Source organism: Gorilla gorilla, chromosome 12, assembly GCF_029281585.2.
Source record: "Gorilla gorilla gorilla isolate KB3781 chromosome 12, NHGRI_mGorGor1-v2.1_pri, whole genome shotgun sequence".
NCBI classification, from domain to species: domain Eukaryota; kingdom Metazoa; phylum Chordata; class Mammalia; order Primates; family Hominidae; genus Gorilla; species Gorilla gorilla.
The window spans coordinates 131,694,422-131,982,779 of NC_073236.2; the positions used below are offsets into that span (position 1 = coordinate 131,694,422).

At 42.0% G+C, this 288,358-nt stretch overlaps 1 long non-coding RNA gene across 1 annotated transcript; it reads right to left on the bottom strand.

Annotated features, from left to right (window-relative positions):
- Nucleotides 1-38,264: 38,264 nt before the first annotated feature.
- On the bottom strand, nucleotides 38,265-39,040 carry LOC129531735 (uncharacterized). Its single transcript, XR_008677118.2, has 2 exons — nucleotides 38,559-39,040; nucleotides 38,265-38,465 (listed from the first exon to the last, which is right to left on the bottom strand). It is a non-coding gene; the product is annotated as an uncharacterized lncRNA (long non-coding RNA).
- Between the last annotated feature and the right edge of the window lie 249,318 nt (nucleotides 39,041-288,358).

The following is a 288,358-nucleotide window of genomic DNA, read 5'->3' on the forward strand; positions in this document are numbered from 1 at the left end:
TTTTACTCAATGGAATTTTGCTTTGCACATACAGAAATACGTTATACATCATGCATGTTAATCAGACCTATGCAAGATATTGTTTGCAAAGTAGTTTTGGGGATACAGGATGTTTACTTCACAGGGGCTGGGTTCAGGGGAAAGGGAAGCAAAGACCATTAGAACGTCTTACCTTTTGCTGCAAAGCAATTTTGATACCATAAGTTTTTATAAGTATATGACTTTTCTGATTTATTCTCAAGCATTTATATTTAACTTTCACTGGGTTGTATCCAGAGCAAAGAGCCGTACAGTCATTTTGTGCTGCGTGCGTCTTTTCTACTTTCAGGGCTTGTAGTAAGGTTACAGAATGTGCTGGCACTTCCCGGAGTTTGTCTATTAAGCGAACGAGCGATGCATCATCTTGGTGAGATATTTGGTCCATTTCACGCCTCTCTCTTCTCATTCCCGCCCTCCACATTTGTTTCCCTGTAGCTGGGCCTCTCCTGTTCTGATGGCAGCCGTGCATCCTGGCCACATCTACCTAGGTGGCTTCTCCTGGAATTTCTTCTGGTTATCCTTCCAGCCTTTGTGTCAGCTCTGAGGCCACATCTTTCAGGAAGCTCTAGCTGCCCACCAGGCTCCCCACTGCTGGGTGGCTCCTCCCTGCTTCCCTGCACGTTCTGGACCTTTGCACAGTTCTGACCTTGCTGCTTCCTGGCTGTCTCCAACCTGAACTCTAAGCTCGATGGGTGTAATGTGTGGGTTGGGCTTGCTCTGGTGTCTCTGGCAGGTGGCACCAGGCCTGATATGTAGTGGGTGCTTGACTGCTGTCTGTTGCTCTTAGAAAAAGTAATAATTGAGTATATTTGGGAGTTCCCAGAGGAGAAACACAGACTCTCCTTTGAAGATGAGATACACTCTTAAAAAACCTGAAAAATTTGACCCTAAAAGCTCCCTAGAACTGAGAGGGCTATGCAGAGGTTGCCTGGGATGAAGGTTAATTACACTATGATTCCCAGGTTAGGATTAGGGTTGAGGGGATGAAGACATTTTAGGCAGATAAGTGGCCAGGAGTTTAGCAGATTTCATCACTTTATTTGGGCCAATGCAGTGAATTATTGAAAATAATAGTGGATGAGACTTTGTGTCATCTCAGAAAAGGGAGCTAAGAAGCACTGTCCTGTGTACTTTACATCAATCCATCATTTTCTGAGGTGGATTCAGGTATTAGCATTTTATTTATTTACGTATTGAGTTTTGAGAGGAAGACTCACTCTGTTGCCCAGGTTGGAGTGCAGTGGTGTGATCTCAGCTCACTGCAACCTCTACCTCCTGAGTTCAAGTGATTCTCCTGCCTCAGCCTCCAGAGTAGCTGGGACTACAGGTGTGTGCCACCATGTCTTGCTGATATTTTTGTATTTTTCATTACAGATAGGGTTTTGCCATGTTGGCCAGGCTAGTCTTGAACTCCTGACTTCAGGTGATCCACCATGTTGGCCTTCCAAATTGCTGGGATTACAGGGGTGAGCCACTGTATCCGGCCAGGTACTTGCATTTTAGAGTGAAGGACTTTAGTACAATGGTCATGACAAGAACTTTGAAGTCAGACTGCCTACGTACAAATCTTTTCTCCATGTGTAGAAGGTAACGGCCAGGCACGGTGGCTCATGCCTATAATCCCAGCACTTTGGGAGCCTGAGGCAGGTGGATCATGAAGTCAGGCAATCGAGACCATCCTAGTTAACATGGTGAGACCACATCTCTACTAAAAATACAAAAAAATAGCTGGGCTATGCCTGTAGTCCCAGTTACTTGGGAGGCTGAGGCAGGAGGATCGCTTGAACCTGGGAAGCGGAGGTCGGAGTGAGCCAAGATCGCGTCATTGCACTCCTGCCTGGGTGACAGAGCGAGACTCTGTCTCAAAAAAAAAAGGTCAGATCTAGGAAAAGGGCTCATCTCTGGGTGCCTCAGTTGTCTCATGTGTAAAGTGGGATTTAAAAAGCACCATGAAGGTGTAGTATAGCTGAGATGGATGATATAAGCAAACATTTAGCATAGTGCTTAGCAAAGAATGCTCAGTAAATACCTTATTCCAAATTGAGAAACTGAGCTTCAGAGGACTTCAGCTCCTCATGTGATCATTACTCAGCTAAGGAGGAGAGACTGGGTTTTGAATGCAGATTGATCTGTCTTACAAAAGATTGGGGTTTTCCTACTCTACCAGATGGTTTCCCTGGAAACCCACTGCCAAACCTTTGTTATGTGCACCGCGGTTTGACATTAGTATGTGTTCTGAGCCTTCTTTTGACGCCTGCATTTTGCTGCAATGAATTTAGGGATTTCCCCCAAGTCATTTTGCATAATCAAGGATGGCCTGGATGTTGTCTCATCAGAGCCACCTGAAGACCGTGGACATTTTCTTGGAAATTGAAACTATAGAAACTGTATGTTATTGCTTCTAACTTCTTAGTTTTCAAAAGACATTCTTGGACCCGGCTGCAAAGTTCTATAAATTAAATTGAAATCAGCCACATTTATGATAGGGTTGTTACAAAGCTGTAAGTGTTCTGAATTTATGACTCTGCTCACATTCAGCTGTTCACTGCTTCTGCTTCTAGGTCTTTCTATCCTGTGTGGGACAGAATTTATATTTGTGGGTAAGATCATTATAAATCTTTTATGTACCACAAGTGCAATTTCAAATGTTTGCAAGCATGCAGAACTAGGTCCACGAGATATCTGCTATATTTCATGGATTACGGCTTTGTCTCAGTAGTGGGGGAGAAAATATCCCTCAAACCCAAACCCAAACATTGAACTTTGTAACTGGCCACTAACTCTCACTGAAGAGGAAATAATTGTTGGTGAAGCTAAACTTCGACTCTGTGGATGTTGCTTTAAAATTCTCTTCTTTTTCATGTTTTAAAAAATAAGTCCCATGAATGACCATCTTTCCAAATGTCCCTTCCAGCCTTCTAGCTGAGTTCAGTGAGAAAGGAACAATTTGTCTGCATCAGAATTTCGTGTGTACTTTTGCAGCAATCAGCATTGAAAGTGAGGACACAACTGAGCAGCTGGCTGGCTCTTTCCTCATTATTTTTTGGAAAGTTGACCCTGAACTTTTGTGTCATCGAAGTCAAACTGCCAAAGAAAATGTAGATATCTGGGGAAGTCTTTAAAAAAATTATTGTGAAAATGAAACGGTTTTTGTATCTTTTGCAAACGGACAGCTGGAGACCCAGTGCAGCCACACTGGGGACTCTGGTTTTCCTGTCTCCGTGAGCTTTAGGGTGGCAGGGTGAGGCATCATGGCTATTCTGATAAGAAACTGGGAATCAAACACACCACTTGAGTGATGCAACCAAATTAAAAGGGAAAAGAGAATATAATGAAGTATCATTAAAAGCAAATAATGAGATAGATTTTAATATGCACAAACATTTTTTGCTGACTTGGTGCTTTGGAGCATGAGGCTGTCGATTTTGCTGTGTTGTCAGTAGGAAATGATTCCCAAATTAATCCAGGCAACAGAATCATCTGGAGGAACTTTAAAAAAATACACATTTAGGGCCCCATCTCAGACCCACATCAGAATTGCCGTGGTCACAGCTCATGTCTCTGTTTTAAGGAGATCTGTAGACTGGTTTGGGAAACTGGAGCATCGTTTTATGGTCACACTTTCTCTATATCTTTTTGAAAATATGTGCAGATTACTTTGGAGTTACCCTTTTATAGGAGAGAATTCTAGAGTAAGTTGTGCTTTAGGGATTCTCACCTCCCTTCCATACATAGAAAATTGAACCCCAGAAAGGTTTGCTACTTGGTCTAGGTTGCACAGCTGCTGGAGGCAGTCAGGATTTGAACCCAGGCCTTCAGTTGCCCCACCCAGGGATCTTTCAGTCCTGCTCTGTGATTTCTGTGATTTCTCACTCCTGCTCTGAAGCAGCCCAGTGGACTATAGTGAATGCAGACAAGCCCTGCAGGTTATCGAAAATTTTTCAGTTTTCTAGGGAAACACAGTGCTACTCAACATCTGTCAGGCAGTGTGTGGACTACTAGTTGAGATGGTTCAGTTTCAACAGTGGGTCCTGCTGTATTCCTTTTAATAACATACCTTTGCAAAGCTGGATTTTTGGAAGTGGCTTAGATAAAAAGTCCCTATTGCGGAAAAATCAGTATGAAACAGGAAATGAGAGTAGCAATGTCCACTCTGAGTCCAGGGATTGAGAAGTTGTGTGGGGCCCTAAGGATATATACAGCTATTACAAAGAACTATTTTAGAATGAAATAAAAATGGCCTCTTTTCTTTCAATTTGTGTATTATTTTTCAAATGGCTTCTAGCTTCCTAGGACATACATGCTTATAACCGAAGAAGTACTTAATAAGGGGAACCATTAGAAATTTCTTTTGGCACAAGGGCACTGTGAACAAATTACAGAGATGCTAGGGCACTTTGAGCAAAGAAAGTTTGAGAACTGGGTCATGCTGCCTTCCACTGCACACACTGAATTTTTACTTGGGCATTCCAAAGCTTTGGCTTCATTGGTTTAGAAAAACTAACAAACAGATGACATCTTCTCTTCTCTTGGTATCATTGGCCTCACCATTTATTTCATGTCGCTTAACCGCAGGCAAATCTATTTATGAATGTTTCAGATGACAGTAGTTTTTGTGACAGCAGCCAAACTCGGAGTTTCTCCTGAAATGAGGCTGTATTCAGAGTTCTTGGAGGAGGAGCAGGTTGCTGAGAGCATGAATGAATAGAGGGCAGTTCATCTAGCCAAAATATCTGCCCTACTGCCTGTTGGTCTACCGTTATAACCCCATTCCTATGCGTTCTGCTGATAGTAGGGTCTTCAAGAAACTTCACAGAAATGCAGAGGTTTCTTGGCAGCCAAGTCTTGGTAAGCTTTAGTTGTTACTAAAGAGTCAGACTGGAGGAAGAGGATGCAGTTTACCTGATTCTGGAGGTAGAAAATTCCAGGAGGGTGTGGGGCTCAAGGGTTGTCCTCCTAAAGGTTTGCTGAAAAATCACTACCATGAGGCAGATTAACAGGAGAAAAAGCGTACACATTTATGTCACATGTATACACGGGAAACTTCAGAATGAAGCCCCAAGCCCAGATGAGGTACAGAGCTTCCTGAGGTTGCAAAAAGAATGTGGACTCAGAGCATGGCCCAAAACAGGTTATGGTGGTAAATTAGGATTTAGTGGAAAGACAGATTGTGAGAAGGAAAAGGAAGATGCCTGGGTGGCAAAGGTGACCTTAGTATGTAGACAAAGCCTCTCAGGTAGTAGCCCTCAGAAAGAGTAGATGCTGCTTCTTTTCAGGCTTTTAAAGGTGACAGACTCTCAGTTTTTCTCCTAGATCCAGGAAAGACCTAGAAAGAGAAGGCCTGGCTACATCACTGGAGATTCTCTACAGATGCAAGTTTCCCCCACCTCAGTCTGCCTGCCCTGCAGCAGCCATTTCAAAGTATGGGATAAAATGGTTTGATTTCCTTCAAGGAAAACTGAAATGGAAAGATGGACAGCCTGCTTATGGAGCAGTTCTACCTACGAGTGGTTGGCTTTGTCATAGGGAAGTAGCCACATACAAGGGCCATAAAGCTGAAATAGCCACATGCAAGTGTTTTAAGGGGAAAAGCAATTGTCCTCATGGAGAGCTCTGATTCTGGAGCTAATTCAGATTTTGCCAAACGATTCATTACACTTTTTAGTTATCTTGTTTAATAGATAAAAACAACTTTTTCCACTTACTGTTTTTACCTTTCTTGAAGCCTTTTTTTTTTTTTTCCTGGTCTCATTTAGTTCTTGCCACAATCCTTGGGAAGTAGGAGGCCAGGGTTATCCTTCCTGATCTTAACAGACAGGGACCAGAGCGGGTAGACGACTTGAGCTGATTAAGGAGGAAAAGCAACAGGACCTTAGACTTGGTCCCTTAGTCCAGTGCTCTTTCCTCTGCTGCCACTTTACGGGTGTAAGAAAATGTTAAAGATGAGTGTGATTATGAACTTAAAAGATAAACTAACACTGATTCTGGGCTCTAACGAAGCTAGGGGCCATCGCCCAATGCTGCAGTCACAGTCGGGGCCCTTGGTTCAGCCCTCATGCTCCTCTAACGCCCGTTACCTTTTTTCCTGTTTTTTGTTTTATTGTTTGTTTTGAGACAGGGTCTCACTCTCTCTCTCAGGTTGGAGTGCAGTGCACGATCTCTGCTCACTGCAACTTTCATCCTCCTTGCTCAAGCCATCTTCCCGCCTCAGCCTCCCGAGCAGATAGGACTATAGGCAAACATCACCAGGCCTGGCTAAGTTTAAAATTTTTTGTAGAGATGACGTCTCACTATATTGCCCAGGCTAGTCTCAAACTCCTGGGCTCAAGTAATCCACTCACCTCAGTCTCCGAAAGTGCTGGGATTACAGCATGAGCCACTGCACCCTGCCCTTCCCCATTACTTTGACTATTGCTATTTATTTATCACCTATTTTGTACCAAGCATATTGCATCTTCCCTTTTAGGTTCCTTAAATACAATCTTAAAATGTGATCATTGGCACAGAATTCAGCTTTCTGAGTTACTACATTTCCCAAAACATGAGGTTGAAAGGGACTTTCTTCACAGAGGCAGGCAGTGTGTCTGTCTGTCTGTCAGAGCTATATGGGCTCTCCCAGCTCCACAAGGTCCTCCCCATTTATGTGCCCTACAGGTGTAAAATCAAAGGAGGGGCAAAATTGTTTTGTTGTAGGAGAGACAAGCACATGAAGGAAATGTCTGCACAACTGGAGTGCCGGGAGAACAATAAAGCCAATCCCATAGAGAGGAAGCACACAGGGTGTCTCCATGTCTCCAATGGAATAAATCATTTGCAAGGGCTGTGGTTCATGTTCGGTCTGAACGAGGACCACACAGCTGGGACACTCTGTACTTTTGATCTGGCCTTTCAAGCTTGGGTGATGCCAGGAAATTGCATTTAATGGACTGAATGAAAGCTGCCATATAGAAAACGAGAAGAGATTATTATAAAAACAATAGAGGCCATTTCACCGCCCTCACTGCCTCACACCTGTTTTTTGCGTGGGGTCCGTGAATCTGGGCTTTGGCAGGGAGACTGGGACTCCGGGGCCACAAGGCCACAGCCTGGTCAGCTTGTGGTTACAGACTTTCTCTGCACTGTACTGGCTGTGTCAGAGAAGCACGACATACGTGCCTGCATTGTCTTCACTGGGCAAGTCATTTCAGTTGCAGGAAGCCATGCACCTGCACTTCTTTGCCTTGAAAATAATTAATCTGCGGAGAGTGATCAGTCAGCCTTGTCAGAGCTCAATCATTTGGCTTTATGCTCATGGCCACACCTGACCCTTGGGCACCGTGGGTGTATAAATAGCCTCAGAAATGGTGCTGCTCTCAAGCCCTGTCTTGCAGGACTTGTACCTGTAAAGGAAAGCTTTACCTTTTCATGACAGGACTTGAGAGCTTATTTCAATAAAAGAAGAGGGAGAGAAAACCATCCTACATCCCCTGAACATGGAAACATTTCAACCCTGATGACCACTGGTTCCCACAGTGGTCAGAGGGACCTGAGGAAGAGTTTCCTTCCTTCCTCTCATTCTTCCCAGTGTGGAGCTGACACCAGGGTGGAATTTCCATAGAACTTACAGCACTGGGGGCAGGTGCAAAAGCAGAAGGGTGTAGAAACAGCTGCTTTGACTGGAGAGAGGAGAAATGCTTGTTAGCTTCCTATTTCCATATGACTGCGTGTCATCAGGGCTGACATGTTTCCGGGACAGAAATTCCCTCTTGTGAGAGAAGTATTGACATGAAATAGTTCCCCATGATTGGGGCGAGTGTGCTGATGATAATAACACAGAGGTGATTTGTTGACACCATATGCGGTGCGTTGGTGCTCAGCTGTGTTTGATCCTCAAGGAATTCTTTGACATAGAGAAAGCAAGTGTCAATGTCATGTCCCATTATTCAGAGGGCAACGCCGAGTCTTAGAGTATTACAAAGCAGGTCAAAGAAAGGTGGATTTGGAGTTGAAGGGCAACCAGTTGATAGCTGCACAGAGGCTAAGTTACATGACCAAGGTCCTTATCTGGTAGAGACAATTGACTTTTGTCATTTGTGAGTTCTGCACAGAGTACTACCTATGGATATTTAAATCTTCAGATGAAGGTGTACTTGATTACTCGCTCAGCTTCATAATTTACCCTTCTTTAAAAATTCCTGGGCAAATAGCCACTACTATAAAAAGTCCCCCAGCCTACTCTGGATTACAATTTCTGAATAAGATCTTTTTCCCTTTCGTGTGCTTGGCCAGATATGTTTGGGGTAAATGTTATGAAGGTATTTACTGATTGGGCCCTGCTATTTTAGGGCATACGGAAAGGGAATGAGCCTTTTTCCCTTCATCATATTCTACTGGCATATAGTATATAAAAATTGAAAAGCTACATTAAGAAGGCACCATTGGCTGGGCTCAGTGGCTCACGCCTGTAATCCTAGAATTTTGGGAGACCGAGGCGGGTGGATCATCAGAGGTCAGGAGTTCAAGACCAGCCTGGTCAACATGGTGAAACCCCGTCTCTACTAAAAATACAAAAATTAGATGGGCGTGGTGGCACATGCCTGTAGTCCCAGCTACTCGGGAGGCTGAGGCAGGAGAATCGCTTGAACCCGGGAGGTGAAGGTTGCAGTGAGCTGAGATTGCACCACTGCACTCCAGCCTGGGTGACAGAACGAGACTCCATCTCAAAAAAGAAAAGAAAAAAAAAGAGGCACTATTGTAGGTACTGAAAAATGATTCAACAACACATCAGGCCTGGTCTTGGCCCTTGCTATAAAATTAATATGGAAACAGTTTGGGTGTGAAAAGTATCTTAGACTGATGGACTCTGTCATTTTCCCTTCTGGGCATCAGTTCCCACTTATGCATCTATGAAGGTAAGAGCAGCTGCCAACTCCCAGTGGTTTCACACTTTAAAAGTAGATAGGATGCCTATTTGTACAAAGGCCAGTTGGGTGTTCTTATTGCTCTCCAGACTTCCACATGGTCATTCAGTACTCGAGCTGGTAGATGAAGAAAGAGTTGAAGAATCTGTTCACATTTCATTGGCTGCAATGAATAACATGGCCATACTTAATTGCACATCAGGCTGGTGAATACATACTAGTTTTGGCCAGGAAGAAGGGGAAACAGATTCAATGAACAATTAGTCAGTTTCTACTACTTCACTTTTGAAAATGAGGGGTTGGAATAGACCTTTTAAGTACCCTTTTAGATCTGAATTCAACTACTGCAAGATTCTAACATTTCTGCCCTTCATAGCCTAATGACTTTGTGTGAGCTGATCTGTATATGGCATCACATAGATGAAGTATATTCTCAGCAATATAAAAAATGAACAGTACTAGAATGGTGAAACTGAACAAAAATACTTCTATCAAAATTGTTTAGTGAGCCCGTACACATCAATGATCAATAAAATATTTTAAAGGGATTAAAAAAACCCAGGCAGCCATAGTGAAATAATGGGGCCCAAACTTACTATTCTGCTCTAAACAAGTAGAAAATTGAATCAACTCTATGAAACAATTGTTGTCAGACCCTGGAGTATAGACTGCAGGTAACGGAAACAAATGAGGTGAACCAACAGCCATGGATTCCCGCCTGGAAGCACTTTCTCAACCTCAGTGTAGGGAGAGGATTCCAAGCAGAGAATGGTGGTGTTGCTGAGCTGAGAAGACAGAGACCAGGGCTCAAGTTGGTGGAGATGCTGGAACTGGTGGGACAGGGTACCAGAAGAAGCCATGCAGGGAAAGAGTGCCAGAGATCTGTGCTGGTTTTCTCTTGGTTCCCTTGCTGATCACTAAAGTGAACATGCAGAGGATGAAATTCCATGATGCCAGGCAAGAAGGACAGGGAAGATGTAAACTCTGATTCCTAGAGCTGACATAGGTCTGGGAGATGTTCAGATTCTATCTAGCCAAAGTCAGTAGGCCTCACTGAATGCTTGGGGCATTCAGAGATACCAAATGCGTCATGCCTTAGTAGTAGGTCATAGCTAGCCCTAGAATAAGTGCACTTGAAAAGAACGTGTATTTTTAGTTGTTGGGTGTAGTGTTCTATGCATGCTAATTACATCACATGTTTTTGTATTGTTCATATTTCCAGTGTCTCTACTGATATTTATGGCTGCTTGTTTCATCAGTGACTGGGGTGTGTTTCACGGTCTCTAACTGTGATTGCGAATTCATTTATTTTGCCTTTAGTTCTACCAATTCTTAAATTTATATATTTTGAGGTTATATTATTATGTGTGTTCACATTTAGGGTTGTGATGTCTTCTCGTTGGATTGATCCTGCTGTCATAATGAAATGTGCCGTTTGTCTGGTATTTCTGTGATTAGAATAGCTTGTTTAAAATTAATGTTTACATGGTATATTTTTTTCCATTTGTTTATTTGAAACTTTCTGTTTCTTTATACTTATGTATGTTTCTTATAAGCAGCATATAGTTGGATTGTGCTTTTTGTAAATTCAGGCTGATGATCTTTGTCTTTTACTTATGGTATGTAGTGTTTTTATACTTGATAAAATTATTATTTGACTTGAAATCTATTATCTTGTTAAATGGATTTCTGTGGCATTTGAGTCAAAAATATGTTTAGGTATATTTATTAAAGCGTTTAGTTTACCCTAATCAATGTAGTAGAATCATCCTTTTAAAGAAGAATTATTCATTTTAAAGTAATTTGTGAAATGGAATATGCTATTATTAGATGGCATTTTATCTCTGATGATTGACAGGTGATTATACTCTCACATAAATATATGCCCCTTTGCTTTAAAGCCTGTTGTTTGACTCTATCCAATGCCTGCTCCTACCCCATGGAGTCTGCCAGTCTACTCTAGGCAGGGTGGGGTTCCTTCTCTTCTGTCTCTGCCCTCACATCTCTTCAATTATTGCATCTCATTACCTCTTGGCAGAGATCATGTCCTATCACTCATATCTCAGTCCCTGATACAGAGATGGTTCTTCACAATTTTTGCTGAATAAATGATTCATGCAGGGCAAGTTTTAGATTGACTCCAATGTCATGTGCTTTGACAGAAAGAGTATTAAAGGTCTGCTAAGGTGAGGAGAGGCCTTAGAAGGTCTAAGACGATCCTGAATTTCTCATTCTTCAAAGGGTTCTTAAGAAATTTGGGTTAAGCCAGGAATTGGACTGTTCTCTTTTGTTGACTCAAGTTCATAGATGAGGTCAAGAATCAAATCAGTCTCTTCTTTGGTAATGATAGACAATTAGTTTGGGAAAGACTTTTTTCATGAGTCTTTCCCATCATTTATCAATTTTAAAGTCTATGAATAGCTTTGAATACAAAACTGCATGTGAAAATCATTGTGTCTACTATTGAATAATTGACTAATCTGTCACTCACAGCTCCTGAATGAGGTTCCTGTCTAATTGCACCTGCCAGTTACTGATTGCACCTGCAATTAGGCAATTGTGGGGGCAGTTTTTGTGTTTCTGTTTAATTGCCTGGGCCAAAATGGAGAGTACCTTTTACAAATCTGGCCTATTATCTCATTGTGAGCCTTTGCAAATACAAGGTGACCCCAGGAAGAGATGGAGAAAATATATAGTTTTATTTGCTGCACACCAATTAATGTCAGTAATCTAGTGCCAACATTCCTATACTTTTCTGGTTTAGTAAGAAATTTACATATATTGGAATCCATCAATATCCCAGAATATAATTTATACTTCAATTTGCTACTATTTTATTATGACACACATATCAAAAGTAGTTCTAATTCCTAAAAAGCTTCCATATACATTATACTTGTTAAAGAACTTTTCAAGTGGTTACTGAGGTTCTGTTGTTCACGAGGAAGAACATAAGACCCCTTTTGTTGTTGCCTTTTTGGTCTTATTTACTGTCTGGCAGATGCACAGATGTGCTGTTCAGATTCCCTTTAAAAATGGACTTGCTGGCTAGGCACGGTGGCTCACACCTATAATCTCAGTACTTTGGGAGACCTAGATGGGAGGATTGCTTCAGCCCAGGAGTTTAGGACCAGAATGGGCAACACAATGAGATAGCTAAATTTTAAAATTAGCTGGGCATGGTGGCTTACACTTGTAGTCCCAGCTACTTAGGAGGCTGAGGTGGGAGGATTACTTGAGCCCTGGAAGTTGAGGCTGCAGTGAGCTATGATTGCGCCATTATACTCTAGCCTGGTGACAGAGCAAGATCTCAAATTAAAAAAAAAGAAAGAAAGAAAGAAAGAGAAAGAAAGAAAGAAAGAAAGAAAGAAAGAAAGAAAGAAAGAAAGAAAAGGACCTGCTTCCTGAGGCATAGAGTGTGGCTAACTCATAGCCTCCAGCTGCAGCTGCTTGGAGGTTTGCCTCAGCTTTGCTGAGTCATGCTGTTCTCAGGGCGGCCCTACCCGTTGCCCCTGCAAAGTTGTGGTAACAAGAAAGAACCGACTCTGCCCCACATGGGACTTCTCAAAGACAACCTTAGCCCTGGATCTCCCTGGCAGAGACTTTGTTTCATCATTTGTCATTGCTCTCTGCCAGCTCCCCTGCCCAATCCTGCGTCCTCCCTTTTCTTTCTTAATAGGTGTCGGTCTCTAACAAAGCGAATCGACTCTCAACCTCCATCTGGGCATCTGCTTCCTGGAGAATCCAATCTGCAACCACCATCAAGTAAAGATAAATTAGGAATAGCTCAGAGGATGTTTATTTTATTGAATTATTTCAGACCCAAGGCTTCTCTCCAAAAACTGTTTTCAAGGAAATCTATTTTTCTGTGAGATTATATAAGAATTGCCTCTTTTCTATTTCTTTGTTTCCATTCTTTTTTCTCACCACCAATATCAAGGGATACCATGTGTAAAATGATTTAAAGAATGCATGTTAGTTTAGAACCTAAATTTCAAAGGATTTAAGTTTCTACTTCAGTAATAATTATTACTATTTATAGAGATTAACTCCTCCACACATTTCTAAGTGAAATAAAAGTTAGCTCTAAAGAAGTACTACAAGTTGGAAGAGACATTTTACCTTTACGTTATCACATCATCAAAGCAATGTGGCTTTCATTTTATAAACCTTATTAAGTTTGCGTGCCTTTTCATATTAGCATTTATTACAATGCTGGATAATGTTACTTGGCGAAACTTGTACTTTCTGTCTGCCAAAATCTACATTACAAGATCTACATAAGCACCATCGTACGTAGTGTTTTCACACTCCCAAGAAATATTAATGTTTGGAACTTGAGAATAAGAAGCTGGAATTCGTGAGAATTCTAGGGAATCCCTGAAATTGTAAGTTAGTCTTTATTTTTTAGTAATATTGTATATAAATATTTTAAATTAATTATGTGATCATACTAATAAATAGTAAATCATTTTTAATAGTGCTATAATAAAACTTTCAGAAACTTTCTGCAAACAAAATATATAATAGCAAATGCACAGTTTATTATGATTATGAAGTGATGTATTGCTGACAAGATGAAATATTTTCATAACTGCAAGAGTGATCTCTTTTCGATAGAACTATTCCATAATAGAAAACATTAAGAGAACTTTAACACAAAATATACACCAAATAAAAATTATTTAAGAGTGGAAAGATATTATCAAAATATTAAATATCTAAAAGTTGCCATTCTTAAAAATAACATTTTAAAACACTCAAAACATCAATTGCCATGTGCAATAGTTTTGATCCATGTTTTGTAACAAATACCTAAGATGCACACAGTTTTTTTCTATTTCATGTCGAGTTGGTCGAATTATAAATGTGCCTCCAAAAGCACCCTCAATTTGGTTATTAGGGGGCATGTTGCTTGTCTCCTATTTTAACAGTGAAAATAGTTTGTCTACTGGTCCTCATTTTGGTTTTGCCTTCGAAAGCCATCTTACTTTTGCTAATCTGAATTTCATATCAATTTCTGATTTCATGTAGAAGTATTCCACATTGATGTCTTATCTTTGCATTTCTCCTGTTAAAGTATTCACAAAGAACTGTAGCCTCTAGTAAATATTCAAACATTGGAAAATGCTAGAGAATATCTTGGGGTATTATTCCAATAATGTAACACTTGGATGTCCCAGCATTTTTAACAGAACTACACAGAATCATGTCAGTGTTGCCAATTTAAGGATTTATTTGGCTTCCAAAATTTGTTATTTCTTAGAACACCAGTCATGGGATTTGTGTAAAGTGTACTCTGTGTATAAAGGTATTAATATTTATTTTGTTTATAACAATGACACACCATTTGCAGCAGACAGGGCCAGAACTCACTCTTATTGTAACAGCTATGAGCAAAACCAACTGATTACATTACCTTGCTTCTCAGTTCTTTGCCCCAACCTGATTTCCAGAAAGTTTGACCCTAATGTTGGACTCTACATAAGACATTTTCTGCTCTTGTTTTTTAACTTGAATCAGTGGCTTCCTCTGAACAAATAATGTCTTGATTGCTAACTCTATTTCTTGTAGGAACATTATGATAGTTCCTCCAGTTTTCCTGTTTTCACAACTTATTTTTCTTAGGACTTGGGATTCAGAAATACATACTTTCCCTGAGAAAAGCAGGAAAGGAATCCTGCATAGAAACATTGATGGCTATCTTTCATTGAGTAATGGAGTTTGTTGGGAATTCCAGCAGGAGAAGAAGACTGGGTTTTTCTCCCCTGATGCTCTGCAATGATGGGAAAGTGCTCCTGCAAAAATTGGAAGTATTTACCGACAGGGGAAATGGTGTCTCTGCACCTCTTTGCATCTCAGTTGGGCTTGTGGCAATCACAATTAATGCTACCTTATGATGTCAAAGCAACTAAGATTAAAATTCTTGTTCTTTTTTGGTCAACCAAACTAATTAAAAAACAATCAAAAGGGTTGAGCTAGAAAGGGGAGTGGGATGATTAGCAAACTGACAGTATCAAGGAGAATTGCTCTGACAGAGGAAGCATTCAGCAGAAACTCTTGTCAATGCTGTAGGGAAGAGAGGAAGAATTTGGCAATTTGGTGAGATGGGGTGGCAAGGACTGTTAGGGGAGGCTCAAACCCTAGGCATTTGCCCTTTCACGGTCCAAGCTTTTCCTGAACCAACACAGTGTCCTCCCAGCACAAGAGGAAAAAGGAAGATGATGAGTGAGTCCACACTGAAAACTACTTCCTGAGGTGAGAGCTGCAAGGTACGGAACACTCTTCATTCAAGGCATGGCTCACTTAACCTCATCCCACACAAACAAGAGCCTGCCAGGCAAGTCCCTCCTGAAGGGTTGAGAAAATATTTTCCTTTGATATAACATACATGTGTCAATAAAAGAAAAGGCAACTTCTTCTGAGCTCCACGGACATTGTCTTAATTGTAGTTCAAGTGTGACCTCATAGTCACGTGCTTGCCTACCAGGCAGACCCTCCAGAAAGGTTCTGATTGCCAACATGTGTGTGCACAAATTTTATATGTTAGGAAATTGAATTTTTGAAACCCAGTATCTCAAAAGATACTGAGGAAAATGTTGTCTCCGTGAGTTGGATGAATGGCGCTCTGGAACGGATATATTCTTTTTTCTACTTGGGTCTTGGAGCTTTTCCTCATCATTCTGAAACCAAATGTCATTGGAATTTTCTGGTAGGTAAATGTATTTTTGCACATTTAGATCTCATCCTACAGTCGCACATTTATAAAATCAACATGTATATATGAGGTAAGGCTGCTATTCATTTTAAAGTGGTTTGTTGGCCCATTAATATGAAGTTATTTGAGTCAATACACTGTAATTATGAGTCACATACATGGGTTGGTAGAGTATATATTAGACAGTTGATTAAATTACCCCAAATATAACAGGCTAATTTGCCATATACTGTATTATAGTGATGCAGTATTGGAGGTGATGATATGTTTGTGAACATGTAGAAAGCACATTTTTTGCTTGCAGCTAGTAATTTACTGCTCACTCAAATGCCATAAATACTGGTTTTAGCAAGGGAAAAATCATGGACTTTATCTCTGGTCTAAACTGTGACTTGAATTTTAGACCAGAAGGCATTTTTCTATCTTTGCGAATTATAGTCTAACCGGTTACTTTCATGAGTCCACCCAGGCTGTAACTTTCCTGAGCAACAGGGCCAGGAGAACTGGACCCTGGTTCTGGCTCTGGGATGACTTTGCCCTGTGGCTTTGAGCCCAGCACTTGGCCTTCCTGGGCCTCTGCTTCATCTGCTGGTGTTCAGATGATCTCCGTGTTCCTTCCAGTTCATCAATTTTGCAGTTCTCTGATCTGAATTCTATCTTGGAGCAAACATCTCATTCCCTAGAAGATGAGCTTCTGTGATCCCAAGGCTTATCCCGCATAATGTTTAAGGTGCGACAAGAGGAAAGGAGGCTAACTGCAAATAAGCCACACCAGCCCGGCCCAGGGTCATTTTGTATCTGAGGTACATTCATGTAAGTTATCTAACCAGACATTTACAAGCGTGTTTTCCAAACAACCTGTAACACACTGGGTAGCTCGCTTTGCACCGTTGTTTTTCCCAGTTCATGGGAATACTAATAAACACAGAAGCCCCTGGAACAGACACCTGCAGGGGCTTCCTCTTAGCCTTGGCTGTTTCCTGAGGCAGAAGAGCAGGGGCTAGTTTCTTGGCAGGAGTCGAGTGTCTCCTGCCCTTTCCTATCCTGGCCTCTAGAGAATGGTGTTCTCTGCAACGTGGTGTGAGCCAGGCCTGGGAGGGGCAGCTGGCCTGGACTGTGGATGCTGTCGACCTCTGGGGTCCAAAGAGGAAGACTCGAAATAGAACACATGCTTTATTCCAAAAGTCCATTTGTTTCGTGCCAAACCAGTTAAAAGTGGATTTTTAAAACAGATTATCTCTGACATATGATAGTTTCTCTCTAAGTAATTATATAGAACCACTAATCCATCCATCTGTTCATTTATTTGACAAATATTTATTGAGCACCTGCTAATGTCAGGTCCTCTGCTCAGTGATAGCCACAGAGGTTAAGAAGGGAGGGCCAGCCCCTGCTGCAAGGGTTAATTTCACGTGTCAGCATGACTGGGCCATCTCACCCAGATGCTTGGCCAAATACCAGTCCAGATGCTGCTGTGAAGGTATTTTTAGATAAGATTAACATTTAGATCAGTAGACTTTGAGGAAAGCAGATGACCCTCCGCAGTGTGGGTGGGCCTCATCCAATCAGTTGAAGACTTTAAAAGAAAAAAAAAAAAACCTTGAGGTCTTCAGAGGAAGGGGGAATTCTGCCCCCAGAAGGCCTTTAGACTCAAGGTGTGACATCAGCACTTCCCTGGGCCTGTCTTGCAGATCCTACCAGCCTCCAAATCACATGAGCCAATTCCTTAAAACCTCTCTCTCTCTCTCTTTTCTTTCCCCCCTCTCTCTCTCCCATCCTATTTGCCCTGCTTTTCTGGGGAACTAATACACCTGCCCTCACAGAGCTTACCATCCGGAGAGGGAACAGAAAACTGAAGGCAGGCGTAGCAGGGATGGCGAGGTTTAGACACTCACACAGGTGTCACACAGTGACACCTCCGAAAAACGAGCAGAAATTGGCCACGCCCCACAGAGGGGAGCAGTTTCCAGTCTGAGGGAATAACACGGGGAAGATCTGGGAGACCAAGGAGACCAGGGTGTCCAGCAAAGCAAGAAGCAGAGGAGGGAGGAGCGAGCAGCTCTGGAATCCCGAGCTCGAGCCCGCACTCCCTGCGTTTCTCCCTTTGAATGTGCGCCTGGGCTTCTGAGGGTTATAAATAACTGATCCCTCTCAATAAAAATGAAAACCACTGTACTAATAACAATAGCTCCTGTTAACGGAACAAATGACCCTCTACGAAGCTGTTCTAGGGGCTTTACAAGCATTGCCTCATTTAATCCTAGAAGTGTAGGGAGTCGTCTCTTTTTAATGAGTGAGGAAACAGGTCTAGAGAGGTAAAGTGACCTCTCCAAGCCAGTAGCTGGCTGAGCTGAGGTAAGGATGCAGGGTGTCTCTCCGGCTGCAGAGCTGGGGCTTTGATGGACAGGTGCACGTTGCCGCTCTGTTTCTTCCGCTGCTGTTTCTGTGCTGAGTGGTGCCAGCCCTGCTGCCACAGAGCACCTGAGGTCCTACCCCTCTTGTTACCTCCATTTTCTCATCTGATTCTTGCAAGGACCCCAGCAAGTAGGAGGAACTGCTGGTATCATTCCCCATCTCACAAGTGAAGAAACTGAGGCCCAGAGAACGGAACGTGGCGGGTGCCAGGTCCCAGGGCGGATGCTCACTGCGCCTGCGCCGGCTGTGTTTCCCACCCCACCCCTCCAGGCTGACGCAGTACCTACCAAACCTTGCTGTGTGCGTTGAGATCAGAAAATGGGCAATTTTCTCAGCTCCTCAGGCTCCAAGGTGCTGGCAACACGTGAAGGAGGTCAAATTGCCACCAGTGGGACGAACACACTTTTCATAGTTCTGCGTGAAGGAGGTCAAATCGCCACCAATGGAATGAACACACTTTTCACAGTTCTGTCTCTTCCAGCCTGCTGAGGATGTGGCTGCCAGGTCTGTTTTGGGGAATTTTCTTCCCTCTCGCTGTGCAGTTTCCCTCGTTGTGGGTTCAGCTCCACCATCCTTCTGGTGTCGTCCCTGCTGGTCCCTCCCTCTGGTCTTCCCTTCATATCAGCTTTTCTTAGTTGGAAGTCCCCTTTGACACAACGCTCATGTGGTTTGATGCTTTAAAAAGTCTCAGCTCTGGTGAGTTTCTTCTCCCTCCAAGAAGCCTTCAGGGCTTTTCGAGGGCTCCCCAGCGTCTAGCTCAGAGCCTGGCACACAGAGGGAGGTGGAGTTTGTGTTTGTGGATTTAATGTGATTAACATGGTTGAAAACATGGGTCAGTCACATTTGGAAATGCCCTAGTCTCCTAACAGTGTTTCAAAGGGAGGCGGGCAGGGAGGCCCTTGGGGCCTGGTAAAGTATCCCAGTGGAATCCTTCCAGGCCCCTGCTGTGCACGTCCCTGATTCTTGTCCAAAGCACAATAGGGATTTTAGTGGGCGTGATAACGGCCCTGTGATTCAGAGGCTCAGCTTGAACACAAGCAATTTCCTCTATTCAATTCCCCACCAGGGAGGTTTCCTGGTGAGAACATGGAGTTTGTTTGATAACACCCATCTTGATTTAGTACTTTTTTATTTAAACCCTGTGCAGGGAGCCTGAGCTCACAACTCCTGTCTTCTGAAAAGACTGCTGAAGCGCACCTGGATTTCTTTTGCAGCATTTGTAGAAAGGGGCCTAGCCACGGTCATTGCTACGTGGAATTGTGCACTAGGGTAGGAAAGAAGGACTGATTGGTGTGCTTTGATGGCTGTACATGGAGGAAACGACAGCCGGCGTCTGGTCACTGCTGTGGACTGAGATGCGTCCCTTGCAATTTATACATTGAAGTCCCAGCCCCCAACATGGCTGTGTTTGGAGATAGGGCCTGTAGGAGGTAATAAAGGTTAAATGAAGAGTTAAGGGTAGGACCTTCATCCTCCAGGACTGGTGTTCTTATAAGAAGAAGAGACGCCAGGGTTCTCTTTCCATGCATGCACAGGGGAAAGGCCACATGAGGCCACAGGGAGAAGGTGGCTGTCTATAAGACAAGGTGTCAGACCTTACCAGAAACCAAACTTGATCAGGGACTTCCAGCCTTCAGAATGGTGGCAAAATAAATTTCTATTGTTGAAGCCACCCATTTGTAGTATATTGTTATGGCAGCCAGGACAAACAAACATGGTCGGTAATCATTGTTCTTGGGACAGTTGGACAGAACTTGTGAAACTAGAGGAGCAGTGAGAAAAGAAAGAAGCCATCAGTGTCACTGGCCTGTGTATTTGTGGCAGCCCTGAGACCCTGGGATTCTCATCTTGGAGCTTTTAGAACAGGGGATTGGTAATCTGGAGATGGTCCATGAACTCTCAGGCCAGGCCTTCATGAGAGACGGGGAGATGGAGGCACAGGGCGCGTGGACGAGGCTCCAGGCAGCCCTGGGCACTACCTGCCAGGGCCAGCTCCTTCCACTGCCCCCATGAAGGGCCAGCCCTTGAGTCATTGTTTGGCCTCTAATGAGCCAACTCTGAGTGCAGATTCAGAAAACCATCTGTAGCTTCAGCCCTCAATGACCTGAAGCCACACGGAAAGGAGAAATAGTGATTCTACAGCTCACGTTTGTCAGGATTTTAGCTCACTTTTACAGAGTGCTTTAGAATGTACTGAATGCCTTTCTTACACACTATCCATTTAACCCTCCCAGAATCCTCTGTAGCTAGATAGGGGTGGACAATGCAGTCACTCAGGTCTGTCCTACTCCCAAGGACTTTGCCACTCACATTGCCCCATATTGCCTCCCACTTGGCACTAGGCTTTGTTAGACACACTCTCCTCTCCTATGAGGCCAAATCGTCATGTCTCAGTGAAACATTCTAACCTGTCCTTCCTGCACATCGGTCACTGGCTGCTTCCATCGGCCCCGGAGTTTAGTTCAGGTACTCCTGCGGACTTTCCTGCATTATCTGTTGTGCCTCAGGGACCAGGTGGGAAGGTGCTTCTGGAGCCACAGTGCTGAGCCAGGTGCCTTTTCCCTCAGGGAGCTAAAAGGGCCCGCATAGCGCAGTGGGAAATGGATTCCAGCTGCTGGGAGCTGGGAGCTTCTCAGGGAAGAGGCAGCGCAGGAATTGGTCTTTGACGAATAGCAGAATCTGAACAGCAATGGAGGAGAGACCAGAAGGTGAGAGTCCAGGAGGGGCACAGTGTGGGCTGTGCACAGAGGACAAGGGACCCCATGGGGCCCTGACTTGCTTGCTTCTCTTGGGTTGGTTCATGGGGTGAAGGGCTTGGGGCCTGGGCTCTCCTGTTAAACTGCAAAGAGGTTGAGCAGCATGGCAGTACTACAGGCCCTTCGCCCCTCCAGCCCCCTCCAGTCATGCTCTCCTCTCTGCCCAAAGTCCCTCTCCTGCTCATTCTGTTTCAATATTTTTTGTTTTTTTTTGGTTTTTGTTTTTTTTAATTTTAGTTTTATTTTGTTTTTAGAGACAGGGTCTTGCTCTCTTCCAGGCTGGAGTGCAGTGACATGATCATAGCTCATTGCAGCCTTGACTTCCATGGGCTTAAGCAATCCTCCTGTCTCAGCCTCTAGAGTAGCTGCAACCTCAGGTGTGTAGCAGTAAACTTGGCAACTTTTTTTGGGGGGGTACAGACAGGGTCTTTTTATGTTGCCCAGGCTGGTCTCAAACTCCTGGCCTTGAGCGATCCGCCCACCTTGGCTTCCCAAAGCGTAAGCCACCATGCCTGCTCTCTGTTTCAATCTTAATCCCAAAGTCTGGTCCGTCCTCTGTAGCCGGGAGCTCTTCTCTGCACCTCCAAGTTGGGATAAATAAATGCCACTGCTCTGCACTCACATCCACTGAGCACTTCCCACACTTCTGATGTGGCAAATGCCAATTAGATAGTCAGGGCACACGGGCCAAACAAGCTCGGCTGAACAGAACCTGTTTAGGTAGACTGGGTATAAAAAGCAACTTGAAGGAACTGTAATTCTGGCATCTTACGGGTACTGAATCCCAAAATGGATTTAAGGGCAACAGCAGCATATGAAACAGTTGGGGTGAATGAATGAAACACAGCAAAGCAAATCGCCCCTTGGCATTAGTGTCAGACAGAACCGAGTGCACATTTGGGTTCTTTTGCTTATTAACAAGAAGACTGTGAGAAACTTCTTTTTGTAGCCTTAGTTTTTTTTACTTCATGGAATTCTTGGGTGTACAGTGCCCGGCCACAGCTCCCTAAATGGATCTATTCCTACACGGATGGGCTGCTGTCTGTTTCTGCAGTGCCAGGATGCCTTCTTTCTGGCGCCTCCAGACGGTGACCTAAACCAGCCTGTGAACTGTGCTCAGTTATGTGGGGAACGTCCTGGAGCCAGTTATGTCTGGTGCACCGGCTGCTGGCCCAACTGTGATGAGGTTAAATATAACATCGATGACTTCACGGGAGCCTGCTGGAGCGGCTGTGCCTCCTGGCACGGCGCCTCCTCTGCCCACTGTCCTGTCCACTGGGCACAGAGCGGCCGGCCAGCGGGTGCAGCTCCTCATCTGCAGAGGCTCTAAAGGACCTTCCCGCTCTGAGATGTCGGGATTCCCCCACAGGCTAACGGGAGAAGGCAGACATCAGAGCTGTGGTTGCCGTTTCTTCCCTTATTTCAGACCCAAGTGTGTGGGCATCACGTCACATATGTTCCAAAGAGTGGTGCGGACCTTCTGTGAGGGTTAGAAATGGCCCGGTCCAGGGCAGTTCTGGAGCTTGGGTATGGTGGTGGATGGCAGGGCTGGAACCAGAACCGGGTTTCCGGCCTCCTGGTCCTGTGCTGGGCAAGGCACAGTGCCAGGGCAATCCCACCTTGATGGCACCATTACTCACCCCTAGAGTTCACAACACCAGCTCAGGGCCTCGTCATGGTTGCTGCCAGCATTCCGTGCCAGGAGGAGGGACATGGAATAGGCTCATGGGCAACTTCCTTCCTGGGAGACAGTTTTTTGAACAAGCTGAGCTGACCAGGAAGAGTCCCCCATGTGGTTCTTGGGTCTGAAATAAGTAAAATAATCCCCACCACTAGCCCCAGGAAAAACAAACAAACAAACAAACAAACAGGCAAAATACCCATTACAAAATCTAAAACCCTCCTTTCTTGAAAACGATACTCCTGCTATTGCTGTTCAAGGACCACCTGTGTGCCCCTTGGGGCCCACTGAGCACCTGCCTTCATTCTCTCCTTCATTTACGGACTCGGTCCACCCACACAGCTCACAAACCCAGGTCATCTAGGGCCCTGGATGATGGAGTCCACAGAATAAACCCCACATTCTCCTAGTTGCCACCACTCACCACACCCTCCTGTCCTTATCTTTATTCGACTCAAGAGACCAGCAGTTATCGGGCAAGGTGCAGAGGTTGGTACCGTTGGCTTTTGGGCTTCTGTAATGTGCTAGTCTGGGTTCTGCAATTAGAGTCTAACTTCCGAGAGGGTGGAGACTTCTTTCTGTATCCACATCCCACAACATCCCAATGAAGAGGGATTTTATGAAATCTTTATTTAATGTTTTAATAATTATTATATAATAAACAAGAAACTTAAAAAAATTAAAAAAACAGTTGTGCTGTATACGTGATGCAAAGTTTTACCTGAGGGAAAGAAGCTTTATTTCTAGTGAGGAAAATAGTGTAATAGTCACAGCTACCATTTCATGTGACACACTCGTGACCTCTAATAATCTCAACAATCCTGCAAGATATGGATGATTATCCCATTTTAAAGATGAGGAATCTGAATTTCACACAGAGTAGCAAATACAGTGAGTTGTTGCATGTCTTCAGATTCCAAAGCCTGTGCTCTTTCCCTGAAGCCGTGCTACTTATTATTTTGTTCTTTGTGTTCATCCACATTTAGATTTAATGTAGAAGATCAATGCACATGTAATTTTGGTGCATACAGAAGCACAGATAGAAAAGCTAGATCTTATTCTCATGGGAAGGACACACACTCAGGAAGGGTGGTTAGCAAGTCAAGAGAGTAAATGACAAGCACTAAATGAGAAGGACAGAGAATGTGTGTTGTATAGAATCGTTCTGTTGAATACTTGTGCTTTTTTTTTTTTTTTTTTGAGAGAGGATCTCACTTTGTTGCCCAGACTGGTTTTGAACTCTTGGCCTCAATCGGTCCTCCCACCTCAGTCCCCCAAAGTGCTTGGATTACAGGTGTGAACCACCATGCCTGGCATCTGTGCTCCTCTCTAAAACTAGTGGTGCAGCTAGAAACTGGTGCCAGGAATGTTTGCCAGAACTGGATTTTCACGTTCCCTCTCTCTTGCAGGCAATTTTGACCTAGTGATCTTATATTTTATCTCAGAAATATGGCTATTATAATTTGCCCCACCCCATTCAGCTTGATTGTTTCAATTTTAGCTAATAGAACAAATCATTTTGAGAGAACTGATCTATACAGCTCTTGCTTTGGGAGTGGTGGGGTGCAGACGCTTGACCCAGGCTGAGCCAAGCCAGCATAATGAGAGACAACACCCATTAGATTTGCTGCTTTTCCTGAACTCTGATTCTAACAAAAAGGCAGGATAACATTAATGATTAGGGCATCCACTTTTACTAAATGAAATAGCCTCCCTAAGAGTTCTACTCACCAAAATCTTGGGAGTCGGAGGTCACACACCTGCACATCCTAATGAGATTCATTAATGCCAGGAGACCAAGGCAGTTTGCAAAGGGACGTTATTGTGGCTATTCTCTCCCTTGACAAAGGGGTGGCTTTGTCAATTTGCCTTCCTTCTGTCCATGCCTATCATTAAAATAGAAGTGGGGGCAGGGGCTGGAGGGAGAAACCCTCCACTAACTGCTTCCTGGAACTTGAAGAGGCTCAGCTGTTCCATGGACAAAAATGAATTCAGCACGTGGCACATGGCTGGATGGATATTCCTCACGACTTGGAGAGACTGCCAATTCAAGCAGAGTCTGCATCCTTCTAGAGGCACAGAACACTCAGGGAATGGTGGTGGCTGTTCTGACAGCATGTTCCTCTTTAGTGTGAAGCCTTCGTGTGAGTCTTTGAGAAGAGTGCACGCTCCCCACAGCTGGTGTGACTGTGCTTCAAACATTGCTCTCCACCCAGGAGGATGCATGGGACCCACTAGGGCATGTGACTGTGACCACATCACACATGGCCAAAGAATGTAAGCCATTGGAACAAGCTGGGTAGTTCGCAGGCAAGGAGTATATGGTTTGTGTCTGTCTGTGTTGAGGCTGTGACAGCACACCTCCATCTACCCAGCACTGTTAGAAAGTGTTCAGCCAAAGCCACCTATCCTGTCTTTGTGGATCTGATTGAGTTTGCCAAGTTAATATGGGAATGTCCTGACATTACTGTTTATGGGATTCCCATAATATCAAAGATTTTCAGTTCAAGGGATGGCAGTGGAGTGGAGCAAACAGACAACACTGTTACACTTTTTGTTTAAAAAGCTTTCAGGAGCTATTAAGTCTTTTGACTGCTATTGTTTTTCTCTCCTATTTGTTTCTTTTTGTAATAAAAAAATCTTAAAAGTAATATATGCTCATGGAATATATTACTGTGAAAAGTTCGGAAAACTATGAAAAAATCCAAGAAAAAGTTATTTATGATCCCACCGTCAAGAAAGGAACAACCATAATGAACGTTTTGGTTTATTTCTAGTCTCTTGAAGAGAGAGTTGACTAAGCTGTGTATGTGTGAGTGTGTGTAAATCATTTTTACTATGGGTACAGTTGTATTACTGATTTAATTTTGGTCCTGTTTTTGAGTAAGGCTTCCTATATTATTAAACAACTTTGCTAACATATTTTTTTTTCTGGTTTAAAACATTTTTTTTTTCTGGTTTAAAATACCACTTTCCCTGCCACATGTTTATTTTGAGAGGAATTAAAAAACAAACCTACCTACCTTGATGGAAGCTTTAGTTCGAATGTAAACTAGCAAACTAGCATAGTTATTTTAAAGCAACTTTTTTTTTTGGCCTAGAGAGAGGCTATTTGTTTTTGCTTACATGACATAAAATGTGTTATCCTTTGTAGCTTTTTTGGCAGGGGAGCAGGGAGATGCAAGATTGTGAAATCCTAGTTTTATTTCATTTGATGATCCTTGTGGATGAAATTTTTAAATCAGTCTATTTTTTTGGATAAATGCATTACTCTTTCCCAAATCTAAACTTTATTTGAATTTCTCAATGGAACTCTCCTCATCATTTTCTGTTCTTCATCAAACTGTTTTCTTTTTTTAAAAAAGTGATCTTTGTAGAACATAAATTTCCTTTATCATTTAACATGTCTAAAACCCAGGCAAGGCTTCTAAAATCCAGTAGAAGGGTGCAGCTGCTCCTTCACCTTCTCCTGTGATACTTGACAGCCTTTTTCTCTCTTTTCTCCCTTACACACTTTTGGCTGGAGCATAATGTTTCCAAGTAGGTGTGTCCTAACCCAGAAGCCTTGGTTTAAGGACGCTTTCATTATAACGAATGAGCAATGAGCATATTCAAGGCCATGCAATTAGATTTCAAAATAGCAACTTTAGATTTTTAAAAATAAAAGATACCATCCCAATGGAAACGACATGATTCCAAATACTATGGTATAACATTTCTACATTAGTAAAAAAAAAAAATTAAAGATACAAATAAAGAAATATTGGCAAAGAGAAATAGAAAGTAGTGCAATTTAGGCAGGAGCCAGCTCAAATAGAAGAAAAAATTGACCAGAGATAAAAACATTGAAAATGACCAGAGAAGAGTTTTCTCTTCTCCAGAAACACCTGCATAATGAATGCTAAGTAATGAGAAAAAGACTAAGCCCCAGGATTAATCAGCTTTTATCTATTTATTATGAAATAACACATGCATTGAAATAGAGTTTCCATAATAGGAGGCTTGTAGTCAGCATGACCACACATCCTGGTTTGCCCAGCATAGTCTCAGTTCTTGCCTCAAGTCCTTGAATAATTATTAATAGCATTGTCTTTCACTCTCGACATGTAGCAATTTAGACATTGAGTTATATGGTCCTCTGTAATAGCAAGACTGAAATGTTTGTGATATAAAAAATAACAAGTATGCTGGTTATTGGTATATATACAAGGTGTTTGGAATGTAGGTGGAAGTGGCAAAAAAAAAATCAACATATAACATCAACAGCTCAGGTCTGCAGTAACATTGAAAGGTTGACTGAGTGAGGATTTCAGCAGAGCATGCGGTATACAGCGGGGTGTAAATGAATAAGAAGAACAACTTGTATGATTATGACGTATTCCATTTATAGGGCAGTAGACTTTGCATATACCTACACTCATGTGGTTTCCTTTGACTTTGGGTGGCCTAGGAGGAGGTGATATTAAGTTGATAGTGATGGAGGAGATGCCAGCCCACTCTCTGGCTTTGGTGGTGCCACACTAAAAATGAATGCCATGCCTTTATTGGTTCTGGATGGGTGGAAACGAAAACAGACTGGAACATGTTCAAGGAAGGATTGGGGTTTCAGAGACAAAACTCTATTGGGAGATTCTTAGGTAACAAAATCTCATATCAATATTGACTCATAACTGATGGATACCAATAGCTGTAGCTTTGAAAACAACTTAGGGTCCCGCTTTTAGTGAAGATGAAAGGTTTACTCAGATTCGTAGAAAAAGGGCCAAACCCAGAAAAGTAGCTCCTCATGGGAGTATTTTCAGATGATGGGACTGGTCATCAGGAAAAAGATGACTGGTACCCAAACTCAGTGAATGTGTCTGTTGGAAAATTAAATTGTTTCTGTAGCATTTTTCTTATTTATTTTTGCTCTCTATTATCCAATCAGGCAATTGGTCTTTTTTCCCCCTACAGAAGTAGTTGAAACAAAAACATTCAAGTGCAGAGGGTTAACATTCACATGTTACATGTGGGAGAGGGTATCAATTAGTTGTTGTCCAAGATGAGCAATTGACCAAGTGACTAGGGTGTCAGTTACTACTAACTGGGAAGGGTTTTACTTTCCACTGGCAGATAGATAGGTTCGATTATCTGAATTTACTATGTTTGGAAATGACTTCCTGGCAAGTGGCCCAGGGATGCTTGCATTCATCCCAAAAAGAGCTTATATCCCTGGCAGTTTGCTACTTGATACTCTGGAGGAGAAATCAGGACAGACTGACACTGTGGATTCACTGGTGACTCAGTTTCTCTTTCTGAGTCATCCAGGAAGACTGCCTGAGAGGAAGGGAATGAGGGTGCAAAAGGCAGCATGAGGAAATCCATTCTGAATCACTGTTTAGAGAAAGCACTAGGAGAAAGATTGGAAATGCCGAAGGGGAAGTTTCTGGGGTTTCATCTCACGATGTACAATGGAAACCATTTTCTGGGTCTCTCCACAAAATCATCAGCAGAATTTCTAACTTCCCCAATGGGATATTGGGGAAAAATGGAACTTAGTCTTGTTTTCTGGTTTCAGCCGTAGGAGGATGGGTTGAAAAGTTCAAATGAGCAAATGTATTTGGAGTCACTGAAGCTCTGCATAGAGCCTATCCTAGCTTTTGGTTCTGCTGCCTGTTGACCATGTCATTGCTGGTCTCATTGGCAGAGTCTTCAGGCTTTTTTCTTTCTTGGGCTGAAGTAAGACTGCTGCAGAATCGAGGGAACTCTGAGGTCCGGGCCCTGAAGGCAACTGCAGTCTCTTCACTAGGCAGTTCAATGGTTCTTCTGATTGTATTTTCATGAATCACTCTGCATCAAAGCAGATTTTAGTACAGTAGTTCAAGGTGGTCTGTTATACAAGTTTTAGAAGAAAGTTGAATGAGAATAAGCTGTAATAAGTAATATCAAACTTAGTTTTAAATTTCATGTTAGTCCGAACAAGTAGAACTGGTTTTCTTAAGACACGAACCAAATTGTTTTACTCTTTTAATTAATGAGTTGATTAATAGACATTTCTGCCTATGCCTTACAATTTGAAATTTCTTGTTATCAGATTGTAGCAAGCTTCTGAATTTTCTAGACAACTCCTTGGAGGTAGAAATTTTGCTAAGGATTTTGTGGAGAGACCCAGAAAATGGTTTCCATTGTACATTGTGTCATGAAACCTCAGAAACTTCTCCTTCAACGTTTTCAGTCTTCCTCCTGGTGCTCTCTCTAAACAGCGATGGGTCCACATTCTTTGTTTCAGAATGGATTTCCTCATGCCCCTTTTTGTACCCTCATTCCCCTTCTCTCAGGCAGACGCTGCATTTGGCCAACCTGCACCTCCTCCTTCTTCCAGGTCTCTCCTTCGCATCTAGTCTTTTCATATGGAACAATCTTTTCATATGGAACAATCCAGTTCTTTCTTGACTTTTCAGTGTATTTCCTTCCAGCCCTCACCTTTGCTCCCCGTCTGTCTCAGAAAACAGAGGGCCATCCTTGGGACTCAATGTCTTGAGACTGGAGAAGGAGTATTTAAAATAATGAAGAATTTTTTTTTTTTTTTGAGACAGAGTTTCACTCTTGTTGCCCAGGCTGGAGTGCAATGGCGCGATCTCCACTCACTGCAACCTCTGACTCCCATGTTCAAGTCATTCTCCTGCCTCAGCTGCTCCAGTAGCTTATATTACAGGCACCCACCAACATGCCCAGCTAATACTTTTTGTATTTTTAGTAGAGACGGGGTTTCGCCATGTTGGCCAGGCTGGTCTCGAACTCCTGGTCTCAAGTGATCCGCCTGCTTCGGCCTCCCAAAGTGCTGGGATTACTAGCATGAGCCACCGCACCCGGCCAATAATGAAGAATTTTTTAAAAATTCCTCTTACAATAACATGGCTTGATGACATCATTGACCCCCAGGACTGAGGAGCCATTTGTCCCAAACATCACAAAATGTAAAATTCTGTGGAATAAGAAAACCCTAATTGATATTGCAATTTTAAAGCATTTTATTTATAAAAAGAGTGGGGAAGGGTTTATAACTGTTATTTACTTTCCTGGCCTTTGATAGATATTCTTTTTCTAGTTTCTTCTGGTGGTTTACAAAATTGTTTTTTTTATATTTCTACATGCCCCGAGTTAATAACTGTCTTTTAAATAGTATCTCCTATCAAAAGAAGGTTGGGGAAATAGAGAAAGAGGGAGAGGAAGGAAGGAAGTATAGGTTTACAACACTCAGCATATAAATGACTCATAATTGAAATATCAGCCGGGTGTGGTGGGTCACGCCTATAATCTCAGTACTTTGGGAGGCCCAGGTAGGTGGATTGCTTCACCCCAGGAATTTGAGATCAGCCTGGGTGACATGGTGAAAACTCATTTCTATAAAAAATAGAAAAATAAGCTGGGCATGGTGACACACACCTGTAGTCCCAGCTACTCAGGAGGCTGAAATGGGAGGATTGCTTGATTCCAGGAGGTGGAGGTTACAATGAGCCATGATCATGCCACTACACTTCAACCTGGGCAGCAGAGCAAGACCCTATCTCAAACAAAACAAAACAAAACAAAACAAAACAAAACAAAACAACCATAATTGAAATACCTCATGCACTATGTGATAGCAAAATGTATGGAAGTCAATACCTCCTGTCGTTATGCAGGACTCAGTCTTGTGCTATGTGAGGCCACGCAGTGGAATGGTTTACAGGGTTCAAGAATGAAACTCCAGAGTTTGGAGTTTGGATATCTCTTCAAACACTTAATGGCTTGTAACTCTCAGTTAATTACTTAATATCTCTCCTCCTTAGTTTCTTAAAAATGAAGATGACAGAATTACCAAGTTGTATGGCTTCAATGGGAAAATAGATTAAAATGCTTAGAAACATGTCCAGCACATTGTAAATGCTTAATAAATGTCAGCTGCCATTATTTTCATTATAGGATACAGCTTTAATGATATTTTCACAAAGCAAACTGAATGACATGCTTCATAAGGCAGAATTGAAATGACAAGCACTAGATCTACATTATCTCCAGGTTTCTTGAAGAATTCCAGAACAGAGCCAGGCAGGGCACCTGTCAGTGGTGGAGCATGGGTTTAAGACATGTTTGAAAGCATGGGCAGGGCCCTGCACTGTGGAATTATTTGCTAAGCTTCAGTCCAGCATACCTTGCTCTATGAAAGTCACTCTGCAGCGCCTGTCCCTGCCCTGACATGTTCAACAAAGATTTCAGTGTCCACTGTCCACCATGCACTTCTTTGGAGTAGGAGACACAGAAGTGGTCAACATCTACCACATCTCATCTCAGCTCTCTTGCCACTTGCATTCTGGCAGTGGGGTCTGGGGAGACAGCAAACAGACAACTATGAAGTCTGTAAATCTTTTGTGTTTTAAAAATTTATGCTATTTTTATTGAACTTTTTATTTTCAGAAAATTGTATATTCCCATGCAGTTGTAAGAAATAATACAGAAAGATCTCATGTACCCTTGACACAATACACACATTTTAATTTCTCTGGGATTAATGCCCTACACTACAATTGCTGGGTGCGTGGTAGGTGCAAGTTTAGTTTTATAAAAAACTGCTAAACTGTTTTCCAGTGTGGCTGTACAACTTTACATTACTACCAGCAACACATGAGTGATCCAGTTTCCCCACATTCTCTCCAGTATTTGGTGCTGTCACTATTTTTTTTTAACCATTCTAATGGGTATGTAGTGATATTTCATTATGATTTTATTTTGCATTCCCCTGATGGATAATGATGTTAAGCATTTTTTCATGTACTTACTTGCCATCTGTATATTGGTTGCAGTGAAATATTTGTTCATGGCTTTTGTACATTTTCTAATTGGATTTTTTCCCAGTCAGTAGCTTGTCTTTTTATCCTTTTAACAAGGCCTTTTACAGAGCAAAAGTTTGTACTTTCGATGACATCCATGTTTACCATTTTTTTCTTTTATAGATCATGCTTTTTGTGTCTAGTCTAAGAAATCTTTGCTTAGCCTGAGATCCTAAAATTTTCTCTTATTGTTTTCTATACATTATATAGCTCTGTTTTTCCATTTAAACCTGTGATCTATTTGGATTTAAATTTTGTATAAGCTGTGAAGTTTAGGTTGAAGATGTTGTGGGAATATACTTGATTTTTGCATGCTTATATTTTGTCTTGAGACTTGCATATTAGTTATAGAAGATTTTTGGAGATACTTTGGAATTCTTGCCTATAGATGGCCAATTACTCTAGCACCATTTGTTTAAAAAAGCTACCCTTCCTCCATTGAATTGCTCCTGTACCTTTGTCAAAAATCAGTTGGGCATATTTGTGTGTATCTGTTTCTCTATTTACTATTGTGTTCCCTAGACTTATATGTCTTCCCCTCAACCAATACCACACAGTCATGATTACTGTGGGTATAAAATGTCTTGAAGTTGTATCGACTAATTATTTTCACTTCATATTTTCTCAAAATTATTTTTGCCCTTATAGTTCCTTTGCATTTTCATATAAATGTTTTAATAATCTTGTCTATATCTACCACAAAATCTTGCTACAATTTTGATAGCAATTGCATTTAACCTTTATATCAATCTGGGGAGAACTGACATCTTTACCATGTTGAATCTTCCCATCCATGAACATGGTATGTCTTTCCATATATTTACATCTTCCTTGATTTATTTAATCAGTTTTTTTGGTAGTTTTCAGCCTACAAGTCTTTAATATATTTTGCTGTATTTGCCACTAATAATATCTTATGTTTTGAGCAGTTGTTAATAATATTTTTAATTTCAGTGTCCACATGTTCATTGATAGTATACAGAAATATATTTGATTTTGATTATTTATCTTGCAGCTTGGAACCCTGCTGAGCTGATTAATTCTAGAACTTTATTTGAGATTCTTCTGGATTTTTTACATAGATAATTATACTATCTGCAAATATGGATAGTTTTATTTCTTCCTCTTTAATCTGTATGCCTTTATTTCCTTGCTTTATTCTATTGGCTGCCAATATTATGTTGAATAAGGTCGTGAGAGTGGACACACTGGCCTTGTTCCCAGTCTTAGGGAACAAAAGCATTGTCTGTCAACATTAAGTATAATGCTACCTTTTGTGTTTTTAAAAATAGATTTTCTTTGTCAAATTGAGGAAGTTTTCCTCTATTCTTATTTTACTGAGAGATTTTATCATAAATAGATGTTGAATTTTGTTAAATGATTCTTCTGCATCAATTGATACAATCCTGGAATTTCTCTAGATTGTTAATATGGCAGATTACATTGACTAATTTTTGAATGTTGAACATTCATGCATTCTGGTCGTGTATATCTGGAATAATTGGTGATGGTATCATAATTGGTTATGGTATATAATTTTCTTTATATATTGATGATTTCTATTTCCTAATATTTTGTTAATGGTTTTTTACACCTGCGTTCAAGAGGAATATTGATTTGTAGTTTCCTTTTTTCCTACTATCTTTGTATGGCTTTGTTATCAGGATAGTAGTAATAGCTCCATAAAATGAATTGAAAAGTATTGTCTCCATTTTATTTTCTGGAAGATATTGTATAGAATTGGCTTTAGTTATTCTTTAACCACTTGGAAGAATTTTCTGGTGAAACTATCTGGGCTTAGATATTTCTACTTTTGAAGTTTTAAAATTACATATTTAATTTCCTTAATAGTTCTAGTGCTATTCAAAGTATGTATTTGATATTGAGTGAATTATAGTTGTCTGTGCTTTTTCAGGAATTGGTTCATTTTATCTACATTTCTGCAGGGTTTGTAGTGATATGCCCAGTTTCATTACTGACATCAATTATTTATGTCTTCTGTCTTGCTAGAGGCTTGCTAAATTTTATTGGTCTTTTCAAATAACTGTTTCTTTGCTTCATTAATTTTCTCTATGTTTTCTGCTTTCAATATCATGGTTTTCTGCTCCAATCTTTAGTATTTCCTTCCCTTTCCTTGTTTTGAGTTTATTTTTCTCTTTCCTGTTTAGATTCCTGAGGTGAAAGCATATATTATTGGGTTGAGGCTTTTCCTCCTTTGTAATGTAAGCACTGAGTACTATAAATTTTTCTTCAGCACTGCTTCAGCTATGTTCCACAAATTTCACTGCATTTCCATTTTATTCAGTTCAATGTTTTTGTTTGTTTCTGTTTTAACTTTCTTTGAGACTTCCTCTTTCACACATGGGTTATTTAGAAGTCTGCTGTTTAGTTTCCAAGTTCTTGAATATATTTCTGTTATATTTCTGTTATTGATTTCTGTTTTGGTTCTATTGTGGTTGGGTTTATGGTCCAGAATATCATCTGTGTTGTTATTATATGAGAATTCCTAGAAAGTGTGTGTTTTCTGCTGTTTTGGGCCAGAGTATTGTATAAATGTCTATTAGATACATTTGATTAATGGTGTTACAGTTCTTATATATCCATAGTGATGTTCTGTCTAGTTCTAGCAACTGTCAAGAAAGAGGTGTTGAAGTTTTCAGCTATCTATTTTTCTCCTTTCAGTTCAATCAGTTCTTACTTCACATATTTCACAACTTATTGTTTGATGCCCACACATTTTTTATTTGTATATCTTTTGGTGAATTAACCATTTGGTCATTGTATAATGCCCCTCTGTGTTCTTGGTAGTTTTATTAGCTCTAAAATCTACTTTTTCTTTGTCTTTTCTTTTTTCTTTTTTTGACAGAGTCTCGCTCTGTCGCCCAGGCTGGAGTGCAGGGGTGTGATCTCAGTTTGCTGCAACCTCTGCCTCCCAGGTTCAAGTGATTCTTCTGCCTCATCCTCCTGAGTAGCTGGGATTACAGGTGTGAGGTATCATGCCTGGCCCAAGATTTACTTTATTTGATATTAATATAGCCACATCTGCTTACTTTTAAAATTAATGTCTGCATGGCATATTATTTCCATTCCTTAATTTCCAATTTACCTCTATCATTATAGCTTACCCACTGATGTAGCTTTAGCAGCTGCTGCCCCAGTTCTCAAATATCCAGGCTAGATTGGTGGCCCCTTTATCCATCGGTCATTTATTTAATCCACTCTGCCAATCCCTGCCTTTAATTAGTGTTTTTAAACCATTTACATTTAATGTAATTATTCATAGTTTAATCTGATGTCTGTTATTTTATTTTTTGTCTTCTCCTTATTTTCTGTTCCTTTTTTGCTCTTGTCTTTCTTGTCTTGTTTTTTCTCTTCCCTTTAACATTTTTTAGATCTCCTTTTGATTAATTTATAGAGTTTTTGATTGTATCTCTTTGTATGAACATTTTAGTTATTGCTCAATATCACATTTTATATTTATAACACAGGCTACTGATGTTGACATTTTAACAGTTCAAGTGAAGTGTGGAAATCTTACCCATTATCCCTCCCTATTAATAATATAATTGTCTTAAATATCTTTTCCTACATATATTTATAACAAGTATATGAGATAGCCTTACAATTTTTGCTTTAACTATCAATCATGAATTAGGAAACTCAAGAAGAAAGGGAAATGTATTTATTCATATTTTCACTCTTTTTAAAATGAATTTCATAAAATCTAGATTGGCAAATTTAGAAATAAAATTTCTAAATGTTGTCATGTCTAATGCTTATTGTCTGCTTATTCTATGCCAGGAAATGTTCCAAGTCCATTACCTGGACTCATTCATTTGATCTTCATAACAAATTGGGGAGCAGGGTATTCAGAGTGCTGAACTCTCCCCATGCCTGGTCTACAGCTGAGGAAGGGGAGACTCGGCTATAAACACTCTATAAAAAACACTCTATAAAAAATTTCTTCTGAACAATTACAATGATGCTGGTACACTATTTGATCTACGTACAGTTATCTTACTGACAAGTCTCTTTTCCAGATCTGCACAGATGTAGTAAAATGACTTTTGTTGTATCTCAACATTTCTTCATCCCTCATCTCTTTTTTAGAGATGTTGCCTGATATATTAAGTAGGTCTATTTGCAAGTGAAAGGTGTTTAAATGCAACTGTCATATCTGCTGCCACTGGAAAAACTTGGGTTATTCCACTTGAATTTTAATGATGTTTTTAAATCTAATGTACATTTACCAACTGATAGTGATGACCAAGATGAGACCTGAACTGTAGGATGGAATTCTGGCACATTAGATTATTTGAACTTTTTTTTTTTTTTTTGACTCTGATGTCTATTGTCTGATGTGTGATGAGGACATCTCTGAACTTCATCATTCACAGATGATTCTGTGATTTTTACAATAATGATACTCAGGTTCAGCTGAAAAACATTTGAAAACACTGTCCCAAGCCTCAGTTATTTGTCTCTCTTTACGTCTATCGGAGTGTACAAGTTGATCATTTTTCAATGTTTCTGCCTGAATAAATCAAAGTCATCAACCTTTCTCCCTTTGGGTTTAGTCAGTTACCTTTGCTGATTCTTTGATGGCAGCACATGCTGATATAGTTCAGCAATATCTGGGAAGGTGGCTGGCATACCCATTCTCACCATCTCCTACATGAGAGGCAGCCAGGATGACCCCATGTGAGGAGGAGCTGTCCTTGTTCAAACACCATGCCCTGTAGCGTGAGTGGCTCTCCTCTACTCTCCAGCCACTGGGTTTTCCCACTCCTGGAGCCAACATTCTTGAGCCACTAGAGGACACCAAGTGCCATGCTTAATTACATTTTCTCCTTTCCTCAATGTCTACCCTGGCTTTGAGGACAAAACAAGTTTGAGTTTTATTGTATAGCATCAGTGAATAAATGGATAAAGAAAATATGGTAAATATACATATTAAAATACTATTCAGCTCTAAGAATAGTACTAAATCTTATCCCATTTGCAGCGACATGGATGGAACTGAAGGTTATCATATTAAGTGAAATAAGTCAGGCACAGGGATATTGCATGTTCTCATTCATAGGTGGGAGCTAAAAAAGTTGATTTCATGGAAGCAGAGAGTAAAAATGATAGAGGCTGAGAAGTGTAGGGGGGATGAAGACAGGTTTGTTAGTAGGTATGAACATAGAGTTAGAAAGAATAAGTTCTAGTGTTCAATAGCACAGTCAGGTGAATAGAGTTAACAATATTGTGTGTGTGTATATATATATATATATATATATATATATATATATATATATACACACATATATAATGATTATTATTATTTGAGATGGAGTCTTGCTCTGTTGCCCAGGTTGGAGTGCAGTGGCACGATTTTGGCTCACTGCAATCTCTGCCTCCCAGGATCAAGAGTTTATCCTGCCTCAGCCTCCTAACTAACTAGGATTATAGGCATGCCACCAAGCCTGGCTAATTTTGTCTTTTTAGTAGAGACAGGGTTTCTCACCATATTGGCCAGGCTGGTCTCAAACTCCTGACCTCAACTGTTCCACCTGTCTTGGCCTCCCAAAGTGCTGGGATTACAGGCATGAGTCACTATGCCTAGCCACAATATATTGTGTATTTCCTAATAGGTAGAATAAAATATTTGAAATGTTTCTAACACACATAAATGATAAATGTTCAAGGTGATGGATATGTTAATTACCCTGGTTCGATCATTGCACATTGTATGTGTGTATCAAAGTACCATATGTACCCTGTAAATATGTACAATTATGATGTATCAATAAACATACACACAATAAACCTGCTGTATGCCTTTGTGAACCAAATTCGAAATGGAGTTTAAGAAGCATATTTCCAGGATAAAACCAGAAAGGCTATTTGAAAGTCCCTGAAGAGGAACTTGGCTTTGAATCAGCTTCTGCATTTTTCTATTTCCATATAATGTGATGATAACATTTCCCTCCCATGATTATGTGAGGATTAAGTGTGAAAGCTGACACTTACTACATGATGATTCATCACGAGTACTGCCTGAAGACCTTTAGTATCCACAACAACTGACATGTTGTGTTGAACACACTCATACTTCATTTGATTGAATGGACTTAGAGCCTACCTTACTGACACAGAGGCCCTCTTAACAGGGGGCTTTCAGGATGTCCCCTGACATTTTATGGTGATTTATATATTTTAAAATATGAACCTATAGTTATTGCCTTAAAACACTTTAAATAAAACAAGCACGAAGTGGTTTTTTTTGTTTGTAACTGTGGCCTATTCATTTGTCAGATTATTTGTGAGTCAGCTCACAAATAATTCACAAATTAGCTCACAAATAATTCACAAATCAGCTCACAATTAATAATTCACAAACTAGCTCACAAATAATAAGCTATGAATCCATAAATTCATAGAATATGAATGCAGTAATTCTTTAAACAAAAGATTCTTAAAGTTAGAAAGGACCTTAATCTTTTCTCTTAAGCCATTTCTAATTTGAAGCAGGAATTAGAATCTGTCGTTTTCAGGCACTGCTTCAATACATGCTTCATTCTTGTATTCATTCACTCAATGAGTATTGACTGTGCGTGTACTATATCCATGTGATTCGTTAGGCACTGGGTAAAAAGGTCCCTGAGAAATTTAAAATCATGTGAAAGAGCATTTAAAGGTGGCAGGACCTACATTGAGTGTTGTCATGTCTAATGCTTATTGTCTGCTTATTCTATGCCAGGAAATGTTCCAAGTCCCTTACCTGGACTCATTCATTTGATCTTCATAACAAATTGAGGAGCAGGGTATTCGGAGTGCTGAACTCTCCCCATGCCTGTTCTACAGCTGAGGAAGGGGAGACTCGGAGCAATTCACTGCGACAGAGTTCCCACCCAGGCAGCCTGAATCCAGAATCTGGGCTTTTAATGAGGATGCCATAGAAGTTGCTAGAACGTAGTGAAGAAGTACCCAATTCAGCAAAGGGGGCTGGGGGCTGTGAGCTGTCACAGCTTTCTTCTTATAAGGTGGTAGCCAGAAACCAGGTATGGGGAACATGCCTTATACAAACAGGGCATTGGCCTTGGGTAGTTCATGAATGTATTCCTGAAAAATAAGAAAACACAAAATGAAAAGCTTCCAAATGTTATAAAAAGAGGGGAGGAAGGGAATGGGTGCGAGGAGCCCACAGAACAGTACCCTGTGGGGAGATAAGAGAGCAGTCAGTGAGAATGGCAGGTTCTCTTTCTCATTTCCGTGGCGATGTCACTGAGACATATGCTCCAGCCGTTTCCATTCCTGCCGTTTGCCAAGATCCACCCGCTCCGCCCACCAGCCCCCACGCAGGCCGTTCTCTCCGCTGACGCCCTCACCCTCCTAGCCTGGCGACACTGTCCTCCTCTCAGCGCCGTTTCCTGGGGAGCAGATCCTGGCCCCCCGACTGCGTGCATCCCTCCATTGCACATTTTCCTAGCACCCGCGGGTTTTCCCTCCTAGCATTCCCTGTAACTGTCATGAAGTCACTATTTGCTAAGTGCCTGTTAATAGACTGACTGGTCCTTCCTCCCGATTCTGAACTCTATGAGGACAAGCGCTGTCTCTCCTTTGTTGACCACTGCCCACCTGTCACCTAGGATAGGGCCAAGTTCAAAGTAAGTGCTTGCTGCCAGTTGGAATGTGGCCCCTCCGCACATCCCACCAAAAAAATAAATACATAAATAAATAAATAAAAATGAAATAAGAAAAAGAAAAACAGATAATGTTGGAGTCCTAAACCCTGGCACCTTAGAATATGACCTTATTTGGATATAAGGTATTTACACCAAGTTAAGGTAAGGGCATTAGAGTGGCCCCAATCCAGGATGACTAGTGTCCTTCCATAAAGTGGAAATTTGAATCCAGGCACACACACAGGAGGGGGCCATGTAAACATGAAGGCTGAGATCCGGATGATGCTTCTATAAGCCCAGGAACACTGATGGCGGCCAGTGAAGCACCGGGGCTGGGGGAGAGGCCCAGGACAGAGTCTCCTTCACAGCCTGAGAGGGAACCAACCCTGCCCACACCTTGATCTTGGACTTTTGGCCTCCAGACCATGAGATGGTGCATTTCTGTTGTTAAGCACCCGGTTTGTGGGACGTTGTTGTAGCAGCCCTAGCAAGGCAGCACAGTGTCTTCTAACTATTTATGGGATGCAAGAAGGAAGAAATGATGGGTGGAATCACTCAGCCCTTCCCCTTACTTACAATAAGAGTGCGTAGTCAATGTTTGTTGCTAATGCGATGCTTAGCCCGTGCCATGATTGTTTGTTTGTTTGCTTTATTTCTCCTTGTTAATTTCAAAATCAGAAGAGTTTAACTAACTTTAGCTCTCAAAAACCCCAAAATGATGTCTAACTTCCACAACATTTTGAATATTTTTCACCCTGCTGGGTTTTTGACCCGAGAGAAGGAAGCAGAAAAAAGATTGTGGTGTCTCCTGAGACCATGTGTGACACCAGGTATAATCATGAAATCTCAAAAATCACATATCGTAGAACCAGCATGCAACTGTAAGGGGAAAATATGAGTCATCCAAGCATTTGCGATGATCTTGTCATGCACGGATTGGTACCTGGCAGGCTTAGTTTTCTCTAGGATTTCTGCCACCAACTGTCACTACATACTTTTCAATTTGCGCTTCCCCATCACTGCCAAGAATGAAGTACCTCCATGCGACTTGTAATTACCGAACTGCTCCCACCGCCCCCTCCCCAAATCCCTGGAGGTTAAATTTGCACATTCTGACAAAGTAATTTCTTGATTTTGTTTTCTGTAGGAATCATTGAGGGTTTACTGAACGAGTGCTATTGTAAACAGAGAGTCAGTGTCAACACCAGAAAGTGCTTCCTGATCTGGCAGTTTAATTGCTCTCCTGATTTCCATGCGTTTCACTCTTTAGAAATGTGACGTTTTCTCTACATCTTGTACAAATACAGGTATGAAAACATTGGGCTGGTTTATAAGTTAGAGCTAAAGTCTAGTTAAATGGCAAAGGTGATTTTTGCAAATAGATACATAGCTTCTTTAAAATCAGCTTTGAGGTTTCTCAGGCATTCCTGAATGGCTTGAGATTGATGTTCCAGGAGGCAGAACATCGAGGGAAGGCAAGGGATTCTCTGAAATGTTATTCAGTGGACCTGAGCACTCAACTGCCACTTGAAACGTTAGTTCGTCGTTGGCCCTTTGGCCAATGGCACAAGTACCTCGGCTGCACTGGGGGCTGCCTTTCAGCTACATTAACCTGCTTTATAGTTCATAACGAGCCTTGGTGATTGAAGTCCACATAGCCACTGTGGGTTCACCTCTTGTCCAAGACACAGCCATGTCTCTCGACCCCCTGACCTCCCATTCTCTGAGTTCTTGCTTTGCCACCTACATCTGTTCTGTATCTTCAGATTCCCAGCTCTGGCTTTTCCCTGGATTCTTGATCTCAGCCTGTCGGCACACTTAAATATACACCATCCTTAAAACAATAAAACAAAACAAAATCCTTTTCACAAGACTCCTCCTTGAAGGACAGCCCTCTTCTCTCATTTCCTTTCTTGCAAAAGCCTGCACAATGGACACGTCTCATCTTCTCTTTCCCACTTCCCATTCACATTGGCTACTATCCTGCCACCTCCCTGTACCTGCTCTCATTAAAGTAACCACTGTTTCTCTAATTTCCAAATTAGGAGGCTGTCACTCCTCGTCCTCCTTGGCTTCTGAAGCACCTGACAGTGTTGACTGAGCAGCTATGTGCTGAGCTAAGACAAGGGAGTTTGGTAGCTAGTAAAAGGACAAATGGGTATCCAAGGTCAATGAATGGTTCTGAGGTCATGTATAATTCCCTGCTGGGAATCATTGACAGACTCAACTTCATCTCTTTTTCCCTGAGCTGGCAGTTATTTTAGGATTTGTACTCATATCTTTCTCTTCTCTTCTTCATTTTCTTCTCTCATCTTATCTTCTCTACTTACTTATATGTTCTTCCTGGGCGACATCATCATTTTTTTTCCAGCTTCAAGTATACCTTGAATTCCAAATCTTTATTTTTACTAAAGCCGTTGGCTGAACTATAAACCTATATTTTCAAATGCTCATTGGACATAACTCCAGTAAAGTGTCATAGGCATTTCACCTTAACACACAAAAGGAACTTGATAATATCTTTAAGTTTGTTCCTCTCTTTATATTCCTTTTTTGTTTGAGATGGAGTCTTGCTCTGTTGCCCAGGCTGGAGTGCAGTGGTACAACGTCCACTCACTGCAACCTCTACCTCCAAGGTTCAAGTGATCCTCCTGTCTCAGCCTCCCAAAGTGCTGGGATTACAGGCATGAGCCACCATGCCCAGCCCCTGTCCTTATGTTCTTCATTTCAGACAAATGGCAGTGCCACTTTCCAGTATTCTAAGCTAGAATCTTGCATATTTCCCCAATTTTTCTTCTATTTTATTTCTTACCTTCAATGTCGTCAAGTTTGGTCAATTCTTCCTCATACACAACTCTTTAAAAATTCATTGTTGCTTTTCCATTTGCACTGCCATAGTTTTGGTTCTGCCCTTAGCATCTGATATGGTTTAGCTCTGTGTGTCCACCCAGATCTCATGTTGACTTGTAATCCCCATGTGTCAGGGGAGAGACCAGGTGGGAGGTGATTGGATCACGGGGGTCGGATTTCCCCCTTGCTGTTCTTGTGATAGTGAATGAGCTCTCCTGAGATCTGATGGTTTAAAAGTATGGCACTTTCCCCTTCACTCTCTCTCTCTCCTGCTGCCTTGTGAAGATGTGCCTTGCTTCCCCTTTAGCTTCAGCCATGATTGTAAGTTTCCTGAGGCCTCCCCAGCCATGCAGAACTGTGAGTCAATTAAACCTCTTTTCTTTATAAATTACCCAGTCTCAGGTAGTTCTTTATAGCAGTGTGAGAACAAACTAATACAGCATCTCTAAGGCCCGATAACCAAAACCTAGTCCAGCACTTTTTTCCTCAAGGAAGTGCAAATCCCTTGGGCATCGTGTTCAAATGTGGATCCTGACTTCGAAGATCTGTGTGGGGCTTGAGATTCTGCAATCTGGCAAGCTCCTAAGGGCTGCTTCTTGTTCCTGGACCTCACCCTGAACAGTAATGACCTCAACAACTACTACCCTTCCCTCAGGCCTCATTCCCTCTGCCTTACCACTTGCCCACCCTCTGTTCCACCCCAGCCTCCACCCTGCACACCACTCCTGCACTCCCAAGTCATTCTCTATAATCGTGACTATCTTCTAAATTCTTAAAGTGGAAATATGATAATGTCACTGTCCTGTGTTAACAGCTTTAATGGGGGTCCCATATAGCCTTCATGATAAAGTTCAAGCTGCTTAATAGGAGATGTAGGGTGACTTTGATTATCTGAAATCCACCTGCGTCTTATCCCCCATGCCCTCTCAGTCTGCAGAAAATGTATGCACTTTTTTTTTTAAGAGAAAAGGATCAAATAATGTGCTGGATTCTCAGGGTGTTATTTGGCTTTGAGAAAGAGGAATGACCACAGTCCTTTCTGCATTAGGAAATTTTATAGATGAGAAAGCAGTAGCCCACATAGATTAGACAATTTCCCTGAATTTATAAAACTCAGACAGTGCCAGAGACTAGACTAGACCTTGAATCTTTGGGACTCTTGTCTAGTACTGTTTGCACTGAACCATGAAACACCATCCTTCCTTAGCAAGGAGAGATGAGGTCAAAGTGAGATGTGACAATGAGGAAGTGTGGCAAGTTAAAGCAGCAACAAAGCTACATGCCTCAGCTTCTGGGGTTCTTCCTTCTTCAATATTTCACTTCAGGGGAAGATGTGGCAGTGCTTAGATGTTAACAGAAAGAACCAGGAGACACAGAGCTGGTGTGGCAATGCAGAAAAGGCCCGTGGATTGTGGCTGGAAGAGGTGGCCAGGAGTGCCAAGTGTCAGGGTGGTGGCCTGTAAGCCACAGGTGGGGGAATGTAGCTTCGTAGCCTGGTGAAGACGGGACAGGGCTGGGGACATGTCCAAGGAGTCGTGTTGGTTGCATTCCAATATTTTGCTGCACTGATGAAGTGACAGGGAAGTGAGTTTCTGCCCAGCATTGAGGAATCACTCACAATTCCGTTGTGCAGGAATGAGAGAAGATGCACTGTGCTGTGGGAGGCATTGCTCCAGGACTCCAGCCGAGTTTCCGTGACTACAGAGCATGGATATGGAGGATGCGATTCCTCCATAGTACAGGAGACTGATCAGATGACCTTGGGTTTCTCCTTCTGCACCCATTGCCAAGACCATATGTGCTTAAGTGAGGAAGCTGTGAATAAGGGGTGCTTCCCTCATGGCCAATTCAGGGATCATAGATGTAGGTGAGGAGGTACATGGATGACAGCCAGGATCAGGGAGGGCATTTTTAACCAGGCTGCCTCCCCTGAATCTGCTCTAAAGATGGGACTATTTTCTTCGTATTATTTTATAGGATCTTTTATGGCTAACTCATCTTATAGATTAAGCCAGTTGTCAAAATGTTTCTGTAAAGGGTTAGAAAGTAAATTGTAGCCTTTGTGGGCCACAAATTTTCTGTGTTAACAACTCAACCACATTGTTGTAGCACAAAAGCGGCCCACAAACAATCTGTGAATGGATGGGTACGGCTGGGTGTCAATAAAACTTTATTTAGTTTTAAACAAAACAGACGGCAGGTAGAGTTTGGCCCAAGGGATTAAATTATCTTATGGAGCAATTGGCTTTGTATTTAATTTGATACATTGGTTGAAAAACAGAAAATGGATTCTGCATGTATTGATTTTCTACAATGTGCATCTGACTATATGTGTTTATTTGTATGATCTTTGTTAGTCCTAGAAATAAAAAAGGCTTCCATGTGAGTGCTAGTTTAGGCTTTGGCTAATGTATTAAAACATTGCCTCAATGTCTGGTCAATCTTGGTCAAGAGGACAAGGGCTACTTCTAGTTCCTGCAAGAGGCTTCAAAACCTGCCAGCATGGTGAAGGGAGGGATATGTGTTGACTTTCAAAGCTGTAAATTTACTATCAGGATTATTCATCTTTAAAGACACTGATTTATCTTTTGGGGACATTTTTAAAATGTCAAAATAAATAGCACTTGACATTTAAAAAAATAGTATTGAGCACTCAGAGAGAGTGAGTAGGAGAAGCATCTGGACATGTGGAGGCTGGGTTCCTGGTACCCCCGTTCATTACTCTTTTTGGAATGATGGCAAAAGGTGGCCACCACTACATCTTTGGATCTGTTTAATCTCCAGCTGTGAATATGTGATCAATCATCTCTTGGACAACAACAGACTTTTCCCAGGATGAGCAATGATTTCCATGTGGTTGCAAGGGCTTTATGTATGTGCGGTTCTGACAGGGTTCGGCCCTGATGATGTCATCTCTCGACTTGGTGTGACTTACAGTGAGCATGATTCAATGGCTTGCAAAGGAGATCCTGCACTTACCACTTCTACTATTGACTTTAACTAACTTATTGTCTTGGGTGAGTTGTGCCCCAGTTTTCTTCCTAATAGAAATGAGGAAAATAATACTTACAAGTTTGCAAAGCTCCCTGAAATTTCAAGTGTTACATACTATCAAAGTGAAAATTATTATAATCCCTTCTCAGTTGCTGCCTTCTATTTACAAACAGCTGACTTATGCCTCCCACTTCTGGATGAGACATAGAACCAGCACCCAAAGCAGACTCAAAAGTTTTTAAAGGAAACGTGTGTTCCATGGAACATGGGAAATTAGGAGCGCAAATTTCAGAGTGTAAGGAAACCGAGATTACCTGCTGCAGACGTTTCAGGCTATTTGGCTAAAATTCCTTCATGGATGGCAATGTATAGGGTGAATTTAGCTCACCAAATAAACACTTTTCAATTCAAATGTGAAACTAGGGAGCTATCTAAGGCAAAACCGTTTTTGAAGAATCTTTATTCTCTGTAGTTTCTTGGAATTAAAATTTCTTGAAAGAATTTTATTTTATTTTTATGCATTTTAAAGCACATCATTGCAAGTACATAAAATCCACCTTCAGAATCCCCACTTCCACCATTTTCAAAATGGATAGGGCTGGCTGAGCACTGGCATGACATTCGTGGGGGTTTTCTAAGTTGCATTCTGTCATGTGCTTGGTGAAATATGGCAAAGCATATGGATGGTGGGTGATTCATCTCCATGTAAGATTTCCTGGGAAAAGCTGGGATGCATTCAGTTTGCAGAATTTCCCCCATGGTAACCCACTGAAGCTTTTGCCTTAATAAAATGGAAGTATTTGCTCTTTCCAATTTTCAAGTGAATGATCCCCCAGTGTGCTTTTTAAATGAATGTTTTTCTCATTTTTTGACTTTGTGTGACCCCATCTCCTTTTCCAGTCTTAATCTTGAGGGCATCACCCAATTCAGGCAGCTGGAAGGGGTCTTTTAGTTTACATGTTCAGTGGAGGTGTTGGGGACCAGTATCGAGTCTTGCAGTTATAGGTGTCCCTAAGTGAAAGGACATTATTAAAACTGGAAGAATATTTCAACAAATATATTGCAGCATATAGCTTAGTGATGGCAGAAGGTAAATATTTAGGCAGCACAAGCTGTTGATTGCAAAAACTAATTCTGTGGGAGATCAGGGTCAAGTGCACATACTAACAGTCTTTGACTTATAAGCATTATTCAAAAATCGAGCTTAATTTACAAAATGCTAAGTGGTCATGTTTGCTCTTGCCTTGAAGTACACATCTTTCATATTTGACTTCAAAGCATCAAAGACATGACTGGAAGAAGCTTGAGATGTGGATGTTTTTTACAACAATATGAAAATGCAAAAAAGCAGAAAATTTTTCTTTAAGTAGTTTGCTATAATTAAGCATTTATTTTACATTCATAAAATGCAAAATGGCAAACCATTGAAAGTTGTTTCCTTTAATTTGTTTACTTTTAAGCTTTAAAAATGTTTAATGTCAGAAGAATTCATGCTATTTGGTTCAATGAAAAAATCAGGATACAAATATGTACACTATGTTTCCATGTCTATAAATTTATCAACAATATGAGGTTAAGCCATATGAAATTGCTGTTTTGTATGTCAAAATGTGGCTTGATATAATATCAAATGGTTCAAACTATATGGACAAGAGAAAAATGCACACACACAGAAGAGAAATACCGAAAGTTTGGGATGATGATTATAGGCAACTTAAATATTTTTTCATTTTCTTATCTATACTTTCTAGAATAAATGTGTATTGCTTTTTTATAAGAATTTTTTTTTTTTTTAGATATTCCAGAGGCAAACCTTTCATTGCAAAAAGAATGGGACCAGGAGTTTATTCATATTGTTTGTCAGTGAATTTGAGGGTTTTTAGTCTCTGGTCTCCAGAGTTCTTTAGAAATTACCAGACTTAGTGAAAACACCTTCCCTTTCATGCCCTTCCCTTCTTTTCCCTAAGTCGACTCCCCCAACTTAACTATGAGATGCAAGCATCTGGCCCTGAGCAGGTGCTCAGTCGATACTTGTGAATGATTGGAGGAGTGAATACATGATGGGAAGAGGGATTAAATAAATATTATGCAATACTTTCTGAAGTTTTGCTGATTTCCTCCCAATTAAACCAAGTGGCTTGTCCTAAGAATAGGCTGTGGCTGGATCATAAGTCCATATACAGGTAATGTTAAGAAGAAAATCAGGCCTACAGAAAAAGACAAAAGCAAAAAAGACCTCCAATTTAGTTTAGAAGTCTCTTTGCAATTCTTTTGGATAGGATATTATATACCGGGGTAAAAGTCACAGCTCATTATGAATTTCTGGAAGATGTTAGCACTCCTGCCCCCTTACCATAGAGCATTTGGAAACAGCTTGACCTACAGGGCAAGTGAAGGGTGCCTGGCCTGGGCCCCTACTCCACTTTTGGGTCCTCCACAGACTTGCGCGCGCGCACACACACACACACACACACACACACACACTCAGAACTTCAGCTGTTAAGAGAAGCACTTAAAAATACCCCTTCCCAGGGGTAAGTGTTAACTGATATTTTATATGTCCAGTTTTCCTTTCAATGACTATTCACTTCTACTTTGGAAGGAGGATGGAGGGGAAAAAAGATAGAAAGGGAGAAAGAGAGGAAGGAAGGAAAGAAGGGAGGGAGGGAGGGGAGAGGAGGGAGGAGGATGGTGGGAGGAAGGAAGGAAGGAAAGAAAGAAAGAAGGAAAGAAGTTAAGAAAGAAGGAAGGAAGGAAGGAAGGAGTAAGTAATAGGAAGGGAAAAAGAAGGCAGGGGGAGATTTTTAGCCATGTGAAATCGTTCAGTCTTTTCTTTTAGCAAGTGGTAGTAACAAAAGTCCAAAGGGTAGATATTGATTATTTACCAGGTCACATGATCGATAGAGTATTATTTCCATCCTGTGATTACCTCTAGGTGACGCAGGCCAGCCTAGATGGTTCTAAGCCTCTGAGTAGAGCATGTCCTGAAATTAACTTGAATAACCTAATTTCTGCCTTCAAGTCGATCTCTTCCTACACACTGTGCTAAGGGCAAAACAGAAGTGAAACAAGAAAGATTAACAAGATCTGTGCCAGCTATTAGAGGAGAAGTCATTGTTTGTCTGCATTTAAGGAGAAAAGGACACTATTTGGCAGTGTGGGGTGCCTCTGCGCCGGCTGGAGCTAATGATCGTCGTCAGGATTGAGCTGGGAGGCGGGTGCCCATCGCCTGGCCCTGACTGCTCTTACTGACAGGTGCTAATGGGAGGGGCAGGACACAGCTGCCTGAGCAGGAATCCCATTATCCTTTGCTGAGTATTGATTCGCCCTGTGGGATGCTTCCTTTCTGGCTGTGTTAATCTTCACAATGCACATTTACCTCGTCCTCGGCACACAGAGAGAGTCAGAGGTGCTTGGGGTAAACGTAATGGGCTCTGCCTTCCAATCTGCAGAGGTTTTGTCTGTTGGGATGTAGGCTTTCTCTAATTATAGTGCCTGCTTGGGGATGAGGTCTGGAAGAATAGCTTTGCCACTAATATAATTGCCTGAGGTGCATAGCAAATTAATCTAATGACATGAGGTGCATTTGGAAAGTTGGGGTATTTTTTGCATCCATAAACAGTAGTTCTTATTTTAAAACTTGATGTTTTGCACAGAAAATTCAGGAAGTGATCCAACAGTTGAAATCTTAGCCATCTACAGTCATCTGAAAATGTTCACTCTTTTCTTTGTTTACAATTAAGCCTTCTAAAAATCTTTTAGAGCTAATTTAGAGATGATATGTGCCTTTGGCCATGTTCTGGAATTTAGTGGTTTGTGTTGAAGGGCAAAACATGGGTGGGTTGGGTTTATTGCAGTTAAAATTACTGAGTCTAATGTTTAAAGATGTATTATCACATAGATAAGGCAGATTGTACTCAGAAGAATTACATACTGCAGACTCACCTCTGGGAACTAAAGCAGCATTCCAGTTACCTTCCCTAACTCTCCCTAGCATCAGCCAGTCCATATCATTTACAGAATTTCTACTTGTTAAAGAACTCCTTCTTATTTTGAGCAAAATCCTGTATTTCTATAGAATTTATGTGAGTATATATATGTGTGTGTGTGTGTGTGTGTTTTGTATGAAGACAGTGACATGTTAGGTAAGTTTAAGACCATGTTTAAATATTTGTACATTTAGTTTAGTTCTCGAATTGTCCCAATTTCTTTCAGCTTATGTGTCTGCTTTCTTAGGATACAGAAAGTGCACGAGGACTTACTTTTGAAGGGATGCTAGTCACATGGGCTGCTTTTGTTTTCCAACCTCTATCTGGTCGTTTCTCTGTGAGTATTCCACCCTCAGCGTTGTGCTTGTGTTTCTGCATTAGTGATGGACTAGGGCTCTTTTGATTCCTTTATAAAGACAAAGTGATACAAAGCAAGGAGAGATGGGCCCAGGACCTTGAGAGGAGGCTGTGCTAGCCCTGCCAGCTGTGAGTTCTGTTCTCTGGAAATACATCCCTTGTTCATTTGCCCTGCTTCTGCTTAATGAGGTAAATTCATTCCAGAGGTTTAACTATGTAAAAAGCAGATTTGCTAGGGATAGAACAATGTATATGAGAAGGTCAGAAATGTTTCTTATAATGATGGCATGAACTCCTTCCATTTCCCAGAAAGCTCCAGGTATTTCATATGCAACATTTCCTAGCTTTCTGGAAGAGTTCTAAAGTGATTGGATTTCAGCTTTGCACCCCATTCGTTCAATTAGGGCTGTGGAAGCAGAGCATGTCCACTCAAGAGCTGGAGGAAGAGCCAATCATGGATTTGATGATAATGTCTGTGTCTCCCTAGAACTTGCTGACATAAGAGGCCCGTCTTTTTTAATGCATCATATTTTTCTGGTTATACAAGTTATTATGTAGCTATTGCAGGACATTTTAAAAAATGACAATCATCTATAATTCTGCTATTCAAGAAATAATAACCATTGTTACTATTTTGATAATTTCTGCCCATTTCTAATCATATGATTTCTGTATCCTTTTTATCATTTGCTATTTTGCCAAAAAACATTTCCCTACCACATTAAAAACTCTTGGAGGGTAGAAGTACCAATGACTGAGTAACATTCAGGGCAAGGAAGAACACTGGGGGAGGTTGTTGCATCTCCGTGAACTCTGAGCACAGTGGGTAGAGGAAGGAGTTCTCCAGGGCAGGTGGGAAACACGGATGGACAAGCTTTGGGAGCCTCTTGGCTTTTAGATTTCTGTCCTCCATTCGATTTTATGAAATGGAAGGTGCGGCGGAAATGAATGAGGAGCTGTATAGAGTTAGCATCTCTGAAAAAAGCCAATGATTAGTGTAAATGGATGGAAGGGAAGTGCACCTAATGGTCTTGAGAGCTGAAAATAAAGTTGATCTAAAGCCTGAGACATGTGGGCCACAGAAGGGCCAGGTCTCTGGTGGAGTGAGTTGTTGAGAAAGAGCTCAGCGGTGATGAACTGAGGTTTAGAGTTCCAACTCTTGAGGCTCAATCTGCTTCCCCTCTCCAACACGATCCTGCAAGTAGATGATTCATTCAAAGATAAATAGTCATTAAAAGGCATGAGACCTATGCAAACTTACTCCTATCATGAATAGAGAATTAGAATACGAAAAGTAAAGGATATATATATATATATATATAAAATATGTATGCGTGTGTGTGTATAGGTATATATATGTGTATATGTGTATGTATACACAATATATGTGTATGTGTGTATAGATAGATATCTCAGGAAAAAATGGTGCCTTAAAGATTAAGAAATATATGAACACATAATTCTCTGTGGATTCAAACATATTAATGAAAATGTGATCTTTCTGAGATAAGGACTCAAGGAGAAACATAGGGCCTTTAAGTAGAGATAAAGAAACAAAGAAATTAAATGAGAAAAAATCATTACAGAAATTAGAAACTTATTATAAGAAGTTAAAAAAACATACCTGGCTAAAATACATGCTGGGATATAAGGAGCAAGTTGGAAAGACTGGACAAAATGCAGCAGAAAAAGAAGCGCATTGCAAAGGGTTATAGTAGAAAGCATTGGTAGTTAAGGCAGATCTGGGATATCTCATATAATCAAAATCCTACCTGGAAAAGAGAAGGAAAAAATCATGCAAGGTAAAAATCTTAAATGCTGATTTTAAATTTTTGAAAATTTCTTAAAAGATCAGAGTCCACACATGGAAAGGCGACATGCTCCAGATAAAACAAATTCAGAACAAAACTACTCTAACATATTTTACTAAAACTAACAGAAATATTTCTATGGCACACAGGGAAGAATCAAATTTTCCTTAAGGAGAACAAGGCTGGTTAGCCTCAGACCTTTATAGCACTCAAATGTGGAAGAAAGTGGAATAGTATTTACAAACTTCTTAGAGGATGGAAGTACAACTAAAAATGTTTATATGCAACCTCCCTGCTATCCAAGTATACAAAAAACAGACCTGTCTCCTGAGGCATTTATACTCTGAATACTCTCCAGAGTATATACTCTCAATAGCCCTGCCAGAAAAAAAAAAAAAGCCAAAAGTATGAAAGAACAAACTGTAGACAAACAGAAGATGAAGAGATATGTTAAGGTGAAGGAGGAGAAGGAGTAACAGGAAGAGGGTAAAGAAGAAGGAAAAGAATGAAGGAGGGAAGGGAGGAGAGAAGAGGGGAAGGAGGGAGGAGAGAGGAAAAGGGAGGGAGGATGGAAGAAAGAAAAAAAGGAAAAGACTGGTGGTAACATTGAATTCACTGAAATGAAACATGAGGTTTTATGACCATGGAGAGTATGATTACAGAGTAGGATGCAAATATTACAAAATATTATAATAAGAAATTAAAAGAACATTGAGCTTGGGCAAGGAGAGAAGATGGAGAGATCTGAGGAATAAATAGATGCAAACGACGAGACATAACTGCAACAGAAAGGGTGGTGATGTGCGCAGGAAATGCAAATAAAAATACAATAGAATTGTAAAATTAGTATCTAGCAAGTTTTAACGATAAGCAAAAAACGTGAAGCAAAGATAAATACTATATTATGAAAAAAGTTTACAATTTGTAATGAAGATTAATCATGAACATTAAGGCACCGAATGTGAAAAAAGTCATATGGGAAACTCAACAAAACAAGTAAACTTTAATGTATCTTTGTTAGCTTATGCTGTACCAAATAAATGAAAAAAAGCAAAAATATGGAAGACCAAAGAATAATTATAAGGTACATAAAATACATTTGTATTGATGGATCAAATGTCAGGCCACAAAGACGAAACATTCTGAATGTAGAAACAGTTCTGGTGTTGGCTGAAGACAGTGCTGTGGAAGCTGGAAGTGAGCAGCTGTGGTAGATGCTACTCAGGACCTCTCCATAGTCATTTTTTCTGCTGGCCTTTTTGGTGGAACCTCTGTTTTATTTGGGTGGCAACAGTTGCAGCTGGGCCGCCATCTGACACAATTCTGACCAGTAAGAAACTTCTGGAAAGCTTTCGCGTTCTTGATGCAGGGCTAGCACTTAATGCTCTCTCCACTTTTGGTTTCTTCCTGCTTGGAAAGCAAATGTGACACCTGGAGGGGGCAGCCACCTTGTGACTACAAAATGAAAGACATGAGGAAAAGTGGCTGCACGCCCACATCTCCAGCACAGCCCAGGGAAGTGTTGGGATGGGGCTTTGTCCTGGGCAAGGCGGCCCAGTCCTCACATGAGTTTAAGGCAACACTGAACTGTGGTTTTCTGTATTGCAGTCGAATGATAACTGGCAGAATAATCCAATGAAAAACAAATCCCTTACAACCTAGAAATAAAACAAAACAAAACCTAAAATGGCAGAATATTTAAAAAATAATTATTATGGAAATACTGTATTTCAGAATTCTGATAAAATGGTGAATGAGGTACTCAGACCAACCTTCTTTTTAAAAGTGACTAAATATCCTAACTAAAAATATATTTTTCTAAAAAAACTGCTGCTTCTTAAGTATATAGATGAGCTGGTAGAAAATTTTTTTTTTAGGCTAGAAGAATAAGCAGGGAGAAAACCTAGGTAAGCCAAGTCAAGCAGTTAGATTTTACCCTGAGAGTGTCTGCTGAACCTGGAGAATTTGAACTTTAGTTTTCATGGCATGGGGTACTAAGAATAGGAGACAAGACCTGGACTCACCCAAGACAGGCCATGTAATAGGAATTTCCTCTCTCATAAACCTAGGACCATTAAAGGAAGATCTTTCAAATGTGTGAGGACAAAAAAATAGAGATCCTCCTGCCCATTTGTATAATTATTTCATTATATATTGCAATGTAATAATAATAAAAATAAAGTGCAGTTTATTTCTAATAAATGTATATATATACACATTTATTTCTAAATGTAAATAATAAATGTAATGCACTTGAATCATCCCAAAACCATTCCCCCTCCTCCTGGTCTGTAGAAAAATTGTCTTCCACAAAACTGGTCCCTGATGCCAAAAATGCTGGGGACCACTGCCTTAAAGGATATAATTCTAAAAATGAAAATTAACAAAATGTGAGCAAAGGTAGGAGCCACAACTTTGAACTATGTTTGGAAGATTTAAAAAAAAACCAATTTAATTAAAATATAATTATTATCGAAAAAGTATGAAAAGAGAAATAATTCATTATGGTACAAAACTTTGAAACAATCAAACAAATGTGGGAACTTTTTTTTTTAACTTGGAGGTATATGAGAGAAAGAACTAATTTCTTATCTAAAGTAACAGATCATTTTAATAAAAGTGTCAATCATTGAATCAATGTTGGTCTTGCAAGATATCTAATGCAATAAATTCAAATATAAACCTTAATTAATATGCCAAATTTGGATAGTCACTGAGTGTAATTTAGCAAGGTTGTCAATCAGGAGAGCTGCAGCTTGACTGAGATGTTAAGCCAACAAGAAAAGCTTTGCAGAACCTTCTGGGCTGTTGTCAGAAGATGGAACCTCCAGCATATGAAAGCCCCTGGTCCAGGCTTCCCATCTCCTGCCATTTCATACCATTGCAGTATAATTTAATAGATCTGAGAGATAAAGACTGAAATTATACTTTATCGAATACCTTCCTTAAGAAACTTGCGTCAAGCATTTACATGTCACATCACGTCATTTTCACACCAAAACTATGAGGTAGTGTTATTATCCTCATTGTATAGTTGAAGAAAAGAGGTTCAGGTAAGTTATCTGCCTAACATGACCCGGTTAGTGGTGAGGCTGGAATTCAAAATGAGATATTTTTTCACTTAGAAATTCATTTACAAACATCATATAGCTGTCCTCCTGATATCATGGAACTTTGGTTTTGAGCAAAATCAGGAACAATCTCATATTATTCTGCAATCAATTATTGCCAATGGGCTTATTCAAGTTTTAGAGTGAATTATCCCATCATTGGCCTTACGTTAGGCAAAGAATTTTGCATCCTATCACATGTTTATTAACACTGTCTTTTCTCTCCCTCTCCACTTACCTCCCCTTATCTCATCAAAGTGGTTAATCATCGGTGACCAAGACCCAGGCTATATGTTCCTAGATGCCTTTCCCTCCCAAGTTTCTCCCACTATACTTAGTATTCCCATTGGCTTACTGTTCTCATACCATCTATTGGTTAATTCCATTCCCCTTCTTCAAAATCTTCTAGTGGTTCCTTGTGGACTCACAAATACATTATCATTTTATTCAATGTCCTTCATAATACACCACAATCCATATTTTTAGTTTTCAAGCCCACAACTCACAATCTATTAATCCCTTAGTATGTATCAAATACTTTGTAACCACTTTGTAAATTAATGTATTTAATTATTATAGTAGGCCTATATTATGGATATTATTATCTCCATTTTATAGATGAGGAAACTGAGACCAAGAATAAGTCACTTGCCCAAGGTCAGACAGCGAGTATGTGTCAAAGCGAGTATGGAAATATTATCCCCAAGCCCCTATTCTTAAATATTATTTATACTACTTTTATGTGTATAAAATAATACAATAATTCTTTGCATTTGTACATTATTTTACCATTCACAAAACCATCTTTATACATTAAAAAAAATCCCATCTTCCCAGCGCTTTGGGAGGCTGAGGTGGGCGGATCATGAGGTCAGGAGACTGAGACCATCCTGGCCAACATGGTGAAACCCCGTCTCTACTAAAAATACAAAAATTAGCTGCATATGGTGGCACGTGTCTGTAGTTGTAGCTACTAGGGAGGCTGAGGCAGGAGAATCGCTTGAACCCGGGAAGCAGAGGTTGCAGTGAACCGAGATCGCGCCACTGCTCTCCAGCCTTGGCAACAAAGCGAGACTCTGAATAAAAAAAAAAAAAAAAAAAAAATCTCATTTGGTCTCTTAAAAGTCCTTTTTTAAACTTTGATCTCTCAATAACCCTTCAAGGAAATTATTAGCTCCATTTTTCCCCCAGGTCAGAAACTGAGTCTTAGACCTGAACTTAGAGCAACACTAAGAGGTGTCAGAGGTCAGAATATTATCATTTCCTCTAATGAAAACTTTTAACTTTCTACCATTCAGATTTCAGCATATCTTGGAAGAACTGACCTAAAATGAAAGCCTATATAAAATATATATATATATAGAAGAAGACAGCCTTAAAATGTGAAAACCAGTGCTGAATTGAAGGAAGGTGAAATCAGCATTGAAGGTGGAGGAATATTTAACACAAAACAATAAAGCAAAAAAATTAATTGTTCTTTAGTGACAGGGATAAAATGGTAACCTAAGGAACCAATGTATTACTTCTATTAAATTCAAAAGTTAGATTCTTTGGAATCATTGCTAGACGATTTTGTGTGTCTGTGTGTGTGCATGTGTGTGCATGCGTGTGAAAGAGAGAGTGATGGCAAGAAAGGTAACAAAAGAGATTTTTCCAGGTGTAATTTAATTTTGGGATGTGCATCAAAAGAATGCAGACTTACTGGCATTGTGACATGCAAGGACTATGGAAACTATCCTGTAATCCTCTGACAAGGGCAGGTGTGTGAACAACAGCTTATAATAATACATCACAGAAAGGTGTAAATGCAGCTAGGAGAAAATGATTAAGTCTAGGAAAACTTTGGAATGCTGCATGGAAGAGAGGCTTTTTTTTGTCTATATTCATGAGGGATGTTGGTGTGTAGTTTTTTTTAATGCCTTTTTCTAGTTTTGGTATCAAAGCAATGCAAGCCTCAGAAAATGAGTTGGGATGTGCTCCTTCCTTTTTATATTTTGTAAGAGTTTGTGTAGAATTGATATTATTTTTTCTATACATGTTTGATGGAATTCTTGAATAAAACCATCTGAGCCTGGAGTTTCATTGGTGGGAAAGTATTTTTATTGTAAATTTAAAGTCAACTACATTGAATATAAGACTTCAAATACAGGGTTTTAGAAATATAAAGTTCAAATATTATTCTCCTTTCAGGACTGGTCATTTGTAATTTTCCAGAAATTTGTCCATTTCATCTAAGCTGTCAAATTTATTGTCATGAAGTTATTCACAATATTTTCTTATTATCTTTTCTATGTCTGGAGTATCTGTAGTGATGTCTCCTCTTTCATTGCTGATATATTCTGTGCATTTTCTGTTTTTTTTATTAGTCTGGCTAGAGATTTATCAAGTTTAATGATATTTTCATAAAATCAGTTTGTAATTTTACTGATTTTATTTGGTGACCAATTTTTAATTTTATTGACTCCTGCATTATAATATTTTCTTATTTATTTAGGTTAAATTGGCTCTTTTTTTCTAGTTTCTTGAGGTAGAAGATGATATCATTTATTTTATTTAAGATCTTCTTTCCTTTCTAATATAAGCATTTGATGCTATAAAGTGTTCTTTAAATATTATTTAAGTTGTAAGCTGAAATCTAGAAATCTTAATATGTTGGGTTTTTCTTTCAGTTCAAAATATTTCCTAATTTCTTTTTAATTTCTCCTTTGATTCATGGCTTATTTACAAGTGTGTAATATGATTTCCAAATGTTTTGGAGTCTTTCAGTTACCTTTCTGTTACTGATTTCTACTTAAGTTAATTATGATCAGAGAAGTTATTCTGTATAATTTTAATTATCTTCAATTTGATGAGATTTATTTTATGGCTCATCATCTTATCTATCTTTTGAATGTTTTATGTGCACCTCAAGAGACTGGAATACACTGTTGTTTGGTGAATGTTCTATGAATATCAATTAGGTCAACTTGGTTGACAGTTTTGTTTAGTATTCTATATTTTTATTGATTTCCTTTTAATTATTCTATAACTTACTGGAAAGGGAGTATTGAAATCTTCACCTATAATTGTAGATTTGTTTATTTCTCATTCTGGCTCTATACATTTTGGCTTCATGCACATTGATACTTTTTTTTAGAATTTTATTATTATACTTTAAGTTTTAGGGTACATGTGCACAATGTGCAGGTTTGTTACATATGTACACATGTGCCATGTTGGTGTGCTGCACCCATTAACTCGTCATTTAGCATTAGGTATATCTCCTAATACTATCCCTCCCAACTCCCCACACCACACAACAGTCCCCAGAGTGTGATGTTCCCCTTCCTGTGTCCATGTGTTCTCATTGTTCACTTCCCACCTATGAGTGAGAACATGCGGTGTTTGGTTTTTTGTCCTTGCAATAGTTTGCTGAGAATGATGGTTTCCAGTTTCATCCATGTCTCTACAAAGGACACGAACTCATCATTTTTTTATGGCTGCATAGTATTCCATGGTGTATATGTGCCACATTTTCTTAATCCAGACTATCCTTGTTGGACATTTAGGTTGGTTCCAAGTCTTTGCTATTGTGAATAGTGCCACAATAAACATATGTGTGCATGTGTCTTTATAGCAGCATGATTTATAATCCTTTGGGTATATACCCAGTAATGGGATGGCTGGGTCAAATGGTATTTCTAGTTCTAGATCCCTGAGGAATCGCCACACTGACTTCCACAATGGTTGAACTAGTTTACAGTCCCACCAACAGTGTAAAAGTGTTCCTGTTTCTCCACATCCTCTCCAGCACCTGTTGTTTCCTGACTTTTTAATGATTGCCATTGTAACTGGTGTGAGATGGTATCTCATTGTGGTTTTGATTTGCATTTCTCTGATGGTCAGTGATGATGAGCATTTTTTCATGTGTTTTTTTGGCTGCATAAATGCCTTCTTTTGAGAAGTGTCTGTTCATATCCTTCGCCCAATTTTTGATGGGGTTGTTTGTTTTTTTCTTGTAAATTTGTCTGAGTGCATTGTAGATTCTGGATATTAGCCCTTTGTCAGATGAGTAGGTTGCAAAAATTTTCTCCCATTGTGTAGGTTGCCTGTTCACTCTGATGGTAGTTTCTTTTGCTGTGCAGAAGCTCTTTAGTGTAATTAGATCCCATTTGTCAATTTTGGCTTTTGTTGCCATTGCTTTTGGTGTTTTAGACATGAAGTCCTTGCCCATGCCTATGTCCTGAATGGTAATGCCTAGGTTTTCTTCTAGGGTTTTTATGGCTTTAGGTCTAACATTTAAGTCTTTAATCCATCTTGAATTAATTTTTGTATAAGGTGTAAGGAAGGGATCCAGTTTCAGCTTTCTACATATGGCTAGCCAGTTTTCCCAGCACCATTTATTAAATAGGGAATCCTTTCCCCTTTGCTTGTTTCTGTCAGGTTTGTCAAAGATCAGATAGTTGTAGATATGAGGCGTTATTTCTGAGGGCTCTGTTCTGTTCCATTGATCTATATCTCTGTTTTGGTACCAGTACCATGCTGTTTTGGTGACTGTAGCCTTGTAGTATAGTTTGAAGTCAGGTAGCGTGATGCCTCCAGCTTTGTTCTTTTGGCTTAGGATTGACTTGGCGATGCGGGCTCTTTTTTGGTTCCATATGAACTTTAAAGTAGTTTTTTTCCAATTCTGTGAAGAAAGTCATTGGTAGCTTGATGGGAATGGCACTGAATCTATAAATTACCTTGGGCAGTATGGCCATTTTCATGATATTGATTCTTCCTACCCATGAGCATGGAATGTTCTTCCATTTCTTTGTATCCTCTTTTATTTCATTGAGCAGTGGTTTGTAGTTCTCCTTGAAGAGGTCCTTCACATCCCTTGTAAGTTGGATTCCTAGGTATTTTATTCTCTTTGAAGCAATTGGGAATGGGAATTCACTCATGATTTGGCTCTCTGTTTGTCTGTTATTGGTGTATAAGAGTGCCTGTGATTTTTGTACATTGATTTTGTATCCTGAGACTTTGCTGAAGCTGCCTATCAGTTTGAGGAGATTTTGGGCTGAGATGATGGGGTTTTCTAGATATACAATCATGTCGTCTGCAAACAGGGACAATTTGACTTCCTCTTTTCCTAATTGAATACCCTTTATTTCCTTCTCCTGCCTCATTGCCCTGGCCAGAAATTCCAACACTATGTTGAATATGAGTGGTGAGAGAGGGCATCCCTGTCTTGTGCCCGTTTTCAAAGGGAATGCTTCCAGTTTTTGCCCATTCAGTATGATATTGACTGTGGGTTTGTCATAGATAGCTCTTATTATTTTGAGATACATCCCATCAATACCTAATTTATTGAGAGTTTTTAGCATGAAGGGTTGTTGAATTTTGTCAAAGGCCTTTTCTGCATCTATCGAGATAATCATGTGGTTTTTGTCTTTGGTTCTGTTTATATGCTGGATTACATTTATTGATTTGCGTATGTTGAACCAGCCTTGCATCCCAGGGATGAAGCCCACTTGATCGTGGTGGATAAGCTTTTTGATGTGCTGCTGGATTCGGTTTGCCAGTATTTTACTGAGGATTTTTGCATTGATGTTCATCAGGGATGTTGGTCTAAAATTCTCTTTTTTGGTTGTGTCTCTGCCAGGCTTTGGTATCAGGATGATGCTGGCCTCATAAAATGAGTTAGGGAGGATTCCCTCTTTTTCTATTGATTGGAATAGTTTCAGAAGGAATGGTACCAGTTCCTCTTTGTACCTCTGGTAGAATTCGGCTTTGAATTCATCTGGGCCTGGACTTTTTTTGGTTGGTAAGCTATTGATTATTGCCTCAATTTCAGAACCTGTTATTGGTCTATTCAGAGATTCAACTTCTTCCTGGTTTAGTCTTGGGAGGGTGTATGTGTCGAGGAATTCATCCATTTCTTCTGGATTTTCTAGTTTATTTGCGTAGAGTTGTTTGTAGTATTCTCTGATGGTAGTTTGTATTTCTGTGGGATCGGTGGTGATATCCCCTTTATCATTTTTTATTGTGTCTATTTGATTCTTCTCTCTGTTCTTCTTTATTAGTCTTGCTAGTGGTCTATCAATTTTGTTGATCTTTTCAAAAAACCAGCTCCTGGATTCATTAATTCTTTGAAGGGTTTTTTGTGTCCCTATTTCCTTCAGTTCTGCTCTGATCTTAGTTATTTCTTGCCTTCTGCTAGCTTTTGAATGTGTTTGCTCTTGCTTTTCTAGTTCTTTTAATTGTGATGTTAGAGTGTCAATTTTAGATCTTTCCTGCTTTCTCTTGTGGGCATTTAGTGCTATAAACTTCCCTCTACACACTGCTTTAAATGTGTCCCAGAGATTCTGGTATGTTGTGTCTTTGTTCTCATTGGTTTCAAAGAACATCTTTATTTCTGCCTTGATTTCATTATTTACCCAGTAGTCATTCAGGAGCAGGTTGTTCAGTTTCCATGTAGTTGAGTGGTTTTGAGTGAGTTTCTTAATCCTGAGTTCTAGTTTGATTGTACTGTAGTCTGAGAGACAGTTTGTTATAATTTCTATTCTTTTACATTTGCTGAGGAGTGCTTTACTTCCAACTATGTGGTCAGTTTTGGAGTAGGTATGGTGTGGTGCTGAAAAGAATGTATATTCTGTTGATTTGGGGTGGAGAGTTCTGTAGATGTCTATTAGGTCTGCTTGGTGCAGAGCTGAGTTCAATTCCTAGGTATCCTTGTTAACTTTCTGTCTTGTTCATCTGTCTAATGTTGACAGTGGGGTGTTAAAATCACCCATTATCATTGTGTGGGAGTCTAAGTCTCTTTGTAGGTCACTAAGGACTTGCTTTATGAATCTGGGTGCTCCTGTATTGGGTGCATATATATTTAGGATAGTTAGCTTTTCTTGTTGAATTGATCCCTTTACCATTATGTAATGGCCTTCTTTGTCTCTTTTGATCTTTGTTGGTTTAAAGTCTGTTTTATCAGAGACTAGGATTGCAACCCCTGCCTTTTTTTGTTTTCCATTTCCTTGATAGATCATCCTCCATCCCTTTATTTTGAGCCTATGTGTGTCTCTGCACGTGAGATGAGTTTCCTGAATACAGCACACTGATGGGTCTTGGCTCTTTATCCAATTTGCCAGTCTGTGTCTTTTAATTGGAGCATTTAGCCCATTTACATTTAAAGTTAATATTGTTATGTGTGAATTTGATCCTGTCATTATGATGCTAGCTGGTTATTTTTCTCGTTAGTTGATGCAGTTTCTTCCTAGCCTTGATGGTCTTTGCAATTTGGCATGTTTTTGCGGTGGCTGGTACCAGTTGTTCCTTTCCATGTTTAGTGCTTCCTTCAGGAGCTCTTTTAGGGCAGGCCTGGTGATGACAAAATCTCTCAGCATTTGTTTGTCTGTAAAGTATTTTATTTCTCCTTCACTTATGAAGCTTAGTTTGGCTGGATATGAAATTCTGGGTTGAAAATTCTTTTCTTTAAGAATGTTGAATATTGGTCCCCACTCTCTTCTGGCTTGTAGAGTTTCTGCTGAGAGATCAGCTGTGCATTTTTAGTATATGGCCACACATTTAGGATTTTTGTAGGTTCTTTATCATTATGATATATTCCTGTCTATCCCTGGAATTATCATTATGATATATCTCTTGTTGTGAAATATTACTTTAATAGTAACACAGCCACTCCAGTTTCTTCTGATTAGTGTTTGTAGTATATACTTTTTTTTCACCCTTTTATCTTTGGTTTTGTGTTTAGTTTAGATTTACTGTAGAATAGAATATGGTTGAATCTTTTTTTGTTGTTGTTTTAATCCAATCTAACAATCTCTGCCTTTAATTGGGGAGTGTTTTTTTTTAATCTACATTTACTGAACTAATGAATATAATTGTGTTTTAAATTACTCTCTTGCTATTTGTCGACTATTTTTTCATCTATTCTTTACTATCCTTTGCATTTTATTAATTGAGCTTTTTAAAAAATTATTCCATTTATCTCTACTGTTAGATTAATAGTTGCACCTTTTTATTGTTCTTTTGTTTTGTTTTGTATTTTCTTCGTTTTAGTGATTTTTCTAGGATTAACATTGTGCAATTTTAATTTATCAAAGCCCATACTCAAATAATAATTTTCCACTTCAGTTTAGGGTGAGAACCTTGCCACAGTATGCATTCAATAATCCCCTTCTTGTGACATCATATTTATACCTTTTATTTATATGTATACCATAAACCTCACAATACATTATTATTATTGCTTTAAACAATTATGTTTCCTAGATATTAAAAGTGGTTAAATGTATTTTTATGACTATCCATGTTTTTCATTCTTAACATTCTTCATTCCATTTTTTTACATCCACATTTTCATTTTGGTATTATTTTCTTTCTTTTTGAAGAAACAGATTTTCTTTTTCTTTTTCTTGTAGAGCAGGTCTGATGGTAGGGAATTAGCTCAGATTTTGTCTCAAAAATATATCCATTTAATGTTCACTTTTGAAATATGTTTTTGCTGGTTAAGGAATTTTAGGTGAATACATGTTCAGTATTTTAAATGTGTTTCTTCATTGTATTCTGGCTTGTGTAGTCTCTGGTGAGATGCCTACTATATTTGGTATCCTTGCTCTTTTTTACTTGTTGTATCTTTCTTGTCTTGCTGTTTTTAAGATTTTCTTTTCTTTTTTTTTAGACAGAGTTTCACTCTGGTCTCCCAGGCTGGAGTGCAAACGGCATGACCCTTTGGCTCACTGGCTCACTGCCACCTCTGCTATTCTGCCGCCTCAGCCTCCAGGGTAACTGGGATTACAGGCGTTCACCACCACGCCCAGCTAATTTTTGCATTTTTAGTAGAAACGGGGTTTCACCATGTTGGGCACGCTGGTCTTCAACTCCTGATCTCAGGTGACCCACCTGCCTCGGTCTCCCAAAGTGCTGGGATTAAAGATTTCCTTTTCTTACTAGTTTCTAGTTTTCAGAAATATGTGACTTTGCATGCCTTTTTTTTTTTGTGCTTTTTGCTTGAGCTAGTTTAGCTTTTAAGAACTTCAGATTTCTAGTTTTCATCAAATTTGGTAACAAAAAAGCCTTGTCGCTGTCCCGTAAGTCACTTACGATCAGTTTTTTACTTTTTATTCCCTCTTTTTTTCTTTTTAATTTTGGATAGTTTCTATTGCTATTTCCTTAAATTCACCTATCTCTCCTTATTCATGTTTAATCTGCTTTTAATCAGGTGTGCTTATATTTTATTTAAGTTTTCTTTCTTTCTTCCTTTCTTTTTTTTTTTTTTTTTGACAGTCTCACTCTCTGTTGCCCAGGCTGGAGTGCTGTGCTACCATCATGGCTCTCGGACCTCCAGGGCTCAAGTGATTTTCTTGCCGAGCCTCCCGAGTAGCTGTGACTACTGGCGTGTGCCACCACACCCGGCTAATTTTTGTGTTTTTTTAAAGATGGGGTTTTGCCATGTTGCTCAGGCTGAAGTTTTTAAAACATTTCTCCAAGTTTCATTTGGATTTTAAAAATATATATTTTATTTCCCTCCTCATAGTGGTCATATTTTCTTCTACCTTCTTGAACATATGGCATAAAGTTATATTCGCTTTTTAACATTTTAGCTAGTTCTCTCCTATCTGTCATGTCTGTGTCTGTTTCTATTATTTTTGCTTTTGGTTATGGAAAAACTTAAGCTTTTTTGCAGGCCTGGTAAGTTTTTATTGGATGCTAGATATTGTGAATGTCATGTTGTTGTTTGCTACAATTTGGGGTGTGTGTGTGTGTGTGTTTAATAGTGATGAATTTTTGTTTTTATATGCCATTAAGTTAGTTGATATCAGTTGGTATCATTTTGTGGCTTGCTGTTTCTTTTTTTTACTTGAACCATATGTTATATTTTGTTTAGTGATTTGCCATTGTAAACTCATGCAGATTTCTTTGTCTACTTTTATATAAGTGTAGTATGCACTAGAGTTTTATATAAAGCAAGTTAGTTTCGTATTTTGAAAAAAATCTTTCATTTAAGTGTATTTCAAAATGTTCTTTAAATTTTACTTCAGTTTCAATTCTTAAAACTTGTAAAAATTTTGAAATAATCGTAGTTTCACATGCAGTTGCAGGAAATAGTGTGAAGGGATTCCATGTGTTCTTTACACAGTTTCTCTTAAAGGTTGCAAAACCTCAGTACAATATCACAAATGGAATATTGACATCATCATAGTAATATACAGACTATTTCCCAACACATCTTCTTCGGGCTATTTTAAATTGCCTCCTTGGTTTCCTTATTAGCTATAGGGCTATCCAAATTATGCATTTCACTTTTGGTCAGTTGTGGTCATATATGCTTTTTGAGAAATTTGTTTATTTAACCTAAATTGTCAAATTTATGAATAAAGGATTGTTTTTAGTACTCACTTAATATTTGACGTCTGTGGTAACAGACCCTCTATTATTTCTGATGTTGGTAATTTATGACTTCTCTTTTTTCTTTGTCAGACTGGCTAGAGATTTGCCAATTTTATCAATCTTTTCAAAGAAGCAGCTCTTTTACTGATTTTTCTCTGTTGTATTTCTAATTTCAATTTCACTGGATTCAGCTACTATCTTTAGTATTTTACTTCTGCTTGCTTTGAGCATATTTTGCTCTTCTTTATCTGGGTTGAGGTGGGAGTTTGGATTATTGGTAAGTAAAGACACTTCTCTTTTCTAAAGCAAACGCCTAGTAATATAAATTCCTCTCTCAGCACTGCTTTAGTTGTTTGTCAAAATTGTTACATTGCAACATTTTCATTAAGTTCAAAATATTTTAATTATTTCCTTTAAGACTTCCTCTTTGACCTATGAACTATGTAGAAATGTGTTGTTTAGTTTCTAAGTCTGCCAAGATGTTACTGTCATCTTTTTGTTCCTGATTTCTGGTTTGATGCTATTGTGGGTAATTAACACACTATGTGTGATTTCACTTTTTAAAGTTTGGTGAGTTTCTTTTCCCTCCCTCCCTCCCTCCCTCCTTTCTTCCCTTCTTTCCTCCCTTCTCTTTTCTTTCTCTTTCCTTCCTTTTCTTTCTTCAGTCCAGGATATAGTCTATCTTGGTTTATGTTCTATGGATATTTAAAAACAATATGTGTGTTGTTAGAAAGAATGTATATGGGCTGGGCGTGGTGGCTCATGCCTGTAATCCCAGCACTTTGGGAGGCCGAGGCGGGAGGATCACCTGAGGTCAGGAGTTCCAGACCAGCCTGGCCAACATGGTGAAACCCTGTCTCTACTAAAAATACAAAAATTAGCTGGGCATGGTGGCAGGCGCTTGTAATCCCAGCTACTCGGGAGGCTGAGGCAGGAGAATTGATTGAGCCCGGGAGGCGGAAGTTGTAGTGAGCCGAGATTGCGCCATTGCACTCCAGACTGGGTGATAACAGGGAAACTCCGTCTGAAAAAAAAAAAAAAAAAAAAAAAAAGTGTATGCTTTTTTTTTTTTTTGTAGGGGGGCAGGAAAGAGTGTTTTTGAAGTGTCAACTAGATTCTGTTAGTTGGTGACTTTGTTGAGTTCATCTACATCCTTGCTGATATTCTATCTGCTTGTTCTAACAATCATTTATATTTGTTTACATATGTCTATATCAAGTGCCAGGATTTTACCAGTTTGAGTGAAGTGAAGAAATCTTATCTTCCTTTACATCTCTTTACTATTCCCTATAATAATATAATTGCCTTAAATATTTCTTCCACATAAATTTAGAATGACATCAAACATTTTTTATACGTATATATTTTGTTTCAATTATCAAACATGATTGAAGAAACTCAAGAGGAGAAAACAAATGTATTTACCCATATTTCTACTCTTCCTGCGTTCTTCCTGATGATACAAGATTCATTCTTTTATCATTTCCTTTCCATTTGAGAACTTCCTTTGGCCATTCTTTTATGATAGTTTTCCTGACAAGTTCTCTTCTTCATCGTCTTTTTTTGTTTAAATTTAAATCTACAATGTTCTAACGTCCCACTCCTTTCTTAGGAATGTTTTTGCTGTATATAGAATTCTGTGTTTACATTTTTTTCCCAGAACTTAAAAATGTTGTATCACCTCTCTTAGCTGTCCTTTTCTTAAAAAAAAAAAAAAAAAAAAAGGAGAGACAGAGAGATAGAAATTGCTGTCATTCAAATTGTTTTTCTCCTGTAGGTGAGGTGTACTTTGTATCTTGTTGTTTTTAAGACCTTTCTTCGACTGTGGTTTTCAGAAGTTAGACTGTGATGTGTCTTTGGATTTTTGTTTGCATTTATTCCATTTGGGGTTTGCTCAGCTAACTTGATATACAGGTTTGTCTCTTTTGCCAAATTTGAGTTTTTTTGCCTTTATTTCTTCAAGTACTTTTTCAGCTCCACACTGCTGCTTCACCCTGGGATGCTGATATTGGGAGTGCTAGATCTTATGTTATAGTCACTCAGGTCCCAGAAGGTATGTTCATTTTTTAATTTTCGGTCTATTTGCTCTCTTGTTCAGATTGTGTAGTTTATATTTTTCTACCTTCAAGTTCACTGATTTTTTTTTTTTCTATTTTCCCTCTATTCTGCAGTTGAGAAAATCCACTGACTTTTATTTGGTTGTTATTGTATTTTTTAGTTCAAGCATTTTCATTAGGTTCCTTTTTATGTCTTCTGTGTGTTTGCTGAGGCTTTCTATTTTTAATTTGTTCCAAGCATGCTCATAACTGCTTTTTAAGTTGTTTTTATAACGGCTGCTATAAAATCTTTGTCAGATAATTCTAATTTTTCTGTTGGAGTCTATTGACTTTTTTTCTCACTCAGTTTGAAATCTTCCTGCTTCTTAGTATGATGAGTCATTTCTGATGAAAACCTGGACATTTGGAATATTATGCCATGAGGTTCTGGATCTTCTCTAAATCTTCTATTTTATCTGGCTTCCTCTAACATACTCCTCCAGGAAAAGAGGTAGAGGGTGGCACCATCTCATTCCTGGCAAGGGAGGAATAGAAGTCAAGGATCCCCACTCAGCCTCCAGTGACACATGCATGAGGGAGGGGCTTTCCCCTCCCGTGAGTGTGGGTGGACTTTCTGGCTGTCCAGCAAGCCGCCATGATGCCACCTGGGATGGGAGTGCTTCATGACTGCTCCTCATGTGGCCTCCACTGATGTCAAGCATGGATGGCTTTTTAACCACTGGGCATTGCTAAGATTTCTGATTCATCTCTAGGCCAATGTTGATGCCAACCCCTGGTGGGAAAGGGGAGACGCACCCAGTTATGGTGGGGTGGGGGTGGAAGTCCAGGCTCCCCATGTGGTCTCCACTGATGCTGACGGAGTTGAGGTAGGGTGCACAGAGCTCACTACCACCTGGCAGGATGAAAGTCCCTACTCTCCTCCTCAAGACAACCCCAGTCAGGGTTTGTGGGTGCTTGGTCACAGCCTGGAAAGGGTACCAGTCTAGAGCCTACTCTTGGCCTTTGCTGTTGTGAGTAGGGGTGGGACCCCATTTTTTCTGTGGTGTTTGGCTAGAATAGAGCAGGCAGTGTCTAAAAGTTTCTGTCTTTCTAGGCTTCCTCTTTCTCGAACCTCTGGAACTGTCTGATGTGAAAGCCTTGGTCTTTGTATAGCGTAGACATCAATTCTTTGTTAGCATATGCCTTGAAAACACTTTTTCTACTTTGCCATTTGTCTTAAAATGTTTGTTGTTTTACTGTTGTGTAAACATATTTATATACATAAAACCTGTATTTGAAGCTAAATATGTCATTCTTCCTTTATGTGTGCATCTTATTATTCAGGCATTTTTAGAAAGTCTTTCTGTGCCTAAAGGTTATAAAATATCACTCACATTTTCTTCTAGTGTGTTTCTTTTGTTTCATGATTTTTATGTTTTAATCTGTGATCCTGCTAGAAAAATGCTGGCATAAGAAAGGGGCTAAAGATCTTGACTTCCTCTCCCACTTCCCAAATACTTGTCTGACATCATTTACTGAAGAATTATTTTCCGTTGATTTGGAAAGCCACATTTTTCACTATTAAATTTCTATTTATGCTTGAGACTATGTCTGGGTTCAAGTTTCATATTAAATTCCTCCCTGAACCCTGCCCCTCCTGGTTCTGTGTCTTTACACAATGCCAGTGGCATCCTTCATTAACACCACAATGTCAGCATCCTTCAAAACATCTCTTTGCCATGAAATGAGACTATCCCACCCCGTCCACCCCACATGTGATTCACGTTATCTTACTTGAGGCCTCAAGGTCCTGCACTGCCAGAGCTATATGGGATCTGAGAGTCATCCCTATCATGCCACAGATGGGGAAACTGAGGACATAAAATTAAACAACTTGCCTGGCAGCACACAACACATCAACAGCAGAACACAGGCTAGGTAGTTTATGCTTCCCCACAATACGCTTGGCCTCTGCTCCGTCTCCGTTTCTGCAGCGTCACCCATATCCGGGTCCTTGTCCTTCCCTTTGCTGTTTGTGCTGGTCTCCTGTCCTCATCCCACTGCCTTCTAGGATGGTCTTGGTAAAGCAGGAACTGTGCAAGAGAGAAGAGGGGGCGGCCTGTTGCCTGTGTGGGAAGTTCTCCCATGCTGCAGCCTCTAGGCTTTTCCTGCACCACGTGGTGGGTAGTCAGGGCCTCCCCAGCCCCAGCAGCCAGGCTCCGGAGGCTCTGCTGAAGAGCAACTTGAGGTGGGCCAGGGGCATTCTCCCACTCACGGTGTGGGTCCCCAGGGATGCCAACTGCCTCAGAACCCATTGTGAGAATGCATGGAGCAATGCTGGCCTCAAGAAGCAGTGTCCAGTACTAAGGGCGGTGGGAATGCTGGAGCGGAAGTGAACTGACCCGCATGGTGGCATGGAAAAAGGGCGAGAGCAGATGAGGAGCAACGTGTGCACGTGTTGTGGTGTGTTTCAGAGATCAGAGACACAGACTGTGTGCACGAAGGAGCTGCTGGAGGTGGGGATGTCTGTGCCTGCTGGAGACGGCGTGGGAGAATGGATTTGCAGTGAAGACTAATGAGTATGAAATGTTCCTTTCCGGGCGGGGCCGGCGCACGGGGCGGGATGGCGGTGGCTCTGTTACTGGAGAAATGCTTAGGGCCAAAGTCGGATGTGAAGGAGTTTGGAAACTGTGTCTTTCCATGTATTACCCGTAATGCCCTGACTGCTGGGCTGTGGCTGGGGTAGACTTCGGGACTCACTGACCCCAGAAGCCGTGACATGGGGCTTTTAGGCCATTTTTGAGCAGGTTCCCACGGTGTTACCATAAGGGGTGTTTGGTTCTGGAGAGGAAGACAGTGGTGGCTAAACATGGTTGACAGGATTTTCTCGTGAAAGCTCATATAAGATCTCCCCTGAGATCTCCTGGTAAGAAGAGAACTTTTCAGGGGGATATAATTCTAGCTTTGTGGAATCGAAGCAATCACTGGAGCAGCAACTTTTCCTGATGATGTGGCCTCATGTTTCTTCTTCCAGACCCCATTTCTAATACCAAGTTGGCATGGCCTGAGAAACTTTAGGTGATGTGAATTACTCCAGGTGGCCTTGAATCCTCGTGCATGCAACTCGTGTGACTCCAGCTGTGACTGGAGATGGGCACTATTCCACATATGCTTCCTTTGCCTCCAAAGATCTGGCCTTTAGTTTTTCTAGGCTGAGGCCTGTCGGGAAAGGGAGTCGAGGAAAGTTGTGAGAAAGCTCGATAACCATGGGCAGAGAAGAGAGAATTCTTCCCAAACATGCTGTTCAGGCAGAGTCCCATGGAACTCATGCTAAGTCTGTCACAAAAACAGGAGCAGGTCTTTAGAGTGCTCCCGATTCTGGGGGAAAATGAGAAAATGAAAATTCCCAGTGGTTCTGTTTTGAGAGTATGTATTTCTTTAAGTGTTAACACAGGGGGATATTGACGAGAAATGGCTGCTTCTCGTAGTAAGTGGTTCCCCCACAGAAACCTTAGAATTCCTAGCTTGGAGTGAGGAAAACAGAAGAAGTTCACCCCTCCCCAGGTGCTTAGAGGGGGGAGGTGGCCTGTTGCCTTGGCTGGTTTACCATTTTTGTTTTCAGAGCACCATCATTTTAGTCATTAATCGGTAACGCTGGTAGGAAGTCACCAGTTGGAGTGAGTTCATGCATCATCTTGGAAAACACTTGCTGTTTTATCTACACTGGAGAAATCTCACAGAAGCAGGCTGTTGCAGTGTCAGAGAAAGCTAGGTCCTGAGCTTGGCTTCCTCACCTAGCTAAGTGGGTGACCTTGATTCTCTCTGAACTTTTATTTTATCATCTCTAAATATATAGAGATGATAATACTGTCATCGTAGAACCTTTGTTCAGATTAGAACACACACACACACACACACACACACACGCATACCCCTAATGCATCCAGCTCCATATAATTGGTACATAGTTGAACCTCAACATGTAATTCTTATTATTTATTGCTTTTCAAAAATAGAAGGTATTTTGCATAGCTGCAAACTATGTGGTGGATATGCTATTTGAAAGGAGACATTTAGAAATGGCTTCAATTTGCTGGTACTAGATTTTGAATGGATTGAATTTGGAGGTAGTAGGATTTGACGTAGTTTTAGAATATTTGAATCTGGAAGCTAAAATGATAACACCCATTCTACTCTAGAGGTAACCTCTCTATAAAAAGCTACCATGAATAATAAAGAAACATTGCTGCATGTATCTTTTTCATTTTTTTGATGAACAGGATGTGATGCCACTGTAATGGTACTTAGTAAATTATTATGCTCCCATTAAATTATAGTCCTGTAGCAAATAGTTGCAAAGTCAGTTACGCTGCTTAGCTTCCAGCAATCCTGCATATTCATCAAAAGCTTCTAAAGATGGCAGTAGCTCTAAATTTCAACGAGAAAAAAGACATATTAGGTAAAACATGGGTCAAAAGTCAATCAGTTAATGCTCGGCTCATCATAGTCTCAGATCAGCTTGGTCACTGCCGTCATCTTTCACTGCCATGAGCCTGCTCTGAGATGTTTTGTCTTAAGGAGAACGACTACCTTCTGTCCTGTTCTTTCCAACCTATCTCACTTTCCAGCTGCCAATGGAGAAGAAGCATGGCTGATCCTCCTCTCTTCCCATGTGGAAGGTGCTGCTGAGGGCAGACCTCCCTTGGAAAAAGGCAGGCTTTTATCTGCTGAGCTCAAGGTTAAACCTGCTACGAAATCTCAAGGGCAAATAATCACTTGGGGATTATAGAACTCCGTAACAGGAAATCTGAGTGTCGGCTTTCAGGGATTCGTGTTTCTTTAGGGGAGAAGGTCTGAATTAAATAGCTTCCCCAAGGAGAGCTAAACATCCACTGTAGACAAAGAGGTCTTCAAAGCAAGATCAAAGGCAATAAGCAATATTTGCATGATCCAAGGAAGCCACTGTCTGGAGAGTGCAAGCTCTTTATAAGAGGGCTGAAGAGTGACATCAAATGAAATGAAAGAGGCTGTGGGAGAAGAAATGAAGTGTGTCTACTGACAGAAATGTAACCAGAAAAAAGGACTTGGTCTGATGTCTTAGGGTAGTAATGCTAACAGCAGCTTGGCAGAGTGGAAACACCCTTGGCTGTGGAGTTGCATTCACCCCAGGTTCAAATCCTGCTTTGGTGCTTACAAGTGGTGACCTTGGGCTAGGTCTGCATCTGTAGATGGAAACAGTGTCCCTTCTGTGTTTCTCTTGAGAGGTATCAACAACCTGCTGAAGGCATCCTGGTACAGTGAAAGAGATCAGAGTCTCTGAAGCCAAATGGCTATGGTCTGAATCTTGTCTCCCCTACTTTCTAGCTGTGTGGTTTTGGGCACGTTCATTTACTTCCCTGTGCCTCAGTTTCCTTATCTGCAATGGAGCACACAATAGTACTTATCTCAAAATGTTGATCAATATATGGAGGATTGATTTTCGATTCTCTGAAGATACAAAAATCCTCAGATGCTCAAGTCTGTGATTTAAAATGGTATAGTATTTGCATATAACCTACGCACATCCTCCCGTATACTTTAAATCATCTCTAGATTGCTTATAATACCTAATGCAATGTAAATGCTATGTAAGTAGTTGTTATACTGTACAGTTTAGGGAATAATGGCAAGTAAAAGAAAGTCTGTACACATTCAGTACAGATTTTTTTTTCCTGAATATTTTCAACCCACAGTTGGTTGAATCACAGATGTGGAACCCACGGATGCAGAGAGTCTATGTATGTGCAATGTACTTGGAACAGTGCCTGGCGTCTAATAATATGACTATATAAGTCTTTGTTTTTATTGTGATTAGGAATATTATTATTATGACTCCTTGAGGAAGTCATATAGTCCTCAGAGAATATTACTTAGGGGAATTACAGAGAAGGAAAGAATGCTTTCAGATAATCAACAGCTGTTCTTCATTTCACAGTACACGGTGACCTATAGTCCTTTTCTACCTGACAGAGGTGATATTTTCCAACACCATCCATCTAATTGTGATGCACAGCTGGGGACTGAGTTCCATTATGCTCCAGAACCCCTTCCTAAAACATCTATTGCTCTGCAACCAAGATAAAGCGTAACTCATGAACTCATTCCTTGTCTCCAAAAGTTGATTTATTACTGTCAAGGTCAATACAATACTAAAATACCTGGCCTTGAACCACCATTGGGAGTATTTGAGCAACCATGTAGCTGAGACCACACTAGCACGGGGGAGCCAACTGCTCCTTTATTGAGTAGAGAAAAAGAAATCTGAGTGTCTGTGGACAGGAAGAGGCACTGCTGATTCTACAGCTGTATGGTAGGCATGAGCTTTTCGCCAATATCTGGTTCTGTCAACAATCAGAGGCATGGGAGAAGTGTGTTCCGCCTTCTTCAAAGTTCACTGTGGGCCTGTGATTTGCTTTGGTAATAACCCAGAGAGCAGAGCCAGGAGATGCATGTCAGTCCTGGGTGAAATCCCTCACTTGCTGGGGTGGGGGCGGTGACTCTGAGCCCACTCTTCCCTGCTTCTTGTGGCAGAAGCACTTATAGGCAAGGTGGGGACATAAGGGCAGGGCATCCTGAAATTCTGAGCTAACCAAAGAGGACTGTTAGCCTGCAGGGGAGATAAACTTCTCTTTGGTAGGTCACTGTTATTTTGGTCTTGTACTTCTTTTCTTTTCTTTTCTTTTTTCCCTTTTCCAAGCGGAAGCATAAAGTGATCTATGTTGGCTGATGGCTTATAAATGAGCACGTATAAATAAAAAGGTGATCATTAGGAATTGAAAGACATTTCCTCCATGCTGAATATAGGTCATTTTTTTTGATCATTGTGAAAGTGATGTTCACACCATTACCTAGCTTTCCATCAGCTTTTTGAGAAAATGTTTATTACATGCTCATGTACAGGAAGGGAAAGTATGAGCTGGTTGTTACAAGAGGAAGGCGGGTTTTTGACACGTTGGTTAATGTATTCAAATGAATCTGGTGAAACCCTGGTGAAGTGTTATGGTCCATTCTTTGCTTTCTACCTTCCAGCAACTTGATCAGTGACATCAGGGAAGACATTCAAAGCCACACTTATTACATTTTTGGATCATGAAAAATTGAATGCATGCACCCAGGATTTGTAATAATCTTGCCATCTAAAATCAATTAGATTCAGATTGAATTGTGCCTGGTTGAATGTCGTGCTGTGCTTTTAATTTGATGGTGTAATATAACATTTCTGTTATCATTCACTGTAATGCTATTTATTATCTCAAAAGATTGATAACCACTTAAGTGTCCAAGGGTAGGGGAATAGTTATATGCATTGTGATTTATGTCCACAGAGGACATTTAATATCGTAAGGAATGCTAAAGATATAATGTTAAATTAAAAGATCAACTAAATATGAAATTGTATACAGTATGATTCCAATGTGGTTTTAAAAGGAAAGGACCTGAGTACTAAAGGCAAGGTTTTCTTCTTTCTGTCTCTTTTTTATTTTCCAATAAATTTTTACTTGAGTAATTATAATTTTTATAATAAGGATAACATGCTTTGTACAAGATAGCAAACTTTACATAAGGATTTAAAGGTTAGGGAGAGGGTCCTCTTTCCCACATTTAGTTAGGATCTGCACCAACCTTACTACCTCAACTGGGTTTATCATGCCCAGGATGAGGCAACAAATTTGCGATATTTGCAGTGTTCTCAGTGCTATTGCTGGAGTTATGCCAGCTCTGATATATGAGTTACTATTCTGACATGGTTTAAGGTATTTTCCAGAAAACTGTATAATAAAATATAAGTGCCAGGCTGAACTGACATGGCAGTAGTTGGGGAAGACTTAGCATTCAATTATGTTTTCTATCTAAATATAACCAATGTTTTCCTGACTTAAGGTATTCTTGAATATGCATTAAGAAAGAACACTTGGCTGGGTGTCGTGGCTCATGCTTGTAATCCCAGCACTTTGGGAGGCTGAGGCAGGCAGAACAGCTGATGTCGGGAGTTTGAGACCAGCCTAAACAAAATGGAAAAACCCGGTCTCTACTAAAAACACAAAATTAGCTGTGCATGGTGGTGTGTGCCTGTAATCCCAGCTACTCAGGAGGCTGAGGCAGGAGAATTGCTTGAACCCTGGAGGCAGAGGTTGCGGTGAGCCAAGATGGCGCCATTGCACTCCAGCCTGGGCAACAAAAGTGAAACTCCGTCTCAAAAAAAAAAAAAAAAAAAAGAAAGAACACTTAAGCATTTGTATTGTTTTAGATAAAATTAATAAGGACCTAAATTTTAAGTGTATTTAGAAAGTATTTTTCAATCTAGACAAAAGAGCGTTTTCAGTAGTTTTTGTTGTTGTGTTGTTGATTCTAATGCTGCATCTAATTTATCTTTTTCTACCTTTATATACCTTTATAGGAAAATTAACATATAAATACTTCAAATGATATTTAACAATATAGTTCAGAGCTCGTTTGAAGATTGCCTACTCTATAGCTTACGTGGTACAATGCTTGATTTAGCTCTTGCTATTGAATGTTCTTTACTTTAAAAACAGCATTAAATGCAAAAAATTCCACAATTATTCTATTTTTTTCATATAGCATTATAACTGCCATTCTAAATGCAGTCTTCACTGGGCTATGTTGTACTGGAAAATACATATTGTAAAAGGTGGGTGAGTTAGCAGTATACTTTTGTTTCTGAGGAACTTGCTTGCATTTTAAATTTGGAATCTTCTAACAACCTTATTCATGGTTTACTCCATTCTCTTTAATAAAATGTATTTGGGAAAATTTACTTTGATTTTTAAAGGGACTCTTCTGATTTAACCTGATTTCTGTGTCATGTATATACTCTGGTCCACTTGATTTTTTTTTGTTTTTTTGGTGGAGATGGGATCTCACTATGATGTCCAGGCTGGTCTCAAATTCCTGGCCTCAAGCAACCCTCCTGCCTTAGCCTCCCAAAGTGCTGGGGTTATAGGTGTGAACCACTGCACCTGAAATTTCTTTGTAACTCATGATTTGAAATAAATATGATTGATTAAAGAAAAGGACATTTCACAACAGGTATATAATGAGCTTTATTGAAAAACATATTAGAGATAATTCCCTGAATTTTCTCAAATACTACCTACATTCATTCATGCACACATTCATTCATTTTTTTTTTTTTTTGCTCCTTCAATACACAATTATTGAGCACCTAGAATGCTCGAGGCCTGGGATGCCCTAAATCATTTTGTTAGCTCTTGAAGAAATGCAGATCTTATTCTCAACTATACTTGAGTGTTTGGAGGCACTGAATTACAGCACTGAACTGTTTGTCACAATATTACTCTTAGTGTATTGTAACAATTACAGTGTGTTCATTCTTCTCTCTCCCCGTATTAATTTCCTTCCTTACAGCTGATGGTGGATTAAAGCAGATGCAGAGAGGAGAGGGCAGGATTGTAACCTCAGCCACTACGGGCAGGGATGAAGGGAGTGCTGGGTCAGATTCTACGGGGGCGTATTTGAGACACTTTCCATCATGCACTTCTATCATGCATTTTCTGTCATGCACAAGAGTACACTTTTTCAAAAATGAAAAGCAAAGCAAAACAACATACATAGGTCAAGGATACAGGGTTTGTTTGATTTGGATAGCTATCTGGGAAACAGAGAAAGCAAGTTAGAGGAACTTGGCTTGTTAAGGTGAGATGTGCATATTCTGCAACGATTAGGTTGGTGCAAAGTAATTGCACTAAAAGCAATGGCAAAAGCCGCAATGACTTTTGCACGAGCCTAATAGTTAATCGGTTCAAATCCTTAGGAAACCAATGTCTACCTTCAAAAGGAAATAATTATGGTTGTGAAAGTCTTAGGCAAACATGCTTCGGTGCAATGCAGTGAGATGGTTCTCAGGCCGTCTGGTGGGTACAATGAAATTTCCCTGCACCTTCCTTTTTCCTCATGCAGGGCTCCTGAGTGGCATCCAAGGTCTTGCGTACTGAACTGACTGAGCCTTTCACTTTTTGACTAATTGTTGTGGCAACAAGACAGAACATCAATTCATTCATCGTAGCTGCTTATAATATGCCAAAGTATAGTAGAGTGTGAAGCAGGAACATCTTTATGGCAATGGGAGCTTCCATTCTTCCCTCTGCTCTGCGTTTTGTAGATAATTTGGAAAGTCACAAGTCATGGGAACAAAAGGCTTTCCTAAACCTGTTGGGAAATATCTCTCCCTTGTATTACACATGAATTATTATTTGGAAAAACTGAAAGGCTAAAATATCTTCAGAAATAGAAAACTAGGCAATATTGCTTTTCTCCTTTATTGCCCATGGGGCTGCTGAAATAAATATATTTTATTGGAAATAAAATTTTAAAGAATATTTTGCTTTCAAAAATAAGACGCCTCACCAAAATTCAGAAACTATAGAACATATTTTTTAAAGTAAAAGTTACCCTGATCTTCCTACTAGAAACAATCACTGTTTATAAATGGAGACAATGAGAAAGAGATACATGCACGTTTATAATCTTGTATAAACATTATGTAATTCTGTATGATATCTCAACTAGGGATAGTTACAGAATATTTTGTATTTTTACTGTTCAAATAATTTTAGAAGTAAGAATGTTTTCTATTATTTTAAATGCAAATGTACATACCTTATTTTATAAATCTCATTTTATTGGCTGTATAATATTCCATTCTATATTCACAACGGTGCTTTTTTAAAATGTAAAAATTCCCTTTTGGTTTAAAATGATAGGTTGTTACTCTTTCTACCTACCAAAGCATTGTACAACTGTAAGAAGATATTTGTTAGATCAATTCACTGTGCTAAAAAAAATCCACAGAATTTGGCCAGCAATACGTATCATATTCACCCACTCTCATCCAAAACTAGAAAGAGTTAACATATGTGCTGCCTCCATCGGCACAGTGTGGGAAGGAACACAGTCTCCTAGTTAACTGTTTTGTTTTTTTTTTTTAAATCACACCCATAATGCAGCTAGAAGTGAATGTCAGGCCAAGATAGAAGCATTTCTATATTCTAATGAAGACAGCAATAGGATTACAAACAAGAAAACTCGGAATACAGAGAACCAAAAGTGAAGGAAAGGATTCCGTTAGATGATCTGTGTCGACTGTTCACCACCACCAAAATGCTGTCATTTTCTAATTAAATACAAAGAAACTATTCTCACTTGGTAAACTATATTTCATTCATATACATGATAGGAAACCTTGTAACTTAAAAGGAGAAACCATATGAACAGTTCCGGTTTGGATTTTCAACTCTGATTTTAAAGAATGACGAAGCTGTTTTGAATTCATAAATATATCTCACTTACTTAATTGTGTCCACAATAGATGAAGCTAAAGTCACACCGCTTGCTGGCTTTACTGATCGCCTGCACTTCCAAAATTAGAGCAGTTGCTGTCTAGACCGACTGACGGGTGTTCAGTTCAAGCTGTGATCTCCTTGGCCTGCAGGACCACTCTTTGTGAAAAATGCCATCCCCATTCAGGCTGGGGAGATGCATTTAGTCTTGGTGCTGTTTGCAGACAGACTTTAAAAAGCTGTCCCAAGAATACATCTTTGCCAGTAGTTTAGTATGTCAAACTGAGGACGAGAACCGTGCTCTATTCTTAAGAGGCAACTATTTGTGGATTGGGAAGATTAGCCAAAAAGAAAGCTGGAGGTCAGGAAGGCGGCCAGGCCTTGGTGTGAGAGCCCAGCCACCCCTGTGAGATTGGGGAAGGGCACGGTGGCCATGGAAAAGCACCATGGGCCTGGTGTGGTGGCACACACCTATAATCCCAGCACTTTGGGAGGCCGAAGTGGGTGGATCACTTGAGGTCGGGAGTTTGAGACCAGCCTGACCAACATGGAGAAACCTTGTCTCTACTAAAAATGCAAAATTAGCCAGGCATGGTGGCATGTGCCTTTAATCCCAGCCACTTGGGAGGCAGAGGCAGGAGAGTCGCTTGAATCCGGGAGGCAGAGGTTGTGGTGCACCAAGATCGCACTATTGCACTCCAGCCTGGGAAACAAGAGCAAAACTCCAACTCAAAACAAGAAAGAAAAAAAAAGAAAAGCACTGTGAGGAAGGGCACACCCCAGGGTGGCCGTTTTGTGGCTTAGTGAGATGTGACTGTCCAGAATCCTTTGTTTATTTAATAATTGTATACAATATTGTTTTGTAGAAAATAATAACATCCTTATCAGGAGTTGGGGAGGGAGTCCTTGTGGAAAGGAGAGGCCTGAAGAATGAAGTTACAATATTCTTCCCCGGGAGGCTGGGTCCGGTGAGATGAGCGTGTCAGGTATAATGTGGTGTCTTGGAAACTTGGAAACTCTAAGTATGCTGTTACTTTTTTAAAAAGGCATTCAGGCCAGGCGCAGTGGCACACGCCTGTAGTCCCAGCTACTCGGGAGGCTGAGGCAGGGGAATCGCTTGAACCCGGGAGACAGAGGTTGCAGTGAGCTGAGATTGTGCCATTGCACTCCAGCCTGGGTAACAGAGTGAGACTCCGTCTCGGGGAAAAAAAAAAAAAAAAAAAGGCGTTCACCATCATCGCCTTCCATTGCCCAGACAATGGAGCAGAGCATAGAGGGTGGGGGCCAGCCCTGGGTGGTGGAATGACCCCGTGCGTGTCTGGCTGTGACACGTGCGGCAGCCCAGTGGTCCACAAGCAATGCCGACACAGGACCAAGCCTGAAGGTTGACTCAGGACTCGTCATGTGCGTCAAGAAAACTGAGGAGAGGATAATTTATGGCATGTGCTCTGAGATTCCCTTAAATAGAAAAGACCAGCCGTTCAGCCTTTCTCAGTGTGTCCGCTCTCTCCCGTGCCTCTCACTGAATGGCTGGGAAACACAGACCTACAAAAACCAGCAGGAAGAAATTCCGGTGCAAGCGCAATGTCCAGATTATCACACGGTCCCACGTTCCTTCCTACAGACGCCCACCCCGCAGAATGACTGCAAGGCTCAGGGAGGCGAGGGGCATGGAAACACCTGGCTCACTGTCTGGTGCCTGGCTGGGCCTCAGTCAATCTTCCTTTCCTTCCCCAGAGTGAAATGTGACCACTGATACCTCCCTTCATATACCAAAGAAGGAGCTTATTTAATAAACCCCAGGTAATAATTCACTTTAGAATGCACGCTAAATTATAATTTATACATATCTTATTTTTAAACTGAGCACTGCATTAAATTTTAACTTTGAACAAAATGAAAATTAATTAAATTCCTCAGTGTATACTGAGTAGATACTGAAAATGCTCAGAGTAAGGTTCTGGAAATTACGACATTTACAAAGGATAAAACACAACTGGAAGATGGCGAATGGGCTGTTACCAGGTATGCTGACTAAATTCCCTGCAGTAACTCACTGGTTTAAAAGTGACGCTTGTAGCCTCAGAAGATGCTGGAGTTAGAATCACAAAGAATTGTTAGGTATGTTGGAGATAACACATATACAAATAATGTTTTAAAAAATCAAAATTGTACTGGATTTTCATTAAATCGGCTTAATTAAAACTATTTGCTGAAGTTATCACAGCTCTGCATCTACTTTCCTTAAAATAGTAAATATTTTAAGGGCTGTATTGAACAACTTGCTGTCAACCCCGAAAAAGTAAACTTAAAGAGGCTTTGTGGCCGGGCGCCGTGGCTCACGCCTGTAATCCCAACACTTTGGGAGGCCGAGGCGGGCGGATCACGAGGTCAGGAGATTGAGACCATTCTGGCTAACACGGTGAAACCCCGTTTGTACTAAAAAATACAAAAAAAATTAGGCGGGCTTGGTGGCGGGCGCCTGTAGTCCCAGCTACTCGGGAGGCTGAGGCAGGAGAGTGGCGAGAACCCGGGAGGCGGAGCTTGCAGTGAACCGAGATCGCGCCACTGCACTCCAGCCTGGGCGACAGAGCGAGACTCCGTCTCAAAAAGAAAAAAAAAAGCCTTTGTGTTTGGATGGAGAGGACAGATTGTGTGTGTGTGTGTGTGTGTGTGTGTGTGTGTGTGTGTGTGTGTGTGTGTGTGTGTGTGTGTGTGTGTGTGTGTGTGTGTGTGTGTGTGTGCCTATAAGAGCCGTAAGATGATATGCCAGAAAGGAGGGGGATTTAGGACCTAGGACCAAACTGTCTATGGAACACACTCCCAGACAGAGCTCACCCAGGTCGGACCTGGCAACTGAGAGCCCACTGAGCAAGCAGGGCCTGGAGACGAGGGTGTGGCGCACAGCAGATGCGTTCCCCAACCACCCCGGTATCCCTCCCAGAGGGCAGAGTCATTTACCGGCTCCCACCAGGCCTCCTGCCCTCTTGCCGTAATAGACTGTGGACAGCGTCCATCTGATGGCCTGTTGTGGTACAAGCAGCCCTGGACAGAAACAGGAACTGTGATCAGGGCTCTCGCTGTCACTTTGCACATGTCACTTATACTTTTCTGGATACGTGGGTCTCTTCATTCACACTGGTGAGGGCTGGGCTGGTGCTCTCACACACAGGTCCTCTTGGAGCCGTGAATTGGGGGCACTGACATTTGGCTGAAGAGCAAAGAAGTCAAGAATGCAATGAAACCTGTGTCTTCAGCATCATTTAGTGGCTCATGTTGCCAGTTGAGTTAGAGAATACACAGAGAAAGTCCGGAGAGTTTTTACTGCAGCGTTTTCCAGGCCTTTTCCAAGGCTCAGCTCTTAGCAACATCGCTCTCATTTGAATATCTACTTGAGCTGGAAATATTTTATTATCATTTAAAATACTTGGGAATTCATCATGTTAGGATTCGTATTTCCTGCAATGAGAAAGAAGGGAAGCCATTAGCCTCATTTAAGCACCTACTGTTTTCCAGATCTTGTTTTCAGCAATTTCACATGTATTTCTTTTTACAGCAGAGGGATGGGTGGTGGGGTGAGGGTGATTTCACAGCTCCAACTTGCTCTTTCATTGACTCCCAGATTTGCACTGAGAATTCAGGTTGGGTGTCTGAGAAACTCAAGGACAAAGGGTGTGAGGTTGTGGTGTAAGAGGAATTCTTAGGAGGAAGCAAAATGGTGAATCTTAGCTTCAGTGTAGAGAGAGGCACAACAGCAAGACAAGCAGACAAACAAAAAAACAGAAGTGAAAACCGAGTTCAAAGGGCTGCAGGAGTACGCAGGAGGTGAGGGTAGCTCATGCTTCATTTGGGGAGAGGAGAGAAGTCTTCCTAGAGAGGTGAACATTGAATTGGGCCTTATAACACAAATGAAGGGCATTCCAGCAGACAGACCATGACAGAAAGGGGTGTAGAGGTCAAAGTGAAGCCAGCGTTAGGGCATGAGGTATTTGGGGAGTGAGATGGAGTCCCCTGGGCCTAGAGCCTAGAGTTGGGGTAGGCCATGCTTGGGAGAGTCCTGTGTCCTCCTGTGACTTGACCCTAACATAATGCAGCCGATTCTGCTGGCAGAGGGAGGGGCCTAGAGAATTAGCAACCTGTTTCCCACTCCTGCTCAGTCAGTGCCCTGGGAGCACCCTGCAAGCTTCTCTGGAGTTTGTAAGTGCACCCGAGGGAGCTTGAATCCTAGGAAGTTAAAGAGAAGAGCAGCTTCATTTTGTGTTGGGAAAAAAACTTTTAGAGTAGAATACTTCATATCTATGTAACTAGTGTCTTCATTATACAGATTTTAAAGCATTTGAAAGCCCTTTCTGAGCAGTACCAGCGACGTATTTAGTGCTCTGTAGCGGAAAGCAGGAAAGTGTGTGCAGCCAGCCAGTAAAGAGCTTTCCCTGGAGTTAGATTGACTCAGCCTGTCCCAGGCAGCCCAGCAGCTGCCCAGGACTGCCTCGGGGGCAAACTGCTATGGGGTAGAAGGCAGGGAGGGCTTCAAGGAGGAAACAGGAACTTGAACTGGGATTGGAGTGTGACAAAGTTTACGTGGGTGAAAGCGAGGAGCAAAAGCATCCTATGCAAGATGCTGCTGGAATTGAGGTTGTGAAACTGGAGACCAGCCCCCCACCAAGGCTGGGAGGGAGTTGGAACCGGAGAGGACACTGGGCTTAGATGATGGGAGAGTCAGATGGGTGAGCCTAAGTTTGCTGCACTGGCAGCAGTGATGAGTGCAAGTGCCATGATGAATGTGGCTGCGCCGATGTTTTCAGGGCCGGGCGGCCCTCAGAACCTGGGCAGCACCTTGTGCAGGGCAACAGGGAGTGGTGAAGCCTCTGGAGAACCAGCGTGCAGGGGGTGCGCACAGACACCAGATGCACAGATTTTCACCTTGTGCTGGGAAAACAGGGCTTTGCAGGTGGTTGTGGTCATTGGACTATGAATTTTTCAACTCTTTTTTTTCGTAGGAAGAAATCATTTTAATATTGCAGACTCTCTCCAGAAATGAAATATAAGTGGTTTTAGGAAGTTACCTGATTCGAAATCAGGAGGCAGGCAGGGAGAAGTGGTCAGAGAAGAGGTGATTTCCAAATCCAGACATGAAGTGATAAGGTCTGGATGGGGAAGAGGTGTTCTGTAGGAAGGTGGCAGAAAGGTAAACTGAGAAACATAGGGAAGGCATGAATGGAAGGGATAAGTTGAGGCAGGATCTGAAGAAGAGAGAATCTACCAGCATCCAGGTGGTATTCACATGCACAGCGAAGAGCTGGTGTTGAGAAGGAGGTTCTCAGTGATGTTAGTCCATTGAGTGGAGCTGTTTTCTTAGCTTTCAGTGACGTGGGCCCAGAGAGCAGGCGACAGTCAAGGTTGTTCACACTCAGATTTTAAAGTCTTACAATTTCCCATCAACTAAGCCAGCAATTATAAAGCCAGAAGAGTGTTTTACAATTAAATGCTGGAATGTCAGAAAAATCAAAACAAGAGCCCAAAGCCCACTGTTTCTTATTATTGCATTTTATTATTTAAAACATAATTGTGTGCATAGCCACACAGTGTGATATTAGTGTATCTGCAGGAACTGTGAATGAGGTAAGTGAGAAATAAATAAATAAAAGAAGAAAAGTGGAATTCCAGTGAAGAAAAGTGAAGCATCTCTAGCTTCAAAACAAAACGTTTCTCATGATGACTAAAAATAGAAACCTGCGATAAAAATCCAAGAATTTTACCAACCCATGTACTTTTTATTAAGTCCTCAAATAAAAACTTCCGCAAGCTCACAAAAGATTTCCCAAATGCTGGGAAGAGGGGTAAGGTATAAATAGACGTACGGGAGACGCGGATTCCGAGATGGCTCTGAGCATGTTGACAGTATGGTAAACAAACGAGCAGTTGCCTTCATGACACAAACACTGGGACTCGGCTAGTTTTGATTTCTAGCTCTGATTCTGTGTGACTGTGCCACCAAAATTAAGATTTCTCACTTTACATCTCACCATTCTTGATGGGGCCAGAGCTGGTACAACATTACATTCCGTCTAGAACGATTTCACCCTCGAAGCAAAACTGCAACATCTCATATGGCAACATAGCGTTGTTGTATTCATGACTGCCTTTTCTTTCTTCCTTTCTTCTTCTTTTTTTCTTTCGGTAGCAGGAAGATAATGTGGTTTGATGCAATGGCCCAACACAATAGAAGCTAATGAATAGAGCGTGTTGCACTCGAGAGACTGCAGTTCAATTACTGGTGGTGCCAATCAAGTCGGGAATATTAACCATGGTAACCGCAGATTTTCAGCTCTATAGATGTGTCGGGAAGGCAGTTGCCCTGGGAATCACTGGGGTCCTGGAAGGGAGAGTGGCTTGGAGGGACACAGCACCACTGAGCTGTGAATGGTGCCTTCACAGAGGTGGGCACTGACGGGTGACTGCTCTGAGAAGTCCGGGGCTGTGTTCCCAGAGGACTTGCGGGAGTCCAGGAGCAAAGGCACAATGGTAGATAAATCTGTATTGAGAAGGAGCTGAATTGCATCCTCCTAAAATTCATATGTTGAGGTTCTAACAATGAGCGCTTTGGAATGGGACTGTTTTTGGAGATAGGCTGGTTGCTGATGTAATTCCTGTAAATGAGATCATACTGGAGCTGGTGTGCCCCAAATCCAATATGACTGGTGTTCTTATAAGAAGGGGACATTCAGACACACACACACACACACACACACACACACACACACACACACACACACACAACACCATGTGAACATGAAGGCAGAGACTGGGGTGATGTCTCTACAAACCAAGACCACCAAAGATGACCAGCAAACTACCAGAGGCTAGAAGAGAGGAAGAGAGGCCTGAGACAGTCTTTCTCACAGCCCCAGAAGAAACCAACCCTGCTGACACCTTAACCTTGGACTTTCAGCTTCTAGAGCTGTGAGAAAATGAAACCCTGTAGTTTAACAGCTCTCTGTGTGTGGTTCTTTGTTACATGAGTTCCAGCAAACTAATACCACCCAGAGCCACTGAATCAGGAGCTCTGGAAGAAGGCCTGAGACCCCGTGTCCAAATTACCCTCAGGGAAGACCTGGTGCCCTCTCACATTTGAGAACTGACACTCTAAGCCACCCATCCCCTTTGGAACAACCTGGGGATGTCCTAAAAACACAGACTTTTATAATCTTCTCGTCATCCTCAGCCCCTGGCCCCAGACACACATGCCTAGGGTGATCCATTCTCCTCCCTCTTGGAATAGCATTCTGAATCCCAGGGCCCAGGTTCCCCTACACTGGGAAGGCAATTGCTCTCTCAGTCACGAATCCTCACTTTTGTGTAGTGTTTCCCAGTTCCTAGCACACTTTGCCATGAATTTCTTATTTGATTCATTTTGGGTCCTGACCCCATGGTGGGGAAGAGTGAGAAGGAGCAACTTGATTGTTCAGCGGTTCCTTGGGAGCCAGGCCTGGGGCACACAGGCCCACATCCCTCTGTCACCTTTGGGATGCCTGATTTCCTGGGCCAAGCCCTTCACAGTCTACCTCCAGCTTACTTTACCTGGTTCACTTTCCAGTCTTCCCTGCTCCCTGCCCACACTCAGGCCTCGGCTGTGATGATAACACAGATATTTGCGAAGGGAGCGCTTGCTCTGTACTGTTCACAGCTCTTCTCAAAAGTCCACATGCATACACATTACACATCCCCTGAGGTCAGGTTCAGAGTCAGTGACTGCATCGGGCAGGGATTCTGCCTTTCTAACAAGCCTCCAGGTGCTGCTGCTGGTGGGGGGATCATACACTGAGTAGCAGGTACTTAGTATCTATTAACTGTTTCATCCTCACAGCAGATCATGAGGTTGTTATTATTATTATTATTATTATTATAAATTCTGGGGTACATGTGCAGGATGTGTAGGGAGGTTGGTACTATTATTATTCCAATTATACCGATGGGGAAACTGAGGCACGGGAAGGTGAAGTGACTTGCCTAAGGTCACACAGGAAGTGAGTGATGGAGTTAGAAATTGAACCCAGGAAGTCTGGCTGTAAGATTCAATCTCTTGTTTAACACAAATAGGCTTAATAAACTATTTGTGATTCCCAACACCCCATCAGTTTTCTCTCCTCCATGCCTCTAGTGCAAGTTAATCAGCCTCTTGGGCCCTCAATGTCTTCACCTGTGAAACGGGGCTACACCAATCCCTACCTCATAGTGTAGTTGTGAGGATCGAACAATACAATCAATGAAACTTACTTTTCCTCTTCCTCCTCCTTATTTCTCTTGTTCTGTGGTTAACGATGGGGACTTCCATCCCACCGCCTGTGTTTGGGCTGCCTCTGTGGCACTCCTTAGCTGTGTGATCTTTGGCATGTTACTAAATTTCTTTACAAGGAAATTTCTCTAAATTTCTCATCTATAAAATGGGGATAATAAAATTTCCTTCCTCATAGATTTATTTTGTGAAGGGGGAAGTAGAGAATACATGTAAAGCTCTTTAGGTAAGCCAAACACCTAGTCAGGTGTTCAAAAATGTGGATTATTATTATTTTCATTCAATAAACACACCTCTTTCAGCCACATCCACACATACTGTATTAGTCTGTTCTCAAGCTCCTAATAAAGACACACCTGAGACTGGGCAATCTATAAAGGAAAGAGATTTAATGGACTCACAGTTCAGCATGTCTGGGGAGGCCTCACAATCATGGCAGAAGACTAAGGAAGAGCAAAGAGATATCATACATGGTGATAGGCAAGAGAGAGCTGTGCAGGGGAACTCGCCTTTATAAAACCATCAGATCTTGTGAGACTTATTCACTACCATGAGAACAGAATGGGAGAAACCGTCACCATGATTCAATTATCTCCAGCTGGCCCCACCCTTGACATATGGGGATTATTACAATTTGAGGTGAGATTTGGGTGGGGACATAGCCAAACCATATCACATTCTCATTCAACTAGTATTCTGAGCACTGTTACGTGTATCATTTTGTTTCAGTCTTACAAGACTCCTGTGATATAGTCATTGTTTCCACTGTAAAGCTGAGGAACTGAGTCACAGAACCGATGTGACTCGCTTGGTGCCTTGCAGTCTGTTGATTTTTGGGATAGACTTGAAAACCCCAATGTGTGCATCTGTTCCTGTTTGCATGACACAATCAGTGGTGTGACCTTCGTGATGAACGACCCGCCAAGTGCAGGTCAAGAAGAGCACTGGTGTGTGTGAACTTCATCAAGGCTCTTGGCAACTCGTCTACTTACCTGCCACCTACAGCTACTTATCTGGGAGCTCATTTGTGGCTTCCTAAATCCCTTTCCTTTAATTTTGTCTTACATTGCTTGCTTGCTTTCACATACCTCTCTCCTCCTCCAACTCCAACTGTGGCCCCCTTCGTGATACCAGCCATGGTGGTGTGGGCTGGATAGGGCATGTCCAGCTTTGATAACCAATCTCTCCTTGGCCCACATGGACAAATACTCTAGCTCATCCCTGTGAGTCCCCAGAGACAAGATGTTAGGGTGGAAGGGCTGAATGGTTCAGCAACCCTGGCTCCTAATAGACCTCACTTCCCCTTTGTCTTCTATGAAAACGGGAGTTGGAGCAGTTGATACGACGTTTGAAAACGAACTGCAATTGACTTCCGTTCAGTGTGCACTGATGTTCCACAGGAACTCAGGTGATCTCAGTTCATCACCCAGGTTGGGGGTGAGTCATTTCCCTAAGCGAACCTTTCCTTTCCTGAGGATGGCCACTAGCTTATAGACACTCATTCATTTTGGAGTTACGAGGTTTGGCTCTCCCCAAAGCGTTAAATGGCCTGTAGAAGTGTTATTTGTGAAATTTAAGTGAACTCAGATGAATTTTATTTTCACTGCAACAAGCATTTATCACAGGCCTACAATGTGTTTATCAATAGGACACATATTTGGGGGATTAAAGGGACCAGGACACACACACTTCTACACATATTCGTGCACATATATATATATATATATATATATATATATATATATATATATATATATATATTTGTATATATGCAATATCTTATAAGGTAGTTCCTGAACTCAAAAAGATTTGCTTCTAGCTTGGAGACCTTACAAAGGAAATAATTGGGGAATAGTCTGTGACATTTTCCAATTAAGGACCTAATGGAATGTATGGCCAAATGCTAGATGATTTGTTAAGAGCTGGAAGGACTGCTTTTCATGAATATATTTTGGAGCACTTTGTCCCTCTGACTGAAGGGAGATTTTATTGGGAAGAGGATGGAGATGTGGAGAGCTATTTTTCTAGAATGGAAGTGGTGGTATTAGGGAAACAATATTGGACTTTCAGGCCAAAGACTTGCATTTCAAATTTTGGTCTGATATTTGTTCACAGTTGGATCTTAAGCAAGTTAATTAACCTCTCTGAACCCAATTTTCTCATCTGTGAGATGGAGTTAATAATATCCACTTTAAGGATTGCTGAGTAGAAGAAATGCAGTAATATATTGTGAGTGGATTCTGTAAACATTGAAGTGCAGTATTCACAGACGGGCAACTCTTACAACAATGACACCAACACGGCTCACCGGGATGTCCAGATGTGGGGATGGTAGGGAGCAAGGGAGGCCAGCGAATAGTTGTCCCTGGCTTTCTCACTGCTGTGCCTCTGGAACACGCCAGGCCTGACCTGGACCGGGGAGGATCAGAGAGGCTGCAGTGTGGACACAGAGCCTGGGGCATGTTGGAGCAGGAGTGGACAAGCGGCGTAACTGCACGGTGCTTTTCTAAGGATTTTGATTCCCACCTGCATAGGGAGTGGACGTCTTAATCAGGGAGTGACATTGTCTCACTGTGCTTCAGAAGATGGTTCTGAGAGGGTGTACTGTAAGGCCTAAATGTCTTAGTGCTGCCCTGACATATTTGAACCTCAGAGGACCCCAAAGTCCTAGCTCTGACTTCCCCTGCTTTTGCCAGAAACTCTCCCAATGGGTGGGAGGGCCTCCCAACCCAGCTAGAGGCAGTATCAGCTGGACTGGCCGCACTCACCCCATCCTCAGCCTAACAGGTTTCACTTCCTGCTAGCTCACCACATCATTCAAACAAGCTGATCTCACCCTCCCCTGAGGACCAGGGGGACCCCACACTCTTGGTACTATAAAGCCTGCCTCCCGCCTCCTCTGGTTGCTCACTGGGCTCCCAAATGCCGGCCCTGTATGGCCTGCAGTGTCCTCCTCCCCAGGCAGTGAGTAAACATGGCCAGTAAACAACTGTATGCCTCATCTTTCCTGGGTCATGTGTCTTGTGTTTGATGATTCTCGGAACCCTAGGGCAGGATCCCCTCCCGCACCCGTGGGGTGAAGACGGGGCAAGCAGAAGAGAGGAGTTCATCCTTGGGCTGCCCCGGCTACTCTGACCTGGTTTCAGTCACTCGTTTCTTGCCTTGCTCCTTGGGGTCAATCCTTGTATGCCCATCCCAGACCCTGGGTCTCTGTCTCATCCCTTGCATGAGAGTTTCTGCCTTGGTTCTCTCCTTGTATGCACCCCTCCTTGTATGCAACCCAGGTTTCTGTGTCTGTGTTTGCATGGGTATGCTTGCTCCTTTGACTTACACCATCTCTCTCTGCCTCTGGGAAGCTTCTGCTGTCCTTGATCCTTTGTCAACTCTCTAGTCTCTCCTCCCTTGGCATGTAGCATACAAAGCACAAGCTCGACCCACTCATCTGACACTGATCCCTATGGCCTTGTTTGCCATGTATCTTCTTATTTTAGATAAATTGCTTATCTGCCAAATTAAATGGTAAACTTCTTGGAGGTCAGCGGCCTGGTTTGATGCCATGTTTAAGAGTGTGTTAAGTTACAGCTTGCAAACTGGCAGTCCCAGTAAGATATGTTTTATATGGTCTACACATGTTTCAAAGTTTTTGAATGAGTTGCTACCTTTAATGGTTGGGAAATTTCATATAAAAATCTTTATTTTGAGCTTCTCAGGAGATCTGGTGATATGAGGATGCATTCTGACATAGCAAGCATCATCTGAGATTGCACAGCGTGGCCCCTTGTTTTGGCCAGGGTTCCACTCAGCCCCTCTGCATTCTGCACTTGCCTGAGTTTGCTGTCCTGACAGGAAACCTGCTCTCCTCCTGTTGCTGACCTTCTGAGGCTGGCTGTCCAGCTTCCTGGGCTTCGTGCTGTTGTATGTTGTAGCCGCAACTTGACAAAAACCCAGCCTGCCAAGTTGATACCTGGTCCATCTCCCAGTGGTTAAGACTACCCCTGCTAACATCCTCAGCTGAGCTGCATTCAACTTTTGCCTATATCACTACAATAACCTTCTCATTGCTCTTTTCTTATTTGCTCTTTTTTCTTATTGCAGTAAAATATACATAATGTAAAGATTACCATTTTGTTTTGTTTTGTTTTTTTTTGAGATGGAGTCTCGCTCTGTTGCCCAGCCTGGAGTGCAGTGGTGTGATCTTGGCTTACTGCATCCTCCACCTCCTGGGTTCAGGCCATTCTCCTGCCTCAGCCTTCCAAGTAGCTGGGTCTACAGGCACCCACCACCATGCCCGGCTAATTTTTTTTGTATTTTCAGTAGAGACAGGGTTTCACCGTGTTAGCCAGGATGATCTCAATCTCCTGACCTCATGATCTGCCTGCCTCGGCCTCCGAAAGTGCTGGGATTACAGGCATGAGCGACCACGCCCGGCCAAGGTTACCGTTTTAACTGTGTTGAAGTGTAGAGTTCAGTGATGCCTTAAGCGCACTCACGGTGTTGTATAACCATCACCGTTCTCTAGTTTCCGAATTTGCATCATCCTACATTTCAAGCCCATACTCATTAAGTCACCACTCACCATTCTTCTGTCTCCCCGGCCTCTGGCAATCACAAATCGACTTTCTGTCTATGGATTTGCCTGTTCCGGGTGTGGCATGTAAATGGAGTGATATGATATGTGGGCTTTCATGTCTGGCTTCTTTCATTGAACGTAATAGTCTCAAGGGTCATGCACATTGCAGCATGTATTAGTGCTGTATTTCTTTTTATGTCTGAGTAATATTCCATTGCATGGATATGCCACATTTTGTTTGTCCATTCATGGATTGATGAACATTTGGGTTTTTCCCACCTTCTGGCTGTTGTGAGTAGTACTGCTATGAACGTGGGTGGATAAGGTTTTGTTTGAATCTCATCTGCTTCTGCCTCCCACAACTCTGTTTTCCATAGGGCAAAATAGTCTTTTAGAAGAGATACCTGCTCTTTTCACCCCTTTGCCTAAACTTCAGTGGCTTCCCTTGTCTTATAGGATAAAATTGGAACTTATGCATGTGTTCTGCAGGGCCTTGCCGGTGCTGGCTTTTGCCCGGCGCCCCAGCCTGAGCCTCTCTCCTCCCTGCTTTGCGTATCTCAGCCACTGGGCACTTTTTTCAGTTTCTGGACTACAGCGGGCTTCCACTGCCTCTGGCCTGCCCCACATCTTTTTCAACTCAGCCTATAAAGTTCTCTGGATTCTTTTCCACCAAACTCAATCTTAATCACACGTTAGATTTCAACTAAAAATTTCACTTTCTAGGGCAGGGTTTAACGACCTCCTGACTACATCCAGTCCCCCTGTTTTGCGTTTGCTCACAGCCTGCCCTTCTCCTTTGTAGCAAGTATCACAATTGCGATGTAAGTGATTAATTGTGCATTCCCCAAAAAGTAAGACCAGGAGGGCTGATACTTGTCTTGTACACAGCTATAAATCCAGCATGCAGCTGGATTTCCTTAGACTTAGTACGTGCTCAACGTCAATTCGTCCAGTGTTGAGGGAGGCCAGCCCCTAGCCACACAGCCACCTTTGCTGGTCTCTGGCCTGGCTAGTCTTCCACACCTCCGCACGGATGTACTCTGCACAGTGTGGGGCAGGAGCAGGGAGGCCCTGGGTCCTGTGGGGAATTTGGGGAATGTGCATGATTTCCTGTGAGAGGCATGCAGACGGCAATGTTCCCATGTTCTGTGATAGCTGCAAGGTGAGAGGTGCGGTCTTTTACTCAGAGACTGGAAAATAAGATGAAGGTGCCATGTGGGAAAATTGCTTTCATCTGGCTCATGACTATTTTTTGTTAAGCAGGGGAACGCCAGCCCAAGCAAAAGCTGAGAATATATGATGGCTGAAATTTATTAAGCTTCAGGCCAATGTTCATACATTTGAAATGATGTCAGAGCTCAGAAGACAGAATCACTTAATCTCCTACAGAAGACTGAGAAAAGTTAGTACCCCATAGAAGATCAGTTCCAGGATTTTCCTCCTGGAACAAACACGGGGTGATTAAGGTATAGTTGTCTCTAGCAGAACGAGGGCAGTGATAACCAGATTTGACACAGTCCCACAGACACCACGGTGGAGACTCCAGCTGGGCCACACTTTCATATGGAAAGAATGGATCTCCACAGGTGACTGAGCACTGTACGGAGACAGCATGTGGAGGGCTTCACTCAGGGGTGGTGTCCTGGGACAAAGTGGGCTGCTGAACACCGGGCATGGGGTGAGCAAGGAAGGTCCAGCTAGACAGGTTCCCACTGGAGCCAGCCCTTGGGATTCCTGACTCTTCTGCAGCCCACAGGTATATATAGACTATTTTTTTTTTTTTTTGACAGAGTCTCTTTCTGCTGTCACCCAGGCTGAAGTGCAGTGGCAAAATCTCGGCTCACTGCAACCTCCACCTCCCAGGTTTGAGTGATTCTTCACCTCAGCCACCCAAGTAGCTGAGATTACAGGCATGTGCCAGCACACCTGGTTAATTTTTGTGTTTTTAGTAGAGATGGGGTTTTGCCATGTTGGCCAGGCTGGTCCCGAACTCCTGACCTCAAGTGATCTGCCTGCCTCTGCCTCTCAAAGTGCTGGGATTACAGGTGTGTGTCACCATGCCCGGCCAGGTATATATAAACTCAGAAGGAGGAGCTTGCCTTGGTTAGGCATGTTTCCTATGAAAAGGTTTTGGTGAGGAGACGTTAATGATGAAGCAGTAATTGTCTTTTGGAACGGTGTTTGTCATCTGCTGTGTATGCCCCATGCCAGGTGCTGGGCTGCATTCCACACGTGCATCATTCCTGAGTCCCCACGGTGACCATCCCAGGTCAGTTCTCTGATCAGCCCCATTGTAGGGATGGAACCAAACTTGGAGAGAGTAAAGAACTTGTCCAAGAATATTGACTTAATAAGTGACAGAGGTAGGATTCAAACCTAGGTTTGTTAAACATACGGTGAGTTGGTGCTCTTTTGGAAGCTTGGGAACAGGCTTAGGAGCCCTTAGGATTCTGTCCTGTGCAGCAGGAAGGAATTATATATGGTGAAATAGAGAAATCCATCATCATCAGTGTCCCCAAAGAACCAGAAGCAGATTCCTTAAGATGCATGCACATACGCACACACGCATACACACACACATCTACACACCCACATCTACACACACGCCCAAGTCAAAAACCAAAACAGACGAGCTAGAACTCTTGACAGCCGTGCCTTCCTCTCAGCCACAAAGGGCTTGGTGAATTGGTTTGAGTTGATGTTCAGGCTGGTATTATGTGGCCAAACTAAGTATATAGTCATCCTCTTGGGTTCTGTTTCCTGGAAATACATTTCTGTTTCAGTGTTATAACATCACCCACTTGATAATATCAGAAAGAGATGGTTCGTTTTCAGCAGTTCCCTTTATACAGCCTCATGCCAAAATAAGGAATACCATGCTGAAATTCACAGGAAGGTGGCATAGCTCAGGGTTTATGAACACAAGTTCCTGGAATGACTGCCCAGGCCAAATTCCAATTGCACTACGTATTGCTGTGTGACTCAGGGCTAGTGACTTAAACAATCTGTGTTTTCCTTTCTGCTTCTGTAAGTCAGAGTAAAGATGGTACCTTCCTGTGATCATTAATTTTATGTGTCCACTTGGCTAGGCTATGATACCCAGATATTTGGTTAAATACAAGTCTGGATGTTTCTGTGAAGGTAGTTTAAGATGAGATTAACATTTAAATCAGTGGACTTTTGGTAAAGCAGATGACCCTCCATAGTGTGGGTGGGACTCATCCAGTAAGCTGAAAACCTTAAGAGAAAAAGACTGACGTGCCCCGAGGAAGAGGGGATTCTGCCTCCAGACTGCTTCTGGACTCAAGCTGCAACATCAACTTCTCCCTGAGTCTTCAGCCTGCATGCCTGCCCTGCAGGTTATGGACTTGCAGCCCCTAAAATCACATAAGTCAATTTTTTAAGACCAATCTCTATCTCTCTCTGATATTATACATATATATGTATATGTATGCAGACTGCAAGTCCTGAATTTAATATAATTACTAAGACGATGGACACTGCTCTAGGGCCTTCACATGTGGCAACTCATTTAACCCTCAAAATAACACAATAAGGGAGTGTTGTGGTCAGACTTCCCCAGAAACAGAACCAATAGGAAATATATATACATATATGTATATTCTTATATATACACACACATATATATGCATGTATATGTATGCATATCTATGTACACACATAATATACATACATGTATGTGTGTATATGTATGTGTGTGTGTGTGCATATATATATGAATGCACCTATCTAGAAATACCTAGCTAAAGGCAGAAACCTTGGGCAGCATGTCAGGAATCTGACAGAAACATGCAGAAAGCCAGGAGAATCTCAACCTCTTCTCTATGACTCTGCCTTTTCTCTATCTCTTTCTCCTTGGCATATTACAAAGGCTGTGTGATATAATACCCAATAGGAAAGTGTAGTGGTCAGGCTCCCTCAGAAACAGAACCAACAGGAGATACATATATAGACACACACACACACACACACACACGTGTATGTGTGTGTGTATATATATATATCATATTATCATATGTATGTGGGTATGTATGTATATGTGTATATGTATGTGTGTATATCCACACATATATACACATGAACATATATGTATATGTGTAAATGTATGTGTATGTGTATATTATATGTATATGTGTATATATGTGTGGATATATACACACACACATATACACATATACATAGATACACATACATATTTTATATATTTATATATATATATATATATACACACACATACAAGTGTGTGTGCCTATGTATGTATGTATGTATGTACCTATCTATCTATCTAGGTATATCTCCTATTGGTTCTGTTTCTGGGGAAGCCTGACTACTACACGTCCTTACTGGGTCATTTTAAGAATTAAATGAGTTGGTACATGCGAAGTCCATAGAGCAGTGTTCAACATGTTAGTAATCATATTAAACTTAGTACTTGCAGTCTGTATACACTCTTTGCATGATCTAAGGCATTGGGTGGGGCACTGTTCTTGTCCTCAGGAAGAAGACAGTCCCATGGGAGGGCACATGGCCATTGTAATATGCTGAGGAGAAGGAGATAAGAAAAGGCGGAGTCCTAGATAGAGAAGAGGCTGTGATTGCCCTGGCTTTCTGCACATTTCTCTCAGATTCCTGACATGCTGCCCAAGGTTCGTGCGTTTAGCTATGTCTTTCTAGCATTATAAGAAGGGGTGAATTTAAGGGGATGTCAGCTTCCCAAATGTGAGACTGGCTTTTGTACAGGGAAGTTGTTTCTTGTTCAATACTGGGGTTACAGAAGGCAAAGCATCTGATGGACCTGTGCCACTTGGCTTTGATAAAGAGCAGCTGTTTTCCTGGCAGGTGCACATGCCCATCTATGCTAAGGGCTGGCACAGCGGCAGGTTAGTTAGAGAGCAGTTCTCATCCTGGGGAAAGTCAGGGCCCAGGGAGGGAAATCTCCACCTGGAAAGCTGTGATCCCACAGTGTTGCTGAAAAGGACGAGAGGAGGGAGTAGCCAGCACTGATGGAAACCAGGGAGGGCAGTGGAGTTTCTGTGGATGATAAGCTGGGGGCCAAGGGGTAAATAGCAAGTCCCGATGAAACACCTCCCAGACGGAGGGCACAGTCTGAGTAAGGTCTCACCTCACATGGAGGAAGCAGAGTGAAGTTTGGCTCCAGGGAGAAGGCCTTTGTGTACTGGGAGTGTGGAGGTGAATTGGCATTAGGTGACAGATGTGAGGCCTGTCTAGCCTCAGCAAAGCTCATGCCTAACAAACCCATGACATGATTGTGCACAGTTCATTTTGATGATGAGATGGCAGTGCCATAAGTGCTGATAAACTGCTTTTTCTCTAGCTGTTTTTTCCTGAATTCTAATACAATTTTATGACACCATCCAGAGAAGGACCCCTCAGTGACAAAAGCATTGTCATCTATCACCTCTATCACCCAGCATGGCACCTTGCTTAAAATAAATTTTTAATATTTCTTTCTAGAAATGAATTAAACTGTAAACTTTTGCTTTTCAGCTCATCCTATCCAACCAGTCAATGTTGAGTGATCATTGGAAGAAATATAATAAAAGAATTTCAGATTTCAAAGGATGCCACGATATTGGCTATCCACCCATCTCACTGAGATGAAGATACCAAGTGATATGATTTGGTTCTGCGTTCCCACTCCAATCTCATGTCCTGTTGTAATTCCTGGTATTGGAGGAAGGGCCTGGTGGGAGATGAATGGATCATGGGGACGGAATTCCCCCTTGCTGTTCTCGTGATAGTGAGTGAGTTCTCATGAGATCTGGTTGTTTGAAAGTGTGTAGCACTTCCCCTTTCTGTCCTGCTCTGACCATGTAAAGATGGTGCCTGCTTCCCCTTCACCTTCTGCCATGATTGTAAGTTTCCTAAGGCCTCCACAGCCATATTTCCTGTACAGCCTGCAGAACCATGAGTCAACTAAACCTCCTTTCTTCATAAATTACCCAGTCTTGGTAGTTCTTTATAGCAGTATAAAAAATGGACTAATACACCAAGGCATTGAGATCTTAAGCAATTTGCCTAAAATTACCAAGTTGCATAGCTCACCAGATAGAGACCACCCAAATCTTTATAGTTTAGGAAATAGAGTGTAAATGCAAGTCCTCCAGGATCGCATATATCTTCAGATATGGTCTATTCATTTGTTTGTGGCTGATCTTCTTTGTTTTTTTGAGAGTGGTGCTAGTAAGATCGAGTTTGTTGGTCTAGTTTTGTTATGGATGAATTGACTTCTGTCTGTCCCTTGGTGATGGGCCGCACTGCTCACTAGCGCCTGACCTAAAATAATCAGTGGTTGGAGGGCAGCTGAATCAGTGCAAAATCACCTCTTGAGTGTCTAGTGGACATTTTCCAGAACTGTGCTAGCTGCTGGGGCTTAAAGGATGTTAGAAGATGAGTCAGACATGGTTCGTGTCTTCATGAACTCAAAACTGATTGGCAAAATATCATAAATGCAAGCAGAAAAGGGATGAGTAAAAGAAAGAGTGAAATAACCATAGAAAGTGGTTGGCAAGATGACCCAGCTTCCAGCTTCTTCCCCTCATCATGGTAGGTGAGTGTCTCCATCATCTCAGCCAGAGTGCAGTTTTGCTTGTCCACTTAGACGAGAACCAATTGATGCCTTTGCAATAATTTGCCATTTCAAGGAAGTGAATTGAGGTTTCCACCCTGAAAATCAAGGATGAGGAAACAGCAAGAAAGAGGCAGGAAGCACTATTTGCAAGCCAGTGAAATTGGAAATGAAGAAGAGAATGAATGTTGTTAGGGCACAGTCCAGAGTTCTTCAGGGCAGACTGCATTTTCTGCAATGAGATAAGAAGAGCAAGGAAACACCAGTTTGTAATAGTGTCTCTCTGGCCAAGAGAGTCTATCTGTGGGCTATGCATGATCTCCCAGGTAGAAAAAAACATTGAGAACAAATTGATTTTGGATGAGAAATTCCTTGCAAAGTTGACAGGTGATTGTAGTGGCACCTTTCACGGAATCCCTTAGAAGCAGAAAACACATAGCGTTTTGATACTTTGAACTGCATGTTTGTTGCCAGGGCCAGCCACCCCAAAAGAGCCCAGCCCACTCATGGCTACATGGCAGCAAATTTCTACGCAGGTGCAAAAGGACACTCCTACCCATGCCTGGCTAGGGTGATCTTTGTAGGACCACATAGTTTGTTATGACTAGTTTTCCAGAAATTAACAGAATTAGACACAGAATTAACCCCAAAATATCAAAAAGATAACTATAAGCAACACCTCTAAAATTAAACCCTTTTAAAATAGTACTCAGCCAAGGGACTCTTTGTAACCATTCATAATCCTTTGTCCAGGCTCTAGCACACAATAAATGCATACTAAACATCTGTGGAATGAATAAAAAATGCATAACGATGTAAAAAAGAAATTTAGAAACACATCAACTTAATGTCTTTAACTATGTGTGAACATGCACAGATAATTAAGAAACTGATTACATTTACAGATTTAGGAAATAATCACTTAGGATAATATTTCATTACAAATGCATTAGAATTAGACTTTTCAGGTTGGCTATGTTGTCTAATTTACCCTCACAACAAAGTAGATACTTCTATGGGCATAAAGTATGTTATACTTTATGTCATACATAAAGTTTTGCAGAAACTAGTGCTCAGAGACATTGAGTGACTGCCATGAATGATTACTGGAATAAAATACATTGGGCAAATGAACAAGCAACCCACCCGACGTGGCCCAGTCAGTGCAGGATCGGACAGACAAAGCTGGGGTTTTTTTGGTTCCCACTTAGTACCCTGATTTAAGAGAACTCCTAAGTTAAGCTAAGAAGGGATGTGTTGCTGATGACTCCATCATAACCTGCTTCTCTGGGTTTTGGTTACAGAATCACTAATTGAAAGATATCGCAAAACTTTAACCTCTTTATCCTCATTCTATAGACCATTCCTCCACAAGTGCATATCACTATTCCTCATGCCGGTGTGGAGTTTCGGAAGGTAAGGCTAAGTCACGTCTCCCGTCTCTGCTTCCGTCTCCTTGTGCTTACCTCCTGTAGTTCCCTGGATTAAGAGCCTGCCTTTCTGTCTCTGTCCCCTTCACCCTATTATAAGCTTCTCAGAGATGGAGTCTGGGTCACACTCAACTTACTATGCCCCTTCCTGCACAGTGCTTTGTGTATAATAGGTGCTCAAAAATGGCTTACTATAGAATCAGTGTGACCTTTTCACTGGCTTTATCAGTCACATATAAAAGAGATTCTAATTAAATATCTTTTGATGACAGTAATAACAACAAATAATACTACCAGCAATTCTCAGGTTATTGTCACTCCTTCAAACAAGAGAGTGTGTCACAGAAGCCTTTCCTGTGGAAATTGCAAAGACTTGCTTCATCTGTGTCAAAATATTTCAGACCCAAGTATGGCTCCATCACTGGGGATAGGATGATGACAACCTATGGAAGGAAGAAGTGAGATTAATACTTCACATCCCAGTTGGCTGGTGTTCCTAACTTGGTTCAGAGAGCCTTCTCCTTTACTCACTGTTTTGGACTATGTACCTCTAAAAACTCTAAAAGGCTAAATCCTACTTTCTGAGTTGGTGTTTATTGAGTCACACGTGATGAGCAGAATATCATGAATGCATGTGAAGGTGGTTACATGAGTTATTGCCTAACACAGGGGAAAAGAAACAAGATAGAAAAAATAAGATCTGGTTTCTATTGATTAGAAACCATAGATAGGCAAAATTGTGGATATTTCTTAAGTTGAATATTCCACCAATGAAAAGAGCATGAATCAGAACTAGAAACTAAGTCAAGGCAAAGGTAAATGCATTTCTAGGCTCTTGATAGACCACAGCAGATAAGGGGGATTATGTGAAGATGGGGCAAATGTTTAGGCTTTGTTTGTAAAGTTTCAGGGATCAAAGGCGGTATCAAATTCATAAGACAGCAATTTGCTTCAAAAATAGAAATGGTTTTATTTAGTAAGTCAAAAGTTGAGCGAGGTTGTCATTATATGGGAAAACTGAGTGATGGTCGCACAAGAAAAGTGTGTTAAATCCCAGGGAGTTCAACTTTCGGAAATAATTTTCGGACTGGATTAAAAAATAACTTCAATAACTGCCTAGCTAGCTCCTTATTCCTCTGTTTTTTAATTAAAAAAAATCTGAGTTTCCTCTGAGTTGAGTTTGAACATTCCTAGTGGAATTTGTGCTAGGCTCTGTAAATTGCTAACATTCCATCTTGCCATATCTTATAAACAAATAAAAAGCCATTGTTGTGCAGAGGTAGGATTACAATCATGCCTCAGCTCCCTTACCTCTGGAGTCCACTTAAAGGCATCTTCTGTTGGGAAGACACTCGTGAATATCCCAGCTTTGTAGAAGAACAAAGAGATCATCTTCCGTGTAGAGAATCATCCTGCACTGGCCAGAGAGCTGTGCTGGATGACCTAATGAGTCTTTTCCATCTCTAATTTCTATGATTCTATGAAAATCATCACCCACTATAAGAAACAGATGTGGGCTGGGTAGACAATGGCTGTGAGGATCCATCTTTCTCCATCAGCCTCTTTCAGAGGCATAGGTTGCCACCTCTCCTCCCCCCCAGCTCTGTGGCAGCTGATGGGATATTTATAGTCCTCTTCCTCAGCCTTCCAATTATAATTATCAATATCTCCACTGATAAAAAAAAAAGCCATCATCAGAGTTGTGCACAGTATGTGATAAGCCAAGTTTGAGTTGAACATGAAAATAGTTTCTTTCAATTATGAACAAAAGAGAGGTGCATTTGGTGGTGAGGCTGCCATCTAAACTGTGTTAACGTGGCCATGGGAGAGATCTTTTGCCTCCCTGAAAGCACCTTCCTGGACAAATAGCGAGGTGGAGATGTCGTTATGAGCAGCTATCACTCGAATAGACAATGCCGTCTGTACTGTACAGAGTTAGAGAGTTGCTTTAAATATAATAAATAAAAGTGAAATCTTACACAAGGCAGCACAGCTTAGTAATTGCTGTTTTGGAGCGCACGTCTCTGCAGTTATTTAGCTCAGCATTTCATCTCCAGCTGCAGCACAATTTTTGCCAAATATAGATAAATGAAGTTAAAGTTATTGGCAACCACTAGTTCTGTGTCCCTGTTTTGAGTTTATAGATTTCATAGGAATGGCATTACTTTATTTCTGCAGCAGACAATTGTTCTTCTGAAGTGAGAACTTTTTCCATGGTACAGTCTGCCTGGTGTTTCGACTGAAGTTGGAATTTTTATCAAGAGCTATAAGAACAACAGGAGGGAGATTTCAGTTTGAACTACAGATCAGTTGAAACCTGGAGGTGCAGGGAAGACAGATCCTCAACCCACCCAACATATTTTAAAAGTTTCCAAGCCTTCACAGGGTTTTAATAAGGTATCAGCAAGCGCTTCCTTTGATCCTAGACAGCCTCTCCCCAGCGAAGATTCCATGCTGATATCTGTGGCTGCCCTGACTCACCTACAGAAGCAAGTGGCCCTGTCATCTGAAAACAGGGTTTGGCTCTAGACTTTTATTTCTGGTGAACTTTGAGTCTATACAATTTCCTGTTAAAATGACTATCATATATTTATAGAGTTTAGAGTTAAAAACAACTGCAAGAACTGGAGTTCAACTTTTCACAGCCTACAGCTCACTTCTAAGGTTAATGGTCTCCTGACCTCTTTTTGATCCCTCTTGGGTGAACATAAAGCTTAGCTCTTCAAGAGGCAGATGATGCTATTATCTGTTCTCATTGTTGAAGAGAAGCATGGATCAGGTATTTCTGGTTGACATTAGTTGACAGCCATGATGCCTTTCCCGGGGAATTCTCTTCTTCATCGTTAGCACACTGAGCCCCTAATTATCTTGTTGTGGCTTCATTTCTAGACTCTCTGTTACCCTGCTGGCTTTGTTGCTTTGGGAAAAATACTTTCTAGAACTTACACAGTTGTAAAATGGAAGGAGAAGATAACACATTTTGGAGGGACATCATTATGTGAGTCAAAGTCAAATTCATTGACACACACACGAAATCTTAATGTCTTTGCCATTAACTAACTTGGAGCTACTACTTGGTTAAATTCTTAAAGTTGAGTTTTCTATCACTGTTTATCTCATTTATGTTTATAACAGAGTCATTCCCGTATTTCTTTGCTTGGTGACCCCTCCGTGTATGGTATTAGAACAAAGTCATTAAATTATTCTTTTTCCTTCTCTTCTTTCCCCTTCCTCCCTCTTTATGATCTTTTTCATGCTCTAGTTTTCTTTTTCCATGAATGGCTTAAGCCCATTTAAAAGTGGAATATAATTCAGCAATGATAAATAATTTGAATATTCTAAAAGGCATCTTTTTCAATTTACCTAATTTTGGTGATCACGTCTATTGGAAATCCCTTTAGGAAATACCTTTTCAGTCTCATGTCTTTCTACCAAATCTCAAGACTTATTAGGTCCTGTCTTTCCTGATTCCTTGTCTTAGAGCTGGGTGTAACCTCCATTGTAGCCTGTGGCAGCTCAATCATGACCTTCCCTACACTGTATGATAGATATCTTTTGATAGATATGATACTTTTCTACATAGCTCCTCCTCACTCCCAAACTGGCTAATAATCACTTTAATTTATTTTCACATTCTAAGTCCTTGTAGGCTAGGAATGGATGCATAGAAAGTCCTCAATATATACTTATAGGCTCAATTAGAATCAATGAATGTGATAACAACAAAAAAGATGGCCATGGCCTTGACCCGAGAGCCAGCTGAGGTCAACCTTGAGGGCTGGGATTCCTCTCAAAAGCCGTGATTTTCTAGGGCCATTTAAGCCCACCACTACTGATAGCTTTCTTCCCTCTCTCCCTCCCTCCATCTCTTTCTCTTTCTTCTTTCTCTGTCTTTCAAAAAATTAAGGCAAAATTCACATAACTTAAAATTAGTCATTAACCATTTTAAAATGTGCATTAACCATTTTAAAACATATAATTCAGTGGCATCTAATGCATTCACAATGTTATGCAACCACCAGCTGTCTCTAGTTCCAAGAGATTTTCATCACCCCAAAAGGAAACCCTGTACCCACTAAGTAGCCACTCTCCATTTCCTCCTCTCCCCAGACCCTAGCAACCACCATTATACTATATTAGCTTTTGCATCTTAACATCAAAAGTGTTGGAAACAATTCCTTTGAGCCCTTTTATTTTATTTTATTTGCAAAATGTATGAAACACATTTTGTGCTAGGCGCTGTTCTAAGCTCTTGATATAGATGAAGTATTTAACAGCAACACTATACGAGTGTTACTATTTTTATTCCTACTTTACAGATGAAGGGACTGAGGCAGAAAGGAGTGAAGTAATTTTCTCCCAGCCCACAGCTAGTCAATGGCTGAGCCAGCTCTCACACTCACTGCAGCCTGGCTGGAATCTGCTTGTACACACTTGGCTACATTCTCCTCTGCTGTGCTCTGGCCAGGCCTGTGGGCTTCAGGCCCCTGCTCACTGCTCTCCTCTCCTCTCTGCCCTCAGCCTAGCGACACTACCACAAAGTTACCTTATTTTTTCATTTACCATGTAAGGCTGTTTATTTTTCACTTTCTTCTGGTTTTGTTCAAGGGCTTCACGGGGCACTGGGCAATAGAAGGAAGATCCCGTATGAACATCTGTGTTGTAATTTTCCATGACTATCTCAGAATGACCAAAACATGACTACTATTTTCTGGATCAAAAAGTCATGTAGGCTTGATACTGACCTCTTTGGACAAACATGGCTTAGGTAAGAGTCCAAACTCTTTTTTTTTGGAAATTGAGCAAGACTGGAAATTTTTTCAGGGAGAAACAACCAAAGTTCATAACCAAATAGCAATGTGTTTGCTTAACCTTGGAGAAACTTTTTTTTTTAAGTTATAAAATTTGACGTTATTGAAAACCTTCCCCCAATGCAAAAGACAATAGAAAACACAACAGGACCCAAGGTTGAGAATGTGAAGACTTTGTGTGTGTGCGTGTGTGTGTGTGTGTGAATGTGAAGACATTGTGTGTGTGCGTGTATGTGTGCATGAATGTGAAGATATTGTGTGTGTGTGTGTGTTGCTGTCAAAAGACAAAATCGTGACAGATTTAAAGATCTGGATTGGCTCTTATTTGTGATTCTAGAATTCGATACCATCTCATTCTATAAAGTAGAGTGAGTGTTCTGATGAGCTGAGCTGGGGAGGTTGGTTTTATAGACAGGAAAGGGCTGAAGAAGTCAGGCACAGCCAATCAAAAGCAGAGATGTTCTTTGCTGGGTTGAAGCAGGGGGACTTCCTCACCCCGCCAGCTGAAACTGGCCTGTTTGCGGATTTGGCTATTATCTTTCTCTCTCTCCCGATTTCTCAGGAGGTCAGATCAACTGCTTAGTTTCAGCTTGGTGGCATGGAACTTGACTAGCAGTATCTCCATTTTGGTTTACTCTGTTGGGCCTAGTGCAGGATCTTAGTCCAAACCAATGGCTTCTTATAAATTCTATTTAACGATATATACAAATACATATATTGAATATATTTTAATTGTACTATAAATGCTTTTTTTAAGTACATAGACATAGGTGTTTTCAAATTTCACCATCATAGGAGTTATTATTTTTATCCATTCTCCAACATTTACCATTTTTATTCTCATAAAACAATATTAGCTTTTCAAACAAGGTATGGAGCCTTTAAAAATCACCACGGTTGTGGGTGGGGTTTGGATTTCTTCCTGCGTTTGCTTCTGAAGCGAGTGGTGAGCATTTGGGCGGAGTCCCCTCACCTGTGGGGGTGGGTGCTGGGGTGTGGCTCCTGATGCAGGCCCCTGGAATGGCGAAGGCCATAGTTGTAAGGTGCGCCCATATTACTGGAGTAAACCTAAGTGTCAGGTGCTGTCCTAGGTGCCTCGCAGGTTTTATCTCCTTAAATTCTCCCAACAAATCCATGAAGTCAGTACTATCATCATCCCTTCTTATGCAGCAGGAAACAGAGGCACATTGCACACTCAGCGGTTTCTGCGTGGGGTCTAGATTCATCACCAGCACTAGGAGCTTCGGTGTGTGCTCTTCCTCTTTACCGATCACCTTCCTTCTCTTTAGATAAACAAAGCCCAAGGAGCTGACTGTGCAATGTGGTCTCCTGCTGGAGTGGTCTGCTGGCTTCTCTGTTTAGTCTCTGTGGAGAGACAGAGAGGGGTCTCATGAACGCTGGTCTGCCAGGAGTCTCTCCAGCCTGTGCGGCTTCTGTGCTTGTGGAGGGTAGATGTTAGGGGACTGGGCTGCAGAATGACCTGAGACTTCCATTCACCCTGTCAAGCCACAGACTTCTGAATGCTGTCAGCTTTCACCTTACAGAGAAAAGGAAAGGTGAAGTCATATTTTATGATTGTGGATTTTTCTTTTCTATGTGGAAGTAGAGTTCTACACTGTATCTCAAAGAAATATAGCCATATATTTTTAGCTAAGGCATGTATTACTTTAGAAAATAATTCAGTACCCAAATTTAAATACTTTTTGCATGGAAGTGTATGGCTTGGTCCCTTTAGCTGTGAGGACTCACATTGATCATGCAGATTCTTAGCACGTCTCTGTGCCTTCTTCAGGCCTGCTAGCAGGTTTCATGCCCAAGTCAAGGCTCTTACATAAGGAAATAAACCTGAAGAAATGTCAACGAGAAACAGCATTCAGTTGAAGAGCTCAGGAATTCAGGTGCCTTTCGCCTGTTACCAATAGAAGAGAAAAGTAGCCCAGTCAAATGGAAAGCACTTGTCATAGGCACGAGACACGTAGGAGGCATTCAACAGATGCCACTAACTGCCTCCTGTCTGCTAACAGGAGGGTCTGAATCAGGCAGGGTCAAGATAACAAATAGATTTAGCTTGGTGTGATGAGTCGGATCACTTGGTAGTGGGTGTATGGAGAGCTTCAATGAAAAGGGTCCTTAGGCTGAGACCTCACTCAGTGGGAAGGTGTGCAGGGATGGATTAGGACATCTGCCGTGGGTAAGCTGGGGCTGAGAGGGGCGTGCACAGTGCTTATTGAACTAGCAACACAGAACAGTAAAAATATGTATTCAAAACTGAGTCCTATTAAAAGTGCTCTTTCAACATTTTACAAACGTTAAACCATGAATTCTACCTACCCTAGGAGATACTTCTTATTAGGTTCATTTGCCAGATGAGAATTAAACAGTTTAATTAAACAGCTTAAGTAATTGGTCCAAGGTTACATGGCAGTAACTGGGGGAGCCCAGATTTGACCTCATGTCTGTCTCGTTTCAAAGTCTTGTTCTTTCTACCACTTTCTGCTGGCTGCAATCAGGAGGCAGCCCTCATGTTTTCTGAGAAGTCAAGTGCATATGACTGATGGTCTTCTTGTCCAGTGTGTCAGTGAAGGACATGGCATTTCCAGATCTGTAGAAGCTCACCTGCAAATGGACATAGAGAAAATCACCAGTAGAAATATGGGTTGAGGAGCAATCAGTAGATCAACGGGGCATCCAGCCTTTCCTCTAATATTCCAGATGGACTGTCATCTTCAAAGTGACAAATTGGAAGAATATTCAGCTAATGGAAACATGGAGAACACCTTACATTTACTTATCCACATCCAGATGTTTAGGCTCATTTTTTTTTGTTTCTTTTTGAGACAGGGTCTCACTCTGTTGCCCAGGCTGCAGTGCAGTAGCATAATCATAGCTCATGACCGCCTTGAACTCCTGGCTCAAGTGATCCTCCTGCCTCAGTCTCCCAAGTAGCTGGGACTATGGGCTGCAGCACCATGCTTGGCTAATTAAAAAAAAAATTGTAGAGATGGGGTCTTGCTATTTTGTCCAGGCTGGTCTTGGACTCCTGGCCTCAAGCAATCCTCCTGCCTTGGTCTCACAATGTGCTGAGATTATAAGCCAAAGCCACCGTGCCTGGCTTCACTTGTTTTAATAAATCCTGAATTATCTGGGTTGTTGGCTCGTGATTTATTACTTTGCTAATCGTGTTTTAGCATGGCCTAGTGGTAAAAGAAAAATTTTAGAGTCCCTCTCTCCTAGTTCTTTCCTCCCATTTTGTATTAACTGAAAAATAAAGGTCTAGTTTTGACCACGGCTAGTCTCTGAACTGCCCAACTCTGCACTAAATGTGGCTGATGGTGGTGGATCCAGCTTTGTTCATGAAGATCAACAAGTCACATCTGGATTCACATCCTTACCTAAATGTAGAAAACCTCAATTATCTTGGATCTGCCTGATGTACCTCTATCTTTTGCCGTATTTTTTTTTCCTAAATATCTCACTCCACCATCTCACGCCTCCACGTTTCTCTTTTCTCCAAAAACTTAACAACAAAAAGATGTGCTTCTTTCCCCCACTAACCTTCTCCACTAAAGCAAGGAGTTTACGAATTTCAGAAATATACCCTCCTTTTCTTTAATGTGATCCAATGCAAATTTTTTGAATAAGCATGACATGCAAATGATCAGAACATTTTAAAACAGTAATGCCTTCAGAGACTGCATGTTTTAACTTCTCCTTTTCAACAAAGCCAGAGAAAGCTCAGTCTCCACACCAAATAAGGAGCATGCGTTCAGGCACACACGCGCACACCCAGGCTTCCTTCCACCCCACCACACCCTCCTTTTTTTTTTTTTTATTAGAAAACACTTGAAACTTATCATATGCAGCAGATGGGAGTAGAAAATGCAACTTGAAGACAGTTATATAAATATATCCTTGATGTCTGTTTTGCTTTTCAATTTGCAACGAAAAGTACAAAGGTAGACCGGCGCGCCAGTGAGGGCCGCCTGTGTCTCTTGATATCCATTCCAGATGTTGGCTAGACTTCGTGGAGCCGGGCTTATGGCACGGGGGCTGCAGCCTGGCCTCCTCCTCCAGGTGGGATGCCTCACGCTGATTCCCCACATGCTCCCAGCCTTGTCCAAACACACTAAACTCCACCACCTTTCCTGACCCTAATTTACCTTCCCTAATTCCTGGCTCTCTGGGAGGGGAGTGTCTAGAGACAGGGCCCCATCATATGTTCCTGTTCATCACCTTTCCTCTTCAAAATGAGAATCTTAAAAAAGGAAAAAAGTAAATACAAAGGAAAAAAGAACCCTGGTGCTGTTCGCCAGCCAGTGAGTGACGCCGGCTGCGTATTCCTTTCCGAGATGGTGAGAGGCTGGAGGTCCATTCCACCCCAAGGCCTGCCTCAGCGCTAACGGTGGCTCTGTGTTTGCACATGCTTGTAAAGGATTTCACTCTGTAATATGTTGACTTCCTGATTAAACAATGCAAAGCACAGGAGGAGGTCATAAATCCTGGAGGCGCCAACTTCATTTATCTGAATGTTGGTTACTGTCTAGTGTGGGTAAACAAATGCCAAGGGCATTTATAACCATCAAGGGGGCACCAAGGAGGGGGCCCTGCCCCCTTTTCAGAGAGAGAGCCTTGTCTGAGAGAGAGCCCAAGTCGCTGTCCCTCAGTTCATGCATAGTCCTTCGGGTGGGTACTGCAGAGAGCTTGCAAGGAAGCTGGGGGAAGATTGTCCGCAAAACCAAGAGCCACTGACGGCGCCAGGGCAATTCAGGACAGCAGTGGGTGGGGTGGTGGGGACCCATCCACTCTCAGGATGGCACAGTTCTGTACAAGATTTTGTAACAGGAAAAATTTGTAAGGACACAAAAATTCCAGGGAAATTACCAGGAATGACACTCATTGAAGGTCATGAAGGCCGTTTTCTCCCTGGTAGGTTTCAAAGCAGGAAACGAACTGCACTTGGCGTCACAGTACAAATGGGCATATTCCTCTGGATAAGGGGCAGAAAACAGATGCTGGGGGACGTCTTGCTTTTCCTTTTGCTTCCTCATATAAAAAAAAACACGTCTTAATTGGCTGTGTCTTTAATATTTTGAATCCTCTGTGTGTGTGTGTCTGAAGCTGGCAGGAGGCAGGAGGGAGGCAGCAGAGAAATACAGCAAACCATGAAGGAGATTATAGGAAGAAGAAAAACAAAAGTCTGAATTTGGGTTTGCCTTGCTGCTTTGGAGTTCAGATTCTCAGCGATGTGTGTTCAATATAGTAACTTGAAGCTCCACTGAGACATTGCTAGGGTATCGTTCATTCGTCCTCCAACTAGCAGTGTGTCCTTGGACATGCCACTGAATTAACTGAAACTTGATTTTTTTCTTCACCTGTAAATGAGGAAAATAGGGTACCTTGAGGTTTAAATAAAATTTTTAATAAGTCTAGCAGAGTGCTAGAGAAGAAAGTGTTCTTACTACATTTCAGAAATGCAGAATTCAGCAGAAGGGTGATCTATTTAAGACGTGAAATTCTAGAGTTTCCTGTGATAAACCAGTTTTACCTGTCATTAGATTTATTTTCACAGCCCCGTTTGAAGTCTGAGCATGCAGGCAAGAGTAGAGGCAGCATTTTGCACACCGTGGGGAAGAGCGCCCTCGTGGGCTGTGTTCTAAACGGGGAGACAAGCCGTGGACACATTGGTGGTCCATTTTGGCAAAATGAGCTTTGTTCTGTGGCTTCACTGTCTGGCTGAGGAAAAGGCTCCTGGGTATGAGAGAGGCTGGGCTTGGATGTTCCAGTGGGATCAGCCGTGTGTCCATGGGGGGAAACCTGGTGGGCGGGTGCTATGTCCTGCTCCCATTGCTCTGTCTGCCCCAAATCTGTTTCCTCCATTCCCCACTGCTCAAATCTGAGTCCCGCAGGATTCTAGCTCAGATGTCTCCTGTGAAATCTTCCCCAGCTCCTGGGCTAAACTCAATCACTCCTTACACCTCCCCAGCCCTACACATTCCTCTTTGTTTTATATTATTTTTTGTTGCACTCTTTCAATGCGGCTGTCTCAGAAGAGCAGGCAGGCTGGGCGTGTCCCACTCTGCCCCACATCCTGGGCGAGTGGGAGCTGTTCCCAAGAAGAGTGGGCTGTCCATGGGAAAGGGAGAGGTGAGAAGCGCTTCCTGGGCCTCCAGGGCGTTTTCCACCCTGCCTCGCGGCCCCATCCAGCAACACAGCAAAGGAGGTGGTGCTACCACATTTGGGGTCAAGGGACTAAGGTTTAAAGAGGTTTATTAACATGCTCAAGATCACACAAATAGTATGATGATGAAACAAGAATGTGAATCCAGGTGTTTTTGATTCTATATCCCTTAACTGGACATGACTCTATGGGAAAAAACCCACAGCCAGGACTTGGGGGAGCAGCTGGTCACAGCCAGGGATGTTGCTTAGAGCAGCTGGCCCTGGCGTGTGGCTCCCTGCCCTGTACATCAGGGTTGTTGCAAAATCGGTTTGATGCAGCCACGGTTCAGACCGGCCAGCCTGCTAGCCATCCGACAGGAGCACACAAGCGTCTGCAGGTGCATGGCTGGGTCTGAGGACAGCCTTCCCCAGCGGCTCCCTTAGAGAGCTTGCGTGACAGCACACGCACAATAGTGCTGACGATGCACACCAAGTGACCAAAACCAGGTGCGGTTTGGCATCTGTAATAATGCTTACTATTATTTAGCATTTGCCTGGGATTGCAGAGGAAGTGCTGCTAGGCTTCCAAAAGGACAGGAGTGAGCGATTGTCAAGGGTAGCTCCATGGCGATGTTAGGAGACGCTGTGACTCAATTGCAGCCTGGCAACTGGTTGTCAAGGGGAAAATATTCTAGAGCTGGATCGACAAATGACTACAGCCTGTGGCCAAATCTGCACCTCAGCCTGTTTTTGCACAAACCAATGCAAACAAATGAATACAAGACAGAGACCCTATGTGGCCTGCAGAGCCTGAATATTTACGATCTGGCTCTTTACAGAGAAGGTGTGCAGACCTCTGTTCTGGAGCGCTGTTTTCTTGTTTTTCAAAGTACCTTCCAGACATATACGTATTCAGGCTAGAAGGATGCTGCAGCCAGAGTGTGGGACATGTTGGGGTGAGAGAAGTTAACCAGAGAACTGCACTGCAGGCCCTGAAGAGCCTTGACATCCCCAAGTTCATTTGGCCGAGGCTCTTTCTCCATGGATCACCTTGAGGACAAGTGTTCCAAGAACTGTACTTTGAGAGATGCTGATGTAAAAATTTTTTTTCTCTTATTTTTATTATTATTATTATTATACTTTAAGTTTCAGGGTACATGTACACAATGTGCAGGTTAGTTACATATGTATACTTGTGCCATGCTGGTGTGCTGCACCCATTAACTCGTCATTTAGCATTAGGTATATCTCCTAATGCTATCGCTCCCCCCTCCCCCCACCCCACAACAGTCCCCAGAGTGTGATGTTCCCCTTCCTGTGTCCATGTGTTCTCATTGTTCAATTCCCATCTATGAGTGAGAACAGGTGGTGTTTGGTTTTTTGTCCTTGAGATAGTTTACTGGGAATGATGATTTCCAGTTTCATCCATGTCCCTACAAAGGACATGAACTCATCTTTTTTATGGCTGCATAGTATTCCATGGTGTTTATGTGCCACATTTTCTTAATGCAGTCTATCATTGTTGGACATTTGGGTTGGTTCCAAGTCTTTGCTATTGTGAATAGTGCCGCAATAAACATACGTGTGCATGTGTCTTTATAGCAGCATGATTTATAGTCCTTTGGGTATATACCCAGTAATGGGATGGCTGGGTCAAATGGTATTTCTAGTTCTAGATCCCTGAGGAATCACCCCACTGACTTCCACAATGGTTGAACTAGTTTACAGTCCCACCAACAGTGTAAAAGTGTTCCTATTTCTCCACATCCTCTCCAGCACCTGTTGTTTCCTGACTTTTGAATGATTGCCATTCTAACTGGTGTGAGATGGTATCTCATTGTGGTTTTGATTTGCATTTCTCTGATAGTCAGTGATGATGAGCATTTTTTCATGTGTCTGTTGGCTGCATGAATGTCTTCTTTTGAGAAGTGTCTGCTCATATCCTTCGCCCACTTTTTGATGGGGTTGTTTGTTTTTATCTTGTAAATTTGTTTGAGTTCATTGTAGATTCTGGATATTAGCCCTTTGTCAGATGAGTAGGTTGCGAAAATTTTCTCCCATTGTGTAGGTTGCCTGTTCACTCTGATGGTAGTTTCTTTTGCTGTGCAGAAGCTCTTTAGTGTAATTAGATCCCATTTGTCAATTTTGGCTTTTGTTGCCATTGCTTTTGGTGTTTTAGACATGAAGTCCTTGCCCATGCCTATGTCCTGAATGGTAATGCCTAGGTTTTCTTCTAGGGTTTTTATGGTTTTAGGTCTAACGTTTAAGTCTTTAATCCATCTTGAATTAATTTTTGTATAAGGTGTAAGGAAGGGATCCAGTTTCAGCTTTCTACATAGGGTTTGCCAGTTTTCCCAGCATCATTTATTAAATAGGGAATCCTTTCCCCATTGCTTGTTTTTCTCAGGTTTGTCAAAGATCAGATAGTTGTAGATATGCGATGTTATTTCTGAGGGCTCTGTTCTGTTCCATTGATCTATATCTCTGTTTTGGTACCAGTACCATGCTGTTTTGGTGACTGTAGCCTTGCAGTATAGTTTGAAGTCAGGTAGCGTGATGCCTCCAGCTTTGTTCTTTTGGCTTAGGATTGACTTGGCGATGCGGGCTCTTTTTTGGTTCCATATGAACTTTAAAGTAGTTTTTTCCAATTCTGTGAAGAAAGTCATTGGTAGCTTGATGGGGATGGCATTGAATCTATAAATTACCTTGGGCAGTATGGCCATTTTCACGATATTGATATTTCCTACCCATGAGCATGGAATGTTCTTCCATTTGTTGGTATCCTCTTTTATTTCATTGAGCAGTGGTTTGTAGTTCTCCTTGAAGAGGTCCTTCACATCCCTTGTAAGTTGGATTCCTAGGTACTTTATTCTCTTTGAAGCAATTGTGAATGGGAGTTCACTCATGATTTGGCTCTCTGTTTGTCTGTTATTGGTGTATAAGAATGCTTGTGATTTTTGTACGTTGATTTTGTATCCTGAGACTTTGCTGAAGTTGCTTATCAGCTTAAGGAGATTTTGGGCTGAGACGATGGGGTTTTCTAGATATACAATCATGTCGTCTGCAAACAGGGACAATTTGACTTCCTCTTTTCCTAATTGAATACCCTTTATTTCCTTCTCCTGCCTAATTGCCCTGGCCAGAACTTCCAACACTATGTTGAATATGAGTGGTGAGAGAGGGCATCCCTGTCTTGTGCCCGTTTTCAAAGGGAATGCTTCCAGTTTTTGCCCATTCAGTATGATATTGACTGTGGGTTTGTCATAGATAGCTCTTATTATTTTGAGATACATCCCATCAATACCTAATTTATTGAGAGTTTTTAGCATGAAGGGTTGTTGAATTTTGTCAAAGGCCTTTTCTGCATCTATCGAGATAATCATGTGGTTTTTGTCTTTGGTTCTGTTTATATGCTGGATTACATTTATTGGTTTGCGTATGTTGAACCAGCCTTGCATCCCAGGGATGAAGCCCACTTGATCATGGTGGATAAGCTTTTTGATGTGCTGCTGGATTTGGTTTGCCAGTATTTTATTGAGGATTTTTGCATTGATGTTCATCAGGGATGTTGGTCTTAAATTCTCTTTTTTTGTTGTGTCTCTGCCAGGCTTTAGTATCAGGATGATGCTGGCCTCATAAAATGAGTTAGGGAGGATTCCCTCTTTTTCTATTGATTGGAATAGTTTCAGAAGGAATGGTACCAGTTCCTCCTTGTACCTCTGGTAGAATTCGGCTGTGAATCCTTATGGTCCTGGACTCTTTTTGGTTGGTAAGCTGTTGATTATTGCCACAATTTCAGCTCCTGTTATTGGTCTACTCAGAGATTCAACTTCTTCCTGGTTTAGTCTTGGGAGGGTGTATGTGTCGAGGAATTCATCCATTTCTTCTAGATTTTCTAGTTTATTTGTGTAGAGGTGTTTGTAGTATTCTCTGATGGTAGTTTGTATTTCTGTGGGATCGGTGGTGATATCCCCTTTATCATTTTTTATTGCGTCTATTTGATTCTTCTCTCTTTTTTTCTTTATTAGTCTTGCTAGCAGTCTATCAATTTTGTTGATCCTTTCAAAAAACCAGCTCCTGGATTCATTAATTTTTTGAAGGGTTTTTTGTGTCCCTATTTCCTTCAGTTCTGCTCTGATCTTAGTTATTTCTTGCCTTCTGCTAGCTTTTGAATGTGTTTGCTCTTGCTTGTCTAGTTCTTTTAATTGTGATATTAGGGTGTCAATTTTGGATCTTTCCTGCTTTCTCTTGTGGGCATTTAGTGCTATAAATTTCCCTCTACATGCTGCTTTGAATGTGTCCCAGAGATTCTGGTATGTTGTGTCTTTGTTCTCATTGGTTTCAAAGAACATCTTTATTTCTGCCTTCATTTCGTTATGTACCCAGTAGTCATCCAGGAGGAGGTTGTTCAGTTTCCATGTAGTTGAGTGGTTTTGAGTGAGTTTCTTAATCCTGAGTTCTAGTTTGATTGCACTGTGGTCTGAGAGACAGTTTGTTATAATTTCTATTCTTTTACATTTGCTGAGGAGAGCTTTACTTCCAACTATGTGGTCAGTTTTGGAATAGGTGTGGTGTGGTGCTGAAAAGAATGTATATTCTGTTGATTTGGGGTGGAGAGTTCTGTAGATGTCTATTAGGTCTGCTTGGTGCAGAGCTGAGTTCAATTCCTGGGTATCCTTGTTAACTTTCTGTCTTGTTCATCTGTCTAATATTGACAGTGGGGTGTTAAAGTCTCCCATTATTATTGTGTGGGAGTCTAAGTCTCTTTGTAGGTCACTCAGGACTTGCTTTATGAATCTGGGTGCTCCCGTATTGGGTGCATATATATTTAGGATAGTTAGCTTTTCTTGTTGAATTGATCCCTTTACCATTATGTAATGGCCTTCTTTGTCTCTTTTGATCTTTGTTGGTTTAAAGTCTGTTTTATCAGAGACTAGGATTGCAACCCCTGCCTTTTTTTGTTTTCCATTTGCTTGGTAGATCTTCCTCCATCCTTTTATTTTGAGCCTATGTGTGTCTTTGCATGTGAGATGGGTTTCCTGAATACAGCACACTTATGGGTCTTGACTCTTTATCCAATTTGCCAGTCTGTGTCTTTTAATTGGAGCATTTAGTCCATTTACATTTAAGGTTAATATTGTTATGTGTGAATTTGGTCCTGTCATTATGATGTTAGCTGGTTATTTTGCTCGTTAGTTGATGCAGTTTCTTCCTAATCTCAATGGTCTTTACATTTTGGCATGATTTTGCAGCGGCTGGTACCGGTTGTGCCTTTCCATGTTTAGTGCTTCCTTCAGGATCTCTTTTAGGGCAGGCCTGGTGGTGACAAAATCTCTCAGCATTTGCTTGTCTTTAAAGTATTTTATTTCTCCTTCACTTATGAAGCTTAGTTTGGCTGGATGTGAAATTCTGGGTTGAAAATTCTTTTCTTTAAGAACGTTGAATATTGGCCCCCACTCTCTTCTGGCTTGTAGAGTTTCTGCCGAGAGATCCACTGTTAGTCGATGGGCTTCCCTTTGTGGGTAACCCGACCTTTCTCTCTGGCTGCCCTTAACATTTTTTCGTTCATTTCAACTTTGGTGAATCTGACAATTATGTGTCTTGGAGTTGTTCTTCTCGAGGAGTATCTTTGTGGCATTCTCTGTATTTCCTGAATCTGAATGTTGGCCTGCCTTGCTAGATTGGGGAAGTTCTCCTGGATAATATCCTGCAGAGTGTTTTCCAACTTGGTTCCATTCTCCCAGTTAAAATTTTAATACAAAGGCATCTCCACCACTTAAATCATAAAATAGCAAAGCACCAGAGAAAGCCACAACTTACAGAGATTCAGCTTTTGAAGACCCCAGTTCTGTCTGGGAGGTTTGACACACGGAAGGACAGAGGAAACTTGAGCCATCCCAACTGATTTTCACTCCTGTGCAGGAGTTAGCTCTTTAATTTGGCACAACAGTGGAAATGCTATCCTGGGAAAACTGTATTATCGCAATCAAGTGCCTCAAAATGCTGTCAATAGCAGTGACTGACTTCTGGAAGGCCTGGCCATCGCTCCCTCCTCTCCCCATCAGTCCTTTGGGTTCACTCTGGGCCATGTGATGTTTGTGCAGAAGAAATTCTTAGCAGACTGGAGCATAAGTCAGACCAAGCTGAACTGTTTGTTGAGCTCTGAGGCCTCTGACAAGCCTCAGTTAATTGTTTAGTGAGGAGCCCTTGACAGGCCATATCTGGCCGAGGTAGACAAAGTCTAGCCAGGCTAAAACCAGGATTATAGCAGGACTCAACTTGCCTTTATTCAAATTCAGACATTTTGTGGTACCTAATCTTGTGCTAGGCATTGTGCTCAGTGTTGGGGGATACACACATAAATGGGGAAATTCTTTTGCTCTCTAGAAACTCATAGTTGATTAGTAGATTCCATAAATATTTATTAGTCACCAACTATGTGCTAGGCAGGAACACATGAGAGAGCTGATCCTGGGTTTTATGGAGCTCACAGTGGAGCAGAGAACTTGGGCATCCAGCAAGTAACTGGAAGTACAGGCGGCGGAGTCCCAGTGTTCAAAGAAACCCACAGTCCCTGCTCCCTTGGAGGTCACAGTTCGGTGTGGGAGACAGACATGTGGGTTAAAAGTCCAGTGTCATGTGGCATTTATAAGAGCAAGGATAAAGATTACTGTGAGCCCATAGAAGCCAGCGATGCTAATTTTGCATGGAAGTGGAGGAATGCTAGCGGGAGGAGACACTGGTAAGTGGGGAGTAAGGTGCCCACAAATCGGAACAGCGGGCAGGGCATTCCAGGCAGAGGGAATGTGCTCCTCCTGAGCATAGGAGCAGAGAAGAGCATGGAGAGTGAGAGGAAGGGCGTGCAGGGTGACCCCGCATGGGAGCTGTGAGGCTGGGAAGGCCCCTGAAGGCCAGGTGAGAAGCTTGTTTTCTGATGAAGTCAAATAGATCGTATATGCTTCCTGCCAATTATTCAGATAGGTTGAGTTCTCTAGGTCAGCTATCTCATGATGGGGTAGTTTCCCAAGAACGGGCTTGGGTAAGTTACTCCCGTGAAAGTGTCAGGCATTGTGCAATTTCATAACATGCCCTTTGAGAAGATAAAGGTGACCTTGTGCTCTGGGATCTACAGGGTTTGTGTCACCAAAGCAACCGGAATGACAACATTTCAAAATTCACTTTTTTCACCTTATCAGTATCACAATGATCAAGTCAGCTGGTCCCTCAAAAATTTAGAATGTGCCTTTGTAAAACGACACAGATAAGAATTTGCTGATGAAATTATAATTCAGTTCTCATAAACACATGCTGGGTGAAACACATAGTCTTTGTTCCAAAGCCTCCCTCTTTCAATGAAGAAACACTCAGTGGGTTTTGTTGATGTTGCTCTGCCCCTTTTGTTGAAGTACCATGTTACACAAATTCATCTTTTTTAAAAGTGAACATTTAAGTGAGTTTTACCTAAGTATTAGGTTGGTGCAAAAAACTGCAATTACCTCTGCACCACCGTAATATTTTTGCAAGATCCTATTAGTTGATTGGGGAATGCCCAGGTGGCCCACGGTGTAGCCAGGTGTCCAGAGCCCTGGGTCTGGCTCTGCCATTCACCAGCCATGTTGCTTGGGGAACGTTTCATACCTTCTTTGATTGTAATGATTTTAAAAATCAAAGGGAACTTGAAAACAATTTAGTCTTCTCCCCTGATCTCATGGATAAGGGCCCATCTGATTGAAGAGACTGAGACAAGATCTCTGTGCTAGTTACACCAAAACCCAGCTTAGAAATGAGTTATTGGAGTCTCACTCCATGGTGGTTTCTCTTACTTCTTTCCGCCTGATTTGTCTCAGTTTCCTCATCTGTAAAAGGAGGACAAGAATTCCTGCCCTGCCTTCTGCATTGGTTGATGGTGAAGATGACACAAGACGAAATGCGCAGAAGCACACTGGGCCTGGGCTTGCCTACACCTGTGCATGTAACAGAGCCAATGCCACCATCGGACGGACAGGCGACAGGTCTCATCCTTCATGTCCTTCTCCATCCTTTCCTGCTTTTCATCCTTCACTTATAATAGAAACCTATACATTATGGTAAAAATGATATCTTAGCAATTTAGGAATTTCAGACAAGATATTTATTTCTTGAACACCTGCTGTGTGTCAGCCACCTTTTTAGGTATTTTACCATTCAGAAGAAAAGCAGGGCGGGGGTGGGGGGTGGGTAAGGATTAACATATATTATGTGGACGGAATTTGTGTGTGTGTGTGTGTGTGTGTGTGTGTGTGTGGTTTAGTCACATGACTTATTTCATAGAATCATTCTTAAAACCACCCAAGGTTAGGCATTCTTATGGCTAACTTACTAGTGAGTAACTGATAAGTCTCAGACAAATGAAATTACCTTCACACACCCACACACACACGTCACAGAACAAAAGCTTTATGAGTCTTACCCTTACTATAGGTGAGAGTTTCTTCATCTCAGCATTATTGACAACTTTGACTGAATTATTCTCTGTGGCAGGTGCTGTCCTGTGAACCGTAGGATGTTTAGCAGCATCTCTGACCCCCACCCACCAGGTACCAGGAACCCTTCTGCTCCAGTTAGGACAACAGTGTCTCTAGACATTGCCAATGTTCCTTTGGGGGAAAACTAACCACCGATTGAGAACTAATACCATACATGACATGCTCTTATTTTTTATATGATTCTATATCATATTCTATTTAATTTAGAAAAGCTGATTGCAACCTACTAAATTGATTTCCTGATCCACTAACAGATCTTGGTTTGTCATTTGAAAAATACTATTATGGGATTGTGAGATTAGTGGGATGTTTTATAAAGAAGGGAAATGGATGACATGATTTCCAGAGGCAGTGTGTGGCAGGTACTTTATAGTAATGAGCAAATCAGCATGACAAATTTTAAGATAAAAATACACTACTCTGAAGGTTGTTTTTAGAGGGGATTTAGTTTTTCCAAATACAAATACAATAGGCTGTTTGGGAGACCTAGTAAATTGTTCAGAGGTGAATTCTTTGGCTGAACATTTGGGGAGGGGCCCATACAGCTGGCAGGAATGTGCAGGGTCCTCCCCAGGGTCCTCCCCTGCCTCCCTGAAGAGCTGGAATGCAGGTGCCTTCGGGATCTGGGAATGTGAAATGATGAAAGGATTTTTTCATTGAAGGATTTATTTGCAAACATGATCCAGAAAAAAGACAAATGATTTTATCAAAAAGTAAAACAAGTAAATGTCACCAGAAAAAGCTATGAACAGTAGGGTTTTCCCTTCTCCTTAAAGGGAGTGCAGCCTTGTACACAATTTTATTAGAACTCTGAGTCTGAAGGCATGCTTGGCATTGGCACTAGATTACTGTGTCTTCCTCAGCACTTTCACTGTTTACATAACAGTGTAAACTAGGTCCCACCATAAGCAACTGGGTCACTGGTTTGGAGTCAGATGGGTCAGAGTTCGAATCCGGGTTCCGCCTGCTTGGTATGGAACCTTGGACAAATGATGTTGGTCTAAGATTCATGTTTTTAAATCTTTAAAATAGAAATGACAATATCTGTCTCAAAGCCATCTCAGGGCTTATAAATGTTGCATTAAAAGAAATAAATAGCTCAGTGCCTGGTATTTAGTAAGTATTCAGTGAGTATCATAAACACGATGATCATTACCAAGGGTAGCAGTGATATTATACAAAATCCTAGGCACTGCATACCCTCTGGGACTGGGCTTGTCTGCACCTGTGCATGTGAAAGGGCAAATGACACCCTCGGACAGACGGGCGACGAGTCTCATGCTTCATGTCCTTCTCCACCCTTTCCTGCTTTTCTTCCCTCACTTATAATAGAAACCTACACGTTATGGTAAAAATGACATATTAGCAATTTGCGTATTATGCTCTGATTCGCTGTTTCTTGGTAGAGAGTGAGCTATAAGGAACCCCATTTTTCATTGGGAGCCTAATAGAATCTGCTCAGAAACAGCAGCTGATGACCAGAAATGAGCCACACCCTGATGGCGGGAAGCTTCCAAGTCTCAGGAAAGGACCTCGTGAATCCCCTCTGCCTCCCATTCCAGCTGCGTCACAGGGAGGGAGAACTTCTGAAAACGGGGCTGTGAATGTCTGGTGGCTCAGCTACTTAGCTTCTTAAAGGGAAATCATGGTAGCTTGTAACTCTGTTCCTGGATCAGTGAGGGAGGATAGATGACAATTTATGGAAGGAGAAATTCTGAATTTGCATTATTTCTTGTTGTACCTTTTACAAAGTCTGATGTTAAAAACTGATATTAAACAAAACAAGCATCAGATTGGATGTATGTCCAACAAAAGCAAGGTGGTGACTGAAATCACGGAGGGGTATCTGTGCACGTGGTCTTGCCTGTCCATGCCACTTAGAAACGCTACTTCATCAGAGAGCCTCTCAGCGGGTTGGAGCAGTGCCTGGGCAGCCTGTTAGTAACAACAGTTTATAACAGAAAATAAGTCTGATTCTGTTCCAATTTTTACTTTCTCTGTATTTAATTTTTTCATACTTAAGGTGATAATTTTGGAGGAGAAATGATCCACATAGTTGATACTTCCTTTTATAAGATGGAAGATTGAATGAGATAATATATTTCATAAGCTGTGGCATAATTTTATCTGTGTAAGGTTTGTCAAAATGACCACTAAGAAGGTACAAAAGTCTGGAGAGAAAATGATGAAACTTGGTGATTACAGAATGATACATTCTTGAAATTTTTGGCAAGTGCAGATAGGAAAGAAGATCCAGCAATAAATGCATCCTCTACTCTTCTTTGGACATAGGTCAGTGGGTTCTAAAATAGTTTATGGCCACAGCAGGAATTGTCCTGCAAGACAGCTCTCAATACCTAACCCGCCTTTGCACATCAAAGGACATTAAGGTGCTTTTGAAAATCTCATTTTTGGTGACTATTGTAGTTAGAAGGGCCTCTTTTTTTTTTTTTTAAGATGCTTTAAGAAAAGCAGAAGGCAGAATACCTAGAGGCAACACTAAAATGAATCAGTAACGGATTTAAGCTCGAATGCTTACAAAACCACCCAGCCCAGCAGATTCCAAAATTCACCCTGGTTACACTGTGAAATTCTTTTTTCTAAAAAAGGCCTGCCATTGGAAAGCCTGTTATACAAAATAAATAAATAATATAGCTACCCCAGGGATGGCGAGGGGCAGTGGATTCCCACCCACTCTCCTCTCCCCATCTACCTTCCAGGCACCTCCTCTCCACCCACAGCCCCTTGCCCAGTGCCTCTCATGGATAGACTTGGGTGGGCTCTGAGGTGTGGAGGCTCCCTTCAGGCAGCTGAAGGTCCCCCTGAGCAGTGTCAGCCAGAAGCATCCCATTGCTCAATGCCTGGGTAGACCCTTCCATCCACGACCAGGGCAGGGGGAATGAATGCCCTGAAGACATGATTTGTAGGACTAAGCGTTTTGGTGAAACTTGTGATTCACAGATATCCTCATAGAATTCCAAGTATGCATTTTCAGCACATATTTTTTTGCAAACCCAGTCTCTGGCCCATACATGAAAATTCTCAGATAATGATGAAATGTTCTAGTTGAATTCCAGGCAGCAGGAATGGAAATCTCCTATAAATGTACCTTGCCCTTCTCTCTGGCATGCAAGGATCAGTGTTGAGATTCAGCCTCTTTGGCATTCCTCCTCTTTATGAACATGTTCATAGAAAAAGGAAAGTACTATTATTAAAATAGATTATCTCTGAGTTTAAGTATGACTGTGTGTGTAGATACATACATACTTAACTATATATCTATCTAGTTAAGTCACTAACTAGTGACTGTGTGTATAGATAGATAGGTAGTTAAGTATGTATCTATCTGTACACACACTTATATATGTATATGTAGATCTTTTTTCTTTTTCACTACTGACCACCAACAACTGACAATCTGGAATCCTGACTGCTTTCATAACTGAAACCAAGGGTTTGTTGAATATGCAAAAGTTTACACAATGTTCAGGAGTCCTAACGTCGAATCTGAGCTTCTCTTAGAAAGTGTTCTTACATTGAACTTCTGGAATAGGGTGATATTTTCCGTTGATCAGTGAAGGAGGATTCTGATTTCCATGTGGTGTCCAATCCTGCCTTCCTGTGATGAGCTTTTAAAAAGCACAGAGAACTTTTGAAGGCAACAAACGGAGGCTCTTCTACCTGAAAACACATACACTCTCTCACTGCAACCTGCATGCCTTTTATAGTGACAAACTGTAATTGTTTAGAACTTGGCTCTCTCCTCTTCCCTCAGTAAGAAGTAGAAGTCTGCCAGTTTGAACTTTAATGGTCTCAGCTGTTTTGGAATGGTGTAATCACATTGTGAGATTCGTTTTACAGCTGGACCAGTGAATCATATTCATTCACAAAACCAGTTTTACCTGGTTGGTTCCAGTTTTCCTCTATGTGCACTCACAGGGGCATAGATTTACCTCTGGCCTCGACCAAGGAAATGTTTAATCCTGGAGGAAATTGTCATTGTGGTTATTCTGGGGCTCTGTGCAGTGTGCCTGCTCCCCGAGGAGCTCTCTAGCCAGATGGGAAAGGGGGCTTGTATTGGGAGCATTCTCAGACACACTGAGAAAGTCTTGCATATGCAGCAATTTTAGTTTCTATTTCTGAGAATTTTGTCAGGAGTCTTGACAATCAATGAGGACTGAAAACAATTAGTCACAGTTGTGGATTTCTCGTTAGGTTCACGGTCAGAATGTGCTTCACAGGGAAAGGCACGTCTGAAGGCAAAGAGCAGGGCTGTGCTGAATGCGTTTTTTCACCGGACAATGGGATTTCAGTCTGTGGCTCAGGAAACATTGTGACATTCCCTTTGTTTAATCAAAGTTCTTTCCAACTCTCAAAGGCTGGCTGATTTGAGAGCCGCCTTATCTTCCCTATCTCTGATAGATGATGCAGTTGGTGTTGAAATTTTTACAGCTAATCTGAGCAAAATGTTTTCAAGCAGTACAAACACAGCCAAATGATGTCGTTCTTATGCTTGTTATCAATAAAAGACATTTCCAGATTTCCCTGAATCAGGCAGGGACTCTGTTTTCTTTCATTCCTTCCAGTGCCCAGGTGAACTCACATAGATTCAGAAAGCAGGGATTCAGGAACAAGGAACCAAGCCCTCCACTGCTGGGAGAGGCGTGGGGAAAACTGAAACAGAGGAACTCTTGGAAGAAATGACAGCCTGTTCCTCCTGCCTTTTGGGATCTTGTGATGTGGGCCCAGATTTGCTTTATATCATTTTCTTGTTGTTCCATGTCACGTGGAAGAATGGTATGTTGGGAAGAGGATTCCGTCCATGCTTCCAGAGAGCTCCATGTGTGTTCCGCGCAGAGCAAGTGCTGCCCTGCAGCTGCGTGTAGGTCAGGGAGAGATAGCCTTGTGGGCAAGCCAGAGTTCCAGAAGGTTCAGAAGGCCCAGACAATTCAGAAGTTTGCTTCAGGGTGTAGCGGGTGTGGGCATTTCTTTCTAGTTGGTAGTGGGGACTGGAGGAAGCCTGGAGCTGCTTTGGAGAGGGGTCTTGGAAGCTTGGCAGGGATTCGTAGGGGAGGGAAAGATGCTCCTCCCACAGCACTGGGTAGATAAGGACACACCCACATGACCCAGCCCGCGTCTAAATGGCTCAGGCAGCCCTTCAACCCAGCGCACCATGGAATCACTCTATTTCCTGGGCTCACCTGTTCAACCTCCTGCATTTCTGCTTTTTTATCTGTAAATTGGGGCTAATACTCACCTTCCAAGTTTGTTAAATAGAAGTTAAATAAGATTTATCTATAAATCTTGCATCTATCTATCTTTCTTTTTATCTAACTATCTGTCTGTCTGTCTGACTGTATATCTATCTGTCTATCTACCATGTCTGGCACATAACACACAAAGTTAGGGAGGCACCAAAGCTGGAATAAACATTGGTTCCCTTCTCACTGTGGGCTCCTCTGTTCCCTTTTCCAGCCTCCATGTATATAGCCTCAGATTCGACAGAGCAGGATTGAAGGTTTTGCCTGTTGGTTTGTTTTCTTTGTCTTGTCCAATGTCTCTTCTCCATGGCTCTGGGTCTTCTGCTTTGCTGTTTCAAGCGCACACTGAGCTCACCAGGGAGAACCTGTGTCTGAAGCCACCCCCTGCGACTGCCCTGAGCAGAGTCAGTTTTCCAGGCTCCATGTAGTGTCCTCATCCTGCATTCTTCCTTCGCACCACCCAAGCCTCCTTCTGCCTCTGCGCGATCCTCTGCGTGATCCTCTGCGTGGACGCATTTCAGAGGCACGGACATCATTTTAACAGAGGTGGTTTCATATCACTTCCTTGTCTTTTGTTTCCCAGCCTTGGAGGAGGCTGTCTGCAAACACTGGCAGTATTCTTAGAGGAAGCTTGGGTTTGGGGCCTAGACATATCCAGTCTCCATGAAACGATGAGAACAGCTGTCCTGAAATGACAGAGCAAGAAACCTGTGCAGCAACAGCCTCAGAGAGGCCACTTAATATACCTTCTCTACTATGAAAAATCAGGTAAATTGCAGGCATGGCATGAAAACATATTTGCTTTGCTCAAATCTTATACGATGTATTTTGAACAAAGGCCGCCTGAGGGAAAGACATGCTGGTTCCACATCTCAACTCTGCTCCTTGCCTGCTTTCTGTTCAGAATTGGAAGGAGAATGATGGGAAGCTTGGGGAAGGTGGGCAAAGTGAGCTGGATGCAGCTTCACTCTGTGCACACATTACCTTTTAATAATTTGAAAATGAAAAGAAGAACTGGAGTCAGGAAAGATGGGCTGCAGAGATGGGCTGTAGGCAGGTAGCAAGGATGACAGGAAACCTTGGGAGTTTCGGGATCTAAAGTTGTGGATTTACAACCAAATATTTTTTCTTTTCCTTAACATGACTCTAGCTCTGTGCTTTGGACTTACCTAGTAGCCCACAGCAGCTGCAAATTGATTTATTTTCTTATGATCCTTGAAGCCGCCACTATAACATCAGATACACTGCTTCTCAGGCTGTTTTCTTAAGACACGTTAAGGTTTTTTTTTTTTTTTTTTTTTTCGTTTAGTTTCTTTTATTCTTTCTACCATCTGGTATATTAGGGTGCAAAGGATGGCTTATAACTACTCTTTTTCCAAATAGAGATTGTTTTGAGATGTATGTGCTTGGGGAAGTATTGGGGGAAGATGCATCGTGTGATTACCATAAAATATTCCAAGACAACTGTCATACCGGACCGTGAAGCCTATTGCTTTCTCTTAAAAATACCTTCATCAATTCCCTTTTTTGGTTACTATTTCTTTTTTTTTTTGAGAGGAAGTCTCACTCTTGTCACCCAGGCTGGAGTGCAATAGCGCCATCCCGGCTCACTGCAAACTCCGCCTCCTGGGTTCAAGCGATTCTCCTGCCTCGGCCTCCTGAGTAGCTGGGATTACAGGCGGCTGCCACCATGCCAGCTAATTTTTGTATTTTTTTTTTTTTGAGACGGAGTCTTGCTTTGTTGCCCAGGCTGGAGTGCAGTGGCGCGATCTCGGCTCACTGCAAGCTCCACCTCCCGGGTTCACGCCATTCTCCTGCCTCAGCCTCCTGAGTAGCTGGGACTACAGGCGCCCACTACCACGCCCGGCTAATTTTTTGTATTTTTAGTGGAGACGGGGTTTCACCGTGTTAGCCAGGATGGTCTCGATCTCCTGACCTCGTGATCCGCCCGCCTCGGCCTCCCAAAGTGCTGGGATTACAGGCGTGAGCCACCGCGCCCGGCCAATTTTTGTATTTTTAATAGAGATGGGGTTTCACCATGTTGGTCAGGCTGGTCTCGAACTTCTGACCTCAGGTTATCCACCCACCTTCTGACCTCAGGTTATCCACCCACCTTGGCCTCCCAAAGTTGGTTAGTATTTCTCATCCTTTTAAGACAAGGTGAGTTGGGCCAGAAATGAAGAGAAATCTGCCCTGGCCTAACGGGTCTAACTCCCTGCTCCATTAGATAACTGGGCAGCCATCCTCAGAGCTGAGCCAAGGCATGGAAACGTCTCCAAGCAGTGGAGGTGCACCCTAGGGAGGTCACTCTGTGCTGCTTGGTCCAGGAAGCTGTCTGCTTCCTCCCTTGGAAGGAAGAGCAGAGCTACCGTGAAGGAAGGAGCAATGCAGAGGACGGGACTGAGGTGTGGACAGCCCAGCCCAGTGGGAGAAGCATAGGGTTTGGAGCCCGGCAGACCTGGTTTCAGTTCCCTTTCCACCACTTTCTAACCCTTGACCGAACCATTTCATGCTTTTGAATCTTGGGCATTTCAGGTATTCAAGGAGTCGAGTGCTAACCACCTCATAGGAGTGTTGTGAGGCTGGAGATGGATGAGGCCACGTGTGTACAACCTCCTCTATGGCAGCATAGGGTAGATGCTCATGTGGTATCTATTGTTGCCATTACTTTTTGTCTGGCAACAGTAATGTTGGAATCCGGTTAAGCAGAGTGGTAGGAGCCTGTCTGGAAGGGGTCATTGTTTTTGTATGAAATCTCTCCCTCCTGCTCTCTCCCCCTTCGGGGGATGTTTCCTGTGGACTTGCCAGCTCCATCTGCAATTCTGAATTCAAGACTCCATTTGTGGGGGCTTCCAGAGCCTTCTGGAAGGCTCAACTTGTCCAATTTACTAACTGTGAGAATGCTTACCTGCACGTTATAGCTAGGTTGCTCATGAGAGCAATTTGTAACATCACCCTGAGGGAGAGGCCACATCAATAAAAACATGGGATAGAATGGGATTGCCTGGAAGGGGGTGGAAATAATGTAAACTCACATGCACAGCAGCTGTGTTTACCTCTCTTGGACTTGGGGATTTGAGCATCACCTAAAATCTGGAGTCCCATGGCTCAGGAAGGCATCTCAGTGTATGCTCTGAACCATGGGGTGTTACTCCTGCTTTTCAGCCTGGGTTTGATAGTAGCTCTAGAAATCCAGTCACCCATAATTTGCATTGCCAACAGCACATTTCCAATTAAAAGCACAAGTTTGTGGGTATGAATCATGTACTTTGTATAAATTCTGCTATGTGACGATTTATTTTCTTGACACCAAATAAATTACACACAGTGAACTTGGCCTACTTTGACACCTCCTCCTCAATGGATTCTGGGTGAGCATAAAGGGAATTGATTAGAATGACAACTAATTTAGTGGGTGATGAGGACCCCATAATTTGGACCCCGTAGGCAAATTATTTTAAAGAAGTGAGGAGTCAAAATAGCTTTTATGAATCAAAGGGTTTTATAATTCCTAAGGGTCCTTCCAGTTATAAAAACTTACCTACCACGTGCAATACAAAGGTTAACCTCCCCAATGGGAACATCAAAGCCCCAAGTCAGCCCACACTTGAAATCTTGAAAGAGGCACTCATTACACACAGCCCTAGTGACCTACTTGCCAGGACCAGCTTCTCTTCCCTGTGTACTGAGGAAGTACAAGGAAGGAAGAATTTCAAAGCAAAGTCTGATTTTGAAACCTACTTAGTTGTAATAAACTGATGTCTTACTGGCCTGTTTTTAAAGCTAGCTTTAATACCAAGTGTCCCTTTAAAAAGAAGGCATTTTACAAGCCGGGTGGCATATAGCATGCTCTTGGGTCCTGATGCTATGGACTGACTACGGTTGACTTTCCTTCCCCTGCTGCCTGGAACAAAGACCATTAGAACTGAGGTCACACAATCAAAAAAGCTAGAAGTAACCATGAAGCCCCTTCTAATCCTTATCTGTGCAAATGAAGAAACTGAGGCCCAGGACCAGAGAGAGCATTTTTGTTTTCCAGGACACACAGCATCCTGGAGAGGGTTACAACCACATGGGGAGCACCTGGGATACTTGAAGATATTTTGGCCAGGGCTCCTTTTCCACCTACGGTGCCTTTGCTGCTCAAACTAGCAAGTCTGAGGCCCAGCATCTTGGCATTTTTTAGAAACTTCTCACAAATGCAGAGTGAGAAGTTCAGAGTCCTCAGGTTCTGGCCCAGTCAAGAATCAGAGTCTGCATTTGGCCTCATTGGCCACTTCCATCATACCAGAAAAGAGACAAAAAACAGTGAAGCCACCTCCTAATTTGAATCCAGTTTAATTCCGTGAAATTAACTGTGTGTCTTTATCTCTACACAAATTAACCCTCCCCTTCCCCCACCATACACGTCCGTTCATACAGCCACACCTCGGAGATGCTGCATGTTTGGTTCTAGACCACTGCAGCAAAATGAATATTGCAACGATGGAGTCACACACATGTTTTGGTTTTGAGTGTACATAAAAGTTGTTTTCCCTGTATTGTAGTCTATTAAACACGCAGTAGCATCATGTCTAAAAAAGTGGACATATCTTTTTTTTTTTTTTTTTTTTGAGATGGAGTCTCCCTCTGTCAGCATGATCTTGGCTCACTGCAGCCTCCACCTCCTGGGTTCAAGGAATTCTCCTGCCTCAGACTCCTGAGTAGCTGGGATTACAGGCATGCACCACCATACCCGGCTAATTTTTGTATTTTTAGTAGAGATGGGGTTTCTCTATGTTGGCCAGGCTGCTCTTGAACTTCTGACCTCAAGTGATCCTCCTGCCTTGGTCTCCCAAAGTGCTGGGATTACAGGCATGAGCCACAGCCTGAGTCATGGTCAAAAATGGACATATCTTAATTAAATAGTTTATTGCTGAAAATTGCTAACTAAATCTGAGCCTTCAGTGAGCTGTAATTTTTTGCTGGTGGAGCATCTTGCCTCAATATTAATGGCTGCTAGCTGACCAATACGGTAGCTGCTGAAGATTGGGGTAATTTCTTAAAATGGCAATTCCTTAAAATAAGGCAACAATAAAGTTTAACACATCAGTAGTTTTTTTGTTTTTTTTTTCCCCCTTTCATACAAAAGTTATCTGTAGCAGGTAATGCTGTTCGATAGCATTTCATCCACAGTAGAACTTCTTTCAAAATTGGAGTTAATCCTCTCAAACCCTCAAATGTAGCTTATTAACTACATTTATGTAATATTCTAAATCCTTTGTTGTCATTTCAATGATGTTGACAGCATCTTCATCAGGAGTAGTTTCCATCCCAAGGAACCTCTTTCTTTACTCATCCATAAGAAACAACTCCTAATTTATTCAAGTTTTATCAAGAGATTGCAGCAATTGAGTCACATCTCAAGCTCCACTTCTAATTTTAATTATCTTGCTGTTCCTACCACATCTGCAGTTACCTTCACTGAAGTCTTGAACTCCTCAAAGTCATCCATGAGGATTGGAATAAACTTCTTGCAAACTCCTACTAATCTTGATATTTTGACTTCCTCCCATGAATCACAAATGTTCTTAATGGTATCTAGAGTGGTGAATCTTTTCCCGAAGTTTTTCGATTTACTTAGCCCATATTCATCATGGGAATCACTATGGCAACCTTACAAAATGTAATCCTTAAATAATAAGACTTGAAAGTTGAAATTACTCCTTGACCCCATGGGCTGCAGAATGGATATTGTGTTAGCAGGCAGGAAAACAACATTAATCTCTTTGTACATTCTCATCAGAGCTCTTGGGCAGCCAAGCACATTGTCAATGTCCAGTAATATTTGGAAAGCAATCTTTTCTCTTTTTTTCTTTTTTTGGAGCAGTACATCTCAACAGTGGGCAGAAAATGTTCAGTAAACCATGCTGAAAACAGAGGTGTTATCATCAAGGTTTCAGAGTTCCATTTCTAGAGCACAGGCAGAGTTGGTTTATTATAATTCTTAAAATCCCCAGGATTTTTGAATTGATAAACGATCATTGGCTTCAAACTGAAAGTCGCCAGTTGCATTAGCTCTTTTCTTATGGCTCATTGGTCAACTTGAATGCATTACCTTTTAACAGGAGAGTCAGCTTATCTTGTGAAGCTTTGAAGCCAGGCATTGACTTCTCTTGTCTAGGTATAGAAGTTCTAAATGGCATCTTCTTCTAATAGAAGGCATTTTCTCTACGTTAAACATCTGTTGTTAGGTGTAGCCACCTTCTCCAGTGATCTTAGCTAGATCTTCTGGATAACTTGCTGCAGCTTCTCCATCAGCACTTGCTGCTTTACCTTGCACTTTTATGTTCTGGAGATGGCTTCTTTCCTTAAACCTCATGAACCAAACTCTGTTAGCTCCAAGCTATTCTCCGGCAGCTTCCTCACCTTTCTCCGACTTTATGGAATTGAAGAGAGTTAGGGCCTTGCTCTGGATTAGGCTGTGGCATAGGGCAATGCTGTGGCTCCTTTGATCTTCTGTCCAGACCACTAAAACTTTCTTCACATCAGCAATAAGTTTGTTTTGCTGTCTTATTATTTGTGTGTTCACTGGAGTAGCATTTTAATTTCCTTCAAAAACTTTTCCTTTATATACACAACTTGGCAAAGTGTTTAGTGCAAGAGCCTAGCTTTTAGCCTATCTCAGTTTGAACATACCTTCCTCACTAAGCTTAATCATTTCAAGTTTTTGAGTTTAAGTAAGATATGTGCAACTCTTTCTTTTGCTTGGACACTTAAAGGCCATTTTTGGGTTATTGATTGGTCTAAATTCAATACTATTGTGTCTCAGGAAATAGGGAGGTATGAGAAGAGGGAGAGAGATGGGGACCCAGCCATTCTGTGGAGCAGGTCAGAACACACACAACATTTATCAATTAAGTTCTCTGTCTTACATGGGCCTCACTTTTGGTCCCTCCAAACAATTAACAATAGTAACATTGAAGATCACTGATCACAGATCAACATAACAGAGATAACAATAATCAAAAATTTTAAAATATTGTGAGAGTTGCCAAAATGTGATGCAGAAACATGAAATGAGCATATGCTGTTGGAAAACATGGCTTCAACGGACTTTCTCAATGTGGGGTTGCCACAAAACTTCAATTCATAAAAAATGTGATATCTGTGAAATGCAATAAAGGTTAATGCAATAAAATAATGTATCCTTGTAACACATCAAACTTTTAATTGGCTACTAAGTGCTTTGGATATTTTTCCTTAAATATTTCTGACTGTGCAATGCCCTCCTACTCCTCAGCCCCATATCCAAAGTTCCTTTGCCTCTGGTCTTCTTAACATTCTTCCCCACAGACACCAGAGTGGCTTTTACAAAATCCAATCTGCGCAACCTAAATCTTCATGGGATCTTCTACGGACCAAATTGCATCCCCCAAAGTTGCTATGTTGAAGTCCTCACCCTCAATGTGATGGAATTTGGAAGTAGAGCCTTTGGGAGATAATCAGGTGTAGATGAAATCATTAGGGCTGTGCCCGCATAATGGGATTTGTGTTCTTCTAAGAAGAGACACCTGAGAATTTTCCTCCTGTCTCTCTCTGCTATGTGAGGACATAGCAAGAAGGCAGCTGCCTGCAAACCAGGAAGAGAGCCCTCACCAGAACCAGTCCATGCTGGCATTCTGATCTGTTTTCCAGCTTCCAGAACTGTGATAAATAAATGTCTCTTATTTAAACACAGCCTATGATACTTTGATATGGCAGTCCAAGCAGACTAAGATAGGTTCTATTCTTTTTAAAAGGGAATGTACTATACAAACTCCCTAAAATGACATGAGGATCATTTGTAATTTGGGCACCTTGTAAGTGTTCAGCAGATGTTTTCTGATTGTGCAATTAAACTGCTCAGTGCTATGTCTTAGAAATGGATCCAAAGGTTGAAATGGTGGTGGAGGAGGGTGAGCTTATTCCGGGAATCATACAAGGGGGTGTTTAATTTTATGCTGCTTCACTGTCTGTACTAGTTAATTTCATGTATCATCTTGACTGAGACATGGGCTGCCCAGACATTTGGTCAATCATTATTCTGACTGTGTCTGTGAGGGTGTTTTGGATGACATTAACATTTAAGTTGCTAGACTGAGTAAAGAAGTTTGACTTTCCTAAAGTGAGTGGGCCTCATCCAATCAATTGAAGACCCGAATAGAACAAAAAGGCTGAGTAAACAAGAACTCCTCCTGCCTGACTGCTTGAGCTGGGACACCAGTCTTTTCTTGTCTTTGGACTTGAATTGAAACGTTGGTTGTTTTTGGGTCCCCAGCCTGCTGCTTTCCACAGTAAAATTTACACCACTGGTGTCTTTGTCAGTTGGAGCTGCTATAACAAAAACGATGATAGACTGGGAGGTTCAAACAACAGACACTTATTTCTCACAGTTCTGGAGGCTGGGAAGTCCAAGCGCAAGGTGCTGGCAGATGCAGTGTCTGGTGAGGGCCTCTGCTTCTTGGCTTGTAGACAGCCTCCTGTTCGCTGCATCCTCACGTGGCAGAGAGAGCTCCAGTCTCTTTCTCTTCTTGTAAGGACACCAATTCCATCATGCGGGCTCTATCTTCATCAACTCACCTAAACCTAATGATGTCCCAAAGGCCTCACCTCCTGATACCATCCTATTGGGAGTTAGGGTTTCAGCATGTGAATTCTGGGGGGACACAAACATGCAATTTTGTGAAAGCATTCAGCTTTCCTCTTTCTTAAGCTTTCAGACTCAGACTCAGACTAGAACCATCAGGTTTCATGCTTCTCCAGCTTGCCAACTGCAGATCTTGGGAACTCCCAAACTTCATCATCACATGAGCAAATTCCTTATGATACATCTATCTGGTTCTGCTTCTATTGGTTCAGTTTCTCTGTGGAATGCTGACTAATGAATACAGTGTCTTTAGAATAGCAGCACCAGGGCAGGAGGCAGTAGTGTGGTGTGGGCTCAGCCCTCTCAGCCCTTCTGCTCCTCCGCCTGGCCCAGCTGAAGACAATGTCCCCGGGAGGGCGACCTGGCCATGCTGTGGGATCCCAGGAGGAAATCAAGCAATACTTAGAGGCAAAACACAGGCTTCCCCAGGGATGCACTGGAGTTGAGCAGGAGGCATCTTTGTTTCTGCTGAGGGTGACGGCCATGCTCAGAGTGTGGGTACTGGCATTGCCAGGAGCATGCTGAGACCCGGTGCCCACCCTCACCCTCCTGAGCCCCCAGACTCTCCTCTCTTGAATGAGTCTGATGGAAGGCAGCCATCTGCTCTCAGGCCCTGCATGCCTCCACTACAGAGTGACGACTAAAGGGTCTTCACTAGGATTTCATTTCTTCGAATTCTCTCACTGAATTCCAACATTAAAGGGGATAGCAGCACCATCTAGAAAATGAGTTTCTGCAAAATCTGGGCCAGAAGTTAGTGACTTCTTGAACAATTTTACATTTAGCTTTATTTTGTGATTTATTATTTTTAAATTTGGATGGTATAGAATCTTGAGTGGAATAATGGAGACCAGGGGAGGGCTAGGTTTTGTGGACTGAAGCATATACAATTTGGGGGGCTCTCTTTAAGAAAAAAATAAAAATTATGACACAAAATGAAAGTGAATATTTATTTAGAATGAGAAAAGAAACCAAATTTTAAAAAGTTATAAAGTAGCACAAATACCAAAAAAATCTAGAAAAATAGCATATTACTTTTGATAACTGCTTGACATAACTTTATAATACTTTCATTCCTATGTTTTTGGCTGTGTAGCTTAAGAAACACCTCTTCATTGGACAACAGTATTTTTGAAGTTCTATTTTGAAATAACAAATATTTATCTTCAGAAAAGAGCTCCACGCTGCTGACAGCCAGGGAAAGGAAGCTGAGTCTGAGGCTCAAGGAAGAAGGGCCGAACAATAGTTTGTAATATTTTCATAGAGAAAGAAGAATAACTTGATCTTCTTTTAGCATAGTTGATTAACATTTATTTTAGTTATTGATAGTTGAGATGCATAAAAAATGCAACCGTATACACGGATCTCCTTGCTGTTTATTCCAGAGCTGCCTCGCACACATGGCTATTCAGATAAAGTTCCTTTTGTTGCATTTACATATAAACAAATGCATGGTGTATGCATCATTACATTTGCTGCATTGTTGATTATATTCTTATAGGAGAGAGCTTCTATTTTTCCATAAGCATTGGTGGAAACTGATCTCTCTGTGCAATTTTACGTGACTGATAATTAGAAGAATTTCCCACAGTCTAGCTTCTGACTCTATATACACGTCAAACGTTATTTCTGTTCCGTGATCCGCATACTTTTAGTACCAGATGTCATAAGATGCATTTACATTGCCATAGGATCTCTGGGCCTGGAATTTCATGTCACCCTACCATGGGAGTTGGGCAGCGGGAATTCTCCTGGAAGCCTTCACTACACTGGGACAGAAAACAGTAACTTACCTGCACTTACTCACAGAAATATACCCCAATAAGCCCAAACTAAGTGTATCCCCAATTATTCTTCTTTTTATCCAAAACTCAAGCATGCACAAACCATGCCAAGAGAACCTGAGGGCAGAGGATATATGACATGGAGGATCTGGGAGTGGAGAGATGGAGCAAGCTGGCTTAACAGACTGCAGACAAAATCACAGAAATATGAACTGTCAACAATAGCAATATATTGTGAGATACCCTCCCAAGGGCCTCAGAAAAAACCAGTGGAGGACAGAAGTCCTAAAACTTTAGCTTTTTGGTAAATCTGTCTCTGATTGAGGCTTCAAAAAATACATTACAGAAAAGTTGGATTGAGGTTGATGTTTGCTTAGTAGAAGTTTTCTATACCACAAAGTTAATATTGCAGAAAAATATGTAAAGCACCTGGTCAAAGCAAACTTTTAAAGTTATTTAGGAGTCCTATTTATGTAACAATAATTGATATGCTAATTTCAACTCATTCTCCACCAGTCTTTGGAGCAAGCCCTCCATAGATTTCTGCATTTACCTAAAAATGAATGTGAGTGCATACCATAGCAGAAAGGTTTGTTTATATAGAAACATAGGATGTTGGTCCTGAAGGTGTCCTGCGAAGGGACATCTCACAGGAAGAAATATTGAGGCCCACATGTTGTTGAAGGCCTATTTTGAAACAATAAATATTCGTCTTCAGAGAAGAGCTCTACTCTGCTGACACCTAGGGAAAGGACGCTGGGTCTCAGGCAGGAGGAAGAAGAGCTGCTCCACACACAGGTGCCCTGCACCTCCCAGGCAGAGATAGCTTTTACCAGCAGAGTTGGCTGTGTTTATGTGGAGAAAAACAACAGTATGAAACCAAATCCTGTGTAATTCACAGTGCCCTTGTGGTTAGGTGTAGAGGAACCAGGAGGGTGGCAGGTGACACTCTCCATCTTCGTGCATTGGGTCCTTCGTGCATTGGAGGGAGTAGGGGGGGATGTCCTGAGGCCACAGGGACACAATGCTGAGGCTCAGCCAGGATTCCAGCTCCCAAGTAACACAGTTATGTCCCTTCTGGGTGTGTGCACGCATGTGTGCCTGGGTCAGACGGGGCAGTTACTGAGAAATCTCACATTTCCTTCCTCCTCATGCAGCCTGTCTTCCCCCTGATTCCTCTTCCTCCTTTCTTTATTTTCTCTCCCCTCTACTCTTTCAGGAGTACTAGAGACAAGGACAAGGTCCTGTTCATACAGTTGTTACCGGAAAAGGAGTCCCGATCCAGATCTCAAGAGAGGGTTCTTGGATCTCGCGCAAGAAAGAATTCAAGGCTAGTCCGTAGAGTAAAGAAAGTTTATTAAAAAGTAAAGGAATAAAAGAATAGCTACTCCACAGGTAGAGCAGTGGCTTGAGCTGCTGGCCTAAGAATACTTATAGTTATTTATTTATCATATGCTAAACAAGTGATGGAGTATTCTTGATTTTTTCTGAGAAAGGGGTGGGCAATTCCTGGAGCTGAGGTTTCCTCCCTTTTTTAGACCATATATGGTAACTTCCTGACGTTGCTATGGCATCTGTAAACTGTCATGGCACTGGTGGGAGTGTCTGTTAGCATGCTAATGGATTATAATTGGCTTATAATGAGCAGTGAGGACAACCAGAGGTCACTCTCCTTGGTTTTGGTGGGTTTGGCCTGCTTCTTTACTGCAACCTGTTTTATCAGCCAGGTCTCTATGACCTGTATCTTGGGTGGATCTCCTATCTCATCCTGTGACTTAGAATGCCTAACCTCCTGGGAATGCAGTCCAGTAGGTCTCAGCCTTATTTTACCCAGCGCCTAAACAAGATGGAGTGGCTCTGGTTTAAAAGCCTCTGACACTGGGACATAGTCTTTTTTGACTTCTTCATGGTGTATTTCTAGCTTTGACAATGAAATCCCTCATGGCAGTAGGGACTTTGCTAGCCTCCATTTTGTTCATGGAAATGTCATCCTATGTGGGAAATTCAAGCACCTCAGCACTTAACACTAAGTAGTATATGCTAATTTCAATGTATTCATATACTACTAGTAGTCAGAAGTAGTGTATGCTAATTTTAACTTATTCTCAACAAAATAGTTAATACTAAGTATAATTGTTAGAAAGGAAAGCATAAACATGACACATTAATGATTTTTAAGGCTCTTTCCTTCTGATAGGAATTATACCTGGTAGTTTGGATATTACATATAAGGTATTTGTAAAAAAATGAAGAGGGGGAAACAAACAGTCTTTGAGTTCCTCACACATCCAGATGCTGTGCTGGGTGGCTTATCTGTGAGATCTTATTTGCTTCGACTATCCTTTCTGGATGTAGTACGTCCTCTGCCTTTGCAAAGGAAGAATATGAGAGGTGAAATAATTAGTAATGTGATTTTGGTAATATCATTACCTTTCCTCAAAGAAGTAGCAGTTTGAGTATTATGAAGTCAATGTAAAGGAAAGCTAATACAGACAGGTTTTTCAACTTATATGTCATTGTAAATATAAGGCATTGCTTTTAAAATATGGACCATTCACACCATGAAATATATAAATAACTTTCCTTTCCATGCATAAAAATGTGTTCACAGTGGGGATAGTCTCTCTGTGATGGAGGAACTTGCCTGGGGTGATGTGTGCAGACCTTACTTTTAAGCACCTGATGCTGTTTTGTCGTACCCCACAGACAAGGTGACAGTATATTCTGGTCTGCCCAGGATGTCCAGGTTCATTTTTATGATCCCACTGAAATTATCATAGCACCGCCTGTCACTCTCAAAAATGTCCTGGCTTAAGACAATAAGTTATATAGTCCCTCAATGTATTTTCCTACCAGCTTGTGTTTCCTTTTAAGCCCTGAGTTGGAGCTTGAAGCTAAAAGATCATCTTGTCAACCCACAAATCTTACATCTCTTCAAAACACAAATCTTACAGATGAGGGATCAAGAAATATTATCCAGTGGCTCTATGCAGTTCAAAGGGTAGAAGAAAGAAGACCAGCCAAGGCTTTTGGATTGGCAATCTCCAGGTGGCATCTGGTTTTTCTGCCCCCCGAAGGTTGAACAGCATTGGAATGTAGGTGCCAGGGTGCATGACAGATGATATGTGTCAAGGTGTGCTGAAATATGATAGTTTTGGTTCTGGAGAAGTGCTGATTCCTGTTCTGTTTATTTTAGAAATTTTAAATCAGATGAAAAAAAGCAATCCTCATGGGGGAGAGAAAGAGAGGGAAAAGGAGGAAGGAAAAAGAAGAGAATAGGAGGAAAGGATGGAAGGAGAAATGAAGATTTTGGGCAGATGTAGCCAGTGACATATTGCCAAGGAGTGAAAACTATTGCCAAGGAGTGATTCTTATTTGGACATTGCTTTAAATAATTGCAGATCCTAAGAAAGACACTACGGTGGACCATGTCTGAGATATCAAAATATCAACAAGGGTGAGCACTCTGAGAGCAAAGTTTTGCGAAACTGTGACACGTCAGTGTGAATTAAGAAGTTCCCATAGTCAGGTGAGCCAACCAAATGCTCTCCTAGTAGAGGTAGCATGATTACACACAGATCACATTTCTGTATCAGCGGAGATTTATCAAGAAGTTCAACATTTGCATTTGCACAATATTTCTATCTTGAAAAATGGACAATTCCACACCTTCACAAAGCAAATAGAACACAATTTATATATTAATTCATGTGATTCTGGATTTCACACCGTGGCAGTTAAACACTTTTTTTTTTAAAGTTTATGGGCAGTTTTATTTTGTTTGTTCTGTCTTGTTTCTGTGGGCATGGAAGTTTTACTTTATGCTTTTTGTCTATGCTTTTTCTGACCTCTATAAACCATCTCTCAGAAAAGCAGCCATGTGCTCTAAGAAAAATGAATCTCAACATCACGGTTATGTCATTGGAACAGGGGTCTATGTCTGCCTCAAAGTTTGCTCACAGAGGAACACACCTCTCCAGCTAGTGATTAGCCAAACTGATCGGACGTTTTCTGTTTGGGACAATTGCAGCAGAGAAGCGGATTCTGAGCAGTGGGGTGGGATGGATCTTAGCAGGGCAACCGAGGGCAAAAGAGGAAGAGAAGAGAGGTAGAGGGAGAATATCTGAGGTCCGCTGGACCCATCTCTGCGTCTCCAGACACAAAAGAGCCAGGCAGAGCATTTCACTTCTGGATATAAATGAAGACAAGACAAATGAGAAGAAGCAAAGGCTATTTATCCTGAGCTTGCTCTTTGCAAGGGAGTCAACCACCATCACTTTCATTTTGGCAGAGAATCAAAGTCAGGCAGAGGAGCAGAAAAGCTTCCTGGTGGAATAGGGAGGCTTCAGGTGGCCCTGACTGGAGGCTGTTGGCGGGAAGAATCCAGAGGTGGCTCACTAGAGGCAGGGTCTCCTATGGGACTGGTCTGGGGCACGTAATTGGCTTTCTCTGGTTGGTCTTAAGTTGGAAGAAGGCAAAAAAATTAGGAAAGCTGTCAGTTCTTTAATCAAGTCTTGGCTATTTGGGGCCAGTTGTTACAGAAGTTATTGTTTAGATCCCTGGATTCTTCCTAGAAATAGCTATCTGGCTTCCTGCAAGTCTGACTTCCAACAGGTTGGCTTCCTGGGCTATTACTGTAGAGAAGGGGCTGGTTTATTGGTCTGGCCACTGCAGGTTGTAGTCGGAATTCTATTTTCATATATGCTTTGGCCATTGCCTGTTTGTGTTTTCAGTCTCACCCCACTCTTCTGCAGTGGCCTTTCTTGCCTATAGAGTCACTCCCTTTGCTTGCTGGAAATTGCCCATTGGGAAAGTTTGTTTGCCTTTTTGTTTTTCCTGAAGCCTACATTGCTTGCAAATGTGCTTCTGAATAACTTGACAGCATTTCTTCTCTTCTGGAGTCAGTTGGCTGGATGGCCTTATGGGGAGCAGGTGTTTTGCATCAGGATGTACTTCTTAGGATGTAGGAAAATAGCAAAAAATGCTTCATAAATATGGAAGCATAATGACTGTTTAATTTGGAAGAATCTCTATCTGTAAGTTTTAGGCCAGTCTTGGAGATACAGGGTAAAAAGTCAAATTATGGAGTCTCTTGTAGCCTTTATCTGTGTTATATAATACAGAATTCACTTCTCCATGCTCCAGTGCTCACAGCAAAGGCAGGGTGAAGTGCATCTTCATGAAATCAGGGAAAATCACATTGTTATTTAAAATGTAAACTGTGCAAGAAATAAATTATTTCTGACCAGGTCCTATTAAAGAGTGCAAACGTGATTAATTCCTGGCTTCGAAAAGCACTTATCTCTACCAATTACATGCCACTGTTACAGTGATTATTTTATAAATGCTAATAAACACTATCTCAAGTTAATATTTGCTCCCGAGGAAAGTTTGCCAAGAGCTTAGAATACATTTACGGAAGATTTTTGCCTGCTAGGTTTGTGTACAAAGCTTGAAACATCAAAATCCTATTAGCCTCATTAATTTAAAAAAATCAGTGCACAAAGAGTTGTAGCCAGTAAAGCTGAAATCTGACACAGAAATAGAAAAACTTTGGAAATGTTGCATAATCAGACAAATACTGTTCATCCCTAATGAATTTCAGCTGACTAACTTTGCTATTGATTTAGTCTCTGAGATGACCTCTACTTAAATCTATGCAACGTGCCCTTGTGCATGTGAGTCATAAATAATGGCTGAACTCTTGCTAAAGATTAAACAGACATTGTTCATGCTGTGTAGACTATGGACTATCGGCTTAATATACTGGTGCTGGAATTAACAACTGGATGTTGGCTGATGTTCTTAGCAGGAAAAATCAGGAACTCATTCATGATCCATGTATCAGGTGAAGCATCACATTTAATAAATTGTTTCAGTGGGGTTTGCATCAACTTAAACTACTTGTGGGTATATAAAAGAAAACAAGTTTGAATTTTAGTAAATGTGTTAGATATTCATACATTCTTATTAGGCCATGGAGTCCAGGAAAAAACTAATATTTTATTAAACTGGTGTCATAATTATAATATCTTCCTTAGATTCATATATTGTAATTATATAACAAATGATCCACCAATCTAGAATCTTCTTGTCAACTTAAATAAAGCCTTATCCGTTAACCAGAAAATGCTCAGGTTTGCTACCATAATTTTCTCTATTTACCTATAGACCTTAGGCTTAGTCAATGAGGAATAAGTTGTGGGTGAGTGTGGAAGAAGCGGACTGAGTCTGCATCTGGGTCTTTGATGCAACGAACTTTCTGCAGACGTTACTGTCTGATGGATGTCTCAGGCTTCCTCATTTATTGGGGGCTTGAGGTAGGATTTCTGGTTGCTAGAGAGTAGAAAGTAAGATCTAAAATTTCTTCTTGCATTCCACAATTTATTGTGTGCCTAAACATTCTTATTTTGGTAAAAGAGGACAAAAAAAGGCATACTAGGCTGTCTGTATGTATAAATCCTGAGAAAGTCTAGGAGAGAAAGATGCTTTGTAAAGTACTAAAGTATGTTTGTATTTCCTCTATGGAATTTATTTAAAAACTGTCCTGAAGATGTTTGATTTACCTGATTTTATTTTTTAAAGGATAGGTATTTGATTTTTAGAGAGCCCTGTCTATGGGAGACAGTTTAGGTTAGTGATTAGAAGTACAGGCTCTTAGGCAAGTTACCGGATATGATTTTCTTGTTTTCTCAATAGCAAAATGGGTCACCTGGAGACTTAAGTAAGCGAACCCATGAAATGTGCTGAAAGCTCCAGCCAGGGACTACCACCATGGTAGCTACCATCAAGGATAAAGGTCTTATGCAGGGCTGGAGGGGCAGACACAACTAACAGTCTTGTGTGTCCAGCTTATCAGGAGAAAGGCCAACAAGGTGCAGAGAGGCACAAGAAAGAATTGTAGACACCACCAGGGACTGAGAGGTTAAAGGAATTATTTGTCTGCCTTAACAATGTAAAACAAAGTCTTTTTAGAATGGAATTGCTACCTCAAAAAAGAACAAGAAAGTTCAAAAATTCAGCAATCTAATCTGGGGAAGTTTATGTTTACTTAGGGCTTGAAGCCAAGGGCCAGCCATGTTCATTCTGTCTACTACGGGAGCTGCTGTTAAAAAATTTGTCAACAACTAACCATTATTCTTTCAGCCAAGAAAGCACTGATCTTAATGTCTTAAAATACAGGTTTTGGGAAATAGATGAGCAACTATGATGCATGTGTATGTGTGAATGTAAGTTGGGGTAGAGCGCACCAACTTTGCCATTGGCAAGTGGACAGGTTACACTTACATATGTTTATAGCAAAAGTTAACTGAACAATTAAAAAATTAAATTGAGAGGAGTCACTGGATATAAGAATGACATATAAAAAGAAGTTGGCAAAAGTTTTAAAATTATTAAGGTTTATAAATTCTTTGATTTCTAAAATTTGTAATAAACTATTCCCTTATTTGCTTATTCAGTAAACTTTTATTATCTATCATGTGCATGACACTGCTAAAAATATATGGGCTAATAAGTTAAACATGCTCCCATTTTTACGGAAATTATGGTCTTGTGAAAGAGATAAACATTAAACCATTATTATTAGTTAATTGAATTTTAAGTTATTTAAATTGTTATTACTTAATTGGAACTGAGGCGTTCAGGGTGCTGAGAGAGGGTAAAGTGAGTAGATCAGATGCAGTTTGGTGCAGATCAAGAATGTTTTTTGTAAAAATAAATCATTCAAAAGGAGTTCCAAAAAAGAAAGAAAGAGCTTGATACAGTAAGAAAAGAAAGTGCAAATGACTAGTGATGGGAAAAAGAATGAAACTTTCAAAAAATTGAAAAATAGCCAGTTTGAAGAAGCAGAAAGAGCAAGGGAGAGATGTCAAACTGATGTACTATATACAGGCTTCTGGTGCTGTTCCCAGAAGTCATTCCCAATAAACTACAGACTCTAGCAGAAAACACTAGTATTAGAAACTAACACATATACAAAATGAAAGAATACAAAGGATCCAACTATCATCACCATTGCTTAGCACAATACTAGAGGTGATGGCCAATGCTATTGGTAAGAAAAATGAGAGGTATAAGGAAAAGGAAAACTTATTATTTGTGGTTGGTATTATCATAGACCTAGAAAAACAAAGAACTAGAGAACCAAACAATTACTAAAACCAATAAGAGTTCTTAGCAAGGTGTCCAGACACAAGATAGAAAATCAATACTGTTTTTAATTTGCCAGCAATTACCAACTGGAAAACTTAATCAATAAAATATACTAGCTCTAGTCACAACTGTGAAACCACTGATGATTGATTTAAACAAGATTATTCCAGGTGGATTATAAAGTCCAAAAATATTATTTGAGTAAGTAGGAAGGCATTATATGCATTTGATGAGACATTTTTATCTACTGGGCCTCAAAAGGCCATGTGGAGACTTAAAAACCTCCTACTCTGTTCTCTTCTGGAAAGAAATTGCATTGTGTCTCCCCAAAAGCAGGCTGGGGCATGGAGCATGGCTGTGCTGTCTTTACCATACTTCTAAAAATTCATTGCTAGGAGCCATGGGTTCAGAGAGTAATTAAAGTGTCCATGCAAGAGTACAAAGACCAAATTCATTTTCTTATTTTCTCTCTGCTCAAATGTCACCTCTTTTTGAAGGCTTTTTCAACACATGTGGCTCTCATTCTGTGCTCACAGTACTGCGCACCTCCATCAAGTCACCCCCACCCAATCATGTTGATTGCGTGTGTGTGTGTGTGTGTGTGTGTGCATGCACACTTATATGTGCCTGCATTTCTTCTGCTAGACTGTGAGCTCTTTAAAGTCAGGTTCTATGTCTTCATTCAATTTTGGATCCTCATGGCAAAGCACAAAATCTGAGATAGAGCAAGTACTTAACAAACTGTTGTTGAATTGAATTCATAGAAAAAGTGTTGTTTTACTTTTGCTAACTGGTCTAGTTTAACATTTTCATTTAAAATTATCATATGAGCAATCCATAAATTGGGATTGTCATGGTCGTTGCCATCATATTAGTCTCAGAGCTGAAAGGGACTTAGAAATCCTATGTCAAATCTGGCTGTTGATCGAGCCTGTAGATCTCCTTAGCACATCCCGGCAACATAGGCATTTCTAGCAGGATGGGGGCATGTTCCCAAGAGGATGGACTTGGGATGGCAACACGGCCTGAGAAGTGTTCTTTTCTGGAGGCTGTTGCTTTCATGGAGGGAGTTTTGGCTGCTTATCCTCCCCCTCCTAGGCACAAATTCGCTGCTCTCCTGTCATCCTGGGCACCTCCGATCTCCATGCTGATGGAAGGTCTTAGGTTGGAATCAACAAGACTCAGTCATGAGCAAGACTCCAGCTGGGGATAGACTCATGGTCTGCTTTAGGTGCACAACGTGGACCCACATTTTGGTGTAGGAAACACACATGTCAGTCACAAGCTTGGAGTTAGAAGACTGAGAACCAGCCCATTCATTCCCTGATTGCTGTATGACTGGGGCCAAGCAGCTTAACCCTGAAATGATGGTTGATGAGCAGCTTTGGAGTGGCTGAAAGAGCAGAGGAGACTCACTTTTCCACTTTGTTTATGACCGTGATAATGTTTCTCAATTTCTATTGCTGTGAACACATGTTTTTGTTAATATGTGTAACCATGAACTGGGGAGAAGCTCAGGTTGTTGACCAGGGCCAAGGTGGAGAATGATGAACGTTGGCAAGCAGGCTCTTGCCTGAATCCTGTGTGACTTGGCAGACACAGTGCAAACTTGCTCAGTCCTCACAGATGCCTGGCTGTCTGTGGAAACCCTGAAGTAGATGATGCTAAATAGGCGGCAGCCCGTGAAGGGCAGGGCATGCTAAGCCTATACTTCAGAGCTTTGGTCTGTTCCCACTTGGATAAAAAGTGCATGATGGATGGGGAATTTGGAGCCCTGGATAAATGTTTTTACTGAACAGAAATGAAGGAACAACCACAGAAATGAGAGGCCCATGCACAAGAGTCCTGCTTAAGGGAAATCTTTAGATGGAAATATTCTCTGGCAAATAGTAAGTTATGGAGTGGTTATCCCTGACCTACCCTCATTCCAACTTGCCCTGCAGCACAGCAGAGGTGGCCACAATCTGAACACAAATGCTGGAGAAACCAGGAGTGTCCATCCACTCTTTGCAGATGAGCTTGGTGCACACTCATTTCAGGAGTCCTGGCATGGGCCAAGAGGATGTGGAGGTGAGGAGGCAGAGCTCTGGGCTGAGTTTTCACTCTGCTACTGCGAGATAGGGGCCGCAGCAAAGGGAGTTCCTCATGCTGGGCCTTGGTCTTCTCATCTAGAAAATACCTGGGTTGATGGAGAGGGCTCTCCACCCTGAAATCTTGTGATCCTGGACAGGATAAAACAACTCTGTCTCTCTCTCTGTTTGGATGGTTTTAATAGCCTACAAATATGTCTTAATCCAGGAGACCTCAATGGCTGGATAGGCAGGAATGCATTTTTTTGTCACAGCTATTCTCCTCCAAGATGGTTTGGTTATATAATTTGTGTGTTCTGTAGGGTCATTGTTATTGTTTACCAGGCAATTTACACTTCATCTAAATATTTGAATTTCAGATTTGGTGCACTGGGCATTTTCCAACAAGAACACCTGCCCAGTTTCTTAGACACTAGAATTAAACTCTCAGAAAAGTTGTTTAGGGCCTTCTTTTCAGAATCTATCCTATTTTCCCCAAAGATCAGAAAGTTGCAACCTTTGAAAAATATCTTCTTGAGTTTTTTCTCTCCTGCGGTTTTCTGATTATCTTTTTTGATTAACAGATTTTGAAATATAATTTATATACCATACAATTTTCCAATTTTAAGTATACAGTTTCCTTGTTTTTAGTATATTTACAGACTCACAGACTATGAAAATCAGTATTAGAAAATTTTTATCACCCCCCGAAATAAACCAATACCCTTTAGCTATCTCACTTGCCAAGAGACTCCATCCCCTCCTCCAGTCCCTGAAAACTACTAATCCACTTTCTGTCTCTATAGATTTGCCTATTTTGGACATTGCATAAAATGGAATCATATAATATATGGGCTTTGGTGTTTAGCTTCTTTCATTTAGCATAGTGCTTTCAAGGTTCATTCGTATTGTAGCATGTATTAGTATTACATCCCTTTTCTAACCATGTATTATTCCATCTTTGCATATACCACATTGTTTGTCTGTTCGTCAATTGGTGGTCAGTTGGAGTTGTTTCTACCTTTTGGCTATTATAAAGAATGCCGCTATCAACATTTGTTTGTAAGTGGGTTTTTTTTTTTTTTGGTGGACATATTTTCATTTCTTTTGGGTATCTACCTAAAAGTGAAATTATTAGATTAAATGGTAACTCTGTGTAATCATTTGAAGAAATGTCCAGCTGCACCATATTACATTCCCACAGCAGGGCAGGAGGGTTCTGATTTCCCCATATCCTTGCCAACACTTGTTATTATCTGTCTTTTGATTATAGCCATCCAAGTGGGGTGTGAAGTGGTATCTAATTGAGGTTTTGATTTGCATTCCACTGATGACTAATGATGTTGAGCATCTTTACACGTGCTCATCAGCCCTTTGTGTATCTTCTTTGGAGAAATCTGACTATTCTTTAAGCTTCTGCTTTTGGCACATCATTGCCCCTTTGTCTTCAGCTCTCTGGTGGCCTTCCAGAATATAGGGCAATTGCCAAATAATCTGAAATCTGCAGATTTTGGGAATTACAAAACAGGATGGTTAATAACACATCGGAATTGCAGTGTTATTACCCCCCACCTTCATTTTAAGCTACTTTTATATAGTATCATAGCTACTTTTATGATACAATATAATCATATAATCTGTTATTACATATACTCAATGCAACATGATACGACTCAGCTTTAAATGTTAATGTCTTCATTTTATGTACTTGATTAGGATGATTTCAGTTTTCATAATATTGTCTTTATGTATAATGACATCCTACTGGTTCAGGACAAAGAAGCTTTAAGTATAAACATGCTAGTTTATCTTAGAAATACTAGCACTCAAATTAGAGACTTACAATAAAACAAATGATCAAGATTATGTTTCTTCTCCTTCAAGGAACAACATTTCTATTCTGTCTCTTTGGATCTCCTACCAAGAGTTCACTGCCAACATGCCATGTGGTTTTCACATAGAGTTCATGGTGGTGCATCAGGCTGAGTTCTCATCTCTGTAGACTGATCTCTTTTAAAAGCATGTCATTAGTCAGATCTTAACACCTTTTCCTAAGGGTGAAGATTCTAGTTTGGTTCTTACTCCTGATTTGGTTTACATCTAGGAGGTGTAAGTAAATTAGCTATGGCTCCTAGATGAATTCTTTTTCTATTTCTCTCTCTTTCTTTATCTCTCTCCGTATCTCCTAAGGTACTGTTTGGTGCTGGGTATAAGAAAATCAATAAGGCCTAAACATAGCTCAGCAAATGAAGCAGAAGTTTGCATGATTGTTCATCCACCAGGGGAGGCAGCTGTGATGAAGTCTGTGGGGCCTGGGGGTGCACGAGGATGACACCTCAGTGGCAGTCTTTGTGTTGTAGGTGTTGGTGCCAAGATTTCAAGCCCTCAATAGTGAGTAGGTGTCAGCCAGGTAGACAGATAAGAGAGCCCATTCCAGTAGGAGGGCCAGAATGGCGAGTAGAGGAGGGCCAGATGACTCATCTGTGAGACGGGAACAGGTCGTGTGCAGGGAGCACCGTCACAAAGGTGAGGTGGCGAGCATAGGCCAACATCGCTTTCAGTTGCATTATGGCTTATATTATTATCCCCATTGACCTCAGTTTTACTCTTTGGAACAACAAAGAGTGGATTGAATTATTCTTTCATTAGTACTTTTCATAGATTTGACAACAGCTACTTTCTCTCCCAACTCTTCTATTTTCCAGGCGAAACATTCCTCATTCCTTCACTTTTCCTCATAGGAAATGCTTTTCAAGGACTTTACCATCAAAATTTTCACTATTGGGTGTGTCTCAATTTGCAATTTTTGTTATTAAAATGTGGCTCCCAACACAGAACCCAGCACTCCAGGTGTTGAGTGCACAGCGTGATGTATTGGGGCCGTTCTTTTTTCTGTCATGAGCACTAAACGCTGGCAGGCAAGCCTATCAGTCCAGGTGACTTAATTTCAAACTTCTGGGCCTTGTTTACCGATGAAACCGGGTGCTTTCATCCTTGGGCATGTTACTATTTGATTCAAAATACAGAACTGGATAGTTATACATATTTATTTTCATCTGGTTAGCTTTGTTCCGTTGTTCTCAATACGCCAGAACCTTTTAAAGTCCCGATTCCACCATTTGATGTTTTGGTTATCTCATTCTGCCTACGGCATCTGGTGATTTCAGAGTCATGACATCTAGTTGTCTCCCTCCAACTCTTTAATGAAAATATTGATGGTAACTGGGTTCAATATAGAACCAGCAGCCTCAGCTTTATTAAGAACCGGTGTTAGTTCCTCCCATGACTATATTGAATCATATTTGTGAAACTGACGGTAGTTTAAAAAGTTTTGTTCACTGATTGATAAATAGATACCCCAGAGCAGCATTTCTTAGTTAAATCTCTGGATTTCCTCTATCTTAATGAATGCAGATGCTTATTAAAATGTAAATTCCTGGGCGTCTTTTGAGGCCTACAGCTCAGACACTAAAGGGTAGGCACCTATCAGGTGTTTCTCATGAGGACTAGAGTTTGAATGAATAAAGTAGTTATGCTCTGTTTAGTGTGAATGATGAACAGTGGTTGAGTACAGGCAGTTTGCATCTCGCTTATTGTAATGGGCTGTGGCTTTACATATGGACAAACATGTTTAAAGTGATATGTTGGTGAAATGATGCCAGAGGGATTTTTGGTGCATCTTATAAAAAAAATCCTTCGCCTATAACACCCTCCCCTCTAATGCAGCCTTCAGCCCAGACCAAGGAGCATCTTCGCGTTCTCCCAGAGGTGCCAGCATCTTCCCGGCATTATTGCTGCGTTAGTCAGTCCCTGCTATATTGGGAGAGTGACTGTTCCGCATTGGCTGCATGAAGTGGCTGATCTCATCCGTGAGTGGCACCACCTACAGCCGCGTCAGACTCTGGGGCCTCGACACTTGGGGAGACTGACTCGCAGTTCCGTCCGCACACGCTGCGGCTCTGAATTCACACCAGGGTAGACAGTGTGGGCTTGGCGATGTGCTGTGCTAGGGAAGAGGCTCCTGAAACACATACTGACTCAATCACAACTCTTTAGACTCTCCCTCTATATTCTCCCGTGTAACGTGCCTGCCAAGGCTCCACCTATTCTCATGTGACTGTGACGCTGCTCAGGATTTAAAGATCACTATTTTTAAAGCTAGTCGTGAATGTCACATTTTCCCTCTCCTTAGAAGATTCTAATTATCTGTTTGTCAGACATCCCTCTGTTCTCTGCAACTTTATTCGATTCCTCAGTCTCTTTATTTTAGGAGTCAGTGCACATTGTTGTTCAGGTTTTCTTTGGGGATGTTGTGCAGTCTAGGTTCCTTCCCTCTCCTGGCAACTGGAAAGGTGTCTGGAAGTCATTCTAGATTTTTCCAGCATCTGACCACACAGACTCCATTATTGCTTGCTACTTAACTTTCTTATGTCAACATCTCTTGAGCTATGTCTCATAGTCTTTCTTTTGCTTCTGATTTATAAAACTAGTATCTCTCAATTTCTACTATTCTCTTTTGTCTGTAATATCAACAAGAAAAAGCTCTTTAAATAATTTTTTTCTGATTATAAAAGCAAACATGGTCATTGCTTAACATTTTTTCATGTAGAAATGTAGAAAACAATATTTTATTTATTATACTACCCTAACACTTCTACATTTTGATGTAGTTTAATTAAATCTTCCTCAGTGCATACCAATTTTCACAGTTTTCATACTCTACCTACAATTTTATGTCCTCTTTTTGTCACTTACCACCAAAAGTTACCAGCTTCATGTCGTTATAGAAACATCAAAATAAAAATTACTATGTGGAGGTAACCTTTCGTTCATCATTTATAATGTTTCTTATAAATAATCCATGATGAGTACCTTTGATATGAAGTTTTTATCTCTCTATCTCTCTTGGGTAATTTTCTCAGGATAGAGTCAAAGAAGTGTTATTATTGTACCAAAGTGACATTTTTAAAGTTCTTGATACATATTTCCAATTTGCCTTCCAAAATGGTTGAATCCATTTATACTCCTACCAGCAATATGTGAAAGTATTTATTGGCATGATTTATTCTATGAAAACCATAGTTACACATTCTAAGGGGAAAAATAGCATCTTATATTAGGATAAAGGTGAAAGCATTTTCATAGTTGAAGCAAATCTTAAGACAGGTTCTATGAGCACATGGTTTTGAGGGCTCAGCAAATCCCTTATCCATTGGGCATGATCTGGTGAGCTTCCCAAAGACAGTGAGGGGCACCAGCAATAAATAAAAAGACTACTGTGTAGACTTTTTGCTTTTCTTTTGACTTCTTAAGCATTAACCCAGTCATTCTCACAGATTGCCTGTAAAACAAGAGAGAAAGTCAAATATTATACGACTGCTTAATAATTCATATGCACTACCCGGAAATCAATTCATATAGACAAATCCCTGGAAATTCAACAGAGAACAATCCAAAAGATTTGCTCCTTCGTCCATGGTATGAAAAATGGTCTACCTGTGACTATCCAAGGCTGGGCACGGCGGCTCATGCCTGTAGTACCAGCACTTTGGGAGGCCGAGACTGGTGGATCACCTGAGGTTAGAAGTTCAAGACCAGCCTGGGCAACATGGTGAAACCCCGCCTCTACTAAAAACACAAATAAAAAATTAGCTGGGTGTGGTGGCACACACCTATGATCCCAGCTACTCGGGAGGCTGAGGCAGGAGAAATGCTTGAACCCAGGAGGCGGAGGTTGCAGTGAGCTGAGGTCACGCCACTGTACTATAGCCTGGGAGACAGAACAAGACTCCATCTCAAAAAAAAAAAAAAAAAAAAATTGTGACTATTCAGAGGACTCAGATATTGTTCTCAACCCATTAAAGTGGAAATAGGAATCAGATAGGGGAAAATGGCCATAACAGAGAACTGGAAATACATGGGCTCTCCAGCTGTGATTCAACATTAACTCCCACCATCATCCCATACAAAATATTTGCCAGTCTAGGCTTTCGCCTGCCAGGCTAGAAGAAAGGAATAATCCTGGAGTCAAAGGAGTTGGGGTTGAAATCCTAGTCCTGAAACTTTTGCAGGCTCCTGTGAAATTTACTGAACTTCTCAGAGCTTCATTTTCCTTATTTGTCAAAACAGGGCAATTTTTAGAATATGTAACATTTCTTTTTAATCTAGTGCATTAAATTAAACAATGTGAGTAATTCACATGAAATTGTAATGTGCACATAGACATTATTCAAAATGTCTATTTTTTCTTTTTTCCTTCTCTGTAGAGCCCCCAAATGCGTGACACTTATTCCTGCCTTGTCTTGCTGTTTCCAAAGCGTGGCTTCCTAATCCTAGAATATATTTCAGTGCAAACTGATTTCTTTTCACTCTGCTGTCATGTCTCGGAGCATTTATCCTTTTCTTTTCTTTTCTTTCCTTTTCTTTTTCTTTCTTTCTTTTTTCTTTCTTTCTTTCTTTCTTTCTTTCTTTCTTTTTCTTTCTTTCTTTCATTCTTTTGAGACAGGGCTCTGTTGCACAGGCTAGTGTGCAAGTGGCATGATCTCGGCTCACTGCAACCTCTGCTTCCTGGGCAGCTAGGACTACAGGTGTGCACCACTTTTGGTAAAGACAGGTTTTTTTCATTTTGCCCAGGCTGGTCTTGAGCTCCTGGGCTCAAGCTATCTATGCACCTCAGCCTCCCAAAATGCTAGAATTACAAGCATAAGCCACTGAGCCTGACCACTTTTTTTTTCTTTTTGAATTTTCAAGCACCAACCAAGTCTTTCTTACAGATTCTCTGGGACAATGTTCTGCACTGTAGTAATATTCTTTTTATGTGTTTCTGTGTCTTCTCAATCAGATCCTACCCTTCTCATGGGTGGGGAATATCTTTGTATTCCTCTAGGATCCTGACACCATTTCTAAAATGTTACAGGTCCTTGGTAAGTGTCTGTTCATTAGTCAAATGTTCAAATGTTCAATATTCATTCAATATCCTATACATATTCTTTTAGAGCTTTCCTTACTAGATGCTGGAAATCCAATCACACATGGGATTGATCAAGTATCTAATCTCCTGGAGCTCCAAGTGCCTCCCTATCATTTTCATACAGGAGGGGCTCAGAGACAGGAGAAAGCAGCACAGATGGGTCTCAAGGTATGAGAGAAACAGCTTGACTCTGTGTCTCACAGAGCACTTAGTGTGAGACTGAAAATTTATCAGTCACCTGCATCAAAGGAAAAGGCTCACATGGATATTGCTCAATGATCAACAGTCCCAAACACACACGCTATCCTGATCCGTCATCTAATGGTTTAGTTATGGTTCTCAGAGTGTAGAGAAGACATATTACCCAAAGCTATAATCACGTGGTAAGTCCTATGATTCCTATGAAACAGGAAGTGCAGGCTCTCACAGAAGCACATGGGAGGGGCCCCAACCCAGTGGGCAGGGGAGGCTTCTTATAGGAGGTGACAGATCAGCTGAGCCAGGAGTCATGCAGACTGTGTAGCCAGAATGAGGGAGGGTGTTTCACAATGAAAGAGCCATATGTGAGTCAGCCTGGAGCCCCAGAGGACAGCCTGTCTTTGAAGAGCTGAAAGTGCTTTAACACAATTGGAGATTACGGTAGACAGAAGGCAGTGAGTTATCAGGTTCAAGGCTGAGTGGTGAGGGATCAGGAAGGGCACAGTAAACTTTTTAAAAGAGTTTGGCCTTTAGCCAGAGGACACTGGAAAACAACTGGAGGGTTTTAATCACTGGGGTGAGCTCATTGTGAAATGGCAGCCTGGCTGGTGGGTGGAAAGTAGATTTGAGCAGGACAAAATGCATGCAGTGAGACTGGGAGACAGTGGGAATCATCCAGGAGGGCCAGGGTTCTTTCCTGGGCTAGAGTAATGCCAGTGGGTTTGGAGGGAGCCCGGTGTGGTATGAGATATTTATAAGGTAGACATACTAGGGCTTGATAGAATGTGGATGTTTGAAATTTGGAGAAATAAGGATTGCACTTACAGAAATGATGCTTTTCATTGAGAAAGGAAACACGAATAACAGAGTTATAGAAGAAAGATCATGAATTTGGAACATTCTGAATTTTAAGTGTCTGTGGAACATCCACATGGGGATGTACAACTAAAGTGCATGTTTGAGTCTGAAACTCATGGGCCCATTTTCTGGAAATAGAGATTATTAGAGGGGAGAACCTAAAGAGGCCATTAATGCAAAGAAGTAGATGAAGCTGCCCAGGGGTAACTCAGGCAATGAGAAGAAGCCCATGGTTGCGGCATTTACATGCAATGGATAACCAACTGCAGAGCTGGTTGAAGGGCTGTGCTGCCCTGTCACTCATTTTTCACTTACTCATTCCTTTGCCCAGTCACTTTTTCATCCATTCTTATATTCATTCTTTTCTTTCTCTATTCATCCATGCACTTGATAATCATTTATTGAGCCAGGCACTGGGTTAAGCTCTGAGGATTCATAGATGAATGATATACCATTTCTGATCTAAAAAGGGCAAGTGTGTAGTTTAATAATAGCCAAGGTGGTCAATAAGATTCATAATGACAACATGAGGTAATAAGTGCTTTAATGTTAGCAGAGAATTATTTGAATGCAGATTCCTATCCTACTCTGGGAATGCCTTCACAAAGAGAAAATGCTTGAGTGGTGACTTGAAGGACAGACAGAGCCTTAAGAAGTGGACGAAGAGATGGTAGATTATTGCAGAGCAAGAACTGTTACATAAAATGCATGGACCTCAGGGAATTACAAATTGGTTAATGTGACTCAGCCAAAGGGTACTGAGATAAGAAGTGTCTCTAGGAGCTCGTGATGAAAGACCTTGAACACGGTGATAAGTAGTTTAAACAAATCTTGGAAGCAGTGGGAAGCAACTACACGACTTTAAACCGTTTTAAGAGGCATGATGGATTGGAGATTTGACGGATGAATCATTCAGTGTGGAAGTAGATGAAGAGGCATGATGAGGTTGTGCACAAAAGCTGGTTGGAATGATCAGGGTGTGACTTCAGTCACAGGAGTGATGGAGAGGCATAACACCATCTGAGAGATGCGAACGGGTAAGAATTGATAAGGCTTGGGGACCAACTGGTTTTAGGGGCTGAGGAAGAAGGAAGGAAGAATCAAAGATAATGATCAAATCTGGATTTCTGATTTGTGTTAGAGGACAGATGGTGAGGCCATTCACAGCATCAGGTCATAGAAGGATGAGGTGCTTAGCTCTGTTTTGGAGCCAGAACACGTCCTTTTATTACATGTAACTTCAGCCTTGAGAGTGGTTTAGTACCATGGAATTACAATTGCTCTGGCTATAGTGTAAAAGAGGTCTACATCTACATGGTTCAGCCAACCCACAGGCCTTCCTGACAATCTACAGTATATTTTGAACTGTTCTTATTGCTGAGGAAGAGAGAAAGATACTCTTTTACAGTTGGCAAACCTTTTGTAACAGGGCTTTCTCCTCTAGAACAATTAGAACAGCCTGAGACAGAATTCACCAAGTACTGAATTGAAAGATATGCCTCAAGGGCATTAGGACTTTAAAAGAGCAGGGGATCAGAAAAGCAGCTAGGAGCAATAAGGGGTGGTTTTCTGAAGAGACAGGACTTGAGCTGAGTTTGGCAGAGAAGTATGGGTTATAAACCCAAGGTCTCATGGGCATACAGCGTTGAAACCAAATGTTAAACCAGGCAGTGGGCTCTGAGATTCTGCATGTCTTCCCAAACCATTTTGCTGGTTTAGGAGTTTGGATTTTGGATGAAATTATCATAATTAGTCTGTTTTGTGTGTCGTGATTACCACTGAAAAGCTCTCCCACCTCATCCTTCACTCTGTACACATGTTTATGGTATTATTGGATGGTGCTTGAAGAGTTTCTGGCTCTCAAGACTTTAGGTGCTGGGGACACCTGCCTCCTTCCCTCTGGAATGCTAGGGCCTGATAACTAAAAAATTCTATGGATCAAAGTCTGGGCCAGTGGACTCTTGTTCATATCAGGCCTGAACCTGGCCATGCTGACTGCCTCCCCTTGCTGGGGGCCCATGATCCACAAAACCTCCATCTGGAGCTACATCTGTGATTGGAGCAACCCATCCCTGAGCGTTGCCCATATTGCATCTTCATCTGAGGTGTTTCTAGATTGAAAACTAATGGTTTGATTATCACCTGGAGAAACCGGCCTCTTTTTTGTCTGATTTTTATTTCTTGCTTTCTCAGGGAAGCTAAACATATTGTAAAGGAAGGCCTGGATTCTCACCCCAAAGCTGCGACAATATAAGGGGACACTGTAGGTTGCCACCCTATAAGCTGCATGGAGGTTGTTGGCCAGGGAACCCGGTGAAACCTATATCCCTCTGCTGCGGATCATATTTTTGTTGAAAACACCCCTAGTTTAGTGCTCTGTCTTGATATCTGTCTCCAATCCCTTGATGTTAGCAACTCATTAAGATCCTCTTCTTGGGTGAATTGGACTAAGCTTTTCCCTGGGGACTCAGTTCTTAGCTCTGCTCACTCCCTACCCCACCGACTCTGCTTTTTGGTGTCTTCATGAATCTCAGTGTGATGCTACTTCCCTCCACCCCACCTCCAGGTCACATCAGGTGGACCACCTCCTCAGCAGCACACCAGACCCATCTGTTTTAGACAGTCTGAATAGAGAATATAGTAAAAGCTCTAATTTTCCCTTCCTAGAGATGAGTTAGATGCTCAGACTTAACATATAGGAAGAAACACAAACAGCTGGGTGGCAGAGCCGGTCCACTTGGAAGGTGTTGGCTGGAGCGTGGGCATCAGGAGCCTGGGCAGAGTTGACCTAGGTAGATTCTCCTCTGGTCTTCCTACTCAGCCTGGGGAGCTTTCAGAGCTGACCACCCCCTGGTGGGAAGGGAGTGGCAGCAGAAGCATCATTTCTATTCTTCTCCAGGGCCTGAATAATTGTGCTGGGAGAGCAGAGCCAGCTAGAAGACTTTGGAACGCTTCTTGGCAAGAGCTGGGCTCCAAAGTGTGGAGGACATTTCCTATCTCTCTCCTAACTGCTATGCTGGGGGTGCACAGAGAGTTCTGAAAAGCCTGATGAGTATTTTTCACAACAGAAGGGAGTCTCATGGCAGCTCTCAAACTTGGTGTGCATGGACACATCTGCCATGAGTCTTGCCTTTGCAGAAGGAAGTAAAGGCTCTTTGATGGCTGGGTCTTCAGCATCGTGTGTCTGCTTGTTACCTGCCACTACATTGCCAGGCATTTCTTCTGTCCGGTGGGCTGGGAAGAGTTAGCAGATCCTAGGGAATAGTGAGCTGTGGTTTGTGGCTTCATGGATATTTAGGTTCCTGCCCATGGAGTCATGCAACACTGTGACTCACCATGAGCTGTACACCAAGTACACCAAGAAGTAGCAAAATCATACTTTACATAGTAATTTTAGAGCTGTTTTCTTTCTCCTTATTTTTAAAAATTACATATGTTACATGCACGGTGAGAAAAATAATTAACTAAGTCAGATACAGTTTCTTAACCTAGACATAGGGTCTATGGAGAGAGCCATTATAGATTCACTGACAAATAATCAAATAATTGTGTGTGTGTGTGTGTGTGTGTGTGTGTGTAAGAGAGAGAGAGAAAGGGAAAAGAGAAAGAGAGAGAGAAAGAGACAGACACAGAGACAGAGGAGAGTGGTTTTGCCAGTAATGTCAGCAGAACTTCCCTGGGGCTGATAGTGACTGGAGAAGGTTGCCTTGCAGAGTGCTAATGAAGACAATCAAAGAGCTTCCCCACTGCATCTGAGATGAGGGGCCTGGACATCTTATCATGACATTCAAGGACTCTGCGGCATGGGCCCAACATGTCTCTCCTAGGGCCTGTCCCCATGGCTGCCTCTTCCTCACCCCTCCAGCCTCTTCTCCTCCCCACCCTTATCCCAACCCACCTATTAATCACACCAAGCATCCAAGGACTCACCATTCACTGAGCCAGGATCTTCTGGCCCCGGTTTCCGCTTATGCTTTCACTCCCCCTGAGTGTTGTCATGGTGTCTATTATATCTGGGGACAGATGGAGTTTCTGTGCTTTCAATAGCAATGGGTTAGCACTTCCAGGACTTAAGAGACATGAGTCACTTGAAAGGTTTCAGCATGCCCCTATTCCCTCTCAAAATGTAGTATCCCAATGATGTCCAGACATTGCACAGTGTCAGCAGGGCTTACTAATGTGAAGCTGCAAAGGCCTAGGGTCTCTTTAGGACACCATCCTAAGCTTCAGGCACCCCATGCTTTTCTTTTTTCTCTACTTGGTGAAATACATCATTCATCAAAGTTCAGCTTTACCATATGACACAGTGATTTCACTTCTGGGTATATTTCCAGAAGAATTGAAATCAGGATCTCAAAGAGATATCTGCACTTCCATGTTCATTGCAGCATTATTGACAATAATCAAGAAATGCAGTCAACCTGTTTTCATCCACAAGTGAGTGAGTGAAGAAGATGTGCTGTATCTATGCAATAGAATATTACCCAGCCTTAAAAAAGAAAGAAATCTTGTCATTTGCAACAGCATGGATGAAACTGTGAAACATTTTGTTAAGTGAAATAAGCTATGAACAGAAGTACAAACACTGCATGATTACACTTATATGACGAATCTAAACCAGTCAAACTCTTGGACCAGGTGCAGTGGCTCATACCTGTAATCCTAGCACTTTGAGAAGCCAAAATGGGAGGATAGCTTGAGCCCAGGAGTTCAACACCAGATTGGGCAACATAGTGACACTCTGTCTTTACAAAAAATAATTTTAAAAACTTAGCCTGGCATGGTGGCATGTGCCTGTAGTCCCAGCTACTTGGGAGGCTGAGGTGAAAGGATCGCTTAAGCCTGGGAGGTCAAGGCTGCAGTGAGCCATGAATGCCCCACTGCACTCCATCCTGGGCAACAGAGTGAGACCCTATCTGAAAAAAAAAAAAGCAAAACAAAACAAAGACAAAACAGTTGAACTCACAGAAATAGAGAATACAATAGTAGTTTTCAGGAGCTGGGGTGGGGGACTGGGTGGGCAAAATGAATTGTTCAGTGGGTATAAAGTTTCAGTTCTACAAGATGAGTAGGTTCTAGAGATCTATACTACACTATGCAGTATAGTGCCTTTAGTCAACAAAGTATTGTGAACTCAAAATTTGTTAAGAGGGCAGATATCATGTTACACATCCTTGCCACAAACACAAAACTAAACAAAAGGGACACAAGGCAACTTTGGGGGGTGTTGGTTATGTCTATTACCTCAGTTTTGGTGATGGTATCACAGGTGTTTACATATATTCGAACTCATCCAATTTAAATTGTCCACATTAAATACATGCAGTTTTTGTATATCAATCACACTTCAATAAAGCTGTTATAAAAGTTGCTTTCTGTGTGAAGTCTCCCCTGATCCTGCCTCTTCTCCCCTATCATGGGGTAGACTCACTCATGCAAGCTCCTGCAGTCTGAGCTCAAGCATTTTAATAATGTTTTCTCAAATGTCACTGCAGTCCCTTGGGTGCACATCCTTTCATTCCTCATAAGGCTGCATGGACTTTTGAGGGGAGGGTCTGAGCTTTGTTCATCTCTGAGTCTTTATCAGGGTGCCTCACTCAGTAAACACTAATAGAAGATGCCCCCTGCATGAACGAATGAGTTCCCCAAGGCTGGAAGGCTGGGAGAGAAGGAAGAATGACACAGCTGGAAGATTCTCTGTCCATGCAAACAACTGAAATGGTTTTAGTATAAAGCTGCAGAGAGATCAAGAAAGGAGAGTGAGGCAGAAGGGTGCAGACAGTAGGGCTGTGATCACAGATGCCACACTTTCTCCATTCCTACAAGTCATGAGGAGGAGAGTGAGTGAAAGAGTCTGATATTAATATTAGCCCTTCTGGCCAGGCGTGGTGGCTCACACCTGTAATCCTAGCACTTTGGGAGGCTGAGGCGGGTGGATCACTTGAGGTCAGGAGTTCAAGACCAGCCTGGCCAACATAGTGAAACCCCGTCTCTACTAAAAATACAGAAATTAGCCAGGTGTGGTGGCACACACCTGTAATCCCAGCTACCTGGGAGCCTGAGGCAGGAGAATCGCTTCAACCCAGGAGGCAGAAGTTGTAGTGAGCCAATATTGCGCCACTGCACTCCAGCCTGGGTGACAGAGCAAGACTCCATTTAAAAAAATAAAATAAAATAAGGTGCGGGGGAAGAAAGAAAGAAAAATTAGCCCTTCTACAGTGGCATAAGAAAAATAGGTGGCATTTTATTCAGATTGTGTGTGTGTGTGTTGGAACTGGTGGGGAGGCAAGAGAAGGGTACCCTGCCTTCACCTTGGGTCAGTTGCATGTTCTCTCTGACCCTTGGTTCCTCACCAACCACATGGGTATTTCAAGATGCACACCATGGGATTGTTATGGTGATTAACTGGGATGGGGTCATGAAAGCATCCAAGTACATAGCTGGTGCTTGGTCAGTGTTTGTAACTGACATTTATACTGTATCATTCTTGAGGGAGGACAATAAGAGTTTAAATTTATCAAGCACCTACCTTGTTCCAGGCACTATACTAGTCCTGTGTATGCATTATATTCAATACTTCCAACAGATGGACAAGGACAATACCTTGCTGCTACAAAAACCAAAGCTCACATATTAACAGAATTGCTCCAGAAGAAACAGCCTGAGTGGTGGGAGTGGTAGAGAAGAGCCTGAGCTTAAATCCCTCTCTGCACAATAGGGAAACAATTCATTTTACTGCATGGTGGCTTGGTTCTCTCACCCCCTTTCACCTCTCCTGTTGGGAGAAGTCAGGAAGCTGCAAAGGATACTTGTGAGCAGCTGGAGATTAGATTGAGAATTGTCTGCCACAGTCAGAAAAACCTGTGGAAGATTTGGAAGGTAGATCTGGAGTAGCAGCTGTGGTCCACCTCCTGCAGCTTCTGAAAGCAAGGAGGTGGGTCTCATGGGAGTGCATTTTGAGTCCAGACACCCCGTTCTAGGGAGCCAGCAGAGTCAATGGAGTCAGGGGCAGCCTCGTCTTTTCTGGCTCTTCTCTATAGTGCTGTCAGTAGTTCAGCAACAGGCCCATTCCTTGATCTGTCTAGTGATTTTATGGGCACCCACTTCCTTGTATTAAAACTTTCTGTGTTCCAAATACCTGGGGCAGTTCCTCTCTCTTGCACTGGATCCTCACACACACAATCGTGGAGCAGAGGTAGATTGGAACTCTTGAGTAATGAGTTCCAAGAATATGATTATGCACATAATCATCACATCATTTGCATATAGTTACTCTCTTTTCATCACCCTACCTCCTCTATTTACCCTTAACATAATAGATTTTTAAAAATAGATAATAGATGTTGTCTGATTTTTTCCCCCCCTGGTACCTGTTTTTTGAAGCATAAGAGTAAATGAAGGGTTGGACTAGGATGTTGAGGAAAAGCCTCACCTAGGTGAATGTGAGTGTCCTCCATCATGTCTGGACATGTGTGGTGATGGATGTGAGCTCTAGGACCCTGAGTATGAGCACAGTTCATTGAACGGACTCTTCTAGCTCATGAAATTAATCAAATGATCTAATGATTGTGATTGCGAATGACATAAGACAGAACGTGACAGCTTGTGCTCCTTGGTTTGTTTCAGGCCAGGAAAGGATGATGGAAAAGGTAATATTTAAAGACATTAAAGCTGAACTTACAGAATAATTTATATTTATGAATATGGTCTATCCCCGGGCATCATATGAATGCATCATAATGTTATAGAACCACAGCAGCAACAGTGTATTGATATGTGGGTCTCCTCCCCTCCCGACCCCAACTCTGACCACAGTAGAGCATCGAAGGATTGTCTGCTTCCTTTGTTTTCCTCCCTAGAATTTCAAAGCAAGAAAGCATCATCATGACTGGGAACATTCTCCCCATAAAAGCAGCCAGGCAGAATAAGAACTAAACTCTCAGGGAATCTGTACCTTGAGTGACCTAGGAAAACTGAAGACTTTGGACAAAGAGAAAGGTGATGTTCAGATTTCTTGTGGCAGAGGAGAAATGAAAAGGTAGACAAGAGGCCAAGATGGCTGTGCCCAGTTGGTGTAGGTGAGGGATATGTTGTGCCTGGGTTGGGGGCAATCTCTAAGGAGCATAAGAGAGTCCCTGGTACTTATGGGTTTATATAATACAAAAAGAAAAGAAAATTAGTAAGAATTGTGCGAACCTATTCATGGAAACAGGCATGAATCAATGAATCATTATTTGGGATTTAAAAAAAAAAAAAAAGAAAAAAACTATAATGTTTCCAGGCTGGACATCATGAGGTTTTATAAGGTTTACAGACAAAAGTAACTTTCTTATAAGAATTTTTCCATGGGGGTATTTAAAAAAAATTCTTTTTTGGATTAGTAAAGAAGAGGAAAAGATAAAAAGAAGGAAGACATTCACACAACATAGATTTCCTGAACACCTGTTCTGTTCTAGGCCTGGCTCTAGATCGTGGAAAAAAAGGTGACTAATATAATAGTTCTTGCTCTCAAGCAGCACACAGACAGCAGAGAGATGAATGTGTTTGTATAAGAAACTGCTAGCCATAAGTGTTATAAAGTAAGTGTTAGCAAAGTGCTTAAGGATTCTGAAGATCATAGCATTCTCTCCCATTATACACGCAGTTGAGTAAGATGTCTTTACGGAGACGCTAAGGGAGAGTGGCCAAGTGAATCTCCACCTTAGTATTTAGGGAATAACAGGATGCTCAGTTTTGCTCTGTTGCCCAGGCTGGAGTGCAATGGCGTGATCTCGGCTCACCGCAACCTCTGCCTCCTGGGTTCAAGCGATTCCCCTGCCTCAGCCTCCTGAGTAGCTGGGATTACAGGCATGCACCACTGCGCCCGGCTGATGTTGTATTTTTTTTTTTTAGTAGAGATGGGGTTTCTCCATGTTGGTCAGGCTGGTCTCTAACTCCTGACCTCAGGTGATCGACCTGCCTCGGCCTCCCAAAGTGCTGGGATTACAGGCGTGAGCCACCGCGCGTGGCCTGAAGTGCAATATTAATGATAATAATAGGCACATAAAAACAAACATTTATTGATTGTTATTTTGCCGACATTGTACCGAACATTGAAAAAACATTACCTCACTTCATCCTCACATGGACTCTGTGTGCCTTTGAGATAGTCACTGGGATTCTCCTTCTTTCATGGAAGAAGAAACCAAGGTTTCATCAGGGTGTGTGATTGACTTCCAGGTCATACATCTGCCAAGTTCTCAGGCTGGGACAGAGTTATCGATGCCAAAGCTCATGCCCTGAGGCTCCACGCCTGTAAGAAGCAGGAGGAGGGCTGCCTGGGAAGGAAGGCTAGGGCAGGGCAGGACTGAGGCATTTTGACTTCATTTGTATTAATAGATAATGAAGAGAGGAGTCCGGGGTCAGTGTGCAGGCTGCACTGAGAAGGAAAGAGACTGGAAGAAGGAGCCCACTGGAAATCACCAAAGGTGTTGGTGGGGCAACAGGGTGGTGTCAATGGGATCAGAAACAGTGAGTGTTACATTGTCATTCATTTTAGGCAGTGTTGTTGTATGTTGTGCGTGTGTGTGTGCTTGTGCATGCGAATGTATATATGTAAACATGCTATACAAATTAAACTAATTAACTATAGCCAAGGGGCACTTAGCTAACCATTTAATAGACACCACCTGGGGATATAAACTCAGAAAGGCGTGTATTACTGGGGATGCCATTATAAGCCCTTCTCTGGTGCTTAAACTCCCATGATACTCAGACGGTTCGTTAAATAACAGAAAGGCTGCTATGAGAAGGTGGATGCTTTTCTATTGGTGAAATTAATAGTGTTTAAGTTATACGGAGTCATGTCAAAAATGCATAAAGCTCTTTAAAATCATTAAGAACATAGCCCAAGGGAAAAATGGTTAAAAGGCAAAAACACATTTCCTAGTCAATAAACACTTGATTTATATATGATCATGGTAATGCCAATCAAGACGACACTGAGATGTTATTCATACCATATATTTGGCAATAATTTTAAAATGGACTGTACTAAGTGTTGGAGAAATGTGTGTCACAAAACAGCTCTTTCACATTGCTGGAAATAGAATCCACTTTTTAATCATGATGGAGGACAACTTGACATTTTCTCCTAAACCTTTATTTACCCTGTTGGCCCAGGAATTCTGCAACTCAATTTATACTCAAGAAAAACTTTCATATATGTGTAACAAAAGACTTGTACAAGAATGTTTGTAGCAGTATCAACAGAGAAAAAACAACTGAGAGTAACCTAAATTTGTCCATTAACTAGAAAGTGAAAGAATACATAGATATGAAATAGAGCAAACTATAGCCACATGCAACAATGTGAAGAAATATTAATAACTTACTATGAGTAAAAACAGTAAGTCCCAAAGAGCACATTCAACATATCTTTAAGTTAAAAATAATTGAAATTAAAATATGCATAGTAGGTATATATATTTATGGGGTAGATGACATTTGATACAGGTATAATATATACAGCCATAAATATATACACCTATGTACTCACAAAAGTTAAAAGTTAAGAGAAGATATTTCAATAATCTCAAAGAATCTCCTTATGATATATATTAACTACAAAGAAAAAATAGTAACTTTAAAGGGGAGAAACAGCAGATACCACGTCAGCCAAGTGATCAAGGTCAACAGCACCAGTAGTATGACATTCAGATATCTTGGACTCCTTGATGTGATACACCTGAATGATTATGCTACTTGCATGATATTCTTGCTATATATATATTTTTTCCTCAAAATCAGACCAAGCTATATCAAAGTATATTTTATAAAATGACTTGACAAGTACTCTTTAAAAAGCCATACTCATGAGATACTAGGGCATACTGAGGAACTGTCTTGGAGGGTTTTAGAGGAGGCTAGGAGACATGAAAATTGAATGCAAAGTAAAAAACTCAGATTAGATCCTGGAACAGAAAAAAAATTTAGGAAAACCAGGAAAAATGAGAACAAAGTGAGTAGTAGAGTTTACACAATGGCGCTGATGAAAAATTCTTAGTTCTGTTAATTTATTATGTGTTTAGGGTGAAAATATTAGGGAAAACTGATTAAAAGGTGTATGAGAACTCTGTGTGATTTTTGTAACTTTTATATAATGCTAAAATTATTACAAAATACAAAATTCTAAACAGTTAAAAAATATGCACATACATGCTTTTTTTGGGAACACATACAGATACAATAGGTGAACGTGAACAGGAAAGCAAAGGAACATTGATCCCAGAGTTCTGGTTTTTACAGGTGAAGTTGGTTTTGGACTGGAAGCACCACTGATGTGACTTACTTTTAAGGTATTAGTCTTTTTATTTTTCAGCTGGTGGTTGCATCAGTCCTTAATACATCATTAAAATACTTCCTAAATAAAACTGATGAAGAAACATATGTGGACTGGCTTGAAATATTATGCAGTCAATCCTGCCCTTGTGCGAACAAGAGAGAAAAATCCAGTGAGCCTAATTGCCAGCATCCTTTGGAATAGGTTCCTCGGCTTAGTGTTCCAAGCCTGACTGTTTTTAGCTGATTCTGGATGGATTTTTGTCACCTGACTTGAACTAGAATGTCAGCTGAATGGTGCTGCTAGAATATTGTCACATCAGCATCGAGTGAATATTTCACACAAAACAGAGTGTTGGAAAGGATGAGAGCTAGGCTTCATGACTCCAACACAACAGGTTGTTGGATGCCATTTGTGCCTACTGACTAATAAGGATGTATGTGTCAGAATTCAGTCTGAGGCTTATTTTTGTTATGACATGCCATCTGAGGTTGTGAGAGAAAAACCTTAGAGCTTTCACTAACTCCAACCATTGGAGGCTCAGACCTCACCAAAAAGTACGGCGTAGCTTTGGAGGTGATGAATTTGGCTTTGGGAGATTTGCAACAATGGTTTTTTTATAAGAGTTAATGTATGCAGACTAAAAAATGGGTTCGATGAGAGAAGTAGGCATGGGAAATATTTCGGAAATTATACTAAAGTGTGGGTCTCATATAGAATGACAGCTTCGTTGATCAAAGAAAGAAATCTGTAGAAAGCACCAGTTTAAAGAGAGCAGTGATGAGTAGGATTTTCTATTTGCTGAGTGTATTTGCTGGGCAGAGTTGAGTTAAAGCACGTCAGTACCTGGAACTTCAGGGTTAACGTGGTGGAGAGAAAAGTTGTGGAAAACACCATTTTTTAAAAAGTCAATCCCATAGAAGTGATAGATGAAGCTTTAGGAGTAGCGTGAACTCCAAAAAGAGAAAAAAGAGAAAGAAAAGGCCAGTGTGGGAGCATGGGACCACCTTAGGGTAAGGCTAGGCAACACAAAGGAATAGGGTACGGAGCAGCAGTGCCATTGGGAGTTAGAGGAGATTTGTAATGCTAAAAAATTTCAGAAGGAGAAGAGAGAAACAAACACAACAGCAGCAAGGGAGGCTCAGGAGCAGTGGCTGACTGTGTAAGTGTTCCAGAGACTCACCAGCAAAGAACACAAGACAGGGACAGCTGGGTGGGGAATGGTGACCAGCCCTGAAGTGGGCCGTGGCACTAGACTAGTGGACACGTTCGAGTCCAGTGCAAAACAAAAACACGGGCCCCTCGTTCTAATATTCATAAGACTTTTTCGATGGTGACAACCAAGTGAGTATTAAACTAAGCACAGGACTCTCCTCGGTGCAGAGCCTTGTGTGACTGTACAGCTCCTATGGCTACAAAGCTGGCCCCACACAGATGACAGCCAGCCAGGATAATGCTAAATTCCAGGGTTCTGAGAAAGGATATTAATAATTGGGCTGTGAAAGGGGAGAATCAGGATGGCAGATAGAGGAGCATCTGAGCAAGTAAAAATTCTTTCTTGGCCGGGTGCGGTGGCTCACGCCTGTAATCCCAGCACTTTGGGAGGCCAAGGCAGGCGGATCACGAGGTCAGGAGATCGAGACCATCCTGGCTAACATGGTGAAACCCCATCTCTACTAAAAATACAAAAAAAAAAAAAAAAAATTAGCCGGGTGTGGTGGCGGGTGCCTGTAGTCTCAGATACTCGGGAGGCTGAGGCAGGAGAATGGCGTGAGTCAGGAGGCAGAGCTTGCAGTGAGCCGAGATCGCGCCACTGCACTCCAGCCTGGGTGACAGAGCGAGACTCCATCTCAAAAAAACAAAAAACAAAAAAAAAAAACTTTCTTTTTATATATGGGGCTTTTGGAGAATGGTTTTGTCGTTGTGGTTGTTTGTTTGTTTTCAGAAAAGAAGTTAGGCAAGATACAAAGATTGAAAATGCTGGAGAAAGAGCCTGATATGGTTTGGCTGTGTCCCCATTCAAATCTCATCTTGATTTATAGTTCCCACAATTTCCACATGTTGTGGGAGGGACCTGGTGGGAGGTAACTGAATCATGGGGGTGGGTCTTTCTCATGCTGTTCTCATGATAGTGAATAAGTCTCATGAGATTGGATGGTTTTAAAAAGGGGAGTTTCCCTGCACAAGTTCTCTTCTCTTGTCTGCCACCATGTGTGACATGCCTTTCGCCTTCCGCCGTGATCGTGAGGTCTCCTCAGCCACATGGAACTTTGAGTCAATTAAACCTCTTTTTCCTTATAAATTACCCAGTCTCAGATATGTCTTTATCAGCAGCATGAAAACGAACTAGTACAGGGCCATAGTCCATTCAAATCCAGAACTAACATGTAAACCTAGGTAGTTTCATGTCTTAAAAGCTACCTGATGTCTCCAGACAGGGCAAGAGGTGTAGACATACTTTGATCTGGGAAGCCCAGGGAACGTGCTCCAGGCCCACACCATTGTGAAAGACAGTAAATCTGAATGTCTGTGTTCAAGTTTACCAAATCCTGGACACCAACAATCAGAAAACATACCTTTAAACAAAAAGGAAGCAGGTTTAATGAAACCGAAAGGTAGGAGCCCTTCACACAGTGGTTAGAAATCAGCCACTGGCTGGGGCAATCAGATGTTAAGTAACAATTACTCCGCTCTTTTAAACTGCCTTGGTTTTACTTTATTTTTTTCTAATTCGTACTACATTTAACTGTTTAGGTTATGAAAGCTGATTGTGGAAGTAGGTCAAGTGTATTAGATAAATTGATGGGTGACTGATATGCATTGGGTTGTATGTGAACTTGGGAAGCACGCTCTATTTGCTGAAGTTCACACTCAAGTACCCCTACAGGGGGTCTTCTGAGTCCAATATCAGAGAGACAACATGGAAAACATGGGAGAAGAATTGATTCATTCATCAGCTGGGATTTAGACAGACACACCCAAAATCTGAATTTCTACTTTACCCCTAATAGCAGGATAGCTTGGAACAAACTCCTTTTGCCTTTATCTGCTCACCCTTTTCTTTTTTTCTGAGGCAGGATCTCACTGTGTTTCCCAGTCTGGAGTGCAGTTGCGCCAGCACGGCTCATTGCTGCCTCAGCCCCCTGGGCTCAAGCATTTCTCTTGCCTCAGCCTCCTGAGTAGCTGGGACTACAGGCATGTGCCACAACACTCAGCTAATTTTTTATATTTTTTGTAGTGATGCGGTCTCACCATGTTAGCCAGGCTGGCATCGAACCCTGGGCTCAAGAGGTCCTTGTGCCTCAACCTCCCAAAGTACTGGGATTACAGGTGTGAGCCACCACGCTGGGACTTCGGCTCACCTTTAAAATGAGGTTATGACGACAATTCCTCATGAAAGGAGTGAAGATGGAAAGATTCCACACAACTGAATGTCACTAGGCACACTGAAGGAACTCAATAGAGTTTGTTCTCCCTTTTTCATTACACATTGTGGAGAGAGAAAGGCCTAAGAAGCAGATGTGGAGGCTTGGATGAAAATAAGAAACATAAACACGCACACAGACCAGGAGAGAGACTCAAGCAAAAGACAGACAAACTATGTTGAAATGACACATTCCACACCGGAGCCAGGGGCTTCTCTGCCAGTGCTCTCTTCTTCCTTTTCCCTTTTTTTTTGAAATGAAGTCTCACTCTGTCACCTAGGCTGGAGTGCAGTGGCCATGATCTTGGCTCACTGCAACCTCTGCCTCCTGGGTTCAAGTGATTCTCCTGACTCAGCTTCCTGAGTAGCTGGGATTAGAGGCATGCCCCACCACGCTGGCTAATTTTTGTATTTTTAGTAGAGATGGGGTTTTTCCATGTTGGCCAGGCTGGGGTCTCAAACTCCTGACCTCGGGTGATCCACCCACCTCAGCCTCCCAAAGTGCTGGGATTACAGGCGTAAGCCACCTCGCCCGGCCTCATCTTCCTTTTCTTAAAGAACAAATACAGTTATGCTTGTAACACATGCTTTAAACCCTTGGAATCCTCCCATGCATATTCTAGCAGGCTGGTAGAAAGTGGACCAGAGACACAGCTACACTTCGGTCATAGAAAATGTTTGGTTACTTGAGTCTGTCGGAAAACATGATGCCAGCCTTCCACAATAGAGCTAAGCAACTCCAATTTTATCATTATGATGGACATTGAGGTTGGTTATAGTTTTAAAAATACCCTTTATTGAACCTGAAATTTGTAAATGTTTATTATAGAAAATTTGGAAAATACATTTAACTAATAAGAATAAAATGAAATCTGTCTATACCCATTTCCCTTTTAATCACTTTAAATATTTTGATGTATTTCCTTCCATCTATTGTACTTTCATATGTACACAGTTGAGATTATATTGTGTCATTCACCCAATTTTACTCATTAATATTATATAATAAATATTCCTCCAAATCGTTATAAACTTTTAGACAACAAATATATTATGGCTATAGGCTATTCCACTGAATGTATCTGCCATAAATTATTTCACCATTTTCCTATAGTTGGACATCTGAGGACATTCCATTTTTACTTTATGACAATAGTAAACATTATGACAATGACAAATATCTTGCTGCATAAAAGTTATTTTATTGATGCTCTTCGGGTTTTCTTTTCTTCATATTTATTTGTACAATTGTAATTACCAGGTCAAAGGACATTACTATTTTTAGACTTAATCTGTGTGTGTGTGTGTGTGTGTTTGTCTAATTAAATTCATTTTCTAAAGCATTGCACCACTATATACTCTCAGGAGCAGTATATGAGCTGTACACATATCTTCTAAAACAAAGTGTTGTTTGATGTATGTGAACCTTTCTGTGCCAAGGCTGAATCTTAGCAAACAATGGCTATTTTTCCTGCCCAGTCTTTGGGACTTCATGACTTCTGGATGGTCAAGAAGATTTGCAAATATTTTCAGCAAGTGACAGCTTTGAAGCATTGAGACAGGGGGAGGTTTCAGGTAAGAGTTACGGGAACGTACAGGAGCAAAGACTGGCCTTCTTGGGAAATGTCCAAGGCTTTAGGCAGATTTTAATTGGAACAGGAGCAATTCCTTTTTCTGCCATGATAAGCATTGTACGTTTCTTTTTGTCTGGCAGCAACTTCCATAGTACCATCAGATAATCTCTACTATCTACTAATTTAATCTGTCATACTCTGTGCCACCATACGTTGCTGCTTATATTTAGAATCAGCTGTCTCCAAATCCCAGGCATATTTCAAGCCCTACTAAGCCAGAGAATGTGTGTTATGACCCCGTTGTTATATAAAACACATACACACATATATTTTAAGAACCCACCCTGAAAAATATGGCCTTTGCTTAAAAAAATAGGAAAAGAAGACAGTTTACACTGCTGTGTAGCAAAGACCATATTTTCTCGTATTTAGGAACAAAGACATGTCAGGCTTTATTGAGCACATCACTAACTATATAACTAGCGTTAAACACTCTATTTGCAACTGTTGCTGTGTATTTTGTGTGTGATTATCACCCCTAGATCTGCATCCTATAAAAAGATATTTCTGTTTGCTTAATTATAAAGCTCTTTATGAACAGGCTCATCTGTAAATAGCTTGGTGCAGCTGAAATAGAAATATAATTATAATGAAGGCAGATGTTTGTGAGATACTGGCTCATGAAACTTGTTCAGAATCTACAAAGGAGAAACGTTGTGAGCCTGTGTTTACTGGTGGGCCAAAGCTGGGAGCAAGGAGTGTTTGCTTCCATACTTATTTTAGAGTCCTCTTATTTCCTCTCCACCTTTGCCTTCCTAGGTCTCCGTAATTTGGAATAGACGTGGCTTACCTCATCTCATTACTGAGCTGTGGGGGAAACTGATCTACATAAGAGACTGAGACAAGGCAAAAAAAAAAAAAAGAAAAAGAAAAAGAAAATATAATCACTAAGTTGAGTTTAGGGGGAGGAAGCAGAGTTTTTGGCCATGGTGCCATCATTTCTGTAATGTGGGTCAAGTTTTAATGGCTTGGAATTTGGAGTGAAAGATTTTGGTGTGATCAAGAGGATGTTTCTTCAAGTGATTAAAATTTCCTTTCTCTAAATGCAAATTTTCTAGAAGACACACACAAGAAAGGCCTAATGTGTAGAAAGGAGAAGGTTAAAAAAATGCTGATGTAACAGCTTTTTTTTTTTTTTTTTTTCCCATTCTGGAAAGTGGATAGATATACTGATAAATGACTCTGGTAAACATAGGATAACATTGTAGTTCGTATGAGATTTTAAAATTAAAAAAAACCATACGATCAAAGCATTATTTTCATTCTGATAATCATTTGTTTGATTTAAACCTCTTTGAATCAAATTAAATTTTTCCTGAATTCCTTTGTAAGTGGCTATGGTTTTAAAGTCACTATATTTATTTGTCCGAGCTTTCTGAGTTATTATTGTGTTTGGGTCTTTTTAGCACTTTGAAAATGTTAGTGCTTAATTTTTAATATTCTAATAATTGAATGAATTAAAAAGCAGGTTAATCTCCCTAAGATAATCCACCTATGGGCACATTCTTTATGGTCACACTTTCAAGCTATTTACGGCTAGGTGTTGGTATTTCAGAATTTGTGTAGGGAGATTAGCAGGCATTAATAACTATGGCTTTCAAGTGTAAATAAATGTGAATTATTTTCCATGTCTACCTCATGTATTGAAATATATGTGTCCCTGCAATACTGAATATGAATTGTACCTTTAAAAGTCCAGTTAATTACATTTTAACTATTAGATAAGATTTGGAGTCTTATGGAGGATCATGAATTCTTTCATAAAGTGACTAATTTATTTTATTTCTTCATTTCTATCTACCTCTTTATATGCAATTAAGTAGACATAATAGATATTACATCTGTATAAACCTATGTATTTATATATCTCATATACAACTATTCTCATTGTATGTGTTTGTATGTGTATATATATATTATACTGATCTTGTATCTTTATGTTTCTCACACTCGAGCACACATCATCCCCCAAAATTATTTTGCCACATGTACTGGCAATCGGAAATCAGTAATTATGAATGTAAATATCTATTATAAAAATAGTATTCCTTAATTATCTACCATCTTAAGGGAATAGTCTCAGTAAGTGAATTTGTTATGTATATATTCCTTCAAATGCCTCTGCTTCCAAATTGTCAATGTTTGAGTGGAAACCGTTCCACTGTGGCCTGGCTGGGACCTGCAAGTACCCTACATCTCTCAGGTGCCACTTGGCAGGAAGCTCAAGGTGAAACAGCAGCCAGAAATTGCCGTCAGAATTTTCCTAGTACAGCAAAAGATGGTAAAAACAATTATGCATTGGGTCGGATGCAGTGGCTCATGCCTGTAATTCCAGCACTTTGAAAGGCCGAGGCTGGCGGATCACCTGAAGTCAGGAGTTCGAAACCGGCCTGGTCAACGTGGTGAAACGAACCCTGTCTCTACTAAAAATACAAAAATTCGCCGGGCTTGGTGGTGTATGCCTGTAATCCCAGCTACTCGGGAGGCTGAGGCAGGAGAATTGCTTGAACCTGGGAGGCGGAGGTTGCAATGAGCTGAGACCGTGCTACTGCACTCTGGCCTGGGCGTCACAGTGATACTCTCTCTCTCTCTCTCACACACACACAAAATCCAAAAAATAATTATGTATTAAGTGTCCGCTATATGCCAAGCTCTATTTCAAATGCTTTACGTATATAACATATACACAAAGTAGGTTACTATTCCTGGTGTTCAGTTGAGGAATTGAGACTGAGATACTAAGCATTGTCTAGGTTTGCAATGATAAATAATGCTGTGGGCGCATTCCTGTACATATTAAACTTAGCTTCTCTATCTGATTAACAATGTTCCTTTTAATTCTAAGTCTTCTTAAAGATTCTTGATATATACTTCCAGATTTGCCTCCTGAAGGAAAATATATGTGTGCTTTTTTCAGAGTATTCTTGCTAGCATTGAAAGCTGCCATCCACAAATCCTTAGTGCATGGATAGGCAAAATATGCTGTCTCATTTTACCAATCAGTGAGGTTGAACCCCATTTCAAATGTGTTAACCACTTGTATTAGTTCTGTGAATTTTATGTTTAGTCATTTTCATATTTTAGGAGGATTTTGAGTGTTTTTGAGTTTCATTTTTGGTGAACAGGTGGTCTTTATATATTAAGAACCTCGACCTTATATCATGCTTACTGTGAATATTTCCAGTTTTTTTTTTGCCTTATTTTTTGCTATATAATGTGGCTATTATATTATGTTTCATCATTCAAACTTACAAATATTTTTTCTTTTATTTTTTATTGTTTAATTGTTTAGGAAGTCCTTCTCTATAAGGATTGAGTTGAGATTCACACATATTTTCCTTTTTGTGTTTTATTTTTAAAATATTTAACTCTCTGATACATATAGAACTTATCTTTAGTGAAGTGTAAGGCAAAGTTCTACCTTTAGTTAACATTGAAATGTTTTTAAGCACCAGTTACACTGAATCATCTTTACCTTTTGGTTTGTGATGTATTCTGTATTGAAAACATCACACACATTTCCATGAGTGGTGTGGAGGGGTATGTGTCTTCCATAACTCTTATCTTCTATACCTATCTTTTCTCTTCTATTTACTTATCTGTCCATTCTTCTTACACAAATACCACAATGTCTTTTTCCTTAATTTTGTTTTAAAACAAGTTTTATTACTTAGGTAACCTTCCCGGCATTATTCTCTTAAGAAGATTTAAGGTTAGGTCCAGGCACAGTGGCTTACACCCATAATGCCAGTGTTTTGGGACGCCGAGGGAGGAGAGTCACTTGAGGCAATGCATTTAAGACCAGCTTGAGCAACAGAGCAAGACCCAATCTCTTGGAAAATAAAAATAAAAGAAATTAGCCAGGCGGGGTTGTATGCGCCTGTAGTCCTTGCTACTCGGGAGGCTGAGGCAGGAAGATCTCTTGAGCCTGGGAGTTCAAGGCTGCAGTGAGCTGTGATTGTGCCACTGAGCTCCAGCCTGGGCAACAGAGTGAGACCCTGTTGCTAAACAACAAGAATATTTAAAAGCTTTTTTCAATATATATTCCTCATTATGAGTTTAGAATTGGTTGTAAAGATACAAAAATTGTCAGTTGGAATTTTGATTAGAATTTAGTTAATAATTAATTAGAAAAATAATTTTACTGACATTTTCAGTGAAATCTTGCTGAAGTGAACTAATTTGTAAGAGAGCTGGCAGCAGCTTCGGGAAATTGAATATATTTTGTGTTCATTAATGACAAATGGCTGTGTCTCAGAAGAAAAAGGGTGACTTCACCACCCATCCACTCTCCCCTTCGGCTTGGTGCATGGATTTTCTAAAAGCCGTTTCACCATGCTTAGAGGCTTAAAAAAAAATGCTTCCTAGTTCAGGACTATTGGAGGTGGTGGAGGTAGTTGGGCGTCTGAGTCTTAAATAAGAATGCATGGTCTCCTGCCTTCTTCGTATGCGTCTCTGCTTCCTTCTTCCTAATAATTGGTTTTGCTGTAGCCTGTCAGGGTGTTAGGTCATCTCCAATGTGGCTGTTCTGATGTTCTCTAAACCTTCACTCTTTGGGATTGTGAAGTTTGAGTGGGTTCTGCCTAAAGGCAGAGACAAGTGTCCCCTCCCGCCTCTGAACACTCCGTTTGTCACTTGGGGTCCAGACAGCTCTGCTTTACACGGATCCTCCCAAATCTCCCTAGGGCGGAGAGATTCTCCAACTCTCTGGAAGCAGGAACTTCTCACAGTCTTGAAGATTATTGTGGTCCCCACAGGACTTTTTTTTTATTTGGGTTGCATACACTGATACTGATTATGTTAGAAATCGAAAGAGAAATATTTTGCACAAGGATGACATGTAAATTCGTCCTTGTGCAAAGCATTCCATTTTTTTTCTTTTTTTTTTTTGAGACAGAGTCTCGCTCCTTCGCCCAGGCTGGAGTGCGGTGGCGCAATCTCGGCTCACTGCAAGCTCCATCTCCCAGGTTCACGCCATTCTCCCGCCTCAGCCTTCCAAGTAGCTGGGACTACAGGAGCCCGCCCCCACACCCGGCTAATTTTTTGTATTTTTAGTAGAGACGGGGTTTCACCGTGTTAGCCAGGATGGTCTCGATCTCCTGACCTCGTGATCCGCCCGCCTTGGCCTCCCAAAGTGCTGGGATTACAGGCATGAGCCACTACGCCCAGCCCACATTTTTAAGTTGGTATAATTATTACATTATTTTATCTGAATGAATCCTTCCATATATTTGTTTTTGTTTTGTTGTTTTTTCTTTTAGAGACAGGGTCTCACTCTGTTGCCCAGGCTGGAGTGCCGTGGTATGCCCATAGTTCACTGCAGCCTTGAACTCCTGGACTCCAGCCATCCTCCTGCCCCAGCCTCCCTAGTACCTGGGGCTTAGGTGTGTGCCACCCTGCCTGCCTATTTTTTATTTTTTTGTAGAGATGAGATCTCATTGTATTGGCCAGGCTGGCCTCAAACTCCTGGCCTTAAGCAATACCTTCACCTCCGCCTCCCAAATTGCTGGGATGATAGGTGTGAACTGCTGCACCCAGCCCAAATGTTTAACAGAAGCAGAATTGTAGACACCTTAGTGTCACTAGAAACTGGCCCGGTCTTATTAGAGTTAAGTACCTAACCAAAGACAAAGGTAGGATGTTATGAAAATATTGATTGCATTTCTAACTTTGCTGTTATTCATTTATATTTTTTTGATGGGGATGTGGTGGTGGTTGGTATCAGGGGAAATGCAACCATGAGGAAATAGAAGTATTTATAAAATAAAGGCAGAAGAGGGAAGATTAATTTGGGTCCTTCTGTTTATACGCAAATTGAACACCTGCATTTGCCTCAGACTCCTCCAAGAATTCCATTAACACATCAGCAACAACAACTTTTAAGGCATTAACCCATAAAAATAAAGATAATAGGAGTTCTCTAAGTTCCACAGCAAGCACTTTGGAAGTTAGAAAGCAGAAAAACAGTTAGTTGCTGACTTAGCAGTTAGAAAAGTCATGTCTGAATCACCTGTGAAAAAAAGATTTTACAATTTTACAAAAGTCTCAGGAATTGGCTAATCCAGTGTCTCCAAAAGTTGGAGTATAGAGAGGGCTGGAAGCTGAAGGGGTCTCCGAAAGGCTGTCTGACAGGTATCAAAGCCCTCATTTCTACTACCCTGAAAGGCAGGGAAACCCCTCGTCAACCTCAAGAGGAGAATGGAATTTTATTTTCTGAAGAGATAAAGACAGAGTTTCTGAATTGAAGGACATGAGTCAAAATAGATCACAAGGCTACCACACAGAAAACAGGAAATAAAGGCAATTTTATGAGCTGCGTATTGAGACTGCCCCAGCCCTCTTCAACTACAGAGGACAGGTAGACAGATCTGTAGCTTTCAGGTAGATTCAAGGATTCTGCTCTGGGAAATCTGATCAGCCCAAGAGAAGACACCTGATATGGTTTGGCTGTGTCCATCCACAAATCTCATCTTGAATTGTAGCTCCCATAATTCTTGAGTGTTGTGGGAGGGACCCAGTGGGAGAGAGTTGAATCATGGGGGCAGTTTCCCCTATACTGTTCTCATGGTAGTGACGAAGTCTCATGAGATCTGATGATTTTATAAGGGGAAACCCCTTCTGCTCATCTCTCATTCTCTCTTGTCTGCTGCCATGTAAGACATGCCTTTCACCTTCCGCCATGATCGTGAGGCCTCCCCAGCTACATGGAACTGTGAGTTCATTAAACCTCTTTTCTTTTATAAATTACTCAGTCTCGGGTATGTCTTTATCAGCAGCATGAAAATGGGCTAATACAACACCAAAAGCCACTGATATGAAGATAATTCCTCCAAAATGATCCAGTCATTCACTTTATCAGCAAACCCACAGTTGACAATTCCCATACACAGCAAAACTTCCAAAAATCTTTTAGTGTCCAGCTATTAAATATGAACAGCTACAGAAGTCCACCAGTTAACTTCGGAAGGCCTCTGCCATAAGAACAAGAGACAAAACAAAACAGAAAGAAAAAAAAGATAACTTAGAGGACACAGAGTCTACGCAGGAAGATGGTAATTGAAAACACACATTATTAACATCATCAAAGAGTTTACCAAACATTTTTTCTTTGTGTAGTAAGAACAGAATTCTTTAGAAAGAGAAAATAAATGGAGAATGAGAGAGAAATTTGGGGAATTAAGTATATGATAGGAGAAATGGGTAACCTATTAGCAGGACTGAAAGATAAAGTTGAAGGAATCTCTAAGACAGTGGGGCAAAAAAGATAAAGAACTGAAAATTAAGAGGGGAACATAATAACTATAGACAGTCAGTTTAGGAAGTCTAGCATTCAAAGAGAAATCGAGTTCTGTGTGAAACAAGAAAATAGAAGAAAGGGAATAATAAAGAAATAACATGCAAAAACGTCCTAGGATTGAGGGTCTCTGGTTTTCGTTTAAAGTGAACACACCACTGCACTGCAGCCTGGGAAACAGAGTGAGACCCTGTCTCTGAAAGAAAAAACAGCAAAACAAAAGCAAATATATGGAAAGATTCATTCGGATAAAATAATGATAGTAATTATAGCAACTTAAAAATACGGAGTGCTTTTTCAGTTTTCACTTACAGTCACTGATACTAAAGTTTCAATTTCTCAAGTACTCCATGAATATTATCCACATTTTGCAAACAAGAAAACTGAGAGCCGTAGAAGTAGGGTCATCCTGGAGACATCCAGGTGAGAAACTAGTGGGAGGAAAAGATTTCATTGAGGATCTTGTGTTTTCAAGAGTAGGAGACAAAAATTATCCTGTACCTGATGGGACCATCATGAAATTTCAGAACTCTGGGGTTAAATGTAAAGTCCTGAATGTCTCCAGAGATTAAAAAATAAAAAAGACGGTGATTAACTAAAGATAAAAATCAGTATGGCTTCAGATTTCTCTAGAGCACACTGTAAGATAAAAGTCAAGAAGAAATTCCTTCAAGTATCTCAGGAGAATTATGTCCAACTTAGAATTCTATATCCAACCCAACTACAATGTCATATCATATTTTATAAATTATATATGAAGCTAGACAAAAGACAGTTTCAGGCATGTAAGTTCTGAAAAACTTCTTTTCTATGACCTCTTTTTCAGGAGGCTACAAAAGAGTTATTTTATCAAAATAAGTGAGAAACATGGAATCCAGGGAACAGAGGATTCAATCATAGAGAGAATCCTCAGTGTGACGCTGCATTGAGATCTCAGGATAACAACACGAGGCCAAAGGGACCTGTTAGAAGGCTATGAAAGAGAGGCCTCTAAGACAATGACAGAAATAGATACCTGGTGTGCATCAGTGTATGAAAAGAGTATTTAAACAATTGGGAGACAATTTGGGAGTGAATAAATGAGAATTGCTTTTAAACATAGCAAACAGAAAATACAATTCTTAATTTTAGAGCTTAAAAATTGTTCAAGAATGGAAAAGTAATCATAGTGTATTATATGGCTCAGCTATGAACAGAGTTTACATGGTCATAATTAAGTAAACATTGACTATGATGTAACTATATTGGGAAGATGGGGATACAGGAAGTGATAGTTTAAATCTTCATCTCCTGCTGTAGGACACTAATAGATACAGTCTAAAACAGAAAAGCAAAAGTTGCACTCTAAGCGACTTACAGAGAGAAATGATTGTAAGTACCAATAGAGTCAGCTGACAGGGCTAAAAGTGCTTTTGAACAGTGGAAGAGAGTCGGGGATTATATTCCATAATAAGCATTATGGAATGATCTGCTCTTTTGAAAGGTGTCACGTACATATTTGATAAATACATAAAGACCAAATGAAAAATGAAAGCAAAAAGCGACTCAGGTAGTATAAATAAAAGTCCATCTATCCCAGGGAGAATTGTCTGGGGCCAGGAAAGAGACCTGGGAAGGATCGCCTGTGAGAGAGGGAAGAGCTGGGGGTCTGAGAGCCCAATGGGAGCCAGGGAGCCTTCTGAAGCCCAGCACGCATGAACTCACCAGCAGAGTGACGCTGCCAGGCCCAGCACGTGGCAGGGTGGCAATTATTCTGAAGGTTTTCACCTTTTCTATGGAAGTTTGGACAACGATGAGAAAGCACTACTGATGATAAAAAGAAAGCCAACAGATTATAGTATTTACTTTGCAAAAGCACAGTTTTGAACATCTTTCCAGAGCTCTACAGTTGGGAAAGTTTAAAAATGAAAGCTTATAGACAAGTGAGTATAAGTGTGTGCATGCCGCCTTCAGCTACGTGGGTGCTTGTCCCCACACCTAGGCTGCTGTAGAAGGGACTAGGAGCAGGATGTCATCCTTTCTGGAGCATAGCAGGCCTGGTCCCAGGGTCTCTGCTCCTGCTGTTTCCCTAATAGAAAGTATTTCAGACAGAGGGCCTAACATTACCCTTTATTTTCTAAGGTTAAACTGTCGTATTTGGAATCTTGCTGGAGCAGAGTGTATACTTAATCACACTTAACCCATGCTAGCAAATCCCTAAACATCCACCCAAGTACCAACCTAGAGCAGGAATGAAATAGTCACAGTCGAGGGCTGGGACTGGCTTGCACCAGCTCACAAGAGTGGTCTGTTAAGTTTTCAGAAACTTTGTGACCCAGTTGTTATACACAGGTATTGGTAAAATTAAACAAGTTAATATTAACCAACAAGGAAAAAGTTATATAGAAAGATAATATTCAAAATTCATCACTTGCTAATCATTTGACTACATGTTTTCATATCCCACAATCTAGCAGTTACTCCTGTTATTTCTGTACGATGGAAATACTATACAGCGTGGGCTACTGTTCATTTCTTCCCTACTTGCATCTGCGATGACATATTTATGGTTTTGAATCCGTCATGGTCGTTGTATTTACACCATGGAAATTGGCAAATACCACAAATCAGGACCTGTTTTTCTCCAAAGACCTGGTTGTTAGACATTTAGTGGCACACCACTGTGTATTGGTGACATCTTCTGACAAGTTGCACAAGGCGTGCAGACTTTTTCTCTGGACGTGCTTGTGGTTGGAGTAACCACAAAGAACAGAGAGATGTGTCCAGTCTCTCATGTTCAGAAGGAGTTATGGTAGTCTGAAAATACCCAAGAGAAAACTTCGGATAAATAAAACACTTTACCTAAATCTGTAAACCTTCCCTCTCCTGTCACTTTCCGCCAATGGTTAGCTACTCGTGTATTAATATTTTCTTTATCTCTGGTGAATTTATGCGCCATGTTTTACACTAGTTGGACCAAAGCCTACTGTGTGTTAGAGACTGGTTAATATCTTAAAAAGCTCTGAGAAGTGAATATACAGAAAAAAAAAAGAGTTTCCTTTAGAATTTAACAATGTAGTTACTAAATGTTTTAAACTTACTGAATATCTCTTTGGTAAAAGAGCAAGTCCACAAACTTTGGGATCAGATGTGGATTCAAATCTCAGCACTGACATGGTTCCTCATTTAGCTTATTTGTTGAACTCAGGAAAGTCACATAGCTCTCCTGACCTTCTGTTTCATCTTTAAAATGAAGGTAATAATGGCCACCTTGCACACCTGTGCTAAAGGGTAAATGAAATAAGCTACATGAAAGAAATGAGGGCATATATGTCATAGAAATGATTGCAACATATCAGGTATGGGTATGAATAAACATTCCACCTTCTTTCATTTTGTTTTTATTATCCATGCTTGTCAGAGAATTTTCAGGTAATTCACATCTATTATAAAATATCTTGGTAATCTGGGACAAATAATAAAATAAAAAAATAACAGAGTTGGATTAAACCAAAGATTTTTCCAGTGCTAAAATTTATATGAATTTAAGTGCATCCTTGCATTTTATTTTCAATATATTCTACCTTAGAGACAAAGAAGTGGATAGCTTGGGGAAGGAGGAGAAGAGAGTTTCACAAAACATGTAATGCAGTTTAAAATCTCACTGTTTCCTTGGTTTAGATTTTGTGAACAATTTGGCATGAGGAGAGAAAGGAACCTGAAGTTTTTAGCAAGGAAGATAAGTTTCAGTGAGTTTGATTTCAGTGGGGGGCTTGGTGGGGTGCTTCACTTTCATTTTGACTTTTTCCAGATGAACTCCCAACTTAGAGAACATTTTAGAGGGCATAAATATGTGTGAACTGAAACTAGAAAGCAGTCTCAAGAACACAGTGAAAAATAATATTGAGGGTGTTTAATGAAAAAGCCATCTGGAAAAGAGTGGTGAGGTTTTCCACAGTAAAAAACAACTTATTATTATTGATTCTGAAACTACATATTTCAACCCTCCAAATCTTTACTTTGATTGTAAGGACTCTTTAGAATTCTTTCCAAATGCATCACACCTTTCTAAGAACTTGCGAAATCACCTACTCCAACAGCTTCTTTTTATGGATGAGAAAACTAAGGCTGATAATTGGAAGTGATTTACTCTTAGGGTCCAGAGGAGAATCAGGATTACAGCCAGGGGCTTCTAGTTCTTAGTCCAGAGCTTTTTCCATTGAACCATACCTCTGTACCTCAGGTAGACCTGTATGCTTTACATTTCTTGGTGTTCACTTGCCTACTTGGTTCTGGATTGAAGGAGGAAGAGGAGGAGGAAGAGAAAGAAGAAAAAAAAGGAAAAAAAAAGGCAGACTTCGTATGTCCCTCCCAACTCTTTTTTTACCCACCTCTTAAAGGCCAAGGTTATTTACTCATATTTTAGTATTATGTTTAAGCAATAAAAAAGTGTTTTTATTAAAGGGTCAGGTAAATAGAATTTTTAAAATACCTAGGTCAGTAAATGAGATTTCAGTCATTGTACAGGTGTCTTTGACTTCCGCACTTTCTATAGTGATGGCTGCACCAGCACATTCAGAGGTGTTTGGCACATGTTCTAGCCTCTGGACGCTCTGCTTCTTTTGAATTGACTGAGGGATGTGCACGGGTGGGAGGAGTCCCTGATGTTGACACAGGTGTTGTCTTTCTGGATCAGTGTTTTTTTTTTTTTTTTTTAATCTAGAGTGTTTCTGAAAAGAAGAGGGATTTCATTCATTGTGTACCTGTAGACTCTGTGTCAATATCTGTTTATTAACTGCTTACTTTGGATTTAGAGTTAATCTTTGTATTTGCATACATTAGCTTAGGGACCTGAATAACTAATTGAATATGTGACATCTTTTTCAGTCATTGAGTTGATGTTGATCCTTATTGGTTTCTTTGATCTAAATATGTTAAACATGTGGAACATGTAAAATGATACAAAAATTCAGGCATGCCCTCAAGAGAGGTTTTAATTTCCCAAGTAAAATCTAATCATTCATTTATTTATTCATCCAATCCGTGACATTAACTGAGAGTCTACTACATGCCAGGCTCTGTGCTAGGTGTTATAGGATGCTAGAGAGGAATAAAACATTCTTCATTCACTTCCAGTAAATCTCAGACTAATAGGAATGACAAGGCAGATGTACAAAGAGCTTTAAAAAAGGAGGAAATGATAACAGCTCTGAAAGAGGAACCGATTTTGCACAACTGGATCAGAGGAGAGAAAGAGCACTTCCTCTCTGGAGGCAAGACATAAGCACACGACAAAGTTTATGTTGGACACATTGTATTAAGTGCCAAAGGAGTGTAACAAGAATAACAATAACAAAAACAAATGGCTAATTTTAGCACTGTTTCATTGAATTGGCAGTAGGGGAAAAGGCCATTACAGTTGGGACTGAAAGAAGAAATACTTGTTGTCTGTATTTAGACTTCTCTATCAGAAAGTCTAGCCCTTTGCTAGGGGAGTTGTTGGTTTTCTATTGCCCAAATCTTCCCCAAAGAAGCACAGGAGGGCCTGCATGACAATACTCCAACAGTGATATTTTTTCTAATTTACATCTTGTGTAAATATTTTCTGATGCTTCTTACCAAAAGAGTTTCAGATAAATGGTTTAAATGTTGTGGCAGACAGACCTTAGTAGGGTGGCCCTATGGTCTTGCCATTTAATCTTTTCCTGTGATCAGGCTATTTTATATGGTAACAGTGATGGGATATTACAACACACAAATACACACACACACACACACACACACACACACACCATCTTTATAGCACACATAAGACTTCTCCCCCTTGGAGGCTTGAAGAAGGAATCTGCCATATTGCAAGAGAGTTTATGGGAGGGCAATGCAACAAGGAACCATAAGACACCTGTAGAGTTGAGAGCTGCCTTAGCCAACAGCCAACAAGAAATTGGGAATGTCAGTCCTGCAAATGCAAAGAGATGAATTCTTTCAACAATCTGAGGGAGGTTAGAAGCAGTTCTTCCCCCATCCAACCTCTGATGGAAATGTAGCCCAGACCGCACCTTGATTGCTGCCTTGTGAGATGCTAAGCAGAGGAAATAGCTAAGCTATGCCAAGACTCTTAACCCACAGAAAAAGTAAGATAATAAATGTGCTGTTTTAATCCACCATTTTGTGGCGATTTGTTATGTAGCATAGAAAATGAATACAAATGTGGGAGCCAGATACATGAGGAGTATTTCTGTGAAGTTAATAAAAACACTTGATCCCTTCTTACCTGTAAAATAGTATATGGCTATTATACAAATATGACTCATTTGAAAGAACCCCAGTAGAGACAACTGAGAAACCAATTGATCATTCATGATTCATTATAATTCTAAAAAACTGAAGAGAAAGGAATACTTTCAAAATCATTTTAAGAGGTCAACATTAACAATAATAACTAATTAATATTGTCAAAACACCCACACTATCCAAATTATTCTATAGACTCAATGCCATCTCTATCAAATTTCCAAGTTCATTCTTCATAGAAATACAAAAAAAGATCCAAAATTTGTATCAAACCACAAAAGATTCTGAACGGCCAAAATAACCTTGAGAAAGAGCAAAGATGGAGGCATCACACTGCCTGATTTTAAAGTATACTACAAAGCTATACTAATAAAAACAGTATGGCTGGCATAAAAAACAGGCAGGCACACCAATAGAACAGAATAGAGAGCCCAGAAATAAACCCACACACATACGATCAATAATTTTTGACAAGGCGCCAAGAATACACAATGAGGAAATGATAGTTTCTTTAATAAATATGTTGCCAAAACTACCTGAAATTATAAAACTCTTAGACAAAACATTTTGGGAAAAGACTCTTTGACATTGGTTTTGCCAATGACTTTTTGGAAATGATACCAAAAACAGAAGCAACAAAAGCAACAATAAACAAATGGGACTAAATAAAACTAAATACTGCTGCATGACAAATGAAACAATCAACAAAATTAAAAGACAACTCTATGGAATGGGAGAAAATATTTGCAAGCTATATATCCAATAAGGGGTTAGTATCCAAAATATACAAGGAACACATACAACTCCATAGCAAAGGCCCAAACAATCCAATGAAAAAGTGGTCAAAAACCTGAATAGATATTTCTCCAAAGAAAATGTACAAGTAGCCAACAGATACAGGGAAAGGTGATCAACATCACTAATCGTCAGGGAAATGCATGTCAAAACCATAGCGAGATATCATCTCCTACCTCCTAAGATGCTATTATTGAAAAGACAGAAGATAATAAGTATTGGCAAGGATGTGGAGAAAAGGAAATGCTTGTACTCTGTTGATGGGAATGCAAATTGGTACAGATATTAATTAAAACAGTATGAAGACTCCACAAAAGTTAAATTACCATATGACCCATCAATCCCACTTTTGGGTCTATATCCAAAGGAAGCACAAGAATCAGTAGCTAGAAGAGATATCTGTACTTCCATGTTTATTGCAGCATTAACCAAAATAACCTAGACATGGCAACAACTGACATGTTCATGAATGAATGAATGGATAAGGAAATTGTGGTATACATATACAATAGAATATTATGCAGCCTTATAAAAGGAAGGAAATCCTGCCATCTGCAACAACTTAGATAAACCTTGAGGACTTTATACTAAAGTAACATAAGCCAGTTACAAAAGGACAAATAATGTATGATTATACTTGCATGAGGTATCAAAAATAATCAAACACAGAAATGAAGAATGCAATCATGGTTTCCAGGGGCTGAGTGGTGGTAGAAATGGAGAGATGTTGATCGAAGGGTACAAACGTTCAGTCACATGATGAACAAGGTCTGGGGATCTAATAGCCAGTATGGATGGTGATGGATGTGTCATTGATTATGGTAATCAATACACTATATATACCTACATCAGATCATCACATTGTATGCCTGTATGTATACCATCTTTATTCTTGGATTAAACATTAAATGAAAAAGAAAGAATTCTGACTCAGTTCTGTCTGACAGAAGCCAGCATGCTTCCCACGGAACCTTGTGCATTGTCTCCCTGAATTGTTATTAGTTGGTTATTTTAGAATAGCAACCTAAAAATAATCTAGTCAAATCTTTTTTTTTTTTTTTTTTTTTTGAGATGGAGTCTCATTCTGTGGCTCAGGCTGGAGTGCAGTGGCCTGATCTCGGCTCACTGCAACCTCTGCCTCCTGGGTTCAAGTGATTCTCCCACCTCAGCCTCCTGAGTAGCTGGGATTACAGGTGTGCACCACCATGCCTGGCTAAATTTTTTTGTATTTTATTAGAGATGGGGTTTTGCCATGTTGGCCAGGCTGGTCTCGAACTCCTGACCTCAAGTGATCCACTGCCTCAGCCTCCCAAAGTGCTGGGTTTACAGGCGTGAGCCACCGTGCCTGGCCTTAAGTCTTAAAGAGCATATAAAAATGAAATGAAGCCTTGACTTAGGGTTGGCAGCTCTTTCTAACTGAGGGGAATACAGACCCTAAATGTGGGAGCCTGAGGGAGAAGATGTTACAATCCTGCAACAGTTATTTTCTTGCCATGTGAACATTCAAATATACTTAAATAAACTCAAATTATTTTTACAAATAAATATGATACATATTTTTAAAGTAGGAAATCATCTCAGAGAGATTATCTCTTGCATTAAAATATCTTGATAAGGAAGGAGGACAAGGCTTATTTTCTTTTTAAAAACACAACAAATGGTGTTGCTCAGAAGAAACTTTAAGAATTTTTTAGTTTGCTTTAAATGCCAAATGTGCATGTGTCTAACAATAACACATCGAAACACCTGCACAGGTGCCATGTCCTGCCTGGAGACCTCCCTCTCCTTGAGTGCCCACAGATAACAGCCTGAAGCCACCAGAGAGACTCAGGAGCCTTGACTTCCTCATTTGATTACGGAAAGGCACAACTGTAAAACCAGACTAATCCCACCTGCCAAACAAATTACTTGCCAGCCTTCCTTTTCCTGAAATTGGAAGCAAACACAGTGTTAATCCTGTAAACAGGTACCCTGTTGCTGAAAGGTGACCACTGGCTTCTGTCAGCACATGGATTCAGGTCCATTGAACTGGAAAGTGCACTAGCAAACACTCTTGGCAGAGTGTTTTGAAGAGAACAGAGAGGGCGTGATAGTGATATATTAACCGCATGTCTTCATTTAAAAAGGTAAATGTATTTGTCAAGTTTTGGAAGAACGGTAGGTATATTTTCACTTGCCTGTCCCAAATATGTCATTAGCAGAATCAGTTAATGTGTCCAAATGCCTTAATATATGGAAATGCAGCCTATTCATTTATTATGCACATATCATTATCTCCAAAAATGGTAATCTCACAATTACTTTTAATTTCCATCCTTGTAGCCTCTGGGTTCTTTGGCAAAGGGAAATGATTGCTATTAAATTGCCCTTGCATTTCTCAAAACTTGACTACACTGACAGCTTTTGCAATGTATATAGATCATAGGTCAAAAGTTGTATATCCTTTGGGATGCTGTAGGAATTTTGACCTTTCTCATACCTCTGTCCGTATCATATCCTTTCTGTCACATATCGTTTCTTTGAAGAGGGTTATTAATCTGGTTTTAGAAGTCATGATCTAAAAATCATAAAAGACATACACGTAGAAGAGCTGCAGAGTCAACTCTAATGGAATTTGAATGTCCTTGAATGTCTTTAAGGTGTCAGGGAGGAATCGGGCAGTAGACAGGTCAGAGGATCTAAAGGGCCGGTGAAAAGAGAGTGTGTGGATTCACGCACGTGTGTGTGTGAATGTGTGCATGAACACGTGCAGATTTGTGCAGAATGAGGTCATGTGTGACTTGAATCTAGATAATTTGGGCTTTCTCATTTGTAGGGAGTAGATTTGGGGTCTCTGTTACCATAATGGTGTCAGAAGGGGTCAATGTGTCTTTTGTGAGATATACTATTATAGGTGTGTGCAAATTCAAATCCCACATCCTGGCTAGAATAGGAGCCCCCAAAGAAGGGAACCCCGCTTAGCTTTGGATGGTGGCCTCAGTTTACGTGGCATGGTGTAATTGTTTTCTTAGTGAGTAAACATCTTAATCCAAAAAGATGCAGAACTAAGTATAGAGATGGTAAAGAAAATTCTAATAGTATTAATATTATAGTGATAAGTATAGGAATATTCTTTGTATAGTTGATATTTGAACTTGTAAAAGTTTTGTTAGTTTGTTGCAGTAGATCTGACATATGGAACTGAAAATGTTCAAGTGATGTTAGATTTGTAGCTGTATTTCTTAAAAATAATGTTTCTTGTGAAAGAGTCTCAAACTTACTGAAAACTTGCCAGTACAGTACAATTTCTTTTTCTCCTGAGTCATTTAAGAGTAAGTAGCTAACCTAATGTCCCATCATACCTGGACACTTCAGTGTGAATTTTCTAGAAACAAGAGAATTTTCTCCAAAATCATAATACAGCTATCAAAATGAAGAAGTCAACATTCTCACACAGCTAGTCCTCAGATCCTATTTGCATTTTATTAACCATCTCAACAGTGTCCAAAGGAACTGGTTCAGAATCATGTGGTAAGTTTAGTTGCCATGCATAGATAGTCTCTTTCCTCCTGAGTCAGTTTCTCCAGTTTCTCAGTCTTTCTTTGATTTGTATTATTAATGCTTGAAGATTACAGGCCACATTGTAGAAACTCACCCACTGTTGGCTAATCTGCCATTTCCTTAAGGTTAGATTCAGGTCACACATTTTTGACAGGCAAACATTTATCTCATTGCATCCTATAAAGTTTCAAAGTTCCCCTTTACTAATGATGTATGGTTTGATTAATAAATACTTTATAGAGTAATATTTTTAGAATATATTGTGTCTCTCATCAAGTTTTCAATTTATTGATTTATTGATGTATATCAGTTTGGAATTATGGCTCCCTGTTTAATTCAGTAGATTATAATCTGTTACGATCTTTATTTTGCTGCTTAAATTATTCCAGATATTGCTAGTGGAAAGCCTTCAAGCTGGCTTCTGTGTCCATTGACAAGTCTTCATCATTCTTGGAGCAGGTCCTTATATTTTGGCATGAGATGGTCCAGACTCATCTTATACTTTTTTGTACCCAGCCTGGAACTAGCCACTTCCCCCAGTGGAATGTGGTACTTAGAAAACAAGATATGAATTGCAATTGTGGCATGCTAATCCCAGAACTTCCCAGACGACAGGGAAAGGAAATCTATTATGTGTATTCATGTATATACAAATATACACAGGCAAACCCAAACACAAACGTGCACACCTAGAGTTATTTCCGTATACACACATATCTAACAGGCTGAAAAACACCAGGTCCTTTGATTGATATCTTTGATTCCAACCCAACACAAAAGGGCTCCTTTTAGTTTCCTCTCTTTTCTGTATTTGTAACCCTTATTGTTAAAGTGAGAAACCTGGCGTCCATCATCCTGAGGCTATTTGCTTGTTTCATCAAACACCCTGTAGGAGCCAACCACCCACCATGGCCTCAGCCTCTGTGCACACCCTCCTCAGCCTGCTTGGGCTCTGATACCTGTGAGGTCACTGTCATGGCTAATTTTATGAGTCACCTTGGCTAGGCTAAGGGATATCCAGATAGCTGGTAAAACATTGTTCCTGGGGGTGTCTTGGAGGGAGTTTCTGGAAGAGATCTGCATTTAAATCAGTGGACTGAATAAGGAAGGTCCACCTTCACCAATGTGGGCAGGTATCATCACATCTTTGGAGGGGCCCCATAGAACAAAAAGGTGGCAGAAGGGTGAGTCCCCCCTCTCTGAGCTGGGACATCTGCCTTCTTCTGCCCTCAGACATTGAAGCTCCTGGTTGCTGGGCCTTTGTACTTAAACCCTGACTCACATCATGGGCTTCCCTGGTTCTCAGGCTTTCGGGATTGGACTGAAACTCCACCAATGGCCTTCCTGAGACTCCAGCTTGCGGGAGGCAGATCTTGGGACTTCTCAGCCTCCGTAATCATGTGGGTGAATTCCTCATGAGAAATCTCTTTCTATTTATCTCTATATAGCCTCTATTTCTTTGAAGAAATGTGACTAATACAATTACCTCTCCACAGAGACCCCTCCGCATTCATTCCGGCTCCAACACTACAGACCACACTGCCTTGCTCCCATGTGGGTGTCCTTCTCACCGCCACCCGCATCCCTGAGCCCCCATGCCAGGCCACCTTTGCACAGAGTCACTATCCTAACCCTCCCACAGGGGTCTCACATCCTGTACTAGGACCCCTCCTGCACCCCCTCACCACACACAGATACCCTCATCACCAGCTTGACTTCACACTCTGCCCTGAAGCCCCCATCCCACCTTGTCCCAGTGCAGACCCCTGCCTCATTTGTGCCACCAAATGACTTTAGTACTGAATTGTTTAGGAAAGGAAGGAAAGAGAAGAGGGATTGTGTGATTCTAAAATTGAAAAAGACATGAAAATTTTACCAAGTTTGCATTAAGTGTTAGAATTATTAGTTTTTATCAGAATTATTGAAATAACTAAATTTTCACAATTGAAATCCTATAAAAATAAATGATATTAAAATTATAAATACATTTGAAAATGTTTAAGAAAATATAATTAGAATAGGACTAAACATTAATCAAAGTCTCCCTTGAAAGTGACATAATATATAGATTTATAAAACTGATAACAAGATGTTCAAGTTGAAATTAATAGCTTTAGAAAGACCAGCTTTTTTTTTTTAACTTTGTCAATGAACAGTCTTACTTATGTAAAATTCTGAAGTGACAATAATACATTCCCGTTGTGAAATCCATCCTCAGGGACATGAAGGAGGGCCAGGGAGAGTGAGGGGTCGTCTTCCTGCCCTGCTGTATTTGTTCATTCTCACACTGCTATAAAGAACTACCTGAGACTGGGAAATTTATAAAGAAAAGAGGTTTAGTTGACTCACAGTTCCACAGGCTTAACAGGAAGCATGACTGGGAGGCCTCAGGAAACTTATAATCACAGCAGAAGGTGAAGGGCAAGCAAGCATGTCTTACCATGGCAGAGTAGGAGGAAGAGAGCGAAGGAGGAGGTGCTACACACTTTCCAACAAGCAGATCTCATGAGCGCTCTATCAAGAGAACAGCAAGGGAAAAGTCTGCTCCCATGATTCAATCACTTCCCACCAGGACCCTCCTTCAACACATGAGGACTACAATTTGACAGGAGATTTGGGTGGGGACACAGAGCCAAACCATGTTACCTGCCTCTCCCTGTCAGGTGAGCCTTGGGATGCCAGATCCCTCTTCACAGTTGGTTAGGGTCTCAGCCTTGGAGCTGCTGAGTATTCATAGGCACTGGGCTCTGGAGGGTGGTCACTAATGTGCCACCTGCCTGCATTTTCTTTTCCCTCCCACATTGGTGACGACGGATCTTCTTTACTCAGTCCACTGATTCAAATGCTGATCTCTTTCAGAAACTCCCTCCCAGACACACCCAGGAACAATGTTTTACCAGCTACCTGGGTATCCCTTAGCCTAGTCAAGGTGACTCATAAAACTAGCTATCACTGTGACCTCACAGGTATCAAAGCCCAAGCAGGCTGAGGAGGGCGTGCACAGAGGATGAGGCCATAGTGGGTGGCTGGCTACTACAGGGAGGTTGATGAAACAAGCAAACAGCCTCAGGATGATAGATGCCAGGTTTCTCACATAACAGTAAGGGTTACTAATACAGAAAGGGAGGAAACTAAAATGAACTTTTTTGTGTTGGGTTGAAACCAGAGATATATGTGTGAACTGATGTTTTTCAACCTCTTAGATAAGCATGTACATAGAAATAACTCTAGGTGTGCATGCTTGTGGTTGAGTTTGTGTGTTCTTTTGTGTGTGTGTGTGTCTTTACGTGTGTGTGTATATATATATACACACACATATATATATACACATATATATACACATATATATATATATATACACACATATATATATACACATATATATACACAAGTTTGTTGGACACTGTTGTGTGGAGGTTGGTCAAGACCACAGTGGTTAAGAACCAACATTTCACCATGGCTGGGAGGTCCTGCCACCTCTTGTTCTGTGGCACTTTCTTTAGCTCAAAATCTAGGTTAAAAATCATTATCTTTTTGACATCTTCTCTAACAATCATGAGCAGAATGCTTTTTCTCAGCTTTAACTCCTCTTGGGCTGGGCTTGATTTTATTATAAAGTTTAACACACTTTATTACCAATTTACTGATTATGTCACTGCCTTTGGATGAATGGTTCCCAAGGGAAGGCTCTGAGCCTCACTTATTTGTATATTTTCTCAGTGCCTAGAATAGGGTAGGATGTGCAGAAGTAGTTTACTGAAAGAAGAGATGGATGAAGGAAGAAAGGAAAGTTTTAATGCACTGAGAGAAGAGTATAGCTTAATGTCTTTGACCCAGAGTCAGTTTTGAAATTACTCTGCACTTTACAAAAAGGAATTCTCTACTTTCAGAAGTTACAGGTATAAAGGTTCAAGGCTGTGTCTTCATGGATTTATGCACTGGAGGGATGTCCTCATAGGCCCTGGGCTTCAGCCAGAGCATTGCAATGAGACTCCAGAGGCAACATTTGGCTGACCACTTTGAGCACCGAAACGCTAGAAAATAGATGTATTTGTATATGTGTAAATCAGGCTGCAGCTGTGTGCATATGTGTGTGTGTTGTGCACATGCCTCTTTAAGTGAGGCCATGTGGGAGCCCAGGGGCTGCCGTTAGCCTCCAGCTTGACAGGCTCCAGAGGAAGCTCTGGAATGCGTGGTTCTGGGGCTCTGTTTTTCTATTGTGTGGGATTCTTGTGGGGACTCTGGTGCTCCAGATGCATATGGGAATTTGTTGTCCAGGCGCCCCATCCAGGTTTGCAGCATAGCACAGCCTCAGTCTGGAAATTTCACACACAAAGGTGACTCAGCAGCGACTCCTTCCTATTGTGCTTATGGTGTGGGGCCTTGAGCAGGGACCCTGTCCCTGTGGCTCTACAACACCAAACGAGTGAGCAGAGGCACTGCTCTCCTTCCATGCAGCTCAACACGTCTTTGTGTTGGAATCTATCTTCCAAGTGGAGAGGCAGGTTCTGGCTGAGGGGACATGGAGGTGCTCTTGGCATTCGGCCCTTCCCAGCCTGGGGTTCCTCCATCTTCCTCTGCCTCAGGGGTGTCCAGGGTGTCAGTGGCATCTGTTTGGACCTCACAGCTCTCCTGGGCCTTAGATGCTCCCACTCAGAGTGGACTCCAGCAGGGTAGGTTTGCACTCAGAGCATACGTCCAGTCCACCGCTGGTTCCACCTGCACTGTGACGGGAAGTAGGGGATGGAGAACAGGAAGTAGATCTGATCAACTGGTGTCCAATCAAACCGAGCTTCTTGTCCTCACCACCCATCCCCAGGTAACGGTTTCTCTCCCACTCCAACTAGATTAAAGTCCTCAGCCATCTGCAGACCTGCCCTGAAAATTGTGAGGTTATACTGTTCTTCTCCCTTCAAACATCCTCAAAATAATCATTTGAGCTTAAAATCACCTAAACAAATTACTGTACAACTATAAATATATATTTTGGGGGGGAGGGGGAGGTAGAGATAAAAGTAAAAAAGGCTTATAGTGTGAGATTGAGCTTGTCTATACTTTAATGACTAATGACATTGGGTGGGGTGTGTTTTCAGAGGCCAAAATTGGATTTTTTTGTTTATGTTGCAAAGCACGATTACTGTTATTGGCTTTAGTTTTCTGCAAGTTTTTTAATTCTCATTTCTCTAATCTTTGAAATTCTAGGTTATCTAGGTTAGTTGGAAATTCATATTGAGGCAGTCAAAAAAATGAACTCTGCCATTTGACAAATGCCAGACAAACATTCCACATGCTATAGCTGAAATAAATGTGAGCCACAGATAGTTATATTCCCTTACAAATTAATTTTATTCTTTGGAATCTCCTTCCTGTCTGGTCATGGCCTGATCTTGATTATTTATGCTTCATCAAGGCTTAATTTACCCCATCTTTTCATATGATCCAGAGTTTCCATTGGATCAAGGAGTTTTGGGCAGGGTAAATATCACCCCTAACTTGGGTTTTCATTTTCAGTTGGTGATCATTTAGAGTGTTGAATTGCAGGGTTCTGCTGGTGAGGTTTGTGTGTGTGTGTGTGTGTGTGGGTATTAGTCAGGGTTCTCTAGGGGGTCAGGAGTAATCGAATGGATCTATATATGAAAGGGAGTTTTTTAAGGAGAATTGACTCACGATCACAAGGTGAAGTCCCACAAGAGGCTGTCTACAAGCTGAGGAGCAAGGAAGCCAGTTCAAGTTCCAAAACCTCAAAAGTAGGGAAGCCAACAGTGTAGCCTTCAGCCTGGCTGAAGGCCCAAGAGCCCCTGGCAAATCACTGTTGTAGGTCCAAGAGTCCAAAAGCTGAAGAAGTTGGAGTCTGATGTTCAAGGGCAGGAAGCATCCAGCACAGGAGAAAGATGGAGGCCAGAAGACTCAGCCAGTCTAGTCCTTCCATGTCCCTCTGCCTGCTTTATTCTAGCCACACTGGCAGCTGATTAGCTGGTGCCCACCCAAACTGAGGGGTGGGTGGTCTGCCTCTCCCAGTCCACTGACTCAAATGTTAATCTCCTTTGGCAGCACCCTCACAGACACACTTAGGAACAATACTTTGCATTCTTCAATTCAATCAAGTTGATACTCCATATTAACCATCACAATATATATGTGTGTGTGTTGCTTGTGTGAAACATTACATATAAAAAACTGGCCTCATACATTTTACTTATGACCTATAAATGGGGTCTATCACTATTACCTCATTTTTTGCTGCTAACTTGCATCAACATAGAAAGAGACTTGGTACTCGGTAGTGGCCTAATCTCGGGGAGATGGGGAGAAACTCTTTAAGGAAATATGACTAAGAAGCAGGGACTTACAGCTCAGGACTCACCCTCGCCTCATTCGGAAGTGCAGGAGCCTCCTCACCATCTCCTGGTTCCCCACAGAGAACACACTTGGCGGGAGTTTGTTGAGTGGACACATGCATGGAGAGTGAATGAATGTGTACTGTGCCTGGGGCTCACAGAAGTCAGGACTTACGATTCTCTTCTATAACATCATTGGGACTTACTTTTCACAAGTTGGATTTCTTGAATGCAGTAACTTAAACAGGGTTCAGGGGATTGCCAGATTTAAGAAGATTATCTAGTCACTTTCATGAAGGTGGAGCTGGGCGTAGGAGATAGCTACAATTCCCTTGGATCTGTTATGTGCCAGCCACTTCATATGTATCCTTCACATCATTTAGATTCTGCACTGTCCAATAGCATAGCTACTAGCCACATTTGGCTATTTAAGTTTAATTCAAATTAAATGCAATTAGAATTCAGTTCCTCAGTCCCAGTTGCCACATTTTCAGTGCTAATAGCCACATGTGGCTGGGGGCTCCTATTTTGGACAGCACAGATATGCACATTTCCCTTATCATGGAAAGTTCTGTTAGACAGCACTGGCTTAGAAGTACATCCTGGTTTTATACCCAGTTTATCAATGATCCCATTAGTAATTAAGGAAACTGACCTGTGGTTATACAGTTAATAGAGTTAATAAACTCCTGCTTGTCTTGGATTCACTTGAACATCAGTTTTTCTGGAGATTAGGCTATAAGTGAAATCAAAGGGGTTAATTGAAAACCAAGAGATAGATTGGCAGGCATGCCTCGTATGCGGGGTTCCTTTGTATGGCATTGAAAAGTTCCATGAGGCACTGGGATTTCAGCTCCTGCAACATTTCACCAAGGTTCCTGTGGGTGGCTTTGACTAAAAAGATGACACCCCAGGGCTTTATAAACCCCAACCTGCAGCATCTTAGGAATGTCCTGGCTCTTCTGGTCCAGGTTCCCCAACTGAGCATTGCATGCTTTGTGTCCATTCCAAGGCAAATCAGGAAATCCTGTAATACCAACTGGACAGAACCTCAGGGGTCAGCTGAACAATACATTTATGTCATAGACGAGGAAGCTGGCAGTGGAAGGGACTCACCTACAGCCACATAGCAAGACACCCAAAGAGGTGAGGCTTGAAGCCACATCGATTCCTTCCCAACCCATTGTTACTTGTGCAATGCCATGCCAATTGACGTAAAGATATCAAATCTAATTTGTGATGTAGCATTATTCATTCATTCAGATGGGTTTCTATTAAGTATCTACCAATGTGCCAGGCACTGTGATATGTGAGCAACTTCAGATATAGTCCCTGCCCTGACAGAACTTTAGTAAGGAAGAGTACGCCTAATTAAATAACAAGCAATGAATGGAGAATTGCCAAATGAAAGCATTGTGAAAGAGAAGAACAGAGCTTTTCAAGTGCTACTAACTAGGTACTCAACAGAGGCATTGTACCCTAGGAAACTTTTAGAGCTGAGATGTGAAGGGTGGGTGGGATTTACGCAGGTGAAGAGGAGGAATAAGAGGCATTTCTGTCTGAAGAATGAGCATGAGCAGTGCCCCATGGGAGAGGTCACACGGTCCTGGGTACTGAGAGTGACAGCATGCTTGGAGTTAGGGAGAGCCAGGGTGGTCTCTTGCAAGATGAGGCTGGGCAGTTGGGGGCCCAGACCATGTAGAGCCTATAGACATGTTGGCTTCATTGTAAGAGCAGTGAGCCGGCATGGCAAAATGTGGACTTCTGGTGGCTGACTCGGGTGGCCTGTTTCGAGGAGGAGAAGGGGTCTATGTGGACATGCTGGAGGATCATTGCTGAGGTCCACAACACAGATGCTGGTGGCTGGACCTGGGGTGTGGGATGGAGAGGGCAGAAGTGGGTGGTTTTTAAAGATATTTATGAGATTGCATTGGTAGGATTCTATGAGATGTTGAGTGTGAAAGTTGAGGAAAAGGAGGGTATGGAAGTTCACTTCTAGGTTTCTGACTTATGTCAAAGGATGACTGGTGGCGCTTAGATGACATGAGAAACATTGGGAGTGGACCAGGTTTGCAGGGAAAGGATTTATGAAGCTGGTATCTGATGTGATGGATTTGAGATACTTTTAAAACATCCCACTAAATGTCTTCAGGAGGAAACTGGCTTTGTGAATTCAGAGGAGAGACCCAAGTTGGAGCTATGGTGCGACGAGCATTTGATGATACCTGGGAAAGAAAGGCAAAGGTCTGGACAAAATGATCCGGGGAGAGCATAGAAACTAAAAAGATGCTAGAAAACGAACACTCCAGTCCAAGCGCCATGGCCATATCAGGGAGAGTGGGCCTGTAGAGTTGGGAAGGAAGGCCGGCTTCATCCTGAAAGCCATGGGAATGGGTTATTTTAAGAAGGAGGGAGCGAGCAGTTTTAAATGCTGCTGAGAGCTCAAAATAGAAGAGGATTGAAATATGTCCACTGGATTTAGCAACACGGAGGTAATTGATGGCCTTTGTAAAAGCTGGTTTGGTATGAAGATGGGGCATATGCCAGACTGAAGTGAGCCTCAGGGTGTGGAGCTCAGAGAGCATGCCAACCATCCACTCCCTCGCCTTTCAGGTGGGGACACCCAGGTCCAGGTGGAGAGAAAGTAGTGCTCAAAGTGTGTGGAAACACCCAGGGAGCTGCTCCTCCATGGGCAGGACCCACAGATGTGGGCGTCAACCTGCCTGCAGGGCCCCTGGAGCTCCAGATTCTCACTGGGGGTGTGGGGTGGGAGGGATCTGAGGGGACCCCAGAATGATGCTCTTTTCTGGGCATCTTCAGCATGCATGGGGCGTCCCATCGGCTGAGTGGAGGAGCTTTGGGAAGCAGAGCTGGCCTGAGGCTCTCAGCACAGAGGGGAAGGGAGAAGGAGGAAGGGGAGTAGAGCTCAGTCTGAGGGGTGCTGAGAGCTCTCCCTCTTCTGCTTCCCCTGCCCAGCACATGCCTCTGAGGTGAGTGGGGTGTGAGGATTCTGTGGGCCTGATTTCAGCTGCAGCAAGGACAGAGAGCCAGGTGGATTTCTCCATCCCAATTGTCATGGGATGAAGAAATCTGAGATGACAAAAGAGTAGGGCCAGAGTTGCCAGCAGGGGTGGAAGTATGGGGCTGAGCCATGGAAAAGGGCAGGGTCCCAGGAAGATCCCCTGAGCCTCAGGAGGGACTCCTGTGTGTCTTAGTCCTTTTTGGCTGTTATAAAAATGCCATGGACTGGGGAACTTATAAATAACACCGTAGATTGGGGAACTTATAAACAATAGAAATTTATTTCTCACAGTCCTGGAGGCCAGGAAATTTCAGACCAAGGCACTGGTGGTGTCTTCTGAGGATCCACTTTGTGGTTTGTGGATAGTAGCTTCTCACTGCATCCCTGCAGTGATAGTGGCAAATGTGCTCCCTTGGGCCTATTTTATAAGGGCATAAATCCCATTTGTGGGGTTCCACCTTCAGGATTTGATGCCCCCAAAGTCCTCACCTCTTAATGCCATCACTCTTGGAGTTAGGATTTCAACATGTATTTTGGGGACACGCCAACATCAGACCATAGTACTATGCAACCCAGTAAAGAAAAACAGTGGTGGAGCTGAGGCCCAGCCCCTATCCCGGGGCATGGCTCTGCCTCACCTGTGTCCTGGCAGCACCGAGCCTAGGGTAACACAGGTGTCCAGCCACAGGCTCAGGGGCTGATGGGATGGGGGCCAACAGGAAATCTAGTCACACGGAGGGATCCAACTTCCAGTCAGCCTATAGAGCAGATGCACATTTTCACTAAATCCGCTAACTGTAACTTAATTCATATAACTTTGTTACATGTCTCCCATCAATAACATCATGAATCATTCTCAGATCCTGATTTTCAATCCAATAAATATATGGTTTATTGGATAAATCTAGGAGCCTGTGTTTCCTTGCAAGAAGGCACTAACTTGAAGAACTCACTTAGGTGCCCAGGCTTCCCCAGGGCTCTCTGCCCGGGCAACCTGCTGCCTGCCTCTTCAGGCCCTGCTGCTGGAGTCCCGTGCTCATTGTCGCCCCCGCCCCATGGCCCCTCTGTCCCTCCAGGCTTAAGTTCTGCCCTTTTCCTGATGGTGTCATGCATTCCTGCTCTGAGAGATGATCTGGGTTTTTCCTGGCACACTGTAAGAAACCAGGAGCTGTGCTATGCTTTCCACCCCATTCCCAGCCTCTCTCTTCCCCTGAAGTCCTCCAGGCATATCAGGGACCAGTGGCATGCCCCCACTCATGCCAGTGGTGGGGGCAGGAAGGTGTTTTCTCTGTTATCCTGTGTCAGCCTCAATTTTGGGCAGGTCCTGTGTCCTGTGTCCCTAGTCTCAGGGATGGGACCTCTCAGCAATCATCCCCTCCCCAGAAGTAGGGCAAGTCTAATTTTCTAAGGCCTGGGTTTTCTCTTGTACCTCCTTGCAGTAAGAGCAGGTTTGTTTTTGTTTGTTTTCTGTTCCTTTCTCTACCTGCAGTGAATTTTCACCTGGCCAGTCAGGTTTGTGTCTTTCTGCCAGTGGCTTCAGCCTTTTATTCCGTGAAGGAGGTAGGGGAGAAAGATCTGGGTGGAGCTTTGTACCTCTTCTGCTGCTGTTTCCCTCTCAGGAGCTGCCAAGGCGGCTTCCTCAGCTGCTCGCTCTTCCCCCAGCTTTCTTGTGAGTACCTGGAGAGGTTCTGGAGAAGCAAGTGGGACTTGAGCTCTGAGCTTGTGGTCGCCAGGATTCTAGCCTCATGTTAGCACCCACTTAGTTCTCAATGGTCACTGAATTCCTCTTATTGGCCTGTCTGGCATTGGTCTCCAGGAAGCAAGTACATCCACTCTCACTTCTAGTTGCCTGGCTTTCCTTACATTTTTGATTAATTAATTGTACTGAGACCTCAGGTCTCTAATGGGTTCTAGGAGTGTTGTGAACTTGCAGGTTTTCTACCTTTCTGGTTGTACTGAGGAGAGGAGCAATGCTCTTCCCAGCTTTCTGCATCCTAAGTGGTATCCACAAGACCCTCACCTTTTAAATCCAATATTAAATGCAGATAATTGGTTTTCTTCTTTTCCCCTATTTTTTGTTAAATCCAATCTGACAATCTCCATCTTTTACTCATGAACTTAGATCATTTACATTTAATGTAATTATTTATATAATTGGATCATAGAAAATTGTAGAATTGCAGTTATGATGGAATTAATTATATGTTGTAAAGAGAAAAATGCTACACTTGAAGTCTAAGGTCCAAGGTTAATTATTCCATTTTGATAGTTCTTAGCCATGTGGCTTTGATAGTCTCTTATTCTGCATCTCAGTTTGTTTGCCCTTAAAAGGATGATCATGGTACCAAATATAAGAAATGACTTTGGGGATTATAAAAATTGGTGATTATAGCTCATATCACATTAAAAACTCTACATTGTATACAAATATTTAATGATTTTTTGATGAATGAGAAAATCACGGGCAAATATTTTCATAAAACTTAATAATTTTGTAGTTTGGTTCTGCCTTATACCTGCACTGATGGTGAAAAAGTGGTGCTTTGAAGCATTTCACCTCATTTGTATAATTCTCTTACAGTACTTGTCACATACTTACGCTTATTGCTTATGTTTCTCTTGCCAGACTAGGTTCTCAGGAAATAGAGTCTATTTATTTCCAGATTCCTGTGTCTTGCAGAGTGCCTGGCACACAATAGATGCTCAATATGGGTTTGTGGGATAGAATCGTGTTTCAAAAACAGCACCGAAGCACTCTGCACTGGTCTGAACACAGAGTATGTCCCAGCTAAGAGCATTGTTAGCCTTGAGGCTCTTCCTTCAGGGCCCTGATGATGGTTGCCTTCAACATTGCCTCAATACTCAACATCCAAGACAGCCCTGGCTTAGCAACTGGAATCATGGATGGGGAAAATTTTTTCTCAAGCACATGTGAAATTTGGCTGTCAGACCACCTTCATCTGCACAGAAAGCTAAATGTATTGCCTAGTTTTGCAACTTCATATGACTGTTCGCCAAACTGGAATAATTGTTGCATTTGTGTGTGACTTCTCAGTATTCCTATGGCATTACCACCATAGCACCCCTATGTCAAATGGTGAAAGAATTAGGTGGGGTTTTGCGAACTTTTAGAGTAACTTTGTTTTTTTGCATCAACATTCAAGAAGCACTCCTTCCCTTCCACTGCAATAGAACCTTGAGGTCCCTCTCAGATTTCTGTGGGGTGTCTGTGGTCTGCTGGAGCATGGCCAGGTCTGGGCAGCTGTCACTTTCCTTCTGCTTCCCAGTACAGAGGCCTATCTGGTGCTCAGAAAAGCTTTCTAAGTAAGAATGCAGGTGTCTCACATTAAGAAGGGAACCTTCTGTCCATCTCCAGCTTAAGTACCAACGTATCCAGCATCCTCAAGTCTATCCCAACCTTATTCATTTTTCCCCACTTTGTTTTCATAATTTGACCATGTAACTGAGCGTCAAGTATATATGAACCCAAGTTGTTTGTTCTCTTGTAGTTTGTTTTCGTGTTGTTCTTTCAGATTATAATCTCAGGGCAGGAGTTCTGTCTTATCTCAGGGCAGGAGTTCTGTCAAAATTCTCACCTGATCTTAAAGAGCCAATTACAGGGCAAGATGAAAAGTGGCTTCTTAGTAAACATTTGCTAGCTTGATACCTGACTCCACTCCTGCCTATTAAAAGCATTTCGCTTGAAAGTATGCAATGGTTAGAAGCATCTAGAAAGTCGAGGTCTGATGATTTCACACACATATTTTGGGGTGCTAAATTAAAGCTCTCCTTTGTAAAACAGTGCCTGATGTCCTGGTGCTCCTAGGATTGAATGGTGAACATACTGGCAGAGGCAATTTCAGATCCGAGTGAAAGACAGTTTTCACCTGGTGGTAAGGGCAGATGTGTACTGAAACAACAATCCAGGGCCGTCTTCTTTGTACCACAAGCTTAATAATTTCTATGGCTATGCTGTCTTCTTAGCTGCTTGCTGGTGGTGAAACTCAGTTATTTTCACTGGCTGATTGAAGCCAGTTGGCCAGCACTGACCCTTCTGAAGACCTGTATTTATTTCTTGGAGGGGGTACCCTTGGTTTTATTTTATTCCTTAAGCGCCCTCACCCTACTTCATGCCTTGCTGGGAATAGGAACAGAGGTGTAGACTTAAGAGAAGAGGCCAAGGAAGAGCAAGTGAAACCTGCTGGTCACCGTAGATTTAAGCCCTTAGGAGACAGGGTTGTGTTTCTCCTCCTGGCAGAGTTGCAATGAGACAATGTCTATCAAATACAAGAAGAGTGGCTGAGTTCAAGGAGGGGTAGGAATCTGTCAATGAAAAATTCTATATCACATTGAAGTTTGGTCATAGAAGGTAGCTTCTGGTGTTCTGCCCCCTAACCATGGCATGCCATGATTTAGTCCGTAATGGACACAGCTTAGTGGAGTTTGTTTCATCTCCAAACTTCACTCATTGTTTAAAGATACTGGCTAGGTGTCAGCACAGCCTGGGCCAGGGGGAGACGATGGCCCATTAGTCATCATCTGTCATGCCTATGGACTGTAGGGACCAGAGCATTTACACTCAGAATCACAGAGATAATTAGCACATTGATGTCATTGTTTCTAACCACCGAGGCCATTGATCCTGTCTCCAGCCTGACTTGAAGGTCTTTGGGAGTTCAGCCAGCCTCCCAACCTGCCAACCACTTTGTTCTAAGAATCCTACTTAACAGTGGCTTGCATTTTCTGCTTCTAAGTGGCTTTGCGATTATGTAGAAATTCATGACATGATTTTGTCCTGATTGAATAAAGAGCATCACTTGGTATAAGGCCTGTGTCTGCCTATTCCATTTGAGCTGTATATTTTTCAATGAATTGGGAGTGTGGTCTCAACTTAATTCAAAATTTTTTTTCTATTGCTTCTGCTGCACCATGATGGAGCTAAAGAGAAATGCCTCATTCATTATTATCAGCTATGCAAAGAAGGTTCCTTGTGATGTCTATGCTAAGCTAGGTTTAGAAGGAAAGAGTAAAATTTTCCTCATGGTCTCTCCTTCCTCAGCACTTGCATGCTTGGCTGTTGGCTGCATTTCTTGCAGTGTGTGAGGCTGGCACATCTGGAAAAATCCTCACTGGCTTCTTAACAACACACCTTTTTGAGGCGCGACATTATCATTCCTCCTTACCGGTGAATAAACTGAAATTTAGATTCAGAGAGGTTGCACAACATACTCAAAGCACCAGACACAGAAGAAACGTAAATTTCCCAAGGACCTAAAAACTGTAAATGATGGAGCCAGGACTGAACACAGGCCTCTGGGCTCTACAGTCATAGCCCTTAATATAGAAGCCTGTCTAAATGCTTTGCAAAATTAATGAAAAGATGGTCCATACCATGTCTTAGATGACTTTGCAACATATTTGAAGAGCTAGGATATATAGACCTTAGACATAAAAAAGATAGAATAATATATAACTAAATAAATATATTTAGTTATATATTTGGTATAATATATAACTAAAGTTGATCAGGAATAATGGATTTTATGCTCCAAGAAGCCTGTGTCGTCCAATCCCATTCCATGATCCTCATATTATCAATGAGGATGCTAAGGATTATTGAAGTACCAAATCTTGTCCAAAGCCACAAAACAACTACCAAATGGCCAAGCCACCACACAATTCTAGGTTACCTTATTGCCAAATCATTATTCATTTTGATACAGGCTCCTGCCTTGATGGCTTCTCAGAATCAAACATTATTAGTGTCCTAGTATTCCATGCAAAGGTTATGGCCAAAGAGTGTGTGGTTAGTGCATCTCAATCTAGGGAAACAAAACTGGCTTACTTATGACAATACAGCAAAATTGTTCCCCTTTCACTATTCAACAAATATGCACCTATCTGTGTTAGTAATTGATATGGTTTGGCCATGTTCCCACCCAAATCTCACCTTGAACTGTAGCTACCACAATTCCCATGTGTCATGGGAGGGACCCAATGGAAGGTAATTGAATCATAGGGGTTGGTCTTTCCTGTGCTCTTCTCTTGATAGTGAATAAGTCTCATGAGATCTGATGGTTATATAAAGTGGAGTTCCCTTGCCTGGTGCCATGTAGGACAAACCTTTGCTCTTCCTTCATCTCCTGCCATGATTGTGAGGCCTCCCCAGCCATGTGGAACGGTGAGTCCATTAAACTTCTTTCCTTTATAAATTACTCAGTCTCCAGTATGTCTTTATTAGCAGTATGAGAACAGACTGATATGGTAGTAATGCTGAGGCTTAGGTTCACAGTGATGATGAAGACAGCTATAGCCTAGTGAAGAGGTAATGCAGAAACCAACAAGTATCCTGAAGGGGATGCAGGAGGAGCCAAATGGAGAAGCAGTAATTCGGGTCAAGAAAGGCTTCATAGTTGTTTTACTCCAAAGCCAAATCTTGAAAGATGAAGTTGGGCTCACCAGAGGATCCAAAGAAGAAGAGAATGAGAGGCAAGAAGGAAAGGTATTTGCAGCAGAAGAATTATAATCTACAGAAGTAGGATATGGGAACATGTACACAACAGCGTGGTGCATGGATGGAACTGTGGGCCGTTCCACATGACTGGGCTCTCTGAACAAGTGGGGTGTTGACTCATCATTTTCAGCCTTATGAGTGGTTCTCATATCTCCCATTGGCATAGTCATCACCATTCCTAGGAGTTCATGGAAAGAGATGTTTCCATGTTATTGCTAAATAACTGAATTCTTCACACTTTTGATGATTTGATTCATTTCAGAGTAGCAAACTTTACAAAATAGCTACAGGTGGGACTTTCTCTTCTTAGTTCCTATTTGAAGCTCATCTCATTCTCTTTATATATGTGGTCTTGCATTTTTATTTTCCCCTTTAAAGGGGGAACAAATCTCATCTTGCTCAAAACACTATGTCTTTAGTGCCTCTGTATCTTCCAGTTGTCTATGGTGATTTTAATGTAACATTTTAAAATGCCAGTATGTTTTAATAACATAGTATACTTTTTGCTCTTGCAAAAACATCACATTATTCAATGTATGCAACTGCAAAAGGATATGACTCTTATATAATTTATGTGTCCTTGTGGTGTGTTATTAGTGTGTGCACTTCATAAGGGCATAATTTTGGAAGCGATTTTCCGTAAAATTGTTTTAAGTGTTATCTTATAAATTTGAGATAATTTGGCACAATATTCATTTAACCAAATTGCTCCACTAATAACATCTCTTCATTTGTAAATACCAGTTCAGACTGACACTGAAAATTTTTGGTAAGATACTGAGCCTTGTAGACTCATCCACATATTGCTGCCTAATTTAGGAACAAGTTGCTCTATTATCATAAGTAAACCAGTTTTGTTACCCTAGATGGAAATGCACTAACCAGACACTCCTTGGCCAAAACCTATACCTTTATGGGGAATACTAGAACACTAATAATATTTGATTCTGAGATGCCATCAGGGCATGAATGATGAATGAATGAATGAGTGAGTGAGTGAGTGAGTAAGTGAGTGAATGGAAAGTAAAGCAAAAAGCTAAATGGGACCCCAAAGGGCATAAAAGTTGTAATTCTCAACATCAGTGCTTGTTTGTGTGTGTGTGAGGTAGATCAGATGTCCTTCTGGCTTCTGGTACCTTCTTACTGACCCATAACTAAGGCATCTTTCTGATAGGCTTCAATTTTGGATCGGCTGACTTCATTTTTCAGAGTGGAGATGGTAACTGCTATAACTGGGTTTTCATTTCATTATAGAAATTTATAAAAAGACCCCTGCTCAAATCACACCAATTAAGCAGGCGTTTTCTATACCTGTGTAAAAAACCAGCCTTGGGTCTATAAAAACAGCCTTCTCTCTCTTCCTCAATCCTTCTGTCCCTCCTTCTCCTTTTTTCCTTCCTCAAAGATTTACTGAGGGCCTGCTGTTCAGGTCATAAAGTTAACCTATGTCCAATTATTATCAAAATCAATACAGGAGCAGCAATAACAATAATAAAATTCTTTTTCTCTTTAACAGAGAAAGCAAGTGCTCACCAACATCTATGCGCCCTCTCTTCCTGGGTCCACAGCTAGAAAACATTCCTAGTACTCTTGCAGCAAATGACTGGGTTTTGGCCAGTGCAATTGTAGGCAGAAGTGATGAATGCCATTTTCAAGTGTTACTTGAACTGGATTTAGCAGATCCAAGGAAGAGTTCTGGGGGCCCCAGAGGCTTGTGGAGCTCCAGCTCTAGATAAAAGGGTCCCGGAGCCCCGGATGGAACACTGTGATGTCCACCACCTCCAGTCCCAACAACCAACTGTGATGAGAACCAAGAAAATAACAACAAAAAGACTATTAAGAGAAGCCAGTGACATTGAGGGATTATTGTTAAAACACTTAGCCTATGCTGAGTGGTGCAGTCTCCTCAATGAATTGACAACAAACTCTAACGTTTACTTTAATAAGCATCGTTATTTCTCCTCCTTTCCCATTATATTTAAGAGTGGTCATTCTTCTGATTTTGTACCGTCTCTCCCCACTTACCAAAGAAACTTATTCTCTTTTCAACCTCTCCTTCTATTGGCATTGAAGCTTGTCTAAACCTTCATCATCATAAACAAAAATAAAAGAAAGAAAAAGGGAAGAGAGAAACTGGGCATGGTGCTGCAGTTCCAGCTACTCAGGAGGCTGAGGCAAGAGGATTACTTGAGCCCCACCCCAAATAAATATAGTGTTAATTGCTTTTCCCCCTGAATATCAAATTACTGTGTCAAATATGAGGGCATTTTTTTTGTATATGAAAACTTAAAGGAGTAAAAACCAACCCTAAATCTTATTTCATAGGTATAACTACTGTTAAGCACACGGCGATCATTGTTCTAGATTTTCCGTTTGCACGAACACTCACACACATCCAAACCCATGCTAAGCACACTCAAAAAACCTTATAGACGCAGATCATTTTTGAGCTATGGCTGGTGTCCCTCCCTGTCTTTCCCAACCTGGAACCAAGTAGATTTGGATAACAAGGCAGCTCTCACGAGGCGAATTCACTATCTAAACCCCTGACATGAGAGAGGCTTTGGATATGTGTGTGTGTGCCTGTCCCAGACTTTCCCAGAATGGCTCCATAGCAGATGCAGTCCTCTTAGCTGTGCCCTTTCAGTCGATGATATGTTCTGCTGGGGCAGAGATGCCTTCCTTTCCACCGTCATTCAATCCCTCCCCTCCCTTTCAAATAAAGTGGAGCCACAGAGGAGAAGCAGCCTGCCAAGTCAGGAGCTGTTTTCTCAGCACTTTGTGTCTAGCTGGGTCCCCGGGACTGAGTTCTGGTTGACGAATTGTGGGTCAAGATGCTGCATGTTACTTGTAGGCCCATTACATAACAATCGCCCCCATGACCCTCTCCTTTTCCTCTCCTTTCTCCTATTTGCTGGGCAGATATTCATTCTGCATGTCCCAAGAGCCATATGGTGAGGGTGACGGGCCTCTGGAAAGCTGGGGCCCACAGGGCCGTGTGGAGGGAAGCTCCCACTCCTGCACTTCTTCTATTGAGTTTGTATGAGTGAAAAATAAATTTCTATCTTCTTAAATCACCGAAATTTTGTGCATTAACCTAATTAGCACAGTTAAGCTTGTTCCATATCCATGAACATAGATTCATATTATTATTTTTATTAGTTGCTTTCTACCTCATAAATGAGGAATGTGCCATAATTTTTTAATTCCATTATTGATGGACATTTCAGTTGTTAATGTTTCTGTTTCTTTTATTTACTTCTTCCCTAATAGCATTACAGTGAATATTTTTAAACATAAAGGGATAAATGCACATAATAAAATCATTGGGCCATGTGATATACATGTTTTAAACACTGATATAATTTTATAAACAGACCCCCAGACTTGCAGTAATGGTTCATAAAGGTGTCGATGTTTTGAATCCTCTTCCAGCATTGTTAAGACTTTCTCTGATATATACAAATATATTATTTGAATTGTATTTCTTTAATTAAAAGAGAGGTTAAAGATCTTTTTACACATTTATTGTCTGTGTAATTATTATTTTCTTCAGGAATTATTCATCTTTTTGAAAATATTTATCTTGTTACTTTTAAAGCACTCATGGCATATTAAGAATATTATCTTTTTATGACGATTACTTTTTCCAATAGTCATTTTTCTTTAAGCTTTTTTGTTGTGTTTTTTGACTATGTAGATTAAAAAAACATACATTCAAACTTATAAATCTTTTCCTAAAATATGTTTCTAGCCATGATAATATACCATGTCTTTTTATACCACAAAATTATAAGCACATTCACCCAGATTTTTAGGAATAATTTAATGTATGTTTTTTACGTTATTGCTTAAGTCCATATGAAATTTATTTTGTTAAAAAGGATGAGGAAAGGATACAGCTTTATTATTTTTTTCCCAAATGATTAACTACATTTTTATTTTTATTATTTTTTGGGGGGAGGGGGTACGGAGTTTCGCTCTTGTGACTCAAGCTGGAGTGCAGTGGTATGACCTTAGCTCTCTGAAACTTCTGCCTCCCAGGTTCAAGCAATTATCATGCCTCAGCCTCCCGAGGAGTAGCTGGGACCACAGGCGTGCACCATTACACTCGCCTAATTTTTTTTTTTTTTTTTTTGAAATGGAGTCTCGCTCTGTCGCCCAGGCTGGAGTGCAGTGGCGCGATCTCGGCTCACTGCAAGCTCCACCTCCTGGGTTCACGCCATTCTCCTGATTCAGCCTCCAGAGTAGCTGGGACTACAGGCGCACCCGCCACCACACCTGACTTTTTTTTTTTTTTGTATTTTTAATAGAGACGGGGTTTCACCATGTTAGCCAGGATGGTCTCGATCTCCTGACCTCGTGATCTGCCCGCCTTGGCCTCCCAAAGTGCTGGATTATAGGCATGAGCCACCGTGCCCAGCCCTAATTTTTGTATTTTTAGTAGAGACGGGGTTTTTCTATGTTGGCCTCCAGTGATTAGCCCGCCTCGGCCTCTCAAAGTGCTGGGATTACGGGCGTAAGCCACTGTATCCTGTCTGGTTAACCACATTTTCTAATAATCATATTCTAGTGACTAAAAGTGGTCAAATGCAATGCAGGTTTCTGGTCAGCATCCTCACCTGTGCGGCTGAGCTGGCAGTTTTCTGAGCTGCTGTCGGGATTTGATGGGCAACGTCCAGAGGGGCCGTGCTGCCCTGCAGAGAACGGCTGTTCTCCTCCCCCCTCAGCCCTCTGTCTCCTGTCTGTGAAACCTGGGCTCACTGCTGCGACTTTGGGGCTCACTGGATCATCAAGGAAGTCTGAAGATTGGGAGAGGTGGCCTTGGATATTCTTCAGTTCTGTAATTAACAGGGAGGGTATCTCGTGGGGGGCAGGTAGGGCTGGAGCGTGAACTGAGACACGTTCTTGTGCAGGCTAAGGGGTTATTGGGGTCAGTGCAGGTGTGGCTCTGAGGAAGACTTACTTGTGCTACTTACTCTGAGTCTTGGGGGCTTCTTTGAGCTTCGTGTTCTGAGGGCAGACATCAGGTGACCATGGAGACAGCATCGAGTGATGTGGTCACAAGCCAAGGGAGGCCTGGGGTACCATGAGCAGGAGGAGGCTAGAAGGCTCCTCTCTCAGAGGCTTCAGAGGAAGTGCGGCCCTGCTGACACTTTGCTTTTGGGCTTCTGTCCTCTGGATCTGTGAGAGAGTAAGTTCCTGATGTTTAAGCCACTCTGTTTGTCACACTTTGCTAGGACAGCTCGGAAAACCAACAGGACACCTAGCTGGGCAGCTGCTCCTTCCCCAGCTCTCTGTGTTTTCTTCGCCTCCCAAATGGATCTTCTGTAACTGATCTGCTTTGGAAGTAGCTGTAAATGACACAGCAATAGTGATAGGACTTGTTGCTATTTCTGCTGCTGTTCTTGTTTTATTACTTTCACCATCGTTGCAGTTGCTTGGAGGAATGAAGAATTCTGCCCTTGACATGTAGATCCTTCTGGAGAATGCCATCTCAGCCATTAGTCACTGGAGGCCTGCTTTCACCTCCAACATTCTGGAACATTCTCAGGCAGGCTGATAACTCAGGGTGTATGTGACTCTCAGTGCAGCTTGACAGAGAAAGTGATTCAGTGTTCCTGGTTTCTGTTTGAGGCTGTCACAAGTCACAACAAACCGTGCTACAGCCCAGTGGTGCAAGCCCCATCTTGGACCAAGAGTGGCTTCATCCAGCTGGAGCAATGGGTTAGAGGCAAGGGGCACCTGGCAAGCTGGCAAGATGCAACTCTGCTTGGGTCTGGCAAGTCCCCGAGGCTGTCAGAGCATGATTTAAATCATAGCAATGCTTGCAGACATAGAGGCAGAGGAGTCGTTAAATATAATCTTTGCAATGAAGCAGGTTCCACGTGGGTCTGTGCTGAGCTGAACGGTGATGAATACAGCCTTCCTTGCAGCTGTGGGCATTAGGTGAGCAGACCTCCTTCCCTGGGAGGCAGTAACCACCATCCTCCTCCGCTTGCCCTGAGGATGAAAGCTGTCCCACTGCTATGACTGCAGGCCGAACACATTGCCTGCCTATAGGAGATGCTCAGTACATGGAAGTACATGGCCCAGTTATTAAATGGGTGAGAAAATGAATTAGGGGAACAAAATAAAAACAGATGACATAACAACAAATATAAATTGTGGGATTCTGACACTTCAGTGTCAAGTAAATGGATTTTCTCATCACTCCAAAATAGCTGAATAAAACGTGTGCGTTTGTTTCTCAGCCCTTTGTGTCATTTGACACAGCTGTCCCCTTCAGTAGGTGACATTCTGCCCATTCATTTGAGCTGGGACTTAGGGAATCTTCGCATGCATACATCCATGCTGACCTTTTCACTGAATTTGACAATCCTCCATCATTCTTTCCCCAGGAACACCAAGGACCCAGTTCCATTCCTTAATTCCAATGAGCGTATCCTTGACTCATGACATTACAGGTTCTCCATGAAAAGGCCAGAAGGCATTTGGAATAATGGTATTGATGGGTTCTCAATATAGAACTTGTGGGTTGAGGAACCCACAGAACAGAAGTGGCTTAGAAAGAGATCACCATGATGAGGCTTCGGGCTAATCAAACCATTGGTTCATGTTAGCATTCTGACAGAATTCCGTATCCTCAGTGTGTCCTCACGACTCCCCTCAGAGACAGACGAGGAGCGTCTTTAAGAACTCAGACCTTCTTGTCAGCCTTAAACTTGCCACCTGAGTCCCCAGAGAGTAGAGATGATTATTGTTCCTGATTTGAATAAGGATGCTGAGATTCAGGTAGGTTAAGCAAAATCTCCAAATTCAAGCACCCTGTTAGCACTGGGGCTGGAAACTGTAGATGTTCAGGGCTTAATGGAATAGGCCATGCTGCCTCTACCCAGAGCCAATCCTCTGAATGTAGAATATTCTTTTAAGGTACTTAAACCCTTTTCATTCATAATAAAAGGGGTTTGGATGTCAGAGTTAGGGAAGAGGTGCCAGTTTGAATCAGTAAGAAGTTTTTATCACAAAACACTTCCTAATTGACAAAATACAACTCTATAGCACTTAGGCAGGTAGATAGCATATTGAGAAATTGGTAACAAAGAACTATATGTTCCAAACTGATATGGGACAGTAATGACCACATAATAAATAAGTTCGCACGCAAATAGGTTCTTCTGCAGGGCCTGAGCCACTGAGACATCTGTCAGTTTAATCCACACAGAAACTACAGTTGGTTATGCTTTTAGCTTTCTTGTGACAGGCTAGGAGCAAAGTAGATTCTTCATAAATAATCACTGGGTGGACATTATTAAGAATGATCATCTCCAGACACCTCTGACCTGGACAGGTTCTGCCTTTAGTTCCTCCAATGACAACTGGCTGCCCACAGGCTAATCCCTCCAAAGGTTTATTTAGAGTGAAATTCAAGGCTCTTGCAAATCAGCCACAGATGCCTTTTCCAGCCTCCTCTTCAGGTTCTCGAGGATCCTCATCCTATTGTCTAGCCACGCTCACAGCTGCTCCTCACCCTGGGCCATGCCTTCTCTGCTGCTGTGGCTCGGGCCACGTCACAGCTCCTTCTGCCTTGCTTGACCTTGGCCAGGGAGGAAGGGAAGGGCCATGATGCCCCTGAAGTTAAGGCTCTTGAGAGGAAGAGCTGGGGCCATGGGCTGCTCCAGCACCCCTGTGAAGGGTCGAGGGGGACAGGTGATTCTGGGTCTATGAGGCAGTTTTCATGGGGAAGGGGCCCAATTCCAGCCTTTTAGCTCAGGGTCCACCCTCAGGCCGTCAGAGTGATTAAATCCAAAAGGCTGTGAGGTGGGACCGAAATCACTGAGCAGGTTCCTAGCCAGCTGGAGGGATGAGCCTCTTCCCCGAGCTCCGCATATCCGAGGGGGCAGCTGGGACAGGCCAGGGGGAGCCAGGGCTGTGCTGTCTGGGGTTCAGTGGCTTCTGGCTTAGTGGGTCTCTGCTGTGTCATGACCGAGTCACGTGGAGTCCATGTTTCTTGGATCCACCTGAGCTCAGATTCTCATGGGTAGGAAACAGGCTTAGGATTTGCCTGTGGGACAGGAGACCCTGGAGGCGGTAGAGGAGACCAAGGTCCTGTGCACTGCCCGGTCTCAGCCCTCCCTCTATCCCCTGGAGCCAGCTCCTGCAGCTGTGGCAGAGAAGCTGGACCTCAGTGTGCCTCCCTGGGTTTTGGCTCCAGCAATAATCAGGGACAAGCCCAGCCAGCCCAGAGTGTGACGGTGTGGCCAGGGGACCCAGCCCAGAGTGTGATGGTGCAGCCAGGGGACCAGCCCAGAGTGTGATGGTGTGGCCAGGGGACGCAGCCCAGAGTGTGATGGTGCCTCTGGGGAATCCAGCTAGAGTGTGATGGTGCAGCCAGGCGACCCAGTCCAGAGTATGATGGCACCGCCGGGGGACCCAGTCCAGAGTGTGATAGTGCCACCGGGGGACCCAGCCCAGAGTGTGACGGCACAGCCAGGGACCCAGCCCAGAGTGTGATGGCGTAGCCGGGGGACCCGGCTAGAGTGTGATGGTGCAGCTGGGGGACCCAGCCCAGAGTATGACGGCCCGGCCAGGGAACCCAGAGGGCAGGAGGAATCCTAGACTTCCCGTCAATCTCAGCATGGGAGCACTGGAGAGTCACAATTGGGGACACATTTCCAGACCATAAAGTGGGACACCCAGTTATATCCACACCATTTCTTGATACGTGGAAAGTAGTTATCTCAGGCTGTCTAACCTATTACCCTAGCACCCAGTGCCTGAAAGCATCGAACACTTATTGTCTCGCAGTCTGTGTGGCCAGGGGTTGGTGAGACTTGAACTTTGGTTCAGGCTGTGGAGGACCAGGTGCACGCTCGTGGTTGACAGGCTTCAGGTCCTCAGGGATGTTGTCAGAGGCGGTGGTTCAATGTTACATGGGCATCTCCGGAGGGCTGCACACAGAGTGGTAGTTTGCTTCTCCTGGAGCAAGGTTTGAGTGAGAAAGAGAAGAGAGAATCAGAGTGTCACTTCCAAGTGGAGTCATAATCTTCTTATAACCTTATCTTTGAAGTGACATCCCATCACTTTGCCATGGTGATAGTCACCAGAAGCTGGTCATGAAGCTCTCCTAGACTTAAGAGGAGCAGGTCATGGGAAGGCTTGAAAGTGGGAGGTGGGCATCACGGGGGCTTCCACAACAGCAAGCATTGACTGAGCAGGGATCCTGCTCCAGGGAGGAAAGGACATCTATTTCTGAGGGTAAGACATGAAAAGGCCTCGTCTCTGCTGACAAGGGGTACTCAGTGTGGACAGGAAAGAGGTGTGAACACACTCTCAGGGTGTGCCAAGGCTGGCTTTGATGAGGGCCCGTCTTGAGTACAATGAGGGCAACAGAAGCATCTGGGTCTGCACCGGTGGAGGGTCAGGGCTGGACTCCAGAGAAAGCAGCCCCTGAGAGGAGGTTTGGCGACCCCACAACTTTAACCCAGTGGATTACTGAAGCATCTGGGTCTGCACTGATGGATGGTCAGGGCTGGACTCCGGAGAAAGCAGCTGCTAAGAGGAGCCTTGGCGACACCACGACTTTAACCCAGTGGATTACGGTTGCCTGGAAGAATGGACGAAGATACACAGCTCCACTTTTCACCAGCCTCCACCTGAAAAGCTCTACCTGAAAGACTCTGCCTTTTGAACAGAGGGGTGATGATTCATGGGGAGGGTCTCTAGAATTGAATAGTCTCTGATTTGTGGCTGGGAGAGGGACCCACAGTAGCACAGACCACCCTTGGCTATGGCTCCCTAAGGCCATGTGTCCTTCACGGTGTACTCTAGGGGTTCTGATCCCACTCTGTCTTCACAGCTGCCTCCAACTCCAAAGCACTGGGTTTACAAACACAGCAAACTGCACACATGGCTGGTCTGTGCTTGTGAGAGCTAACACTGGAAGTCCTGGTCTTCTTAGTAACTGCTTCCACCCGGGCTCACTTTCCATCCTCACCCTGCATGCAGAGCTGTGCATTCCAGGGTACACAGAGAGGAGGGTCTTGGCGAAGGTGTCCAGCACACGTGGTGAAACTCCTTGGACTCACAGTGACTATTCCGCTCATCATTGCTAGGGGGTGAATCTCAGGTGCAGTTCTCTGGAGGCAGTTCAAAGTTATGGGAAATTACAAAGTGGCTCAAAATAGAATTGGGGACGTAGATGGTGAGAATGTGGGGTGTGGTTTCCAAGCAGGGCCGGATTGCAACCCTGCTCCGCCACAAGCTAGACTTGTGCCCACCCTCTGCTCCTCCATGTGCTGTGTAAGGGCAGGATCAGGAAGCTCCACAGACCTGCTGTGGAAGCAGCTGAGGCCATGTGCGCTGATGACCAGGATGTAGCTGATGCTTTAATAACATTATTCCTCCCACCTGGAAGACAGGATTGGTTTTACATCTGTATTTTGATTCTACTCTTACTTGCAGATCCCTTCCAGGTATCAGAACACAGCTGGGCAAAGGGAGGTCTTCAGTCTGCCATCACCTCACTGCCCACATTTCCTGAAAGTCCCAAATAGTATGTGGTTTGCTCATTGCACCAAAAGCTAGTTAGAAGGGTAAACAAATTTTTATCTTCATAGTTCCAGATTTGCAAAGTTGTTTTTTTTTCTTTTTTTTTTAAGAAACATTAATTCTAACAACGAACTCTCCTCAGAGGCCATTCTGTCAGATAATTCTCCCTCCACTTATTATAAAATATAAGTTCAGTGAAATTCTAAAATTGTACCTATTATCATGGCTTATTTGGGGGGAGTATTCTGTTTGTTTTAGCATCAGCTGACATGCAGCTTTCTTAATTGTGGCTCATATGTATATTATTGAGAAAACCACCACAGGCATTTCTGTCTGGTCTAACTTTTGCAAAATCATGGTACACAGGTCATCACTATCCTCCTTTACTTGGACAAGGACTCTTTTGATCTGGAAGATCTTGTTTTAAGTTGTATTAAGTATGCAACAAAAATGGTCATGAATCCATTGATATTAATATAATCATGGGTAATCAACTCAGATGCCTTCAGAGCACAGAGAGTGGCAGGATTGTGGGAAGTTGCTGCAGGTAGCATAGTGAGGACAGGAACCAGAGAGTGCAAATCCTACCTAGAAACATCCAGGTTTGCATGAAAATAAAATACGGCACTGGTGAAAACATCTGCAAGCCAGGAGACAGAGGCTTCTGGTTTGTAAAAATTGGTTGGAATGTATCACGTGGGGGAGGCTGTTTCTTGTCTTGTGTTACTGCCGATTTGGAGTGATGCAAATCCACAGACAAGGATATCTCTGCAGACCTGCACACATGCATCTAGGTAATGGATTGGACCTTATAGGCACAGCCATGCAGCCAGTCATGAAACCTCAATGAAGTACCTGAAAGGCTACAACGGAGGGCTCCTTTCAAAGCCTCAAGAAAAAACTGAGTAGCATGCAGAGTGTTAACTGAAGGATGGAGTTGGACTCTGGGACAAATTAGGTCTCATTTCTGTGCCTCTGTTCACTGGGACCCCAGTGAAATTTCTGAATCTTGGGTAGCCTCAGCTCCCTCACTGGAAAGCAGGGATACCACCAGCAGCTCCCTGGTGGACTTGTCGAGGGGGTTCAGCTGGGTGATGCAGCCCGTGGTCAGCGCTCAGCAGAAGGACGCCTCTGCGACTGGGGTTCTTCCTTCTGTGCTTCCAGGAGACCTGAGAGGCCAGCGGAGAGTGGAGGTGGTGGGAAGGCATGGAGGGGATACCCAGGGTTTCACTGGACATCAAAGGGCGTCCACTATTCTCTAGATGGCTCAAGCCCTCTTCCCGGCTGCCTGGGTTTTCTTTCTCAGGGTTGCCCAACCCCTTTGCCTCTCTGCTGTGTCACTCATTGTTGGTTTCCTGGCTCTGGTCCTCACCCACATTAGCTGCACCCAGCATGGGGCTGGCATGGTATTTGCTGGATGATTCCATGAGCCAAATACAGTCTTCCTGGGGGCCCTTTCTCTCTGCAGCTGCCCAAGATGTGACATTTCTCCCCATCTTGTGAGGCACGCTCAGCCTGGGTGCTGTGTCCTTCCTGCTTTTCCCTGGTGTCCTGAACCTCAGACTTCAGGCAGCTTTGGGCTTATACTGCCAGTGCCTCCACTTACCCCTCTGTGCCTGACAGTCACCTCCCATAACTTCTGAATTTAAGTGGCTCAAACAAGTCACATGCATCTGTCCTCACTTCCACCCAGCCCTTCATTCTGTCTCTGGGAGACACACTGCCCAACGTGTCCTCACTCCTTAAGGTCATCTGGTCACCCTCTCTGAGCTTTCCTCAAGTGTCAACACTTGCTACCATTGCCCTTTTTTTCCAGAGCCATCTGGTGACCCTCTCTGAGCTTTCCAGGCTGCCTGAACCGGGACCTCTGCATATGGCCATTCTGCCCCGAACTCTCCTAGCCAATTGGTCTCATTGCTTCCCACCCCACCTGCACCCCTATCTCATCTGCATCCCCTCTCAACTGTCCATGGTCTGCCTCTCGCCAGGGAGCTGCATGCGCACTGTCCCTGCAAGACCCTTGCAATTACAGAAAACACGCAGCGTGACTTCATAGAGAGTCAAATTTACTTTAATTTGGGGGAAATGCAATGCCACTAATTTTAAATTAAGATATATATATACATATGTCTTAATTTTATATATATATATATACACACACACACATACACACACACACACCCCTACCCACACATGTATATATAGAATACACCGATCTAGACTTTTTTTTAAACAAGAAAAGATTTGAAGTAATGTCATGCTTGTAGTTTCCAGTTTAGGCTGTGCACCCCGATTCTTAGAGCTGGACATTTACTCTGCTGTGCTGGTGGCGGGGAGCTTCAGATGCACAAGGTATGGGGTGCCTCATCTTGAAAACTAATGTCAAAAATCAAAATAGTAATTTCCTGCCTATGAGGGAGCTCCCCCATCACCTCTAAGGAACTTCCTGCCTTGTGGCTCATTCTCCTGTGTGCGAGCCCCTTGGATACACTTCCTCTTTTCTGTCCCTAATGTATGACAAAGTTAACTATGAGCTATCACCTCATAGCTCGAGGATTTGCCTATTTATTTTTCACTTCCCGAACTGCCTAAGTTCAGGCCTTCAGAATCTCACTGTGTTGGTCTGTTTTCATCTGCTGATAAAGACGTACCTGAGACTGGGCAATTTACAAATGAAAGAGATTTATTGGACTCACAGTTCCAAGTGGCTGGGGAGGTCTCACAATCATGGTGGAAGGTGAAAGGCATGTCTCACATGGCAGCAGACCAGAGAAGAGGGCTTGTTCAGGGAAACTCCCCTTTTTAAAACCATCAGATCTCGTGAGGTTTATTCACTATCATGAGAACAGCACAGGAAAGATCTGCCCCCATGATTCAATTACCTCCCGCCGGGTCTCTCTTACAACACGTGGGAATTGAAGATGAGATTTGGGTGGGGACACAGCCAAACCATATCATGCACGCATGGATCCCTTCAGCTTCATACTTGCCAGTGTCTCTGCTCCTTCTCAATTCATGTCACCCTAAAGCTTGTTTTATGTTCTGTTCTAGGTTGAAACCAAAAGACATAAAACAAGCAGATATATGTATGTTTAGATTTCTTGAGGAAAGGGTTAATGAGTTCCCTACCCCCCGCCAAGGTTTTACAATCATACAGATGAAGCTCAGCTTTTAATATAAAAAGATTGTAGATTGTAGCAAAGCTGAGAACATTCTGCTCTCCCACAGCTTCTGATCGAATTCTAGGCTCCCAACAGAAGAGGAGAGCTAACTGGAATTTGTGTAAGGACTGAGAAAGCAATGGTGGTCAAGGTAATTCCTGTCTTCGTGAAGCATCTATGGTTATTATCTTCTCTCTCCCAGTGACACTCTATGATAACTGATGTCTCATACCATCCAGAAACTGAGGCCCAGAGAGCTTGAGTCACGTGTCCCTGGTCACAAAAACTGTTCAAGCTCCGAGCCCATTATCTTTCCTTGGAATCATGCCTTCTCTCCTGTGTGACTAGGATAGTTGCCTTAGCACCTAGTCAAGTGTCTATCCCATGTGAGTTGCCAATATTTGTTTACTGAGTGGATAATTTAGCTCACATAAAGTCCTACATGCACATGGATATGTATACTGACATATTTCAATCTTCTAAGAATTTTTCTTAACAGGCTTGGAAAATTAAGTCAGTTCAGAACTATGGTAACTTGAGAAGGCTAAATGTTTTTCTTTGTTTCATTTTCCTATAACTGGAAGGATATGAACATGACCATAGGAACACATTTTTAATAGAATTGTTCAAGTTATTCTTTGCTTTGACATTTGCCAAATACTTAAAAAAATCTAAGGTTATTATGTGTGTGGACCATTCTGTCTTAATCAAGATCTGCTCATCACTGTTGTGATGGAAAAGAAAATCCAGCCAAAGAAAAGATTACTAACCAGTTTTGATAAATGGCTTGTGACTGTCAGCAACATTGATTCCAACAGATCTGAGACAATAATTTGAGGGCGTTTTATCTTTGTTGGGTATTGGAAACTTTTTAAAATTATTTGACTAGGACACTTACATGGCACACCCTACTGGATTTAATATATCTCTAATTTGGCAGGAAGTAGTCAAGTTTCCAAAACTTTGGAAAGTAAAATCTTTGCTACGAAATGTATATTTCACTTAATCTGCAATTTTTGGAGGTCTTTGGGGCTGAGAAAGCACTCATGAAGCACATACTCTCAAGATAGACAGGACCTCACCTTTCTGGGTCACTGCTTTGCTAAGGAGACGCTCCCCAATGTCTTGCAGGTGGATTGTGGGGTGAACAGCCAGAGGCTGCCTGGGTTACACATGTTTCTAATACTAAGTTCTATCCCTGACTTTAAACTGGTTCCCACATTTTAAAATCACAAGCAGGTTTAGCAGACATGTTCCTGCAGTAGGGAGAAAAAAATAGTTTTCTCCCTACTGCAGACGTTATGGTGGCTCACATGGCGCCATATTCATTTTTTCCAGAGAGCAGTGAATTGATAAAGTGTGATGAGTTTTTCTTGGGCAACCCCATGGCAAGGTCCAAGCCATCCTGAATCTCCAAAATGTAGCCCAGATGATGCCCAGGAGCATCAGTGTGGTCTTCTTGTCTCCTTGTTCCTCACTCAGCAGTGTATGCAAATGTTGCTGAGTCTCAAACGCATGGGCAGGTGCATGAGTGCCTCTCTCCATGGAGTTATGGTGACTTCCACGCTGCATTAAGATCCTCCTGACAGCCTCTCAGGCTCCCTCATTCCTTCAGCTCTTATTTCACTTTCTTGTCTCAGCTTTTGCTCTTTGATGCTGCCTGGTTTGAAGAGTACATTCCTTTGGCCCAGGTAAGACAGTCCCCTATTCTGGGCCCTGCGTTTTAGAGAATCCCACTCCAGCTTCTCCCGCTATGCCCCTCCTTACCTGATGAGGCAAACATGTGAGGCTGGGCCCACTGGGAGCCCACTCCATCTTCTCCACTTTCTACGCTCTGAGTCCCCATGACTCCAGAATTCCCTAACCAACCAGCCTTAAGTCTCCTCTGAGGCGTGCATCAGCTCATCCCAAGGAGGAACCATGGCACTGGTGTCACCCCACGGTAGTGTCTTTCTAAAATTCTACACGCCAGGCTGCACACCCCTCATCACAGGGCAGGCGTGGCCACAGGGGTGGTTATTGGGAAGGGGAGGTTGCAGCTTGACTCCCAGGCTGGGGGCTCCACACTCAGGCTCGGAGGGCCCCTGCACTGTGGAAATGAGCAGAAGCTGGTGGGGAGAAGGCATACGTCTGGGGGCTGAGAGCCTCCAGTTCTCCTCTGGTCCCACAGTGTCAGAGCCGGGCCTGGGCTGGAGGACTCTCCTGGAGGCCTCAGCATCCTCACAGGTCAAATCTTCAGCCCCCGGTGCTTCCCTCCTGGCAGATAAGAAGCTCCCGGCCGTCTGGTCTTTGTGCCAGTCACACCCGAGGAGTCCCCCCATGGTCTGGCCCCTCCCTACAAGGGCACCAGGAAAGTGGAGCCTCTGGGCAGGGTCTTCCTTCTGGGGTCAATGCCAGGCTAACTCAGGACTGTCCCATAGTCTCAGACTATGCTGGAGGGGGGAGTGTGATAGGCCATTCTTATTCCATACGTGACTTATCACTGAGGAACATCTGCCGAGGGCTGGCAATAAGGTCACTCTCAGCATCTCCCCACTCCTTAACCACGTCTCCCTTCATTCCACACTCCCATTGATTCCACAGGGATGACATAGTTGAGAAAGCTGGACCATGCTCCTGACTGGCCAGGCTCCTATCAGCAGAGAATGGGCAGGACAGGGAAGAAGGATGTAAGGAGGCTTGCTAAGCACCAGGAGCCCTCCACAGACAGTGCTGCACTCTCTCTGCACAGCACTTGTGGGGCAGGGCTTTCCTGCCATTTTACATGTAGGTAAGTGAAGGCCCAGGTAGCTGTCCAGACTTCTCTAGGGACCCGCTGCTTGGGAGCAGCTGGGATTGAAGGCAGCTCTGTTTTGTTCCATATCTCTGTTCTTCCTATTGCTTCAAACATCTGCACATGACATTGTCTTTCTAAAATTCTATGTGTCTCAGGAGACAGACATTCATCTTTCTTTCTTTAGACCCCGCCAAGGGCCACACAGACATTGGGTTGGGTGGCCCACTCATAGGATAAAGCAATTTAAGAGAAACAATGGTATATTGTGTTTATAGGGTAAGGCACAATAATGCAGAGATGGCACACAGCATGGGCATACACACGAACATGCACTTACACACATGCACACACATATACACACATGCACATACACATACACCCTCACACACATACATGCACACATACACACAAACCTACTGCTTGATTGACAGAGCGGTTATTGGCTCTGAGGTCAGAAATGTTGGTATGTATTTGTCCTAATCAACCAATTTGCAGAAATCCCAGATTTTCTGACCAAACGAGGCAGTAAGATCAGGTTTCACCAAATTTTTACTGGATTCCACTTATTAAGATCCAGAATGGATCTTTGATGTTTCCACAAAGAATCAGGGTTAAGATGTTAGCCTTCTCTGCCCATGTTCTGGCATTTTCCAGCCACATAGGAGCCAGTATGCTCCACTGATGTGACCACGATGTTGGAGAATATTGAACACATTACCGAGCTCCATCGCCATGGGTGAATGTATGGCATGCATTTGGGCGGCCCTAATGGAACACAATTGGAGTCCTCCACTCTCGCCAAGGCAGGCTCCACCCATCCCTGTGGCCTGGTTCTAAATTGCATTCCTGAACCTATAATCATCTTGCGCTTGTCAGGACATATGGCGGCTGTCCTTGACTTCCATTTGGGATTTCTCAAAGGTCACCATTGTGAGGAGCCATCAGGAATGTGGTTCCTCTCTTTAGCCATACTTCTCCCAAGCCCTGGGGTTTGAGCCGCATGCCCTCAGCCCCCTTTATGTCCTGCCTTAGCAAAGTCCTTTTTCTTCTTTTGAGTTCAACAAAGTGGAAATTCAAATTCTCTCTCCACTTTTCAATTGCCAATTCCCAAGCCAACTCTTACCTCATTTAAATAACCGAGTCCTTGGAACCTCTATTTACTCCTCAGTCAGCCTTCAGTGCCTCCTTCCTCAAGCAGTGTCTCAATTGCAGGGTGGCACCCTTTGGCCCTAAGCTCCTCTCCCAAGTCCAACCCTCTTCCTGGGAGGTGAACACAAGCTGTACAAACTTCAAATAATAAATGATTTTATTTGGTAGGGATCCTATTGACAATCTAAACAACTCTTCCCTTTTTACCCTTGGTGAAACTGGGTTCAGGGGAGATGAGATAATCAGTTCAATGCTGCAGGCATCTGGTCACTCAACTGGGAAGAGGACAAAAGTGTCTTGGCACCCCATGCTCTCCTTCTCATGCCCTATTTTTGGGTTCCAGTTGCATTTAGAACACTCATTAATGCTTTTTTATTTTCAAATTTTGCTGGCCTACATGCATATATTCCTGCCTTGCTTTGTTCCAAAAATTTTTTGATGCAGCTTGTGAGACTATAATGCAATAAAATAGCAATATGTAGATGGATGTTTTAAGTCAATATGTGAGAAAATATAGATAAAATGGTATGATAAAACCAGAGGGAAAGTTAGTTATGGGAATTTATTCCATAAGGTGTTACTTGCTTAGTGAAGTTGAATTGAAAATTAAAGCATGGGCTCCCTGGCAACCAAAGCAGAAAGGGAAAGCCTACAGTTGAAGATTCACACTGTCCATAAAAGAAATATCAATTACTCAGAAGTAAGCTTTTCCTGGCCACATTTTGTCTTATTTCTGGCTCTTTTTCTTTTGTCTGATGACATACATGTCATATCTGTCATTCAACAAAAGGTACATATATTTTCCTTCCATTCACTCCATCCAGGCTGCTGAACCATTCCCTGGCATTATTCCAAACTGAGGCCACTCTCCATGGAACAGTAGCTGGCAGCTCCTCTTTGGTAACACAGCCTCCTGAGCTTTCCTTGTTGTTCTCCCTCCTTGTTTCTGCCCAAGGTTGTGTTCTTTCCTCAGAGACTGGCCAAGGGCGAACTGAGGGATGGCAGCTGCCATGTGACATGTTTGCTGTGGTGCATTTACATTTGCCTTGATGCCTGAACAGCTGGACGCACAGGCAAGAAACTCCCATCGCTTGTGTTCATGTGCCGTTCCCTGCTCCCTGGCAGCTGCAGAGGAAGACAAGGCAGGGAATCAAGGTCTCCTGTCATATCCACCTCCTGCCACCATCACTGTCTGCAGACAAGACAGCAGGAAAGCCCTGTCTCCCTGTCCGTCACCAGAAGCCAAGAAAAAACACTCCAGGTGCAAGTGGCAGCTCAGGGGACTTGAGGCAGGGTGCATCCTGTCCCCTGCAGAAACCAGCTGTTTCTTCACAGTTTTTATATAACATCTGTTTTTGTTATCTTTCTACCTCTTTGCCTGTTTGTCATCCATCCATCCATTCATCCATCCCTTGCCAGTTTCCATAAATTACTTGAAGTGACATAGAATTTCAGATAACACAAAAGGATAGAGTAAGGCGATCAGGGCCAAGCCTACTTGCCTGGAACCAGGGGCATAGTGTGTAGGATAACAGAGCCTTTGAGTGCCATTACCCTCTAATGATGAGAAGTTACTGTTCTTTCTCTAACGACTTCAACTTTGAACTTCTTTTTCTCTTGGGTATCTTGTAGATTGACAAGCCGTTTCTTAGGACTATCCAGGTTCCTATTAACATGCTCAGCCAGCACATGCCAGATGATTGTCCAATAATAGTACAACATTTGTGTAATGCTTTACAACAATCACTAATTGATTCTCAGGAGGAGAGGATTCCTACTGTGCTTAGGGATTTTGGTGTTCTGTTTTGTTTTCAGACTTCTACTGAAGTCACTCAAGAAGAGCTACAGGACTTCAAAGGTCAAACACCGCAGGTCACAGCTCTGCCCTTTTCTCAGACCTTCTCATAGCTTGATCAAGGATGGAGTGGGTGGGAGTAATGTTTGAGAAAGACAGTTGAGGGGGTGGAGGGAGAGACTATAGTACCGGGGAAAGAACACAGAGCTGGAGGTAGGCTTAGACCTGAATCCTTGCTCAGCAACTGGCTTGCTCAGCAACTGGCTTGCTGGGTGATCACAGGTAGGCCTCTTTGCCTCTCTGCGCCTCTGTTTCACCAGCTGAGAAGGATGGCATTGAATTAAGTGAATCTCAGACGTTTCTTTAAGGCAAGCATTGGGAGTCTGTGCACTTGCTAACAAAGGCTTTTCCTGAAGAAACAGCGCATGGTGCCCAGCTTGCAAATCTCAGGACTCTGCCTCATGTCAGGTTCTCAGTTCCTCTCTGCCTCACACTCCTTTATAGCCCATTACAAAAGCTGAAAGGACAAAAATGAAGATAATGAAACACAATGCAAAGAGCGAATCAGTCACTAAATCCCTCACTCCATACACAGAAAATTATCACCAGCTGTTGCCCAATTAAATGCAACAATCCAGTAGTGCACAAGCAGTTCACAGGAGATTTCAGTGCATGCTGTGTGCCCAGCCAAACCACTTCCACGAAAACCCGGAGGATTTCAACATAAAAGCACATTTTTCTATAAACTACATTTGTGTTTTCACTAGAAGCATTCCAGCACAAAGACTTGGTGAACAGCAGTGGACTCTGTTAGCAAACTTTGCTCTGGATTTTTGTATACATTCTGCCTTTCGCATCATGTAGAAGGGAGTCTGAAAGGAGAGCTTCTCATTACAAGTGCAGGAAAGACTATCTTAAACTCTTAGTAATGCCCTGTAAGATGAGCAGATAAATGCAACGTCATCAGTAGGTGCACTCTTGCATTTAACAACTCATCATCCATTTATTGTGCATCCTCCAGGTGGCAGGCAGTTTGCTAAGTTTCGGAGGATAAAGACCAATAAGACAGGGTTTCTGCTATGAGGAAACTCAAAGTTCAGTGTAATTGACAGGTGTGAAAATTATAAGACAACGGTACAACGTTATAAGGGTGGTATTAGGATCTGGGATCAAAACAGCAAGCATTAAGATGCTCAGAGGAGTCAGAGGAAGCTTCTAGAAGGAGCTGTGTTAGAGCTGGGACAAAGGCATGGCAAGCTCCTAAATTTAATATAACCCATTTTTTTCCCTATAATGTAGGGGTTGTTTAAGAAATGGTTTTCTGTTGGCATGGATGTGGTGAAAAGGGAACACTTTTACACTGCTGGTGGGATTGTAAACTAGTACAAGCACTATGAAAAGCAGTGTGGAGATTACTTAAAGAACTAAAAGTAGGTCTACTGTTTGATCCAGCAATCCCATTACTGAGTATCTACCCAGAAGAAAAGAAGTCATTATACAAAAAAGACACATGCATGTTTATAGCAGCACAAATCACAATTGCAAAAATATAAAACCATCCCAAATGCCCATCAATCAATGAGTGGATAAAAAATTGTGATATATATATATATCATATATAAATATATATGATATATATATATTTATAATCTATAAATGATATATGATTTATATGATATATGTGATATATGATATATATGATATATACTTATAAGTGAGGGCTAAGCTATATTTTTATATCATATATGTTTATATGTATATATAATGTATAATGTATATTATATAGAGAGATATTTTTATATATATATCATATAAATGATATATATTACATACATATATATTTATATTACATATATCATATATGATATATTACATATATAAGGTATATATCATATATGATATATATATATGCGTGTGTGTGTGTGTGTGTGTGTACACATCATGGAACACTACTCAACCATACAAAGGAATGAAATAATGCCATTTGCAGCAACCTGGATGGAATTGGAGGCCATTATTCTGAGTGAAGTAACCCAGGAAAAGAAAACAAAACATTATATGTTCTCACTCATAAGTGGGAGCTAAGCTATGATATTTTTCTTTTTAAACATATGTATTTAGAAAAAGATCCCACAAATTCTAAAATGTATTTTTTAACATTTCATTTAAAAATATTTTCTAATTTCCATTATGAGTTATGATTTCTCCATAGGCTCATGGATTATTTATAAATTGAATTCTTAATTTCTAAACATATATGTATTTTATAATTATCTTTTCTTTGTTCATTTTGACTTCTATCATAATTGCATTGCCATCAGAGTGCACACTCACTATAAATTCACTCTTTTAAAAACTGGTCATTATTTGTTTATGATCCAGTATACGGTTAATTTTTGTTACTGTCTTTGGTGTGCTTTAAAAGTCCCTGTATTCTGTAGTTTGGGAGATAACATTCTATGTACGTATAATTCAAGTTTATTAATCAAGTTCTTTAAATCTCTATATTCCACTTTGTTTGTTTGTTGTTGTTGTTGTTGTTTTGGTCTGCTTGAATCAATCAGTAATGAGAGAGTTGTGCCAAAAGTTTTAATATGATGGTGAATTTTTCTATTTTTCCTTGTAGTGGTAGCAATTTTTGTCTTACGTATTTTGTGACTATATTATTGACTGCATATAAATTTAGAATAGCTTTTTATCTTCTGGGTGACTTTAATGTTCCATTGTTGTGATTTGATCCTCTTTATGAGTGAGTTTTGCTCAAAATGTATTATATCGAATATACTAGGTTTCTTTTGGTTGATGTTTGCGTGGTCTGTGCTTTTCTTTCTTTTTACTTTTGACAGTTCTATACATTTTGTTTAAGATATGATTTATATGTATAGATTATATTTGGATTTTGTTTTTTTCACTCTGGCATTTTTTAGCTTTCTGCTGGGTCATTTAGTTCATTTATATTAAATGAAATTACAGATATATTTATATTATTTTGTGCTTTCTATCTATGTATGTTTCTTTTCCCTTTCTTTCCTGCATTCGTTTAGTGGCTACCCTAAGAATTATAACACTACTACTTAATTGATCTATATTAACAAGTGCTTTTCTCCTCCTCTTGAACAATACAGTACCACATAAACTAACTCCATCTCTTTGCCTCCTGACTCACTGGCTGCCCATCTCTCTTGCCCTCGGGAATGTCAGGTTCAGCATCTCCACAGCTAACTGTGGGCCAGGGTCCCTGGATACCACCCTGCCAATCATTACAATCATTGCACCTACCTTCCTTTTAATGATCAAGCATTGCCACCTGGCTTTTGATTTTGGGGAATCCTATTGTGTTATGGATATCAGGGGACACAGTTCTGTATCAGCATTCCTACTGTCGGTCTTGACTTGTAGAAAGCAGCCGCACTGAGTTTTCATGTGAAACTGATGCTCTATTCAACAGGACATTCCTTCTTGCTTTGGAAAACAGCCTCCATGCTCTCTTGTGATGCTTAATTGGCTGGTATTCCACTCCTCCCTGTTAAAATCAAGTGGTCTTCTATAGCACATTCATGCCAGCAACCCCATTTCTCTGAGACTTTTGATTTCTTTTTTCACGTCTGAGATGTTCTGAGATTTCTGCCTCACTTAGTATAGGCTGCTGCTTTCTCCTGGCTTCCCAGTGCCTCCACAGTGTGTTAGCATCCTCCCCCATGGCCCTAGCCTGCGTGCTCAACCCTTGATCACAGGAGATTTTGCCCTTGTCCTCCTATGTCTCACCTTCGCCTTGATCCCAGGCCTTCAGGCTGCACTCTCCCAGCTCCTGCTGATACATGTTGGTAAGGGCTTGCAGCTCTTTTGGGGAACAGTCCTTCTCCTTTTCAGCAGGCCCAACATGTTCCCAGCCATATTGTGCTGAGACGTAAGTGTTGACCTGGTAGCTAGGAGAGCTGGTGGGATAGGTCTTAAGCAGGGGTGAGGGATACGGAGGAAGTGGTTCTGGCTCTCATTCTCTTGTAAGGCAGTGGTCACCAGATCTTAGCAGAGAGGAGTGGGTTACTTCTGCTCACCCATAGGTTTGGGCAGATGAAGGGGCTTGAAATTTTCAAAAGCACTGATGTCTGTGCTCCAGCCCCAAATCTCAGCACCCAACTTCCCAAATAGGGATCTAACCTTGGCGTGGTAGTAACTTTGCTGAAGTGGAGATTCTACTTCCACTGGAGCTCTGCCACACTGACAATGAATTTCTGGACCTAAATCTCAAATTTTCTGCCCCAAAGTATCAATAACATTCAGCAATGGTCATTGGAGTCTCACGTCCTCAGAGTTATCCTATCCCTTGAATTTCTCAAATGTGTGGGGCCTCGCGCCCTGTGCATGCCCTGCTGAGTGTCCCTTCCTAGTTCGTGACTGTGAAATGGACAATTGCGGTGCAGCGTGCTGGGGCTCTTCATGCTTCTGTCCCTGGCTCCCAGTGACGGGGTCTTCACTGCCTGTCGGCCAAAAGGCTGCCCAGTTCCAGAATTCCATTTTAGAGTCAAATTCCTGAGACCAGGCCTGGCACCTGCTGCTCTAAGTCAGGTTCCTCAGGCAGCAAATACAGATAGAAATCTGAGTCAGGGAGTTGATGGCAGCATGCCTCTATGGAGGAGTGAAACGAGGACAATTGAACAAATGAAAGAGTTTAAGTGAAATGTAGTTAATGCAAAGGCCTCACAGATCCCACAGGGAGTTCTGAACTCAGTGTTGTTCTATCTGGAGGCCAGAAGGCCAGACCTTTCTGCTCTCTGCACAGGATGGAGGCTGTCCCTGTGGAAAGGGAAAGGGTCTCCTGCAGAGGCAGCTGTGTTGCATTGCAGGCAATTGGGATAATTCCTGGAGAATAAGTTAGCCCCGAGCTGTCAGTGTTGGTAGAGCTCCTCTGGGGAGGACTATGGAGCGACTGCCCGAAACGTAGTGCTTGTCACTGGCTTTCTTAGTTTGAGGGGCTTGGGCTGCTTGAGGGCAGGTTCAGAAGAGTTATTATGGACTAATTTGTTTTTAAACTGGTAATGACATTTGATCTGCATGGACCAGGAGGTTCCACATTCCAGAGATTCTGCTAGAGAGATGTACACCAAACAGGTTGAGACTTTAAATAAGAAAGAGTCTCTCTGTTCTCCCTCATATACTCATTATTCTTGTGAATGATCAGGATGAAAAAAGTGGGCATTGAATTTCCATTGAAGAGAAACCAAGCTCATATCCAAGAATATCATCCAAGTATATTCTTACAGGGAATGTGAAAAATCAGAGAAGCTCCCCAAAGAAATTCTGAGTCTTGAGTTCTGAAAAATGCGGCCAGGGCGGTGGAGGGTGGGCAAATGTGCCAAGTGGTTCTTCTGTGTCTCAAGGGCAGTGATTTCATGAAACGTTGTTTCAGGTTTGCTTATTTATAAATCAGCAAGATTGTGGAAGGCAGAAAAGATGACTAACATGACACTGTGGACTGAATTGTGTCCCTCCAAATTCATATGCTGAAGCCCAAATCCCCAACATGACAGTTTTTAGAGAGGATCCTGTAATGAGATCACAAAGGTGGGACTTTAATACCACTAGTGTCCTTATGAGAAGGGGAAGGAACAGGGATGCAGGTGCACAGAGAAAAAGCCATGCAAGAACACAGCCAGAAGGTACCATATCTAAGCCAGGGAGAAAAGACTCAGGAATCCAACCTTGTGGACACCTTGATCTCAGCCTTCCAGCCTCCAGAGCTGTGAGAAAATAACATCTCTTGTTGACATCCCCAGTCCATGGCACTTTGTCATGGAGCCCTTGGCTGACTAAGGCGCTTGGCAGCTTGTAAGTCATTCCAGGCACACCAGTGCGCCTCAGGACAGTGGTTAGAAAGCCCTCCAATACAGAAATGTGGAAATATAGCTTAGGAGCACATGCATATGTAGGAAAAGTTGAGGAAACAAATAAGAAAAGATACAAAGAAAACCATGGAAATGATAAAAATCCAGTTCAAGCCAGTGGTTACCTCTGGGAGCTTATCCCTGGGGAAGGTAGAAGAGAGAGGTGGGGGAAGAATTGGTTGAAATTGGGCTTCAAAAAAAAAAAAAAAAGAAGAAAGTGGGCTTCAACTCTGTTGGCAATATTTTGTTTCTTCAGCTGGTTTTAGGTGCATTGTTATTGTTTATATTTTTCTTTCTTTATATCATTTTGTAAGCATTTTCTCATTCATATAATATTAGAAAAAAGAATAGTAAAATATTTCCAAGAGACACTGATTAATTTAATAAATATTTACTCAACCTGCTTTTCATGGTACTGATAGAATAGACAGAAAGAAGTAATCCAACACATGCTTGGCTTTATTTTTCAATGAAACTGTGTTGCCATTGACCAAGCCATCCTTTCTGGTCTGGTTCTGGACCCAACTTATAATTGGATGTTTGCTTTTGCAAGGTGAACGGAGTTATGGCTGCAGGGCTTGCATATTTATGGATCATACCTCCACAGTGTGATGTCTTTAGTTAAAAGATGCCCATTTAACATGAAGGTTTGATTTCTGCCATGAGGCCAGCCATCACTAAGACTTGCTGCAGATTCCATTCGGTTGTGCTTGCAGAAGTTTTTATGCCCCATGATGTTCAAAATAATATGAATTGCTATGGTCTGAATAAAAGAGGCTCAGCAAGATCCCCCACCCCTTCTACCATACGAGATCACATCAAGAAAGTACCATCTAAGGATCCGAAAGCAGGCCCTCACTAGACACTGAATCTCAAAGCACCTTGATTTTGGGCTTCCCAGCCTTTAGAAGTATAGGAAATAAATTTCTGTGATTTATCAGCCGCTCAGTCTATGCTATTTTGCATAGAAGCTCAAATGGTCTAAGACACTAATTATACCTGACATTTGTTATTTACTTCACCAGTATCAAAGTGCTCCCAAAGACCTTAATATAATAACTCACTAGACCCTACTATTATGAGACGGAGACTATTCCATCCATTGAAGTTCTCCTGAAGGCAGGGCAGGCTATGTGGGCTGCCTGCTGGCCTGGGAAAAGCCCCAGCCTGGGGAATTGTACATCACTCCCTAGAAGACTCGACTGCAGGAAGACTTAGAGGAAAGGGGTGCAATTAACCAAATAGCAGAGACTATATGATATAGGATGTGATGCTTCCAAACAGCACCCACACCTTTAGTAAAATTGTGAGGCCGAAATGCCAAAGGGCATTGGATTAAAAGATGCAGCTGAATAGAATGAATGAGCACAGAACTGTGGGCAGAGGCATCGAAGTGGGAGGGCTTGCAGAAATCATGGAAATGGCGTGAAGCTCCCATTCCAGATTCTAACCCGATTTCACAAGCGGAGAAAGTCCCATCCAACATCTGATTCCACAAACAACAGAGACGGGAGATAAATATGGCAGGTGCTGGGACTGTCCCATTGCAGGGGTGCAGAAGCAGAAACCAGAGACCACAGAGGCGAAGGAACAGATGGTGCCAGCAAGTGGCAATGCCAGAGGTTAAGACTAAGGCTTCTCCCTCCACATCGTTTCTCTTCATGAACCCAAGCTGTCCCCAAACCCCAGGGACCAAGCATGGCCTGTGAGGGTTCTCCTCCAGGGTGCAGGTACCATTCTGTCACCAGCAAGGAAAGCTGATAGGAAGGAGGTGAGAGCCGTAGATCAGGAGGACGTTTCGGTGGAATCACAGGGTATGAGCGGATGGTGCTACAAGGTAGGTTTCCGCTCCCATTTTCTGGGTGTCAGTGACATTTCCTGAGGCTTTACATTATCTCTGACAATCAGTCCTAATGACAGCCTTTGAGATGGGTGGCCTGGCCAGGCCTGACTCAGCTCCAGCCCTGTGCTGAGGCAGCAGGAAGTGATCTCATCAACTCTGTGGGAAGTTCCTACATTATACTGGAGAGAACAGAATCCAAATAAATTAGATAGAAAAGAAAGCCCTCATCAGCAAGAATGGGAGTTTGAAACATGAGAAATAACTACGGTAGGATGTTGGGGGCATTTTAAGTGGGAAAAGTTATTAACTTTGATTTAGGAGCAGATAACTTGGTGTAAAACAAAATAAAAACAGGCAGTCAGTTCAAAGTCTCTTTTATTTAGCTCCACTTGCTATGTGTATTACTCAAAACTTATAAAATAATATAATTTTCTCTCAAATAATATTTAAAAACTCTTTGATTAAGGAAGGTGTAAATGCTCCTTAATGAAATAGGTAACTACCAGGCCTGGATTTGATTTTTTTTTTTTTTTTTTTTGGTCTTCTCTTTAGCTTCCTGTCTCCAAGGGGATTTTTTCCCACAGAAATATATTGCTGATTGGATGTTGCCTCTCTAATTTTGGAGACCATATGTTCTAGGTATTCCGGGAAAAATCTGCATTTCAAATCCTGGATCCATTGTTCCCAAAAGCCATGTAAGAATCCCGACAGAGATAGGTCCCTCTCATGGATATGTCCTATGTCCCAGGGATACCGCTCAAAGCATTTTGTGGCTGAAGACATTTAATCTTTCATAGAAACTCCTGAAGAAGATGTTATTGCTATTATAATCATATGTATTTGGAAATGAAGACTTTGAAAGGTTCTAACTTATTCAACATTTCTCAACCAGCATGTGGCAAAGTTCTGAAAGTCTGTTATTCTAACCAACATCCTACCTTGAGGAGCGATGATGTTCACCTGTCTGGTTGCCACAACTCACGTCCTTCTGTGGGCAGCAGAGTTCCAAGACGTTCCCCAAGATCTCATTTTCTGGAGGTGCATGCCTCCCGTGACCCCCTCTTTGGATTGCCCGCAGAGCCCGTGAAGATGGTGTTGTCACTCCTGTGATAACTCTACTGATCAGGTGACTTTGAGTCAATCAACAGGTAGATGATCCAGGTGTGCCTGATTTGATCAGGTGGTCCCTTAAGGAGGCTTAAAGTGGCCCTTTCTGAAGTAGAGTACTTGGAAAAGTAAGAGGGTCTATATGGGTGGGTCACCTGGCAAGGAACTGAACTCAGCCTCCATGAGCTCTGGCCACCGGCTGACCTTTCGCAAGAAAGCAAGTCTTTCTCTGGTCAGTCTCCACAACAGGACGAAGCTGGCCGAGCCCTTGCCTTTGGCCCTGTGAGGCGCTGACCCGAGTATCCAGCGAACACGCGCCAGAGTCCTGGCCCATGGAAACTGGGATGATGAGTCTGTGTTGCTTTAAGCCACTGTGTCTACAGTAATTGGTTAGACAGCAATAGAAAACTAACAAACCTCCCTCTTTTTCATTTACCATCTTTCTTTCCTTCTGTCCACAAATATTTATTGATCATTTATTCATGTATTAGAATATGTGCTAGGAACAGTAGCTACAACGGCCAGCAAAGCCAGATAAGCTCTCTGCCCTCACGTAGTTTATAATATCATGAGGGAGACAGACATAAATCAAATAACATGGATGCATGAAAAGCTGCAACTTAGATGACTGAGGAGACCCCCATAACACCATGACAGCTTGGTCTAGCCAGAGAGCATAGGAAACATGTTCCTCGTTGCATTAGCAATTAAGCAAGAGCTGACAGATGAGCAGTAATTGCCAAGGCCAGATTGAAGGGAAGGACAATGCAGGCAGAGGGAACAGCATGAACAAAATCTCTGTGGAGGCAAAGTCATACAAGTGCAAGGGACAAAAAGAAGGTCCTCTGACTGCAACTTGGCCATTGGGACAGGAGATGAGGCTGGGCTGGTGCATACAAAGCCTAAAAGCCATATGAAGTGCGTTTCCTTTGTAGGAAGAACAATGATGTCTTAGTCAGTTTGGGCTGCTATAATGAATTACCATAGATTGGGTGGCTTGAATGACAGACATTGATTTCTCACAGCTTTGGAGGCTGGGAAGGCTAAGATCAAAGTCCTGACAGATTCAATGTGTGGTGGGTCTGCTTCCTGGTTTGAAGATGGCCTTCTTTTCCTTGTATCCTCACATGGTAGAGGCAGTAAAGAGAAAGGAAGCAAGCTCTCTCCTGTCTCTCCTTATGGGGGCACACATCCACCACGAGGTCCCCAACCTCAGAACCCATCGCCTCTCAATGCCCCCACCTTCTAATACCATCCCATTAGAGCTTAGGGTTTTGACATATGAATTTGTGGAGGACACACACACATGCCATCCGTAACAAATGGAAAGCCAATTACAGGAGAATGTCAAGCAAAAGGAACGCAGAAAGGCAGGAAATGGGCAGAACAGTGTAAAGTAAGTAGTATAGACCCCAGGAGAACAGTGAGCCTCTACCTGAGTGATGGCACAGGGAAGGAGAAAGGCGGGTCAGGGGGCAGAGAGGAGGCAGGGTGTGTGGTGTGGAAACTGATTAGATGAGTGAAGCAAGAGAGAAGGGCAGCCAGCTTTGGCTTCGCTGTCCTTAGAGAATTCAGAGGAGGAGGAGGAGGGGGAGCAGAGGGAGGAGGAAAAGAAGGATGCAGGAGAAGAGAGAGGAGGGCAAGGGGAAGCCAGGGGAGGAGGAGAGGAAGGAGTGAGGGTCATTGGAAGGAAGGGGCAGAGCCTGGTTTGTCCCTCCTGGGGTGAAGGGTGGAACTGTCACACATATCTACAGCCAAAGGCACAATCAGGAACATTTACTACATAGCAGAGGCGGCTGAAATGATGACAGTGAATGGAATCTTGGATGATGCGAAAGCAGAGAAAAAAGGCCAAGGACAGAACCATCTGGACAGCCTCCATATCTTTCTCACCTCTTTGGGTGACTCAAATTTTCTGTTTCAAAAATAAAGGAAAGGTGGGTAGCATGCACTTCCTTTCATTAAGTATCCAATCAATAAAAAAAAATTGAATAATAAAAATTATAATATGTGTATAGACTATAAAATAAAATTTAAATAGTTTGAATTTTAGAGACTCTGATGTGATATAATAAGAAATGAGGCTGTATTATAATGACCTTGAGATAAGAGAAGGACTCAATACATTATTACAGATTTAAATTGGGTGCTTTTATGAAGTTTAAGTCAATGATGTAGCCAGCTGTGGTCAGAGGACCTATGATTGTACTGAATCTATGAGATACTATTGATTTTGTTTGTTTTTAGCTGAGATTCAATGTATTGTTAATTTTTCCTTCAAGCAAATCTGGCAGATATAGTTTTATTTTTCATCTGAAAATGAATGGAAAGATTTTCTACTTTATGGACTCATCAAATTATATGACAAAATTTACATTTAGAAATACAGGGTGTGTTGGCTTATACCTGTAATCCCAGTGTTTTGGGAGGCTGAGACAGGAGGATCACTTGAGGCCGGGAGTTGAAGACCAGCCTGGGCAACATAGCGAGACCTCGTCTCCACACACACACACACGCACACACAATAGATAAAAATAAATTTAAAAAGTTTTAAGAGACACAGTGGCTCACATTTGCAGTCCCAGCTACTGGGGAGGCTGAGCTGGGAGGACTGTTTGAGCCCAGGAGTTGGAGGCTGCAGTGAGCTATGATTGTACCACTGCACTCCTGGGAAACAGAGCAATAAGCAACAACCTGTCTCAAATAAAAGAAAAAAAAGAAAAAAGAAAGAACGAAAGAAAAGAAAAGAACGCATTTTTATCCAGAAGATGGCGTGGTCAGTATCACTGGAGCCTGTCATTCTACCCAGATCCTTTCCCCAGCATATGTTAGATTTCCATTTGGATTCAGGCAGAATGAGTTCAAATCCCAGCTCTGTACGGACCATCTCTGTGACTCTGTGGAAATTGTTTATTCTATAATATACTTAACTTCTCAGGCTGCTTGTGAAAATTACAGGGGATAAAGTAAGTGAAGTGTCTGGAAAGTGGTGGTTAATTGGTCAGTAGTAATTGCCTTCCCTGGTTGTCAGGGGTCACCCTTTTTTTTAATCTAAAGGGGATGATCTAGACTCCAGTTCTGGGTCTATTTTCCCCCCAAATAAAATCCTATCCTCTCAAGAAGTAAAGTAAGAGAACAGTGAAAGTGTCGATGTCTGTAATATTACCTAAATGTCTCCTGGGATACTGTGAATGGAGTGAGGGAGTTCATAAAAAATTCTAGCATTTCATTCATTTTCAGCTGCTGTCTCTGATATATGGAAGGCTGTAATTTCACAAGGAAGTGAAACCTTACCTCCTACCAGGTGTCAGTATATTTTAAGCAAAGAGATATTACAACTCGGGAATTATTGAAAACCTATGTTCTTTCCCTGCAATTGCTTGAGGCAGATTTTGAAAGCCACATTTTGAAATCAGCCTATGACGTCATCAGAACTAGCTGTAATCGAGGTGACACAGTTGATGACTCTCTGGGTAGGGCTGGTGTGGGAGATAGTGATAAACATTTGGCCTGAAGAAAGCTGGAAGACAGATCTATTTTTAGATTTTTATTATGCAGTTTTATCTTGAGTCTCTTTAAAATTGTGCAACTCTCAACTCTCCAAACAAATGAACATTTCATTGCTCTGTATTCTAAAACAATTTCTTAAAAACTTGCTTTCTGTCTTTTTCTCAGCTCTCCATCTCTCAAAAGGTTAAAAATCAGAAGGTAAATTGCTTGTGTCCTTTTCATGCACCCAATTTCAGCTCATTTTAAGTGTTTAATTTACTTAAATAGCCTTCAATTAATCTTGGAACTATTTCGACTTAGCAAGAAAATATAAGAACATATACGATTTACTGCCGTAATAGCATCTTGGAGAGGTATATGTAGTGTGTGTGTGAGTGTGTGTTTGTCTCCCCCAAGGAGCAGCAGCAGTGCCTGGTATTCACTCTGTTCCTATTTTTGTCTTTTGTCATCACTGCTGTAACTGAGCCCACTGTCATCTGGTAGGAATATTTACCCGTTGGATCTGACTTGGCTGGGTAGCAGTGAACACACATCTGGAGTCTAGACTTGGCGGCTCTGTGGGCAGGCTCGCAGCCCAGGGCTCCATCAGCCCCAGGGCTCCAACACTCCGGCGCCCTGCTCTGTTGACATAGCTGGTGGGCTGCCTCATCAGTTTCAGCTGCCTGACCCCCTGGTCCCCCAGCCTCCCCCATCCCTGCCATATCCCAGCTCTGTGCACTTTGGAGAGCCACCAGAGGAGCGCCTCTTCTGCTTCTTTCTGCAAGCCCTCTCTACTCAGGATGCTTTGCTGGAGAAGAAGGGAAGGAGGAATCCACGTTAAGGTGAAACCTGCAGACAATGATTCTGCTTCAGAGATAAGGAGTTGCTTTGGATGGGAGAGAAGAGCTCTGATAAAAGCACTAAGCATAAGAAAGAAAAAATCTGATGGGGTAAAACAGATATATACCTTGGAATATATGATTTGGGTTTAAATCTTATACCCAGCTGTTACACCAGATGTGTGGCCTGGAAAGTCTTTGAGGCTCAAATTCATTATCTATAAATTCAGGGGAAGAGTGATGACCGCATTAAGTTGTTGGGCAGGATACAAACCTGAATAAAGACAAAAAGTCTAGTTCAATGTCTGCCTTAAAGCGACAAATAAAAATCAGTTCCCTTTTTCCTGGTCAGTGTTTCATTTACAGAAGTCAGAGTGATTCTTTGACCCAAGGCAAGCAAAACATCCTTGAGATTTGCTGAAAATAGAGGGCACTTGTGGGGAAACCTTCATGTGAAATGAGAAGTTTTTGAAAAAGATCCCACAGCAATACCTGCTTTTAGATAGAAGGTAACAGAGAGAGAGGTGACCACATTCTTGTGGCAGCAGCATTTCCCATGTGGGATCTTGTTTTCTCTTGTCTATTTTTATAAAATGATACTAGCGTGAGGCCTTGATAATGGGTTGGTGACTTCTATAGAATGAGGCTGAGCCCCCCGGGAGTTGAGGCTCCCCTGAAACGTCGAGTTTGAGATTTGAGAGATTCTTAATACACATGCATTGGTCTATGCTTTAACAGCAATGGGTTCTTAGTGTATTTCCCTCACAAGGAGGCTAAAACACACTGTTTACAGTTATTTGCATATGTGTCTAATCAGTTATATCTGCAATAAAATGATACCTAAATCAATTTCTTGTAAATAGAATTATTTGGATGTCTACCCAGCAAACAAAAGTGTTTGAGAAATTATAAGTTTCTTTTGGAAAGTCTATTTTATTATACTGTGGTTGGTAAACCACGGCCTGCAGCCCACAGACAGAAACTGTGGATCTGCATCCAAGCCTGAAATATGTATCCTCTGGTTCTTTACAGAAATGTTTGTTGATGCTTGTAATTGTATAAATAAATAACATTAAAAAGTGTCGTTTTCTCTTTTAAAATTGGGAATACCTGTTGGTACTGTGTGACCATGGTATTTTCTGGTTTACAATCCATCCTGCATGCTCATTTTACTAGAGTATTATGAGTGTGTGAGGGCTGTGACAGAACACCAATAGACTGCCTGATGGCTTAAGCAGCAAACGTGTATTTCTCACAGTTCTGGAGGCTGGACAGTCCAAGTTCAAGGCCAATTTGACTCCTGGTGAGGGCCTTCTTCCTGGCTTACAGATGGCTGCCTTCTCATGGTGTCCTCATGTAGAGAGAGGAAGGACCTCTGGTCTCTGTTTCTTTTCTTTTTTCTCTTTTTGAAATAGAGTTTCACTCTTGTTGCCCAGGCTGGAGTGCAACGGAATGATCTGGGCTCACTGCAACCTCCACCTCCCAGGTTCAAGCGATTCTCCTGCCTCAGCCTGCAGAGTAGCTGGGGTTACAGGCGCTCCCCACCACACCTTGCTAATTTTTGTATCTTCAGTAGAGATGGAGTTTCACCTTGTTGACCAGGCTGGTCTTGAACTCCTGACCTCAGGTGTTCGCCTGCCTCAGCCTCCCAAAGTGTTGGGATTACAGGCGTGAGCACCGCACATGGCCTGTTTCTTTTCTTATAGATTCTAACTCATCAAGGAGCCTGGACCTCATGACCTCCTCTAAATCTCATTTCCTCCCAAGGGCCCTATCTTCAAATCCCATCACATTGGAGGTTAGGGCTTCAACATATACATTTTAGGAAGAAGGGGAATACAAACATTCAGTCTGTAACAATTACACAGTAAGTTATTTACCATGGTGTAGAAATCCCTTCCTTTTCTGATCTTAACATAGCAACTTCATTCCATGGCACTCACTTCTACCCGCCTTACGTTCCAGACAAATGATGAGGACTCACAATAGTCTATGGGAACATAAATGGGGAAACAGATAATTCTGTCTGAGGCCACCAGAGACATTTAAGTGAAAAAGAGTATATATGACTTGGGCTTTGAAGAATAGCAGATAAATAGGCCATGGGTGTTCTAACCAGTCAAAGCAGCACAGCCCAGGCCTGGCTAGAGGCATGAAATGCTATGATGTGCTCCAGGGAACTGAGTCATGCCCAAGAGCAAGAGATTAGGCATGTGAGGCAAAGCTGGATTCACAGATCCACTGTATTACTGACCAGACTAGTGTCTTTGGGAAAGTACTTAGGTTCCTAAGTTTCAATATTCTCACCTGTGAAATGGGAACAATAATGGCATCTGCCTTCTAAGGCTGCTGTCTTTGTCATTACATATGGTATCTCCACCATGATCCTCCCTCATTTAAGCAAACTCAACTCAAAGCAACATAAACCAAACAAGTCACCAACCCAAACAGAAACCCATCTCCATGCTTGTTGCCACTTGCTGGTCAAGGCCAAACTCAAGGAGGTCTCCTTGCACTTTGGAATCCTGATGATAATACTGTGTAGTGCAGTTTGTCTTAAAAGAATTATACCCCCTACAGCAGCTGAAATCACAGTCAGCAAGCTCTCTGCCTGCTACTTCAATACAGATGTATGCTTGTTGCTATAAGGAGACATTTGACCTTTAACAGTGACCAGGAATCAAAGAGTTTTGATTTATGTTTGGTTTGGGTTTGGTTTAACCACCTATCATGTTCCAGTTTGTTGACTAGTAGTGAAAACCTAGCAGGTTAACCAGACTAGCATTTCAGTTTTAGCAACATGAAAGTATATGAAAATATAATCACTTAAAAGGCTAACTTAGTCTTGATTATGTTTTAACATCGTTGACTTGTACAATTAGTTGTATAAATCGATTTTAAAAATCAGGTGCCTTCAATATGAGCCCGTCAATCTTTAGGATTCTATTTTAGATTTATAATATTTTAACTCTGGGGACACATATATTCTTTAATATTTAAGGTGAAAATTTCTAGCACCCAGATATGTACTTATTTTTGTTTTTTTCTGCTTCATATAAGTGGAAATTGAGCCCAAATAAAGAATAAGTTACCTAGTAGATCTTCTTCGTGTAGTCACCAGTCACCAGAATTCATCAATGCATAAGTCAAAGACTGTAGGATGAAGGACTTGGTGTGTCATCAATCAGTCCAGAGACAATAGCTAGCATTGTTCAGTGAGTGTGGGCGTATGTGTGTGTATGCATGAGTGTGTATATACGTGTGTGCATGCCTGAGTGTGAGTGTGTGCATGCATGTGTGTGTGTGCATGCATGAATGTGTGTGCGTGCAGGAGTGTGTGTATATGTGTTTACATGCCTGAGCATGTGTGCGCTTGCATGAACATGCACAAGCCAATAGGCTTAAGCTTGATATAAGCTGATGTTTGCAGATGAGGAAACACTTGTGCCTTAAATGATAGGCAGCATTGGCGCCACTGAAAATTTCTCAAGGGATAGAAATCATGTGGAAATCTTGTCCCTATTGATTAAGACAAGCTCCAGGGTCCCCTAATGACACTGTTGCCTTTGGATGGAGGTCTTGCTGCATTAGCAGCAGGACGTGATTTTGAGTCATGAGCTGCTCTCCCCAGTAGCTGCGCTCCTTCTGAGCCAATGCGCAGGAGCCAGGAGTCTATGGAGAAGCTGGCTCACACCACGCTCTATCTGTGACAAGCTGGTTTGGCACATGAAGTGGGAACATCTTCATTGTCACCAGCAGGGCCAGTGGCAGAAGCAGATTCTGCTTTCCTGTGGCATGCCCCTCCCTGCACTGGGTTCGTTTGTTTTTTTTTCTTCTTTTTTCTTTCAAGGAGCCGAAAACCAAACCTCTCTTTCCAGGAGCTAGTTTCAGAGAAGGTCATGGGTTGGGGGCGGGGGGCGGGGGGGGGGGGGGTCTTTTTTTTTTTTTAGGATTATTATAGTTTTTTTTTCTTCTTTTTCCTTTTTTTTTTAAATTATACTTTAAGTTCTAGGGTACATGTACACAACATGCAGGTTTGTTACATACGTATACATGTGCCACGTTGGTGTGCTGCACCTATTAACTCGTCATTTACGTTAGATATATCTCCTAATGCTATCCACTGGGGGGGTCTTAAAGTGAGTTTATCAGGTCTCATTGTTTTATAAATGAAGGATTCAGGGCCCAGAAAACGGTCTTTCCCAATACCAACCAGGCCACATCATCACTGATACAGCCAGAAACAGAAATGCCATCTCCAGACTTCCACCTATCCAGGGTTCTTTCTACTACCAAATTCTTTCTTGTATTTTTACATTTCAATGGTCTAGAGAAAGCATCAAGAGGGAGGGAACTGTTCATGCTATTTTTCTGTAAGAAGAGATCATTTTGTTATTACACTGAACACATTTCCTGGCACATGGTACTCAATGAATTCTAGCTAAAGAACTCACTATTGAGATTGGCTGTCTTGTTCTTTTCTGGGGCAGTGTTGTTCTGCCTATATCTAGCTTTGCTGCTGATATTAGAATAAGAAGATTCTGAATGAATTCAGTAAAATAATCTAGTTGAAACAAGCCCTAGAATTCTTCCCAAGGTAGGCACTCAGCTTCTGAAGCTTTAGAGAAGGTTCAGCATCCTGCACATAGCCATGGGCTCTGCTCTTTACAAAGGTGGGTGAACTCTCTAGGTTCCACTGTATCATCACCTACAAAGGACCTGATGACATCTGCTGCTAGTAAGGCCAATGCCACTGAAGACCCACTGGTATTGGGGAGGTGCTCTCGTCAGAAGGTATCAGCCCTGACATCTCTTCATTGCCATTGCCATTGGCAAACTGCTTCCAACTTGGAGCATTTGACCAATTGTATTTCAATTAGTAAAATCCTAAAATCTCCATGCTGATTGAGAAAATATTTAAGGGATTTCCAGAGCCTATATTTGTGTAATAATATGTAAAAATAATGGAAGTGAATAGGTGACTTTCTCTATAGTTAAAAAATGCTTTTATGCATATTATCTCCTTGATTCTTCACAAATCTTAAGAGATATAACAATCTCATTGTACAAATTAAACACTGAGGCTCCAAGAGGTTGTGAGTAGCCAAGAGTAGAACCCAGGCAATGCTTTATTTGTTTTTGATTCTTATTTAGTACATTGTCACAGTGAGCTCGGTTTCTAATCACGCACAGGCCATTGCTGGATGAGATCTGGGCTAATGGTACCCAGGGAACCATAGTGTTATTTCCCCAGGCCCCCACTGCTTCACACACAGCTACCCTCTGCTACATGAATTGCAATACGGGCTTTGTCCATTCACATCATCTGTGGTTAAAATGGGGAAGAAAATGGCAGCTTTTGGAGAATATAGATGAAAGACAAAATATTTTTTTTTTTTTTTTTTGAGACAGTGTCTCGCTCTGTCGCCCAGGCTGGAGTGCAGTGGCACAATCTCGGCTCACTGCAAGCTCCATCTCCCGGGTTCGCGCCATTCTCCTGCCTCAGCCTCCCGAGTAGCTGGGACTACAGGCGCACACCACCACGCCTGGCTAATTTTTGTATTTTTAGTAGAGACGGGGTTTCACCGTGTTAGCCAGGATGGTCTTGATATCCTGACCTTGTGATCCGCCCGCCTCGGCCTCCCAAAGTCCTGGGATTACAGGCGTGAGCCACCGCGCCCAACTGAAAGAAAAAATATTAATCATATGTATTCAGAATAGTTGGTAGACAAAAACTCTACCCTAACCCCAGCTCTGTCAGTTTATGAGGTGTGCACAAGGTGCTTCCGTTTCTAGAGAAGTCTTCTCATCTACACATTGCAGAAATGGTACTTGATAATTACTCAGGTTAGTCAGCTCTAAAAGCCTATCTTTACAGATGCTGCCCCTTCTATAAAGAATTGGGTCCTATTAAAGTCTTTATACAGTAATCCCAGGTTATGCCTTCATATCTTCTATCTAGTTTCGGTCTCTCAAAAGCCAAGCTGTGAGAATCAGAATTTCTAAAACGTCTGTATTGGCACTTCCTTCCATAAAAGAGAATGAATGTATACAGCGAGACCACATGGCACATGGTGGCCTGGGTTTCAGTTCCAGCTCAACCACTCTTTAGCTGTGTGGCTTTGGACACATTGTCTAACCTATCTCTGTTTCCTGATCCCTGAATTGGGGATTAAAATAAAATAACACTTCAGAGAGTTGTTGAATGAATTAAAAAATTGGTAAATGCAAATGCTTGTAATTACTTCTAACTTGTAATAAGTACCATATACACTTTAATTGGAACTTTTCCTCCTCTGCGTGGTATATTCTCATTTTCCTGCCAGATGGTCACTCACTACTTAGCCCAGGGGATGAGTTATGGTTGGACTAAGGCAGTCCTGGCTGTCTTACTCTTTCCCATCCATTCTCATGGTGTGATGGGATTTGGGCCCGTGGGATGTGAGAAGAGCTCTTCTTAGGGACTTTGGGGAAAGATTTTGCTCCCTGATAACAGAGGGAGGCACTGGAGGAGAAGGCCTTATGGCTCCAGCCCTTCTTCGTCTCACTCAGAGCTGCTCAGTGAGAATAAGGTATTAGAAGCCACAACAGCTGTGACTTTGAGAGGAGGCATTCCTGACAGTACTGGGACAAAGGAGCAGGAAGGAGAAACAACTTGGGTCAAGTTTGTTGAGCTTTGGAACCAACTCTGCTACCAACTCTATCCGGTCCTTATTTCCCATGAAATAATTAAATGTCTTTGTGCTTAAGTCACAACCGGTCAGTTATTTTGTTATATGCTCCCCAAAGCATTCTTAAGACGGTCTAAACATGCAGTAACCTTGTCCCTTAATCCAATCAGACCATAGCAAGGAGGAAAGACACAATGAATGCTAAATGGTCCTAGCATAGTTGCTGCAAACAAACATGAGATTTAGTTCTGGGCTTCCTGGCTGCCAGGGGGAAACACACACACACACACACACAAAATTTTGCATGGCATGCAAGATCAGAAAGAAGAAAACAACCAACCTGAATAGCCAAAACTGTTTTGGCAATATATTTGAAGAGCCATTTCTCACATTCAGCATCATAGAAGTGAAACTGACAGACTGAACGCGCACCTTCTTGACAATTTTACATCAAACTGCATTTGTTTTTATAAATGGCTGTGTTTTTTTTGTTTTGTTTTGTTTTTGTAAGGAATCTGTCACTTAAAGCACAAACAAAGCAAGGACAGCATGCTAAAGTGAAACCCTTGCTGTTTTCTGTGTGGCTTCCTGCTCTTTTTCTTGTTTCTAATTTTCTACCCCTACTTCATTAAAACTTTATCTCCACCTGACTTTGTTCCTTTGATGAAATTGCTTCACATCCTTTCAGGACCAGAGAGAAAATGTATTTAGTGGTATGAAAACATCCTAAGCTGAATTACATGGATTCATGCCAGCATGTGTAGTTGTCAAGGTGTATCATGATGTTCTAAGATCTGGACAAAAATAAAGTGAGACCTGCCCTCAACCAGGTCCCCTCCCTGCTGACAGCAGGAGCTGGGACAGGGGTTTGGCAGCATCCGTGGGGCTGTCCTGGGTGGAGGGAGCCTCAGAAAGCTCCAGGATAAAGGCAGTGGGAGGGAGTGAGTTGCCAGCATGGATAGAGCACGCGTCCTAGGAATCCATTCTGTCCTGAGAGGAGAGTATTGGCAGGAAATGCATATTGGTTATTGACGACCAGTTACTTGAGTAGTGATTGCCTGGTACAATTACACTTATGCTTTCTTTTCAAATAATCTCCAGCTTCTAGCTCAGACTAATTAGTGTCTGTTACGGATGCAGCAACAATCTCTGTTCCTGCCTGGATAAGATTAGAAATGACCAAGGAGGCACAGGAGAGACTTCAATGTTTCTGAACTTTAGCTTTTCTAGTACCTGCTGGGGGAAAAATGTAACTTTTATCCCAGAACATGTGAACATTTACAGAAAGCTTAGGAGACAGAGACAAGATGTTAATTGTAAAATAGGCCCCAGGACTTGGAGCCAGAAAACAAACTCTGAGGAAAAGGGAGCTTTGGGCACTGTGGCCTGGGTGTTACAGAACCTGGGCAGGCAGGGGCAGGCCCATTGCTGAAAGGAGGACTTTTAGGATTTTGGTGAGTTTGGAAGGGAATAAGAGGCCTCCACTGGATTTTTGAATTAAAAAATGCTTCAAAATAATCAGCCAGATGAAAGAGCTGATGAAGTGGATATTTGCAGGCCTGAAGCAGACAGATGGTCAGCCCCCACAAGGCTGCGTGAGTTAGGATGTGCACTGGCCAGGACAAGCTTGGGGGCTGCTGTGGGAGAGACCTGCTGCCCGGGCAACCCCAGGGGTCAGTCCACCAGGTAGATCACAGGGAAGGTGGAAGAAGGCACACTCATTCTGGAAAAACCTTGCTCGTCCAAAAGAAATCAACACCTTGTTCAATCATGTTCTGCACGATTAAAATTCTTGCTGTTGTTTATTCAACTGCAATTAGGACTTAAAGTTTCATGAGAAAATGGGAATGAGGATAAACTCTGGGAGAGGGGGTAGAGGTGGTATCTGACAACATCTGATGGAGAGGGAATGTGGAGGGGTCCCAGGGAAGGCATGTGACTGTCCCCCAAAGGTTATCTGTGGAAACTGCTGCTGTGTCTCTGTGCTGCCAGTGAGACAGAAATGTTTTGCTCGCAGAAAGCTGACCCTCACACCCTAGCAGGGTGTCCTTGACTAGAAGCTCCCCTGTCTGAATCCCTTTGTTTCCATCACTGAGGTCAGGATAACCACCGTCGCCCAGCTGAGCTGGGGGGAGGATTAGCAATAGTTCCTGTGTAATCACAGCACAGTGTCTATGCATACAAAGTTCCCAGGAAAGGAGCATGGATGCGCGATGGCTGTGGCTGAAGTCTCTGTGGTTGGCACATGGCCAGGCAGATAAGTGCTGTGTCCCAGGTGGCATGGCTCTGCCAGGGTAGCACGGGGCTGAGACATCTGTACTGTGGCCTGCCCTGGGTTCCTCTCCATGCTTCATGCGTCAGGTCAGCCTGGACAGGGCCAGCAACAGCTTTAAAGCTGAGGCCCTTGTGGTTCAGTAGAAAATAAGTATTTGGTCTTTTTCCCTGGTTCCTGACACAGAGGTCCTAAAATCCTTGGAATTTACCGTCTTGGAGATTCTGGTGAGAGGACTTTTAGAGAAATAAAAGGGGGTCAGATAGCTTCAGGATGAGAAATTGAATTCAGTCACCAATGGCAATAGAACCTTCATAAAACCCCTAAACAACAGGCTTCAGGGACCTTCCAGATTGGGGAGCACACTGAGGTACCGGGCAGGTGGCACCCCTGCAGAGAACTGGAAATTCCGTGCCCTCTGCCAACCTTGTCCTGTGAGGCTCTTCTGCCTGGCTGTTTCTGGGTGGTATCCTTTACAATCAACTGATAAACATAAGTAAAGCTCTTTTTCTTAGTTCTGCAAGTCATTCTAGAAAGTTATCAAACCTAAAGAGGGGGCTGTGGGCAACCCTGAATTTGTAGTTGGCCGGCAGAGGGTGGGTGACCTGGACATCCCATTTGTGGCTGGTGTCTGGCGTGAGGGCAGTCTCATGGAACTTGGAGCCTAACTTTGGGTATTTAGTGTCAGGATGGAATTGAACTGTAGGATACCCAGTTAGTCAGTGAGTTGGTTGGCACTGGAAGGAGAAGCCGCACAAGTGCCCTTGATAGAATGAGCCCCTCGTTATCCAGGGCAGAAGACCTGGGAGTGAGATGAAGTCAGGGAAGGCAAGGATTAACAATCTTCACTTGCGTGAAACCAGAATGTCCCTTGGGCACTAGTATCAGATCATTTAAAGTTTATGATAACTCCCTACCCATAAAGTCTGAAGTTAATATGAAGCATTTTAGTCTCAAAAAAGTAAATCCACACTGTTTGTTTTAATAAAGAAAACAAAAATCACAGACAACATTTATTGGGCACTTTCTAAGTTTCAGGTACAATTCAAAGAGTTTCACATGGATAAACTCAGGTTGTACCCCCAAAAATCACCATGGGGGAGCTACTATTATTGTTTCCATCTTAGAGTTGATGGAACAGAAGTTTAAGGAGATGAAGTGACATGGCTCCATCACAAGGCCAGGAAGGGGTGGTTAGAACTGGAACCAGGAAGAAGGACTTCTGTGACTCACCAACAATATCCTCACTGAGAAGGGCTGAATGTTGAAACAACGAAAGAATATGCAAAATGTGGAAAAACATATATATAGGGAGCAAAAGCAATTCTTCAGCTTTCGGTGTGTTTTAGCTTATTTCTCTTAGATAGGATCTGGGATATCTAATATTTCAATATCATAAATACCCAATGAGAAAAATATTAATGCAACTAAAGTGACTAACATGAGCAGCACAGAGATTCCAAAGGTCTATTGTTTATTCAATGTAATTTTCAGGAACGTGAAAAGAAGCCAGAGGCAGGAATCCAGTGATCTGGTTTTAGCACTGACATAAACTGAACCTAAGAAAACTGAACATGCAGCTCATTAGTTATCTGAGCATCCTGCCTGTCACCATATCACTATGGAGACATTTGGGAAATCTGGTTTCAGGATGCTGGTTTGCTGGGTTGATATGATTTGAGTGATTTTGTGCCTTTTATCTTGCCTTTCATGCCTTTATTCACTTGTACATCCAGTCAACTCCTGTTTGTCCAGGGAGTCTCAGTCCAAGTCTGGCCACCTTCGTGTATTACTTCTTGACACCTCTGAGCACATTGGCTGTGTTCCAGTAACCCTATTAAGTGTTTCCATGAGTGGAGTGACATATTGCATTGCAATCATTAGTTACAAGCCATGTCTTCCGGGTCTTCCTTGAGGGTTCTATCTTTGCATCTCTGATACCTGGCACACTGTGCAAATTTTAGCAATTGCTTAGTAAATATTTGTGGAAAGAATGAGTGACTTTAATTCTCAAAATGTGGAGCGTGTACAATAAGAAGCATGACAATTAGGAATACAATGACTTGGACACATTTCTTGGCTTATGTTGCATATTTCAAAACCCAGTACGTAGAAGACCCTTCTTCCATGTACTGGGTTTTGTATTTATGTTTTTTAAATTTTTAGTATTTTGAGTCTAATGCTGCAAATATGGCAAACTCTGGAACACACTTGAGATCATCAACTTGAGAGAATGATCATTTATTAGCTACAGGAATGTATTTTGAGTGAATTGGATCTCGATGAAGAAAAGAAGATAGAACATTTCTCCTCCTCATCTCTTACCCAGCTCAACAAAGAAATGAGACCATTCCAAAGGTGCATGTCAAATGATAAAAGGAACCACAAAAATCCTTAGTAACTGGGTAAGAGAATATGAAGAAAAAGGCAAAATAAGAAAATCAGAAAGTTGCACATCCGAGAACACAGAGTTGGTGGTGAACACTGTTTCACTAGCTTATTTGCAGAAATGAACTTGACTGCAGGGAGCAGGTGGAAATTCATAGAACATGCAGGCATTACCAGGTCTGAAAGGTAGAGTGGGAAAAGACTGGGGATGAGTGACTAACTCCAAATGTGCCTAACACATCAACATTGAAGTAGATGCTCTTGATTGGTTTGGATGAACATAGGATTTTCTGTGGCTGGGATAAAGGGAGAAGAAAACAAAGAGTGATAGGATAAAATCTGAGGAATCATTAACCGAGAATTTTGTGGGAAAGTGAGCTTGGGGAGAATGACGAAATCCATCTCATTCAAATGGAAGTGAAGGGGACTGAAGGCAAGGCTGAAATACCATCAAAGGAAAGGAAAGCATGAGCTTTTGGAAGCAGTAAATGGAAGACCCTATATTTATTCCTATAAAGATCTGAGAGGAGAGGATGGGAGAGACACAATCCCCCTGCCTAGGTGACTGAGCTAATCTTTCCAAATAACTGTTGGAAACTCTCTCCTTCTGTATGTGAAGAAGATGCTATATCCTTTCACATAAAGGATTCAAGAAATGGACATAAACTTATTGGTGAGAATAAAAGTACTGCCGGAGTTGAAGAAATATATACATAAACATAGCAGCCAAAGCCAAGAGAATAGTAAGAGCCCATATTTACTATGAAATCAGTTGAGTTGGAGAGAAATTATTATCTTGATTTACCAGCTTCCTACTCTTAAGGATTATATTACAAGTTCTGAAAGGTCTTAGAAATGTAAGTTGGATGCAAAGGGATTTGAAGAAATGGAGTAGGTCTCCTCCCACTTTTCCATTAGAGTTATAAAAAATTTAATCCAAACAAGAATTGGTACATGCTTGCTTGTGCAAATTAATGAAAACTTCTCCAGCTCAGACATTTTGGTGTACTAGCTAAAGGGTTTTCCAATTTTAGGTTAGGGAAAACTGTATGTCATACAAATTATACATTCAAAGTATTGGTTGCATGGGAGAAAGCTCATTTCACAGATAAATATTATTAATTGTTCCATGTGTTCTTGCTTAGGGCTTAAAACTGAATAAAATTATTAAGAGTTAAACAGTCTTTGAAAAAGAAATAACAGCAAAGAGCTGTTTGTAATTATTCTATTCTGTTAAGGAGGACTTTCTTTAGCAACTAAATACAAACCATCCCAATTTTAGGTAATCTTCAGCTTTTTACTGCAATCCACAGAAACTACAACCAATTTTTAAAACCCAATCACTGAGTAGATACAGAGAACATAGGCTAGTAATACAGGACACATGGTTTGGCCACTTTGATGTCTGAATTCTTTGTAATTTTGCATTTGAAATACTACCAGGTATTTCTGAAGCAGAAACAGAATGTACTGAACTTGCCATGGCTCTTCTTAGTTGCAGTTAGAGCTGAACCAGATAAGCACATCTGTTGGAGGATGAAAAAAATGAAGCATTTACATATTAGAGTTTCTGGGTCAAAGCCCCAGGTAGTGAACTGCAGAGAAATATGGAGAGGGATGGCGCGAGTCACCAGCAGACATCTTTGGGAAGATGATCACATGTTGGGGAGTAGAGCACAGGAAACCAGAGCTGAAGCTGCCTCGTACACCATCCAGGTGGCTTTCACCTTTGATAGATGGAGAGATGGGCCCACAAAGGTTGAATGATTCTCCCCAAATACACAGGAAGTTGATGGCAGGGCCAGTCATAGATCCGGAATCTTCCCTCGTCGCTCCTCTTCTTTCCCTTCACAATTAATGGGAATATTTTCATTGTTTACTCTGTAACATAGACTTGCACAACTGAAAGTTGTGCTGTTCTCTCAAGCATCTCATAGGAGGTGAAGGGGTGGACTTGAGAACACTGGACGTTCTTCACATCTCCCTTGAAGGGGGGTGAAGTAGAAGGGGCCCCTCTGAAACAGGGGGAGGTAAACTTTTCCTCCTGGCTTCTGAAGCTGCAAGCCCTGGGGCCTTCCATGCCCTCAGAGCAAGCCTGCCTTTCTTGGGAGGAGCAGATCACACTGTCACAACGTGGATGCCCTCTGCTCAGGGCTCTGGGCCGGGGTGAGCCCTGCAGTGAGCCAGGGTGGCATCTGTCCAAGAGTAACCTCTACTCTCAGGTAGCAGCTTGAGACCCTGTTCTCAAGCCCAGCTCTGCCTGGACAGGCCAGTTGCCTCCCACATCCCAGAGCTCTACTCGGCCCCTGGCATCTGGCATCGCTTGTCCCTTAGGCATTTACCAGACACCTGCCACATGTCAGGTGTTCTGCAGGACTCACATTCTGGGCCTCCGATGAATACAGCACCAGCTCTTGGGAGGCTCCCCATCCAAGGAGACTGTGACCCATGACAGCACGCTGTGTAACACGTGCCCTGCTGAGGCCTTGACTGCTGACACCATGGTGGCTCTTGACGTTTTCTGGTCCCCGTTTCTTGGCTGATATAGCATCTCAAAAGAAAGAAAACAAAACAAAACAAATCCCTTTTGTTCCCTAGGTTGAGACAGCATCTATCACGAGGAGGGGAGCCAGAGAGAAGAGCTGGTCTGCGGACTCCTGCAGCACGCTTCTCCCATTTTCTATCCCCCACCCCACACACAAACCAGCTATGTTTTATATGAGTGGAAATGGGAACTAAATGGCATTATTGACAAGGATAATAAAGTGCATTTGAGCTGGAAATGACCCAGAGACGTCAGTAGCACATCCTCTTTATTAAAAAAGTAACACATAAGCAAACATGTTTGTGATAAAACATTCAGACAGCAGACAGGGTTCCAAGTTGAGGGCCCCTAATGCATGCTGGACATTCTGGAAGCATGGACACAGATGAGTTTAGAGGTGAGGAAACACAGGTCGTCTGAGGCTGTGAATCAGTGGGACCACCCTGAGGCCTGTTCGCAGATGCCCTATGCCCAGGTCAACTCTTGCGATAATATTGGGTTCAGTTGCATCTCATGTCCTTATAGAAACCTTCTGCTTTTATTAGGTTGGTACAAAAGTAATTGTGATTTTTGCCATTTACTTTTGCACCATCCTACTTTTTGTCACCATGTTTGCCTGAGCACAATTATACCTTTAGTGGGATATTATATGCCATGTGTTCCCCCAATGGGCCTTCCTACTCCTTCTCCAGAAACTGTCCTACCTGCTATTTTAATTTTAATCCATTCAATCTTCATAACAATTCTGTACTACACTGTTGTTATTATTATCATTATTATCAATATCTTTATTGTATGGATTTGAAAACTGAGGCTCAGAAAGTTAAGTAAATTGCCCCAGGTTATAGAGGTAGTAAAGAATAAAGCTGTGTGTTCCTCCCATAATTATAAGCTCCTTTATTGGTAGAATGATGGTTTCAATCTTTTCTTGGAGACCATAGTCACTGGCACGTAGAAAATGCTCAATTAATGTTCACTGATTGAATTAATAAATTCCTAAGGAGAGGAGGTCTTTCTATATTATTCTAGTGCTTTGTCACATACTGTTTGCTAGAAGTGACTCATTCATTAAATTGACTGAATGCTCCACAGTCCCCGGTTTCTGCAGATCCGGGATGAAAAGCAGGCAGTCCTGGACGTGATTTCTCTGTGTTTGTTCTCCTATTCCCCAGATGCATGGGAGATAGGATTTAAGAAAGGAACACCACTTTCACCTTGGAGGAAAATATTAGTTCAGTAATTTTCTGATTATTGTACCTTGGAAATAAGAGCTATGGGAATCAGCTGGGAATGGGAAAGAAAGATTTCAGAAAAAAATACTCATTTCCAATTTCTTGGCATAGGAAAGTTGGCCACAGGTTTTGAAATTAGATAGGGATCAGGGATATAGGAACACCCTCTTTCTCACCTTCTGTCTTCCAATCATTTCAAAGTCCCTCACCAACCTGCACATTTCAAGTGTGCAGCAACCTTGTGCCAAGGCAAATATAGGCTTTGGATTAGCATTTGAACTCGTGGGCACTCCTCTGGCCAGTGTTGATAAGGTTATACAGCTGTGTTCTCCCAGCACAATGGGTCCCATGGTGAATGAGGCCATGAATTGGTATTTAGACAAATTGGGCAGTATTTTCTAAACTTTCTGTGCCATATGTCCATTCAAGAATGGGATAATGAGTGCATGTGCAGAGGCAGCAGCACTAGACTTCAACAAAAATAACATTTCCAAACCAGCAAAACTGCAAACACATGAAAGGCAAACGTTTCTAAACCAAATCTTATCTCCCAAATCAGTTGAACTATAATAATAAGAATAACCATTATTCTCATTATTACATAGATTTCTCATCTGTCTTTCATTACTGAGAAACAAGGAAGCCCTTGTAAAGTACTTTTTCTGATAAATGAGGCTTTCCATTCCAAATATCAATGAAGATCATTATAAATAACCTACTGTCTTCTCTGCCTTCTTAAACAAAGTCTCTGAAGAAGAAAAGCTAGTGGAGTTCACCAACACCACTGGGGGGACTAATGTCTCCCAAAATGCATGTTCACTGGTGTATTCGTCAGGGTTCTCTAGAGGGACAGAACTAATAGGATGGATGTATATATAACGGGGAGTTTATTAAGGAGTATTGACTCACACGATCACAAGGTGAGGTCCCACAATAAGCCATCTTCAAGCTGAGGAGCAAGGAAGCCAGTCTGAGTCCCAAAGCTGAAGAACCTGGAGTCCGATGTTCTAGGGCAGCAAGCATCCAGCATGGGAGAAAGATGTAGGTTGGGAGGCTAAGCCAGTCTAGCCTTTTCACATTCTTCTGCCTGCTTTTATTCTGGCCAAGCTGGCAATTGATTAGATGGTGCCCACCTAGACTGAGGGTAAGTCTGCCTTTCCAGTCCACTGACTCAAACGTTAACCTCCTTTGGCAACAACCTCACAGACACACCCAGGAACAATACTTTGCATCCTTCAGTCCAATCAAGTTGACACTCAGTATTAACTATGACAACTGGGAATCTCAGAATGTGATTGTATTAGTTTGTTCTGGCTGCATAACAAAATGCCACAAACTAGGTGACTTAAACAACAAATATTTACTTCTCATAGTTCTGGAGACTGGAAGTACAGTACCAGGCTTGGGTTCTGGTGAAGGCTCTCTCCTAGGGCTGCAGATGGCTGCCTTCTTGCTGTGTCCTCACATGGCAGAGAGAAAGAGCTCTGGCATTTCTTTTTCTTCTAAGGGCACCAGCACTACAGGGTCAAGGCTCCATGTTTACAATCTCATTAAATCTTAATAACCTCCTTGGGCCTTGTCTCTAAATACAGTCACAACAGGGTTAGGGATTCAAAATATGACTTTTGGGAGGACACAATTCAGTCCATAGCAGTGATCTTATTTGGAAGTACAGTAGTGATTTGCAGATGTGTTTAGTTAAGATGAAGTCATACTGGATTAGGGTGGGTCATAATCTAATCACCTGTGTCCTTATAAGAAGTGAAAACAGAGACAGGCGAGACAGAGAGAGAATACCAAGTGAAGACAGAGGCAGAGACTGAGCTGATGCCACTACATGCCAAGGCATGCCAAGAATTGCTGGCAACCACTGGAAGCCAGAAGAGATGAGGAACGGATTCTCCCCAAGTTCCCAGCCAACACCCTGATTTCAGACTTCTGGCCTCCAGAACTGTGAGAGAATGCATTTCTGTTGTTTGGAGCCACTTAGTTTGTGACGATTTGTTATGGCAGCCCCAGGAATCTAATCCACTGCTGTTCCATTACCATAATGACCATCACTGCTCTTCAACATGGCAACTTAGCAAGGTGTCTGCTGGGCTGTTTTTGTATTGGTTTCCTGCCATGCAAGTGTGGGTCTATGAAAACTTGAGCTCTTCCCATCAGTTTTCTTCCTCCACACTGCTGTAGGCACGAAGACACCTCATTAGCCTGGGGTGGTTGGAAGGAAGAGGAGGCTGGAGGTGCAGCAGTCCTTGGCACATGCTAAGTGTTAGCTATTACTCCATAGAGTGGGGGCTGCTGGTATTTTCTCTTTTTATTTCTCTAACCAATATATATCTACCTGTTTAAAGCATTTTGAAATTTATAATGCTTTTTCATATTATCTCAATAGATCCCCCTTTCATCACTAAGAGCTAGACAGGGTGAATATTATTACCCCCATTTTACAGACAAGGAAACAGAGGCTTAAGGAGTTATTTGATTAAAGTCACTTGGCTTGAATATGATGCTGCTGAGACTCAATCCGAGATGACAGGCTCCTTTCTTTAACCCAAACTTACAAGAGTATTGAATGAGGAGTCTCAAGAGAAGGGCTCTGATTCTAGCTCCATCCCAAATTCCCTGGGGTTGCTAGTGGTATACCTTCAAGTTAGATAGCACATTGCATTTTTATGAATGGTATTATGCATTTAAAATCCATTTGTTCCTACAGCTGATGGTGAGAAAGCCACAGAGCCTTGTCTCATGGAGTTTTTGGGTCTGCGGGGAAGACAAGCAACCAAACAAGCAATGGCCATCACATGAGGTGGATGCTGTGACAGAGAAGGCCCACAGTGTCTCACTTCACTAGAGGAGGGGACAGGGAAGGCTCCCCAGAGAAGGACACCTCGAGTCCAGAGCTTGGAAGCTGCATCTCAGCTGGCTAGGTCTTTAGGAGGCGTGGCTAACCCAGGCCGAAGGAAAAGGCAAGAGACACATTCTGCTTTGACAAAAATTGAAGGAAGAAAGGATGAAGGAAGAGAGAGGAAGGGAGGGAATGAAGAGAAGGAGAAAGGGAAAAAAGAAGGAAGGAAGCTCATTCTGGCTAAAACTTAGAGGGTTGGGGTAGTGTGCAGCGAGAGATGAAGTTTGCAACGGAGGTAGAGGCTAGGTGAGAAAGAACCTGGGGGCCCTTCTCATGGATTCAACATGACCTAAGAGCAAGGGGAAGCCACTAAAGAGTTTCCTGCAGGGGCAACGTGTCCAGATGTGTTTTAGAAGGCTCGCTTATGCTGCTACAGGGAGTCTGGATTGGAGTGGAAGCAGAGTCTATCAACTGGCTACACAGGAATTCAAGTGGGGATTGGGGTAGTGACAGCAGAGAGAAGTGAACCCTTGTAGAGGAGTAGAATCGACAGGTCTGGTATTTAATTCAAGGTAGGATGAGGGGGAAGGAATGTCAAAGACAACTTCTCTTTCTGGCTCAGGAAGCAGCCCCGAGATACACTTCACAATAAATCATGTCTCTTAGTAACCACAGGAGCAAAGTGCAAATGAGTTAGTTTAGAAGTGAGAATGAGGTTCTGCTGAGTTTTAAGTGAAGTAGTGTTTATATTTGAATCATATTTGAATCATATTTTCCATTTTCATTTCTTCACTTGTTTCATTCACACAATGCATTTCTCATGGTTCTGAATGGACTTTTTAGTTGGGATGTTGATTTGGGATTATGATGAAAATAATTCCCTTACATATAATAATTGGTTATATAATACCTTATTCAATGAATTTTCTCAGATGCATGTAGCATGCTGAAGGCTGATGTAAATACTTCTGAATGAAAATTATATTAAAGACAGGCAAGATGGTGCCCAGTTATTTACTGGGAAAAGAACAGTGTCCCTGGGAAGAACCTTGACTACTTCACAGTGTCTACTGGGGCTAACTGAAAATATTCATTAGGAAATACATGAGGGGGAAAAAAAAAAGGAAAACAAGATGTTAACACATGTGTGCATAAGGGACGGAAGGGTGATGAAGTTAAGTGGAAAGAGCTCCTTTTGTTCTGTTTTTAAGCTTTATTGAGGTTTAATTGGCAATTAAAATTGTATATATTTAAGGTGTACAATCTGATGTTTTGATATAAGTATATGTTGTGAAATGGTTGCCAAAATCTAGCTAATAAATATATGTATAACCTCACATAGTTACCATTTGTTTGCAGTGAGAATACTTGAAATCTACTCTGTTAAAAAATTTCAAGTACATAATACATTATTATTTACTGTAGTTACCTGCCATACATTAGAACTCTAGGTAGTGCTCATCTTTTATTTATTTATTTATTTATCTGAGAGAAGGTTTCTCTCTATTGACCAGGCTGGACTGCAGTGGCACAATCACAGCTCACTGCAGACTCAAACTCCTGAACTGAAATGATCCTCCTACCTCAGCTTCCGGAGCAACTGGGACTATAGGTTCATACCACCATGACCAGCTAATTAAAAAAAAAACTTGTAGAGATGGGATCTCACTATGTTGCCCAGGCTTGTCTTGAACTCCTGGACTCAAGAGATCCTCTCATATCAGCTTCCCAAAGTGTTGGGATTACAGGCATGCATTGCCGTGCCCGACGCTTATCTTATAACCTAAAGTGTGTGCCCTTTTGATAAATATCTCCCCATTTCTCCTGTCCCCTAACCCCTGGTAACCATCCTACTTTCTGTTTCCAAGAAGTCAAGTTGTTTAGGTTCCACGTAGAAGTGATATGATGCAGTATTTGTCTTTCTGTGTCTGGCTTATTTCACTTAGTACAACATCTTCCAGGTTCAACAGTGTTGTTGCAAAACGTCAGGATTTCCTTCTTTTCTAAGGTTCAATAATATTCCATGACATATATGTATGTGTGTGTGTGTGTGTGTGTGTGTGTATCACATTTTTAATCTATTAATCTGTTCACAGATACTTAGATTTTCTCCATATTTTGGCTATAGTCAATCATGCTGTAATGAATGTGGAGCTGCAGACATCTTCTCTAGCTACTGATTTCATTTTCTTTGAATGCATACTCAAAAATGGAATTGATGGATCATGGGGTAGTTCTATTTTTAATTTTTTGAGGAATGTCCATACTGTTTTCCATAATGTCTGTATCAATTTAAATTCTTACAAGCAATATATAAGGGTTCCTATGACTCCACACCCTCTCTAACATGTATTACCTTTTGATTTTTTGATAACACCCATCCCAACAGGTGTGAAGTGACACATCAGTGTGGTTTGATTTACATTTCCTGGTGAATAGTGATGCTGAGCACCTTTCCATATAACTGCTGGCCATTTGTATGTATTGTGTGAAAAAAGGTATATTCGTGTCCTTTGCCTATTTTTTAACCAGGTTGTTTTTCTTGCTGTTGAGTTGTATGAGTTTCTTACATATTTTCAATATTAACCCCTTATTAGATGTATTGTTTGCAAATATTTTCTCCCATTCTGTGGGTTGCCTTTCCATTTTGCTGATTGTTTCCTTGGCTGTGCAGAAACTTTTTAGTTTGATGGAGTCTCACTTGTTTATTTTTGCTATTGTTACTTGTGCTTTTGGTGCCATATACAAAAAGTCACTGCCAAGACCACTGTCAAGAAGCTTTTTCCTTGTTTTTTCTTCTAAAAATTTTGCAGTTTCAGATCTTACATACAACTCTTTCTTTTTCCTTTCAGTACCAATCAGCCTTTTTTCATCGTATTTTCCCAGGGAAAGGAGAAGGGAAGAGAAGAGAGTCAGCATGCCTTACAAAATGATTAGAAAATGGGAAAGGAGTTTCCAGGTACAGCAAAATCAACCACCAAATAAACACACCCAGTGATGAGGTCACAAAAGCATGGAGGGGCTCAGTTTCCTGCAGTTCAGGAATGAGGGGAGGGTATCAGGAAAAGAAAAGGCAGGTAAGTCTTTAATTCATTTTATGTTTATTTTTTTGTATGGTGTAAAATTGCAACTTTATTCTTTTGCATGTGGATATCTAGCTTCCCAACATTATTTGCTGAAAGATGATCCTTTCTCTATTGTTTATTCTTGGTGTCTTTGTGGAAGATTAGTGGACTATATACGCCTGGATTTATTTCTGAGCTTTCTATTCTGTTCCATTAGTCTATGTGTCTGTCATTATGCAAATACCACACTGTTTTGATTGCAATAGCTTTGTAATATAATTTGAAAGCAGGAAGTGTGATACTTTCAGCTTTGTTCTTCCTTCTCAAGATTGTTTTACCTACTTGGGGTCTTTTGTGGTTCCATATGAATTTTAGGATTTTTTTTCTATTTAAAAATGTCACTGAAATTTTGATAGAGATTATTTATGTATAGATTCCATTGCATAGTATGGACATTTTTACAGTATTGATTTTTCTGATCCATGAATACAGAATATCTTTCCATTTATTCATTTTTTTCAATTTCTTTTATTGTTTTATAGCTTTCAGTGCACAGATGTTTCACCGTCTTGGTTAAATGTATTCCTAAGTACTTTATTATTATTTTTTTGATGCTATCTTCAATGGGCTTGTTTTCTTAATTTATTTTTTGGATAGTTTGTTTTAGTGTGTATAGGACTAATTTATTTTTGTATGGTGATTCTGTATGCTGCAACTCTACCAAATTCATTTATTAACTCTAACAGTTTTTGGTGTAGTCTTTAAAAGGGCATGGGATGTGAAGTAGAAATGTTTCGGTTTTATTTTTGCCTCAATTATGGTATGATCTAACACAAGTTATAAAATTTATCTGAATCTCAGTTCCTACATCTGTAAAACAGAGATAATAACATTAGAGTTAAAATATTTTAATTATGTATAACCTGGTGCCAGGCATATAATAAACTATTCAGTGCCTAATAAATAACTCTCATTATGATTCATTTCTCTAAATTTTTAGATGTCAGCAGCATCTCCAATTTGAGGCAATGGGATCCCCCGTGTAACGGCTTTTACCAAATGTCTTCTAACATTCACAAAGCAAAGAAACAAATCAAAACTCTTCCTAAGGGGTGGAAACTTCTCAAACGTAACCCAAGCCAAGAACATTGACTTATTTTGGAAAGTTTCTTTAAAAATTCATCAGGCTATTGTTTCTGGGTTTGAGTTTGATTTGGTTTGAATTATGTTAGTACAAAATAAATATTGTAAATAAATAACAGATATACCCTTTAATTTCAGAGCTGAGGAAGAAAAGTACACTTTGTGCTGGATTTGCAGCCAGCCAGTTTCCAGACAGAGTTTCTGAAAATCAGGCCTCTTCCAATAGTCTGATTGTGTGTAAACCAGTCAGCATAGGAATATCTCTATAGCCAGCACCTGGCCAAGCAGTGGTCAAAGAACAAATCATTGCAAGTCCCCATGTGGAGGAGTCATAGTGTCACAAACCTCTTAAGGAATTTTACAAGTCATCACCAATGTGCATTTGGGTCCATCAGCTGATAAAGCTGTAAGAAATGGCCTTAGTAACTGTCAGATATGGACCTCTCATTGATATTGAAACACTAAAAGTTCCCTTGTCCCCCAGGCAGGGTGTGTGACAGGGGGAGGGGCTAGCTTCCTCAGTGCTCCACTGCACAAACCTCTAGGGGAGCATACAAATGGTCAGGCTGTGGGGTGACCCCACAGCAGTGTCTAGTGATGAATGTTTCCCTTTCCTGAATCCCCAGGGGGGGTGTGTGTGTTACAGGGTGCTCTTTCAGCTTAGCCATCCTCGGGTGGCTTGTGTTTAACCGTTCAATCCCAAGGACAGGGGCCTTTCTGTATCCTCGGGTTTCTTGCCTTCCTGTACCTGAAGAATCGGATCATATGTGGGCTTGGAGAATGAGTGCAAGGTTTTATTGAATGGAAGTAGCTCTCAGCAGATGGGGGAGGCAGAAGGGAGATGGAGTGGGAAGGTGAAGATGGTTCTTCCCTGGAGTCAAGCTGCTCAGCTGCCCAGGTTTTCCTCTGCCTGCCCCGGCCAAACTCCGCATTGTTCTGCCGGTCAATGGCCTGCCGGCGTCAGTCTGTGTGCTCTTCCACCGGCGTCCTTTTGATGTCCAGCTACTTGTGTCTCTGCCTGCTAGGGTCTTGGGGTTTTTATAGGCACAGGTTGGGGGTGTGGTGGGCCACGCTGGTCTTGGGAAATGCAACATTTGGGATGGAAAACGGGAGTGCCTGTCCTCAGCTAGGTCAATGGGCACAGGCCCAGGGGGGGAGCCCTAGCCAGGGACCATGCCCTTCCCTTCCCAGCACTTCCCTGCCCCACTTCCGTATCAATACTGCAAGGTATCATGATGACTTAGCAGAGTGGTCATGCTGTTTTTTGCTTGTATGGCACTTTGCAGTTTGTAAAAGGGTCCCATTTACAGGATCTCCCTTGAACTTCAGAGAGATTAAGTCACCTGCCCACATGAAATAGGCTCTCATTGTCCAACCAAATTTAGCTTACCTATTTTTTGAACACTGATATGGTTTAGATTTGTGGCCCCACTCAAATCTCATGTCAAATTTCAATCATCAGCGTTGGAGGAGGGGCTTGATGGGAAGCCACTGGATCACAGGGGCAGATTTCCCCCTTGTTGTTCTCATGATAGTGAGTGAGTTCTCATGAGCTCTGCCTGTTTAAAAGTGTGTCGTACCTCCCCCTGCTCTCTCTTCCTCACCTCCCCTGCTCTCTCTTCCTCACCTCCCCCTGCTCTCTCTTCCTCACCTCCCCCTGCTCTCTCTTCCTCACCTCCCCCTGCTCTCTCTTCCTCACCTCCCCCTGCTCTCTCTTCCTCACCTCCCCCTGCTCTCTCTTCCTCACCTCCCCCTGCTCTCTCTTCCTCACCTCCCCCTGCTCTCTCTTCCTCACCTCCCCCTGCTCTCTCTTCCTCACCTCCCCCGTTCTCTCTTCCTCTCTCTTCCTCCTGCTCCAGCGGGTAGGACATGCCTGCCTTCCCTTTGCCTTCTTCCATGATTGTAACTTTCCTGAGGCCTCCACAGCCAGGCCTCTTCTAGAGCCTGGGGAACCATAAGCCTATTAAACTTTTTTTCTTTACAAATTACCTAGTCTCAGGTAGTTCTTTATAGTAATGCAAGAACGGACTAACACAAACACTTTCCATGTGCCAGGCATGTAATAACCATGCTCATATATATGCCCCCATTTGATCTATTTGACCATTCCTATTTTACAGACAAGAAAATGGAGGCAAAGAACATTGGAGTCACTTCCTGGCTATACACGCTGAGGTGGTAACCAGGGCAAGACTTGAACACCACTCTCTTTCTGATTGCAAACCTGGTTCTTTTCTTATTATAATGTTATAGTAAATAGCAAATGTCATAAATTGTTATTTACTTACTTTCATGCTGCTCCCACTGGGCAAAAAGAACAAAGAAGAAATAAGAGGAGGAGGAGAGCAAGAGATAGAGGCAAGGAGCTGTACTGCAAATCTACAATAACTCATGGAGGGAGGAAATGTCTTATAGAAGAGGCATTAGATTGAACATCCCATGGTGTTTTCTCCCCCTTGGTTTCTGGAAAACCATATACTTTCATTTATAAACTCTATGCCCAGATCCCAAAGTAGGAATCAAGAGCTCCTTTGAGGACATGCAGCGCTTCTCAGAAGTGACTCACATAACAGGATGAGGTAAGATGAAGGCGGCACTGCGGGTCCAACCCTGGCTGAGGATCAGGGTCTGGCACCCTTTGATTTCTCCAGGGAAGATTCAGGTAGGATAGGGGAGAAAGAGGGGGATGAGGTGCTCCCTGCCACCTGGGAGACCCACTGCTTGGTCAAGCCTGCCTGGGCCCTGCCTGAAGTCAGCCACAGCCAAGCAACACAGACGATCCTGGAGAACTGAGGATGCCTGGCTTGATTGACAGGAAGGTGGTGGGTTCCAGTAGCATTACTGAGGAGCCCAAGGGCAAGACTTGGCTGATCAAGGAGCATCTGGCCAGAACCCAGATCAAGGTAGCCAGGGAGCTGCACTTCCTGTGCCTTGAGGGTCTTTTGATAACCAGCCTTTTGTGTGAAGCTGGTTTCTCTAAAGGAACAGAAAGCATGTGAGTATGGTGAGCTGCAGTATGGAAGGAAACATCTTGTTTACAAATGTCAGGCGGTAATTAGCCTATTTTAAAGAGAGGAGCCACCACTGATGGCTTTTGTTAGCTGAAAACCTCAGTGCTTTCTTGTGGCTGTGCTTGAAGAGGCCGGGTAGACACGGAGACTCTGAACCCAGTTCATAAATCGTTGATTTCATATTTTAAAATCTTGCACTAAAACTGTCACCCCCTCTCATGGATCACAGATGGTGAAGAACTAATTTGTAACTGTTTGATAACTGCTTTTATGTATCAAAGCTCTTATTTACTACTCTGTGGGGGAAATGACAGACTAAGAGCAATTGTGTGTTTTCTTTCCATTTGTCTTTAACCGCTAGGCTTCTTGTTTTTACCCTGACGTGTTTCTTCTTTGAAAGATAAAATGGTGAAGCTTTTGCATATGCCAACTCGGCTGAACTCAGTTTTGGGGGGATTGGAAGATGCCTCTCCCAGCACAGACCAGCAGCCTTTTTTTTGGATCTTTTTCATGTCCCCATGCTCCATAATAACATTCAGGCCAGCCTCTCTTCTCTCTTAAGTCACAAAATGTCTCTAATTATCTACGCAAAGTGAGGCTTTTATTGTAAAAACTGTCCGGCAAATGTAAGTGGAAGAAGATGGGTAAGGTGAATCCAGTTCACCTGCTCCTAGGACGCAGGCAGACTTTCTTTCCTATAACCACTCACTTCATTCATTCATTCAGTTCATATTTGATTCACTTTTTCATTCAATTAGCCAGTTGTTAATTCTTTCAGACTTTTTGGCTAGATCAGAGCTTAGATTGCAGGCACAGTGGAGGCTGGCACTGGTATGTACTCACCCCTACCACTCCCACCTATGTCCTCGGCCTGTCTTGGACATAACATGAAATGCTTAGAGAAAAAAATCCAACAATTAGTTAGCTCAGTTTAGCAAACTATAGACTGTGAGCTAAGAATAATTTTTATATTTTCAAATGGTTGGGAACAGTCAAGAGAAGACCAGTAATTCTTGACATGTGAAAATTATCAGAAATTCAAGATTCAGCTTTTTGGAACACTGCCCCACCCGCCTGCTGATGTATCATCTGAGGTTGCTTCATGCTGCAATGGCAGAGTTGAATAGTTGTTACCAGGACCATTGTCCGCAAAACCTAAAATATGTATTACCTGGCCATGTGCAGAAAAACCTTACCAATCCCTGAGCTAGCTCATTCCCTGCTTTCTTTAACAGAGCAGGAACATACTTGAACCATACCCATGGTTCAGGCATAGGCAGCCTCGTCACTTGCTACTTACCCTTTGTTCACTGTGCCCCAGTCATCCTGCCCAAGGTCACCTCCTGCCCCGCATCTTTGCACCTCCTATTCTGCCTGCATGCAGAGCTATTCATATTCTTTCTCCACATCAACTTTATTAGTTCTTTTATTTCAGATTTTATATCAAATACAACTTTATCAGAGAAGACTTCATAACTCCCCAGACCAAATTAGCTCTTTGTCGTCTGTTCCTTTATGGACCTCCATTTTTTCTTTTTTTCCTTTGATAAGATCATTTATGAAAGTTTTCAGTTGTATTTCTCTTAGTGTCATTATTTAATTAATATCCTTACACTAGCCTTTAAGATTTCTGAAAGCAAAAGCAATGACTGTTCATTTTGTCTTTGCACCCAGGTGCTCAAAAAGGGCCGGTGTGCAGCAGTGAGTGCCAGTTTGAATGAAGGAAGCATGTGTGGCCTGAGGCCTCACCGTGTTCCAGGCGTCCAGTTAAGTGCTCTGCACATAATATCGCACATTGCGCTCCATGATAAGGTATTCATCTCATTTTACAGATGGAGAAAATAAGGATACTTTCTAGAATTTGGCAGAGTTCTGTCTGGCAGATAGAAACTAGTTCTATTTGACTCCAAATCTCTCATCTCATTCTTACGACTATTTTACAGATAAGGAAATTGTGTGTAAGGCATCATGATTCAAATCAATTCACACTGGGAAAGAAAAATGCCAAAGAAAACATTTTATTCTATACACAAAAAGGTTTTCTCAGCATGTTTTATCAACATAATCATCGTCACATTATCATCATTAAGACATGAAAGAGGAGCGTACAATGGAGAGGCTCTCCTTCCCTCCTCAGTCACTCAAGAACGTGATGGTAAATGGGGTTTTAAGCTGTGTTTTGCTCCACGTTTAATCGTGTTTCCTTTCTTGAATAATCACAAGATGCTACAGTGTTAGAAAGAATATTAGAGAGAATCTAGCTCAGCCAGTTTCCTCGTGACACCCAGAAGTCTGAGATCACTTCCCCTGGTCGTAAAGTGTGGGTTGACGTAGATTCCCAGCACAGACCTCCTCCTGCAGTGTTTGTTCCCAGGACCTCTCCTCCACTCTGCTATTCTAAAAGCACAAAAGAAAATCTCTCCAACGCTTTCTATAATTGAGAATAAATTGCCCATTTGCAACTTCATCATGTCGTATTTTGAGATTTGAGATTGTAAATGCATTTTCATGCATGTTCATTCAATGATGCCCCCACACTTACCCTGTTGCCATGTTGGATTTGGGAGCGCTGAACATATAAAATCAAGAAAACAAATTTTCCCATGTCACTCTTTGGAAAGTGTTCATGCCTCATAAATATTGGAATGTGGATTTCATCATAAGTCAGTCTATGTTGGGTGCCCACTCTTTTCTGAACTCACACCTCCCTGTTACCCTTTGTTCAAGTGAAGTTTAGAAGGGTTAAATGTTATATTATCAACAATTTGATGACATTAAAAATGAATATGAACAGAGATCAATAATTCAGCATGTAGTTTCAGAGTGTCCCTTAGCTTTCGTTAGAGTTAGAAGCTGATAATGATGACAGTTACGATGACTAAAACAATAGACGTTTAGGAGCTATTTTACATTTGGCAAAGCCCCTTCATCATGAATTTTCTCATGAAATATTCACAACTTTTCTTGTTAGTATCATTCAGTATTATTACTGCCTTATGCAAATGAAGAAATAGAGCTACAGAAAGTTTGTAGGAATTTCCACAAATCATATAATAAATACATGATAGAGCTAGGGAAATTATTCTTTTGTCTTCTAAGGAATAGAGGGAATTTCTATGTCACCAAACATATCTTTTCATCTTTTCTCTAATTCCTAAAATTGCAGTAATATGAAGAAAATCTATAAAAGAAAAATTCCAGTGAAAGATTAAAATACTGGAGTCAACTCACGTTGGAGCAAAAATCAGTGGCTGCGTATTTGCCTGAGAGGGTCCAGCTCCTGCTGCGGTCTCACGTCATAGTTCATCATGCCTCCCTTGCTGTCCCTAGAAGGTCCCAGTTTGGACAACAATCGTGTACTCATGTGATCTCCCCAGAGACAAAGGACTGAGCAGGCTTGCATGGGGGTCAAGGAAGGAAAGGACAGGAGAGGTGACCAAGAGCAGGGGCCCAGGGTCACCTTCTCCCCAAAAGCTGACTCTAAAGTGGTGAAGGCACAAGATGCATTCTGCAGCAGCCACTGACTTGGTGATGTGTATCTTGACAGGACTTGGTGTTTACACAGCATCCAGGAGCTCCCCATCTAAGCCCCTTTGACAGCCTCCATGTGAGCATCTCCCATCTCCCCAGTACGCTGCCGGCACCTCCACACTGCCCTGTCCATCTCCAGCCATTCTCAGCTTTGCTAACATTTCATGAAAAAACACCTTCTTTCTCTTTGAGCCATGGTCTTTTTCCTTAATTATACCAGAGCACCTCTCAGGTCAACTAGTCTAAGCATGTCCAGAGACATCCCAGCCTTCTTTCAGCATCACTTGTGGAGAATCTGCAGCCAAAGTCAGTGTCCAACAGAGACCCTACGTCTGGCCCTGTCAAGCAAGATCACATTTCTCCCCGACTCTCAGGAAAGGCCCACATGGATCCCACAGACTTCCAGAATCCTCAGCCCTCATTTCCTGGATTCCAAAGACCCACCAACCCAATCACCCAAATTTTTCTCTGCAGCTTTGCACGTGCAGCTCAGGTGTGTGTTTCTCTGTGTGTGTGTGTGTGTGTGTGCATGTGCACCCGTGCACGTGTGTATAGGAGTTGGGGAATAAAATAGAAACCTCAGATAACACATTCTGAAGTCATCCCTTCACCATCATCTCTCATATGTTTTTGTTTTTCGGCTAAAAGTCACAACATGTTTACTATTACTCTGAGCCCCACATGGCAAGAGAAAGGCTCATTTCCTACATTCCTCCTTGCACATTCTTCTTAGGAAACACTAATGTACATACTTTTCACCAAAAAAGAATCAACTGTGCCTTCCTAAAGTACACTTGGTGCCTGCAAGTGAATGCATTCAAATCTTAAATACATGGAAGTATAGAAAAGGATTTCTGTATACTTCTTGAATATGTTTATATTCTAACATGGGAAACAGATGTGAACATAAAGAGAGGAGATGTGTTTCCACAAAGCCAAAAGTATGTGAGAAATGTTTAAAATGGTCACAAAACTGCTCGTATAATCCCCGACAGAGGAGTTCAGGCCGGCACTTCTCTTTGGCCCACTTTCTGTATTACTCTGGCAGCCGTATTGATTTGATTTTTCGAGTCTCCATGCCCTGACCAAGGTCCTGCCTTCTGAATGGGCATCATTAGGGCTTCTTGGTTTGTTTCTCTTGAGGCAGAGGTTTTATGACCTTGAAGATATCAGTTTTCATTTAAGTGGAGGATTTAGAGATGCCAGGCTAAGGCATTATTTGCCTGAATTTTAACTTAATGCACAAATAAGTTCTGAATTTCTTCTTGGAAACAGGAAAAGGGTCATTTAAACAATTTAAATATTATTAACTTGCTTAGGAAAAGGAGAAAAAAACCCTCAAACTATAATGGCATCTACAGCTGACAGGATAGATTTATGGAAGTTTTTATTCCATGGTAGAAATATATCTACAGATGCCCCATGGTAAAATTAGGTAGGCTTATGGCACTTAGAAAACTGAAATCTAGAAACACATGGAATGAGTAAGATGATATTTCCAGCAATCAATGCATTCTATAAAGTGATTGGAGAGAGCTTCCTCTACACAACAATTTTGGACTTGAGGTTCCAATTCAGTGTTTCTTGCCCTAAATTATAGTAAAGGCTAAATCTCATTATGACAAACCGTAATAGATCATCAAAATTCTTGAGTTAGACCTAGAAATCTGTTGCGTTATGCGCCTTGATCTAAATGTGACTGGGACTTGGAAACCTTGTTATACTGAAAAGTCTGGCTATACAGATATTTGGCTGATGTATTCAGTGATTCTCATTCCTAGAGCAGGAAAGGGAATGAAGTATAAAAGTTTCAGATTGTTTGGTGAGCCGGATCAGATCACAAAGTTGGTCATGAGTCCAGGATGGGGGCACTGGCAGCTCCTAGGAAGCTGCTGTAACACCTGTTTACTGCTCATCCAGCAAGCAAAAAAGCTTCGAGAACTCTTAGAGCTCTCTGAGTGGATTTGGTCCCTGAGGCTGACTGTGTTTCTCATGGACGTGGGACTCAGGACTGGACGATCGCAGCCTAGCCTGAGCAGAGCATAGATTCTTCTAGATCGCCAGAGCTGTGGACTGACAAACTTCCCCCAGGCAGGGAAGGTGCAGGTGTCCATTCAGCACCCAGCTGGCCACTCATTGTCATACAAAAGAGTTCTTCATGCGTGGCCATTATATAGGTCTACTTAAGATTTCAGTGCAGGAGGACTAGCTACAAATGAAACTGCTAAAATAGTCTCCTGAAATAAAAGATTACGCTGATACCTGATGTATTAGTCTGTTTTCACACTGCTGGAAAGAACTACCTGAGACTGGGTAATTTATAAAGGAAAGAGGTTTAATTGACTCACAGCTCCACATGGCTGGGGAGGCCTCAGGAAATTTACAATCATGGCAGAAGGGGAAGGGGAAGCAAGACATGTCTTATATGGTGGCAGGAGACAGAGAAAGCAAGCGGGGTATGTGCCACACTTTTAAACCATCTTGTGAGAACTCACTCACTATCACGAGAACAGCAAGGGGGAAATCTGCCCCCAAGATTCAATCTCCTTCCACCAGGTTCCTCCCCTGACACATGGGGATTACAATTAAACATGAGATTTGGATGAGGACACACAGCCAAACCATATCACCTGTGTTTGAGAAAACACTCTCATCTGAAGGGTAAGATAGTAAAACAACTTTATTTAAAAAAAAAAAAAAAGAAACAGAAGCTAGCATTTTAGAACCCAATACTTTCTTCCTTTCTGATGATAGACTGCCAAATTCCTTTGGGCAAGCTCAGAAAAAGAAAACAAAAATATATGAATAGGGCAATTTCCTCTAGATGTGTAGCTTAGCGTACTCATCTTACATGGAAAAAATATCAGCTTTACTCTTCATCCACTAGAGAACCAGTGAAAGAATGCATTCCTATGGGAGTTTGTACTCCAAGAAGTCTTTCCATATGCGACAGAAGGGGAAGAAATATCCTTTCACACACGTGCCACTGAGCAGTCTGTTCTTTTAATTTGGCCAAATGTTGTCTAGGCTCTTCTTGGAGTCTCATTCACAGAGACATTTATTCCCTCATCTTACCCTTATTTTAAGGTATATTGAGAAATTAATAGGATGTGTGAACTGTCTTTTGTAGTTTATGTTAATATAGTTCTGCCTGAGAATCCTAAGAGGAGCTGTCTGAGAGCTTTCTAATATCAGAAAAGTTATCTGAAGTTAGGAAATAGGCAAAGAAGATTAGTAAGTATTTTCTCAGTGCAGAGCTGATTTTGCGTCTTTGATTGACTTTTTGTTGACTGAACTATTTTACAGCTTCGTTAGGGGCAAAGTTATAGATTTTCATCTGGTAGAGATGCAAATAATTACCATCGACTGGGGGAAACCTCCTCCCAAATATGGTTTATGACCTCACAAAATATCAATCAATTGTGTCTCTCACCTAAGCAATCTTTTCCTAATATCCTCATATTAAACTGTCCATAAATATCCAGCTTCTCAAATTCTCCTTTGAACTCCTATTAACATCTTAGTGGCTTCCTCACTAATTAATGAGCTGAATAGAATTTGGACATTATGTTCATATTGGTGTGAGGGTTGTGTTTTTGAACCTTTTGAAAATTAGACAATAGCTCTAGGAAATAACATGGTCCGGGGCCTAGAAATTTTCTTTGAACATTTTACATACTTCTCTGACTAGCATTCCATTTTTGTACCTATTCTCTACCCGTGGAGCTTTTCTGAGAAGGATTCAATAACTATCACTCTTCCCAAGAAAAATGTACAACTCTCTCTGCACATGCCAGTGCCATCTGGAAGGAGATCGGACTCCACAGCAAACAGGATGAGGCAAAGGAAGTCCAGTGGATATTCCCTCATTTAGAAACTCTGACAGCAGGATGTGGAGGTGCCAATCAGAGTCAGATGCTGCTCATGACTGTGATAACAGCTGCCACTCAGAAGTCTTGCGCCCCACCCTGTGGTCCTCTCAGTCCCTCTCATCAGATCCATCCGCCTAGAATGACTTGTGTCTGCTTCATTCACAGGGGCAAGTAAAGTCTCTGCTGAGGTTTTACCTACCTGCCCCTTTCGCATTGGGAGCTTTGCCCTTCCTGTCCAGGTGCTGGCTTGGCTCCAGCCTCGTATCTGTCCCCAAGAGACCTGCTTTGTCTCAGAATGCCACAGGGCTATTAGCACAACTCTTTCTGATGGTTATTGATGATAATTTGTACCTCTGGCTTCACCACTATCTACAAAAATGCACTTCATGCCTCATTATCTGTTCCTGTCTTCTCCGGTTTTCCTTTTCTGGGCACTGTACTCGCTCTTTGGGTACCAAGACTACTTGGAATCCTCTCTTCTTGTATTGTTGAGTAATTCATCTCTTCTTTTCCAGTGCAAGTCTTGGGGATTTCAATTTAGAAAATAGGCCACTAAGGCATTTTGCTAAGCAAAAGAATTATAGACTCCAAGAAATGTCAATTCTCTAGGAATTCGAAATAGCCATAATCAGTGTTTCTATCAGTCTGAATGGCATGATTTTTAATGTTCACCCTACACTAGCAAAGGAAGCTGCATGGGAGGTGGCACCAGCCACTGAGGAAGTATCCTGGAGAAAGAACGGGTTTAGAGGGACAGTGGGAAATTTGGTTTTGAAACAGTTCCAAGGGAATTTCCCACGGAACATCCACAGTATCATGTGATGACTTCCAAAGCTTGGAGAAGTTTGCTTCCACCCTGAAACTTTCTGTCCTTCTGCAGAGGTGAGGAAAGCCTTTTCCTCACTTTGGCTGTTAGTCATTGGGAAGCATTTGTTTCTTCCTCTCCGATCCCCTCCCATGAGGCTCCGCCATTCTGAATTACACAGAGGTAGCTCCTTTTGATGCTCAGCGTCCTGTAAAACAAGCAGAAGTTACAGACTTGGAGTGTGACCCACGCGGCAGAGCCTGGCCCCCGCCCACAGCAGCCCTCCCCAGGTCTGCACATATGCCCGTCCCAGTTCTGCGTGGTCTTGGCTGCAGCGGCCGAACATAAAGCCTCAGCTGCTGTTTCACAGCTTGGATTTTAAAGGGCTCATAAGGAGAGATTGAAAGCTGAATATCTAATGCTGTCTTCAGATGCAACATCGATCACCCAGTCTGTGTACAGCATTAGTTGCTAGAAAACTGTCCCACACATGCTTTTTATATCACCCTCAACCAAAATGAACCCCTCAAATGTACTAATCAACCAACTGGAGTGTGCAGATCTCTGTTAGGCCAGAGGAAAGCAAAATTGTTCAAGTTCTAAACTTACATGTATGGGAAGTGAAATTAACCTAAACTCTTACCTTTTGTCTTATAAAAATGATGTCCTGGAGGATCTTAGAAATTTCCTGGGAAATATTTCATTACCTATTGTAGAGTCTGATAGTTAAATGTAGCTATTATGGAACAGACTTGATACCATTTTGACCAGCCATAGTCCAACCTGCCTAGGAATGTATATTGTGCCAAGAATCTTTCAGAGGTAATTTAGAGTGCACATTTTTAAAAAAACTAATTAGTAGAAAGATAACTGGATAGAAAGCTGGAGATTTAGGTTCTAATTTGGGTTTGCCTCCTAACCAGCCATGCATCCCTGGAAATACGACCCTAGCCTTTCAAGGCACCAGTTTGAGCTGTAAGGCCAAGTAGTTGGATAAAATACTTTCTAAGTGTTTTAGAAAGGTTCTTATAATAAATACTTTCTAAAGGTTCATCGACAACCTTTGCTTACTTCTATGTGCATTTCTAGTTAAGTTCCATTTAAAGAAAAGGAGAAAGATAGAGCTTCTACATTGTCCCTGTTCACTTTTTCCCCCAATCTAAGGGATTATGGAGGTCTTGTCATCAGGTAGACACTGGCCAAAGCTATTGCTAAGAGCTTCCTCCAAACTTCCTGCTTTTTCAACAAGGTGTTTATCATAATGAATCCATCTCATATTTTTGGCTGCCAGCACCAAAGCATATATTCTCTGTTTCAAGATCTTTGCTACTTTTATGGGGGCCCTGGGAGCCTCGATGGGACGTAGAAGCTACCTCCCATCACCGAAATTTCAGATGCCAGGTACTTGGCTTTGACGACCTCCCATGCACCTTGGGTACAGACTTGGAACTCACCACCAGACAAATATGCCATGGGCTGTAAGTCCTCAGTGGGGCAGAGACCACAGAGATTCCGTGGCGTGGCCATGGTGTGGCTGTGGTGATTGTAGTCCAGTTGCTTACTTGGGAAGTGGTGCTGGTGCCAGCATACAGGGACCAGGTAAGTGGCATTGAGGTGCAAGATGCAGCCTGCTGCTGGGCCACAGGGCTGTCTTCAGCAGACCAGTTCTGTGGCCTGATTTAGGGGAACTGTTCCCAGTGAACCACCTGTAAATCTGCTGCTCAAACCCTCTCAGTGATTTTGCAAGCTAATCTGCAACATTTTCATACAATCCCTTTATGTCTAACTCAGCCACACTCAGTTTATTTGTTTTGCAACTGAGTACTCTGACGTATGTAAGTATAACTGGACAAAAAATAGAGGTTTTCTTATTTCAACTGTTTCCAGAGACCAAAGCTAGATAAAATCATAAATCTAAATTTCTGTCTTCTCCACTAATCTATTGGTTCTTTGAGATCAGGGATGGTGCCTTGTTTATTTCTAGTGCTTTAGAACTCAATGCCCTATGACATCTTTCACAGAACAAATTCTCACATGGGAACCGAGCCAAGTGTAATGGATGTTCCCAGGAGCTGCCTATGGGATTCAAGAAAACTGTATGAGAGGAGTAACATTTGGGCTGGAAGCGAAAATACAAGTAAACATATGTCAAATAGGTAAGTATGGAAAGTGCATTCCAGTAGAAAAAAGCAAGTGTAAAAATACAAAATAAGCCATTTAGAGCATAGCAATTAATTTGGTGCTTGAGGACTACAGCAAGGTGTTTCTTTCCCCACCCAAAAGTCTAGCAGTAGAATTTCAGTCATGAGTCACTTAATGACAGGGATACATTCTGAGAAATGCCTCTCTCTATGATTTTATAGTAGTGTGCACTTATGTAAACTTAAATGGTATAGCCTACTATATACCTAGGCTATGTGGCATAGCCTGTTGCTCTTGGGCTATAAACCTGTTCACCATGTTACCGTACTGAATACTGTCAGCAATTATAACACAATGGAAAGTATTTGTGTATCTAAATGTAGAAAAGGTACAGTAAAGGTGCAGTACTATGGACCACTGTCCCATAAGATTGTATGTGATGCATTATTGACCAAAGCGAGATATGTGTGCTGCATGACTCTATAGTACTGTCTCATGAAATCAACACAGGTCCGGAGCAGCAGACAGTCAAGAGCACGTTCACAGATCAGAATAGCTCCCACTTTGCCAATCTTAGCTTGAGCTTGAGTGAATTCATTAATTGACTGCTTTAACATATCCAGAGGCAGAATTGGCACATAAAAGGTGAGTGGATCAGCCATGGATTGGCATCTGGTTTATAAATCAGTCTTGCTTACTTGGTTAATGTGAGACTGTCATGAAAGATACAACCTTTCTATTTTGATGATGATAAATTAAGGTTTCCAAACCGGTAAGGAGCAAACTAAGGATAGAGGATAATTTACAAAGAAAATGCCACCTTGTGAGAAATGACCAGCTAGCTCTTCCCTTATGCCATGGTTTGGCTATTTGCAAAATATCCCTTTACTTTGAGTTTTTGTATTTGGTGTGGCTAAAAAGTAGGATTTCTTGAATGTGGGCATGGCATGTATGAGTAGTAGGGCCAGAAGAAGTGTGTGGAAGCTAGACGTTTGAGGAAAAGCAGCCCCAATTTTCATGCTTTATATACTGGGCAGGAGTAAAGCTTCCAGGCTGTGAGTGGGGATGAAAGACAAATTAGAAAAATCACTTTGCTTCAACAAACATTATTTGTGTGGACTATGGAGATGTGGGCTCAGCAAGATGACAACAGCTTTATCATGTTCTCCAGGAGGTCACTATATAGTGGGAAACAGATGAGGGTCTCAGAATTGCAGGACAAGTCCAACAACAGGTACCAGCATGAGACACGGCAATCAGACTGATCATCCACATAAGAAGAGATTGGGAGGCCAACTGAACCCTATCTGACAGCCTCTCCCTGGCAGTTTGGGCAAGGTGGTGGGCTCTGTAGTTAATATCCAGTTCCACTTCTCATGCCCCTCTTGGTCCTGTGGACCCTCAGCCCAGCACCTCCAAGAGGATGTTCTGGGAGGATGAGTTTGCATCCCACCATCTCCCTGTGGGTATTCTCCACATCAGTTTCCTCTGATGGTTCAACTGTCAACGGGTGTCCAGCCGTGTCATCTTTCAGAAGTTGACTGACGTTCTATACTGGCTGACAGTCAATCCCTCCTCCTTCCCTTTTGGGACAATTTTGGTTTATGGATTTTTTTTTTTTGAGTGTGAGTTCAATAGTTCTTAAGGCAGAGGAGAGGTAAGAGGGTTTGTCCAGCCTGTCATATTTTTGCATTGCTCATTTCACCCTCACTCCATCCTTGAAAGGCAGGTAATATTATTAATCTAATTTAAAAGATAAGTGTGCCTCTGTGAGTTAGGAAGCTTGCCAAGGCGGCACAGCTGTAAAAGGCAGAGCCAGGCTGGATCCCCCAGCAGCCCCCACTGTGCTTCCTTGTGCAAAGTGGGCTAAGGCCAGGGGGTGTGCAGCAGGGTGCAGCCAGTGTGAGCTCAAGGAGGTTGGTGTGGTTGGTGGGCCTCTAGAAAAACTTTGCAGGGTGAAAGTGTGTCTTAAAGCAGTGGTTCCCATACTTTGCTGAATATTAGAGCTTTTAAAAATCCCCATGCATAGCCACATGCCAGGCCAATTAAATGCGAATTTCTGGCGGCGGGATTCAGACATCCAAAATTTCTAAAGCTCCCCAAGTGATTCCACTGCAGCCAGGGTAAAATGCAGATTCAGATTCAGTAGCTGTGAGCTGGGACCTGAGAGTCCACATTTCTTTCTCTCCTTTTTTTTTTTTTTTTTTTTCCTGAGAAGGAGTCTGGCTGTGTCACCCAGGCTGGAGTACAGTGGCGTGATCTCGGCTCACCGCAACCTCCACCTCCTGGGTTGAAGCGTTTCTCCTGCCTCAGCCTCCCGAGTAGCTGGGATTACAGGCTCCTGCCACCACACCTAGCAAATTTTTGTATTTTTCATGGAGACAGGGTTTTGCCATGTTGACCAGGCTGGTCTCGAACTCCTGACCTGAGGTAATCCAATCTCCTTGGCCTCCCAAAGTGCTGAGATTACAGGCGTGAGCTGCTGTGCCCGGTGGAGTCTACATTTCTAACAAGCTCCAGCGGATGTGGATACAGCCGGCCTCCAGCCCACATGCTGGAGAGTAAAACCTTAGACATGTGCAAGACCCTTTATTTCAGAGTTAATTTTCGGAAAAACAAGCCTGGTTTCCTTGGAGGAGTCCTTGCTGGGAACGAGTCCGTCCTCAGGTGATGCTGCCTTGCCAGGCCACATCTCTGGTACTGCAGCCACTCTGCCAGATCGGTGGCAGTTGGAGCAGCACCTTCTGCCTGCCCCACCGTTCCTGCCAGGCTCAGCTGAAGTTTTGCCCTACAGTTGGGGGAAATAAGTATCAGACGTGTATGCGGTAAGGAAAAATCATTTCACGGGGAAATCTACTTTGACCGAGAGTTAACAAAATCAAGTTGGAAGAGGGGCATTTCAGTTGGAAACTAGGGAACATTTTTCCCCGTGGCACTTTATTAGACAGCGGAATGAGTTTCCCGGGCAGTAGCGGCCACTTGTTTCATTTAAAAAGACCAATATACAAGAGGTGCTGGCAGAGGGATAGATGAAGTGACCTAAGAGGGTTTCTATTGCTCCAGCTTCTGTCGCCAAATGAAACTCAAACAGCTTTTTCATATCTTAAACAGACCTACATAGAGCAACTGTGAAAATTCCATCCGTTATAAATACCTCTTTTAGCAGCAGTTCAGAAATATGCCTCTTGGGTCCCATTCATCCTCAGTAGATGGGATTTGGATGGCCAGGTGGGAGAGGACTTGTGGCTGGGGAGAAGGAAGGTAAGGTCTCCCCGCCGCATCTCCGGATCCCAGCCCAAGGAAGTGGGCCTGGAGAAGCAGAGTTGGGGCGGGCAATCACTTCTTCAACTTTTCTTACGGTGTTTTACAAAATGATGCTGCCCTACCTCTCACCAAGTAAACAATGCAAAGCAAGTGACCATTTGCAAACAGGTTTTCCAGGGGCAGCTGAATTCCTCACAAGGCTTCGAGTTGATCACATCCATTTTGTGTCTGATGACCCTGGCCACGCAGGAGGAGCAGGCAGGTGTTTTCTCTCTGGCTAATCCATGGAACAGGCCGCTTGGAGACAGGCGTGTGTGAAATTGCTTTTCACACCGTTAGGGAGCTGGGATGATCTCTCAACAGCGTAACTGCACGTGAACACTGGCTGGAATATTTTCATTTTAGAAAGGATCGGAGCAAAGTTCTCATTTTTCATCAGAGATACACTGGAGTAGGCAGAAGTCTTTCTGTTCCCCTTAACAAGGTGAGTGAAGAATGCAGGAACAGTGCAAGAAACAGATTAGACTTAAGAAGTAAAGCAACTTCCCTGACCGACTCAGATTTATGGCTTTAATTAGGAAGGCCAACCAGGGTCATAGGAAAAGCAGAGGAATGACAGACCTGGGTTCAAATCTCATTTCTACAACTTGTTAATTGTGAGATTTGGGGCAAGAACCTCGAACAGACTTCGTTTCCAGTGGGAACAGTCATACCATCAAAACCAGTTGGAGTTCAGTGTAGCAGAACTTGTAACAAAGCCTGTTTACTCTCTACAAATGAGTCATTATTCCTCACTGACATGGTTTGGATCTGTGTCCTTGCCCAAATCTCATGTGGAATTGTAATCCCCAGTGTTAAAGTTGGGGCCTGGTGAGAGGCAAGTGGATCATGGGGGTGGATTTTCCTCTTGGTGCTGTTCTGGTGATACTGAGTTCTCATGAGATCTGGTTATTTAAAAGTGTGTGGCCCCTCCCTGCTGTCTCTTGTTCCTGCTCCTCCATGTAAGACACCTGCTCCTGCTTTGCCTTCCACCACGATTGGAAGTTCCCTGAGGCCACCCCAGAAGGAGAAGCCTCTATGCTTCCTGTACAGCCTGCAGAACGATGAGCCAATTAAACTTCTTTATAAATTACCCAGTCTCAGGTATGTCTTTATAGCAGTGTGAGAACAGGTTAATACATTCACTATATATCCTTTCTTAGCTGAATTCCTAGGGAAAACACCACTGATGAATTATAAAGCTTACCACAAGTTTTGATTCCATGATTAATGCTCATTCTATAGTAGCTGGAGAAATAGCTTAAGATACCAACAAGGCACCCCAAGGTGCCATCAAATTAAGCCTCAGTGAAAATAGTTAAGATGAAGAATAAGAAATATTAGTTATTATCATTTAATCACTTACTATGTAACGTAAGTTCTGAATTAAAGGGTTCTTGGTGGATGTGTTTGTGAAGACAAGGGTGCTTTGATTCTGTGGGAGTTTTAATATTTACATCCATTTCATTATGTAAGATAAAAATCGCTCTAAATTATTACCAAGAAAAATAAATTATGAAGTAATGTATGCAGCAGAAATTGTCACCTCATCCTTGACCTTTAACATCTGGTTAATGGGGTGAGGGTGGGCCTTTAGGAATGGCCAAGAATGACATGATAATGAGAGACTGGGGCAGGAAACAATTTAAAAACAATTGAATTTACATATAGTTAATGAGTATACATTTTAGAATATCCAAGGAACATCTGTTACTATACTCATGGTATATATACACTGGAAAATTAATTTAAAAATAAATCAGAATGGTTTGTTTTTGGATTTAAAATAGATAAACTTGTCCCAATGCCCACTGTGTTAAACATTCAACAGTCTTTCAGGATGCCATGTGATCCCAGCAGGGCCACAGAGATGATTCACACATGAAATCTACCCTCAGCTCCTTCCAGACCATGGAGGTTAGACGATGGGAGTGTGAGTCCACTGTGATGTTAGACACACAGTGACCAGGGCCGCAGACCGGTTGAGCCCATTTCTGTGGAAGGGAAGAGGAGTACGGCTCATTTAGAACTGCAGAGGAAAGCCAAGGTTCAAGGAGAAGAGGCATTTGAACTGCATCTTCATCTTTTATTAGGATTCGAATCCAGAATGAAAAGAAAGGAAATGTTTAGCCTGAGCTAAGGATTGGGGCAAGAATGTAAGCTGCCGGAAGGGGAAACAGTAGGAACTTGAGTTAGGATGAGTTGTGAACAGGTGTTGGCTTTCAATGCCTAGATGGAGAGCTAGGCCGTTACTTCCTGGGTCCTGGGGAGCAGGTGAACTACAGGAGGGTAAGGATGGTTTTGACAGGAATCTGAGTCTGTTAGCATTTAGTGGGGCACAATGGAACGTCCTGCAGCGGGGAGGCTGGGAGAAGTATTGTGACTGTCCCCATGGAGTAACAGCTCTCTACCCTGACTCAGACAACAGATGCTGAATAACCAGGGTAGTGGGTAGGCTTCTTAGACCTGCTAGAACCAGATCCTGTTATTGGTGTGGATCATTCAGCACATGCAGAACCAGTCCTAGAAAGGGCCTCAGATAGTTCTCCACATTGAAAGGGACAACATTTTACCCCCTGAAACTGAACAGGCCATGCTTTCTGTAACAGCGTCATCAAAAAGATATTCGGTAAAAAATGCACTCAGCAGGTTTAGGTGCATTTGTCAAGTCTGGAGTTTTTCAGGTGCAATACAATCTAAGAATAAAAGCAGGATCAACAAATCCAATAAGAATGCTTCTTTAAGGTCTCAGGAGGTGAATGATAAGACTAGGTTTGAGTCTTCAGGAAATTCAGAAAACAGAAAGAAGGAGACTAGTGATTATCAATCTACCTACACATCAATGCATTGAATATATTATCTCTAATCTTCATAAAAATGCAAAATCAATTATGACTCATTCTACAGTTGTGGAAATTGTAGTTTAGAGTAAACAATTAGTCAAAGGCCACAGGACTCACAAATGCTGAAACTGAAGCTTGACTTTTGGTCAGACTGACTCTTAAAAATCTCTCCACTGGAACCCCTATTTCAAGGAGATTAGAATGTTCCTCAACTTCTGTTTATGGAGATCATTAGGACACGCAAAAATATAAAATTCATGACAGTGCAGTCTACACAAGAGCATTGAGGGTAGTATTTGAAATAAAATTCTGCGATTTTAAAATTCCTTCTTTCCATGTTTCTCCCCTGCTCCTACTAGCAGTGTTCTTATTAGAGAAAGTCAGAGAGAAAAGCATTAGTCATAGCTTAGTTTTGCATTTCAAAATTTAGCTGTGATTATCAGGAGCCAAAATTTGGAGAAATTAGCATCCAGTTTATCTCCAAATTACAGGATTTCATAGACCGTGAGCCGAACTGGTCCCCTTTGTCTTCTATATACCAATTCTATCCCAGGGAAGGGAAATCAAAAGTCTTCATGGATTAGTTGTACATGTAAGATTTGTTCCAAAGAGTTGGAGAGAAGCAAGTGTTAGATGTGGGTGTGGGTTTCCTGATCCCCAGGCTAACTTCCAACTCTTCCTAGAAAGGGAGAAGTTGGAGAAGTTAGGGATAGAAACTTCCTTAATGTGAAGAAGTCCAAAAGCCGGAGAACTTATGCTGGCTTTTTTAAGCACCTAGCCTAGAGATTATTAGGGACTACTTGAAATCTTGTTGAGATTAACATCTGCCTTCCCTTTCTCAATGCTAGGAGAAATATTTTGATTTCACAGAAACCTCTAAATGCATACAATGAGAAATAAGAGAATAGGGCTGGGGGTTTCAGGTAGCTCTTTACAAAGTCTAATTGTTGGTCAGGTACATTTTCTGGAAGGAAGAAACATTTGCATGTGGTGTAAAGAAAATTGTCCTAGCTGACCTGGGTTATTAGATTTCTTATATTTCTTTTTTTGTTTCATTTTTTTTTTTTTTTTTTTTTTTAAATTGAGATAGAATCTCACACTGTCGCCCTGGCTGGAGTGCAATGGTGTGATCTCGGCTCACTGCAACCTCCTCCTCCTGGGTTCAAGGGATTCTCCTGCCTCAGCCTCCCAAGTAGCTGGGATTACAGGCACCTGCCACCATACCCAGTTAATTTTTTTTGTATTTTTAGTAGAGATGGGGTTTCCCCACATTGGCCAGGCTGGTCTTGATCTCCTGACCTCGTGATTTGCCTGCCTCGACCTCTCAAAGTGCTGGGATTACAGGGGTGAGCCACCGCTCCTGGCCAGTTATTAGATTTCTTAGACAAACAATCTTGACTTCTCTGGGTCTCAGGTGACTTACCTATGTGCTACTGGGCAGCTACGTGAAGATAGGAGTCTTGTTCCAAGTTTTGTCTGAAGTTATTTCCCTATCTAGGATCCTGTGAGAAGGGTCTAAAAGAAATATGAATATGTACCAGAGTGGAGACTGAGTATCCCTCTGTTATGGTTTTGTTTTTCAGTTTACCTGAAGGGAGAATGGTAAGGTCAATCAAGGGATGGTCGAGGGAAAACCTGCATGGTAGTTCCCTAAAAAACTCCACATCCTTCAGTAGCATCCTTCCTCACCTGGGGCAGTGGGCTGTAACCACGGACCTTAACAGATCCACCTTGAACCTCAGGCCTGTCTTCTCACGCCTTGAGTCTCTCCCCTGCTTTGAATGGCCTCCATGTCCATCTCTTTTCTGCCCCAGGGCCTCCCCTGGCTGCTTTCTTTCCTCCTTCCCCCAGGCCTGACACATTGCTGGACGGTCACTTCCCAGTGTGTCCAAGGTCCCGGCTCTGGTCATCCTCGTTCAGCCTTCACAGTGAGGCCCAGGGCCTGGTTCCAACCAAAGTGGCAGGTTCTCATCTTGTTGAAAGGGGTGTCAGAAATTTAGCTCCAAAGGATGGAGATGAAATTTGGATTTCTGTAGTCCAGATATTAGAATGACTTTGTGATTACCTCAAGGAGGTTGTTGGACCTGACTGGAAACAGTCGTTTCTCGCCTCATCACGAGCTACTCCCCTTGCTAAATCGTCAATGGCAGACCTTCTTCTGGTTCAGTCCCAGGCTGCGTGCCCTGCGTGTGGGCTCTCATGCTGCCTGACACTTAACGTTCTGCCCAACCTGCTGTTCCTTGTGAGGTCTAACTTGATTATTTCAGTGCAGGCAGTGCTGAAATTCCTCTTTGAAATTCCTGATCCTCGTCACATGATCACTGAATGCAGAGCTCCTGTGAGTCTACCCACAGAGGACGTCAGGGGAAACCAGCACCTTCTCCTGTGCGAGACAGCACTGACCTGTGATGGGTGGGGGGAAAAGGAGGGCAGGTGAGCAAACGTGCACAGCAGAGCTCCAGGATCCTTTGAGAAAGCAGGAACCGAAAGCCCAACCTTACTCCCAAGGCTCAGTTATTAAAACTTAACTGATTGTCTTAGCATGGTGCTTGGTACAGTGAAAGTCAGCCCAGAGTGGCTCTGACCAAGGCTTCCTGGAAGAAGAGTCTGATGAGCCTCCCGAAATAAAAGCATCATGGGATATAGAGAGACAACCAGTGGGCCAATCCCATGGAGAATCTGCCGTTACAAGGACAATGTAGATTGCCATCTAGGAGGAGGTAAGTGCCCAAAGCTTCTCAGAAGCAGCTCTCCTGGGAGCCCAGGCTGGTGTTGGTGTGGTATGCATGTGGAGGTAGCTTCTGTGGGCAAGATTGTTCTCTGTCTCTACTTGAAGAGAACCACAGTGTCTGGTCCCACAAAGTATGGCTTAGAGCAGGAGTTTGGGGTTCAGATGCATCCACCCCCGGATGCCTTGGAAGGAACTGGCTTTGGAGGTCAGGACGATTCCTCTACTGCACGGGGTATTTCTGGTTTCCAGCCCCAACAATGAGATGGGAGCTTCCAGAGCGAACTTTGAAAACTAAAAATCACCCACAAGCTTCTGGAGATTTTGCTAGGAAAGGTGGCCCTGCAAAAGCGGCGCTGCGTCCTAGAGTCTCACGGTATTTGATAACAATGTTCAAAGTGGCTGTGATTTATTTCCATGCTGGTTTGGAGCCAGCAGGACACATTGTTTACACGCACATTGTTCTTGAGCTTCTGAAGTATCTTCAGGGACAGCCTCATTGCTCTCCCGTGCAGAGGAGGCCTGCAAACACGGGGACTAAGCCATTATCATTTTCCCACCTCCGCATTCTAGAACATGTCTGATGATCAGAAACACAAATTTCATTCTGCTTGCTCCATAAACACCTGCCTGTTATCTTTTTCCTTCTGGCATCTTTGGAAAAAGCTCATCTGAGATCATCTACACTTTGCCCCTTGATGTCCCAGGCTTTCAGAGACCACCTGGATTTTCTGTATATCATGTTCTATTCACATGATTATCAGTGTACATCTCAGATAATCTGCCTTAATTTTAATTTTAACATCCCACAACTTTCTGTGTGCAATCTGTAATCAATGCGGTACCTCTCTGAGACCTTTGTGCTAAAGTACATTTGCAGGTGTTATTCGACCAAGAGGTTATATACATTTACATGATATATTTTACTGTATATGTTCACATATATATGATATTTGTGTTTTTTATTGTAAAGATTTTGAACATGCCTATTAAACATAGTCACCATAGATCTTCATTTCAGAAATATCATCTTTGGCCTAAAAGTAAAAATGTAAGGTATACTGATTTAAAGAACATAGTTCTTTTTATATATAGTGGCTTTGAACATATCATATTTAGTGGATTGGGTGATAATGATCAAATTTTTAAAATAGGGAAACTGAGGCCTAAAGCAATGAAGGGACTGGGTCAACATCATATCCCTAAAGCAGTACAGAGCCCGAATTTGAATCCAGCTCTCAGGTTTCTTCATTAGACTATTTCCAAGAAATAACACTTCTAACCTAATAAGTGAACATTTAGGTGGTAGGCAGCACTTCCCAGTTTACTTGGCATTCCTGAAATCCTCCTTTAAGCTTAACAACAAAGTGAACAGCGCTGTTCTTAATCCCAACAAGGAGGAACCTTTTGCTGAGGGCCACACAGCCAGGAACCAGGACAGCCAAGACTAGCGTCCATTTATTTTGACCATATGCACTTTGGTTTGGTTTGGTGTTTGTTTATTGCTTTTTTCTTTGTTATTTTCCTCACTGTCTCTCTCTTCCCTCCTCATGCCCTTCCTCTCTCGGAGGTCACTTGTTTACCTCATCCCAGTATCCTCCAGAAAATGAGGAGGAGATACACGTTTTCCAACTCCATGTCCACAGGAGGATCTTTTTCCAATAGCATAATAATTACGACTTACTTCTTTCTTCCCCAATTGTAAAAGTAATATGTGCTCATTTTGTAGGGAATTTAGAAAATACCAAAAAGTCTAAAGAAGAAAATACAAATCCCATTATCTCATCATCCCCAAATAACCACTAGTAATCTCTATACATTCGCATATTTATATATGTCCGTGTCTCTTGTCATCTATGTTTCTATCTATCTAGCCATCCTATCCTCTATTTACGTATCTTTTATTCATGTTTCTGCATCTCCATAATTGTTTTTACAAATTTCAGATCATTATAAATATGTGTTTTATTCATAAATGTGTAACGAATCGTGGCCTGTGTAAAAAATAGTTTTCAGAATAACTACTGATATGATTTACTCAATCAATTCTTTTGTTGGCTGTGTTTGTTGTGTCCATTTTTTTTCCTTCTGTGATAAATAACATAGCAATGAACAACCTTACAAGATGCCGTTTCTACTCCCTCAAGACTCAGGTATCTTCTCAGGTGGTTTATGAGTTAGCTTTTCTTTCTAACACAGGGGAAGTATGTGTGGTGCTGGGGCCTTGGTGAGGGCTTCAAGGACAGCATTGGCGGCAGAGAGACCACTGGATGCTCTGCGGCCTACAGCTTTGCTGGTTTCGATGAGCTCTTGCCCCATCAACTTCCTGAAAGCAGTTACCAAAGTCCCTGTTATACCAAATGGGCAAGGGCTTGGTGTTAGGGAATGAGTTCCTCTGCTTTTGACTCCAGTTAGATAAAAGGGCAGGTCCTGATTCCCCCGGGGGCATAAGCGTCAGAAGCTGAAAGCTGGAGACCAGAATCCAGAGCCTTTTGGACAGTATCGATTCACCCTTGGGAAGGCAATATAACTGATACTTCAAGTTTATTTGTTGTGTGCTTAGCCTAGTGTAATAAGTCTTGTTTCCTCATTCAACAAATATTTCTAAGTACCTGCCTCTGCGAGGCATGCTGCTGGTTGCCTGATATTGTACTAAGCTCTCCTTGACTTTTGTTATGTCCTCTATCATTCACAGCAATTCTGACAGGGAAGTTCTCTAACACTCAGTGTTTTCAGGGTAAGAAAACGGAGGCTTAGCAATGTCAAGGAATGTGCTCCCCTGATGACACAGCTCATAAGTAGTAAAGCTGGGATATGAACCAGGCTTATCTTCCTAGAGGCTTCTCAAGTTAGCACTGTTCATTTTGGGCTGGATGATTCTTTGGGGTTTGTGTGCATGTGTGTGTGTGTGTGTGTGTGTGTGTGTGAGAGAGAGAGAGGGAGCTGCTCTGTGCCTTGTAGGGTATGTAACAGTCTTCTTGGCCTCTACTCACTGGATATCTGCAGGAGCTTGTCCCCGTCCCCAGTTGTGACAACCAAAAACATCCCTGGGGGCTGAACCACCCCAGTTGAGAACCACTGGTCCAACTCTTTATCCCTGCTTTAACCACCATGCAGTGTTTCATCTCATGGGCAAAGAAATTTTATCTAATAAATGCAGTTTGGTAGAAAATAGTTTCTCGTTGTCTTCCTGGGAGGAGGAGTGGCAGAAGGTGAAAACATGTTTACTGGCCTACCTTACCCACAGCAGGGAAGGCAGTTTTTCTTCTCAGTGTGGGTAATTTCATTCCATTTTTCAGAGAAAGCACCTTTTTTTTTCTCCCATCAAGTAACATGCTCGTCAAAATAAGAATCTTTTTATTAACATTCTGATCATCAGATAATTGTATGCGTGCCCATCTCTACGCAACAGATTGCCCCCTTTTCCTTTCCCAAGCTGCCTCCGTGTTTCCCAATCACTTCCTACCTGGCACTAGGGGAAGACAGCAGTGTGTGAAAATGCCGACTCTTACTTCCAAGTTAGTGTGAAGAAGGAAAGTTTACAAGAGTTGAAAAAGTCAATCTCTGAAATTAAATGGCAATTGCTTCTCCTTAGTTGTCCAGAGAAGAACCAGAAGTTGCCAAGATTTCTGTCCAAATTGGTCATTAAGGAGGTCTGATGCCATTTGAATATTACCACCAGAAACTGCAAATTTCATTGCTACGTGGGCCTGAAAGCCCCTGTTCTGCATTCAAATATAGCTGCAAGCAGCTGTGATAGAAAATTGGTCATTTACCAGTGCTTAATGACTAATGCCCTACCCAATCTGAATTACCAAGATTTATGACAGAATTGCATTGTGCGGCTGAACTCTCTGCTGTTCTCAAAGAAATCATAAGCATCCGACGTGAGGGAGAGATAGTGTTGTCTGCGCCTGATGGTCGAGGACAAGCATTTATTCTCTACCTTAGAGGGACAGGGCCTGGGCAACCTTCCATCTCCTGACCCGTTTTAGAATCAAGCTGCACATCTCCAGCATTGACCCAAGCAATCATTCCTGAGGGTCATCCTAAACAACCCTGGTTGAAAGGTATCTATGGTCAACTCCAACTTGAGCTTGCCAAGGCAAAGAGATTCACTTTCCTTATTCAGGCCAGATTCCAGCTCATTTCCAGTCACCATCATCATCAGCATCTTCATCTTCCATAAATGAAAGACAAATTTTTAAAGGATAATAGTCTTTTAAACATGTAGACCTGAATGTTTTATTGATTCACTTGTATGTCTCTTTATCTACTCTTTTAATCATCCACTGACATAGTCACTTAGTCTATATTCCTTATTCGTCAATGAATATGTTCCCCACACTGAATTAGGCTCTGCAGAAGCAGAGATAAGAAAGAGACATTGCCTTCGCATCGCTCAGGGACTGGTGAGAAAATCAGCATGAGCCAGGTGGGCTGCAGTGCATTGTGTGAGGAGCTGTTGTGAAGGCGTGTGTGGCCCTCCCTGAACAGTGGGGTTGGGAGGGTGGCGGTGTTTTATGGCAACACTGGCGGAAACACTCTTTGGCACCAGAAAATTGAGCTATGTTATTTAACTCATGGTAACAGCCCTGTGAAGTACATTTTCTTATCTCAATTTTACTGAGGAGGAAGGTGAGGCTCAAAGTCTACATGCCACCTACTAGTGGTAGAGCTATGGTCAAACCTAGACTTGGCTGCAAGCCAAGGACAGTCCAGCTCACTGTAACTCTGGATGAATGAGGAGGGGTGGAAATTCAACACAGAATTCCCCAAATCAGAGACTCATATTCCTTTTGCTTCGTAATCTCACTTTAATGAGCCAAGCATCCATGCTATCATCTAGTAACAATTTTCAATATGCGCATTATATTATACTGGAAACAAAGAATACGGATTGTGTAGGGAAGAGCATAGAGGACCACCATCAGCAACCCTCTTGATTCCCTTCTCTACCCAGGACTGACTTCTGCTCGCAGTGCATTCTGTGTTCTTTTAGGTCTTTTTTGTGCACTTACAAAACAGACGTGAATATACTTATATATACACAGTTCACCTATGTCTTCTTTAATCACACAATAGACCTTTGAGGGCTTATAAATGGACAGACAAGGCGATGTTTCTCTCCATTTTTTAAACCAACGTAACTTTCCCACATGGCCGAAAATTATTTCTATATTTCTAGGGCAAAAGCTTCCTCCATCAAAACAGCAGGAGACTATCCTAACCTGAAGGCATGGCCAGGGTGAGCTGTGAGTGAGGGGAGGCCACACTGTTGCCCCATGAGACAGGTTCATCCATCTTGAGCTCACATCTCCTGGGAGCAAAGGACGCCCCCTGTGCAAGAGTCTGCTCTTGTGGAATCGGTGAATAATGAATGCATTGCTTCTTTTTGATGCCACACACCCCCGAGCCAGGTGGCAAGCTCATGACAGGCAGTTTTTTGCTCCTGGAATGCTCTGGTCCCAAGCCACAGGAAGTGGTCCACTGGGGGACCTGCACCTGTCAGATTGCAGGCATTGTCATTGATTAGACCACTCCTCCAGGCTGGCTGGAGCCATACGTGCATCTCAGAGAGAAATGGACAAAGGCTTCCCAGAACAGATGTTGCTGCTGGAAGCGAGGAAATTTCCCTCACTGCCTAGTGCTGCTGGGGCCCAGCTGGGCACAAGAGCCAGGCTTCAGCCACACACACACCCCGGGCTCCAGGCCCCTTGCAGGTAGCCAGACATGCAGAGGCTGACAGATGAAAGGCTGCTCTCCAGATGTCCCCTGCCGAGGGTGAGGTGGCCTGTCCAGAAATGTCATGTTTGGCAGCTGCTGAAAGCCCCCTCTCCCTGCTGTTGGCTCATGGCTCCTGCATGGATAGGAGAGAGGCTAGCATTAAAGTCTAAAGAGACAGCCTTAAAGAGAATTTAAAGGGAATTTTTGCCCTCACTCATATCGATACAAAGCTGATAATGGGATGCACCTTCTTGGTATCTCATTAATGACATTTTATAATGAGAGCCACAGGATTCTGCTAACCTGTGCCTCTGATAATGCCACCCATCCATGGCTTCCCAGCGATGCCAAGACAGAATTCAACTTGTTCAGATGGTTTCAGCTTCAAGATGGACAATTCCACACACCCTCAGCTCACATGTGTAAATAGAATGTGGTTTTTTTATTTTTCTGTCGCTTCCATAACCTACTTTATGAGGGCTAACCCTTCTGGGCAGCAGAAAAATGTGGAGTTCCCAGATGAGGAGTTTGTAGCCTCTTTTAGTTTGAATGCATACTTTTACTTTGAATATTGACTATGAACAAAATTCAGCTGTTTCTCATGATTTCAGTGGCTGTTTTTAGCTATTGTAGTATCTTGTAAATGCTAAGTGACTGTGCATCCCCGGGGTCACCCACCCACACCGTGCTGCCGTTGTCTGTGTAACGTCCCTATTGGCTGCTTGGATAACTTAGCTTGTTGCCTCCGCATTGCCACGTCTGGGAAGTGGTGACCTGGGAAGAGATGGATAAATAAACAAAAGAAGAAATGAAAGCGCTGTTGTGAGCCAGGGATATGTGGCAGCGAGGGGTCGCTGGGCTGTGTGAGTGGCTTGACTTCAGTGGAGGTTCATCAGGAACCTGGAGGGGCGCCGAGGAAATGAGGATCCCAGGCTCTCGCTGGGGTTACAGCCCAAAGACCTTGAACAACTGCATTCTCGGCATTTTGATATCATTTTTTCTTTCTTGTTTTCTTTTTTCCCCCCATTTTTTGTTTGTTCCTAGAAACGTGGCCAGGAAGTATGCAGTCACTGTTAGCCACCTCACCCCGCCAGGGCTGAGCCTCACAGGGCTCTCAGCCACAGCAGTGGAGGCTCCTCTGAGAAGCCTGTGCAGGGCTGAAATCTGGCGGGGAGCAGGGAAGGGGTGGGAGGTGCGGTCCAAGGTCGTGATTTCGCAGTGCACAGAGTTGGAAAGTTCAGGACTCTCATCTCCTGCTTTGTGAATCCGCACAGCTGACTTTGACCAAGGTCCACCTAGACAATTGTTTCTGCAAAATGTAATTTGGAATAATAAGATCGGTGTCCACTATTTCCATGGCAATGGGCAACAGGAAGGAGGCTGGGCTGCCTTCTCCTTACTACATTATCCCATGTTGTCATAATGCTTTTCTTAACAAAATACGCTCACATCAACTTGATAAGAAAGAAAAACTTCAATCCAGGGTTATTTGTCCCTGCAGTTTTCTCTGAAATTAAATAAATAAACATACTAATAGCCAACATTTGTTATTTGGCGAATAACATTTATGTTATTCGCTCTCCTAAGTACCTTACATTCATTCATTTGCTTAATTTCCATAACAACCCTGTGAGATAGACCTACTTATTGTGCCATTTACAGAGGACACAGAGGCACAGAGAGGTTAAGCTACTTCCCTGAGGTCACACAGCTAATAAATGGCAAAATCATGCTTCCAACCTGTTGTTCTGGCTCAGAGTCCATGCTCCTAACAGCTTTGCTATATTGTCTTTCAAGAGAAAATGGAGTTGTGCCATTTCCAGGACAGTGACCATGATGGCAGGTGGCTTTGCTGGCAGTGAGCTGAAGGAGGAACAGGGTGGCCCTCTCTCCCTGCCCTGGGAGGGAAGTAGCTCCACCTTGCAGGATTTGCAGGAAAACTGGAGGCTTTTGGAAGCAGCCCCTAGGAGAAGCTTTATAAACTGACTTTCACCAGTCCCATGAAGGCCTGGCTTCCCTAAAAACAGCGCCAGAGAAGGCCTTCCTTGTCTTTTGGGCACAAGCCACTGTTGGTGACCAGGAAGGATGCTCTACAGTGGGACAGAGGCCATGCCACTCAGGTTAGCCCAACCAGAGTCAACTCTGAAGTGTGAACAAAGGCACATGTGGTACAGGCCACACGGCAGGGGCTGGGCCCGCTGCGCCAGCAGAGCTGGGCTCCCTGTGAATGGTGTCCACCTGCTCACAGGCCCTGTGGCTCCCTGAGGGCATCTGTTCTGTCCAGCTATGGCCCCCCCCCCGCTATAATAAGAGGTCTAAACAGAGAGCAGTCAGCATTCCTGATGGGCACAGCACCCGCATGTATACCAAGACGTGCCTGTGTATTCCACTACTTCTCACATACATGGAGAAAAGGGTAAGGAACACAGTATGTGTTCAGTTCCACCCTTACCAGGTGTCACATGGCCCGGGAGATGCTCTCACATAAGTGGCCACGTTCGTTCTCATCACCGCCCTGGGAGGTGGCGTCTTCAGCTTCATTGCCTCCAAGAAAGGATCTTCAAGACCTAGGATTGCCTCTGAGTGACCCAGCTGGTAGATATGGGAAACAGGGTAAGATTTCAGGTACCAGAGACCCCAAAGCCCTGGCTTCTCCCCACTATCATATTGATGTCCTGGGAACCTTGAGGAACCCCTGAGTACAGAGGGTGATTTAGAGAGGTTTTACCTTCCTCTTTCAGTGGGACATCAGAGCTCCCCAAAGCAGAGCAATAAGGCTGATAAGGCTCCTTCTCCCGTGGGGGAAAAAAAAAAAAGAAACTTGATTTCCACTGGGCCTATTAATTTTCCACCTCTGCTTTATAGAGAAATATGACACAATGGGAGAAAAATTTAAAAGAAAATAAGTGCTCACACCCTCTGTGGCTGACTCAAAAATGTCTCCGAGTGCCCTGTATTTATAGCTGGAAAGAGCGGAGAGGAGCAGCTGCTCGCTGTTATTTCGAAGAACTTCAGGCTTCCGACCAAAATAGTCTCTGAACTTTTGAAACTCATTCTAATAGTCTCGAGGAGGAGTGAACCAATATCCTAGAATTTGAGAAGATATTTTTAGTCTTGAAATGAACGGTGCCCTTCCCTCCCTCCATCACTCTTTCTCACGCTGCCTGTTGAGCTATGTGCTTTACCAAGGGCGGGGCGGTGGGTGGCGGCACACAGAGGGCTGGTGCCC